At 42.0% G+C, this 288,358-nt stretch overlaps 1 non-coding gene across 1 annotated transcript; it reads right to left on the reverse strand.

Moving 5' to 3' along the window:
* Positions 1-164,699: 164,699 nt before the first annotated feature.
* On the reverse strand, positions 164,700-164,774 carry Trnat-ugu (transfer RNA threonine (anticodon UGU)). Its single transcript has one exon. It is a non-coding gene; the product is annotated as a tRNA-Thr (tRNA).
* Between the last annotated feature and the right edge of the window lie 123,584 nt (positions 164,775-288,358).

A 288,358-nucleotide genomic window follows, 5' to 3' on the forward strand; every position in this document is an offset into this window, starting at 1 on the left:
CAACATCTCTCGTCGTTCGTTAACAGGGACAATAGGTGCTGGGTAGGAATTCGCGTCCGGCAAAAATACTTGCGCTATGTAATTTAAAGTTGGAATTTGCAAACTGGCTCAGTCTAAAATCGAGGTATATCACTCTCTGTATGCCTAATCACGAGTGACTGTTAGTTTCCGTCAGGCACGAAATCTTTGCTTAGTCTGCATGACCTGAGTTTGCATCCATATGCAGAACGAGACGGTTCGTCGTGTCATTTGAAGTTCATAAATATTCTCAATTAGCTGCTCGTGAATACCTTTAATTTTTAATCTTATTTTGTGTTAAATAATAAGTACGGTATGTTACTTTGAAGAGTAAATCATGAATTCGACGAATTTACAATGTGCATTACCTATCTGACGTAATAATAATGAGAGTGGTAAAATGTCAGGTATGTCATTTATTGTAATAAATGTGAGCTACAAGCCTTAAGGGCAGTCTTATCTGTGATAAGGTGTTCCGTGATATTTGTAGTATCGTGGTATTACTTTACATCTTGAGTTATTGCGATACAGAACAGTGTTTTCTTGTGGTGATTTGTTGGAACCATTTTCAATAGTCAAAAGACTGTACCAAGGAGCGATAAGGGGACCTGCTAGACAGTTGCGTTATGTGGGTTGCATGTGAATCAGGCGAAATTCAATTCGGGCGTTAGGATAGTTTTGAGCATGACTGTACGTGTAGGGGCAAATGAATGATTAGAGTTGAAGAAAAACTGGATGATTAATTCAAGACAAAGAGATTCACAAATTGATAAGTCGATAATGTGTTGGGCCACCTCTGGCAGTTACTAGGCTTGACATTGACTTATAAAGTTAGTGGATACCCTCCTGATGGATATGGTATCAAATTCAGTTCAGTTGGTTCATTACATCGCCAAAATCGCGACCTGCTTTGAAGAGCCTGCCCATTGTGCTCCAAATGTTCAAAATTGGTGAGAGATATGGCTATCTTGCTGAGCAATGTATTGCCTTGCATGTACAAACACGTAGATACGATCTCCGTGTGTGGTGCGTAAATTGTCGGCAGGCACCTCACTTAGTGTCCCGAGCAGAGTTCAAGCCCCCATAGAGACAAAGGTTGGACACACTGCATATTAATGTCCACTAATAGGTGTCTGTACACTCATTGATAGGATAGTGTATTTCGAAATGTTAGCAGATAAAGCTTACGTGGGGCGAGTCGTAGAATCTCTAAAAAGAGACACCTCTGGCAACACTAGTTGAAAGTGGCCTTCAAACTAGCCGTGCTGCGCTCTCTATCTTCGGCTATTGTCGTGGCCGTCAGAGCGGCCGTAGCCGAGACGCCCCCTGGGTAAACGCTACGGACGTCTGCAGTCGCGCCTCACGATCTGTCACAAATTATGGAATGTATTCGCAGATACCAATTGTAACACGACAACGGCTATACAGTTTGCTGGAAACGTACAGGATGTTCTGAAATTCCCATCACTACCTGCTAGAATTTGTAGAGGGGACTGAGTACATAATACTCATATTTTAAATTGTAACCCGTCTCTCGAGACGTACCGTATACTAGAACCATTTGAAAACATGTTGGTAAGGCTGTCACATTGACAAGTAATTTGTTACACTGTGGAATCAAAGAAATATCGTTTATGGCCCCCGCGAGCACGCAGAAGTGCCTCAACACGCCGTGGCATGGACTCTACTGATGGCTGAAGTCGCGCAGCAGGGAACTGACACCATGAAACCTGCAGAGCTGCCCATAAATCCGTAACAGTAAGAGGGAGCAGAGATCTCCTCTGATCAACACTTTGCAAGGCATTCCAGATATGGTAGTTAATACTATAAAATTTACTAGAGACGTACAGTATGTTTGGGGAGTTTGGTGGCCAGCGAAAGTGTTTAAGCTCGGAAGAGTGTTCCTGCAGCCACTCTGTAGCAATTGTGGTTGTGTGGGCCGCTCCTTTGTCCTGCTGGAATTACCCACTTCCGTCGGAATCCACAATGGACACGAATGGATGCAGGTGATTAGACAGAATGTATCTAGACGTGTCAGGGATCCCACATAACTCCGAATGCGCACGCTCTACAACGTCACAGAGCCTCCACCAGCTTGAACAGTTTCCAGCTGACATGCAGGGTCCATGGAGTCATGATGTCGTATTCATACCCATACACTTCCATACTGTATATACATTTTGAAATGAGACACGTCCAACCAGGCAATATGTTTCGAGTCATCAACAGTCCAATGTTCGTACCGATGGGCCCAAATGAGGCGTAAAGCTTTGTGCTGTGCAGCGAGCAAGGGTACACGAGTGGGCCTTCGGCTCTGAAAGCCCATGTAGATGATGTTTCCATGAATGGTTCGCATGCTGATACTTGTTGATGGTCAAGCATTGAAATTTTCAGTTATTTTCGGAAGGGTTGCACTTTCGCCACTCTGAACGATTCTTTAAGATTCCATTCTTGCAGGATTTTTTTTCTGGCCGCAGAGATGTTGGAGATTTATTGTTTTACTGGATTGCTGATATTCACGGTGCCCTCGTGAAATGGTCGTACAGGAAAATCCCCACTTCATCGCTACCTCGTAGATGCTGTGTCCCATCGGTCTTGCGCCAAGTATAAAACCACGTTCAAAGTCATTTAAATCTTGATAACCTGCCATTGTAGCAGCAGTAACCGATCTAACAACTACGGTAGACACATGTCTTACATAGGCGTTGCCGGCGGCAGCACCATATTAAGCCTGTTTACATATCTCTGTGTTTGAATACGCATTATTATAATAGTTTCTTTGGCATTTCAGTGTAGATGTGGCCGAGTACATCTATTGTTCTACAGTTTCACTCTTTAATAACCAAAGAATCAAAAAAATCGGTCTTCAGAGACACTGTTTTTACAGGAGGGCCTTTTCCAATTTGAAATTAGAATGATATTATTTCCTTCAGCTGCTGACGGGCGTTGATAGATATTAACGAAGACAGGTGAAAATGTGTGCCCCGACCGGAACTTGAACCAGGGATCTTCTGCTTACATGGCAGTCGATCTATCCATCTGAGCCACCGACGGCACAGAGGATAGTGAGACTACAGGAATTATCTCGCGCACGCCTCCCGCGAGACCCACTCTCTCACCTATGTATGACCACACACTACATTCGTAGCGTCCTTTCGGACATGTCCGAAAGAACAGACACCATATCCATATAAATATATTTTCCAATTCGCGTGCGCTGCGTCTCCACGGGCACCACACACGCACCTGATGACGTTGAAGGCACCCTTACTCGAAGACGTTGTGCAATGGTAACGAAAAGCGTGTGGGGAGGAGTCAGACGCTGTGGACAACGATCTTGATAAACGCGACCAGCAGCTCTTCCAGTACTGTGAGCTTCGCCACACAGAATACTCGTGTCGGTATATTCGGCAAAAGTGTACTCAGCAATGTTCCTCTAACACTCACAGAAACATGAACGAGACTCGAACCAGGTCAGAGAGGAGACAGCTGTCAAATGACATCATAGGATCCGACGTAAGTAACCCCCCTCCCCCCCCCAGTGATTATAACCCTGTTGCATACCACATTAGCGAAGGTGTATTCATACGGCTGTAGCACGGATATACCTTTCCATACATGGGCTCCTCTTCAAAATATCATTACTCATTTCCCTAGAAGTTTTTAACGTGATTTTGGAACATCCTGTATCTCTCCAGTAACTATACAGCTGTTTCCAGAATTAGTTCCCTCTGGAGCGGAGTGTGCGCCGATATGAAACTTCCCGGCAGATTAAAACTCTTTGCGGGACCAAGATTCGAACTCGCTACCTTTGCCTTTCATGGGCAAGTGCTCTACCATCTGAGCTACCCAAACACGACTCACGCCCCGTCTAAACAGCTTTACTTCTGCAGTACCTCGTCTCCTACCTACAGCTGTTGTACCACATTCGAAATATACGGATGTATTTCAGAATTTCGGCGTAATGCTACTTCGCAGAAACATGGCTGAATTTTCCTGTATATTGTTATCATTAAAACCAAGCACCGTCTCTGTCTCCATATCAAAAAGTATTAGGTAATATTTTCATCATTTCTAGCACTATTAAAGTTGGTAGGTGTAGGAAAAAATACTACTATCATTCTGAAAATATCGTTGAGAAGCGATAGAATTCCTACAAACAAATTTAAGAAAATCATTTTGGGTACTAGGCCATGTCATTATACAACAGTGAAACAACTAAAATAACGACATTTCGACCATCATTTGAACGATCCTCTTCAGAGCGAATAAATGCCACGAAATTTCAAATCAGCAGCAGCGAAATGAAAGGTCGATTTGGAAACAATTTCTATTTCTTCTTTCTTATCTTCGATTAATTTCCCAAATATCTCGTTCGTTTCGTATGTTGCTTTCTTTATACAAGGTGTTCAACATTTCTAGAGCTTGCAATTTTACCTAGTAACTCATGCATGCAAACGTCATCTAACGAGGCTACAGAGCATCAAAATACAGGCACCAGCCCCGGCGAATGTATGTAAGTAGAGTGTGATGCCGTGATTATTTATCAATTTGATCATGTATCATGTTCCGGAAGTTACAAGGGAATATCGTTATCATACCTCTGACGGCGGAATACAAGTACTGGTACTGTTGTTGCTAACTTTCATAGGTGGTAGTATGGATCAAAGTAAGAAAAAAATGTCCGGTAAACATGGGCTACAAAATGCATACCTGAGGCGCTATGAGCACTTGTTCAACAGTGGAGATATGTTTTATGCTAGCGAAGATGAACAAGTCCTCACAGCTCTTAAGGTATGCATTTTACAGCTCATGTGTACTGGACATTCGGTCCATACTACCACCTCTGAAAGTTTCCTGCCCTACATCTTAGCTGCAACACTACCGGTACATACTGTTACACGTAACAGGAATGTCTTCTCTTCCAATTTTTCGTTATAGGGACATAACCTCAAATTTATCCATCTCCATCATCATAGAAAATTGCTAACATCTTCATTGGATCTCCCTGTGTACACACATTTTACAGACTACAGCGCCTGTAACTTTGATACTCTGTAGCCTCGCTGGATGACGTTTCCAGACATCGATTCCCAGGTAGGTCCCCTCTACAAACGCGATAAGTGTGTCGCACGACGTGTGAAACTTTCTGTATGCAAACTCACTCTCTCTCTCCCTCCTCAACTATCAACTACCAGCTTTCTTATAAGTCTTACATCTGCTGGCTGATTTTTGGCAGAGCTCTAGATAACATGCCGCTCACTGTATTTTATCGCTGGTTGCATCTTAAATTCAAACTATATTTTGGTCAAAACTGTGAAAAGTTATTTTCTACGTCTATAGATGTTATAAATATGGGTTGAATTTCTTCAACCGATCTCTAGCGGCTAGTGTGTTCGATTTTCCTATAGCTCGTCTCCTCTAATGTGTTCCATTCCTCTGTAAATATTTTGGATCAGTATTTTCAGCCAGGACGTATGAAAGAGATGGTTCGGTAGTATTCACAATTATCACTATTTGCCATATTTGGTGTTATTTTTTTCGTTTATTCTGAAGATTTAGCAGCATATCAGCGAGCATAGATGTTGAGCAGTGAAGCAGCAAACGCCGACAGAGTGAGTCCTCGCCGATGCTGATAGAGCCCTCTGGTAGCGAAGCTCTGCACTACAGGCAACGAAGTGTGTGAGGTACTAGTAGCGACACGTAGCAGCGAAGTGATGAACCGCAAAATGGCCGCGAATATTGAGTGACTTAAATGTCTAGTTGCTGTTTATTTCTTCCTTTACACTATTATTACAAAACAGACTACGGCATCACTGCTCGGTTTGTCTGTTACCGTATTTTTGGGTATTTCACACATTACAAAATAATTCTGTTCTCGTAACATATAATGCAAACTACATCTCGAGCGACATTAATGTATGCAGCATGTTACATTCATCATTCCCTCTTCGTAATTTAGTATTACTAATAGTTTTGTCCACAGTTTTAAGCATTAAAAATGGATATGTGGCTCGGAACAGGGCTACTGTTATATTAAATGTTAACAAAATAATCGCACGGTATAGTGAGTTAAAGAATATTGAACAGCAACGAGAACTGTAAGTAAGTTTATGCAATGCAACGTTAGTGATATAATAGTACAACAGTAATAGACGTTTGTCATCCATTTTTCCTATTTTACAGTTTCACTCATTACTGATGGCAAATGCCTTGCAGAGCAGGTAACATTCTGCATCTTCGGCTAAGGCCTTTACAATCTCTTTCATTCAACCAGACTTAACTCATAGAAGTAGTAACATAATTTCTTTTCTGATCCAAAAGATACTTTTACATAAAGTAGAGGCAGAGAGGTTGTCATATAACTATTAATCGAAATATTATATCAAATATATGGGCTTGTTAGTGAAATCCCCAAGAAATTCCTCTTGTTAACGTTAAGTATTATCTGTTTGATTCAGCATTCAGCTCACATAAAACCACGAGAAATAACGTTTTTCATACAAAAAAGAGTTTATCTCTTTAGTGACCTGTGTCACATCAAACATCTCATTTTGATACTAGAATAATTTGAGAAAAAAAGAAGGCCTTTGTTCGTTTTTGAAAATGCAATTAGTGAAAAGTATTTTTAAAAGATATTGTCAACTATTACGAAACGATTTCTTATACAGGATTTATTTATCACATAGTCAATCATGATACTAAAAATAACACAGCGTTGGCTTGTGATTTGCTATTGATGTAATATTTTGTATTTTCTTATGACGTTGAAATAATTATTGCTTTTTCAGCACTGAGAATGTGTGAAATACAGTATGTAATATATGAATCAGTATGATAACCTTTTTTTCGAATATTCACTGGTAACTACAGGAAAATGGCACATGTTTGGGTATTAACCTCAGCAGTATTCAGTACACGAAGGAAAACAAAATTTTTTTTTTTTTTTTTTTGTAAGGGTTTTATTTCATAGTTGTAATCCTACAAATATACCAAGCAGTTTCTTTTGATAGTGAGATATATTAAATACCTTAAAATATATGTAGATGAAGTCTGGTGAAGAAAGTGTGCGAATTAAAATTTTAAATGTTTGTAGCAGCATAATCAGGTACAGTTTGTAGTGTGGGAGTGAGCTCCACGTGGGATCCAAAGCACGGACCCCACGGGGGTGCCTGACATGCGCCACATGCCAAGGCAGAGGTGGAGGCTAGAGTTCGGAAGTCTGAAAATTCCAGCGCCGGCCGGGGATTGAACCCCGGCCCCAGCCGAGGCGCTGGAACGTTCCAGACCCCCTTACCACTAGACCACCGGGGACCCCGGCTGTTTCCTGCTCTGGAGTCCAGCTAGTGGTCGTGCACTTCCTGCTGTCCTCCGTGTTTACACCGAGGCAGCAGTGGCGTGGTGTAACAGGAAGTGTTTACCTGCGTCCGCTGGATGTCCACTTAGTGTGGGACTTATTTACCCGGCTGACGTTCGTGTCCTATAAAGTCCTTAGTTGAGTTACAATTATTTCCAGAGACCGAAATCTGCCTATGCAGTTCCACACAGTCGCGTCTCACTATTTGAACCTCTGTAATTCGATCGTGTTGTCAAGACCCATGTAAGAACTTCTGTTTACCGAAGAAACCTCCTGTGTTCGGTACATTCCATAAACGCAAGCGACTGTCATAACAGACAGCCCCGTAAACATTTCGTAATGAAGTGCCAGCCGGTACGTAATACTCGATATCTGGAATTGTTTTATCGGTTATTAAGATAATCGTTTCATCTCTAAACACTTTGAAAAATTTACGTGTTTTCTCAATAAAGCATAAGCACTGTACATAGATCCGCCGTGAAAATGACATCGAAGAAGTACAAGTGTTCGAGTGCCACAGAAAAGAAGTTCGTCCTTGAAGGTGTGGAACGAAGAGCAGTACAAAAGTAAGATGTCACGTTTCGGGATTCCCTCATACTCGCTGTAGACACTCCAGAAGCAGGAAAATAAGTTTGATGATGTCTCATGAGGAGCGAGGAATAAATTCACTCTCATATAACTACTGTACGAGATGCCTCGCCGCCTCTTAAAGGGTGTCATGGGCTTCTGCGGCCGTGAGTCAACGTGGTGTTTCTGGCCACATACATTTTAGCTGCGGTTTCTCCGACCTGCAAAGGAAGCCGCGACAATGGGGAGGCTCTGCCTGTTGTTTTGTAATAAGATCGCCCCTCCACATTTTATCTAGGCTTAAGGCTGTGCATAGCCGTGTTTAAAAAAATATTATTTTTTACATTTTCTGTTCTACAACATTACTTCTGTCTTATTTTACGAACTTTTCGTACGAATGACGTAAATTTTAAACTCCTTAAATCCACCAAGTCATTATGTATTCTTAAAATATCTTTTAACTCCTTTTCAACACGGATTTATTTTTAATCTCTTTCACTGAAGAGGCTAACCGACGGATTACATTTTTTTAAATTTCAGGTATTGATTTTATTACATTCTCCTTTAGCATATTGATCAGAAATTGTAGGTTCAGATACCTTTGCCTGATTGAGTATCGTTTGCTATGCCAAACTTCGACAGTATTCATGGTCCTGTGCATCGAATTGATGACGGTAGATAGCTGACCGAAATCACTTCGAAATAAATTCTCTGAACGCAGATGTGTTAGCTATCGAGGTGTTACCTAACGCAACTGAAGACAAGTTAAGAATGAATTTGTTTCGATATAATTTCGGTCGACTGTCTGTCTTCACCAATTCCACATTTCAGATGGTGTACTAGGATTTTCCATCTATTGACTGACTATATAGTCTACGAATTCATGACCTTTTCGTCACCGGGCATTTACTACGCTGTTACCATCCATGCATCATCAAGGCAGTCCGGTGGAAGATGTGCTCTACAGCATACGTGCGGCAAGACAATCGAACTACTTCTTCATCCCTGTATTTCTCCACTAATCCATTGCAGTTAATATCCATCTGACAACTTGGTTTTAGTTGTATATTGGCCACTGGTCAATCTCTCTTCATTGTAAATATAAATACGCATTGTCACCATATATCACCAGCATAACGTTTAATACAGATGTACATTACAAAGATCATCACTTAAAAATACAGCATACTTTGCTCTGAAACAATTTTTTGGATTTTTGTGCTTATAACACGACGGCGTGCTGAGAAGATAATGACTCGGTCTGTTTTATTTGATGAAGTCAGTAACATTCTACATCTTTACTTTGGATATCTGCAGCCCTCTGATTTTGCGTAAGGAGCGTTTTGTAACAAGTGTTTATCCTTATTTTGGATAGTTACCTCTCTTATCTGAGTGACTATGTTGGTGGGTGAGAAAGAGCTCACAAAACTAAAAGAACGAATTCGAAGACTTCGTCCGCATGTGGAGCACACTCTCCTTGAGCACGGCAGTGCCAAACTACACACGATCGCTGCGGCATCTGCAGCAAGCCGACGTCCTTGCACTGCCGTCGATCATCCTACACACAGTCTCGATTTTCGTCTATCGCAAAACTAAGAAAACCTTTGAGCACTTCAGTTGTTTCAAGCGGTGCAAGCAGAGGTAAGGTTGTGGCTCTGTTAACATAGTCAAACAGTACACTGTGACGGTGTCAACAAAATAGTATCTAGTTGGGGAAATTTTGCTGGTTCCGAGGGTGAGTGTCTTGAGAAATAAATTTATAGACGTGAAGAATACAATGTAGAATGTTAATGAAGTTTGTTTTATTTAAAAAGCTTTGAGAGTTTTCACGTAAAACATCTGTCGACATTACTTTTCAGTGCGTCCTCGTACGGTGGATGTCTGAGAAAATAAATACATTGATTAAAATAAGTGGTGACATGAGTGCTGTTAAGAGCACTAGGTTCAAAAAATTTTAACTGTATGCCAATTGCAGATTAATTTTAATGGCAGCTAGCGCGATTATATGAGTGGAGTATTAAATTTAATGGTGAGCATTTATGTAATTTTTAAGCATTGTCATTCTTCCTCTCTTAAGTACCTCGTCCTCCAGTAACACTGCCGATCGATAGCATGATCTATTGTCCGTCCATGGTTTTTCAGAACATTGATTCAGTGCTGAACCCAAACTGCTGGTTTGAGTTATTTAGCCAGGTTAATCCTATGCGTCGTGGATCACATATTCCATTAATCTTTCAAAAAATGGTTCATATGGCTCTGAGCACTATGGGACTTAACATCTGAGCTCATCAGTCCCCTAGAACTTACAACTACTTAAACCTAAGTAACCTAAGGACATCACACACACCCATTTCCGGAGCAGGATTCGAACCTGCGACCGTAGCGGTCGCACGGTTCCAGACTGAAGCGCCTAGAAACGCTCGTCCAGACTGCCGTCCATTAATGTTTCCTTGAATTATTAATTTCAACAGGTTTTATTTGTTGTTGCGGAATTGCGCTACCAAAACAATCGAGTTCTGCTCTCTGGATGCTGTTGAGAATTTCTACATTTTCGTACCGCCGTACTTTTGACTAAATCTGTCGATGGTATCCTTAATATTTTTCCATACGATCGCATTTCAAATGCCTAATACAGTCCATGACTCAGCTCCATAGAGTAGGACACCGAACGTGTAACATCGAAGTAGTAGAGTGCGAATCCTAATGACTGCTCTGAAGGTTCTCAGCAGTCGCTACGGACTAAACGACTTCAGGGGACTCGGTTCATTGGCTACAAGTCTTTTAGTAATTCTGGAGATTTTCCTTTGGACTAAGTGCGAGGTAGTCCCTCGTTGTTTAGATCGTGCAGTTTTCAGACCGTTTGTGTTACTATGGCTACACTACTAACTGTGTGTCGACCACCGTATCAGTAGATATAATGAAACGGCGGCACTCTTTCGTTATGTCTTACAAGGAGATTTCTCCAGGGGTAGGATCGACTTTCTGTAACCATCTATACGGTTATGTAGGTTAAGCACCCAAGTATCACACAGTGCAGCCATTCATCCTGGTGGGTAGACGTTTTCGAGGAACTGACGAGAAAAGAAATTCGGAATTTTGTGTGAGACTCAATAACGTGAAGAAAGCCGAATGACCTAGGTAGGTTGTGAGGGTATTGGAAAGGATACTAGCTTCACATGCATGAGGTTGTGGGTTCGAATCTCACCAGAGGAAGAAATCTATGCTAGGTGTTTATCGAAGTGATATTGATAATCATTTTCATTCAACTGATGTAAATATTTTTTTTTTTTATTTCCGCTCCTCGGTCACGTGATTCAATAGTGATATGAACTTCTTCATTTGGTCTAATTTTTCTTCTTATCATCCATTTTCCACTGGAAATATTTGTTCGTGAACTTTTAATTATCTTCATGTACTAATTCCGATTTAATTTCTCCTATTTTTATGGCCCTGTGTTTTCGTTATTGTGTTCATTATATCGATTTCTCACATTGCTTGAATTTTGTTTTACTTAGAAAACCTTCTCTCATTCATATCATCATCTACCATACATTTCCATAGTACACAAAGAATTTAGATAATGTTTTAAATATTTGTATGTCGATTACCATGCAGAAAAAGGCACGTCTTGTAATGAAAAATACGTTTTTCGCGTTAATGCACAGTCAATATAAATAGATTATTTCGTCTTTTGTTTTTTTAATTAATTTATCGGAGTTTTGAAGTAATTGAATAGTCAAACAGATAGGTACAATAAAATACACATTCACAAAAATTCCGATTGGAAGAAGAATGATGCAAAGAAAAATGAAACAAATGGAAAAGTTCATACGGTGATTAAAACGATGTGACAAAGGAATAGAACGAACGAAATTACATTTAAAACAATAAATTGAGTAAAAATAGGCACCAAAGTCATTTCGATAAGGATTTAAAAAAAATTTTACTGCACCTGACGAGGCATGGTTAAGCTTCTGTCCTAACCATTATGACACGCAACAAGACTATGGAATAAGACTTCCTTAACGCTATATAGCATGACGCAAAATTCCAAACTCTTCTGCGTCAGTTACTTGCAAACGGAGGCCCACCTGGATGCAGGGTCTGATACTGGGGGGTCTTGAGTTACACTACCGCTTATTTGGTTTCAAAAAGTCGACCCCACCGCTGGGGAGCTCTCCATGTTGGTTTTAAGAGTAACAAACTGCACATTTCGAAAGAACAGTAATGTCGCAGTCCAAAAGAAGCAACTAGCGGTTGCTCCTGCAAACTTAAAAGACGGCTCTAGCAAAGGCAAAAAAAAAAAAAAAAAATTACTGTAGTAAGTAACCTGGCAACGCTACACACACGTTTAACCAACAGAACAACAACGAAATAATAATAATACCAAGCAACAAACCTAGCAACCAATACAACTGGATACAGATCACAAGTATACACAACATTTCCTACCAGATGCCCAGATTTAAAATTTTTAACAGAACAACGACTAGCTGATCAGATCCGTGTAATAATCAGAATTAGAAAACATCAAACAACGAGAACAACAAATACTGGAACAAAATAATGCCCAATCAGAAGAAGAAGAAAATAATACAGTAATGGACTCACACATCCCAGAGCAAACAAACAAAGAACAACACACATCAATTAAACAATCAGAGGAAAACGAAATCTTAAGACTGCCACCAGAACAAGTACAAATAGAACACGAAGTGACACACATGTTAGATATAAAAGAAAAATTTCAGCTGACATATATAGAATACAAAGACACAAATACAGACATTAGACCATTCTTGCATACACCGCCAAATAACCCACAAGTCGATACAACAATAAAAACTATCAACACAATCATACACAACAAAATAAATGGAAACACAACTATGGGAGAGTTACAACTACTGGTTTAAATAGGAGCACTCTCTACACTAAATTTACACACTAGACAGACATCAGAACCAACCAACACACAGAAGAAACCCACAAAACCTGCATGGCAACACAGGCTACAGATCGGAATAGAAAAACTGAGAGAAGACATCAGACAGCTAACACAATTTCTAAGAAAAGAAATATCATATAAAAAACCAAAAAGGTTAGGTAAAATCTCACAACAAGAAGCGATAGAGCAATTAGATGAAAAGAAGCAGAAATTAGAAGCATTGGCCAAACGACTTATAACATACAAAAAAAGTGAAAATAGAAGGAAACAAAACCAAACATTCAACACAAACCAAAAGAAATTTTACCAGACAATAGATAACACACGCATTAAAATAGACAATCCACCAAACATAACAGACATGGAACACTTCTGGAACAACATATGGTCAAACCCGGTACAACATAAAAGACATGCACGGTGGATACAAGCGAAAACAGAGACATAAAAGATGATACCACAAATGCCTGAAGTGATAATTTTGCAACATGAAGCGACCAAAGCAATTAATTCTACACACAATTGGAAAACCACTGGAAAAGATAAAATAGCAAATTTCTGCCTAAAGAAGTTCACGTCAACACATTCACATCTAACTAAATAATTTAACAGTTACATTGCAGACCCATACACATTCCCTGATACACATACACAAGGAATAACTTGTCTGAAACCTAAAGATCAAGCACACACAGCAAACCCAGCAAATTATTGCCCCATGACATGCCTACCAACAATATACTAAATATTAACTTCAGTCATTACACAGAAAATAACGATACATACAACACAGAACAAAATTATAAATGAAGAACAAAAAGGCTGTTGCAAAGGAGCACGAGTATGTAAAGAGCACCTGATAATAGATGCAGAGGTAACATATCAAGCTAAAACTAAACAAAGGACGCTACACTACACATACATTGATTACTGAAAAGGTTTTGATAGTGTGCCCCACTCATGGTTACTATAAATATTGGAAATATACAAAGTAGATCCTAAATTGATACAGTTCCTAAACATAGTAATGAAAAACGACACTTAATATCCAAACAAATTCAAATAATATCACATCACAGCCAATACAGATTAAGCGTCGAATATACTAAGGAGACTCATTAAGTCCTTTCTGGTTCTGCCTTGCTCTGAACCCACTATCCAACATGCTAAATAATACAAATTATGGATACAATATTACTGGAACATACCCACACATGGATGATCTAAAACTACTGGCAGCAACAAATCAACAACTCAACCAATTACTAAAGATAACATACGTATTCAGCAATTATATAAATATGGCTTTTGGAACAGACAAATGTAAGAAAAATAGCATAGACAAGGGAAAACACACTAAACAAGAAGATTACATATTGGATAACCACGGCGACTGCATAGAAGCGCTGGAATAATCAGATGCCTATAAATATCTAGGATGCAGACAAAAAATAGGAATACATAAGACAAATATTAAATTTAGGAGAGTATATTTTATGTTGTACAACTTCATGTGGTTGTCCCGTACCTCATATTGTCACATTATGACAGTTCACCTCTCCATGTAAATGGAGTGTTGCCTCGTCACTAAACACTAACTGTGGGAGAAAACAGCCATGCTCCACCTTGCCAAGAGTGAAATTACGGAACTTCACACGATGTTAGCACCCTCACGAACAGCTCGCAGTAGCTGAATTTAATATTGTTTGATGCAGAAACGTCGACGCATAGACGCCAGACGGACATCGGAGGCGTGCTGAGCTGTCGAGCTGCACGGCGAACGGATTTCTGCGGACCCCTCGTGAAACTGTGGCGGATGCGTTCGACGTCTGTATCATTCACTCGGGGACAGCCCGGCGGTTTGCCTTTATGCAAACATTCTGTTTCTCTTAACGCTAGGATGCATGGTGCCGAAAACACACGTGAATGCATAGGCAGGGCCTCCAAGGCCCTGACCTAATTTAAAATTTTCCTCTTTCCACATATTCATTCTTTGGAGTTAAATTTCGTTCTGTCAAATTTTTTGTCATATCGCAAGATTCCTAAGATACAGTGACAGGATCTGGTGGGCCTGATTAACATTTCTTTTATATAAAACTCGAAGAGTGAATTTTTATTAGTTACTTTCCTTTACAAACAACATATACAAATTATTTTATTAATTCACTTATAACTTGCAGTTTACATTTTAAAACACTTATTACAACCAATTTCTTCAATTAAAACATGCTCATTATTCACAGTATTATGTGTATAGGCAATATTTTTATAAAAAGTTATTATTCATTGTTCACATAAAATTGCATCTTTCTTAGTTTTCAACATGTGACAAACAAGAAGCACAAAGAACGCCACTATGTTCCTTACAAAAGTTGGGTTTGCACTTAATGCATGTCATAGCACTTTTCCTGTGTTTCTTATATGGACAATAATTGCATCTTCTTCTTTTTCCTGAAACATGCAGTTGGTTTGGCAATATGACATCTTCGCATATCATCAACGATTTTCTTTGGAAGATTAGGGATCTGAATATGAAGTTCCATTAGAGGTCTTACCATTTCCTCTGCTAAACCTCTTAGGAACAAACGCCTTTTATTACTTCTTCCACTATGGTATGTCAGATGTTGGGCGGAAAATAAAATTTCTGTGGTCATTGCTGCGATGTCCGTCATATTCATCCATAATGCAAATGGACATCTTCTCGTTTGTCTCTTGCAAGTGTAATAACGAATATTCTGGTCCATTTATCTACTCCACCCTTCGTAGAGTTATAGAAGTTTATTGCATCTGGTTTCTTTTTTGCATGAGTTTCATCAATGTTTCTGTCGTATTGCATTGTGCTAATGAGAACTATAGACTTCTTCTTATTGGGAAGATAACTCACCATTGTAATGACACCTATAAATGCAAACAAAGAGGAATGAATTGCTCTTGAGACAGATGGTTTCATCTCATTAGGAATTTCTGGTTTATTTTGTTTAATTGTTCCCACCACTGTAATTTGCTTCTGAAGCACACTAGTAAAGAAGTTGTCAACGGTAATATTTTTTGATGATCATTGAATGCTTTTAGCAAGATCTTTCACTACATTCAATCCAAGATTTTTCTGAATAAATTCATGGGGCTTCCTTCTCGTGTAAACAGTTCCCTCTAAAGCATATGATCACATAACAAAAATATTTTTATGCCACACTTGGCTGGTTCAGAGGGCATATACTGGGTGAAGCTGCATCTTCCACGGATTAGGACTAGCTGTTCGTCAACTGTGAGCGAATGATTGGGATTCATTCTATTTCTACACTTGTCAAGAAATAGTTCCCATACATAGCGAACTGCTGCGTCATCTGCAGATCGAGCTTCACGGGTACGCCTGTCATCAAATCTAATCATTCTCCTTATATCCTCGAATCTATTTACTGGCAAGGTAGCCTTCTATGTAGGATTTTCCTTTTCATCCTAGAATAATTCTCTAATAAGGACATCCCAAGTCTTCTCATCACCAGAAAGCAGTAAAAGACCAAGAAAACCCACCATTCCAGGAAGCAAAACGTTTTTCCACGTAAAGCAGCCACTCTTCTGCCTTCAATATTTGTGCAGATGATCATTTCCTTGGAGATGAAATAGTCCCAGGCATCCTTAGGTTTACAGGTATTCAAACCAAGGGCTGGACTAGGTGCCTTCTTTACGATGTTATGGACAGGCGTACGAAAAGTTGCAGGAGGATCTAATTTCCAAATCGCTCCATTCCGACTAATGTATGTGTGGTCTTCTATACCTTTTTGTGGTTGTGCTCCATTTTCAGACTCTGATGAAGTAATATTATCGGAAGGACTGCCATCTGCCTCAATATTCACATCTGCAGGTTCATTGGCTAATTCTTCACTACTTGCATCTTCAAATATATTTCCTTCCTCGCAAGAATCATCTTCTTCAGACCACTGAGCCACAACACTTCTAGAGATTGCAGTTTTACTTAGAAACTCATGCCTGCAAACGTCACCCACCGACGCTGTGGAGCATCAAAGTCACAGGCGCCAGCTCCGGTAAATGTATGTATATGCAAGATGATCCGTGATTGTGTTACAAACTTCCTAGTATGATGGAAACAGACAAATGTATCGATTTGAGGTAAGGGCCCCTGTACCGGAAACAAACGTGTCGAAAGTTGTAAGTGAAAATCGTTATCCTGCCTCTGACAGTGGAATACGTGTACTGGTACTGTTGTTGCTAGGATTGTAGGGTAGGCAACGTTCAGAGGCGGCAGTATAGACCGAAACAAGAAAAAAAGTGCAGTAAACATGGACTCTAAACGGCATAATTCTGGAGCTGTAAGCACTTGTTCAATAGTGGAGATGGCTTTCACGCAAGCGATGATGAACAAGTGCTCATGGTTCATGATGTATGCATCTTACAGCCTATGTGTACTGCACATTGTTTTCTTCTTTCGTTCCATACCACCGCCTCTGCAAGTTTCCTGTCCTACATCCTAGCAACAACGATAACGTTACATGCTGTCAGAGGTAACAGAAAGGTTTTCTGTTATAATTTTCCGGTGCAAGGACATAATCACAAATGTACGCATTTATCCATCTGCATCGTCTTAGAAAGTTTGTAACATCTTCGTGGGATCCATCTATTTTTGTAGATGCCGGTTCCTATAACTTTGACGTTCTGTAGCATCGCAAGATGACGTTTTCAGAAGTAGATTCCTATGTAAAACTTGATCAGTTAAATCGCCTGTACAGTCCCGAGTAGTGTGAAACACCCTGCATATAGAATGAATAACATCAGGCAATGGACTAGAACGCTGTCTCACTCACTTCTCACGTATTGCCTTACTTTTATGTCCTTCGACTTGTACAGCCTCTGTCTCATTTCTGGTGTTCTATGTAATGTTTCTCTCGCTATATTTTATTCCTGGTTGCATCTTAAATTCAAACTGCATATTCTGGTCAACATTGTCAAAAGTTTCTGTATCTAAAGATGTTATAGATATGGGTTCTGTTCCCTCCAAATGGATTTTCCTCTAGATCGGCTTCGGTAAGGTGCTCCCTTCCGCTCTAAATAGTTTGTAGCAGTATTTTCAGCAAGCAGTTATAATAGTGGTGGTTTCGCTGATCACGATTTGCCTTATGTAGCATTGGTGCTATTACGCTTCTCGTTTAGTGTGAGGATTTAGCGGGTATCTCAGCTGGCGTACTCGTTCAGGAGTGGAGCAGCAAATCCCGGCAGAGTGAGTCGTCGCCAGCTCCGCTAGAGCCCTCTGGTAGCGAAGCCCTGCGCTACAGACAACTGACTGTGTGAGGGACCAGTAGCGACACCTAGCAGCGATGTGGTAAAAAGGAAATAGTATTGCTAAAAGTTTATCCACGCCTTTTAGCATTTAGAATGGAGATATGGCACGGAATTTAATAGCAAAAGAAAACAGCTATAGTAGCAGTCTCTCTCTCGCAATGCAACAATAGTACAACAACAATAGACCAACTGAATCTGTAGAGGTAGTAATAAAATTTCTTTTCTGACCTGCAAGATACTTTTATATAAAGCTGAGCCTGAGAGGTTGTCATGAAACTACCAACAGAAATATTATATGAGACATGTAGACCTGTCAGTAAAATTCGTTTTTTTAAATGTTAAATGTTTAATTTAGCATTCAGCTGACATAAGACCAGGAGAATTATCCTGTATCATACAAACAAAGAGTTTATCTCATTAGTGACCTGTATCCTATCTTAATCTCATTTAGACACTTGAATAATTTGAAAAAAAGGCCTGTGTTCGTTTTGAAACTACAATTGCTGACAATATACACTTATAAAAGGCACTGAGTGTGAACGGTTACGAAACGATTTCTGATACAGAATTTATTTATTATCGTATAATCAATCAGGATAATTAAAAAAAAAAGGCAGACTGAGACACCTGAAAATATCTTGTGTGATGGTATTGATATAATATTTTGCATTTCTTTGACATTGAGATAATTTATTCAGTATTATAGCCAAACTTACTTTCATAATTACCTACAAGAAAATGAAAGCTGTTTTGGTATTTATCTTAGCAGCATTTAGCACAAAAAGGAAAATTAAACTTATTAGTTTTTTTAGTGAGGATTTCATTTCATTGTTGCAATCCTACTAATGTTCATGATACTATGCAGTTTCTTGCGACAGTGAGATGTCTTATGTAGAAAGTACCTGGAAAATATATGTAGATGTGGTCTGGTGAAGAAAGTGTGCGTATTGAAATTTAAAATAAGTGATTGCAGCAGCATAATGAGGTATATTTTGTAGTGAGGGAGTGAGCTCCACGTGGGATCCGAAGCACGGACCCCACGGGGGTGCCCGGCATGCGCCACATGCCAGGGCAGAGGTGGAGGCTAGTGTTCGGAAATCTGAAAATTCCAGCGCCGGCCGGGGATTGAACCCCGGCCCGGCTGGGGCTAATAGCCCCAGCCGAGGCGCTGGAACGTTCCAGACCCCCTTACCACTAGACCACCGGGGACCCCGGCCGTTTCCTGCTCTGAACTCGGTCTGGTAGTCCTGTCACACTTCCTGTTGTCGGCTGTGTTTACATCGGACGCTGAGTGGCATAGTGTAGCCGGCAACATTAGAACGCTGTGAGGGGGAAGTGTTTACCTCCGACTGGTAGCTGTCCCCCCTACCCAGGTGAAGTAGCTTTACAGTTACCAAAGACATTTGAAATCAGCCTTTGCGACTGTATGCAGTCGACGGTTGTTAATCGTTTGTTTCAACCTGTTCCCAAATGCCTCGAGAAAACCGAAGTAACTTCTTCACTAATCGAGGCGACTGTCACATGAAAACGACCCGCAGACATTCTATAATTACAAGTCAACGCCTAGCTTACACCAGATAATTCTGTCTGTTTCATCAGTTGTTTTAACAGTGCACGAAATACCACAGCATATTATTAATCCGTTGCAAATAAATTTCTGTGTGTGCAGTTCAGGTCTGGGCTGTAGAGTTTTCGTGAAAACGTCGGGATAAAATCGTAACATGTGTTTCATATTAATATGAAATTTAGTTAACAATATCTTTATTACAGTGGTCACACTCACAATTTTGGACTTTTCAGTGGCTGGGGTACGATATAGCCTTTGAGTACGTTATCGCGTTGCGCAATTTCTTCCTTTTTTTCCGACTCTGAGGGAGCTGTCACCTTCTCTCAGCGCTGCCCTATTTAGGCTTCTGGGAGGGCTTTTCTCACGTTTTCTGTAATTTAGAGCATATTTACAAGTCCTGAGACGAACTCTTCCTATGTGTCGTAGGTTTAAACTCAATATAGATTTTCGTTTATATTCCAGCGAATATTTTTATTTTCTGTTACTCCTAGCGGCGCTCCCTAAGCTGTTCATCTCAATGACACACAAATGAGAATCCTAGCTAACAGCTTCACCAGTTTATAATTTTACATAAAGATGATTCCTAACAATGACCCGCATATGCCAATACAGGCAATAAGTGACAACCACGTGGACCTAACCTTTGTTTGCGCACTGTCAGTCTCGTAATTAATAGTGATTCAAATCTGACGCCATTTTGTCACACAAGGAACTTCAACCACGGAGAAAGTAGACGTTTTTCACTTTAGGATATTTTCCAGGAAGTTTCCGACATTCGTAAAACAGAAACGAGTTTCGACGCTGTGGAATGCAACGAGAAGTAGCAGGTAACGAATTGTTTCGGGATTCCACCATCCAAGCTGCAAACGATCATCGAGCGGAAAGATAATGTTGCTCATAAGTATTAAAAAGCGGGAGCAAGCAGACCGGGCGAGGCGAAAGTTTATAGTATTGCCTTACTCAATGCAGGGTACAAAAGGTATTTGTCGGAACGCTAAGACATTTACGGTTAGTCTGGGAACAGAAGTCTCAGATACAAATAAGGAGTGACACGCTAGCTCCAAAGACATAAGGTTCTTTATGAGAAACTTAATTGACAAAAAGCAACCATTCGTGACAGTTGGTTCAGCATTGAAAAATGAATGAAGCTGAATTTATGTATTTTCGAACATTTGTGTGTACCTTCCGTTTCAAATACTAAAGCAAATAACATGTAAGAAAACTGGAAATACGTTAGTAAAAAGAAAATAAAAATTTTATTTCGATTTTTCCTGATTTCATCTAAAGTCGAGTTAAATAGAATTAATTATTCGAACTTCGAATTGTGCAGACTCGATTGTAACGGTCATTTGCGCTTCGAATTTTCTACTCAGGAGTAATGTCTAAAAAGTAAAAACAAATCTTTTCGTACTACTATCCACGTTGCAGTGGATGCTGGTTTGGTTGTCCTTTTTAGTATATCAGTATGATCATAGAGTCATAATCAACGTACACAACGCTGTTACGGTATAAAAGTACTTTGGTAAAAATAAAAGTCGCGTAAGAATGCGCTTTTGCCATGCATCCCAACTCCCTAAATCCGCCATCAGGCAAAAGAAAGTGAATACTCTTTCCTTTGCTTTCACCCTTCATCAATGACAATTGATAATGACTTGGCAGCAGAGACCTGTTTAGCTTGAGTGAGTGCTTAAACGGAAGTCATTGACGAATAAAAATACAAAACATATATACGTAACGTCACGTAACCATGAAGAAAAGCAGACTTGGTTTATTTTACCATATAAGTTAATTCTTTTAAAACATCGTAAGTAGAATTAACAATTTCGGTCGCTTTCAACATCTAGGAATGTTCTTTATAATAGATAAGTTTCTGATATTTACTTATAGCATTCTTGTGTCTTTTCCCCTTGCATTTGGAGTTGTCTTCTCTGACTGCAGATTTTTGAGCAGCAGTGATGTCATTATCCTACATTTATGTTGGTCTGCAGCGCTGAGGTTGATCCCTCACCTGTGGTCGAGTGAGAGATCATTGCAAAGTATGGCAGGCAGCGAAAGACTTTGCGAGGGGCCGATCGTAGGGCCTCCAGAGGAACCTTCTTGGAACGCAAATTCGTGGTGTTCACAGAAGGTGAGTTTGCTGGTGGTTCGGAACTCCAATAATAGGCGCGTAATTGGGCCCCCCTTAGTAACATGGCTGCCAAGGTGTGGAAGGATGGCAGTGTGCACAAGGTGGGGGAGTCAGTCCTGATTTCTAAAGAGTGCTTCCGGATGCCATGAAGAGTACAGAGTGCACCCAACTGCAGGTGGTGGCCCCAGTCGGTGCCAATGGCTTGTGTCGCTTTGGATTGGAGGAGATTCTCTCTCCTTTTGTTTAGCGGATATGGTTAAGCGAGTTTAAGGCGGAGCTCATAATCTGCACCATCATCGACAGAACCGACTGTGGTCCTTCGGTGCAGAGCCGAGTGGAAGGTATGAATCATAGGCTCAGGCGGTTATGTGACTGTGTAGGCCTCAGATTCCTTGACTTGAGCCATAGTGTGGTGGGTTTCCGGATTCCGCTTAATAGGTCAGGAGTCCACTACACGGGTAGTGGGGGCGGATTTTTAGGTTAGAGGGTCTCCGGAAAACATAGAAATGGCGTCTGTCTAAAAGGGGGCTGGTAACACACAGTAAGGTGGTTGTAGAAACGATCGGTGTTGTAAATTATCGTAGCTGTGTTGGGAAAGAACCAGAGCTCCAGGCCCTAATAGAAAGCACTGAAGCTCAAACAGTTATAGGTACGGAAACCTGGCTAAAGCCGGAAATATGTTAAGCCGAAATTTTTTCAAACGACCTAACAACGTTCAGAAGGGATAGATTAAACATAGTTGGTGCTGGAGTATTTATTGCTGTCAGAAGTAGTTTACCTTGTAGTGAAACTGAAGTAGATAGTTCCTGCGAAATAGTTTGGGTAGAGGCTGTACTTGTCAATCGGACTAAACTGGATCGTTTTACCGACCCCGACTGAGAGGATATAGTTGCTGAACAGTTCAAAGATAACGTGAGTCTCATTTCAAATCGGTACCCCACTCCCACAATTATAGTCGGTGTTGATTTCAATGTATCCTCGATATGCTGGAAAATTTACACGTTTAAAGCCGGCGGCAGGCTTAAAACGTCACCTGAAATAGTACTGAATGTTTTCTAAAAAAAGTATTTTGAACTATTAGTTCGTGAGCCCACTCGAAGCATAAATGGTTACGAAAGCGTACTTGACGAATACAGGGATTGGCGACCACAAGGCAGTTGCCTGTACACTGAATACTGTAACACCTATAACCATCAAAAAGAAACTTAAAGTACATCTGTTTAAAAAAAGCTGACAATGCTCTTAACGATTTTTAAGGAAACAGCCTCCACTCCTTCCGATCTGATCATGTAAGCGTAGAAAAGATGTGGAATGATTTCAGAGAAATAGTATCGATTGCAATTGAGAGATATATATACCACATAGATTAATAAGTGATGGTACTGATCCCCCATGGACAAAACGGGTGAAATCGCTGTTGCAGAAGTAACGAAAAAGCATGCCAAAACTAAAAGAATCCAAAATCCGCAAGACTAGCAATGTTTTGCAGAAGTTCTAAATATAGCGGTTACTACAGCGAGATGTTCTTGATAATTTCCGCAACAAAACTCTGTTTCGAAATCTGGCGAAAAACCCAAAGAGATTCTGGTCATGCATGAAGTACACCAGTGTCAAGACGCAATCAGTACCTTCACTGCGCGAAAGTAACGGTGGAGTCACTGATGACAGTGCTACTAAAGTAGAGTTAAGAAACGTGGTTTTCCGAAACTCCTTCAGCAAAGAATACGAAGCAAGTATTCCCGAAGACCAGTCAACAGAAAGTGCCAAAATGAGAAGCATATATCCTCGGTGTAGCAAAGCAGCTTAAATCACTTATTAAAGGCAAGGTTTCCGTTCCAGATTGTATACCAGTCAATTTCCTCTGAGTGTGCTGATACAATAGCTCCATGTTTAGTAATTATATACAACCGCTCACAGAAAGATCCGTACCTAAAGACTGGAAAATTGCTCAGGTCACACCAATTTCTTAAAGTACTGCCTTTTGTGATGTTTAACAAAACTGTTGGCAAGCGTACTTGTTATACAAATGGGCACGGCAAAGGCTTAAGGTCGTAAAAAAAATTTCAGCGTTAAACTGGAAATAGTTGTAGGAGAGTATCAGAAGTAATAACCTAATGACATCTTTAATTTCTTGTACATTAGGTTTTTGTGTTGGAGAAGATTCTCATCAGTAATTTTAATAGTCTCATAAATGTGAATGTTAACAAGTAAATTAACTACGTTAAAGGATACGGAATTACCATCATCAGAAATGGAAAAGTTTTTAATTTTAGCTGTTAGTTAAAGGGAATTTTTGACAGTGTAGTTTTCTTCAAAAACATAATATTCTTTAAATGGTGTATATAATTTTTTGCCGATTTCGTAGAAGCGCCGTCTGTATAGTTAACACTGTGGACAGGAAGCGAAGGCGGCGTGCAGTCGGAGTCGATGCTGGGCACCAATTGTCGGCTACGACGGGACTGCCCGGGAGGCACACTTACACTCCAGTGGCCGCACGAGTCACGGTGGATGCAGCGAAAGGTCCGCAGCAGCACTGATACTATCGCGGTTGTGTGCACCACCTGTTCTAGTGTCTCGTGTGCACCAAGGACCTCTGCAGACCGAGTTGCAACTTTCTTAGATCGCTGGACTGTGCAGTTGCTAATTTACAGGGGCTGTGCCTGATGCAGCCCGCCTGGCAGTAGTGTGTTGCAGCGTGGCGTCAGCGCCTGACAGCTTCCGCAACTGGACGAATGAACTGGCGGTAAAAAAAAAGTCACAACTACTTTCGTTTTCTGACAAAGGCTATAGCCAAAAATTTAGTTATAGAGTTTGATGATCTTTTCTATGTGCCTGAGCGATCATCCTTACGGTGAGTTGCTGACTACTCTCAGAGTATTTGCTCGAGTTACCCGTTGCGTGTGTTATCGCCGCGGTCTCATTTCATCGACGTGGTGACTGTGACATGTGAATGGCTGGCCACATGAATGGACTTTCGTGGCGGGCCAAAATTGCAGGCCATTTCTGTGGGTCTCTCTAACGGATCGGGCCTGCCGATCCAAAGCCCATAGTTTGCCACTAATGTGCGGGTACTACCATGGACCTAGGACTGTGGTGCCCCTCCTCGGCCCCAGGCGATGTATTTCGGGCATCGTGACTGTCTCACAGCAAGTACATTGTACAGTGCGGCGTTTGATACAAAATTTATTTATTATAGTATATTTTGGCACTTCGAAAGTAGTTTATATATTTGAAAGAATGGACGATAAGAAAAAAAAATTTGTGGCAATCGCAGGCAGTTTGTACACTATGAAGTCATGTATTTATTGAAAGAAAAAAAATCACACAATACCTGTAGATAATAGACATAACTCAGTGAGTAATAACCGACAATTACGAACATAGAAGCATAATTTTATTAGCAGTCACCTACAGTGTTGGTTGACACACCTCTTCCCCACCTTGTACATTTATTTCGAGAGGCCTACTTTTTTTCTGAGATTATTTTAAATACCATCACTGCTTTCAGGAATGTGTCTCGCAACTCCAAGAAAATGCATATTTTCGTCACCAAATAGGTTTCGCTTTATGAAAATAAAATCAGTGATCTTAATTAAACATATCTACCATTGGGCTTCCTTTCTCCATCTACAAGCAGTTCATTACACAACATTTTGATGTTAGTACTTAAGATTTTTGTTCACACGTTCAGAAACACAGAGGTCATTACTTTTTTTTTACAATTTAGGTCTTTCACTTGGGGGAAAGTTGTGGCAACCCTGTAATAGGTTTCAATTTTCAGTCTCATTGCAGCATTGTTATTTAATACAAGGCATAAGAATGTAATGGGTTTGAATCATTGCATGTCAGTCATCCATGAACTGCCAAATCTTACACGTCATTAAGACACATTTTCAAAAGAGAAAAAAGGTACATTGCATAATATACAAAAAAAAAAACGAAAAAATGGACTCGCTCGGTGAGGATGTTATACAAACTTAATTATGTATGTAGACAGTTCATACGTTCCGTGAGTAGAGAATCTCGACTATTTTCACCCGTTATCGACATTGATCCTGGCAAGATACCGATCCCACGGATTAAAAGATTTTCGAGAATGTTTTCGTTTTAATAGTATAAATGTGACAAAGTCATGCAGGAAGCAGGCGACCAGTATTATTATTTTAATAATGAACAGCCTCTGTTGCACCGCTTACCTAGACTTTACCCAGGTTTCAGTAGGGATAACTCAACCTTCTTCAGAATAACAGTGTTTACTGTGTGTTCATAGTGGAGATCCAGTACAGCACTCGTGGCTGCCGTATCGCGGTCGCGAAGTGGGGCCGAGGCAGTGCCAGATAAGTTTTACAGTCTGGCGATAGTTTATGAATTAGTAGTATTAACTTGGCGATGTCCACTATGGACAGACAGTAGATATGTTATTGTGAAGAAGGTTGGGTTATCCCGACTGAAACACAGGTAAATTCTAGATAAACGGTGCAACTGAGACTGTTCATTATTAAAATTAATGTTTATACAGTTGGTGACAGGACCGCGAAATATTGAAGATATTTAAGTATTACTGTTATTAGAGTAATTAGAAGTTTTGCATTGAGGCTAACTGCGTCTATTCTGCGAAATTTTGCTTCACATGCAACTTTGAACGACATATGCACATGCAGTAATCGCATATGGATATCTGATGACGGCTACATTCCGAAACACAATACTGCCATTCCTTGCGCGATATTTGACGTTCAGTATTGGGACCCAGTCAACATGAACGCAGAACTACTGATGTTGTAATTTGAAGTTCGATGTTGGATAACAATTTCCGTGTGATATAATAAAAATTGCCAGTTTTCGGATTTTTCCTTTACGTGTACTGTAAAACCTTGCTCCTTGCTAATTTTCATTAGTGTAGGTCAACAGAAAGTGCCCTCTAGGTCTGTATATTTTACACCGTGAAGGGAACACGACCTCTGTATGTGAAAAAAATTTCAACTTGATACATCTCCCCGTTCCCGAAGCAAAGGATCTGCAACAGACAGACGAAAGCAAGGGTAAAAGGGTGCCAAAAACATGGCACACTGCACTTAAAAATACAAAAAAGAAAGGCACCGAGATTCGAACTAGCGACTTCTACTGTTCCTGCACGCTCATTATCGCTAGACTACCAAGCCCGACATTTGCTTTTTTATGCTTATGGGGGGGGGGGGAGGATTTATTTTAATTGGTTGTGATGCCCAGATAACATACACGTAAACGCGATCCTGTTGCCAGTTACAGAGCAGTAAAACGCCCAACTCACATCAGTATATTGCTTTATTTGTATCAGATATTCGAGCACAATTTCCATCAGTACTTGTGTAAACTTTTAAGAAGCGAATCGCCATAACTACGCTTACGTCTTTGGTCACGAGATATTTTTTGTACGCCTACTGTCAAACTCTGTATTACCTTTTGCGTCGGTAATCACGTGCTGATTACCAAGTAGCAGCCGACAGTTAATAAATGTTTTACTTTTTATCAGCGCACCTTGTATTCACGCATACGACTGTGTACAGTTCTCAGAGATTATCAGCATTAACTTCCAAGCTATCCACAAGGAATCAAGAGTGGCATTAGAGCCACCCTGAAGTCTAGGCTGGTCTTCACGGTGGCACGAAATCTTGGTCAAGCAGAAAATTTATAATTCTGAACTCAGGCGTAACGAGTTACCTCAGACTGAATGAGCTCCCCCCTGCTAAGCAGCATTGATTCCGAAAACATCGACTACGTGCAACCCGACTCGAACGACAGTCTGAAAACCAGAGATCAAGGCAGACAGGGGAAAACGGTGTTTACTGATTTCCGAAACGCATTTCACTCACCAGGACAACTGTGCTTTTTAAGTGAATTGGGTTTTGCATGATCTATATTCTCGAAATTCATGCTGGCTCGCGTTGAGGTCGTTCTGTTTGACCTCAGAATATGTTCTAAGGTACTACAGCAAATCGATAGCGAAAAATAAAACTGTGCAGTTAAACAGGCGAAAAAATGCCGTACCCTATTACCGTGATGCCAAAGAGTCGCAGTTGTAACAGCTGAAACCATACAAATACATTGTTGCAACACTTAATAGGTACAAGAAATGTCACGACCACAATAGTCTGAGTTGTAGGTAAAGCAGCAAAACAGTGCAGCTGACAATCCCCGCGAATTTCCGCTAGCCCCTTGTAACTCAGGGCAGGCTGCTGCTTCTTGTGGTCGAACAGCCAACCCCTTACTGCATTCCACGGTTACGCCGATGGCGAAGGCTGTGGTACTGAGATGAGAAGAATTTAGTGCACGAAGGCTGAGGGCTTACACATCCACACTATGTTCGTTTAGGTCTTAAGCTCACGTTCTCTAAACACTTCCATAGTGGAAAATGATGAAAGGTTTCTGTTCCAGTAGTGTGCTGCAGCGTTGGCTCTTGCTATACCGTGCCCAGTTGGCTGTGTTTTGCCTTGCAATGCATAACACACTCATCCACTCGCCACTTTTATTTATCATCATCCCAATGAACCATGAACCATGGACCTTGCCGTTGGTGGGGAGGCTTGCTTGCCTCAGTGATACAGATAGACGTACCATAGGGCAACCAAAACGGAGGAGTATCTGTTGAGAGGCCAGACAAAGGTGTGATTCCTAAAGAGGGGCAGCAGCCTTTTTAGTAGTTGCAGGGCAACATTATGGATGATTGACTGATCTGGCTTTGTAACACGAACCGAAACGGCCCTGCTGTGCTGGTACTGCGAATGGCTGAAAGCGAGGGGAAACTATGGCAGAAATTTTTCCCGAAGGCATGCACATTTACTGTATGGTTAAATGATGATGGCGTCCTCTTCGGTAAAACATTTCGGGGGTAAAATAATCCCCCATTCGGATCTCTGGGCGAGCTCTACTCAGTAGGATGTCGTTATCAGGAGAAAGAAAACTGACGTTCTACGGAACGGAGCGTGGAATTTCAGATCCCTTAATCGGGCAGGTAGGTTAGAAAATTTAAAAAGGGAAATGGATAAGTTAAAGTAAGATATAGCGGGAATTGGTGTAGTTCGGTGGCAGGAGGAACAAGACTTTTGGTCAGGTGACTACAGGGTTATAAACACAAAATCAATGAGGGGTAACCAGGAGTAGGTTAAATAATGAATAAAAAAAATAGGAGTGTGGGTAAGCTACTACAAACAGCATAGTAAACGCATTATTGTGGCCAAGATAGACACGAAGCCCACGCCTACCACAGTAGTAGAACTTTATATGCCAACTAGCTCTGCAGATGACGAAGAAATGTATGATGAAGTAAAAGAAATTATTCAGATAGTGAAAGGAGACGAAAATTTAATAGTCATTGGTGACTGCAATTCGGTAGCAGGAAAAGGGAAATAAGGAAACGTGGTAGGTGAATATGGATTGGGGGGAGGGGGGGGGGGGGGGGGGGAAGAAATGAAAGAGGAAGCCATCTGGTAGAATTTTGCACGGATCATAACTTAGCTATGATTAACACTGGGTTCAAGAATCATGAAAGAAGGTTGTATATGTGGAAGAGACCTGGAGATACTGCAATATTTCACATTATATAATAGTAAGACAGAGATTTAGGAAACAGGTTTTAAATTGTAAGACATTTCCAGGGGCAAATGTGGACTCTGGCCACAATCTATTGGTTATGACCTGTAGAAACTGCAAAAAGGTGGGAATTTAAGGAGATGGGACCTGGATAAACTGAAAGAACCAGTGGTTGTACAGAGCTTCAAGGAGACCGTAAGGGAACAAATGACAGGAATGGGGGAAAGTAATACAGTAGAAGAAGAATGGGTAGCTTTGAGAAACGAAGTAGTGAAGGCAGCAGAGGATAAAGTAGGAAAAAAGATGAGGGCTGCTAGAAATCCTTGGGTAACAGAAGAGTTATTGAACCTAACTGATGAAAGGAGAAAATATAAAAATGCAGTAAATGAAGAAGGCAAAAAGGTATACAAATGTCTCAAAAATGAGATCGACAGGATGTGCAAAATGGCTAAGCAGAGATGGGTAGAGGACAAATGTAAGGATGTAGAGGCTTGTCTCACCAGGGGTAATATAGATACTGCCTACAGGAAAATTAAAGAGAACCACTTGTATGAATATCAAGAGCTCAGATGGAAACTCAGTTCTAAGCAAAGAAGGGAAAGCTGAAAGTTGGAAGGAGTATATAGAGGATCTATACAAGGGTGATGTACTTGAGGACAATATTGTGGAAATGGAAGAGGATGTAGATGAAGATGAAATGGGAGATATGATACTGCATGAAGAGTTTGACAGAGCAGTGAAAGACCTGAGTCGAGAACCTTCCATTAGAACTACTGACAGCCTTGGGAGAGCCAGTCATGACAAAACTCTACCATCTGGTGAGCAAGGTGTATGAGACAGGCGAAATACCCTCAGACCTCAAGAAGAGTATAATAATTCCAATCCCAAAGAGAGCAAGCGTTGACAGATGAGAAAATTACCAAACTATAAGTTTAATAAGTCACAGCTGCAAAGTACTAACGCAAATTCTTTACAGATGAATGGAAAAACTAGAAGCCAACCTCGGGGAAGATCAGTTTGGATTCCGTAGAAATATTGGAACACATGAGGCAATACTGACCCTACGACTTACCTTATAAAGTAGATTAAGGAAAGGCAAACCTACGTTTCTAACATTTGTAGACTTAGAGAAAGCTTTTGACAATATTGACTGGAATACTTGCTTTCAAATTCTAAAGGTGGCAGGGGTAAAATACAGGGAGCGAAAGGCTATTTACAATTTGTACAGAAACAAGATGGCAGTTATAAGATTCGAGGGACATGAAAGGGAAGCAGTGGTTGGGAAGGGAATGAGACAGGGTTGTAGCCTCTCCTCGATGTTATTCAATCTGCATATTGTGCAAGCAGTAAAGGAAACAAAAGAAAAGTTCGGAGTAGGTATTAAAAGCCATGGAGAAGAAATAAAAACTTTGAGGTTCGCCAGTGACATTGTAATTCTGTCAGAGACAGCAAATGACCTGGAAGAGCAGTTGAATTGAATGAATAGTGTCTTGAAAGGAGGATATAAGGTGAACATCAACAAAAGCAAAACAAGGATAATGGAATGTAGTCGAATTAAGTCAGGTGATACTGAGGGAATTATATTAGGAAATGAGACACTTAAAGTAGTAAATGAGTTTTGCTATTTGGGGAGCAAAATAACTGATGAGAAGTAGAGAGGATATAAAATGTAGACTGGCAAGGAAAGCGTTTCTGAAGAAGAGAAATTTGTTCACATCGAGTATAGATTTATGTGTCAGGAAGTCGTTTCTGAAAGTATTTGTATGGAGTGTAGCCTGGTATGGAAGTGAAACATGGACAATAAGAGAATAGAAGCTTTCGAAATGTGGTGCTACAGAAGAATGCTGAAGATTAGATGGGTAGATCATATAACTAATGAGGAGGTATTGGATACGATTCGGGAGAAGGCGAGTTTGTGGCACAACTTGAGTAGAAGAAGGGATCGGTTGGTAGGACATGTTCTCAGACATCACCAATTTAGTATTGGAGGGCAGCAGGAAAGGTAAAAACGTAGAGGAAGACCAAGAGATGAATACAGTAAACAGATTCAGAAGGATGTAGGTTGCAGTAGGTACTGGGAGATGAAGCAGCTTGCACAGGATAGAGCAGCATGGAGAGCTGCATCAAACCAGTATCAGGACTTAAGACCACAACATCCCAATGATCAAATTTGTGCTGTATTCATATTAATTTATCTCATTTTTAATACAATATACAACAAATAACTGTTTTTATGACACAAGAAATTATGTGCTGGACAGACCTATTCCTTGAAGTTGTGATTTCATTTGCCACATCATATATTTTTCTACAGTTGAGCAGAGCTATTCACTTATACTTTAGTGACATTTGTTAAGCATGTGGTTATTGATCTTCTTATGGGCTTGCCAGACACATTCACTGATGAAATTTTGTTCATCACATGAAATTAAATCCTTATACATTTGTGCACAGCTATTCACTTATGCTGTAATAACATTTGTCAAGCATGTTGTTCTTTATAACAGTTTTAAATTTATCCTAATTTTCCAGCTCTTTGATATGTTTTGGTAGTGCATTAAAAAGTTTGATGCCTTGATTACATACATGTTTCTGACTTTGGGTCCTTATTACAGCCTGTAAGTGGAGATTTTTACATTGCCGTGTATGGTAACCTGTATTGGTTTTTCATTTTGTCGCGATTTTGTTTGATCACCGACAGACATTTCAGAATGTATAATGATGGAATTGCAAAAATTTCCAATGCTTTAAAAAGGGGCCTACAACGTGTTTGATGTGGGCTCTGGGTCGTTATCTGAATAGGGTGTTTTTGTAATTTGAAAATCTCATTTAAACAACAATTTGTTTTTCCTCAAGGATACTATCCCATAGGCCTCAATTGACTGGAAATAGCCAAAATATACTAATCTGGTACAGTCATTACTACAAACTCTTGAAATTATTCCAAGTACAAAACATGCTGAATTGGGTTTTAGTGCTAAGCTCACCACATGGTCCTTCCAGTTTATCTTCTCATCAATGTGCATACCCAGGAATTTTGCTCACTGAACTCTTTCAAGTTTTTTTCCTCCATAGTGAGATGTAGGTCGTCATCTTCACTTATTCTTCCATATTGCACATAATTAGTGTTTTTTTTTTTTGCATTCAGTGTTAGCTTGTTGGCACAGAGCCATTTTTGTGTATCTTGTGTATATGGTCCACAATAGTGTGCAATGACTGCTTCATAAAACAAACAATTAAACTAGTATCATCAGCAAAACAACTTGATTCTAGCTTTTCTATCTGGCACATGAATATAATTAATGTAAATGGGGAACAGCAAGGGGCCTAATAGACTTCTTTTGGTGCTGTAATTCCAACCACCGTCATCCTCTTTTCCAGATACTACTCAAGCCACTTTTTGTTCTGGTCCTCTGATACCTATAGCTTCAAGCTTTTCCAAAAGTATGCTGTGGTCAACAGTGTCAAAGGCTTTTGACAGCTCTAGATTTATCCTGACAACACTTTTTCCCTCTCCCAATTTACTAATTATTTCTTTTGGGTTTTTTCCAGTAAAGCTGTTTCGGTACTACTCCCAGCTAGAAATCCATGCTGATTACTGTTTATCAGATTCCATAATTAAGATAATGTGTCACTCTATATTTGATTAGTATCGCCAAAACCTTAGAGAAAGTTGGGAGAAGTGAGACAGGTCTGCAGTTTTCTGTTTCAAGATTATCACTCTTTTTCAACAGGGGAACGAATTTAGAAATTTTCGTTTCTGTGGAAAAAACTTGCATATTTTTTGACAAAATACAGTTGATATGCTACACTGGGTTTTTTCTTTATTGTGTAGATACACGGTCTCGTCCATAATATTAATGTGACCACTGCCTGCAATCAAAATCGACATGCAGTAATCACTCACAGACAACACCACTAGCAGTGAAGGGTATACAAAGCATGTTGGGAGCCAGAGAAAATAGTGCAGTTGTCACTGTAAGGAGGAGACAAAATGTGCACTGTCATTGGCTTTTGGGGAAAGGGTGGAAGCATTTGGGAATGAGTAAGTCTGTAAACTGTTTGCATGTCAGTGTGGTTAAAGTATACTGTGCTCAGCAAAATGGTGCTATTCAGAATTGGTGCCGTGGATACTGTTGTGTAGTCATGGGCCACAGATGACAGGGGTGAGTGTCAGCTGCAGAGACGTGCATCTGTTAAACAACTGACCACCCAGATGAACCGAGAGGCTTTTCAAATGACAGATGGCCATTGGCATGCACATTGTTAAATGTCTGAAAGCAAAACACACTGCAACAACTGTCAGAATGGGGCACAACAGGGGAGGGAGTCTGTGGCATTCCCTGGGTGGTGATGATATTCTGGGAGGCACAAAGGATCAACAGATGTATCCGTCTGTCCTCGAGGGCCGTGTCCACCCGTACACACAGTTTGTTTTTATTCAGCATAGTGACATTTACCAGCAGTACAATGCAACACAGCTCGCAGTGTACATGTGTGGTTCAAACAGCAACAGGACGAGTTTATTACATGCCTCTAACCACCAAAGTCCTCGGATTTAAACCAACTGAGAATCTGTGGGAACCCCCCTGCCAGGGTGTATTGTCTGTGGATCCTCACATGAGAAACCTAGAACACCTGGACTTGGCAATGAAATAGTAATGGCTCCACACCCCTGTTAATACAGAACCTCACAGCCACGTGGGGGAGCCCAGTTTGATACGGGATTTTTGTGTCCTTGGAAAGTGGGCATTGTGTTGTTCTTGTCATCAACAAGCATGTCTCAAAAGCAGCATAAAATGAAAAGAATTGCAGTAGGCAACTGATCGAGCCTGGATGGGGTCTGCCAGTCATTAATGCCATATGATCATTTCCATGAATCTCTCGCAACGGTGTGCACTGCAAAAAGAGGTTATTCGAGGTCTTGACGGGTAGTCACATTAACGTGTCTGGACAGTGTATTTTCAGAAGAAATGAAGGTAACAAACTAAATAAATCATAATTACATTATTACTTTGCAGTGAGCCACAGGAGACCAAGGTCCATTGTACCAAAATACTCATAAAACATCTTTGAACCACCACCTGAATTTTATCAGTGGAGTTCATCTCACCCTTTATGTAGGAGAAAGTAAAAAACCTCCATAGACAATTTCAGAGGAGCCTCATATCTGATAGTACACTGATAAGATATCTTTTCGGTTGCTACTTTGGACTTGTGATCACTGTATGTTTCTGAGGAAAGGCCATAATGTTCAGACTTTTGTGACCAAGGTAGACAAAAGCTTTTAAATTTTGAAATAGTATCTTTGTTTGTTTATAGCCCAACACATTTAGCATATTTAGTCACTGTTCCTCTTTGGTACGTTTCCCTTTCTAATGCTCTAGGTGGAATGAAGTGGTCATATGGACATTGATACCTGGGAGTCACTTGCTGGGTAAGTTTGGCTGACAAGTAGCAGGTCTTTTCTGTTGACACCACGGTGGGTGACTTTCATGCTGGCGATGATGAATCAATAATAAGGACAACATATCACCCACTCCCTGAGCAGAGAGAAGGTGCGACATGACTGGAAATGAACTGCATGGCAGTCAGATATGCTGACCACTCAGTGAAGTGGGTCGATAGATGCTACTCAACGTTATTTGCCTCCCTTCACCACATATTTTATAATGTGCCTTTTACATGCTCTTTCCTCAACCCTCCTCATATGGGATTATTCTCTCCCAAATGCTTGTCTACAAGGAATGTTGTACCACACAATGTGGCCACATTAAGATCCTAACTCGTAGTTAGTCATCGAGATGAACATTGTAAGTTGCCATTGACAGTCAGTCTCAAACACAACAGGAATCACTGCAGACCCATGTCTACTAGTTTTCAACCAAATATTGTGATGCCAAGTTGCATGCAGTGGGACCGTTGCAGAAGACTATTGAGGCATAAAAATGTATATGTTGTCAGTAGAGCAAACACCACATAAACTGGACAGCAGGTGACTTGAAATGTGTGGTGGTTTAGCCTCTTTCTGAGAACATATCAAGGGCTCTGACAGCACAATAAGGTTTTTAACCTGCAATGGGCAGAGGATAAACAGAGTGTCTCAAAAGTTACAGAACACTTATGTTGTGTAACAGCATGCAAACAAATTTGACCTAAGGTATTGTCACAAAGTTTTATGCAGTTTAATCAATTTCAACCTGTGGGCACAATTTCCAGTCTGTTATCAGGATCGATCCACATTCAGCACATTATATCTGCATCACCTGTGGCAAGGACAGAAATGATTTTGTTCATTAAATTTTTGATGTGGTTGACAGCTGCTTGTTAGACTCTGTCCTTGGTATGTGCTCACAGAAAGAAGCCCACGTTTCTAATGCCTGTTGGCCTAGAACACCAGGGAATAGGACCACCCCTGGCATTTCAGCATACCTCGTAACACCTGGTCCGCAACATCTGCCACAGTGCACCATATTGCTGGAAAAAGACTGTGTCTCGGGAGTCAGCCAGTCATAATAACAGCCTGAGCATATCAAGGTAAGAGGTTTTTTTTCTGAGGATAAAATGGTCCCAGAATACCATCAACCACCAAACAACAGAACACATTCCCTGCCATGTACCTCTTCCATCACAGTATGTGGATTGGTAACATATCATTATCTTCTCACTGGATATGTATATACTCTGAATTGCCAACAAAACTGGCTTTGGCATGCGTATTCAAATACAGGGATTTGTAAACATACAGATTATGGCACTGCAGTTGGCAATGCCTACATAAGACAACATTTTTCTGGCACAGATGCTAGATTGCTTAGTGCTGCTACAATGGCAGCTTATCAAGATTTACGTGAATTTGAATGTGGTGTTATAGTTGGCATATGAGCAATGGGACAAAGCATCTCCAACGTAAGAATGAAGTGGTTATTTTCATGAGCATTCAGTGAATATCCGGAATCTAGTAAAACATAAGATCTCCAACATCATTGCAGCCGAAGAAAGATCCTGCAAAAACAGGACCAACAACTGAAGAGAATCATTCAAAGTGACAGAAGTGCAACCCTTCTGCATATTTCAATGCTGGGCCATGGACAAGTGTCAGAGTGTGAACCATCACCGATATGAACTTTTGTAGCGGAAGGTCCACTTGTGTACCCTTGATGACTGAACGACGCAAAGCTTTATGCCTCACCTGGGTCCATCAACACCGATATTTGACTGTTGATGAGTGGAAATGCATTGCCTGGTCGGACAAGTCTCATTTCAAACTGTGTCGTGCAGTTGGACGCGTACAGGCATGGAGACAACCTCTTGAATCTATGGACACTGGATGTCAGTAGGGGACAGTTGTAGCTGGTGGAGGCTCTGTAATGATGTAGGAGGCATGCAGTTGGAGTATATGGCTAGGTATGACCCTGAAAGGTGACACATACATAAGCATCCTGTCCATTGGGAATTCTGATGGACTCGGTCAATTCCAGCAGGACAATGATACAGTTGGCAGGTCCAGAATTGCTACAAAGTGGTTCCTGGAACACTCTTCTAAATTTAAACACTTCCACTGGCCACTAAACTCCCCAGATTTGAAAATTGAGCTTATCTGGTATGATTTGCAATGTGCTGCTCAGAAAAGATACTCACATAGCCCTCTGTGCAGCATTCACAGTGTCAATTCCTTCCATCACTACTTCAGACAATAGTCATGCCCATGAGGCACAATTGATTACTAAACTTAGCCAGCACTGTACAACTGATGCGTGTTATGAAGATATAACATACTTTGCTCAGAGACAATAAAAGTGTGTGGGTAAATACTTTTATCAAAACTGAACATGAATGCCCAAAAATAGAGTTAAGTTCCAATATTTGCAGCTCTTGCTATGTAGATGAAGTTTACTTTTAAAAACAAGAGTAGAAGGCTTAGATATATCATGCAAGATTATTTATAGTGATATTAATGTAGGTAAGATGTAAAGAGAGAAAGGGGGGCAGGTTTTTTTTTAATTTAATTATTTTTGAAATATAAAGCCTTCATAGTTGTGAAGGCAAGATTTGTCATTGAGCAAGTAGACTGGTGCTGTATCTCTGTTGAAAGATATTTCAGTTCCTTCAAGAAAGTCAGATTTCTTGCCTGGTTCTTTTCTACACTGATTGCCACAATTCTTGCCCAGTAACTCATTCTGCAAAGTCAGATTTGTTTTGGATGTTAAGACAGAGTGCATCCCTGTGCTTCTACCAGTTTGTTTATTGCAGAAGTTTGGACATACCTGACTTGTGATATTCTTGCTTAGTGCTTTCAGTATTGTGTTGCTTGTGAAGAAGCTTATTTTTATGTCATACAACTTGAAGAGGTTGGCATGAAATCTTCCTTGAGGAAGGTCAGCTTATTACAAAGATGGTCTTCCTGTTTGTGGGTGGTTGGTTTAATTTATGTATTACAGCGGGAATGTATTCATAACTGGAGGCAGCTGATTTTACAATTTGTGTTTCTTTTTATATTTCACTTGTATCCATTGGATCATTACGCATGTGATTAAACATTCTTCTGAAGAACACATTTTTATATTGATATGGATGGTAACCCTGGTAATTGTTGGCTTCCTGGAAATTTCAGAATTTTATATAAAAAGTTTTGTTAATGTTTCATTCCTACAGTGAAATGAATTGAATTTTGTGGTGTAATTTATTAATTTCTTCAGCTAGATTTTCCATTTCCTTTGGTTGTTCTGTTGAAAATAACGAAATGAGAGTGTCGCAATTTTCTGTATTCTCAATGAATAAACTTATTCTAGGTCCCTACAGCTGTTGTGTGATAATCTAGTGTAAATTCCTGCAGATAAGAAAGGGATTTTGAACTCATGTCCATATAGTTTCCATAAGCTGCACTCATATGCGATACTTATAGAAATGATTCTGGTTGTTATTGAGTACAGTGGTTCTACCTGACAGCAGTTTCTATTGATTTAATGCATTTGCTGTCCCAATAGTAATTTTTGCCAGGACCTGCCAAGAATAACACTGCTGCCTTCTGACAGTTCTCTCAAAACCCGGTGATGTAAGCACGGGCATTAGAATGCTTTTGAGTCTCGCAGCCAGACCACTAACAAGGTTTTGCCCCCTGCTGAACACCAAACCCACAGACAGTCTGGTTTTCTTTTTGTGAAAGTGAAAATTGAACCATTGTGGGTGCTATGATTGTCAGTTTCCATTAACATGACACAAGCAGAGTGGCAGGTATTATAAAAAACGGTGCCATATCTTGGCGAACTTCTTTGATTTGTTAAGCACTGCCCTAAAAACAGCAGAATGCCAAAGTTATGAGGCTTGATATCATTACAGCCCACTATAAACTAGAGATTGCTTCTGCCAAGTAATCAAAATGTGGTCCATAAAGAAACTTTGTTATTCCAGTAGGCAGCGGGTCATTGATGTTTAGTATGCTTGAGAGCTGTTCTTTGTTCACACAGTGTTACTCATGAAAAATGACATCTTAGGCATGTATTGACCTAACGAATGACAACTGGCTTTGGCGAAACTTATTACTAGTCAATACCTGTTATGTGTTCAGTTAATGAATTTACACATTTGTCTATCTGGCATAGCAGTTCACAATATTTTTCCCTTTCTTCTGTGGTGGTTTGTTCTCTCACACCCCTAGTCAAGAGGACCAACTGTCATGGTCTTAAATAGTCCTTCATTGGCATACATAATCCTTCCTAGTGTCTCTAGATCTTTCAAAGGAACATAAACATCTCACTTCATTTTTCTGTCTCTTCTCAGCCTTGAGAACCCAGTTCCGTGCACCACCAAGATTATATAGCCACTGGCCTAATTGGAGTGATTCTCACACATTCTAATTTCTCATTTCATCACCTTTTAGTTTTTTCTTTGCTTTCTACTAAATCACAAGTTCTAGAAAACTTGTCTATTAAGTAAAACATATGCTCCCAACATAAAGGAACTTGCAGACCACACAGAAGACCTGAAAATTTAGTTTGATTTTGGAGCAGAACAACTGGTGTTGGCAGTAAAAAATTTTATAATTTTGGTGTGGAGCAACCTTACTTACCTTCTATTGTTGTGACAGAAATACTAATAAACATTTAACATGTATTTGGTCCAAAGAAGTTTATTTCTACAGTGTCTGCTAGGATGCCATTGTTTATCAGTGAACAATGTAAACCACAAAAAAGTAAATGAGAATAATAGGGTTTAGGAGCATACTTGTCACAAACATTGTAGTGGAAGTGCTTCTGCTATGACTAACATTGTGTGAATGTTTCTAACTGGATGACAGTAAGACCATGGTCAGTACTGGAACCTGAAAGTACCTTATCTTGCTCCTGCCCTTCTGCAGTAATATAAAAATGAAACAGAGTGTCTTCCAGTGTAGAATTTTAACATTTTAAAGTAGTTCCTAGAACATGTTTCAGTACTCAGGTTGCAAAAGAAATTTTTGGAGCATCTGTCAACGTTTTCAATTGTATAACTGTGTCAAAATGTACGTACGTCTTGTTCAGCAGTATTCAGTTTGTAAATATTTCAAGAGAGATGCTCTTTTTAATTTATTAAATGCCACATCAGTAAAGTGGCAATCTATGGGATCAAATTGAGGCAGTTTTAATATTGGACCTGGTATGGCCTACAGATGCACCATTGGTTATTTATACTAAACACAAGCCTTAGAACAAAATGAATAGCACTGAATGTAAACAAAATTTGAAAGAGGTAAGTGCTGGCACAGATTGCATTGACTTGTTTATCAAGTTTTGTATTGTCATCAGAGCTAATAAAGTTATTGCCAATAACAATGAACATGAAGGAGTTATAAGTCTGTCTTGTATCAACTGGCCAAAATTGAAAACTAATCGGTTAATGTGAGAACAAGGGGACATAAGTGACAACATAATCTCGATCTTGGTGAAACAAACTCAAATGAATACAGATATTATTTAGTTACATTTACTAGCTATTCTAGTTCCCCACAACAATGTACAACTGCCTTTGGCTATGAGATTTAGCTTTATTGCAGCAAGAGAGAATGGATGCAAGGTATTTCAGTGTGTACTACAAGTATTTTGATGAATTTTCATTTCCAACAAGTAGTACATTCTGGCTGTAGGCATACAATTTTAAATGTATTGGGCCTAATTATTGTTTCTATTGTAAACATGACTAGCATTAGTGGTCATGTAAAAAAAGTAGCACATATTATGTAGCTCTATTTGCTGAAGAGCTACTCAGGTCAGAATATTACAACCTATTTGTAGCCCACCTTATTGGTGAAATTACTGTAGCTGTGAAGTTGTCATTTGGAACAGAAGCGCACAATAAAGTATTTTGAGACCAGCAGAAGTGCTTTTTACCAATGTATGTAGGTAGTTCTAACAGTTTTTCGTCCAGTGAGTCTTCCACCTAGCTTATGGTTTAACACTATGTAGCAGTGAGATAACAGGTGACCATCGGCATGATTAAATGTTTCTTAAACTAACTGTTTCTGTAAGTTGATAAAATTAACCCTTAAGTAATAAAAATGGTCATGTATATAGTTGCACACTGAAGTCCCAAATTATATTTATAATGCAGTGTTTGTTAATGTTGTAATGTGCCTACGAAACATTTATGGTTGAAATTTACTGTAAAAGATAGATGAATTTAAAAAAAATGCTAATGGTCTTCTTAATTTTGTTGGTTTCATTGTTCCCATCACCTATTACGTATGTGAGAAATATTAGCAGTGAGGCTGTTTTGTTTTTTCGTATGGCATCGAGTAATTACTTCATAGCAAATCCCAGAGGTTAAAAATGTTGTACTGCATGAAAGGCATGGTAATTCTACAGAGCTGCAGTTGCACTACCTTTGAGCTGTGTACATTTTTTAAAATACAAGCAGGTATCAGTTTTATGCTGTAAATGTCTTGGTAAGCTTTCCAGTGGAACAACCAGAAATCTGTGTGCAAATTAACACCATGCAAGCAGTGTAGGTAATGGTGACAGCTCTTTTAATACACCCTGTTTATGAAAACAAACTACATACACACAATTTTCGAGTGTTTAGGAGAGGAAAAGAAGCTTTTTTTTTATGTGACTGCCTCTAAATTTCTTTTTTTATAGGGGGAGACGATGTTGGTATATGAAGCACTGGTTACCAGTTCAGCTGAATGCATTGTCACTATTTGAGCAAGCATATTCCAGTTGTGCCATAATGTAGACAGGTGATATTTTCTGAATTGCCCCTATACCAATAGTCACACCATATCTTGAGCATTACTAACATGTCTGGCCCCACAAATTCTTTGTAAATGTAGATTTTTGTACACAATGTATGCAACATTTTAGGAGCACCTGCTGACCACAGAGTAACAACCTCAGGATAAAAGCAAGTAGCTGTACAGGACAGAAGGGTTGGAGCTTGACTAAGGTAACTCAGAAAGTACCTTTGTCCTTGATTCACATTACCTGTCATGACTAGAGAGAGATAAACAAAACAAAGATAGTTCAACTGTTAATTACCCCCTTGCCACACACACTGCTTAAACATAGTTACCATCATAAGCAAAAATTTACATTAAAAGGCGACAGGCACTTCCATTGAAGTCCTAAGTATGAGGTGCATCCTGCAAGTAATTGCCAAATCATTCTACTGCCACTGCAGCACTTGTGTTGTAGGTTCACACATTTCTCTGGTTCATTGTCTTGACACTGCAGCTCAATTTTGTGGTATTTATATTTGTTAGTGATCAGTCAAAATCTTTAGGACAACCTCTGAGCCCAGTGACTGTGAAGTGTGCTCTGTTATGTTTAGTTCCAACACACAGAACATTAAGCCAGCTGAAATTCATCAACTTGTAGACATTTACGGTGAGAAAGTGGATGACACAGTTGAAGAAACACTCATGACGAAGCATGTGTTGGACAGCCTTCTGTTGTCACTGATGGTATGGGTGAGAAAACACATGGTTCACAATAAGAATGTATTTCAAAAACTGTTTTGCATGACTCAGTCATAAATTGCTTAAATTTTTGTGAATTGCGTTTGAAAAATGGTTTCAAAATTATGTACCTTGGCAGAGTTTTGACATTTCAGCACTGAATACAGTGATAAGGAAGATGAGTTCTTAAATAGAATCGTGACTGGTGATGAAACTTGGGGTCTTCATGACACTCCAAAATAAAATCAACAATCTATGGAGTGAAGGAACTGACAGTCCGACAATCCTCCACCACCCCCAAAAAAGAAATCATAATGAAGTTGCAAGTGCAAAAAGTCAGGTGAAATGGATTCTGCGACCAACAAGGCATTCTGCTTGTTGAGTTCCTTCTCAGAGCTGAAACCATGAAAGCGGTATGATACTGCAAAACACCGAGAGAACTCCATCACACTATTCAAAACAAAAGATGCAAAACTCTCAATCGAATCATTATGATGCTTCATTTCTGCTGGTGGCACTGAAATCCTTACTAAACAATTCACTTGGGAACAGTGAGACCACCTGCCAATCAGTGCTGATCTCACATCTTCGGACTACCACTTTTACTTCATCATCAGTCAGGGTGAAGGTGCTTGAACACCTATGATGATGTAAGCAAGTGTGATCAGTATTGGAGGTCTTAACTGGTATTATCTTTCTATGAAAAGGGCATAGAAAAGTTGGATTACTGCTATGACAAATGTCTGAACAGTGGTGGCTGTTACGGTCTGAAGAAATGTTTTCATGTGTCCTTTCCCACAATGGTACTTACTTTTCTGGCATGCCTTGTATATTTTAATGCCTTTTGGCATACCAGTGTGGGTATAAAAGCTGACGGAGAACACCCCACATCCTCTTCTTTACAGCAGTCACATAATGGGGATACTCAAGCCAATATGAACCACCTATTTTCTATCAGCAGCCATGTTTGACCATGAGGTTTGATCAGCATGTTGTTGAATCTTCTGGATCATACACAGGGTTATTCAGCTGCCCCTGCCATAAAGTTTTATGGAACCTGCAACATCTTCAAGAACCACACCCATGATTTTAATCTTCTCTCCTCCCTACATGCTCACTGTTAGTCCTGCAAAAACAATGAACAGAACCTTTTTGTATCAAAATTAACTACATTACATTTTGTACTTTGTTGGACACCACACTTTCTGTGGCATTCAAGAAAAAAGGCATTTGAATGCCTGTCTTGTACTTTTTGTTAAATAATTCAAAAACTATGGCTTCTAGTAAAAATGTATCCCCTCCCCTCCCAAAAAGAAATGACTACATTAAATTTCCCAGAAAAAGATCCTGTTAATTTTTTTATGTAGGACTAGTAGTTTGCATGTAGTGGGTGAGAGAAATGAAAATCTTGCCCATGACATTTGTAGGCATTGCAAGTTGCATAAAACCCATGGGTAGGTGTAGTTTAATCATCGTGTACAGGTTTATCATGCCAAAAGAACTAATATAAGATTTCTCTGGCTTCATAAACAGGTCAAGAAACATTTTACACCTCATTAATGTATAGTGTTTGCACTTTTCTTAATCAGAAAATCATTTCTCATTGCTTTCCTGACCACAGAAAATTCCTACACACAGCCAACTGTTTTTGTTCTTGTGGTCTTCAGTCCAAAGACTGGTTTGATGCAGCTCTCTATGCAAGCCTACATCTATTTGAACCTGCTTACTGTATTTCCCCTTCAACAGTTTTTCCTCCTCTCACTCAAATCCCACCAACACCAAATTGATGATTCCTCGATGCATCAGCGTATGTCTTATCAACCAGTTCCTTCTTTTACTCATGTTGTGCTGAAAATTTCTTTCAATACTATGTCCCTGGTAATTTGATTTGCAACTGCATAATTATTCCATTAGCCACCTCTAGGTGCAGTGCAGAGGGTGTCGAGTGCCAGTAGTAGTCATCTATCCACTTATTGACTACCTCTGTAACTTAGTGTTCACTGCTGCTGCCTATCATGGCGAGGACGCAGGTTTAGATTCCCTGTACTGCCAGGGATTTTTCTGGGTGAGAGGATTGGGAAAGTGTACATTCACCCTTGTGATGCCAACTGAGGAACTCGAGGACAAGAAAACTGACACAGGCAGGATAGTGGTGTGCTGGACGTCATTGGTAAACGATGACACGGTGGTCGGCCAGTACCGATGGACAGAGTTTACCTTATGTTTTATCCACGAAATCATCAAAATTTCTTCCTAGAAACACATTTTTAAAGATACCATCCTTTTCTAGCTTCAACTGCTTGTTGTTCACATCTCGTTTCGGAGCAAGGCTACACTTCACGCAGATACCTCCAGAAAAGACTCCGTAACATTTACATCCACTCCTAACATATTCCTCTTTCTCAGATATACAGTGAAGCCTGCATTTTATATCCTCTCTGTGTCAGCCAAAATCAATTATTTTGTTACCCAAATAACAAAACACTTCTATTATCTTCAGTGTCTCATTTCCTAATCTGCGAGGTTTGTCCGAAAAATACATATAAAAGTTGCATAATAACTTTATTTTACAATTATTCAGGTATTACAATATGGTCTCCTTCAAAGTGCTCACCCTGAGACGTGATACACTTCTGCCAACGCCATTTCCACTGTTGATAACATTGCTGAAAGTCTTCAGTTGTGATGTTGTTTAGTTGCCATGTCGTTTCCACATCTCCCAATGCCACACCATTACGCATTTTTGGGAACATGAAGAACTCACACGGGATTAAATCCAGTGGTGATTTAGCTTCGGGCCAAAAACACAATGAGCGACATGTGTGCGGGCGCATTCTTGTGATGAAGGGTCAAACTCTTGCCACAAGAGCTCCGAGACGTGTCAGAACTTCAACGTAAAAATTTCCATTCACTCTCTTGCTGGGAGGGACAAATTCCTTGTGAACAATGCTCCAAGAATCAACACTGTCATCACATTGGACCTTGATTTTCGCGACTCTTTTGTTCTCGGTTCTCCTGCTAGTTTCCATTCCTTGCTTTGAGCTCCACATCGAATTTCTAATAGCAGGACACGTCTTCAGTGATGACTCGGTTGAGAAAGTCACCTCATTCCTCTGCTTCCAACCAATCCCTACAGCACTCAACCCACTTTGCTTTCTGTTCTGGTGTCAAGAGCTTCGGTACAATTTCTTCATTTCAAGTTTTTGTGAACAATTGTTTTGAGGGTTGACAGCTCGTCAGCAATCATTCTGTCAATCCACGGTCTTTAAGAACACAAGCTGCTGCACACTCCCACCTTCACGCAGAGTGCTCTGACTCTGAGCATTGATTTGACTGATTACAGCAGTAGTCTCACCTGATGGTGACTGCAACCTGTAACATAAAGACATTATTCAACCTTTATACGTATTTTCCGGACAAACCTCGTATAATGGACAATGAAAAACTTCCAATTCTAGTTAGTTATATTAGTTGTTCCATGGATCATGAACACGATTCTTTCGTAATGATGTGGAACGTGTCACCTGCCATATTCTCCAGATCTGACTGGGTCAGACTTTTTCCTTGTCCCAAACCGAAAAAAAAATACCTCAAAGGATGATGATGATGATGATGATGATGATGATGCAGTGACTGATGCTTTGTTGCAATTGAAATCAAAGATCTTTTCTTTGAATGGTTTGCAGAAGTTATCTGAGCATGCCTCCAAGTGTATTGGTGTACACAGGTATTATATATACAAATAAATTTATATTATGAAATTTCTTTCACTCTTTATTTGTTAGGGTAGAAGCTTTTTCACCCCTCCTCGTACAGCTTTCAAATGCAAACTCGCTGATCATCCCTCGTTATTCATTCCGCATCTCCTGATTCAACTTGACTACATTCCATTATTCTTGTCTTATGTTCATCTTAGAACTGCTCTTTAACACACTACCCATTCCACTGTCTGCCTCCTTAGCTGTGCCATTCGACTAACTGCCAGCGATTTTTCCTCGGGGGGGGGGACTGTGACTGGTACAAAATGCAGTCAGTCTTGTGAGGAGCTGCTTGACCGAGTAGTAGTGGTTTCACAGTAAAAAAAATCCTAGAACAGAGGTGTGCTGACCAGCTGCCCCTCCATGTTGCATCACCACTGGCAGGGGGCAATATGTCGGTTGGTGGAATTTTAGCATTTTTAAAACAACCAACGGAAATTCCAGGTAGGAATGTCAAAAATTTCTGATTTTTATCCCTTCCATTCCATTCAATTTATCTTCCAAGACCCTTCCTGCCTCTGATATCAAGAGCTTTATTTCTTCTCTCTTCCTGTGTATTATAAGAATCCCGTTACTCACTCCAAACAACAAGAAAATACTGAAACGATGTAACACTTGTTTGTCAGAACTGTCTGAAGTGTAATGTTGGGATGTGACACTGTAGGATAGAGTTCCAATGACATTTGTTGCATAACCTAGAAAACAGTATCAACAATCATTGACATGATTTGAAGTATTTTGTGGCTCAGCTCACCATCCAAATATATTTAGAAGTACAATTCATGTGGGCTCTAGGTCATATAGTTTCAGTTAATATCTTGACTTGCTGATGAAACAACATTGTAGCTTTTGATAAGCCCAATTCTCCAAATGTAATCAACAGCTAAACCACATTTCTAAAGCTTTGGCAACTGGCTAAAAAAGAGTCACTGATTTCAAAGTTGCAGAAGTATAAAAGCAAATTACAGTTCATGATATACACTGAGTTCACATTACTCAGTCCAACAGATAAAACTGCACTTGGTTCCATGTGACATCAAGTCCAAGACAACTACTCTCATTCAGTAACCTCACTAAAACTATTGAGAAAGTTAACAACGATAGCACAACTCAACTCACGGGTGCAAAGCATCAAAGGTACATTTTTACAATATTAACTTCAGGAACTGTTCTAGTGGTTATGAAAAATTATAACAGTTTCTATTTGACACAGAAGTGCTATGAGGCATTTTCATAACCAAATAATTTGAAACACATGAAATTTATAATCTCAAACATCAAAGAAACAGAAAGAAATTTCAAACAAAATATCAATCCAAAAGGCTTCCATTTTTGAACAGCAGATTTGCAATTATTGAAAAAACATAGCTGAAAATTTAATGGAATCAGATACTTTGTTGGCCAGAATATTTATCATAATCTACTATTGAACAGAAGTCTCTGTGAGACAGATTCATTAAAATCTTCAACTGTGTTGTCTGTAAACATGCTCTGAAGGATCATTTCAGGCTTATCTACATTGTGAGTGTATAGCAGCATGATAAGTTGCCTGTCAATTTGTCATACACCACAGTGACATCATTCAAACAGAGAACCACTACTGTGAGACAAACCATCTTCCAGTGGTAGCCTGGAGTCGACAACCTGTTTAGAGCATAAGAGTTGTGGCTCATAGGCACCCACAAGAAAATGCAAAAGAGCTGTGCACTGCCCATTTAGAAGGCAGCTGTATTAGTACAGACCAGACACCAAGTTTTTTCTGAACTAAATCGGGATATTTTTTAAAAAACCAAGACTAAACACACACAGGCTACAATTCAATGTTTTTTTTTTTTTTTTTTACCTTATTGAGATTTTTGCTCACTTTTCAATCTCCTTCATAGAATCTTCTCTTCTTCCTCAATAAAACTGGAGACATGTAAATCACTAAACCATCTTCATTATTATTATTATTATTATTTCAGCTTCTAATGTTGCTGCTGGGAAAAGTTTCCTCTCAGCTCACCAAGTGTTCACCATCATCTGAAACAAAACGGAAAAGTTTTAAGAAGTTGTCATAGTTTTCATAACAATGAAAAAAAATTCCTTCCACTAATCAGATTTCAGCTTGAAAAGTTCTTCTCTTCATCCTTGAGAAAGTTCTTTAACTGCACACATTCTTCAAACATCAAATCCCCATCTGCAAGAAATAACTTCTAGATATTCTGAAACTGAGCTCTGTTTCACTGTCAGTGAAAATGGTTTGAAAGTCCTGTAGACACTTTCTTCAAAGTCAAATCATTTTTCAACATAGTTTAGACTGTGCTGCAAGTAAACTGCCATTTTGTTGTGGTTTGCCTACTTTGTTCCTTTGTTGTCCTCGGTGTCTACATACTGGCTGAAAACATAGGGGTGTGCAGTACTGTCTACTGTAAATGATGTAGCCGACAGATGCACACTTGCGTTTCACAGTCTTCTACTTTCACTTTTCACATCCTCCCAATAATACACAGTTATGTATGGCCAGTGCACAACTTCCCATTTATATTTGTTTATAAGTCCACATCGGAATTAAAGTTACATAAAAATGACTGATTTTGCCCTATAATAAAAGATACTAGCTAGGAATACTCAATATAAATTAGAAAATCAATTACACAGACAAAATTCAACCTGAGGGGGCTGCCTTTCTCTTTTATGAAAATGCAGATTACAATTCACATATGTTAATGGTAATTAGTTGAAAGTGAAGAAACAAATTTGAAGGAGGCATATTGCAAAACAAGGGGGAAGTAAAAATTAAAAAATTATCCCAGCTTCCTTTGTCACAATTTCTCTTTCGAATGTTTTGATAAGATCATCATGACGACTAAGGCTGCCACAGGGGAAGGAAACTGCACAACCCTATTCAATTTTTTCAGCAGAGAATTACAAAGCACTGTCACGATTGACCTCTGATGCACTACTCGAAAACAATGGCTATTTAGTCAAGTATGGCCACTTAGTGCTGTTAATAAAAGGAGGAGTTTAAGTCAGTAACTCATACAAGACTGCCCCTCATTAGAAATTGGTAATGAGCAATTTGAAGTGAAGACCACATCATTTTATATAATGTTGTCCATTTTTATGTAACCAGGAATTTTATCTATCCCAACAAAGTACAGTTGGGAGTTGGGTTTCCAACCAGATATCTGGGATATCAGGCAACTATGGTCAAGACAGAATCCAAGTCTCCACATTATCAATGTGGCCTCAGATAGCACTAGCATCCCTCCCCCAAAGCATTGGTCTGTGGAGTTGGGTATGCGAAAACACAGAATGGGTACTCAGTCAGCAGAGTAGGATTCCATTCACTGATGCATCCAGGAGTAACCTGACATCTGATGATTGTCAAAGAAAGGTGTGAAAGCAGCAGGAAACTATGAGACTTCAGAAAGAAAGTTACCTGTTACTATGGCAGACTGAGTAACTTTTACTGTATGCTGCAATACAATTCAAAGTGATGCAGATACTACTTTTCACTACAGTCACTAAAACCTGTAAACAACAATTGTAACATCCCACAAACTGTTCAGTTTCTTGAAAATATAAACGTGTGCCTCAGTCATGGAACAATTTGAGGATTGCTGTGTGAATTTCCTCTTTGATGGAAAATATCTTTCCTGTCAAATATCCACTGAGCTTGCTGGAAAGACTGAATGGTCTTCATCAAATTGTTGGCACTGTTTCACTACGACTGGATGCTACATTGCATTGCACCATACACTGCAAGAATTCCATGGCGAATTTGTGTGCAATTTGTATGTTTGGCTAACAAGAAACTTACTGTTCCTTGTACCTCAACTTTGGAGAGCCATTTCACTCCCACAATGTGATGAACCTGTTGTCCGTACTGCAGCAGAATTGTCTCTCAGGAAATTGGTAACATGCCCACTCTTCTGAAAGGGTGCCGTGCCTGTTGCGTAACTTAATTTCAGAAGTCCCTATACCTCAAGTATGTCTCTTGAATGAATCAATAACCATCCAAGACCATTTCTTCAGCAATTCCTTTGGATCAGTGCTCATTGTGTAGAAGCAGAAGAAGATACATTCATGTGTGTGAGTCATGAGGCAACGGTTCAAATCTGTGTTCTGTAACTAGTGCAACATTATTTAATAATTCTCCTGATACTGTGTTACTATCACATTTTTACTGTTAAATGTTTGTTTGCTGATGGGGTGGTAGGGTCAACCAATAACCCTCTGGAAATTTATACAGTGAGATAATCACAAGCCTATTTGGGGCCCACCCAAACAGAACCCTGCTTGCCCCAGTACAGCATATTCCATAGCAGTTACTCAGTAATGATTGTTTCACTCCCCTCAACCCTTATTGACAAATGGTGCATTTTCAAAATTATTTTTCTCCTACAATGTTCACAGTTCAGCCAATAAGATCAAAATCCCATGCACTATGACGTACAATGTTCCATTACTGTGTCATTGGATGGTAGGCAAAAGTATGTCCAGAGCTTAGAGTAGCAATCGACTGTTCGTGTTAACAAGTCCCCAGCTCATGAAATCCATGTTTGACAAATGTGCACCCAGTCAATGAGACTGATCTCATCAAGATGGTCAACATTTGTCATGACCCAAAAATCAAAAGTAGCGTGTTTTCTGGAAGATGAGGAAGGCAATTGTAACCTGAGAGCTTTTATCATCTGCTTTTCTGGGGTTCCCATTGCACAGAATTAGTTCATGCTGACTATTTACTGAACTTTGTTGCTGCCTTAATCCTCAACAAAATTTTATATGAGGAGCTTACACACAAAAGCAAACATGTCAGGAATTTAAAATAAATGAGACACAGAATGGAACAAAACAAACAGGATAAGCAGAACCTAGATAATCATACAATTTAAGTGAAATCAAACATTTGCCAAGATACAAGCCTACGAAAATACATCTGTGTCCACATACACATTTTGTGTGAAGGATAACTAATCCATTACATCCAGTCGAGTGATTTCCATTCCAGTCACACTGTTTCTCTAATGCAGAGCAACTGTTTGTGCTTCCGTGCTCCCTCATAATATGTTGCATAGCACTACTTTTTATTATTATTAAAAGGACACAGTTACTTATGCACTGACTCCACTTTTGATAGAATAGGAAAACTTCTAAGAAAAAGGCCAACAATTGTAACAAAAGAGGAATACAATGAGATCTACAATCAGTGACTCAGCTAAGAAACCTTGCTCGCCGATGTACATCTTGTAGGTCCTTAGATAGGGATTTCACATTAAATATGTGAAATAAAATGCATTTCCATACACAAGTACAAAGCTATGGGAAACACTCATACTGATGTTGAGACAAATGCATTCTAGAAGTCCCAACTAGATGTAAAAGAGCAGATGAACCACTACAAAAGCCCAAGTACTTTTCAGCCATCCAGTCTAAGATAATAGGAAAAAAGATGTTGATGGTTTACAGTAAACTATTTTTTAAGAAGCCTGCCAAAATCACTAGTACTTAAGTTGGAACACAACCATCACCGATGATATTTCCATGTTGCTTGTGACTGTTAAGAAAATTATTCTTTTTTGCATGTAACACTTACGTCAAAGAATACTTCTAAAGATAGTTAATGCCACAGTTACGTCATTTTATTCTGGCATGGTGATCTGAAACATTTTAAATAATTGTGAAGTAATAATAAACCTGAAATTTGAATAAAATATTGAAAACGAATATTAGTACTATAGTGGCCACTTTACAGTTTTTTCTATGCTATCACATACTACACTATAAAAATGTGTGAAATGATATGGTATAACAAGCATTATACAATAAGAGGTAAGTTATTTTGAAAGAAAGAAGAAGATTTTTAGTTTTGAAAATCGCTCATGGTTCATGTAATGAGAACATGTCCATATTTAAATGTGCTTTTTAAAGGAATATTTTCATTGTAGATTTGATTTACAGATATGAACTGCCTTTTGGCCTAAAAGTAAAAGGCATTCACACTGCAGTATGCTATTTTCATTCTTATGTATGCCCAAAATAAGTTTCATGTTGACTGTGATAAATTGCATTTAGTAGATATGTTCATTTTTGGATGTCACCTTCTCATAATTTGCTTGGGCCTTTGCCCCGCTTCAACACGGGGTTGACCCTGTTACTATAGAGTTGGCAATGTTAGTGTCACAGAGTGTTGTTGCCAGATGCCCTTCTTGTCACCATTATGTACCCCCCAGGACAGAAGTAATGTACCCTAGCTGTCTGCGTCTAGTGTAAGCCATGAAATAGTGCGAATGTTTTTCAGATGTCTGTAAGTTGTGTAACTGAGGTGGTACATGGGGACCAGCCCAGTATTTACCATGTGGGATGTGGAAAACTGCCTAAAAACCACATTCAGGCATGCCGTCCCTCGTTGTTAACCTGCTGGGCTGATTCAGTCCGGGGCCGGCGCGCCTACCCAAGTCCAGGAAGCAGCACATCAGTGCTCGTGGGTAACCTGTTGTTTCCTTCTCAGAAATTCATCTATGGAATAGCACTTGTCAACTTTCATTATCAGCCAGCACCTTGTTAATTAAAGGGAGGTTGTCAAATATTTTTATGGCTGCATGATATGCTTCTTTCTGTGCTACAACAAGATTAAGTCCCACTGTTTTCCTCCTAGTATTGTATTTATGAATGCTAGTATTATTTTCAAATTGTGCTGATCCTTCAAAACAAACTTTGTAAGAGTGTATGTGTTGTGAGGCTACCTAATTTCTTTATCTATGTGAAGTTTGAGGATAGGCACTGTGCGTGTGTGTAGGGGGATGGGGAGGGGGAGGGGTCAGAGGCCCCCATTCTAAATATGACATCAATGAAAGAAGGAAGTTAAATTTTCTAGTGATGTCATTGCCACTTATGGCAATCAAATTTAGAGCAAATGTTGCTGCACTCAGTTTTATAATTCTTGTTCTCATCACTATGTACCCCCAAGTATTTTTAACAATCAGTCTTCACATATTTCTTTTCCGTAATGCTTCATTATTAGTGATGATTTGTCTTTCCTTGTACAAAACTGAATAAGATGCCTTTTCTTTGTAAATGATGTGCTAGACCATTTATTGAGAACCAATGAATGACACTTTCGAATATTTCATTTATTGCTCCATCTGATATCGAGGTCGGTTATCGTGCTTTTGAGGTGAATTAAGAGAACTATTTTGCCTTTATCAGTAAAGTTTCAGGCAATTACCCTTCATCAAATTCATGTTTAGACCTAGAGAAGACAATTCTGGTCTATAAAGTGTGTCACAATTCAGAAATGTTAACTGTGTTCTTTAATGCTTCAACAGATTGTTATCCATAATAAAGGCCTGCAAGTAAGTGCATTTGCCTTGCAACCATTCCAGAAAATGGGAATGGTGTGTCCTTTTCAGTCACAATGCCTTGTTGCTCCAGTGATATACAATTAACTGCCACAAGAGGAGGGGATCTCAGACTAGATTACATTAATTATTTATTCCACAGACCCACAAAAGAGGGTATCCTCCTGGGTGTGGAACATGTCCAACAGTATTGGAATAGTACCTCAGAATCAAACGAAACAGGAGGTCCTGCCTGAGACCCAGGTATAGCTGCTTTCATTAAATGAAACTATATGGTTCCAGAGAGGAATCCCCATTTCATTCAAAACTGAGGTGCTATTCCATGACAGTTTGACATCCTCTGTGGTGCTCTTTGTGTTTTGGGGAAATAAGTGGACTGAGTTGTGAACAGGATTTTGGACTGAGGAGGGAGGCATGCTGGGGCAAACAGTGCAGAGCCACTGTGCCAGGGTGGTGTAGTGGTTCGTGCATCTGCCCAGTGAGCAGAGGATCTGGGTTCAAATTTTCATTCATCTCTTCAGTCTACATGTATACTGCATAGTTGGTTGAGACTTGTAAAGGTCCATGGAACCATAAAGTTTCTTTTCTTTTTGATGATCATTCATATCAATGTTATTTTCAGTTTCAAGTGACAACTGAAAGAACAAACTAATAGTCTTATCTCCCTTAATAATACACTTTTTGGCGACAGAGAGAATACAGGCAAATGATTTAATAGTGATGCATCATCATCTAATCCAATTTAGTTAGTAGGATACATGTTCTATGGATCATAATGATGAGGAATGAGTCATTTTACATTCATTTGCAAATTAATTTATGCATATGGTTACATTATGAACATTTCTAATGTTGAGAATATCATGATTTTGCCATGTATAAAAAAATATGAGGCGTACATAAAGACCACAAACACTTTCAATTATTTATTGCACAAGAACCAAACAGTGTGCACCTATCATACATGTGTCATTTCAAAGAGACACTGAAAGTTTTTTTTTTAATGTATACCACCACAGTGTAGTTTCGTAACTTGAGGATAGTCACAAACGTGGTGTGTTGGCGTCCAACAAAAACTAGTGTGGTAAGGAGCCACCAACAAGGAAGGCCATTTACCACTGGCACAACAAATTTGTTATGATGGGTTGCTTGTGCCCGGGAAAGAGAAGCAGACGTCCCAGTGTGAGTGAAGTGAATGAGGAGTGCATACGAGAGTCATCTATAAGGAGTCCGAGAAAATCTGTGCGTCGTGCATCCCATGATCTCAAAATAGCTCCAATGACATAGTGAAAAGTCCTGCTACAGAAGGTGTCAATGAAATCATTCAAACTGGAGCTAGTGCAGGAACTCAATGATGATGACAAAGAGAAGCATTCAGAGTTGCAAAAACTGAATGGGGATGGTAATGGCTTTGATTACATAATATTTAGCAGGGAAGCCACTTTTCACACTAATGGGAAAGTGAACAGGCATAATTGTCATATCTGGGGGTACAAAGCATCCACACGAATGCATTGAATTTGAGCATGAGTCCCCAAAAGTAAATGTTTTTTGTGCCTTGTCGTACCAAAAACAGTACAGGCAATTCTTCTTCACTGAGAGCACTGTTACTGGATATTCCTACTTGGATGTGTTGCAGCAATGGCTGATACCTCAAATGCAACTGGACCCTTCATTCATTTTTCAGCAGGATGGAGCTCCAACCCATTTTCATCGTGAAGTTTGTGGGTGTCTGAACACAGAGCTGCTGCATCGATGGATTGGCCTTGCTACAGAAGAGGACAGGTGTTTCACTAAATGGTTCCCCAATCACCACATCTCACTCCATGTGACTTTTTTCTGTGGGGACGCATTAAAGATCTGGTGTATGTACTGCCTCTACCACATGATGAAGCAGTGCCCCGTTTGTTTGGAAGTTTTTTTACAGTTTCGCTTCAAATTGCAATATGTATGATATCTGTACAATGTTTAGTTCTTGTGCAGTAATTACTTGAAAGTGTTCCTGGACTTTATATAGGGTGTACATAAAGTATGATAGGAGTGGCAGGCTTGTTAACATGGTGCTGAAACATACAATGGTAGCTAACGAAAAGCTCTGTTTGATGTGTTGCAGACACTACTGGCTATAACAACTCCCAAATTTAGGTATTTAAATATTATTCTAATGTTATCGTAAGATAAGGCATAGTATTCATTATACTATTGTTAAAAACAGCATTGTTTATTAAACATGTTATCTTCTATATGAACCGTAAAAATTGTATACATTTCATTTAAATTTGTTGCCAATTTGTTTCAGCTATTGCCACATGATGTACAGTCACTTCAACTTAAAAAATATACGAAAAAGGAGACATAAACATTTTTTTCAAGGCACTTTCTTGATCCTAAATTACCACAGCATTACATTTAAATGTTTAGCAGCCAATACCATTTTTCACAGCACCTGATAATTCTTGTAACTGTACCCAAGATGTAGTCTGGAATGTCTGAAACACCATTATCATTAGTTACCTTTATAATTCAGTCAATATATGTATTATTTTTTACTTTTAAACACATTTGGCAAAATAAAATGGATTTTTTCTTTAGCAACAGTCCTTCTCACACAGGCAAGCAAAGCCACAAACATTTCATCCTGGTTACTGTAAATGCACTCCAAGAACTAGCACCTCTACTTTGAGCAGTACTGTACTCTGCTTCACCCATAGCAGTTCACTATACCAGACTGCAGACAGAATGTTCACCACATCTTGTACTTTTTCTGTAAAATGTATGTGTTTCTGACCCTGCACAATTTGTCAGATACTCCAAGCAGTACACACTTTTTGTATTAATCAATTCCCAGGGTAGCTTGCTTGGAATCATTTCAGTTCAGACACTCATTCCATGTTCCATGTGATCTTCACTGTCTTGGGGTGATTTCCATGCTTCGATGTAGCAAGCTGTACAATGATAACTGTAACTGAATGCAGAAAATTAAGAATTGGAAATATAACAATAACAGACACAGTGTAATCCAATGAGCAATTGTACGTTCACTCACTCATTTATATATCAGCTTTGTATTCAATTGGAGGCTTTTTCCCCCATCATTTGTAATGAATAACCATGTCTCTGAGCTGGCAATTATAATACCAACACTTCTAGGGATACGAGTTGTGACATTTCACACCTTCCAAAAGCACATGAAAATATTCTGAATTCAAATTTTGAAGATGGAACATTTTGGTGCTACATAGGCACTGTCATACACAGATGGAACACAATTCAACAGCAGAAACATATTACAAAATTAGATACTGTTATAAAGAGAAGATCCCTGATTTTGTTGTAGCAACTCAATATCATTCCTGTGTTTAGTCACTTCTCTGCCAATTCAGTTACAGTTACCTTGACAGAGAGAACACTTAAAATAGCAGTATGTCTGTGCTAGTAGTAAGTGGCATACATTCTAATCTCTTACAAAGGTTGAATTTCAATCACAGAATTCCATTTCTGAGGTTTGGAAGCAGTTTATGTTGGGATCACTATAAAACCACGTACATGCTACTTGGGCCCTTGAGATGTGCCAATGACTCGGATGGCTTGCTGTCAGATGCATTTTGATCTTTTTGGGTGTCCAAGGGCTGTGGTCCAGATGATCACACACATTGTCTGCGAATTTTAGATGCTAAAGTGAAGAAAAGTTTTCAGTCACAGCTATTGATTTGCGTTAACACAGGGATTTAACTTTGAGTATTGCACCATAAACCTGTTTTGATAGTAAAACATGCAAAAACTAAGCTCATTCTTCACCCAGAGAGGTGCTGGTGAGTCTCCACAACACTGGTGGACTTTACCTAAGAGGGTTCCATTTAAATAGGTCTCATTTCTTTTGCTGCCTTTGTACACTGTGTGTACCTAGAAGTGAGTTTCTATACTTGTTCAAGTTCATGCTGTATTGCATCCTAATAAGATGGAAGGAGGAGGTCGGAATTGAAAAAAGTGCTGTAATTGTAGCTCTGCTTCACAAAGGCTATTCCAGCAAGGCAATAGTAACAAATTTTGGCCTAACCAAGCCTACAGTAGTGTATACATTGCTCTGGTGCCAGCTCAAGTGTTTGACAATCTGGAAGACCCTGAGTAACACGGTAAAGCAAAGATTAGTTCCTATGTGTACAGAGTAAATGTGAAGAATCCTCCTGCACCTATAATTTATAATAAAGTAAACAATATGTGAGAAGCTCCAACCTTTGTCTCAGCAGAGCAATGCCATTTGTGTGACCATGACTTACATGGATGGATAGAGAGAAGTTGAATTGATTGCAATGGTCCAAGGATTAATCGAGTTTTAAATTTGTAAGCCTTCACTGAATGTTTACTCATTGACATCGTGGAGAACGTATGAAGTCAGTACTGATCAACAATTCAGTTCAATCTGCCAAGAGGCATATTAGTTGTGGGTTGATCTGCAGCAAGACAATGATCTCAGACAGACTTCTAAATTGTGCCAATAGTAAGTCAACAGAGGAAAGAAATTTGGGAAACTGAAGAATATGGTCTGGTGAAGTCAGCCGCCTCACTTAAATCCCATCGAATACTTACGGGATGAACTTGAGGAAGGGAGATTAAACACTAATGTCCCATTGAAAACAAGGTTATTAGAGACGGAGCACAAGCTTGGATTAGGGAAGGATGGGGAGGGAAGTCTACTCTGCCCTTTCACAAGAACCATCACGGCATTGGCCTGAAGTGATTTAGGGATATCACAGAAAACCTAAATCAAGATGGCTGGACATGGGTTTGAACCGTTGTCCTCCCGAATGCAAGTCCAGTGTGCTAACCACTGCTCCACCTCACCCACTGGGATGAACATGGCAGAGAGATCAGAGAACTGGCATCATCTTATGTTGAAAATCTATGGATTACAGATGCATGGGACTGTAATCTCTGCAAAAATATTATCTCCATAATGCCAACAGTCTGCGCAGCTGTTCTTAGCACAAAGGGTACTTAATGACAGAGAGAGAGAAAATATTTGTATTGTTAGCCTATTTAGTTTGAAGAGTGTAGTTGTCTATTAAAATAAAGTGCACAGCTTTTTTCATAGGTGATCGAATAATTTTGACCTGTAGTATATACTTAGTAACAACAATAAACAGATATTGAGATCCTTGTCAAGGAAGGTTATTTATTTACTAAACTAGAAAGGTTACAATGAAATGCATACCATTTACTCTGCTGAAAGAAGAAACTGCAACACCCTCAAGGAAATGGTCATTTTTGTCATACGATGTGACATCGCTGTAATTCAGGTCAAATGGAACATGTGTCACAGTGAAGGGTGTCCTGTCAAATCACTACAATGCATACCACTCTCTGATGGCAATGCAGGTGTATATTCTGACACACAAAGGTGCCAAATGCCATCCTGTGATACATTGCCCCATAGCATCTTGGGCTGTTTGTTGGCACAATCTTTCATTAACTCACGATATATAGCGAAGTTTTGCTAAAGTTAAAAAGTGATTTTTACTGCTGAGTGTATATTTTTTGTTTTTTTCAAAGTACGACAACAATTACTGCAAAATGGCCGATACACAGCTCAGTGGAGACAACATGGCGTGTAGAGACATTGTCAATAATAGATCAACTCTATGCATTGTTTGAATAACATTACATACAAGCTAAACATTGTAGAGACGAGTTTAAAAAAAAAAAAATCTTATTACTATTGATACGGTCATGACTCACAGAATGGATAACATAAACAGTTTGCCTACTGCAAGTTCCATATCCAATGAAGCAGCATAGAATTAAATTACACTTGCTCAAACAAGTGAAACAGTAAATGAAATACAGAACCTAAATAATCTAGCCGTAGGAACCGACAGCAACATAGAGTTGCAAGATATGGAAAGTGGATCACAAGCAGTAAATTCTCACGATTTACCGGGAGCAGATAATGTTCAAACAGTAAATTTCTCACAATTTATCAGTGCAGTCATGCAACAATTTCAGCAGATGAATACAAGTTTACAGAACAATGAGAAACTGTTTACGGAAAAATTTCAGGAAATAAAGAAAAAACTTGACAGTAATGACGCTAAATTAACCAAAATTGGTACTGACTTGAACAAAAGGATCACTCAAATGGCCACCTAGTTTTCAAAACTAACAGTTTTAGCAAAACATAATGAAATCAATGTCAAACCTTTAAGTAGCACATAATGACAAAAGTAGGAAAGTGCGTTACCCCTCATGATGACATCACGAGGCGTGTCACACAAGTAGAGGCAGATTTAGAAACCATGGCCAAGACAATCAAATCAGAGACAGACAGATGTTTTTCTAAAATGAATGAAAATAAACAAACTAATTAATTTCACACCACTTTGGCGAATTGTGCTTGGATGGGGATGAATAGGTGATTATCTGGACAACACAACACCCAGTCCCTGAGTGGAGAAAATCTCTTATCCAGCTGGGGATCAAATGCAGGCCCTTAAGATCGACAGTATGTCACACTCACCACTCAGCTAACGTGGGTGGACAATGATTTAATAGAAACAAGCAGACTGCAAACTGACTTATTCAACAACCTTGGACACTGGAGCCAATAATCAGTCTGTATTTATATGTCCAAAAGTATGTGATCCGTTTGTTTTGTTTACACAATCAATGAGAAACATCAGCTTAAAAAAGTAAAATTGCATCATAGTGTTGTCAGAATTTATTCTCAGTAACTATTCCTTTTCTTTGCTCCCCTTTCATTTTGCAGTCCGTCTATCCCCCCCCCCACACACACACACACACATCTCCACCATCTTCCCCCTCCCCATATATGCCTATCATGTACAATGCAGTTAGCTTTCAGCTCATATTGACTCCAAATGACCTTTCTTTTCCAGTAAATTGTGTCTTGCTGATTACCACATCTTCCATCGTTAAGCTCTCAGGTTTTCAAATCTCATCCAGCGCAGGCACCAAGGATCAGTCTTTCCTTCTCATCCTGTCTGGTAAGTCTCCTCTGACCTATGGTTTTGGGCAACTTTTCCATAACTCTCTCCCTTTCTTAAGTCTTGCCAGTCTTCTTTCTTTCCCTTCAAATCTTCTGCTAGAAGGAAGAGCCATTGGCTCTGAAAGCTTCCACATTTCTATATCCTTTGCATATAGTTTCTGCTGCCACCAGTGTGGTGAGTAGATCATCTTATTTATCCAATTATACTGCAGCCATCTTCATGATAGTGCTGGCAACATGGCTGTGGATGAGGTCGTGTTTGGTATGAGAGTCAGCTACCATCTGACATCGGTTTACGAGTACTCAACAAAAAGCTTGTGAGAATTCAATTCCATACAGCTGGAACCAAAAGAAAATTGGTAGTTCATACCAGCACAAGACCATAAATGAAAAAGTTGTTATTAATAATCTGTGTCCCTGACACTCTGTCTACAAGTATGTTAAGTAAGTTTCAATATACCGTTTCACACTTAGCACTTATTCTGCTTTTAACACTATTTTACTCAACTCCAGTTGCTTGTGACAAATGGACTGATGCATCAAACAGGCTACAGTACATTTTATTACATGATACATTATTCTCTTTTTCGCAGTTTTGGGAAAATGGTGTACACTGACACTTAAGTAAAATGCTAATCCGTGTGCATGCATAGAACTTTATTGCAGGTTTCCTAATACAAACTACTCTATCAATAATGTATTGGACTGAGTGTAATGGAGCAGCTTGTCTTTTATTGTTAGCCAAAATTAGCAGCAATGGCTTTGTGTACATGGTAGCTCCAAACTGTGACAAGCTTTGAGAGAACTTGCCTGCTAAAGGCAAAGGATCTGAGTTTGAGTCTCAGTTTTAATCTGCCAGGAAGTTTCACATCAGCACACATTCCACTGCAGAGTGAAAATTTCATTCTGTAAACATCCCCTACGCTGTGACAAGCCATGTCTTTGCTATATCCTTTCTTCCAGCATTGCAGGACAGCTTCTCTGAAGTTTGGATGGTAGGAGATGAGGTACTGGAGGAAGTAAAGCTGTGAGGATGGGTCATGAGTCATGCTTAGGTGGCTCAGTTGGTAGAGCACTTTCCCACAGAAGGCAAAGGTACTGAGATAGAGTCTCAGTACAGCACATAGTTTTAAATCTGTGTACACTTTACTGCAGAGAGAAAATTTCATTCTGGAAGCTTTGAGAGGTTGTGTGTTTGGGTGGGAAGGAGTGTTTTACGACTGTGGAACATGTATTGTGATTAGTTGGTTTATGAGCACAGAATAGAACTACTGAAACTAATAAGTTATTGGAGGTAATTTGTCACACTTTTTGTGGATTTTAGAAGCAGAGTGTTAACGACTTTGCAATACAAATATTCCGAATGAATCTCTGAGATTGTATTTACAAGATGACTTGAAGTTCCCTTGATACCATTCAGTAGCAGCAGACCACTTCTCTGGCTGGCCAAATATTTGACAAGTCTCCTTACACATCAGTGTAGCAACTGTGAGGAGAGAAACCTCAAATTGCCAAATTTTTCAATATGTGCTTAATTTTACTGGCTGTGCTCTGGATCTTCCAAGCTCTGACTGGGAAAAATGCTACTCAGAGAGCACAACTCCCCTTCCCTGGGCTATGTTTTACTCGGGCAACCATTGCTTCCATTTCTGCTATACCCCTTGGAAAAAGTCATGCCTCACTATTCGTATCTCTCTCCCGTGTCAGTGAGGCAGCTTCCTTTTAGCTCTCTGTCACTCTGGACAGTGGTTCATCTTGATGTTTTTCAAAGGTCTTAAATCCCTAAACAAAATTTTTGTAAGAGTTATGTGTTTGGTGGCATTTAAAAGGCCTAGCTGGGAGTTCACCTGTAAGACAGCAATCTCTGGCACACATCCCAAAGCCAGATTTTCTGCATTTGGCAGTCAATTGCATCTTTCACAAACATTACTTCTCACTCCAACACGTAAAATATTTGTGTGAGTGAACAATGCAGAATGTCTTGACTCTTGTCCATCTGCACGGTGGTGCCATTAGGGATCACAAAGACACTTACTGGGCCAGGCTGCCACAGTGAAAGTTTCCCCTCACCGCCGCTTTCCAGACGAGCTCAGCCAGATCCCCTTATTCCCAGCTAATGTACAAATCTGTTTTAAATTACTCTCTAAACTGACTATCACTTAGACATTTAATATCAATACCGTGCTTCATTCGTAATTAATTGCACGGCTCAAGGTGGACCTCTACTATGAACTCACAAGAACTTGTGTATGTTGTATGACAGTGTTGAAAAGTTGTCCTGTAACGAATATAATAGCTTCATAGTTAAGTCTACATCATTTTATGGCCACAGAAAGAAAGTTCCTGTTTCAATTGAAATTTTAGCTTGGAATGTGAAATATTTTAAAATGTTGTGTAAATGCCCCATTCCATCACACGAGTCAGTTTAGGTGGTTGTTGGTCACAGTTTGGAAGAGTCCATTCAGGATAGCAGACAGCTGGTCATACGTCGTACCATGCACAAATAGAGTGTAAGGAGATTTGCTAGCTGATTCTCAAGGGAATGAAATATATGGTGGGAACTTGGTATCAGGATGACATACAAATGTACTAGCATATGGTTTAAGTTAAGTGATTAATAGCATACTGTTATTGGAAGCAAACACAAAATTTTGACCACAATATTCTTACTCCTCACATCAAGCTATGATGAAGTGGGCAAAGTTCTGTTGAAAGATGTAGCCAATTTTCACAAAGCCTGTAAGTGAAGTATTCATTTGTTAGCGAGCAATTTAGTCAAATACATTGGGACTGTAATAAAAAACTATGGTTGTGGGATTAGACATGTCTGTCATCCAGCTTGGCAGCAAAATTCTGAGCCCTGTAAGAAACCACGTGTGATTTTAACCGACGCACATCTCGATGAAACATTGTGAGTGAAGCTCTCTGTACTGTGCTGTGTGGGCAAGGTTCAATAAGGGTGCACGCAGCCCTTGTAAGGCCAACTGAGGACCTACTCGACTGAGAAGTAGCATCGCCGTTGCCAAAAACTGGCAAGGTCCGGGACAGAGGTGTGCTGACCACGTGCCCCTCCAATTAATTTGGTTAGCTGAGGATGACACAGTTGTCAGTCATCACTGTTGAGACGTCCGATGCCTCTTCGCATATATCTTTTTTTGGGGGGGTTCTAGTCATGGCTGAAAAGTACTGATTGTTATTTAATTTTTTTTTTTATGGAAGAGTAAAATATATGCTTATTAAGCTGTTGTTATAAAAGTGTGCTTGTAGTCCATCATATGTACAAAGACCCTCTAAAAGAAGGAGGCTAAAAGACTGACAGTATGCACAGGTTCCTAATATATCTAAACTTCAGCTAATGCTCAGTATTGCTGCATTATTCAGCTTTTCCGTAAATTCACAATGGGGCACTGACTGGCTTATAAATAAAGTTCAAAATTTCATAACGACAAAAATAAATATAGATCAACCCAGAGCACAATCTTTTTTAAATCTTGTCTTGACAAGAAACAAGTAAAGCTGAGTTACACACTGGTTCCAGATGTGGACAACAGCTAGTTATGTCTTTAGATTTTTCTGTTTTCTTCATAGATTAATTCTTAAATTCCATGAGTTTTCTTGTATTTAAGAGGTGTAGTCTCACATTTTTCTAACTTTAAAGTGGAAATTCAAGTAGTGTGTAGCACAGTCGTCATTTCTCTTGAACGACTAACTACACTACTAGGTTAGGCATGTGGAGGCTGGCTGTCCGGCCACGCCCACTCGTCTGTGAGTCACTCCTCCGACGGCATCTGAGCGAGCTCACTGGAGGAGGGGTTCACAAGTGTTGGACACATTAGGGAAATATTGTTCAGAGCCAGAAAGATAGCCAATATGCACTCAGTAGGTCTGTCAGGGAGCCTCATCCGAGATGGGGCACCTTTGCCTGTGGCTATCGAGCTTGCAGGGTGCAGTCATCTCCGAGGAGGGGCATCAGTTCTGACAGTGCCTTTTGCGAGGGTTCCGAGGTCATCCTCAGTTCATTCAGATGACTGGTGGAGGCTGCTGGCCTCTCATATCGAGTGCAAGAACAGCTCACGATTTGCAGCACAGTTTCCAGAGTTGACTGGGGTCCCCAGGTCTGGAGCCGAGTGGACAATCTCGGCCAGAGGCTTTGTTGAGTCTGACAGTCTTGGCTGGACCTCCATTATTGGGTGGATAATTGTAGGACTCTCCTAGACAGGTCAGGGTACACTACACAAAGGAAGCAGCTACTCAGTTAGGTAAGTACTTGCGGGGTGCACATGGTGGTTTTTAGCCTACATGGTAGTCTGAGATACTCTGATGAACACAAAGCAGTTGACATACAGATAACAAAATCAGACAGCATTCAGAGTGAAGAAACTTTGACAAATTTTATCAGTTAACTGTTGTAGTTTTTGCAACAAAATTCCCAAACTTATTTATTTATGGCTTATTTACCCTGACTAGATTAGATGCTTCAGGCGCTAAATTACACATGACCAGGAACAATATTACACAGAAAACAAAATAATAATAACACTAACATTAATAATGTATTATAATAATACGTTAAGACACAACAATCTCAATGCTAATAATTTGGATTATTAATGAAAAGTCCCCCCCCCCCCCCCCCCGCCCCACCCCAAGAAACATGGACCTTGCCATTGGTGTGGAGGCTTGCGTGCCTCAGCAATACAGATAGCCGTACTGTAGGAGCAACCACAACGGAGGGGTATCTGTTGAGAGGCCCGACAAACGTGTGGTTCCTGAAGAGGGGCAGCAGCCTTTTCAGTAGTTGCAGGAGCAACAGTCTGGATGATTGAATGATCTGGTCTTGAAACACTAATCAAAATGGCCCTGCTGTGCTGGTACTGCAAACAGTTGAAAGCAAGGGGAAACTACAGCCATAATTTTTCCTGAGGGCATGCAGCTTTACTGTATGGTTAAATGATGGTGTCTTCTTGGGTAAAATAGTCCCCCATTATAATCTCCAGGAGGGGCCTACTCGAGGATGTCGTTATCAGGAGAAAGAAAACTGGCATTCTACGGATCGCAGCGTGTAATGTCAGATCCCTTAATCAGGCAGGTATGTAAGAAAATTTAAAAAGAGAAATGGATAGGTTAAAGTTAGATATAGTGAGAATTAGTAAAGTTCGGTGGCAAGAGGAACAAGACTTTGGTGAGTTGAATACAGGGTTATAAACACAAAATCAAATAGGGGTAATGCAGGAGTAGGTTTAATAATGAATAGGAAAATAGGAATGCGGGTAAGCTACTACAAACAGCATAGTGAACGCTACTACAGTAGTACAAGTTTATATGCCAACTAGCTCTGCACATGATGAAGAAATTGATAAAATGTATGATGAGGTAAAAGAAATTATTCAGGTAGTGAAGGGAGACGAAAATTTAATAGTCATGGGTGAATGGAATTCGGTAGGGAGGAAAGGAAACATTGTAAGACATTTCCAGGGGCAGATGTGGACTCTGACCACAATCTATTGGTTAGGACCTGTAGATTAAAACTGAAGAAACTGCAAAAAGGTGGGAATTTAAGGAGATGGGACCTGGATAAAGTGAAAGAACCAGAGGTGGTACAGAGTTTCAGGGAGAGCATTAGGGAACCAATGGGGGAAGGAAATACAGTAGAAGAAGAATGGGTAGCATTGAGGGATGAAACAGTAAAGGCAGCAGAAGATCAAATATGTAAAAAGAAGAGGTCTAGTAGAAACCGTTGGGTAACAGAAGAAATATTGAATTTAATTGATGAAAGGAAAAAACATAAAAATGCAGGCAAAAAGGAATGCAAACGTCTCAAAAATGTGATTGACAGGAAGTGCAAGATGGCTAGAGGACAAATGTAAGGCTGTAGGGGCTGATCTCACTAGGGGTAAGATAGATACTGCCTACAGGAAAATTTGAGAGACCTTTGAAGAAAAGAGAACCACTTGTATGAACATCAAGAGCTCAGATGGAAACCCAGTTCTAAGCAAAGAAGGGAAAGCAGAAAGGTGGAAGGAGTATATAGAGGGTCTATACAAGGCCAATATTATGGAAATGGAAGAGAACGTAGATGAAAATGAAGTGGGAGATATGATACTGTGTGAAGAGTTTGACAGAGCACTGAAAGACCTGAGTCGAACCAAAGCCCCAGGAGTAGACAACATTACATTAGAACTACTGACGGCCTTGGCAGAGCCAGTCCTGACAGAACTCTACCATCTGGTGAGCAAGGTGTATGAGACAGGCGAAATACCCTCAGACCTCAAGAAGAGTATAATAATTCCAATCCCAAAGAGAGCAAGCGTTGACAGATGAGAAAATTACCAAACTATCAGTTTAATAAGTCACTGCTGCAAAATACTAATGTGAATTCTTTACAGACAAATGGAAAAACTAGTTGAAGCCAACCTTGGGGAAGGTCAGTTTGGATTCCGTAGAAATATTGGAACACGTGAGGCAATACTGACAGTCTGTGGAGATTTCAATTTGAATTTTCAGTTGTCCACTATCTGTAACTCATATGCAAATAATTTATTAAATTCATTTGGTCTTTATATTACAACCACTGAAATAACAAGGCTTCATTATAAAGGTACTGGTACATGTATTGAATATATATTTGTATCAAATGAGTTAGTGCATCTGAAGTCAGACGTAATTAAGACCTGGGTATCTGGCCACTGACTCAGTGCACATGGCAGGAAAGAGTGTATGTGTGGTCAATTATGATAATCTAAATATGTTTAAGTCTAATGGTGATAAAAGTTATTGGTTGCAAGTTTATCGAGAACATGCAATAGGTAGAAAGGTGGAAGAACTCATATCTACTCTTTCTGTATATGCTAAGATGTCGTTTCCCATTAACGTACCAAATAATAAAAAGGCACTAAGAGTAAATAAGGTCAAGGGTGAAAAGGTGTTGGAGATCAAGAGGGAGTGTGATCAACATTATGCCTGTACAAAAGTACAGGTTCTCAAGTATTTAAAGACATGCGCACAGTGAAAAAGGAAAGATTAAGACAGGCCTTAAAGGAAGCTAGGTGTATGAAAAAATGAAGATATAATACTAACATCAGAAAATAATATCATTAACAGTCAATGCAACAGGAAAATGACTTCACAGGCTGAAGGCAGCAATCTGAATGCTGCACAGTTAAATACAGCCTTCACTGAGAAGGTGATTGGCACTTACAATATAGTCACTGACCATAAATACTGCCTGAGAAACACCACAAAACCTGGAAGTACATTTAGCTTTAAATTTGTCAAGGTACAGGATGTTACCTATATACTGAGGAAAATGAAGAACAGTTTTACTGATGACGTTTATGGTTTAAGTTCAGCCATGTTAAATGTGATTCAGTTCAGCTGCCAGAATTGATAACACATGTAGTAAATACATGTATTTTGGAGGCTCAGTTCCCCAGGGCAGTGAAGTCACTCGAAAACACAAAAAAGGCAGCCTCCAAAGTTGTGATAATTTTAGGCCTGTTTCAATTGTGCCAGTCTTGTCTAAAGTGATAGAAGCTATATTAAATAGTAAAATACTTTGAAGGAAACTATATCTTCAGTGATAGACAATTTGGCTTCAGATCAGGGTTAGGAACTGTTAAATCTGCCTTATCACTTTTAACACAGTGTGTGAAGCAACTAGAAAGCAAGCTCATGGTTCACAATAAACTCTGTGATTTATGAAAAGCTTTTGACACTGTGTCTCATGAAATCTTATTGAACAAAGTGCAATTCTATGGCTTTACACGAAGTGCTCGGGAATTGATAAAATCCTATCTAAGTAATAGAGTGCAGAAGGTGGTTTTTAATGGTACAGAATCAGATTACTTACTTGTGGGCATGTTCTGTACTTGGCCCAATTCTATTTATTATTTATATATATGACTTATCATGTAACATAGTTGGGCCATCAGCTAGGAGTTACTTATTTGCAGATGATCTTGCAGTCTGTATAACTGCAGAAACAGCACAGAAGGTCAAATATTAAGCAGACCAGTGCACTGTCAAAGTTGAAAACTGGTGTAAAGCTAATTCCCTTTGTGTCAAAAAAAAAAAATCAAGACCTGTATGTATCGTGGAATAATAACACTGAACTTGAGCAGAGCTCAAATGCTGTTGATTTCCTAGGAATCTCAATTGATTCAAAAAGGTGGGAAGCAGCATTAGCAAAGGAATATTTTCTCCAAGGAAGCTGTGTCTTGGTCTAAATGTGCCAGTACTTAAAGCAAAAGAAACCACAGTCACATTTACTGTGGGTACATCAAAGCAAGGCAGCTAATGTCTTCAAACTACAAAATAAGGCAATAAGACTGATATGTAGCTTGGCACCCAGAGCTCACTGTAGACCAAGCTTTAAAAAATTACAGATTATGACCCTGCTGTCAATATTTATACCATTGTGTGTAATGCATACCAAGGAAATCTATCCGAAGTATCAACAGTATGACATGCGGCATAATTATAACACAAGAAACAAGCAAGACCTAGTTTCTTTCTGATGTAACTATAAAAAAACACAAAAGTGCTCTTTATACAAGCCCATAAAATTTTTTAATGCCATACCCCAACATATCACAGATCTTCCAATAAAAAAAAAAGTAAAAGAATTTCTTCTTGAACTCAACATTTATGAAACGGATGAATTTTGAAGGGAGGCAAAGAATATGGTATGACCACACTTTGTGATCAGTTTTTACATGCTTCTATATATGAGTACGTCTGTAATTGGCTAAATTTACTATGCAATATCAATTTGTACCAGAAGTTTCTCTGTTTTGTAATGCCTCTGAGGTCTCTACAACAATAAAAATCAATCAATTGTAGACTTCCTTGAGAGTTTCATTTGCTTTCTCTTAGAGGAGTTCTCTTGTTTTCTCACTGACTATAATATTGCTGTCATCAGTGAAAAGAATTTTTTCACCATGAGTAACACTACTGGGAAAGTCATTGATGTACATCAGGAATACTATTGGTCCTCATTTGATACCTTGCGGAAACCCCATATTAATGTATTTTTCGCCGGCCGTGGTGGCCGAGCAGTTCAGTCCAGAACCGCACGACTGCTACGGTCGCAGGTTGAAATCCTGCCTCGGGCATGGATGTGTGTAATGTAGCACATTTGTTCGGGTAAGTGTTTTACTAAATGTTAAGCTCTATTTGAAGTATGTGTTATCACTATTCTTTGTACCCTATCTGCTAGGTATGATCAAAACCAGTCCTTAGCTACCACTCTTTCTCCTAATGCTTCTAATTGATTTAATTGAATCTTGTGGTCGACTGCATCAAAGGGCTTAGAAAGATCATAAAGGAACCCTCTGACAGACTCTTCTTTATCAAGAGCATCAAGTACAACTTTTGTGCATTCTACGACAGCTGACTCCGTATTTTTGCCACATCACAAACAAAACTGTGATTCACTTAAAAGATTGTATTTATTCAGGTAATTCATTAATCTGTTTTTCATAATTGCTTCTATTATTTTTGAGAATGGTGACAGCTTGTAATTTTCTGCATTACCTTTCTCAAACAAAGGCACAACTCTTGCCTGTTTTAACTGCTGTGGAAATGTCCCTGGTGTACAGGATTCATTTATTATGTGTGTTAAGGGACCTTGTACAACCTCTATGCATTGTTTTAGTACACACATTGATACTTCATTTAAGCCTACTGACTTTGTTCGAAAACTAAAGTTTTACTGGCTTCATTATCTGTGATTTGAAGTAACATCATTGTATTTAGTGCAACATTTTTTTACAGGGGTTATATTTGTTTTGGGGAATTCTTGCCGTAACTTCCCTAAAATACTTGAAAAATGCTCATTTACATACTTTGATAAGTGTTGTGGCTTATTTATTACCTTATCCTCCTCCCTTAGGAATATGTTATTCTGTCTGTCTTTCTTTGCCTCTCCCTGTTCCCGTTCCCGTTCTTATAACATCCCAGACTGCTTTGCTTTTATTCCCTGCATTATATATTACTGTGTCATTAAACGATTTTGTTGCAGCTATCAGCACCTTCCTATGGATCATTGTGACTGTTTTCCATGGAAGTGAGGTATTTAATTGTTTGGGAGGACTTCTTAGTACCTGCTGTTATCCATCTACTTTTGTGTGACGTTGATACAGACATGCATACTTTTGGAAATGCCTTTTCAAAGTTCAATTTAAATAATGTGGATTCTTATTCACATTGGTTTCCCTATACACTTCATACCAGCGTTTTTTTGTTTTTGTTTTTTGCTAGTTCCTTTGAAAAATCTTTTATTTTCATTTCCAATGGATGTCATTTGTAGGCTTGTAGTTTATGGGATGATTTCATGTCTCATATTACTGTTGTTGTTTGACAGAGATGGTCTGATAATCCGAGATCTTTTACAGCTACATCACATTTTTCCCTGCCCATATTTGTGGCAACATGGTCAATTACTGATGAAGTCATTGTAGCAACCCTTGTTGCACTATTGACCAATAGGGAGAGGCCAAAACTTTGAAGTATATTTATGAAGGTGCTGCTGGATTCATTTATGATATTCATGTCCCCACACAGAATTGTGCTGAGCTTTGTACTTGAGACTTTATATAGAAATTCTGTTAATTTATTGAAAAACAGTGTCCACAGTATCTCTGGGAGATCCATACAAACACAAAATTATTAATATCTTGGTGATATCAAGCCCTGTTAATTCAAACTGCTGGAGACACTCTTTAGGCAGGGGAACCTGTTGTCTGGATTTATCCTAAAAAAGACCTACTTCTCATACTGATGACAACAGGTATTTGACCATGTGTGGCCCGAGATCCACCCCCTATACTTTCACGAATCAGCTGTACCAATCTTCCTTTGCCAGTCCTGTTTAGGTATAGGCCACACCCAGTGAAACCCCATCTGTCGATAGTCCCGACGGGCATGTGAGCAAAGTTGGCTTCCCTAACCCCAAATTGATTCGCCTCACATCTCCATCAAGGTGTGGCCAATCGTGACACCGGAACAGCTCAACAAAGTGTACTGCCACAAGTCAGGGAAGCTATCTTGCCCAGGTCACCACCTATGTCATGTGCCCTATCCCTGTGCAAACTGTTTCCTGCCCCACCCACTATCACTACATGGTCTTCTTTTGTAAAGACCTTAAGTCCTCTATCACATGACTTTGCCCTGCATTTGGCTGGAACATACTGGTGGCCTGGTATGTTGCCCCTAAACATTCCTGTAACTCGGGGCCTACAACTCACCCATGCCTAATACCTAGCAGCAGCACTTTCTTCTTCCTAACATTTTGTATATTTCTAAGCTTCTTGGCCTCAGTTGAAGTGTGCTGCACATTTCTTGCTCCGTGTTCTACCAGAGGCTCTGGCAGTGGTAGACACACAGTTTTATCATCAACGCCAAAAACATCAGATCATGTTCTCTTTCTTCCTACCCTCCTACAAGCTGCCAGTTCACAACCTCCCTATCTCTCTTGATCCTTATCAGTTCCTTCCTTGCTTCCTTCAACTGTGCCCCAAGGGCACAGATTTTCCTTTCCTGTACCCCAACCAAAATGTTCCTACTGCATACTCTGCAGTTCCAGGAGAGAGCTTCTTCTGTTCTCCCTCCCCCAGTGAAAATATTTCCTACAAGGTTAGCAACAAATCCCTCTACTCACAATGCTATAACAGCTTCCACATTTCCCACTCATGATCAGTTTCAAAAGAATAATTAAGTTTTAAATTTGTCCAGGACACGAGATTGGCTATATGTATGCAAAAATGACATGGAGGTCTTACATGCCATTGTTGTTGTTTTTGTACTGATTTAGAGATACAATGACAGGAGAGTGAATTAGTAATTACTTTGCTTTTAGAGAATTTACTTTAGTGTTTGGTCAGGTTTTAAATTTATGCCTAGATCGCCTCTAACTAGTGAACAATATGAAATGTGTTAGTTAAATACAATTTAAAAAACTTTTAATTATACTTTTATTGTAACAATAGGCACTGATGAAACTAGTAGCTGCCTTTCTTAAACGAATTTTCCGCTATCAAGAAAATTTTAATGCAATTTTTTGTGTTTTGGAATGCAAAATTTCGCATTATGTCACAATTATCGTGACTTCAGATTACACAAAGTTTTTTTTTTTTTTCAAGAATAATCTCTGTGGGGACGCAAGTATTCAGTTTTGTGACAAGAATGGACACTACAGCAAATATACAAAACAAAGGAAATTTAAATTTGACACTATTTCCTCTCAAATAAGTTCTTTTAGTGAACGAAGAAAACACCTGTGATCTCACTCGCTGGACATCTTGTCTTCCTGTTTGTTTACTTACTGGGCGTGAAGGGTAAGCTTTTGGCTTAAAAAAGGTAGCTGGAGATTCCACACAGCACACCAGGTATGAGATTAATTATGTAATATGCACTATACTGAAATACCTTGTGAGACGTCTATAAATTCAAATATGCTCAATGTTACTTTCCTGTTTCAATACACAATGCCTGCATTCTGATTTAGTGTTTACTTATTTGCTTACAGGACCTGTCATTGGGTGTGAGGGATAAGCTTTTGGCATACCATGGCAGCAAGAGCATCCAAACAGCACACCATATATGCAACTGATTGTGTGTAAGCACAATACTGAAATGCCTTGTGAGTCATCCCTATATTCATATGCCCAATGTTGCTTTCCTCTTCCGATACACAATGCCTTACAGGACTGTCAGTAAATGAGTGTGTTGGATGCCAGCTCTGTCCATCACTGTGGCTGTCGGATAGAGAGACCAACAGCTGTGCAGGGGCTCCAGGTGCAATTCCTGGCCAATTTGAGAATTTATCCTCTCAGAGGTTGGGTGTTGTGTTGTGCATATCACCATTTTACCATTTCTTTAGATGCAAAAATAAGCAGTATCAACTGATGTAGACTTGCAGTAGGCAGCCGATTTCTCCTGCATACGATCTCCCGGCCAGAAATGCCATACTGTCATTTCATTTCACGCTACGTATGAAACTGATTCTCTGATCTGCACATTATTGAATTGTGAGTCATCTCTTAATTTGTATATGCTCAGTCGGTTTAATATTAATTTCCAGGGCTCTAGAGTAAGCAGTGTGTAGTTGTGTGCACTATGGTGAGTTGTCGTGTCACCTAGCATGGCAATACAACATGTGACTGCAACAGTGCCAACAGCACTGGGTAGTGTTGTCTACTTCACTGCATGAGAAATAGAGCTGTCACGATGGCCAGTCTGACCTCAGTACTACATGTTTGCATGTTGGCCAGTGGATACTTGGAGCAAATCCAGTAATACTCACATATGAAGATTCGTTTATCTTTAACATCACAGAATCATGTTTCTATATCTGCTCCATCCCCATTCCCCAGTGGAAGGGGGTCACAATTATTTTGTGCACATGAGGCTGCTAGCAATTGGATCCTTTCTACTTTTCAAAATTGCATTAACTTTCCCGTGCTCATCCATCCCTGTCCTCAATCCTTTCCCTTGCTTACATTGGCCTGGCTATCTTTTTTTTGTTTATATCCCTTACAGTATTATTCCTCTTGCTTTACAATTCCCTTTTTGGAAATTTTGGTCCCTCTTTGGGGATTGAACTACTCTAAATTTTGTCTCCATGGTGTGAGCCAGCTGTGGAATAACACCATACATGAAGTCTTTGGCATGTGGGCTTACCACCTCTTCCATTTTTTACCGGAAGCCATTGCCCTTTTTGTGCTGTACAGCTAGCACAGTAGTCATTTCGTGTGCTTGGGGTGTTATGTACTCTTTTGATGGAGTCCTCTGAAAACAGGGATGACAGTTCTGATACATGAGCTGCTACCTCCCTGTGTATGCCTAGGAGTAGTGGCTTGTCATTCTGAAGCATTGGAACTCCCAGCAACTGGCCCTTGGTGTGGCTGAGTAGTGCACAAGGGGAGAGCCCCTGATTGGTTTTGGTGCTATTAGGGTCTACACTTTGTATCAAACATATCAGACTTAAAAAACCGGCCGTCTTTGGCTGACCTTTAGTCAGGAACGACTTTTCATGGTACCCCTTTTCAACTTACAACTATCCCCTCATGGGAGGAGGGTCAGACTCGCTTGCTTGGGGTCAAATCTTTTCCCCATTACCTGGTCTGCATCAAGACTGACAAGGACACCTTCCCACCATGAACCCATTATTTTGGTAGAAACTATCAAAGACAAGTTTGGCAAACCATTACTCCTCACTAGCCTTTGAATATGCTTCAGGGTGTCTTTTTCATAGAGACCTCATCTTCCAAACTGGTGAAGCGTGGGCCAGTCTGGAGTGGCAAGGCATTCATTTTGTTCATCATATTCAGAAAGGCACTGAGGACAATCACACTGATAATGACCACTTTATTCTGGTCTTTGAAGGGGATACCCCCAAGACAAGGTCAAGGTTATGGCTTATCACTGTGCACTGTGATGTATGTCCTGCCACTGCTAAAATGTTTTTGGTGTTTATGATTTGTACACATGTATTAATCCTGTATGCAATGAATGAGGATGCCCAGGTGTGCCTTTGTTCTACTGACCACATGTATTCATTGTCACAACTGTCGCTGGTTTGTAAGAAGGAAAGAATATATTGGGGTATACGATCAGCTTTGCCTTGTGTCTACAAAAATCTACTATTGACTCTGTTACATCCTTTCCCCCACCTTATCCCAGTGATGCCTCACTCTTCTCTCCCTCTCCCCTGAACTTACATCTTCCTCCCCTCCAACTGTTGCTCCTTTCATCCACCAGAGAAGTGCCTCTTCTCTGGTGTCTGCTGCCATTAGGGCCTTCTCTCAGTCCAAGAGTCTGCTGGTACACATTGGCCATGGAACCGTCAGCTCTAGCATCCCCAAGGTTGCCTGGTCTCTCTTTATAGAACTAGCAGAAGCCTCTCTCTCCCCCCTTACCTCTCTGGCATCTAGTGTGTGTCCTCCTCTACTTATGAAAGAGAAGAAGGAACATAAGTCCTGGGATAAGGACACTCCATTGCTGAGGAGGATGGCATTCCATAGGGTTCAGTGAAGTATCCTTTTCCTCATCACTATTAAAGGACTTGTGACCTCCGTCAAACTGTTGGTCACCCCTGCTCTGCATGTGGATGACTTCTGTGTTAAATAACTCAAACACTTGGTGGCTTTTGTGAAGTGACAGTTCCAGGGTGCCATGTGGTATGCTTCTGCATGGACCTTCTCACACAGTTTTCAGTTTTCTCCTCTTAAATTGTGGGTGGTGCATTTCTGTCACCATATTGTGTACGATACCTACTGGAGCTCTATCTCGAGACCCAATTTCTGATTGTGGTCCACCACTTCCATTTCTTGGTTCGTCTTATGACATTTACTTGTGTGTGTGTGTGTGTGTGTGTGTGTGTGTGTGTGTGTGTGTGTGTGTGTGTGGAGGGGGAGGGGGGCATGGTAGCCAAATTTAGGGCTCAGTTGCTCCTTCCATACTGATCCTCTTGGAGCAGGTCCACCATTGTGGTATCTATCTGATCATCAGTACCTTTTGCACTAGCCGTATTGTTTCCTGGTTGAAGCTGGGGTTGTCCCCCACTCACTGCCCTTTTGGTACAACAGTCTAAGCTTCCTGTTTCCTATGCCATCACCATCTTCTCTTTCCCCACACATCCCTTATATTTTATACTTTAGCAGCAGGAAATTGCTCGCTCTTCAGGTGAGTTTAACAGTTGGGCTCCAGCTTGCAGTCCTTTGCCATGATTTTTATCTTCCCTCTTTGTCCTGTTCCCCGTTCTCTCCAAAAACCTCCTCCCCCTTGGTTAGTTCCTTGATCCCAGATTCAGAGGGGTCTGTGTTTCATTGTTTGTTCTGCCAGCTTTTATGGGAGTTTCAGGCTGCTGTTGTGTTTTAATGGAATGGCTCTAGGCTCTAAATCTGCTAATTAGAAGGAATGTGCCTTCTGCTGGCAAGTAACACCATCTCTTACCTGCCCCATGTAGCATGTGTACTGCATAGCTAATGGCCATTTACCAGGTTCTTTAGTATGTTTAACAGTCCTCTCCCACCCACGTTATGTGCAGACTCGATAACTGCCCTTGAGGCTATCAGACAGTGGTTTTCCCTCCCTCTTCTTGGTCTATGACATCTAAGACCACCTTACCAATCTTGACCATCTGGTTGTTCAGTTGACTTTCTTTGGGTTCCCACTCATGTGGGTATCCCAGGTAATGAACTGCTGATCCTGTGGCTGGAGGGTGTGCCCCTTTTGTGTGACCTCTCTGGTGCTGGGTTTGCAACCTCATGTCCAATTCCTTTTTGCTCAGCCTTGAGCTGACTCTTGGAGGCCAACCCCCTGCCTAATAAACTTATTGCGATAAGGGGACTCTTGCCACATGGCCCACTGGGGATCTACCATCCTCTGCGAACTTCGTATTGGTCATACAAGGTTGAATCTAAGCCTCTTACTCCATAATGATCTGTAACCCCCACATTTTATGAGACTCCCCTACCATTTGGCCTTTTGCACTAAACACACTCTTCCATTCTCCATTATCACAGATGGTAGCATACAACCTTACATAGTTACATCTGTCTTTGGTTTTCATCATAAAAGTGGTTTGTTCCCTAGATTTAAGTACCTGAATTCTCTTCCACAATTGAAGGCTTTCATCATTGCTTTCATGCTGGTCAGGTTTTCCTCTCCATTTTGTGCTGTTTCATCACCACCCCCTCTTCTTGTGTCGCAATCATGGTATGAAGTGGGAACTGGGGTGGGTTAGCAGTGATTCCAGCACCATGTCACACATAGCACCATTGGGGTGTCTTATGATCTCCCCCTTCCTCCCTCCAGTTCTTTAATCTTCCTGCCACCCCAGTGTTCCATCTTCATTTGCCTGTTTTGCTTCGCCATCAAATAGATTGTGCTGTTGGTTTGCTGCTCCCACAGTCTCTGCCACTTTGGATCTTGGGACAAATGATGTCACTGTTTCGTTCCTCTCCTCATTCAGACAATCAATCAACATCTGCAGCCAGCAGGCAAGCAGTGAGACTTGGTATCTGCTCTCTTAGCATCTGTGCCAGGGTGTTACTAGCATTAATGACAAGTTTGAAATTATTACTTGTTTCCAAATAAAAACAGCCACTTTTGTGCCCTGGTAAATTAGAACTACAAAATTATATGCTTAAATTTAGGAAATAATGGCCCGCTAAAAACAGAAAATTCTGGAATATGAGTTATTTGGTTACAGATAACTTTTCAAAAAGGGGAATTTTTTTTAAAAAGTAAAATTATACTGCAAATTGGAACCTGAAAGGCTTTCAGTTGGGTTATACTGCTAATTCATAATTACTCATTCCTAATTCCAACTGCATGTGTTTGTACTGATACTGAAATTATTATTTATTCACCAAATTTATTTTTTGGTAAATGAGTTACATTATCAGGAAAATTGATTGTTCACAATCAGATGTTAGTGTATTCCTTGCTAGAATATGAAAATATTTAATCTGTTTAACAGTTGCACTAGTGTTACCCATCTAGCTAGATCAAAAATAAATATATATTACAAGTTGACGATTGCAACTCACTCTGTTGTCACGTTGGGACAGTTGTCAAATGTGTGGCCATCACCAGCAGTGCGCTGAGCCTCAGTCACAGTCATCACTGCCCAGCACGGCTTGGGAGGGGGCTGACCCAGTGATGCCAGCATTCTAGGCTGCTGGCACAAGCCGCAGCAGTTTCTGGTGGTCCCACGTGTCAGCAGAACTGCCGCACCAGAGGCCAGTGAAGAAGGAAGGAATATCGACATCTGACATTCTGTCAACAGTGAGGCCGTCAGAGACAGAGCATAAGCTCTGACTGTTTCAAGGATGGGGGAGAAAATTGGCCTTGGCCTTTCAAAGGAACCATCCCAGAATTTGCCTTGATTGATCTAGGGAAATAATGGAAAACCTAAAACTGGATGGCAGGACACGGAATAAAGCCATCATGTTCCTGAATGTGAGATCAACACACTAGCTAATGTGGTGTAAACCTTCATCCAGAAGTGTTCACAGTTTCTTCTGTATCAGGAACTGCCATGAGTATGCAGCTTGAGGAATTTGTTTTCTTTGCTCAAAACAGTCTCCTCTGTACTGCAAGTTTTCTCTTGTGACTCCTTTGTGGGCTATTGAAAGAGACGCCACTACTGGCATGAACAGCACCTACACTAGCCTTCAGTGAAGTTACCATTTTGTTGGCCAACTAAACTTCAGTAACTGAAATACCAGAAACAATTTCTGCCAGTACCTCTGTGTCACAGGAACAAACTGGCTTCAGAATTTTCCTCTCCAACATTCATAAGTAGTACATCTGGTAATTCAGAAATTTCAAACGGTTTTTCTTCTATACTCTCTACTTCATAAACATTATGTATATGCTTGCACGTATTTAACTTAATGCTGTAATCAATACATGCATAGTAATATCTATGAATTCTTACTTTACAGTCAGTGCACACTAATTTGGAGTTACAGTGGATAATATTTTCTTCCACAAGGTAAACTTCAAGTGATTTTGTGGCTGGTACTTTCCAACCTCTGCCTACCGTTCTAGTTGAGTCCTTATTCATCAAAATACTGGATTCGTGCTTATGGTGGATGTTTTCATTTTGCTTGTTAGTTTTTCTTTCACAATGACAATGAGCCTGTCAAACAGATTTGCTGTTACAAGCAACGTGAATGCAAGTACACCTTTATCCAAATGTTTCACCTGCTTTACATTACCATGTAGAGTAGGTGGTGGTAATATGCACCCCCCCCCCCCCCCCATTAATATCTTAATAATATTTAGCTGAACTCTAGTAGTGTATTAACATACCATTATTGGTTAATACTTAGATGCAACCTACTAAGTATTGGCAACAGTTTCAAATAGATTAAAAGTATGGTATTATTGCATTTTTAAGCTGTCTACACTAGTTTACAAGGTGTATGTGACTGTAATGTGGACCCCAGGGTCCATATTATAAGCAGACCGTAAAATGTTTTTATTTCTGTTTTCAGATGCCTAGGACTAATCTGGCACCTAAATGAACCCGTAAAAGGCAGGTGTGGGATAAAAACAAAATGCGAGAGGCAGTGTCTGCTGTTGTAGTAAAACTCATGGGAGTTAAAAAAGCAAACATTGCGCTGTCCCAAAAACAACTCTGTGCCAGTATGTGTATGAGGCTAATACCTGACAGATGTTGAAACTAAAAAGTTTGGAAGAAAACCAGCTGCCCTAGAAAGAGAACTAGTGGTTTACATACACTATATGGAGGCCAAATTCTATGCTTTTACTAGTATGGATGTTAGAAAAATGGCCTACCAACTTGCAGTTGTGAATGGAAGGGCTTGTCTTGGCCATTTTCTTCGACGTCATCAAGATAAGCTTTCGATTAGAAAGCCAACTGGAACATCATATGCTCGAGCAAAACGCTTTTCGCATGAGAGAGTTAACTCATTCTACGACTTGCTATAAGCTGAATTCTGGAAACATAAATATCCAGAAGATCGTGTATGGAACGTTGAGGAAACAGGCCTTAGTGTAGTTCAGACTGATACTGCAAGCAGAGGTAAACGCCAAATTTGTTCTCTGACTGCTGCTGAGTGTGGGTCTCTAGTAACGGTCATCTGTTTGCTGAGTGCAGGAGGTTCTTATGTTGCCCTGATGTTCGTATTCCCGAGAATGGATGAGGGGAAAGACCATTGTTTCAACTGATTTGCTGTACAAAAAAGAGTTAGAAGTCATTATTAAAGAAAAGAGAGGAAAAGAACTTTGCCAAAGACCCCCTAGTGAGATAAGCTTCTACATCCTTACATTTGTCCTCTAGCCATCCATGTCTGCTTAGCCATTTTGCGCTTCCTGTCGATCTCATTTTTGAGACGTCTGTGTACCTTGTTGGCTGCTTCATTTATTGCATTTTTATATTTTCTCCTTTCATCAATTAAATTCAATATCTCTTCTGTTATCCAAGGATTTCTAATAGCCCTCGTCTTTTTACCTATTTGATCCTCTGCTGCCTTCACTACTTCATCCTTCTACTGTATTTCCTTCCCTTGCCAAAGAAACACACTATATCATAGGATCCAACAAGTTTGCTTTCATGGAGCATCCACTGCCAAATATTCTCGCTGTAGTGAGTCTTAAGTGCACCCATAAATGTACGATCTAGCAGTTGCAGGACTAGAACAATTAGCCTCAATAACTTCGTCATTCTTGGGCGGCAGTTCATAGTTACAATTCGCTGAAACCTGCCAGCTTGATCACCCAACCTGTTGGCGTCGTCTTTTTTACCTGGTGTGCTAGGTGAAGGCAACTCCAATCGTTCAGCTCCAGATACAATAACCTCTTTATCTGACGGCCTCTCAAGTCCGATGTCAGTTTTGTCTTCCGGGAGGAAATCTGCATCGGTGAATACGGACTGGTCCGTGGGCCATACTCCAGTAGCTTTCAAACCTTTAATAGCAAATAGCATTGTTGCACTTTTGATGAAAAAATCGTTGAAATTTGAAAGACCACCGCGGCCTGCACATCCCTCGGTCCATACGCGGAGTCAGTGGAGGGGAGAGGCGACAGGTATATATACCACACCGCCCGCCGGCATTGGACGTCAGTCAACAGGAGTAATCTGATGATGATGGCACGCTACGCCGTGACTGGAACACGATAGTGGGAAAAGGAAGAGAAGGAAACGTAGTAGGTGAATATGGATTGGGGTTAAGAAATGAAAGAGGAAGCTGCCTGGTAGAATTTTGCACACAGCACAACTTAATCGTAGCTAACACTTGGTTTCAGAATCATGAAAGGAGGTTGTACACATGGAAGAACCCTGGAGATACTAAAAGGTATCAGATAGATTATATAATGGTAAGGCAGAGATTAAGGAACCAGGTTTTAAATTGTAAGACATTTCCAGGGGCAAATGTGGACTCTGACCACAATCTATTGGTTATGTCCTGTAGATTAAAACTGCAAACAGGTGGGAATTTAAGGAGATGGGACCTGGATAAAGAGAAAGAACAAGAGGTTGTACAGAGTTTCAGTGAGAGCATAAAGGAACAATTGACAGTAATGGGGGAAAGAAATACAGTAGAAGAAGAATGGGTAGCTTTCAGAGATGAAATAGTGAAGGCAGCAGAGGATCAAGTAGGTAAAAAGACGAGGGCTAGTAGAAATCCTTGGGTAACAGGAGAGATATTGAATCTAACTGATGAAAGGAGAAAATATGAAAATACAGTAAGTGAAGCAGGCAAAAAGGAATACAAACGTCTCAAAAATGAAATCGACAGGAAGTGCAAAATGGCTAAGCAGGGATGGATAGAGGACAAATGTAAGGATGTAGAGGCTTGTCTCACCAGGGGCACCCAAAATCAGTTGCCTGTTACCTGTCTAGCGGCGTAGATCGGCGTGCAGTGGTGTACAATACGTCGTTTCTGTTCGTGAGATCCTTGTTGCCAGCATCAGTCACTGACATACTTCGGTATCTGGAAGTGCTGGATAACAGCATTGCAAGAAAATTGCAGAAGACGAAGAGGAGCTATTTGCGGAGTACATTTCCCCATCATGTTCTAGTTCTGGGTGGAGATTTTAATTTGCCAGATACACCAGGTGACCAAGAAGTCAGTATAAATTTGAAAACTGAATAAATCACGGAATAATGTAGATAGGGAGGTACAAATTGACACACATGCTTGGAATGACATGGGATTTGATTAGAACAAAAAAAAAAAAAAATACAAAAGCTCAAAAAAATGTCCGACAGGTGGCGCTTCATCAGATCAGAATAGCATGACAAAGCAAAAATGATGTTCTTTACAGGAAATGCTCAATATGTCCACCATCATTCCTCAACAGTAATTGTAATCGAGGAATAATGTTGTGAAAAGCACTGTAAAGCATGTCCGGAGTATGTGGTGAGGCATTGGCGTTGGATGTTGTCTTTCAGCATCCCTAGAGATGTCGCTCGATCACGATACACTTGCGACTTCAGGTAACCCCAAAGCCAACAATAGCACGGACTGAGGTCTGGGGACCTAGGAGGCCAAGTGTGACGAAAGTGGCGGCTCAGCACACGATCATCACCAAACGACGCGCATAATAGATCTGTCAGACATTTTGTGAATTTGTTTTTTCTAATAAATCCCCATGTCATTCCAAGCTTGTGTCTCAATTTTTAACTCTCTATCTACATTATTCCATGGTTTATCACTTTTTCCAATTTATACTGACTTTTTGATCACCCGTTAGACTGGGAGACTCAAACGTTTATAACGGGTGGCAGGGAAATTTTTTTAAAGTGCTTTATCTGAAAAACTACCTTGAGCAGTTAAACAGAGAACCGACTCGTGGCGATAACATATTGGACATTCTGGCGACAAACAGACCCGAAACAGTTAACGCAGAACACGGAATCAGCGATCATAAAGCGGTTACTGCATCACTGATTTCAGCCATAAGTAGAAATATTAAAGAAGGTAGGAAGATTTTTCTGTTTAGCAAAAGTGACAAAAAGCAGATTACAGTGTACCTGACGGCTCAACACAAAAGTTTTGTCTCAAGTACAGATAGTGTTGAGGATCAGTGGACAAAGTTCAAAACCATCGTACAATATGCGTTAGATGAGTACGTGCCAAGCAAGATCGTAAGAAATGGAAAAGAGCCACCGTGGTACAACAACCGAGTTTGAAAACTGCTGCGGAAGCAAAGGGAACTTCACAGCAAACATGAACATAGCCAAAGCCTTGCAGACAAACAAAAATTACGCGAAGCGAAATGTAATGTGAGGAGGGCTATGCGAGAGGCATTCAATGAATTCGAAAGTAAAGCTCTATGTACTGATTGGCAGAAAACCCTAAGAAATTTTGGTCTTATGTCAAAGCAGTAGGTGGAGCAAAACGAAATGTTCAGACACTCTGTGACCAAAATGGTACTGAAACAGACTGAAGGCCGAACTACTAAATGGCTAATTCACAGAGGAAGACTGCACTGTAGTTCCTTCTCTACACTGTCGCACATATGACAAAATAGTAGATGTCGAAAGAGATGGCAGAGGGATAGAGAAACAATTAAAATCGCTCAAAAGAGGAAAGGCCGCTGGACCTTATGGGATACCAGTTCGATTTTACACAGAGTACGCGAAGGAACTTGCCCCCCTTCTTGCAGCGGTGTAGCGTTCCGAAAGATTGGAAAAGGGCACAGGTCATCCACGTTTTCAAGAAGGGACTTCAAACAAATGTGCAGAACTATAGACCTATATCTCTAACGTCAATCAGTTGTAGAATTTTGGAACACGTATTATGTTCGAGTATAATGACTTTTCTGGAGACTAGAAATCTACTCTGTAGGAATCAGCACGGGTTTCGGAAAAGACGGTCGTGTGATACCCAGCTCTCGCTATTCGTCCATGAGACTCAGAAGGGCATAGACACGGTTTCACAGGTAGATGCCGTGTTTCTTGACTTCCGCAAGGCTTTCGATACAGTTCCCCACAATCGTTTAATGAACAAAGTAAGAGCATACGGACTATCAGACCAATTGTGTGATTGGATTGAAGAGTTCCTACATGACAGAACGCAGCATGTCATTCTCAATGGAGAGAAGTCTTCCGAAGTAAGAGTGATTTCAGGTGTGCCACAGGGGAGTGTCATAGGACCGTTGCTATTCACAATATACATAAATGACCTTGTGGATATCATCGGAAGATCACTGAGGCTTTTTGCGGATGACGCTGTAGTATATCCAGAGGTTGTAACAATGGAAAATTGTACCGAAATGAAGAAGGATCTGCAACGAATTGACGCATGTTGCAGGGAATGGCAATTGAATCTCAATGTGGACAAGTGTAATGTGCTGCGAATACATAGAAAGATAAATCCCTTATCATTTAGCTACAATATAGCAGGTCAGCAACTGGGAGAACGCTTTAGGAGTGATTTAAAATGGAATGATCATATGAAGTTGATCGTCGGTAAAGCAGATGCCAGACTGAAATTCATTGGAAGAATCCTAAGGAAATGCAATCCGACAACAAAGGAAGTAGGTTACAGTACCCTTGTTCGCCCACTGCTTCAATACTGCTCAGCAGTGTGGGATCCGCACCAGATAGGGTTGATAGAAGAGATAGAGATGATCCAACGGAGAGCCGCGCGCTTCGTTACAGGACGATTTAGTAATCGCGAAAGCGTTACAGAGATGACAGATAAACTCGAAGACTCTGCAGGAGAGACGCTCAGTAGCTCTGTATGGGCTTCTGTTGAAGTTTCTAGAACATACCTTCACCGAGGAGTCAAGCAGTATATCGCTCCCTCCTACGTAGGTCTCGCGAAGAGACATGAGGATAAAATCAGAGAGATTAGAGGTCACACAGAGGCATACCGACAATCCTTCTTTCCACGAACAATACGAGGCTGGAATAGAAGGGACAACTGATAGAGATACTCAAGGTACCCTCCGCCACACACCGTCAGGTAGCTTGCAGAGAATGGATGTAGATGTAGATGTAACGAGCGTTCGATCGTCTGTTATGTTACAGCGTGTGTTAAGGAGGTGACACGAAAAGAACTGTTACCCGTTCCAAGCAAAGGGCTCCAATTTATGCAAACGTCTGTCACGCCTAAGGAAGGAACGCAAAAATAAACCGCGTGGTTTACAGGGATCGCCACGAAGGAAAACTAGTAATTTTGGGAGGAAACCCGTCGTCGTAGACAATTTCATAAAATCGATCCTTCCACAAACGATGGAGGGCTTTTACATCAATCTAAAAATAGTGCCGACATTACGGAAACTACAAATTGTCGTGAAACAAAAAACTCCAGTTTTACTCGTAACAGGCTCGCCAAAAGGAATATTTAACTTTTCTAAAATTCCATACTCTTTATGTAAGAAAGATTCTCTAATCTGTTTTTACACAAAACAAATAATCGTTGATGCTACCAAAACACATGTATCCTTTTTGACAGCTGACAATAGAGCAAATAGCCAATGGATATAACATTGTCCACATACTTTTCACGTACGTTTACGAAGGCAGTGACAAAAAATGTAGTGCAAATCGGACTAGTACAACACAAGAAATTGTAAATTTCTTGTTACTTTTTAAACACTCATCGTGTTGCAAGACCTGTTAAGTTTCAACGCAATCCTTCAAAGAAAACTTCTATCCTTTAGTAGAAACACAAAGTGAGAATAATTCTTAAATTCTACAGTTTCATTGCGCTTTATGGGGTAGAAGTAGAGGAACGTACATTCACATGAACAGGCATTCGGTTCCATGTTTGTAGTAAAATCCCGACTTACGTTCATATGTTAATATTATTTACTCTATAGCGTTATGTTTCGGAAGAAGCTATCGTCTTTTGTATTCTTTACGGTACTAAAACACTTGTCTAAAAATTAACGCTGCCGGGCCGTGTATGCAGACGGCGTCGCTGCCGATTTAAAGCGCGCGCCGAGGCAGGGCGGTACTGCGTCGTGAGACAGCCTGTGGAGGCGCCCCGTGACGTGGCTGGGTAGCCAGAGTGGGGACAGACTGTAAACGGGCACAGTGAGGATCCATAAGAAACGCATTGTCGTTGATACAATCTGTCATATTTCAGTGTCAGTTAATAACGTATCTACCATTAAAACTTTCAGTCGGTCAGATTCAATGTATGGCCATTCGAAAGTCACAGTCGGTAGAGCGAAATGATGAGGTAGCTGGTAATGTGATTCTTGTTTGCGCCTCAGTGGATCCGAATATTTTTATTACTAGTCTTCGCTTTTTCTGTTAGGATCTGATACTTTCTTTTCAGTGCAATAAAAGTATATTCTCTAATATTCGATGTTACATATGTACGTTCCATCTGAGGATGGAGTTTGTTCGAATGGTTTAATTTACAAGACAGATTGCACTACATGCAGTAAGATATAACAAGAAAGTGTAAAACAATTCTTTTTTATTTCACATGTTGTGAAGATTCTGCTGCTGAATAGGAACAAATATAAAGTAAGACTTTGAATCGCGCTATTTGTTACGGAGCTTCTCTTTCTGCCTTATAACATGTCCGTGGACACTACACGCAGAACAACGTGACTCTCACATGGACAAGAGAGGAAAGGCGCGTTTTAATAGCGCTAGCTTAAGAATTTTACGCCCATGCATTTTGTAAAGTGGGTGATAGAGAGAAACGTGTGACGAGGGCCTCCCGACCGCTCGCGTGGTGCAGGTCTTTCGACTTGACGCCACTTGCGCGTCCTTGGAGATGAAATGATGACGATTAAACACGACACCCTGTCCCTGAGCAGAGAAAATCTCCAACCCAGCCAGGAATCGAACCCGTCTGTCACGCTGACCACTCAGCTACCGGGGCGGACAACCGGGTGATGTGTGACCCAGATGCTGCCGCTGCGGTCGCGTGTACCACGTTGACACGCACATGCTGTATGCACAAGTCAGAGCGTTCGGCAGCACTTTCAACTTGGCACGCTCAAGACTGATGTTCACAACACCGTCCGTGTAGTGACGGCATTACACTTTCCTAAAACAGTGCACGGAGATCGGCGCAAATACTGTTGAGTGGTACTTAAGATAGGGAAATAAATTAGTGAAGTGAAGTAGAAATTTAAAATTAATGAGAAACTTCGTTTAGCTTAGAAGAGTTACACTCTGGCAAACAACGGGCAGAGCAGAAGAGGCAATGACCGCGAAGTCAGCACATTCAGGAGAAGCTATCGTCCTCCCCCACGTAAGCAGAAGCTGTCGATTCAGCCGTCAGGGCATCGCCCGTCCGGCTCACGTGTTTCTCAATTGTCACACGTGATCAAAGGCTCTCGCCTACATTCCGAGAGCCAATGACCGACGTTAAGAAGATTCTTCGCGAAGCTTTTCGACGTGACAAAAGAGGCAACGACAGCGATGTTGTTCACCTCCAGTGAAGTGAAGTGAATAAGTACGCGAGACGCAGTGGGCCCGACAGGAGTAGCTTTCAGTTCAGTTCCGGTACAGTCGGTGCTCAAGACCGTCATGCAGGAAGATACTACATCGTACACAGAAGCACCGAGTCCGCCGCTGTAATGGAATAGCAAGCAGCAGCCTCGGCGCCAGAAGACAGAAGGTATTTGAGGCCAGATTTTTATGTACCCGAGTGACTCGTGAGGACGGGAAGGAGACAGCGCACATCCGAGTCGTCACCGTCCGATTCACGACTTCTTCCTCAATAATTAAACGGACCACCTCGCGATGCGCGTCTCCAGTCAACTGGGCGAAACGGCGACACGAGATACACACCGCCGTGCGTAATCAGACGCCGCCGCTCACGCAAGCAGAAGGCTTCGCAAACGACACAGTTGCCAGTATCCCAGCCAGAAACCCTTGTACAAAACTTTCAATAAAAGTTATCTTATGTAAAACTGCTGTTTCATTCTACCTCATACCTGAGCCAAGGATGAACCCACCCTGCAAAAATGTTGTTAAGAGAGAAAAAGTAATTTATTTAGTGTTTTTCACCCTGACATAATGCTTTAGAATCAAATGCCCTTTGCAGTAGTGCTCATCCTGACAGATGACCATCACAAACAGAGAAAACCCAGTTACAGTACGGAGTAGAGAGGAGCGGAGAGTATTCGTTGTGAAGGGGTGCCGCCGAGAATAGATACGATGTGTCAGGGGACGAAAAGCAGTTCGCTATAAAATTAACGAAGAATGCCAACAAGTTAGGAATTACTACAATAATAGTGATTGCGATATTTCTCTCGGCAGTTTAAACCGAGTAGGTGAGCGAGTAAGGTAACCAGGAAAATAACAATAGCTACAGTTGTATGCTATAGCATACAATGTAAAGAATTTCAGGCAAATAGTTTCAGATCAAGTAATACTACAGTTAACGGTAACAGTCGAAGACACTAGCAGGAAGATAATTACGGAATTACAGTTACAAGAACAATAGGTAAAGGCACAGAAACAGAGATAGTTGGAGAGTAGATGCAATTTCAAGATAGCATTCAGAGAAGGAGAGATGTTGCAAAAGATTAGTATTAAATTAAGGTGAGAGGTGCTAGGTTTTCGCTTTGGCTCGCATAGTTTCTCTTGATGCTGTTCAGTTCTGACACGTTTCTAAACGCATTCTTTTCAGGGGGGGGGGGGGGCGGTCTTAATTATGCTGCCGCCCAGAGTACATACATTCTGAAGGCCGAAATGGGGTGTGGCGTTGTTTTAAATCCTTAGATGGTCCTTTGTACACTCCTGGAAATGGAAAAAAAACACATTGACACCGGTGTGTCAGACCCACCATACTTGCTCCGGACACAGCGAGAGGGTTGTACAAGCAATGATGACACGCACGGCACAGTGGACACACCAGGAACCGCGGTGTTGGCCATCGAATGGCGCTAGCTGCGCAGCATTTGTGCACCGCCGCCTTCAGTGTCAGTCAGTTTGCCGTGGGATACGGAGCTCCATCGCAGTCTTTAACACTGGTAGCATGCCGCGACAGCGTGGACGTGAACCGTATGTGCAGTTGACGGACTTTGAGCGAGGGCGTATAGTGGGCATGCGGGAGGCCGGGTGGACGTACCGCCGAATTGCTCAACACGTGGGGCGTGAGGTCTCCACAGTACATCGATGTTGTCGCCAGTGGTCGGCGGAAGGTGCACGTGCCCGTCGACCTGGGACCGGACCGCAGCGACGCACAGATGCACGCCAAGACCGTAGGATCCTACGCAGTGCCGTAGGGGACCGCACCGCCACTTCCCAGCAAATTAGGGACACTGTTGCTCCTGGGGTATCGGCGAGGACCATTCGCAACCGTCTCCATGAAGCTGGGCTACGGTCCCGCACACCGTTAGGCCGTCTTCCGCTCACGCCCCAACATCGTGCAGCCCGCCTCCAGTGGTGTCGCGACAGGCGTGAATGGAGGGACGAATGGAGACGTGTCGTCTTCAGCGATGAGAGTCGCTTCTGCCTTGGTGCCAATGATGGTCGTATGCGTGTTTGGCGCCGTGCAGGTGAGCGCCACAATCAGGTCTGCATACGACCGAGGCACACAGGGCCAACACCCAGCATCATGGTGTGGGGAGCGATCTCCTACACTCGTCGTACACCTCTGGTGATCGTCGAGGGGACACTGAATAGTGCATGGTACATCCAAACCGTCATCGAACCCATCGTTCTACCATTCCTAGACCGGCAAGGGAACTTGCTGTTCCAACAGAACAATGCACGTCCGCATGTATCACGTGCTCTAGAAGGTGTAAATCAACTACCCTGGCCAGCAAGATCTCTGGATCTGTCCCCCATTGAGCATGTTTGGGACTGGATGAAGCGTCGTCTCACGCAGTCTGCACGTCCAGCACGAACGCTGGTCCAACTGAGGCGCCAGGTGGAAATGGCATGGCAAGCCGTTCCACAGGACTACATCCAGCATCTCTACGATCGTCTCCATGGGAGAATAGCAGCCTGCATTGCTGCGAAAGGTGGATATACACTGTACTAGTGCCGACATTGTGCATGCTCTGTTGCCTGTGTCTATGTGCCTGTGGTTCTGTCAGTGTGATCATGTGATGTATCTGACCCCAGGAATGTGTCAATAAAGTTTCCCCTTCCTGGGACAATGAATTCACGGTGTTCTTATTTCAATTTCCAGGAGTGTAAGATCTTGTCTTATTGTAAGCCCTGCCCTTGCTAACTATTTTTTCTCGTGGCTGAAGATCTGCGTCCTTTTTCGGTGTGAGACAAATTTGACAATTATTGGATGAGATTTCGAAGCACCTTATAATCCACGTACCATCCAGTGTCTACCTTACCTATGTCAATGCCTAATATTTCTCGTGCAACCTGTATAATCAGGTCATCTGTGTCTTCCGGCTCATCTTCGCCGCCGGCTATTTTTCCTTTTTATGTAGACTGAAGCGAGGAGAAAGGAAACGGAAGGAACTATTAAGGTAAGCTGCACTGAGACCTTGCGCGGAATCAGCGGCAATGAGAAAAAATATATGCAACCCGGGGTCCGCTGCTACATGATTCATTGCTCGTAGAGGCGAATCAGTTATATGAAAGCGTGCTGTCCGTTTATTCAAACATGTCACAAAGAACAGACATTGCGTATCCCTAATATTTCGCCTTTACTGCCCTCTCTGAAATTCGTCACACACAAATTATTCTCGGGACCGAGAGCTGTATAAAGCTCTGAAATGTTTAGCGATTCGTGAAACGTGTAACGAAAAGACATGTTAAACGCCACTGATGGGGAAGCGTTTACCGAGGGCGACAAAAATGTTGTTTCTACTCAAGTCGGATTTCAGTGTGGCTGTGAAGTTATCTGGTAACGCACAACAGGTCTAGGTGAAAAGAAGGTAATTGTTGGATGTTATTAACGGCCTTTCGATTCCGTCGAGACAGAGTTATTCAAAGAAAGTCTACGCTCAGTAGTGCGGAAGTACCCAAATCGTGCAGTATTAGTTCCGAGCATAGACAAGGACACCGATGGATTCATTACAAGGTTTCCACATAAGTAGCCTTGCAGAGTACTGTTGAACATGTTTTTTCGAAAACTGTCTTGAGCACCTAGTTCGAGAGAGCACATACAATGGAAATACACACATAAAAAAAAAATTGCGTGACCCCGGTTACCAGAACTCGGGAAGATAAACGTTGGCTGTGGATATCGTATCAGATACACAGTCCCTTTGACTTTTTAAAGATGTCACTAAGCCCGACCACAGATGTGAGCAACCGTGGATGAGCAGCGCCTATTAGACAGACGGGGTCCGACAGCCGATCCGTTCCAGTCATTCCACCACGAAGGAGGTACACGGCTCGTGTTGTCTGTAGTTCAACCGTGCCTACACCGTCAATACAGCGGTCCGCATTGTTCGTTTGTGCCAGGAAGGGCTCTCAACAAGTGAAGTGTCAAGGCGAGTCGGAGTAAACGAAAGCGATGTCGATGACATGTCTCGCTCAGGATGCCCGGGGGCGACTACGGCAATCGATGACCGCTGCCTGCGGATTATGGCTCGGAGGTACCCCGACAGCAAAGCCAACATGTTGAATAATGCCTTTCGTGCAGCCACAGGACGTCGTGTTAAGACTCAAACAGTGCACAGTAACCTGCACGATGCACGTCTTCACTCCCGACGTCCGTGGCGAGGTCCATCTTCGCAACTACGACACAGTGCAGCGCGGTACCGATGGGCCCAACAACATGCCGGATGGACCTCTCAGCATTGGCATCACGTTCTCTGCACCGATGAGTCTCATATATATACCTTCAACCAGACAATCGTCGGAGACGTGCTTGGAGGCAACCCGGTCAGGCTGAAAGCTTTAAATACACTGTCCAGCGAGTGCAGCAACATAGAGGTTCCCTGCTGTTTTGGGGTGGCATTATGTGGGGCCGATGTACTCTCTCGTGGTCATGGAAGGCGCCGCAACGGCTGTACAATACGTGAATGCCATCCTCCGACCGATTTTTTAATTTCGTTTTTAGTGCAACGAGATCGGCAGTATACAGTATATGGCCGAGGCATTCGTCTTCATGGACGACAATTCGCGGCCCCATCGTGCACATCTTGTGGCTGACTTCCTTCAGGATAACGACATCGCCCGACTAGTGTGGCCAGCATATTCTCCAGACATGTGCCGGCCGGAGTGGCAGAGCGGTTCTAGGCGCTACAGTCTGGAGCCGGGCGACAGCTACGGTCTCAGGTTCGAATGCTGCCATGGGCATGGATGTGTGTGATGTCCTTAGGCTAGTTAGGTTTAATTAGTTCTAAGTTCTAGGCGACTCATGACCTCGTAAGTCAATTTGCATAGTGCTCAGAGCCATTTGAACCAATTTTCTCCAGACATGTACCCTATCGAACATACCTGGGACAGACTGAAGAGGGCTGTTTATGGCCGACGTGACCCTCCAACCACACTGAGTGATCTACGCCGAATCACCGTTAGAAATGGGACAATCTGCCTTGATGAACTTGTGGATAGTATTCCACGACGAATACAGGCGTGCATTAATTCAAGAGGACGTGGTAGTGGGTATTACAGGTTCCGGTGTGTACACCAATCTGGGCAACCGACTCTGAAGGTCTCGCTATACGGTGGTACAACATGCCATGTGCTATTTTTATGAGCAATAATAAGGGCGGAAACGATGTTTATATCGATCTCTGTACAAAAAATTGGAATAGTTTCCGGAACCAACCGAAGTGATGCTAAACTTTTTTTGATGTAAGTATTTTAGAGCATGTAGCTACAAAGATACCTGGACTCACCGAGGGTGTCGCTACAGAGACAGGCGTTAGTGATAATGACGTCGCCGTAGCGACGATGGTTACTTAAGTTATTAAATCAATCAAGAAAGCTAGGAGAGTAGTTGAGCAGAAAAGCGGTTGTTAGAATTTCAAACAGTGAATTGACATTATTTAGTTCCAGTATGATGGGTGTAGAGTAATTATAAGCCAAGTTTGAACAGATTCTAAATCGTGCTGTGGAAAAGTATGTGCCTAGTAAGCGAATGGAGGATGGAGAAGATACATTGCGGAAAATGATGATGAAGCAGAGACTGTTGCACACTCAGTTCAACAGAGAGCACGCTAACAACAATTCAACGTTAGTAGAGATTCGTGCGTCTGTTGAAAGATCGATGCTCGAGCATAAAGCTGCCGCCGTCATACCTCAACAAATTATCTTGAAGAGATCGCGAGACTATTCTGGTCCTGCGTAAAACCGCTGAGTGGGGGGCGAAGCTTCAGCCTGGTGTGCTAGTAGAAAACAACAAAAGGAATGCTCAAGTTTTAAATTTCATGTTTAAGGAATATTTCACGCAGCAGAATCGTAGAAACATGCAGTCGTTACACTCTCGTGTCGACACCACGGTAATGGACATTCCTAGCCTAGAGAAGCAGCTGGAACATTTGGTAGCAAATAAGTCGCCAGGTCCTGACCGAATACCGATTCGGTTTCACAAACAGTACTCTACGGCATTGCCCCTTACTTAGATTGCATTTATCGTGAATCTCTCGCATAACGCAAAGTCCCAAGTGACTGGAAAAAAGTGACTCCTATGTACACTAATGGCCATTAAGATTGCTATACTACGAAGATGACCTGCTACACGCGCGAAATATAACCGACAGGAAGAAGATGCTGTGATATGCAAATAATTAGCTTTCCAGAGCATTCACACAACATTGGCGACACCTACAACGTGCTGGCATGAGGAAAGTTTTCAACCGATTTCTCATACACAAACAGCAGTTGACCGGCGTTGTCTGGTGAAACGTTGTTGTCATGCCTCGTGTAAGGAGGAGAAATGCGTGCCATCACGTTTCCGACTTTGATAAATGTCGGATTCTAGCCTATCGCGATTGCGGTTTATCGGAGCGCGACACTGCTGCTTGGTCGAGATCCAATGACTGTTAGCAGAATATGGAATCGGTGGGTTCAGGAGCGTAATACGGAATGCCGTGCAGGATCCCAGCGACCTCGTATCACTAGCAGTCTAGGTGACAGGCATCTTATCCGCATGGCTGTAACGGACCGTGCAGCCACGTCTCGATCCCTGAGTCAACAGGTGGGGACGTTTCCAAGACAACAACCATCTGCACGAACAGTTTGACGACGTTTGCAGCAGCATGGACTATGAGCTCTGTTACTCTTGACGCTGCATCACAGACAAGAGCGCCTGCGATGGTGTACTCAACGACGAACCTGGCTGCACGAATGGCAAAACGTCATTTTTTCGGATGAATGCAGGTTCTGTTTACAGCATCACGAAAGCGTGTATTCGTCATCGCCATACTGCTGTATCACCCCGCGTGATGGTATGGGGAGCAATTGGTTACAGGTCTCGGTCACCTCTTGTCCGCATTGGCGGCACTTTGAACAGTGGACGTTACATTGCAGATGTGCTACGACGGAAAAAATCGCAACACCACAAGCAGTTGTGAGAGATAAACGAAAGTTGGTAGGCGTGTTTCTACAATTGAAAAATAGTGTCGATTTAAATTTCGCGCCAGTCGCATAAGAATGGTGTTAGTAGGGGGGGGGGGGGGGGCACTGTGAGGGTGCAGATCAGGTCTGCTGTAAATACACGCCGTGGCGGGTGTGAGCGTTAGTTACCTTCTAGATTGGACGTGGTGGTTTGATCTTAGCCAAGAATGCCTTTGAGGAGACAGAGACGCCATTACGATCATCTTAACGAGTTTGAACGAGGTCGTGTAATAGGGACACGAGAAGCTGGATGTTCCTCCAGCGATTTCGCAGGAGACTTGGCAAAAATGTAGCACTGTATACTGGCAGCGGTGACCGCGAGAATGTACGGTTGCAAAAAGCTCGGGCTCCGACCGGTCACGTGGCGCTACCAAGAGGGAAGGCAGTCGTGTCTGGCGTACGTCTCTGGCACATCACATTTCTTCTGCAGTAGCAATTCGAACAGCAGTCGACGACATAACGAAATAATAATCGATTACTTCAGGGACAGCCCCGAGCCAAGGCGCCCAGTAGCATGCATTTCACTGACCCCCAAACCACCGGCATTTGCGACACAAAACTGACATCGCACACCATTACAACACAATGCATGCCCGTTTCAATGTTTGCATTCAACATTCTGATCGTTACATCTGTTATTAACTTACCAGCATGTCACTTTTGCAACGGCTTATTTCGCGCTTACGTTGCCCTGTGATGCTGCAATGTTAATTACTTAAATATCCTACATAGACAGACGTATTCCCGAAATTTCATTACTCTACATGATTTTTTTGTTCGTTTGTTGCTGTGATTTTTTTTTTTTTTTATCGCCAGTTCATTTGTCCAGTCGCGGAAGCCGTCAGGCTCTGATGCCACCCTGCAACATACCTCTGCCAGGCAGGCTGCATAGAGCATAGCCCCTGTAAATCAGTAACTGCACAGTCCAGCGAGCTAAGAAAGTTGCAGCTCGGTCCGCAGAGGTCCTTCGTGTACACGAGACACTAGAACAGGTGGTGCACGCATCCGCGACAGGGTCACTGCTGCATTCACCGTGACACGTGCGGCCACTGGAGTATGAGTGTGCCTCCCGGGCAGCCCCGTCGTAGCCGACAATTGGTGCCCACCGCTACGAACCCAGCATCGCCTCCGACTGCACGCCGCCTTCGCTTCCTGTCCACAGTGTTAACTATACAGACGGCGCTTCTACGAAATCGGCAAAAAATTATATACACCATTTAAAGAATATTATGTTTTTGAAGAAAACTACACTGTCAAAAATTCCCTTTAACTAACAGCTAAAATTAAAAACTTTTCCATTTCTGATGATGGTAATTCCGTATCCTTTAACGTAGTTAATTTACTTGCTAACATTCACATTTATGAGACTATTAAAATTACTGATGAGAATCTTCTCCAACACAAAAACCTAATGTACAAGAAATTAAAGATGTCATTAGGTTATTACTTCTGATACTCTCCTACAACTATTTCCAGTTTAACGCTGAAATTTTTTTTACGACCTTAAGCCTTTGCCGTGCCCATTTGTATAACAAGTACGCTTGCCAACAGTTTTGTTAAACATCACAAAAGGCAGTACTTTAAGAAATTGGTGTGACCTGAGCAATTTTCCAGTCTTTAGGTACGGATCTTTCTGTGAGCGGTTGTATATAATTACTAAACATGGAGCTATTGTATCAGCACACTCAGAGGAACTTGACTGGTATACAATCTGGAACGGAAACCTTGCCTTTAATAAGTGATTTAATCTGCTTTGCTACACCGAGGATATATGCTTCTCATTTTGGCACTTTCTGTTGACTGGGCTTCGGGAATGCTTACTTCGTATTCTTTGCTGAAGGAGTTTCGGAAAACCACGTTTCTTAACTCTACTTTAGTGGCACTGTCATCAGTAACTCCACCGTTACTTTCGCGCAGTGAAGGTACGGATTGCGTCTTGACACTGGTGTACTCGATGCATGAACAGAATCTCTGGGTTTTTCGCCAGATTTCGAAACAGAGTTTTGTTGCGGAAATTATCAAGAGCATCTCGCTGTAGTAACCGCTATATTTAGAACTTCTGCAAAACATTGCTAGTCTTGCGGATTTTGGATTCTTTTAGTTTTGGCATGCTTTTTCGTTACTTCTGCAACAGCGATTTCACCCGTTTTGTCCAGGGGGATCAGTACCATCACTTATTAATCTATGTGGTATATATATCTCTCAATTGCAATCGATACTATTTCTCTGAAATCATTCCACACCTTTTCTACGCTTACATGATCAGATCGGAAGGAGTGGAGGCTGTTTCCTTAAAAATCGTTAAGAGCATTGTCAGCTTTTTTTAAACAGATGTACTTTAAGTTTCTTTTTGATGGTTGTAGGTGTTACACTATTCAGTGTACAGCCAACTGACTTGTGGTCGCTAATCCCTGTATTCGTCATGATACTACCTATTCATCCAGGAATATTTGCTGCTATGAGGTCAAGTACGCTTTCGTAACCATTTATGCTTCGAGTCGGCTCACGATCTAATAGTTCAAAATACTTTTTTTAGAAAGCATTCAGTACTATTTCAGGTGACGTTTTAAGCCTGCCGCCGGCTTTAAACGTGTAAATTTTCCACCATATCGAGGATACATTGAAATCACCACCGACTATAATTGTGTGAGTGGGGTACCTTTTGAAATGAGACTCACGTTTTCTTTGAACTGTTCAGCAACTATATCCTCTCACTCGGGGGTCGGTAAAACGATCCAGTTTAGTCCGATTGACAAGTACAGCCTCTACCCAAACTATTTCGCAGGAACTATCTACTTCAGTTTCACTACAAGGTAAACTACTTCTGACAGCAATAAATACTCCAGCACCAACTATGTTTAATCTATCCCTTCTGAACGTTGTTAGGTCGTTTGAAAAAATTTCGGCTTAACTTATTTCCGGCTTTAGCCAGCTTTCCGTACCTATAACTGTTTGAGAGCTTCAGTTCTTTCTATTAGGGTCTGGAGCTCTGGTTCTTTCCCAACACAGTTACGATAATTTACAACACCGATCGTTTCTACAACCTCCTTACTGTGTGTTACCTGCCCCCTTTTAGACAGACGCCATTTCTATGTTTTCCTGAGACCCTCTAACCTAAAAATCCGCCCCCACTACCCGTGTAGTGGACTCCTGACCTATTAAGCGGAATCCAGAAACCCACTACCCTATGGCACAAGTCAAGGACTCTGAGGCCGCCTGAGCCTATGATTCATACCTTCCACTCGGCTCTGCACCGAAGGACCACAGTCGGTTCTGTCGATGATGCTGCAGATGGTGAGCTCCGCTTTAAACTCGCAAGCAAGACTGGCAGTCTTTACCATTTCCGCTAAACAAAAGGAGAGAGAATCTCCTCCAATCCAAAGCGACACAAGCCATTGGCACCGACTGGGGCCACCACCTGCAGTTGGGTGCACCCTGTACTCTTCATGGCATCCGGAAGCACTCTTTAGAAATCAGGACTGACTCCCCCACCTTGTGCACACTGCCATCCTTCCACACCATGGCAGCCATGTTACTAAGGGGGCCCAATTACGCGCCTATTATTGGAGTTCCGAACCACCAGCAAACTCACCTTCTGTGAACACCACGAATTTGCGTTCCAAGAAGGTTCCTCTGGAGGCCCTACGATCGGCCCCTCGCAAAGTCTTTCGCTGCCTGCCATACTTTGGAATGATCTCTCACTCGACCACAGGTGAGGGATCAACCTCAGCGCTGCAGACCAACATAAATGTAGGATAATGACATCACTGCTGCTCAAAAATCTGCAGTCAGAGAAGACAACTCCAAATGCAAGGGGAAAAGACACAAGAATGCTATAAGTAAATATCAGAAACTTATCTATTATAAAGAACATTCCTAGATGTTGAAAGCGACCGAAATTGTTAATTCTACTTACGATGTTTTAAAAGAATTAACTTATATGGTAAAATAAACCAAGTCTGCTTTTCTTCATGGTTACGTGACGTTACGTATATATCTGTTTTGTATTTTTATTCGTCCATGCCTTTCGTTTAAGCACTCACTCAAGCTAAACAGGTCTCTGCTGCCAAGTCATTATCAATTGTCATCGATGAAGGGTGAAAACAAAGGAAAGAGTATTTACATTCTTTTGCCTGATGGCGGATTTAGGGAGTTGGGATGCATGGCAAAAGCGCATTCTTATGCGACTTTTATTTTTACCAAAGTACTTTTATACCGTAACAGCGTTGTGTACGTTGATTATGACTCTATGATCATACTGATATACTAAAAAGGACAACCAAACCAGCATCCACTGCAACGTGGATAGTAGTACGAAAAGATTTGTTTTTACTTTTTAGACATTACTCCTGAGTAGAAAATTCGAAGCGCAAATGACCGTTACAATCGAGTCTGCACAATTCGAAGTTCGAATAATTAATTCTATTTAACTCGACTTTAGATGAAATCAGGAAAAATCGAAATAAAATTTTTATTTTCTTTTTACTAACGTATTTCCAGTTTTCTTACATGTTATTTGCTTTAGTATTTGAAATGGAAGGTACACACAAATGTTCGAAAATACATACATTCAGCTTCATTCATTTTTCAATACTGAACAAACTGTTACGAATGGATGCATTTTGTGAACTAAATTTCTTATAAACCACCTTATGCCTTTGGATTTAGCGTGTCACTTCTTATTTGTATCTGAGACTTCGGTTCCCAGACTAACCGTTAATGATTTAGCGTTCCGTTAAGCTATAACCTCCGACAAATACCTTTTGTACCCTGCATTGAGTAAGGCAATACTATAAACTTTCGTCTCGCCCGGTCTGCTTGCTCCCGCTTTTTAATACTTATGAGCAACATTATCTTTCCGCTCGATGATCGTTTGCAGCTTGGATGGTGGAATCCCGAAACAATTCGTTACCTGCTACTTCTCGTTGCATTCCACAGCGTCGAAACTCGTTTCTGCTTTGCGAATGTCGGAAACTTCCTGGAAAATATCCTAAAGTGAAAAACGTCTACTTTCTCCGTGGTCGAAGTTCCTTGTGTGACAAAATGGCGACAGATTTGAATCACTATTAATTACGAGACTGACAGTGCGCAAACAAAGGTTAAGTCCACGTGGTTGTCACTTATTGCCTGTATTGGCATATGCGGGTCATTGTTAGGAATCATCTTTATGTAAAATTATAAACTGGTGAAGCTGTTAGCTAGGATTCTCATTTGTGTGTCATTGCGATGAACAGCTTAGGGAGCGCCGCTAGGAGTAACAGAAAATAAAAATATTCGCTGGAATATAAACGAAAATCTATATTGAGTTTAAACCTACGACACATAGGAAGAGTTCGTCTCAGGACTTGTAAATATTCTCTAAATTACAGAAAACGTGAGAAAAGCCCTCCCAGAAGCCTAAATAGGGCAGCGCTGAGAGAAGGTGACAGCTCCCTCAGAGTCGGAAAAAAAAGGAAGAAATTGCGCAACGCGATAACGTACTCAAAGGCTATATCGTACCCCAGCCACTGAAAAGTCCAAAATTGTGAGTGTGACCACTGTAATAAAGATATTGTTAACTAAATTTCATATTAATATGAAACACATGTTACGATTTTATCCCGACGTTTTCACGAAAACTCTACGGCCCATACCTGAACTGCACACACAGAAATTTATTTGCAACGGATTAATAATATGCTGTGGTATTTCGTGCACTGTTAAAACAACTGATGAAACAGACAGAATTATCTGGTGTAAGCTAGGCGTTGACTTGTAATTATAGAATGTCTGCGGGTCGTTTTCATATGACAGTCGCCTCGATTAGTGAAGAAGTTGCTTCGGTTTTCTCGAGGCATTTGGGAACAGGTTGAAACAAACGATTAACAACCGTCGACTGCATACAGTCGCAAAGGCTGATTTCAAATGTCTTTGGTAACTGTAAAGCTACTTCACCTGGGTAGGGGGGACAGCTACTAGTCGGAGGTAAACACTTCCCCCTCACAGCGTTCTAATGTTGCCGGCTACACTATGCCACTCAGCGTCCGATGTAAACACAGCCGACAACAGGAAGTGTGACAGGACTACCAGACCGAGTTCAGAGCAGGAAACGGCCGGGGTCCCCGGTGGTCTAGTGGTAAGGGGGTCTGGAACGTTCCAGCGCCTCGGCTGGGGCTATTCGCCCCAGCCGGGCCGGGGTTCAATCCCCGGCCGGCGCTGGAATTTTCAGATTTCCGAACACTAGCCTCCACCTCTGCCCTGGCATGTGGCGCATGCCGGGCACCCCCGTGGGGTCCGTGCTTCGGATCCCACGTGGAGCTCACTCCCACACTACAAAATATACCTCATTATGCTGCTGCAATCACTTATTTTAAATTTTAATACGCACACTTTCTTCACCAGACCACATCTGCATATATTTTCCAGGTACTTTCTACATATTATATCTCACTGTCAAAAGAAACAGCATAGTATCATGAACATTTGTAGGATTACAACAATGAAATAATATCCTTACTAAAAAAAACTAATACGTTTTATTTTCGTTTTTGTTCTAAATGCTGCTAAGATAACTACAAGAAATTGGAAGCTGTTTTGGTATTTAATAATCAGTAATTAGAAAAATAAATTTGGCTATAATACTGATACATATATTACATATTTACTTAGTACATTCTCAGTGCAGGAACAGGATAAATTGTTTCAATGTCAAAAGAAATGCAAAATATTATATCAAATTTTTTTTAATTATTCAAGAGTCAAAATGAGATTATGATATGACACAGGTCACTAATGAGGTACTCTCTTTCTTTGTATGAAAGAGGATAATTATCCTGGTTTTATGTGAGCTAAATGTTAAATTAAACAGATAACATTTAACATTTAAAAAACGAATTTCTTGACGATTTTACTGACTGGTCTACATGTTTCATATTATATTTCTGACGGTAGTTAGCTGACATCCTCTCAGGCTCAGCTTTATATGAAAGTATCTTGCAGGTCAGAAAATAAATTTTATTACTACCTCTACAGATTCAGTTGGTCTATTGTTGCATTGCGAGAGAGAGACTGCTACTATAGCTGTTTTCTTTTTCTATTAAATTCCGTGCCATATCTCCATTCTAAATGCTAAAAATCGTGGATAAAACCTTTAGCAATACTATTTCCTTTTCACCACATCGCTGCTAGGTGTCGCTACTGGTCCCTCACACAGTCCGTTGTCTGTAGCGCAGGGCTTCGCTACCAGTGGACTCACTCTGCCGGGATTTGCTGCTTCATTCCTGAACGAGTACGCCGGCTGAAATACCCGCTAAATCCTCACACTAAACGAGAAGCGTAATAGCACCAATACCAAAGAAGGCAACTCGTGGTCAGTGCGAATATTTTCAAACCACCACTATGATAACTCCTAGCTGAAAATACTGATACAAACTATTTGCAGAGGAATGGAGCACCTTACAGAAGCTGATTTAGAGGAAAATCAATTTGGAGGGTACAGCACCAATATTTATAACATCTTTCGATACAGAAAAAACTTTTGACGATGTTGACCAGAATATACAGTTTGAATTTAAGATGCAACCAGGAATAAAATATAGCGAGCGAAGCATTACTTAGAACTCCACCAGAAACGAGACAGCAGCTGTACGAATTGAAGGACATGAAAGAAAGGAAATACGTGACAAGTGAGTGAGACAGGATTCTAGTCCATTCCCTGATGTTATTCATTCTTTATACAGGGTGTTTCACAAATCATGCTTCACACTACTCAGGGCTGTTCAGGGGACGTAACTGATGAAGTTTTACATAGGAATCTACTTCTGAAAACGTCATCCAGCGACGCTACAGAGCGTCAAAGTTATAGATACCGGTGCCTACAAAAATAGAGGGATCCCACGAAGATGTTACAACCTTTCTAAGATGATGCAGATGGAAAAATGCATAAATTTGAGATTATGTCCTTGTATCGGAAAATTATAACAGAGAACCTTTCTGTTACCTCAGTATGTACCGTTATCGTTGTTGCTAAGATGTAGGACAGGAAACTATCAGGTGTGGTGGTACGGAACGAGAGAAGAAAACAATGTGCAGTACACATAGGCTGTTACATGCATACATCAGGAACCATGAGCACTTGTTCATCTTCGCTAGCGTTCTTTGTAGGAACTATATCGCTTCTGTCCGATATTTTGAGAATGATACAATTATTTTTTCCTAAAACCTAGCAGCTGAATAGTGCTTGAAACGATATAAATGGTACTTATGATTTATGGTATGGAGACAGAAACGGTAGTTCACTTTAATGATAACAATATACAGCCAAATTTTGTAATGTTTCTGCAAAATGCCATAACACCCAAATCCTGAAATATAATCGGATATTTCGAATGTGGTACGACACCAGTTGTACAGTTTACTGGACAGATACAGAGTTTTCCGAAATTCTAGCACTTTTAGAGGGAACTAAGCGACAATATTTTTAATTTGAACCCCCGTACGGAAACGTATACTTTCCGTGCTACAGCCGTTTGAATACATGTTTGCTACGTGGGTAGGCAACAGGGTAGCCATCGTGGGATGGCGGAAGGGGTGGGGGAAGATGCTTACGTCGGATGTCATTCACCGTCAGCCCTGCCACTCTGACAAGGTTCGTGCGTCACTCAAGTGTCTCTCAGTATTAGAGAAATATTGCGGAGTGCACTTTTGCCGAATACACCGATATGATCCTACTGTATGGCGAAGTTCGTCGCCTTTATCAAGCTCGTTCTCAGCAGCGTCCAACTTCACGGCATACGCTTTTCGCCACAACTGCGCAACGACTTTGAGATAATGGTGCGTTCACCGTCAGCACGGGTGACTGCAGTGCTACAAAGAGACGCAGCGCACCTAAGTTTCAAAAGGCCGTATTGTAAAGAAGAGTGTTTCTGAAAACTTATCAAGTTTCCTTTCAATGAGTGGAATTGTGGAACTATCGATGTACTGGGTCACAGCTAATGACTTACTTGTAGAAGTGGTCGCGTTACTAACATGTTTTCCGACGGCTGTAGCGAGGAAACGGTGCGTTACAGGAGATGGGTTCCAATTCAGAATACGAGTATTGTGTACTCATTCCCCATCTACACTAGGAGTTTGTAACGGAAATTTCGGAACATCGTGCATGTTTCCGGTATATTTTACAGTTGTTGTTCCACCATAATAGAAATTTCGAATACATTTCATAATTTCTGACAGCTCATCAGGCGCGACTACCGTGTCCGCAGTATAAAACCCAGGGGGCCTCTTGCGTACGGGGGCTCTGACGCCCACGAGAACAACTGTAGGTAGAGAGCGCAACACAGCTTCTTTGATGGACATTTCACTCTAATGCTGCCAGATGTGTCTATTTTTAGAGGTATCTTGAACCGCCTCGCACCAGCTTTAAGCTCAAAGCCGAATGTCCCAAATTCTGGCCACTGCTAACATTCTGAAATACACTATCGGATCAAAAGTATCCAGACACCTGGTAGTGGACTTCAATATGCGGTATGACCACCTTTTGCCATTACGAGGGGTTAACCTCTGCTGGGAACGCTTTCAGTGTAGACGATATTTTATGCATCACACATGTTGAGAGTTTCATCTGTGTGTACGTACGTGACAATACACTGGCCAACAAGATCTCCACCTCTCTCCCCAATTTTGGAGCTATATGGGATTATCCTTGCAACCAGGTCGAGATTTTGACGATGTAACAAATCAATTGAACTGAATATGGTACGACATCCGTCAGGAGGACATCCACCAACTTTATCAATAAAGATCAAGTCGAATAGCTGCTTCCTTAAGGGCCAGAGGTGGCCCAACGCGTTATGACTTTCTCCTGAATGAGTCACCCAATTTAACAGCAATTGTTATCATTTGTTTGCTTTTACACGTACATCACATCTAACGATTTCCTTCACACTGGGATAATTTATTGGTGGTACTGCTTAGGGTGTAAATATGCAGGGTGTATCAAAAAGGATCAACCGATTTTTTTTTTTAAAAGTAACTATTATGTTATTCGACATATGTGCGTGAATAGCGTACTGCTGGAAAGAGCAAACCCTACGGCTTTACATGATTACCGCTTGGCAGCAGCACTGTCCGACCATTTCAGTCCTAGTAAAAATGGTGTCGCGGCGACAGGAAGCGTTTTGTGTTCTGCATTTTGCGCAGTGTGGGCAGTAATAAGTGTTCGACGTGACTTTCGTACAAGGTACGATGATGATCCTCCTACAGCACAGAGCATTAGATGATGGCATCAACGATTAAGAGAAAGAGAAGGTTTGCGGAAAGGCGAATCGCCGGGCCGTCCCCGAGTGCCTGACACAGACGTCAAACGCATCCGCCACAGTTTCACGAGGGGTCCGCAGAAATCCGTTCGCCGTGCAGCTCGAGAGCTCAGCACGTCCCCGATGTCCGTCTGGCGTCTCTGCGTCGATGTTTATGCATCAAACAATATTAAATTCAGCTAATTCGAGCTGTTCGTGAGGGCGATACATCGTGTGAAGTTCCATAATTTCACTCTTGTCAAGGTGGAGGATGGCCGTTTTCTCCCACAGTTAGTGTTTAGTGACGAGGCAACACTCCATTTACACAGAGAGGTGAACTGTCAATGTGACAATATGAGGTACGGGACAACCACATGAAGGTGTACAACATAAAATAGACTCTCCTAAATTTAATGTATTTTGTACAGTTTAGAGGGAAAATGTGTATGATTCATATTTCTTTGCCGGAAACACTGTTACAGTAAGCATATATCTCGATATGCCTGAAAACTTTCTCTTCCCACAGTTTGATTCGAACGACTTCATTTTCCAATGCGATGGGGCACCGCGACAGTGGCATCTGGAAGTGTGGGAATTTCTAAATCAAACGATTGCTGAACGATGGATCGTTCACACTGGACTAAGTCACTCACCCTTAGACTACTAGACTCCAAGGTCACCGCACCCGACTATATGTGATTATATATGTATGGTTTTGTAAGAGACTCTTTATGTACCTACATTACCAACAGCAATAAATGAACTGAGACATCGCATAACAGCACCTGTGGAAACTGTCACTCCAGACATGCTTGCTGCAGTGTTGGTACAATTTGAACACCGCATTGACATGTTCCGTGCATCTCAACGATGCATATTGAACACCAATGAAAAGGATGAAAATAACTTTTTTAGTTTTCGTACATCAAAGGACAAAATTCATTGTATTCATTGTATATGTTTCTTAGTTCCAGAAATATAGACGGCCCAGGTCGGATGATTGTTTTTGATACACCACGTATAGATAATGCACTTCAAAACCTCCCAATAATTAGGCCACTACCAAGATGGGAGACAACAAGTAGTCACACATGCGTCTTTGCATGTGTTGGATAAAAAGTGGTAGCACAATGCCATAATATGACGGATGTGAGTCATTCGGTACGCACACTTTCTGTTGCTGACAGATGGTGGGCTGAAGTAGTAAAGTCAGCAGCACAAGTCGTGTTTGAGTCAGTTGCAGTGTGTACTCTCTCAGAGTTGGAGAGGCTAGCTCGAGTGCCTTAATAGTATGTTTTGGAAACACGAAAAACGTGCTTGGGTGCAGACCGGAAGGGCACGTGGTCGGAGCGCGCAACAATCTTTCCCTCCAGTGCTGCATTCTACCAACTTACACGACGCCAAACGACGAGCCCTGTGCAGGAGCACCGCATACGTGGCAGCGGGACATACTGGGACATCCACCGTATTCATCCGGTAGAGTCCCCCCAATTATGGCCTGATCACCCAAATGAACGAAGTATTTCGTGGCACGTCTTACAGCAAATGATAAGACACCATATGGCGGTCCTAGCGAGACATCATCACAGATGGATGCACAGACAGTGTATGACATCTTTCATGTGGGTGTGGAAAGTGATCGAGACGCGAGACGGAAATGTGATAAAGTGAATTTTAGTCAATGAAGACTGACATGAATTATAGCCAAACTGCCACTACTTTTCATTCACCTCCATGTATATTACCATACCCGTTTATTTTTACTCATAAAAATTTGTCAGTAATCTTGTATGAAATGTTTTCACAATTTTGGTTTGTTTTCTAGATGTATAGCAATTCGGTAAGAAAAATGGAAGAGTTTGATTTTTACTTACAATACTGCTCTGGCTGCACATTTTTCTGGGATCGGAACTGATGCCCTTAGCGTGAATGTACTTTGGCTTGCACCACAGCACATTTACTTGACGCAAAATACGACGAAATACTCTGCCCATACAGTTCGATTACCGTCTCGTAACTGTTGGACCTGGTGGTCTACCGGCACAGCGCGTGCCTGCAAATCGAGAATCTCGGGATCGAATCCCAGATGAACAAATAAATTTTTCTGTCTGCTTTTAATACAGCTTTCACCTCTCAATGATATGAGGAGTCGGTAGAAACAACATGTGGTGCGGATTCCACGTTAAACTGCCGATTCCCTTTCCCCGGTTGGACAACTGGAGTACGTTAATGATAAGCATGTCTTCAAAGTGCCGTCCAATTGAAAGACTTAAACGAGGGCACTGAAATAAGCGAAATTTATTATTATTATTATTACACTGTCCAGTCGCAGTAATCTGACCACGTGTTAAAATACCGAATAAACACCTTCTGCATCACGAGACGTACAGGAATAGAGTCAATGATGTAACGACAGTCATAAGAAGCCATTCCTACCCCAGTACTTGTCATGCTGCGATAGAATTCTATCGATTGAGGATCCGTGGCACAAACTACTCGATCGAGGTGACCTTTCAGATTCTCGATTGGGTTTAAAGGCGGAAAATTTGGTGGTGAGGGCAGTACGGTAAATTCATCCTAGAGCTTTCAGAACCACGCACATACACTGCGAGCTATGTTACACGTGCATCTAGGGGTGGATTTGGTCCCCAAGGATAGGTGCGTACTAGGGTTGATCCATTGTGCCTTTCAGAACAACGAGATCACCCAGGGAGTGCCACGAAAACATTGCCCACACCATAACACTCCCTCAGGGTTGCAGGGCGTTTGCTTTCAATCTGTCCGATGGAGCACAAAATGTGATGAATATGGAGAGGCCACCTGTAGCACTCAGTGGACTTTCAGTTGTGGTACCGGCGTGCAAATGCAAGCTTTCAACGCCAATGAAGAGCAGTCAGCGTGGGTGCAGGGACCAGGTGCCCACTGCGGAAGCCCATAAGTTGTTGAGGAAACATTGGTGGCAGCCCTCGGTTCGCCTGGGCTGTCAGCTGCACAAAAGTTGCACGTCTTCTCGCCAGCACACACATCTGCAGCTATCGTTCACCTGTGTCGCCTACTGCCCGTAGTCCAACACACTTGCCTTGGAGCCGGATTAGAATACCGAGATTTTGCCATTCACGGTTTACTTTACATACAGTGGCATGTGAAAAGATTACAGATTTTGCCGTTTCGGAAATGCTTCCACCCTTGGGAAGAAAGCCAACGATTATGCCCTGTTGGACGTCACATAAATCGCCCCTTTTACGCATTATGACAACGACTTCACTGTTTCCAGCCTCCTCCCCCCGCCCCCATTCATCACCTACTAATGCTATCTCCTGGAGTCTATGGGTTATTACACGTTGACCTCGAAAATAGGAGTTGGTCATATTAATATGACTGGATCTATTATTATTATTATTGAAACTTCCTGGCAGATTGAAAATGGGTGCCGCACCGAGACTCGAACTCGGGACCCTTGCCTTTCGCTGGCAAGTGCTCTACCAACTGAGCCACCCCAGCACGACTCACGCCCTGTCCTCACAGCTTTACCAGTGCCTCGTCTCCTACCTTGCAAACTTTACAGAAGCTCTCCTGCGAACCAATTATTGTTATTATTTCGTTGTTGTTCAGTTGCCTACAGTAATTTACTTGCTACAGTAACATTTTCTTTGCCTTTGCTGGAGTTGTCTTTCAAGTTTGCAGGGTCCGGCGCTACTGGACTGCGATATTACTGTTATTTCAAAATGTGCCGTTTGTTACTCTTAAAACTAACAAGGAGAGCCCCCAGCGGTGGGATCGACTTTTTGAATCCAAATAAGCCGTAGTGCAACTTAAGATCCCTGCATCCAGGTGGCCCTCGGTTTGAAAGTAACTGACGGAAAAGATTTCAAAATTTTGCGTGATGCTACATAGCGTGAAGGAAGTCGTATTCCACAGTCTGGTTACGTGTCATAATGGTTACGATAGAAGCTTAACCATGCCTCGTCAGGTGCAGTAATTTTTTTTTAAATCTTTATAGAAATGACTTTGATGTTTATTTGTACTCTATTTATTGGTTTAAATGTAATTTATTTCGTTCTATTCTTTTGTCACATCGTTTTAGTCACCGTATGAACTTTTCCATTTGTTTAATTTTTCTTCCAATCGGAATTTTTGTGAATGTGTAATTTATTATACCTATCTGTTTGACTATTGAATTACTTCAAAACTCCGATAAATGAATTAAAAAACAAAAGACGAAATAATCTATTTATATTGACTGTGCATTAATGTGAAAAACGTTTTTCTTTGGGAGACGTGCCTTTTTTTGCATGGTAATCGATATACAAATATTTAAAACATAACATAAAATCTTTGTGCACTATGGAAATTATAGTGTAGATGAGGACATAAATGAGAGAATGTTTTCTAAGTAAAATAAAATTCAAGCAAAGTGAGAAATCGATATAATGTACACAATAACGTAGACGAAAATACAGGGTAATAAAAACAGGAGGCATTAAATCGGAATTGATACATGAAGATAATTAAAAGTTCACAAACAAATATTTCCAGTGGAGAAGGGATGCTAAGAAGAAAAACTAGACCAAATGAAGAAGTTCATATCACTGTTGAATCACGTGACCCAGGAGTGAAACTAAAAAAATAAATATATATATTTACATCAGTTGAAGGAATATGATTATCAATGTCACTTCGATAAAGACCTAAAATAGATTTATTTCTCTCGTGAGATTCGAACCCACAACCTCATGCATGTGAAGCTAGTATCCTTTCAATTATCGTCATAACCAACTTATGTCATTCGGCTTTCTTCATACTATCGAGTCTCACACAAAATTCCGAATTTCTTTTCTCGTCACTTCCTCGCTAACGTCGACTCACCAGGATGAATGGCTGCAGTGTGCGATACTTGGGTGCTTAACCTACATAACCGTATAGATGGTTCCAAAAAGTCGATCCTACCGCTGGAGATATCTCCTTGTAAGGCATGACGAAAGAGGGCCGCCGTTTCATTATATACCCTGATATGGTGGTGGATACACATTTAGTAGTGTAGCAATACTAACACAATCGGTCTGAAACCTGCACGATCTAAGCAACAAGGAACGACTTCATACTTAGTCCAAAGGAAAATCTCCAGAATTACTAGAAAACTTATGGCCAATGCATCGAGTCCCCTGCAGTCATTTAGTCCGCGGCGACTGCTGAGAACCTTCAGAGCAGTCGACTACTTCGATGTTACACGTTCGGTGTCCTACTCTATGGAGCTGAGTCATGGACTCTATTAGGCATTTGAAATGCGATCGTATCGAAAAATATTAAGGATACCATCGACAGAGGGGTAAAATACAGGGAGCGAAAGGATATTTACAATTTGTACAGAAACCAGATGGCAATTATTAGAGTCGAGGGGCATGAAAGGGAAGCAGTGGTTGGAAAAGGAGTGAGACAGGGTTGTAGCCTCTCCCGATGTTATTCAATCTGTATATTGAGCAAGCAGTGAAGGAAACAAAAGAAAAATTTGGAGTAGGTATTAAAATTCATGGAGAAGAAGTAAAAACTTTGAGGTTCGCCGATGTAATAGTAATTCTGTCAGAGACGGCAAAGGACTTGGAAGAGCAGTTGAACGGAATGGACAGTGTCTTGAAAAGAGGATATAAGATGAACATCAACAAAAGCAAAACGAGGATAATGGAATGTAGTCAAATTAAATCGGGTGATGCTGAGGGGATTAGATTAGGAAATGAGACACTTAAATTAGTAAAGGAGTTTTGCTATTTAGGAAGTAAAATAACTGATGATGGTCGAAGTAGAGAGGATATAAAATGTAGACTGGCAATGGCAAGGAAAGCGTTTCTGAAGAAGAGAAATTTGTTAATATCGAATATAGATTTATATATCAGGAAGTCGTTTCTCCGAGTATTTGTTTGGAGTGTAACCATGTATGAAAGTGAAACATGGACGATAACTAGTTTGGACAAGAAGAGAATAGAAGCTTTCGAAATGTGATGCTACAGAAGAATGCTGAAGATTAGATGGGTAGATCACGTACCTAATGAGGAGGTATTGAATAGGATTGGAGAGAAGAGAAGTTTGTGGCACAACTTGACTAGAAGAAGGGATCGGTTGGTAGGACATGTTTTGAGGCATCAAGGGATCACAAATTTAGCATTGGAGGGCATCGTGCAGGGTAAAAATCGTAGAGGGAGACCAAGAGATGAATACACTAAGCAGATTCAGAAGGATGTAGGTTGCAGTAGGTACTGGGAGATGAAGCAGCTTTCACAGGATAGAGTAGCATGGAGAGCTGCATCACACCAGTCTCAGGACTGAAGACAACAACAACACCATCGACAGATATAGTCAAAAATATAGCGGTACGAAAATGCAGAAATTCTCAACAGCATCCACATAGCAAAACTCGATTGTTTTGGTAGCGCAATTTCGCAACAATAAATAAAACTTGTTGAAATTAATAATTCAATGAAACATTAATGGCCGGCCATTGTGGACGAGCTGTTCTAGGCGCTTCAGTCTCGAACCGCGCGACCGCTACGGTCGCAGGTTCGAATCCAGACTCGGGTGTGTGTGTGTGTGTGTGTGTGTGTGTGTGTGTGTGTGTGTGTGTGTGTGTGTGTGTGTGTGTGTGTTGTCCTTAGGTTAGTTAGAACTACTTAAACCTAAGTTCTAAGGGACTGATGACCTCAGATGTTAAGTCCCATAGTGCTCAGAGCCATTTGAACCATTTCTTTGAAAGATTAATGGCATACGTGACCCACGACGCACAGGATTATCCAGGCTAAATAACTCAGACCAGCAGTTTGGGTTCAGCACTGAATCAATGGTCTGAAAAACCATGGACGGACAACAGATCATGCTATCGATCGACAGTGTTACTGGAAGACGAGGCACTTAAGAGAGGAAGAATGACAAGGCAGAGAATGTTTAAAAATTACATAAATGCTCACCATTAAATCTAATAGTCCACTCATATAATCGCGCTAGCTGCCATTAAAATTAATCTGCAATTGGCATAGAGTTAAAATTTTTTGAACCTAGTGCTGTTAAAAGCATTCATGTTAACACTTATTTTGATCAATGTACGTATTTTTTGAGACATCCATTGTACGAGGACGTACAGAAAAGTAATGTTGACAAGTTTTGAGTGAAAAGTCACAAAGATTTTTAAATAAAACAAACTTCATGAACATTCTGCATCGGTATTCTTCACGTCAATAAATTTAGTTTTCAACACACTCACCCTCGGAACCAGGACAATTTCCCCAACTAGATACTATTTTGTTGACACCGTCACAGTATATTGTTTGACTATGTTAACAGAGCCACAACCTTACCTCTGCTTGCACCGCTTGAAATAATTGAAGTGCTCGAAGGTTTTCTTAGTTTTGCACATAGACGAAAATCGAGACTGTGTGTAGGATGATCGACGGCAGTGAACCAAGGACGTCGGCTTGCTGCAGATGCCGCAGCGATCGTGTGTAGTTTGGCACTGCCGTGCTCAAGGAGAGTGTGCTCCACATGCGGACGAAGTCTTCGAATTCGTGCTTTTAGTGTTGTGAGCTTTTTCTCACCCCCAACATAGTCACGTCACACACCGCTATGTAACGCGGTACGAAGCAGAGGGCTGCAGATATCCATAGTAAAGATGTAGAATGTTACTGACTTCAAATAAAACAGACCGAGTCATTATCTTCTCAGCACGCCGTCGTGTTATAAGCACAAAAATCCAAAAAATTGTTTCAGAGCAAAGTATGCTGTATTTTTAAGTGAAGATCTTTGTAACGTACATCTGTGGTAAACGTTATGCTTGTGATATATGGTGACAATTCGTATTTATATTTACAATGGAAAGAGATTGACCAGTGGCCAACAGACAACTAAAACGCAAGTTGCTAGATGGATATTAACTGCAATAGCGCCCACGCTGCCACGGTAAGTAGGTGTTTTGGTTTCGCGATACATGTCGCCGTTTAACTGCCGCTCGTGGCGATACATTAAAGAGTGCTCTGTCTTATTGTCAAAGAGCCAGTACCCAGATTCAATCTAAAGAAATAAAGACGCGAATTCTGTGCGCCACATTTTCAGATGTCCCTCAAACGGTTCCAAAACTAGTTAACTCGAATTAAAAAAAATTCAAAAAGTGGGTTGTGTCAGTTTTCCACATTTATGTTCAGTATACATTCACAGGCAGTTGAACAGTGGTTCCCAGCCTTTCTTAGACCGTTGCTCCTGACTGTCATCAGACATTTGCCAGTACCCCCTGTCCTACCCCCCCCCCCCCCCTGAGGTCTGTGGCCTTCCCTCCCCCACATTATCACTAACTTTGGCACATAAATAAACTGTACAGTGAACAACTTTTCTAGGAACACTTTTATTTTCAAAATCATGAGAGGTGGAGGGTATTGTGTGGGGGGGGGGGGGAAGGCGATATTAGACTGAACGACGAAGGAATTCGTGATGCATGTCAAGGGCTAGCCACAATTACTTCTCAGATAAGAAAGCTAACTATCCAAAATAAGGATAAACACATGTTCCAAACGCTTCTCTTGCTCAACCTCTCTACAGTACGGTACTTGCTTGATCTGCACGTTGCAACCTCAATTAAAATCAACCGAGCAAAAATGTGTGCACGTACTGTTCATAAATCACTTGATTGTTACGCTCCTTGCTTCTGAAATATAAGACTTCAGGCTTTTAAATCTTGGTATCCGAACACAACATGTGAAGCTATTATCCTTTCCATTACACCTCACAACCAACTAACGTCACTCAGCTTTCTTAATGCTACGGAGTGTCACACAAAATTCAGAATTTCTTTTCTCGTCAGTTACTCGCAAACGTGGAGCCACCATTTAGAGTGGCTGCAGTGTCTTAACCTACATAACCGTACAGATGGTTTCAGACCAAGTGTTACTTACAGAGCAGTAGGATAACGAGCTATCGGCCTGGCAATTGAGTTTGAGTTTGGCCGAAGCAACTTTAGGCACGAAGGGGATAATGATGTGTCCCTCCGAGAATAATTTCGCGTGGGCTGTAAGCGGCGCACAGCTCAGCGTTTACATAGTTTTCCAATTACATCTCACACAGGGAATATTATTATTAAGCCCAGTTTCAACAGCAGCGAATGGAAGCGAACTCAAGCGTACGAACATTTGTAGACCACTTGCCTGTATTCATTACCTTTCGTCTAAGAGGTCTGTTTAAAAAATTCCGGAACTTTGTCCACAAAAATTTTCTACGCTTACCTTCACATATTTGTATATGATCACCCCCACGACTGATAAACCGTTTCCACTTCTGGGAGCAGACTTGGTTCGCCTTTCGCTGGACCGTGCGTCTATCGTTACAAATCTTCGTCCTCTCAACTTGGTTTTCAACTTTGAAAATAAATGTCTGCAAGGGCCAAGCTGACCTGACAAGCTATTTTATATGTTGATCGTTCAGAACATTTCCCTACACATTGTGAAGATTGAACCTTCATGACAACGTCATAACTGCAGACCCATCACCAGTTATAATTTTCTTAAGGAACATCTCGTTCTCATTTGGGTGATCCTAAGGCTCTTCTCAGATTGGGAGGTGGAGGTCTTTCTGCTCTTGACTCGTGAGCCGTGGCACGAACTTGGCGGCAACACGATACATTGCAAGATGCTGTATTAGGATTTCACGATCCAACTGCAATGTTACATTCTTCTGCAATCTCTCGGACAGTCAGTCTTCGTTCAGCACGCACAGGATCGTTGACGTTCCTGACACAAGCGTTGCTGGCAGAAGTCGGAGGACGAGCGTCGTCTTTAGCTTCCGTCCGGCCGTTCTTAAACCGTGTGAACCATCCGTAACACCGAGTGCGGCTTAAGCACTCATCACCGTAGGCTTCCTGCATCATTTGGCGTGTCTCTGTAGAGGTGTTCTTGAGTTTAGCTCTTATGTTCCTATGGGACCAACTGCTGATGTCATCAGTCCCTAGGCTTGCACCACTTACACACACCCACGCCCGAGGGAGGACTCTAACCTCCAACAGAGGGGAGCCACACGAACCGTGGCAAGGCCCCTAGACTGCGCAGCTACCCCGAGCGGCGGGTTTCTTGAGTTTCACGCAAAATTTATTGCAGGCGCATTGCTCCTCTAACTATACCCTCTCGAAGTTCGCCAACTGTGCGACACAACGTTCTAGTCAATACAGCACTGAACAATAAGCTAACAGACATACAACAGTGAAACTTCCCGCAGTTACACATTAAGCACACGCGCGTGCAGGGATGTCAACTGCATTTCGCCCCAACACGCCATTGGCGCGAAATTACGAACGTTCCCAATTTTTTTTAACACACCTCGTATATTCAAAATTTACGGTATGTTCTAGAAATTTGGCAAGTAAGCTTTCTCGGGATAGCTTATGTGTATCTTCAGGCATCTCCCAATTTCTTCAGCATCTCTGTTACATTCTCCTGTGAGCCAAACAAACCTGTGCTGTCTTTATTATGAACAGTTCAATATCCCCTGCTACTCGTATATGGGACAGGTCCCACACCATGGAGCAATATTAGAGTATGGGTCGCACCAATAGTTCAAAAAAGATCATCTTTGTGCACTGATTATATTTCTCTTTAATTCTAACAATAAATTACAGTTCGCCACCACCTTTATCTTTGACCGACACGATGTGATGGTTCCATTTCTTACTTCGTTATCACCAATGTTAAGACTCTCGCTTTTCCCGTTTATGCTTCATCTCATCACTATTGTCTTTGATTTACTCTGACCCCTAATTCTACACTCATTATATTGTACATTTCATTCATCAGATCCTGTAGTAATTCACTTTCACTGACAACGATAATATTATCAGCAAACACTGTCACTGATATCCTTTCAGCCCGTATTTCAGTGCGAATCTTGAACCTCTCTCTTATTTTCTTCATTGCTTCTTTGATACAAACATTGAACAGTATAGGCGAATAACTACATCAAAGTCTTACTCTCTTTTTAATCCTTGCACTTCGTTCTTGATCTTCCACTCTTATTTCCTCTTGGGTCTTGTACTAATATATACCCGTCTCTGCCTAGAGCTATTTTCTTCACAACTTCGATCTTGCACCATTTTACATTGTCGAACGCTTATCCAGGTGTAGAAATCGTTTGAGTTTTATTCAGTCCTGCTTCCATTCCGTATCCTTACAATGTGTTACACCGAGGTATTTGTGTGAGCTGACCGACTGAAAATGAGAGTTATTGATGCTGTAGTCATAGGACACTATGATTTTTCGTTTTGTGAACTGCACAATTTTAGGTTTTCGAACATCTAAAGCAAGCTGCAAAAACATCCGGAATTCTGTTTGAGTCTACGTACAAAAATGCATTGTTAGGAAAACAAACTAAACCAAGGAGGGACAAAATATCAGTAACGAACAACGTAGAATCTCTGTGGCTAATCTGGATTAAACTGCTCCATCATCTTCAGCAACAACCAGGGCACAATCCAAGGAGGGATCTACACCCACATGGATATTGTGCAAATCATATCTAAGTGCCAGGCATAGGGTTTATCGAATCACCTTCACAATTGTCTATTATTCCAACTTCATGTCTTGAAATGCCCAAGGTGTGGTGAAGACTAAAACGAGTCTGTCACGGAAGACTGTATTGAGTGTGATGTCTGCTCCCAACAGTGGCATGAAGAATGCACAGTTTACGAAAGTCATGGTGCATTTTCTTGTTATTGGTGTTAGTGCGTACTCTTGCCAGATGATGCAGCTACGAGCAGTGTCATATATATGACATTTAAGGTTTGGGTTAAACGTTACTCAGCTGTATCTGATAAATGTTGTTCCTAAATAAATGAGCTATGGTTTGCTACTTGTTTGTTTTAACTTTCTCATCAACTAGAAATGACCGACTAAATACTAAGCGCATACTCCTTCGTGAGTTTCCCCTGCAAAGCAAATTAATGAAGTCGAATAGTCCGTAGGAAGAATTTTTGTAGTTTCATGACTTTAGGATGGCATGACTGTGATGAGCTAAGAGCGGCTGACAAAAAATAATTGTTTTATTTATAACCTTAATGTTGCAATTGAGAATGGCGTGTCTGGTTGAAGTTTCCACATTAACTGAGCAACGTTCAACGATGCGTTTTCCCTTTCAGAAGGCAGAAAACGACCGAAATATTTTCTCTAACGTTTTTTCAGTATGGTCGAAGCTGTGCGAAAGACGGAAATTTTTGATAAATACGTAGGACAGTTCAAAAACAATCTAACTTCAGTGACTAATAAAAAAACACCGTGGCCGGCCAATTGAACTGTCTCCTCCTTCGCTTAAAGCCGGCTCTGACGACATTACTCCTGATGGCCGACGTGTTGCAGTAGAACTGAATAGCAAAATAGCTGCAACAGGTAGTGGCACAGTCCACAACGTCGTCATTGACATGCTCAAGTACAGCGAAACAAGTCCAACGTGGGTCCCGAGAGAATTCACACAACACAAGGAAACAAAGAGTGCTATGAACGTGAAGGTGAACCTTTTTCGAACGAGATTTTAACGTGTGATTAAACTTTCGTTCAAAATGGGGAACCCGACTCGAAAAGACAAGGAGTGAAATGGAAGCACACTAGTTCACCTGTCCGAAAGGAATTCAAACTCGAGCATCAGCGAGGAAAGTGATGCTGACCATCATTTGGATGCCAAAGTAGTTGTATTTTGGTGATTATTTGGAAGATCAGCGTACAGGATGCAGCGCTGACCACTCACACATATTGATGAGCAAAGTAAAGCCGAAAACGAGAGGAAAGGGTCGCCAATGTCAAAGAAAAGACGTGATACTATTACACAACAACGCTCGCCCAAACATAGCGCAGCTGATCCAAGAAACCACTGGAAGGGAAAAGAAACAGCAATGGGTTGGGAGACTCTGCGTCATTATCGCTACAGTCCAGATTTGACTTTCGTGAATTTTCATTTTCATATTGCTGATATTATTCAGAATGGAAGCTGTCTGCATTGTACTTGACTGGTAAGAAAAACTTCAAAAGTCAACCTCACTTGTAGAGCATTTATTGCTACCTGTTTGACCCGCTCAAGGACGCATCGCTTGGAAAGGATTCGGCGACAGCGAAGAAGTTAAAACAATTTCAGTTTTACTTACTTCATTCGCATTTATCGCCTTTCTCTTGCCCAGCAGTATTTCGCAAAGGACTGGCAAAAGCGCAAGTTGCAGCCGTATATAACGAGATCAATATACATTTGCCTTCTGAATATTACACCTGTAATGGGTCCAACCTAAGGCAGTTTAAAAAATCGCTGGTGACACTCGTGTACAAGAAGAGTAAAAGAAAGGATGTGCAAAAGTAAAGACATCGATTTTCTGCAGAATCCTAGAACGTATTCTGAATATGATTATAATAAATTTCCTAGACACCGAAAAGCTTACGTCCAGAAATCAGCACGGTTTTAGAAAGCTCGTGTGAAACGCAGCTTGCCCTTTTCGCACATTATATACTGCGAACCAAGGATGAAGGGTCCCAAGCACATTGCACTCTCCTATATTTGAGAAAAGCCTTTGGCACGGTGCTCCACTGCACACTGTTAACCAAGGGCCTCGTATGAGCATACGGAGTCGGTTCCCAGATATGAGAGCGGCTTAAAGTCTACAACAGATACCAGTACGTTCTCGACAGCGAGCGTTGATCAGACACAAGGGCATCGTCAGGAGTGTCCCAGGAAGTGTAACAGACAGCTGTTATACTGTATAGACATAAATGAGGTGACAGGCAGAGTGAACAGCAGTCTGCGGCTGTTGATGATGCTGTCGTGTACGGGAGAGTGTCGTTATTGAGTCACTGTAGGGGGATAAGATTAACGGGAAGCGCGGACAACTGAGAAACGCGTAGGAGTCAGTGAGGTACTGAGCCATGCCGACGCCGGTGCCTTAGTTAGCTGCGCTACGTTTTTCGGTTGAGGACCCAGGATACGAAGAGCTTCATCGAGGTGGTCCCACATATTCTCGATTCCGGGAAGCCTGGTGGTCGGCGGAGTACAGCAAACTCATCCTGGTGCTTTTCACACTGCAAGCTGTGTCACAGATTTAGTTGTTCTGCTGGTAGATTCCGAGGGAAAAAAGACTCGATGTAGGTGTGGCAACGGTTCCGACCGATATTTCTGCGGTAGTTCACTTTAATGATAACAATATACAGCCAAATTTTGTAATGTTTCTGCAAAATGCCATAACACCCAAATCCTGAAATATAATCGGATATTTCGAATGTGGTACGACACCAGTTGTACAGTTTACTGGACAGATACAGAGTTTTCCGAAATTCTAGCACTTTTAGAGGGAACTAAGCGACAATATTTTTAATTTGAACCCCCGTACGGAAACGTATACTTTCCGTGCTACAGCCGTTTGAATACATGTTTGCTACGTGGGTAGGCAACAGGGTAGCCATCGTGGGATGGCGGAAGGGGTGGGGGAAGATGCTTACGTCGGATGTCATTCACCGTCAGCCCTGCCACTCTGACAAGGTTCGTGCGTCACTCAAGTGTCTCTCAGTATTAGAGAAATATTGCGGAGTGCACTTTTGCCGAATACACCGATATGATCCTACTGTATGGCGAAGTTCGTCGCCTTTATCAAGCTCGTTCTCAGCAGCGTCCAACTTCACGGCATACGCTTTTCGCCACAACTGCGCAACGACTTTGAGATAATGGTGCGTTCACCGTCAGCACGGGTGACTGCAGTGCTACAAAGAGACGCAGCGCACCTAAGTTTCAAAAGGCCGTATTGTAAAGAAGAGTGTTTCTGAAAACTTATCAAGTTTCCTTTCAATGAGTGGAATTGTGGAACTATCGATGTACTGGGTCACAGCTAATGACTTACTTGTAGAAGTGGTCGCGTTACTAACATGTTTTCCGACGGCTGTAGCGAGGAAACGGTGCGTTACAGGAGATGGGTTCCAATTCAGAATACGAGTATTGTGTACTCATTCCCCATCTACACTAGGAGTTTGTAACGGAAATTTCGGAACATCGTGCATGTTTCCGGTATATTTTACAGTTGTTGTTCCACCATAATAGAAATTTCGAATACATTTCATAATTTCTGACAGCTCATCAGGCGCGACTACCGTGTCCGCAGTATAAAACCCAGGGGGCCTCTTGCGTACGGGGGCTCTGACGCCCACGAGAACAACTGTAGGTAGAGAGCGCAACACAGCTTCTTTGATGGACATTTCACTCTAATGCTGCCAGATGTGTCTATTTTTAGAGGTATCTTGAACCGCCTCGCACCAGCTTTAAGCTCAAAGCCGAATGTCCCAAATTCTGGCCACTGCTAACATTCTGAAATACACTATCGGATCAAAAGTATCCAGACACCTGGTAGTGGACTTCAATATGCGGTATGACCACCTTTTGCCATTACGAGGGGTTAACCTCTGCTGGGAACGCTTTCAGTGTAGACGATATTTTATGCATCACACATGTTGAGAGTTTCATCTGTGTGTACGTACGTGACAATACACTGGCCAACAAGATCTCCACCTCTCTCCCCAATTTTGGAGCTATATGGGATTATCCTTGCAACCAGGTCGAGATTTTGACGATGTAACAAATCAATTGAACTGAATATGGTACGACATCCGTCAGGAGGACATCCACCAACTTTATCAATAAAGATCAAGTCGAATAGCTGCTTCCTTAAGGGCCAGAGGTGGCCCAACGCGTTATGACTTTCTCCTGAATGAGTCACCCAATTTAACAGCAATTGTTATCATTTGTTTGCTTTTACACGTACATCACATCTAACGATTTCCTTCACACTGGGATAATTTATTGGTGGTACTGCTTAGGGTGTAAATATGCAGGGTGTATCAAAAAGGATCAACCGATTTTTTTTTTTAAAAGTAACTATTATGTTATTCGACATATGTGCGTGAATAGCGTACTGCTGGAAAGAGCAAACCCTACGGCTTTACATGATTACCGCTTGGCAGCAGCACTGTCCGACCATTTCAGTCCTAGTAAAAATGGTGTCGCGGCGACAGGAAGCGTTTTGTGTTCTGCATTTTGCGCAGTGTGGGCAGTAATAAGTGTTCGACGTGACTTTCGTACAAGGTACGATGATGATCCTCCTACAGCACAGAGCATTAGATGATGGCATCAACGATTAAGAGAAAGAGAAGGTTTGCGGAAAGGCGAATCGCCGGGCCGTCCCCGAGTGCCTGACACAGACGTCAAACGCATCCGCCACAGTTTCACGAGGGGTCCGCAGAAATCCGTTCGCCGTGCAGCTCGAGAGCTCAGCACGTCCCCGATGTCCGTCTGGCGTCTCTGCGTCGATGTTTATGCATCAAACAATATTAAATTCAGCTAATTCGAGCTGTTCGTGAGGGCGATACATCGTGTGAAGTTCCATAATTTCACTCTTGTCAAGGTGGAGGATGGCCGTTTTCTCCCACAGTTAGTGTTTAGTGACGAGGCAACACTCCATTTACACAGAGAGGTGAACTGTCAATGTGACAATATGAGGTACGGGACAACCACATGAAGGTGTACAACATAAAATAGACTCTCCTAAATTTAATGTATTTTGTACAGTTTAGAGGGAAAATGTGTATGATTCATATTTCTTTGCCGGAAACACTGTTACAGTAAGCATATATCTCGATATGCCTGAAAACTTTCTCTTCCCACAGTTTGATTCGAACGACTTCATTTTCCAATGCGATGGGGCACCGCGACAGTGGCATCTGGAAGTGTGGGAATTTCTAAATCAAACGATTGCTGAACGATGGATCGTTCACACTGGACTAAGTCACTCACCCTTAGACTACTAGACTCCAAGGTCACCGCACCCGACTATATGTGATTATATATGTATGGTTTTGTAAGAGACTCTTTATGTACCTACATTACCAACAGCAATAAATGAACTGAGACATCGCATAACAGCACCTGTGGAAACTGTCACTCCAGACATGCTTGCTGCAGTGTTGGTACAATTTGAACACCGCATTGACATGTTCCGTGCATCTCAACGATGCATATTGAACACCAATGAAAAGGATGAAAATAACTTTTTTAGTTTTCGTACATCAAAGGACAAAATTCATTGTATTCATTGTATATGTTTCTTAGTTCCAGAAATATAGACGGCCCAGGTCGGATGATTGTTTTTGATACACCACGTATAGATAATGCACTTCAAAACCTCCCAATAATTAGGCCACTACCAAGATGGGAGACAACAAGTAGTCACACATGCGTCTTTGCATGTGTTGGATAAAAAGTGGTAGCACAATGCCATAATATGACGGATGTGAGTCATTCGGTACGCACACTTTCTGTTGCTGACAGATGGTGGGCTGAAGTAGTAAAGTCAGCAGCACAAGTCGTGTTTGAGTCAGTTGCAGTGTGTACTCTCTCAGAGTTGGAGAGGCTAGCTCGAGTGCCTTAATAGTATGTTTTGGAAACACGAAAAACGTGCTTGGGTGCAGACCGGAAGGGCACGTGGTCGGAGCGCGCAACAATCTTTCCCTCCAGTGCTGCATTCTACCAACTTACACGACGCCAAACGACGAGCCCTGTGCAGGAGCACCGCATACGTGGCAGCGGGACATACTGGGACATCCACCGTATTCATCCGGTAGAGTCCCCCCAATTATGGCCTGATCACCCAAATGAACGAAGTATTTCGTGGCACGTCTTACAGCAAATGATAAGACACCATATGGCGGTCCTAGCGAGACATCATCACAGATGGATGCACAGACAGTGTATGACATCTTTCATGTGGGTGTGGAAAGTGATCGAGACGCGAGACGGAAATGTGATAAAGTGAATTTTAGTCAATGAAGACTGACATGAATTATAGCCAAACTGCCACTACTTTTCATTCACCTCCATGTATATTACCATACCCGTTTATTTTTACTCATAAAAATTTGTCAGTAATCTTGTATGAAATGTTTTCACAATTTTGGTTTGTTTTCTAGATGTATAGCAATTCGGTAAGAAAAATGGAAGAGTTTGATTTTTACTTACAATACTGCTCTGGCTGCACATTTTTCTGGGATCGGAACTGATGCCCTTAGCGTGAATGTACTTTGGCTTGCACCACAGCACATTTACTTGACGCAAAATACGACGAAATACTCTGCCCATACAGTTCGATTACCGTCTCGTAACTGTTGGACCTGGTGGTCTACCGGCACAGCGCGTGCCTGCAAATCGAGAATCTCGGGATCGAATCCCAGATGAACAAATAAATTTTTCTGTCTGCTTTTAATACAGCTTTCACCTCTCAATGATATGAGGAGTCGGTAGAAACAACATGTGGTGCGGATTCCACGTTAAACTGCCGATTCCCTTTCCCCGGTTGGACAACTGGAGTACGTTAATGATAAGCATGTCTTCAAAGTGCCGTCCAATTGAAAGACTTAAACGAGGGCACTGAAATAAGCGAAATTTATTATTATTATTATTACACTGTCCAGTCGCAGTAATCTGACCACGTGTTAAAATACCGAATAAACACCTTCTGCATCACGAGACGTACAGGAATAGAGTCAATGATGTAACGACAGTCATAAGAAGCCATTCCTACCCCAGTACTTGTCATGCTGCGATAGAATTCTATCGATTGAGGATCCGTGGCACAAACTACTCGATCGAGGTGACCTTTCAGATTCTCGATTGGGTTTAAAGGCGGAAAATTTGGTGGTGAGGGCAGTACGGTAAATTCATCCTAGAGCTTTCAGAACCACGCACATACACTGCGAGCTATGTTACACGTGCATCTAGGGGTGGATTTGGTCCCCAAGGATAGGTGCGTACTAGGGTTGATCCATTGTGCCTTTCAGAACAACGAGATCACCCAGGGAGTGCCACGAAAACATTGCCCACACCATAACACTCCCTCAGGGTTGCAGGGCGTTTGCTTTCAATCTGTCCGATGGAGCACAAAATGTGATGAATATGGAGAGGCCACCTGTAGCACTCAGTGGACTTTCAGTTGTGGTACCGGCGTGCAAATGCAAGCTTTCAACGCCAATGAAGAGCAGTCAGCGTGGGTGCAGGGACCAGGTGCCCACTGCGGAAGCCCATAAGTTGTTGAGGAAACATTGGTGGCAGCCCTCGGTTCGCCTGGGCTGTCAGCTGCACAAAAGTTGCACGTCTTCTCGCCAGCACACACATCTGCAGCTATCGTTCACCTGTGTCGCCTACTGCCCGTAGTCCAACACACTTGCCTTGGAGCCGGATTAGAATACCGAGATTTTGCCATTCACGGTTTACTTTACATACAGTGGCATGTGAAAAGATTACAGATTTTGCCGTTTCGGAAATGCTTCCACCCTTGGGAAGAAAGCCAACGATTATGCCCTGTTGGACGTCACATAAATCGCCCCTTTTACGCATTATGACAACGACTTCACTGTTTCCAGCCTCCTCCCCCCGCCCCCATTCATCACCTACTAATGCTATCTCCTGGAGTCTATGGGTTATTACACGTTGACCTCGAAAATAGGAGTTGGTCATATTAATATGACTGGATCTATTATTATTATTATTGAAACTTCCTGGCAGATTGAAAATGGGTGCCGCACCGAGACTCGAACTCGGGACCCTTGCCTTTCGCTGGCAAGTGCTCTACCAACTGAGCCACCCCAGCACGACTCACGCCCTGTCCTCACAGCTTTACCAGTGCCTCGTCTCCTACCTTGCAAACTTTACAGAAGCTCTCCTGCGAACCAATTATTGTTATTATTTCGTTGTTGTTCAGTTGCCTACAGTAATTTACTTGCTACAGTAACATTTTCTTTGCCTTTGCTGGAGTTGTCTTTCAAGTTTGCAGGGTCCGGCGCTACTGGACTGCGATATTACTGTTATTTCAAAATGTGCCGTTTGTTACTCTTAAAACTAACAAGGAGAGCCCCCAGCGGTGGGATCGACTTTTTGAATCCAAATAAGCCGTAGTGCAACTTAAGATCCCTGCATCCAGGTGGCCCTCGGTTTGAAAGTAACTGACGGAAAAGATTTCAAAATTTTGCGTGATGCTACATAGCGTGAAGGAAGTCGTATTCCACAGTCTGGTTACGTGTCATAATGGTTACGATAGAAGCTTAACCATGCCTCGTCAGGTGCAGTAATTTTTTTTTAAATCTTTATAGAAATGACTTTGATGTTTATTTGTACTCTATTTATTGGTTTAAATGTAATTTATTTCGTTCTATTCTTTTGTCACATCGTTTTAGTCACCGTATGAACTTTTCCATTTGTTTAATTTTTCTTCCAATCGGAATTTTTGTGAATGTGTAATTTATTATACCTATCTGTTTGACTATTGAATTACTTCAAAACTCCGATAAATGAATTAAAAAACAAAAGACGAAATAATCTATTTATATTGACTGTGCATTAATGTGAAAAACGTTTTTCTTTGGGAGACGTGCCTTTTTTTGCATGGTAATCGATATACAAATATTTAAAACATAACATAAAATCTTTGTGCACTATGGAAATTATAGTGTAGATGAGGACATAAATGAGAGAATGTTTTCTAAGTAAAATAAAATTCAAGCAAAGTGAGAAATCGATATAATGTACACAATAACGTAGACGAAAATACAGGGTAATAAAAACAGGAGGCATTAAATCGGAATTGATACATGAAGATAATTAAAAGTTCACAAACAAATATTTCCAGTGGAGAAGGGATGCTAAGAAGAAAAACTAGACCAAATGAAGAAGTTCATATCACTGTTGAATCACGTGACCCAGGAGTGAAACTAAAAAAATAAATATATATATTTACATCAGTTGAAGGAATATGATTATCAATGTCACTTCGATAAAGACCTAAAATAGATTTATTTCTCTCGTGAGATTCGAACCCACAACCTCATGCATGTGAAGCTAGTATCCTTTCAATTATCGTCATAACCAACTTATGTCATTCGGCTTTCTTCATACTATCGAGTCTCACACAAAATTCCGAATTTCTTTTCTCGTCACTTCCTCGCTAACGTCGACTCACCAGGATGAATGGCTGCAGTGTGCGATACTTGGGTGCTTAACCTACATAACCGTATAGATGGTTCCAAAAAGTCGATCCTACCGCTGGAGATATCTCCTTGTAAGGCATGACGAAAGAGGGCCGCCGTTTCATTATATACCCTGATATGGTGGTGGATACACATTTAGTAGTGTAGCAATACTAACACAATCGGTCTGAAACCTGCACGATCTAAGCAACAAGGAACGACTTCATACTTAGTCCAAAGGAAAATCTCCAGAATTACTAGAAAACTTATGGCCAATGCATCGAGTCCCCTGCAGTCATTTAGTCCGCGGCGACTGCTGAGAACCTTCAGAGCAGTCGACTACTTCGATGTTACACGTTCGGTGTCCTACTCTATGGAGCTGAGTCATGGACTCTATTAGGCATTTGAAATGCGATCGTATCGAAAAATATTAAGGATACCATCGACAGAGGGGTAAAATACAGGGAGCGAAAGGATATTTACAATTTGTACAGAAACCAGATGGCAATTATTAGAGTCGAGGGGCATGAAAGGGAAGCAGTGGTTGGAAAAGGAGTGAGACAGGGTTGTAGCCTCTCCCGATGTTATTCAATCTGTATATTGAGCAAGCAGTGAAGGAAACAAAAGAAAAATTTGGAGTAGGTATTAAAATTCATGGAGAAGAAGTAAAAACTTTGAGGTTCGCCGATGTAATAGTAATTCTGTCAGAGACGGCAAAGGACTTGGAAGAGCAGTTGAACGGAATGGACAGTGTCTTGAAAAGAGGATATAAGATGAACATCAACAAAAGCAAAACGAGGATAATGGAATGTAGTCAAATTAAATCGGGTGATGCTGAGGGGATTAGATTAGGAAATGAGACACTTAAATTAGTAAAGGAGTTTTGCTATTTAGGAAGTAAAATAACTGATGATGGTCGAAGTAGAGAGGATATAAAATGTAGACTGGCAATGGCAAGGAAAGCGTTTCTGAAGAAGAGAAATTTGTTAATATCGAATATAGATTTATATATCAGGAAGTCGTTTCTCCGAGTATTTGTTTGGAGTGTAACCATGTATGAAAGTGAAACATGGACGATAACTAGTTTGGACAAGAAGAGAATAGAAGCTTTCGAAATGTGATGCTACAGAAGAATGCTGAAGATTAGATGGGTAGATCACGTACCTAATGAGGAGGTATTGAATAGGATTGGAGAGAAGAGAAGTTTGTGGCACAACTTGACTAGAAGAAGGGATCGGTTGGTAGGACATGTTTTGAGGCATCAAGGGATCACAAATTTAGCATTGGAGGGCATCGTGCAGGGTAAAAATCGTAGAGGGAGACCAAGAGATGAATACACTAAGCAGATTCAGAAGGATGTAGGTTGCAGTAGGTACTGGGAGATGAAGCAGCTTTCACAGGATAGAGTAGCATGGAGAGCTGCATCACACCAGTCTCAGGACTGAAGACAACAACAACACCATCGACAGATATAGTCAAAAATATAGCGGTACGAAAATGCAGAAATTCTCAACAGCATCCACATAGCAAAACTCGATTGTTTTGGTAGCGCAATTTCGCAACAATAAATAAAACTTGTTGAAATTAATAATTCAATGAAACATTAATGGCCGGCCATTGTGGACGAGCTGTTCTAGGCGCTTCAGTCTCGAACCGCGCGACCGCTACGGTCGCAGGTTCGAATCCAGACTCGGGTGTGTGTGTGTGTGTGTGTGTGTGTGTGTGTGTGTGTGTGTGTGTGTGTGTGTTGTCCTTAGGTTAGTTAGAACTACTTAAACCTAAGTTCTAAGGGACTGATGACCTCAGATGTTAAGTCCCATAGTGCTCAGAGCCATTTGAACCATTTCTTTGAAAGATTAATGGCATACGTGACCCACGACGCACAGGATTATCCAGGCTAAATAACTCAGACCAGCAGTTTGGGTTCAGCACTGAATCAATGGTCTGAAAAACCATGGACGGACAACAGATCATGCTATCGATCGACAGTGTTACTGGAAGACGAGGCACTTAAGAGAGGAAGAATGACAAGGCAGAGAATGTTTAAAAATTACATAAATGCTCACCATTAAATCTAATAGTCCACTCATATAATCGCGCTAGCTGCCATTAAAATTAATCTGCAATTGGCATAGAGTTAAAATTTTTTGAACCTAGTGCTGTTAAAAGCATTCATGTTAACACTTATTTTGATCAATGTACGTATTTTTTGAGACATCCATTGTACGAGGACGTACAGAAAAGTAATGTTGACAAGTTTTGAGTGAAAAGTCACAAAGATTTTTAAATAAAACAAACTTCATGAACATTCTGCATCGGTATTCTTCACGTCAATAAATTTAGTTTTCAACACACTCACCCTCGGAACCAGCACAATTTCCCCAACTAGATACTATTTTGTTGACACCGTCACAGTATATTGTTTGACTATGTTAACAGAGCCACAACCTTACCTCTGCTTGCACCGCTTGAAATAATTGAAGTGCTCGAAGGTTTTCTTAGTTTTGCACATAGACGAAAATCGAGACTGTGTGTAGGATGATCGACGGCAGTGAACCAAGGACGTCGGCTTGCTGCAGATGCCGCAGCGATCGTGTGTAGTTTGGCACTGCCGTGCTCAAGGAGAGTGTGCTCCACATGCGGACGAAGTCTTCGAATTCGTGCTTTTAGTGTTGTGAGCTTTTTCTCACCCCCAACATAGTCACGTCACACACCGCTATGTAACGCGGTACGAAGCAGAGGGCTGCAGATATCCATAGTAAAGATGTAGAATGTTACTGACTTCAAATAAAACAGACCGAGTCATTATCTTCTCAGCACGCCGTCGTGTTATAAGCACAAAAATCCAAAAAATTGTTTCAGAGCAAAGTATGCTGTATTTTTAAGTGAAGATCTTTGTAACGTACATCTGTGGTAAACGTTATGCTTGTGATATATGGTGACAATTCGTATTTATATTTACAATGGAAAGAGATTGACCAGTGGCCAACAGACAACTAAAACGCAAGTTGCTAGATGGATATTAACTGCAATAGCGCCCACGCTGCCACGGTAAGTAGGTGTTTTGGTTTCGCGATACATGTCGCCGTTTAACTGCCGCTCGTGGCGATACATTAAAGAGTGCTCTGTCTTATTGTCAAAGAGCCAGTACCCAGATTCAATCTAAAGAAATAAAGACGCGAATTCTGTGCGCCACATTTTCAGATGTCCCTCAAACGGTTCCAAAACTAGTTAACTCGAATTAAAAAAAATTCAAAAAGTGGGTTGTGTCAGTTTTCCACATTTATGTTCAGTATACATTCACAGGCAGTTGAACAGTGGTTCCCAGCCTTTCTTAGACCGTTGCTCCTGACTGTCATCAGACATTTGCCAGTACCCCCTGTCCTACCCCCCCCCCCCCCCCCCCCTGAGGTCTGTGGCCTTCCCTCCCCCACATTATCACTAACTTTGGCACATAAATAAACTGTACAGTGAACAACTTTTCTAGGAACACTTTTATTTTCAAAATCATGAGAGGTGGAGGGTATTGTGTGGGGGGGGGGGGGGGGGGGGGAAGGCGATATTAGACTGAACGACGAAGGAATTCGTGATGCATGTCAAGGGCTAGCCACAATTACTTCTCAGATAAGAAAGCTAACTATCCAAAATAAGGATAAACACATGTTCCAAACGCTTCTCTTGCTCAACCTCTCTACAGTACGGTACTTGCTTGATCTGCACGTTGCAACCTCAATTAAAATCAACCGAGCAAAAATGTGTGCACGTACTGTTCATAAATCACTTGATTGTTACGCTCCTTGCTTCTGAAATATAAGACTTCAGGCTTTTAAATCTTGGTATCCGAACACAACATGTGAAGCTATTATCCTTTCCATTACACCTCACAACCAACTAACGTCACTCAGCTTTCTTAATGCTACGGAGTGTCACACAAAATTCAGAATTTCTTTTCTCGTCAGTTACTCGCAAACGTGGAGCCACCATTTAGAGTGGCTGCAGTGTCTTAACCTACATAACCGTACAGATGGTTTCAGACCAAGTGTTACTTACAGAGCAGTAGGATAACGAGCTATCGGCCTGGCAATTGAGTTTGAGTTTGGCCGAAGCAACTTTAGGCACGAAGGGGATAATGATGTGTCCCTCCGAGAATAATTTCGCGTGGGCTGTAAGCGGCGCACAGCTCAGCGTTTACATAGTTTTCCAATTACATCTCACACAGGGAATATTATTATTAAGCCCAGTTTCAACAGCAGCGAATGGAAGCGAACTCAAGCGTACGAACATTTGTAGACCACTTGCCTGTATTCATTACCTTTCGTCTAAGAGGTCTGTTTAAAAAATTCCGGAACTTTGTCCACAAAAATTTTCTACGCTTACCTTCACATATTTGTATATGATCACCCCCACGACTGATAAACCGTTTCCACTTCTGGGAGCAGACTTGGTTCGCCTTTCGCTGGACCGTGCGTCTATCGTTACAAATCTTCGTCCTCTCAACTTGGTTTTCAACTTTGAAAATAAATGTCTGCAAGGGCCAAGCTGACCTGACAAGCTATTTTATATGTTGATCGTTCAGAACATTTCCCTACACATTGTGAAGATTGAACCTTCATGACAACGTCATAACTGCAGACCCATCACCAGTTATAATTTTCTTAAGGAACATCTCGTTCTCATTTGGGTGATCCTAAGGCTCTTCTCAGATTGGGAGGTGGAGGTCTTTCTGCTCTTGACTCGTGAGCCGTGGCACGAACTTGGCGGCAACACGATACATTGCAAGATGCTGTATTAGGATTTCACGATCCAACTGCAATGTTACATTCTTCTGCAATCTCTCGGACAGTCAGTCTTCGTTCAGCACGCACAGGATCGTTGACGTTCCTGACACAAGCGTTGCTGGCAGAAGTCGGAGGACGAGCGTCGTCTTTAGCTTCCGTCCGGCCGTTCTTAAACCGTGTGAACCATCCGTAACACCGAGTGCGGCTTAAGCACTCATCACCGTAGGCTTCCTGCATCATTTGGCGTGTCTCTGTAGAGGTGTTCTTGAGTTTAGCTCTTATGTTCCTATGGGACCAACTGCTGATGTCATCAGTCCCTAGGCTTGCACCACTTACACACACCCACGCCCGAGGGAGGACTCTAACCTCCAACAGAGGGGAGCCACACGAACCGTGGCAAGGCCCCTAGACTGCGCAGCTACCCCGAGCGGCGGGTTTCTTGAGTTTCACGCAAAATTTATTGCAGGCGCATTGCTCCTCTAACTATACCCTCTCGAAGTTCGCCAACTGTGCGACACAACGTTCTAGTCAATACAGCACTGAACAATAAGCTAACAGACATACAACAGTGAAACTTCCCGCAGTTACACATTAAGCACACGCGCGTGCAGGGATGTCAACTGCATTTCGCCCCAACACGCCATTGGCGCGAAATTACGAACGTTCCCAATTTTTTTTAACACACCTCGTATATTCAAAATTTACGGTATGTTCTAGAAATTTGGCAAGTAAGCTTTCTCGGGATAGCTTATGTGTATCTTCAGGCATCTCCCAATTTCTTCAGCATCTCTGTTACATTCTCCTGTGAGCCAAACAAACCTGTGCTGTCTTTATTATGAACAGTTCAATATCCCCTGCTACTCGTATATGGGACAGGTCCCACACCATGGAGCAATATTAGAGTATGGGTCGCACCAATAGTTCAAAAAAGATCATCTTTGTGCACTGATTATATTTCTCTTTAATTCTAACAATAAATTACAGTTCGCCACCACCTTTATCTTTGACCGACACGATGTGATGGTTCCATTTCTTACTTCGTTATCACCAATGTTAAGACTCTCGCTTTTCCCGTTTATGCTTCATCTCATCACTATTGTCTTTGATTTACTCTGACCCCTAATTCTACACTCATTATATTGTACATTTCATTCATCAGATCCTGTAGTAATTCACTTTCACTGACAACGATAATATTATCAGCAAACACTGTCACTGATATCCTTTCAGCCCGTATTTCAGTGCGAATCTTGAACCTCTCTCTTATTTTCTTCATTGCTTCTTTGATACAAACATTGAACAGTATAGGCGAATAACTACATCAAAGTCTTACTCTCTTTTTAATCCTTGCACTTCGTTCTTGATCTTCCACTCTTATTTCCTCTTGGGTCTTGTACTAATATATACCCGTCTCTGCCTAGAGCTATTTTCTTCACAACTTCGATCTTGCACCATTTTACATTGTCGAACGCTTATCCAGGTGTAGAAATCGTTTGAGTTTTATTCAGTCCTGCTTCCATTCCGTATCCTTACAATGTGTTACACCGAGGTATTTGTGTGAGCTGACCGACTGAAAATGAGAGTTATTGATGCTGTAGTCATAGGACACTATGATTTTTCGTTTTGTGAACTGCACAATTTTAGGTTTTCGAACATCTAAAGCAAGCTGCAAAAACATCCGGAATTCTGTTTGAGTCTACGTACAAAAATGCATTGTTAGGAAAACAAACTAAACCAAGGAGGGACAAAATATCAGTAACGAACAACGTAGAATCTCTGTGGCTAATCTGGATTAAACTGCTCCATCATCTTCAGCAACAACCAGGGCACAATCCAAGGAGGGATCTACACCCACATGGATATTGTGCAAATCATATCTAAGTGCCAGGCATAGGGTTTATCGAATCACCTTCACAATTGTCTATTATTCCAACTTCATGTCTTGAAATGCCCAAGGTGTGGTGAAGACTAAAACGAGTCTGTCACGGAAGACTGTATTGAGTGTGATGTCTGCTCCCAACAGTGGCATGAAGAATGCACAGTTTACGAAAGTCATGGTGCATTTTCTTGTTATTGGTGTTAGTGCGTACTCTTGCCAGATGATGCAGCTACGAGCAGTGTCATATATATGACATTTAAGGTTTGGGTTAAACGTTACTCAGCTGTATCTGATAAATGTTGTTCCTAAATAAATGAGCTATGGTTTGCTACTTGTTTGTTTTAACTTTCTCATCAACTAGAAATGACCGACTAAATACTAAGCGCATACTCCTTCGTGAGTTTCCCCTGCAAAGCAAATTAATGAAGTCGAATAGTCCGTAGGAAGAATTTTTGTAGTTTCATGACTTTAGGATGGCATGACTGTGATGAGCTAAGAGCGGCTGACAAAAAATAATTGTTTTATTTATAACCTTAATGTTGCAATTGAGAATGGCGTGTCTGGTTGAAGTTTCCACATTAACTGAGCAACGTTCAACGATGCGTTTTCCCTTTCAGAAGGCAGAAAACGGCCGAAATATTTTCTCTAACGTTTTTTCAGTATGGTCGAAGCTGTGCGAAAGACGGAAATTTTTGATAAATACGTAGGACAGTTCAAAAACAATCTAACTTCAGTGACTAATAAAAAAACACCGTGGCCGGCCAATTGAACTGTCTCCTCCTTCGCTTAAAGCCGGCTCTGACGACATTACTCCTGATGGCCGACGTGTTGCAGTAGAACTGAATAGCAAAATAGCTGCAACAGGTAGTGGCACAGTCCACAACGTCGTCATTGACATGCTCAAGTACAGCGAAACAAGTCCAACGTGGGTCCCGAGAGAATTCACACAACACAAGGAAACAAAGAGTGCTATGAACGTGAAGGTGAACCTTTTTCGAACGAGATTTTAACGTGTGATTAAACTTTCGTTCAAAATGGGGAACCCGACTCGAAAAGACAAGGAGTGAAATGGAAGCACACTAGTTCACCTGTCCGAAAGGAATTCAAACTCGAGCATCAGCGAGGAAAGTGATGCTGACCATCATTTGGATGCCAAAGTAGTTGTATTTTGGTGATTATTTGGAAGATCAGCGTACAGGATGCAGCGCTGACCACTCACACATATTGATGAGCAAAGTAAAGCCGAAAACGAGAGGAAAGGGTCGCCAATGTCAAAGAAAAGACGTGATACTATTACACAACAACGCTCGCCCAAACATAGCGCAGCTGATCCAAGAAACCACTGGAAGGGAAAAGAAACAGCAATGGGTTGGGAGACTCTGCGTCATTATCGCTACAGTCCAGATTTGACTTTCGTGAATTTTCATTTTCATATTGCTGATATTATTCAGAATGGAAGCTGTCTGCATTGTACTTGACTGGTAAGAAAAACTTCAAAAGTCAACCTCACTTGTAGAGCATTTATTGCTACCTGTTTGACCCGCTCAAGGACGCATCGCTTGGAAAGGATTCGGCGACAGCGAAGAAGTTAAAACAATTTCAGTTTTACTTACTTCATTCGCATTTATCGCCTTTCTCTTGCCCAGCAGTATTTCGCAAAGGACTGACAAAAGCGCAAGTTGCAGCCGTATATAACGAGATCAATATACATTTGCCTTCTGAATATTACACCTGTAATGGGTCCAACCTAAGGCAGTTTAAAAAATCGCTGGTGACACTCGTGTACAAGAAGAGTAAAAGAAAGGATGTGCAAAAGTAAAGACATCGATTTTCTGCAGAATCCTAGAACGTATTCTGAATATGATTATAATAAATTTCCTAGACACCGAAAAGCTTACGTCCAGAAATCAGCACGGTTTTAGAAAGCTCGTGTGAAACGCAGCTTGCCCTTTTCGCACATTATATACTGCGAACCAAGGATGAAGGGTCCCAAGCACATTGCACTCTCCTATATTTGAGAAAAGCCTTTGGCACGGTGCTCCACTGCACACTGTTAACCAAGGGCCTCGTATGAGCATACGGAGTCGGTTCCCAGATATGAGAGCGGCTTAAAGTCTACAACAGATACCAGTACGTTCTCGACAGCGAGCGTTGATCAGACACAAGGGCATCGTCAGGAGTGTCCCAGGAAGTGTAACAGACAGCTGTTATACTGTATAGACATAAATGAGGTGACAGGCAGAGTGAACAGCAGTCTGCGGCTGTTGATGATGCTGTCGTGTACGGGAGAGTGTCGTTATTGAGTCACTGTAGGGGGATAAGATTAACGGGAAGCGCGGACAACTGAGAAACGCGTAGGAGTCAGTGAGGTACTGAGCCATGCCGACGCCGGTGCCTTAGTTAGCTGCGCTACGTTTTTCGGTTGAGGACCCAGGATACGAAGAGCTTCATCGAGGTGGTCCCACATATTCTCGATTCCGGGAAGCCTGGTGGTCGGCGGAGTACAGCAAACTCATCCTGGTGCTTTTCACACTGCAAGCTGTGTCACAGATTTAGTTGTTCTGCTGGTAGATTCCGAGGGAAAAAAGACTCGATGTAGGTGTGGCAACGGTTCCGACCGATATTTCTGCTCATCCACTGTGCCTTCCAGAACGACTGGAGTGTCACGATAACGTTTGTGAGATCGTAACGATCCTTCCTCCTGTCCTAACCCTGCCGCCGACTGTTGCAGGGTGTTCACTTTCAGGTGAATCGCGCCCTACACGCCATCGTCTGTCTGTCACTTGGAAAGCCCGCAGGTCACCGTTCAGTGGACGCCCAGTCGCAGAACTGGCGTGAAAATTCCAGCCTTCGTCGAGGACGAACAGCAGTCAGCATAGGTGTGTGGACCAGGTGTCTGCTGTGGAGACCCACACATAGCATTTTTCGCTGAGTGATCTTAGAGGAGACACTGTCGGTAGGCTCTTCGGTTCACGTGCATGGTCAGTTGCTCAGCAGTTGCACGTTATTCACCTGCGGTCTCCTTTAACTCCTGTCCTCTGTGGACCGTGGGGCACCACAACGGCCTCAGCGTCGGCTCTCGACAGCGCCATGCGTGGAGTGCTTTAAATATGGCAACACGCCAACATTTTACGAACTCTGCCGTTTCGAAAATGCATCCACCTGTGGCCCGAAAGGCAATGATCACGTCCTTTTGGATGTCACATAAGTGGCTGAGTTTCCGCGTTACGCATACCCTACTCATTAGCGTCGGACACAGGCGGTGATCACGTTAATGTGACTGGAGCCTGTGGTTAGAAAAAGGAAAGGAAATGGAAACAGACAGGGGAAAGGATGGTAAGCGGTGCCAGGAGCACCGGAAATGTGGTAATTATACGAATTGCTTGTACAGGAACTCCGAACGGAATAGGAGCAGCGGCAGTTTAAAAATTGTAAATGGTAGAATCACGGCTCAACAGTAAGTTTCTCGCCCAACCTGACGAAACAGATGTGGAGATTGAGAAACGAATGCATAACTGCTGGGAAACAGTCTGCGGTGAGTAGACAGTGCCTTTTTTCGGAGGGTTTAAAGAGCAATTTCAAGATTTGCGAGATAAAGGTTTACATTACGTCGCAAGTATAACGAATTATGAGAAAGACTGCACTGTGTAAGGGAAGCTTCTGGGATGTCCCATAACCGTGGCAGTAGTTCAGGGATTCGGCAGCACGAAGATATTTTGAAAGTGACTGAAGTTTTTTTGGAGACTGATAATAACCCTGTTCCTGACAAATGAATCCTGGTCATCAGTTACGAAGAAGGGGAGAAAATGTTTGAAAATAAAGCTCTTCTTATGGACGGACGTTTCAGAGGTGTTCGAAACAACTTGTTGATACCTGAAGCACGGAAGACTAGCTTTTTTACCAGAGGAAAGTCAAAATAATTGTGAAATATTTTTTCTCAACCGAGAAATGTCATAACTTGGTTGTCATTTAAAACTGCATTGCTTTACTTCGAAATGATTGCAAATTAAACTATGAAAACAGTGTTATCCGAGACATTTATTTTACAGTTGTAATTTTCATTTCAAGCAATGCCTGTGGAAGACATACAAGAACTGCGATTAGTGGAGCAATACAGGGATGAAGAAGTAGTTCGTTTGTCTTGCCGCACGTGTGCTGTAGAGTCCATCTTCCACCGGACTGCCTTGATGAAGCATGGAGAGTAACAGCGTAGCAAGTGCCCAGTGGCGTAGACTATTTAATCAGTCAATAGATGGAAAATGCTAGTACACAACCTGAAATGTGGAATTGGTGAAGACAGACTGTCGACTAAAATTATTTCGAAATAAATTCACTCTTAGGTTGGCTTCAGTTGCGTTAGATAATACTTCGATACCTAACACTACTGTATCAAAGTTATCTGCGTTCAGAGAATTTATTTCAAAGTGATTTCGGTCAGCTATCTACCGTCATCAATTCGATGCACAGGACCATGAATGCTGTCGAAGTTTGGCATAGCAAACGATACTCAATAAGGCAAAGGTATCTTAACCTACAATTTCTGATCAATACGCTAAAGGAGAATGCAATAAAACCAATACCTGAAATTGAAAAAAAATTTGTTGGTCAGCTTCTTCAGTGAAAGAGGTAAAAGATACATATGTGTTGAAAAAGAGTTAAAAGATATTTTAAGAATACATAATGACTCGGTGGATCTAAGAAGTTTAAAATTTATATCATTCCTACGATAAAATGTGGAGAGGCGTTCTTATTACAAAACGGCACGCAGAGCCTCCCCATTGTCGCGGCTTCCTTTGCACGTCGGAGAACCCGCAGCTAAAATGTATGTGGTCAGAAACACCGCGTTGGCTCACAGGTCGCCGAGTCCACGGCTGCAGAATCCCATGACACCCTTCAAGAGGCGGCGAGGCATCTTGTACAGTAGTTATTTGAGAGTGAATTTTTTCCTCGCTCCTCAAGAGACGTCATCAAACGGATCTTCCTGCTTCTGGAGTGTCTACGCGACTATGAGGGAATCCCGAAACGTTACATCTTATTTTAGTTCTGCTCTCCGTTCCACACCTTCAAGGACCCACTTGTTTTCTGTGGCACTCGAACACTTGTACTTCTCCGATGTCATTTTCGCGAGGGATTTATGTACTGTGCTTATGCTTTATTAAGAAAACACGGGAATTTTTTAAGTGTATAGGGGTGAAACGATTATCTTAATAACCGATAAAACAACTCCAGATATCGAGTATTACGTACCGGCTGACACTTCATTACAAAATGTTTACGGGCTGTCTGTTATCCCAGTCGCTTCCGTTTATGAAATGTACCGAACACATGAGCATTCTTCGATAAACAGTTCTGCCATGGGTCTTGACAACACGATCGAATTACAGAGGTTCAAATAGTGAGATGCGACTGCGTGCAACTGCATAGGCAGATTTTCAGTCCCTGCATGTAATTGTAACGGAACTAAGGAGATTATAGCGACACGAACGTCAGCCGGGTAAATAAGTCGTACACTAAGTGGACATCCAGCGGACGCAAGTAAACACTTCCTGTTACACCACGCCACTGCTGCCTCGGTGTAAACACGGAGGACAACAGGAAGTGCTCTACGACCACTAGCTGGACTATGGAGCAAGAAACAGCCGGGGTCCCCGGTGGTCTAGTGGTAAGGGGGTCTGGAACGTTCCAGCGCCTCGGCTGGGGCTATTCGCCCCAACCGGGCCGGGGTTCAATCCCCGGCCGGCGCTGGAATTTTCAGACTTCCGAACACTAGCCTCCACCTCTGCCTTGGCATGTGGCGCATGCCGGGTACCCCCGTGGGGTCCGTGCTGCGGGTCCCACGTGGAGCTCACTCCCACACTACAAACTAAACCTGGTTATGCTGGTGCAAGCATTTTAAATTTTAATTCACACACTTTCTTCACCAGACCACATCTACATATATTTTAAGGTACTTAATATATCTCACTATGGTATCAGTAATATTTGTAGGAAACTATGAAACAAAAACCTTACCAAAAAAAATGATTTTTGTTATCCTTCGTGTGCTGAATACTTCTGAGGTAAATACCCAAACATCTGCCATTTTCTTGTAGTTAACAATGAATATTCGAAAAAATTTTATCATACTGATTCATATATTACATAATGTATTTTACTCATTCTCAGTGCTGAAAAAGCAGTAATTATTTCAAAGTCATAAGAAAATGCAAAATATTGTATCACAAGCCAACAAGGTGTTCTTTTTTGTATCATGATTTACTATGCGATTAATAAATTCTGTATAATAAATCGTTTCGTAACAATTGACAATACCTTTTAAAAATACATTGTTTTCACTTATTGCATTTTCAAAAACTAAAACAGGCCTTTTTTTCTCAAATTATTCTAGTGTCAAAATGAGATGTTTGATTTTACACAGGTCACTAATGACATAAACTGTTTTTTTTTTATAAAAACGATATTTCTCGTGGTTTTATGTGAGCTGAATGCTGAATCAAACAGATAACACTTAAAATTAATAAGAGGAATTTCTTGGTGATTTTACTAACACGCCCATATAGTTCATATAATATTTCGATTAATAGTTACATGACTACCTCTCTGCCTCTACTTTTTGTAAAAGTATCTTGTAGATCAGAGAAAAAATTGTATTACTACCTCTCCGGGTTAAGTGCAGTTCAATGAAAGAGATTGTAAAGGCCGTACCGAAGATGCAGAATATTACGTTCTCTGCAAGGCATTTGCCATCAGTAATGAGTGAAACTGTAAAATAGAAATAAGGGCTGAAAAACGCCTATTACTGTTGTACTATTATATCACTAACGTTGCACTGCATAAACTTACTTACAGTTCTCGTTGCTGTTCAATATTCTTTAACTCACTATACCGTGCGATTATGTTGTTAACATTTAATGTAACAGTAGTCCTGTTCCGAGCCACATATCCATTTTTAATGCTTAAAAGTGTGGACAAAACTATTAGTAATACTAAATTACGAAGAGGGAATGATGAATGTAACATACTGCGTACATTAATGTCGCTCGAGATGTAGTTTGCATTATATGTTATCAGAACAGAACTATTTTGTAATGTGTGAAATACACAAAAATACGGTAACAGACAAACCGAGCAGTGATGCCGTAATCTGTTTTGTAATAATAGTGTAAAGGAAGAAATAAACAGCAACTAGACATTTAAGTCACTCAATTTTCGCGGCCATTTTGCTGTTCATCACTTCGCTGCTAGATGTCGCTACTAGTTCCTCACACACTCAGTTGTCTGTAGTGCAGGGCTTCGCCACCAGAAGGCTCTATCAGCACCGGCGAGGACTCACTCTGTCGACGTTTGCTGCTTCACTCCTCAACATCTATGCTAACTGACGTGACTGCTAAATTTTCAGACTAAACGAAAAAAATAACACCAACACCAAATAAGGCAAATAGTGATAAGTGCGGATACTATCGAACCATCACTTTCATACGTCCTGGCTGAAAATACTGATCCAAAATATTTACACAGGAATTAGAGGAGACGAGCTAGAGGAAAATCGATTTTGAGAGAACACACTAGCCGCTAGAGATCGGTTGAAGAAATTCAACCCATATTTATAACATCTATAGATGTTACAAAATAACTTCTGACAATTTTGAGCAAAATATACAGTTTGAATTTAAGATGATGCAACCAGCGATAAAATACAGTGAGCGGCATGTTATCTAGAGCTCTGCCAGAAATCAGACAGCAATTTTAAGACTTAAAAGACATAAAGGAAAGCTTGCAGTTGATAGTTGAGAAGAGAGAGTGAGAGAATGAAAGTGAGAGAATGAGAGAGACAGAGAGAGAGAGAGAGAGAGAGAGAGAGAGAGAGAGAGAGAGAGAGAGAGAGAGAGAGATAATGGGAGGGGGGGGCGGTTCGATTCTAGCCCATTCACCCATGTTATTCACTTTGCATACAGAATGTTTCACACGTCGTGCTACACACTTATCGCGTCTGTAGAGGGGACCTACCAGATGAACTTTTACATAGGAATCGATGTCTGGAAACGTCATCCAGCGACGCTACAGGGTGTCGAAGTTACAGGCGCTGGAGAGATTCAATGAAGATGTTACCAATTTTCTATGATGATGGAGATGGATAAATGTATAAATTTGAGGTTATGTCCCTATAACGGAAAATTGGAAGAGAAGACATTCCTGTTGCGTGTGACAGTATGTACCAGTAGTGTTGCAGCTAAGATGTAGGGCAGGAAACTTTCAGAGGTGGTAGTATGGACCGAATGTCCAGTACACATGGGCTGTAAAATGCATACCTTAAGAGCTGTGAGGACTTGTTCATCTTCGCTAGCATAAAACATATCTCCACTGTTGAACAAGTGCTCATAGCGCCTCAGGTATGCATTTTGTAGCCCATGTTTACCGGACATTTTTTTCTTACTTTGATCCATACTACCACCTATGAAAGTTAGCAACAACAGTACCAGTACTTGTATTCCGCCGTCAGAGGTATGATAACGATATTCCCTTGTAACTTCCGGAACATGATACATGATCAAATTGATAAATAATCACGGCATCACACTCTACTTACATACATTCGCCGGGGCTGGTGCCTGTATTTTGATGCTCTGTAGCCTCGTTAGATGACGTTTGCATGCATGAGTTACTAGGTAAAATTGCAAGCTATAGAAATGTGAAACACCTTGTATAAAGAAAGCAACATACGAAATGAACAAGATATTTGGGAAATTAATCGAAGATAAGAAAGAAGAAATAGGAACTGTTTCCAAGTCGACCTTTCATTTCGCTGCTGCTGATTTGAAATTTCGTGGCATTTATTCGCTCTGAAGAGGATCGTTCAAACGATGGTCGGAATGTAGTTATTTTAGTTGTTTCACTGTTTTATATTGACATGGCCTAGAACCCAAAATGATTTTCTCCAAGTTGTTTGTAGGAATTCTATCGCTTCTCACCGATATTTTCAGTATGGTACTGGTATTTTTTTTCCTACACCTACCAACTTTAATAGTGCTTGAAATGATGAAAATTGTCTCCATATCAAAAAGTATTAGGTACTGAGACGGTGCTTGGTTTTAATGATAACAATATACAGGAAAATTCAGCCATGTTTCTGCGAAGTTGCATTACGCCGAAATTCTGAAATACATCCGAATATTTCGAATGTCGTACAACAGCTGTAGGTAGGAGACGGGGTACTGCAGAAGTAAAGCTGTTTAGACGGGACGTGAGTCGTGTTTGGGTAGCTCAGATGGTAGAGCACTCGCCCACGAAAGGCAAAGGTCCCGAGTTCGAGTCTCGGTCCCGCACACAGTTTTAATCTGCCGGGAAATTTCATATCGGCGCACACTCCACTGCAGAGGGATCTAATTCTGGAAAGAACTGTATAGTTAGTGGAGAAATACAGGATGTTGCAAAATTCCCGTTAAAAACTTCTAGGGAACTGAGTGACGATATCCTGAAGAGGAGCCCATGTATGGAAAGGTATATCCGTGCTACAGCCGTATAAATACACCTTCGCTAATGTGGTATGCAACAGGGTTATAATCACTGGAGGGGGGGGGGGGGGTTACTTACGTCTGATCCTATGATGTCATTTGACGGCTGTCTCCTCTCTGACCTGGATCGAGTCTCGTTCATGTGTCTGTGAGTGTTAGAGCAACATTTCTGAGCACACTTTTGCCGAATACACCGACACGAGTATCCTGTGTGGCCAAAGCGCACAGTACTGGAAGAGCTGCTGGTCGCCTTTATCAAGATCGTTGTCCACAACGTCTGACTCCTCCCCACACGCTTTTCGTTGCCATTGCACAACGTCTTCGACTATGGGTGTCTTCACCGTCAGCAGGTGCGTCTGTGGTGCCCCGTGGAGACGCAGCTCACGCGAATTGGAAAATATATTTATATGGATATTGTGTCTGTTCTTCCGGACATGTGCGAAAGGACGCTACGAATGTAGTGTGTGGACATACAAAGGTGAGAATGTGGGTCTCGCGGGAGGCGTGCGCGAGACAGTCCCTGTAGTCTCACTATCCTCTGTGCCGTCTGTGGCTCAGATGGATAGAGCGACTGCCATCTAAGCAGGAGATCCCTGGTTCAAGTTCCGGTCGGGGCACACATTTTCACCTGTCTTCGTTGATATCTATTAACGCCCGTCAGCAGCTGAAGGAAATAATATCATTGTAATTTCAAATTGGAAAACGCCCTCCTGTAAAACCAGTGTCTCTGAAGACCGATTTTTTTGATTCTTTGGTTATTAAAGAGTGAAACTGTAGAACAATAGATGTACTCGGTCACATCTACACTGAAATGCCAAAGAAACTATTATAATAATACGTATTCAAACACAGAGATATGTAAACAGGCTTAATATGGTGCTGCCGCCGGCAACGCCTATGTAAGACATGTGTCTACCGTAGTTGTTAGATCGGTTACTGCTGCTACAATGGCAGGTTATCAAGATTTAAATGACTTTGAACGTGGTTTTATACTTGGCGCAAGGCCGATGGGACACAGCATCTACGAGGTAGCGATGAAGTGGGGATTTTCCTGTACGACCATTTCACGAGGGCACCCTGAATATCAGCAATCCAGTAAAACAATAAATCTCCAACATCTCTGCGGCCAGAAAAAAAATCCTGCAAGAATGGAATCTGAAGAGAATCGTTCAGAGTGGCTAAAGTGCAACCCTTCCGAAAATAACTGAAAATTTCAATGCTTGACCATCAACAAGTATCAGCATGCGAACCATTCATGGAAACATCATCTACATGGCCTTTCAGAGACGAAGGCCCACTCGTGTACCCTTGCTGACTGCACAGCACAAAGCTTTACGCCTCATTTGGGCCCATCGGTACGAACATTGGACTGTTGATGACTCGAAACATAATCCCTGGTTGGACGTGTCTCATTTCAAAATGTATATACAGTATGGACGTGTATGGGTATGAAGACAACATCATGACTCCATGGACCCCGCATGTCAACTGCGGACTGTTCAATCTGGTGGAGGCTCTGTGACGTTGTAGAGCGTGCGCATTCGGAGTTATGTGGGATCCCTGACACGTCTAGATACATTCTGTCTAATCACCTGAATCCATTCGTGTCCATTGTGGATTCCGACGGAAGTGGGTAATTCCAGCAGGACAATGGAGCGGCCCACACAACCACAGTTGCTACAGAGTGGCTGCAGGAACACTCTTCCGAGCCTAAACACTTTCGCTGGCCACCAAACTCCCCAAACATACTGTATGTTTCTAGTAAATTTTATAGCATTAACTAGCATATCTGGAATGCCTTGCAACGTGTTGATCAGAAGAGATCTCTGCTCCCTCTTACTGTTACGGATTTATGGGCAGCTCTTCAGGTTTCATGGTGTCAGTTCCCTGCAGCGCGACTTCAGCCATCAGTAGAGTCCATGCCACGGCGTGTTGAGGCACTTCTGCGTGCTCGCGGGGACCTTAAACGATATTTCTTTGGCTCCTCAATGTAACAAATTACTTATCAAAGTGACAGCGTTACCAACATGTTTTCAAGTGGTTCTAGTATACGGTACGTCTCGGGAGACAGGTTACAATTTAAAATAAGAGTATTATGTACTCAGTCCCCTCTACAAGTTGTAGCAGGTAGTGATGGGAATTTCAGAACATCCTGTACGTTTCCAGCAAACTGTATAGCCGTTGTCGTATTACAATTGGTATATGCGAATATATTCCATAATTCGTGACAGATCGCGAGGCGCGACTGCAGAAATCCGTAGCGTTTACCCAGGGGGCGTCTCGGCTACGGCAGCTCTGACGGCTAGTTTGAAGGCCACTTTCAACTAGTGTTGCCAGAGGTGTCTCTTTTTAGAGATTCTACGACTCGCCCCACGTAAGCTTTAAAAAGGAAGACCAAATGCTCCAACTTCTGGCCTCTGCTAACATTTCGAAATACACTATCCTATCAGTGAGTGTACAGACACCTGTTAGTGGACATTAATATGCAGTGCGTCCACCCTTTGTCTTTATGGCGGCTTGAACTCTGCTCGGGACACTAAGTGAGGTGCCTACCGACAATTTACGCACCACACACGGATATCGTATCTACGTGTTTGTACACGCAAGGCAATAAATTGCTCAGCAAGATCGCCATATCTCTCATCAATTTTCAACATCTGGAGCACAATGGGCAGGTTCTTTAAAGCAGGTCGCGATTTTGAGGATGTAACGAACCAACTGAACTGAATTTGGTACGATATCCGTCAGAAGGGTATAAACTAACTTTATCAGTGAATGTCAAGCCTAGTAACTGACCGCGGAAAGGCCAGAGGTGGCCCAACACGTTATCGACTTATCAATTTGTGAAGCTCTTTGTCTTGAATTAATCATCCAGTTTTTCTTCAACTCTAATCATTCATTTGACCCTACACGTATAGTCATGCTCAAAACTATCCTAACGCCCAAATTGAATTTCGCCTGATTCACATGCAACCCACATAACGCAACTGTCTAGCAGGTCCCCTTATCGCTCCTTGGTACAGTCGTTTGACTATTGAAAATGGTTCCAACAAATCACCACAAGAAAACACTGTTCTGTATCGCAATAACTCAAGATGTAAAGTAATACCACGATACTACAAATATCACGGAACACCTTACCACAGATAAGACTGCCCTTAAGGCTTGTAGCTCACATTTATTACAATAAATGACATACCTGACATTTTACCACTCTCATTATTACGTCAGATAGGTAATACACGTAGTAAATTCGTCGTATTCATGATTTCCTCTTCAAAGTAACATACCGTACTTATCATTGAACACAAAATGAGATTAAAAATTGAAGTTATTCACGGGCAACCAGTTGAGAATATGTATGAACTTCAAATGACACGACGAACCGTCTCGTTCTGCTTATGGATGCAAACTCAGGTCATGCAGACTAAGCAATGATTTCGTGCCTGACGGATACTAACTGTCACTCCTGATTAGGCATACAGAGAGTGATATACCTCGATTTTAGACAGAGCCAGTTTTCAAATTTCAACTTTAAATTACAAATCGCAAGTATTTTTGCCGGACGCGAATTCCTACCCAGCACCTATTTTCACTGTTAACGAACGACGAGAGATCCTTAGGGGACAAGCTTAGTCGGTTGAGAGCGTGATGTGTCCCTCCGAGATTAATTTCACCTGGGCTTTAAGCGACTCACCGGTCAGCATTTACAGAGCTGCCAACTACATCTCACACCGGGAATATGACCAGGATTGGTTTGCATCGCAGCCTACGGAAGAGAACGCAAATCGAACGATCATTCGCAGTCATTCCCTCCATTGACTACCATTCGCCTATATTCAACAGTTAAGGATTCCTCCGGAAATATTCCAAGTAGACTTTCTCTGGATATTTTACGTTTCTTTCCAAGCGCCTGCCTGTTCAATTTGATCAGAAACTGTGTGACATTCTCCAACGGGTCAAAAAACCTGTGACCATTCGTGCCGCCCTTCTCTGTATACATTCAGTATCGCCGGGCAGTTGTATCTGATTAGGATCCAAGAATCTCGAGCAATATTCGGGGATGGGTCGCAAGCGTGATTTGTAAGCAATTTCTTTTGTACACCGATTGTATTTTCCTAGAATTCTACCAACGAATTGCAGCCAGCTACCGTATTTCCCTAAGACTGCGACTATGTGACGGTTCCATTTCAAATCTCTAGAAATTTTTACACCCAGGTATTCATGTGGATTGAGCGATTGCGAATTTGACTCGCTGCACTATACTCGTAGGATAAGGTTATATCGTTTTGTGAACCGAACAATTTTACATTTCGGGAACATTTAAACTAAGTTGTCATGCTTTGCACTACACTGAAATCTTATGAGGGCGTGGCTTCTTTCAAACAGAACTTTATTACAGGCAACAGCATCATTTGCGGAAACACTGAAGATCCAAATAGACCGCGTAACCACGGCCCCCTTCTCCCCTCCAAATTGCTGTCTGAAAACTGGAAGTCCCATTTGTAAAACACCTTCAGAAGTTCGTTCACATTCCGTATCAGTTAATGTGTTAAAAACTTGACCTGAAGAAACATAACCCTTTGCAGTTGAAGACGCTCAGTTGTAAGAGAAGCTAGTTTTTCGAAAACGTCTCAATATTTATGTACTGAACTAGGTGTTGTACAATTCTATAATTTTCAGGTACATTCGGCGACGTTTATGGATACTGTCTGACAAATGTGTTGCGAATAAAGTGAGTAGTAAAGAAGTAATGAAGTGAAACATCAAGCCTGATGCTGACACCTTACTGCACGAACAGCGAAAATGTAGAAGTGATAAAAGTCTTTTTCCTTTCATCATTCTGTCAGGGATGTCAGAGGGAAAAAAAGTTTCGCCAAGTTTCGAAATTATGTGTGAAGTTTGTTGGAAGTCGCCACGTGCTGCCTTTCACAAATGCTCGGTGAATATAGTCTCGATAATTTGCGCGCCATGAAATTATGCTGCCTTAGACGAGTACGCAGTTTCTAACTTTTAACGCCCGACTTATTGCGTAAACCTATGCCTTTAAATGAAGGACGGAAGGAGGATTGCATTTAATGTGCTATCGATGTCGAGGTCATTAGAGACGGAGCAGGAGTTGACACTGCGTCAGGGAAGGGTAAAAGAAGTCCGCCGTTCTCTTTCAAAGGTACCATCCCAGCATTTACTTGGAGCGATTCAGGAAAGTTACGGAAAACGTATCAGGATGGCCGGATGCGGATTTAAACGTCATTCTCCCGAATGCGAGTCTAGTGTACTAGTTGACAGCTCGTCGTGTAGAAGCTAGCGTTGTTGGTGACGGGATTCCGGGTTCGATTCACGGCTGGGTTGCTTTCTCCGCCCGGGAAGTAGGTGTCTGTGGTGTCATCATTTCATCATCACCCGTGAAGGTGGCGAAACTGGACTGTGTAAAGGTTGGGGCTTTGTACAGGCACTGATAACCGTGCAGTTAAGCGCCCCAAAAACCAATCATCATCATCATCATCATACCATGTAATAACCACTGCGGCAGCTCGTTCGGTATACATTTAAATGAGCAGATTAAGTCAGCATTTTTAGTATTTACATTGACTTCGTTCTTCATTAATGAAAGCAGGAACTATGACAAGACAAAGGAATTGGGATAACGAATGAGAAATACCTGATTGTGCTTCTGTTTGTAGATGACATGATTCACGTTCACGAAATGACCTCCAAAGATCTATATACCACCTGAACGAAATATGCAATGAATACAACTTTAAAATTTCTAGGAACAAAACGAAAATAAGTGCACTCCGAGGAAAATACTCAGTCAGTTTAAAACTAGTTTTGGATAATCCTGCTTTAGAACTGGTCTCTTAATCTTTCATTTAGGCTACGCTGTAGGATCTGATTTTTACTCTGATACTTAAAATAAATTACACAAATTCTAAGCTGTTTGTGACACTATTATCTGAATATTGGGCAATAAAGTACAAAAAGATTGTCCCGAAATTCTATAACGTGGTCGCGGTTCCTGTATTATGCTATGAAAGCGAAAACATGGTTAAAAAAAAAAATCACACGGCAGAGATGAGGTTCCTAAGAAATTCGAAGAGCTGCACAACAAGAAATGATTAGGAATGAAGATACTAGAGAAAAATTAAGTATTTTCAACAGAAACTAAAAAATTCAAAAATATCGTGAAGACTGGTGAGAATGCTACGTCCCAGACTTCCCCAAAATATTCTGAACTACAAACGGAATGGAAGACGTGATATTGAAAGGCCTCGGACGTGGGAGCAATTTCGTTTGAGAGACTATCCCGCACGGCGACTACTGAAGTACTTATACATTATAGAATTCTTAAGTTGTACAAGCAAAATAAGTAAGTTTTAATGTAGTTTACGTTCATTGATGCAAAAAAAATTTTTCTTGCTTTTTAAAGTGGGCTATGTTCTTTCTCAGAGTTCGAACTGTCTCCATGCCAAATTTGAACAATATCTGTTAAGCGGTTTGGACTCGAAAACGAAACAGACTGTGTTTCAAAGCAGAAAAGCAACTGAGAGCAAGAAGCGGCGTCGGTTTCTGCAGGAGGCGGACATCATTTTGTAGGACAATGTTCGTGCACGTTCGGTTCAAGTCGTGACTGATTTGATCGGTATATGGGGATGGGGAGCGCCGCATCACGCACCACACTCATCTACATCTACATTTATACTCCGCAAGCCACCCAACGGTGTGTGGCGGAGGGCACTTTACGTGCCACTGTCATTACCTCCCTTTCCTGTTCCAGTCGCGTATGGTTCGCGGGAGGAAAGACTGTCTGAAAGCCCCTGTGCTCTCTCTAATCTCTCTAATTTTACATTCGTAATCTCCTCGGGAGGTATAAGTAGGGGGAAGCAATATATTCGATACCTCATCCAGAAACGCACCCTCTCGAAATCTGGCGAGCAAGCTACACCGCGATGTAGAGCGGCTCTCTTGCAGAGTCTGGCACTTGAGTTTGTCAAACATCTCCGTAACGGTCACAGAACAATCTCAGCCTCTGATTCAGACCCTTTACTCAGCTCTTTACCAAAGGCCCGCAGTCAGTCCTGTCGACGATGCTGCAGATGGTGAGCGGTGAGCTCTGCTTTCATCCGGCTAGCGAGACTGGCAGTCTTCACCAAATCAGATAGCCAGGAAGGGTTTCCTCCGATCCATAGCGACACACATCATTGGTGTCGACATGAGCGACCACCTGCAAATGGGTGCAACCTGTACCCTTCATGGCATCCGGAAGGACCCTTTCCACATCTGGAATGACTCACCCCGGTATGCACACGGATTGCACATTGGTTTTCTTCCCCTCTCTTGCTGCCATATCCCTAAGGGGCCCCATTACGCGCCTGACGTTGGAGCTCCCAACTACCAGTAAGACCACCCTCTGCGACTGCTCGGATCTTGCAGACTGAGGGGCAACCCCTGGAACAGGACAAGCAGCCACGTCAGGCCGAAGATCAGTATCGGTCTGAGACAGCCCCGGAATTGCGCCCTTCTGAGCTCAGCTTGGTTCCTGACGTGAAGGTAGCGTTCTCGCTTTCCGCGTCTGGGTTCCCGGGTTCGATTCACGGCGGGGTCAGGGATTTTGTCTGCCTCGTGATGGCTGGGTGTTGTGTGATGTCCTTAGGTTAGTTAGGTTTAAGTAGTTCTACGTTCTAGGGGACTGATGACCATAGATGTTAAGACCCATAGTGCTCAGAGCCATTTGCACCATTTGTCGGACTTTGGGGTATTCGGTTCGGAGCTGTTATGGAGATACGTCAGACAATAGACCGCTCCATTCGAACTACCTATACAACTGCCGTAGTTAGGGGTATCTTGCTCTTTCGACATCACTGGCGATGGCTTATATACATGAGCTGTTCAAAAAATATCCGACCTTTTTTAATTGTTGAAATCAACAATGGTATCAGGGCGCGCATGCGCTCATGTTTTCAGGCATATTTAGCACACATACCTGATTTTCTCCACTACTTCGGAACACTTGCAAGTCGTACACGTTGGATTTAGTATTCTTTACATCACATTTGGCTCCAAGCTTGGCGATTCTCAAGTTGAAACCATCGTGTGTTTGTGGACAAAGTAATGGGTACTGCAGGGCTAAAGGAGTGGTACAACCATTTCAAAAGTAGCCGCTAATCTATGAAGACAGAAGCCAGTTAAGGTACGCCCGCAATATCCGCAAATCAGGTCGTTACTGATCCCGCAATATTGCTGGTGAAGCAGAATGGACGAATCACTATCAGAGAAGTTGTAGTCTAATCTAAAAGCCGTAAAGTCAACTAACTAACTAGGTGTTACAATAACTAACGTCCGCCCGCGGTAGCTGAGTGGTCAGCACGACAGACTGTCAATCCTAGAAGACCGGGTTAGATTCCCGGCTGGGTCGGAGATTTTCTCCGCTCAGGGACTGGGTGTTGTGTTGTACTAATCATCATTTCATCCCCATCGACGCGCAAGTCGCCGAAGTGGCGTCAAATCGAAAGACTTGCACCAGGCGAACGATCTACCCGATGGGAGGCCCTCGTCACACGCCATTATTATTATACAATAACGAACAACTTAAATTGGAAAGAACACATAGAAAATGTTGCGGTTAAGGCTAACCGAAGACTGCGTTTTATTGGCACAACACTTAGAAAACGTAACAGACCTACAAAGGACACTGCCTACACTACGCTTGTCCGTCCACTTTTAGAATACTGCTGGGAAATGTGGGATCCTTAAAAGATCGGACTGACGGAGTAGATCGAAAAAGTCCAAAGAAAGGCAGCACGTCCTCCTATTATCGCGAAATATGAGAGAGTGTGTCACACAAATGATACAGGATTTTGGCTGGACATCATTAAAAGAAAAGCGTTTTTCTTTGCGACGGAATCTTCTCACGAAATTCCAATCACCAACTTTTTCCTCCGAATGCGAAAATATTTTGTTGACACCGACCTACGTAGGGAGAAACGACCACAACGATAAAATAAGGGAAGTCAGAGCTCGTATGGAAAGACACAGGTGGTCATTCTTTCCGGGTGCTATGCGAGATTGGAATAATAGAGACTTGTGAAGGTGGTTCGATGAACAACCTGCCAGGCACTTAAATGTGATTTGCAGAGTATCCATGTAGATGCAAGTATAGGTGGTCACATTTTTACTATCCCCTGTATGTGCATATCGCTTCACACGACCTTTGTTACCTCAATGTCGATATCGGCATCATTTTCGAAATATGTGAGCTTTCTTATATTATCTGTAATGTTAATATACAACATGAACAGTAAGGCTCCCAACACGCTTCCCTCTGGCACAAGTGGTTACTTTTACACGTATAGAAGAACTCTCCATTTAGGATGAGATGATGTGTCCTCCCTACAAAAATATTTTATTGGCCGTACTTTATACGGTGCAGGCAAATGGTCAACTACAATTGCTGTTTACTGTGAGGTAACTTCTAGCGTATCAGAAGCAGTTTAGGAACATTTTTTCAAATGAGTATACGCACTCGTATTTCGGCAGGTGCACAGTTTTGCTATTTCAATTTTTGCACGTTTCACAGATACCTTTTCGAAAATTTCGAGCAAAACAAATCGAAATCTTTATTACATCATGAAACAATGAAGAAGCAAATGCGGGTTTGTTCGCAAGCCCGAAGCAACATCTGGTACAAGAATCATGGATTTTAATAAAGTAGCTGTCGATAGGTTTTTTTCGTTGCTTACAGATGTAACTGACAATCACAAACTAATGACTTCTCAAATAACTAATTGTGATGGAACAGGCGTCTCGGTTAATGCTAAAAACTAATCGAACTTCGCAGCTTGCAAAGGGAACCGTCCAGTGCGATCGTTAACATCTGCAGAAAGGGGCGAAACTGCAACCAGCCTCATTAGTACGTCAGCAAGCGGAGCTGACATTCCTCCTACGATTATTTTTCCACGAAAGAAGAAGCAGAAAGAATTTGAGTTAGGACAGGCAGCAGGAGGTTGCGCTGAGGTCCACAGCACAGCATGTATGGCCACAGAGTCCTTCTTTGTATGGTTTCCACAATTAGTGGTATTTTCTAAGGCATCAAAGCAGGTCCCAGTTCTCCTTATATCAGATGGCCACTCAGCACATACCACGAACATTGACGTTATGGACTACGCGAGGGAGAGTGGCGTTTCTTTACCACCACATTGCTCTCACAGACTTCAGCCGCTTGATGTTTGTTTTATAAATACTCGTTATAGTGATCAGCTTCGAAAATGGCTACGGAACCATGCAGCGAAAGTCGTAACTATCTTTCAAATTTCAACGCTTTTTGGTTCAGCTTTCGTCTAAAGCGCAACAATGAAAACCGCTATTAAAGGTTTCGAAGCTACTGCAATATGGCCCACGGACCCATCCATATTCACGACGCACACTTCCTCCCGGCACACACAACTGACAGCGGACGTGATAGGCCGTCAGATGAAGGGGTTATTATATCTGAACAATTGGAATTGCCTCCAACTAGCACACTAGCTGAAAAAGACGACTCAAACGGGCTGGATAATCAAGGGGACGAGGTTTCAGCGAATTGTTACAATGAACTGCCGCCTAAGAATAACAAAGTTATTGGGGCTAATTGTTCTAATCTTGGGTGCTCTTGGATGACAACTGACAACACAACCTCCTCATTTCATATTTCACCTGAGATTCTGATTTTCTTGTCAAAAGTTAACGAAAGCAAGAAAAGAGCGAGACTGAAAAGGGGGAACAACGTTGTTTTAACTGATTCGCCGTACAAAAAAAAGAGTTAAAAGTCATTAATGGGAGAAATAGAAAATAGAACATTGACAAAGAAGAAAGAGCAAACAGAAAACTTTCTGCGAAAGAGAATAAAATTAAGAACTCAAAAAAGAGAGAAAGATTCTGAAGGTAAATGGAAAAAAGGAGAGAGAATACAATACTAACGAGAGTGATTATGAGGAAAGTTCTGACTGTCAATGTGTATATTGTGGTGGGTTATATTCAAAATCAGTTGGAAGTTGGGTCGCTTGTTCCACCTGCAAAAAACTGACACACGATTCTTGTGCAGGAATAGATAGCGAAGATGATGAGTGTCTCGCCGTGTGTGAATTTTGTAAACAGCCTCAAGAAAAGGATACGATTCATGAAAACTGTAGTTTGACATTAATACTCACTTTAAACTAAAAAAAAAAATAACGAGCAAGCCAATATTTTCTGCATTTCGGATAATTTTATACGTTTTTGTAATCACTTGTATTTACCACCCCATTGTGACGCGTGCAAATGTTATAAATTTCTGTTTTTGAGTGAGAAAATATTGTTGTTTTATTTTATGGCAATGTTCTTGTATTTTTGTGATTAATACATCATAATGTGTTCATATAAAAATTTGTAACTCTCTTATTTATCAATTTTGTACATTTGATCAAAGTTTTCAACTGTGTACCCCATTATACCTTGGATTCCCCAACGTGTCGGATAAGAAAGATAAAAATACAATCACTACTCGTTTCTTCAACGACAATTTAAGCTGTGTTCTGTGGTTCCTCCCAGAGTTCATCACGATATATTCCGAAAAAAATCATAGTTAACGAACATTATAAATTGCTCTAGAAACGAAGGCAATCGCAGTTAACATTTAATAAGGCCACTGGTATCCTTCGAAATGCAACTAATCAACGTCATGCAGAACGTCGTGGGTCACAGCGGATGGGTGGAATCGAAATATGACATTTACCCACGATCGCTTCTTTTTGTCAATTTGTGCCATTAATTTCTCTGCTCCCTAATCTGATTTCGTATCTCCCCATCAGCTATTCGATCAAAACTTTTTTAGCATTCTTCTACACCACCACATTTCGGAAGTTTCTAGTCGTCTCCTGTATGGGGAACCAGGCATGTTAACTACTGATTCGCAACATATTTATTCCGAAAGGCAAAAGGAACCCCGAAAACAATGAAAATAATTTTGTTTATTGGTGATTGTACCAGTTTTATTTACACTTAGTGTGAATATGAAAGTATTTTAGTCCAAATCCGTATTTGAAGGTTCTAAATGTCGGTTTAAATGGCAGCTTGCTATGTAAGACATGCCCACTTGTTTCTCTGTGCCATCTCTTCTTTGAGATGATAAGCCTAGGGACATTTTACCGGTAGCTTTGAGCTTTCACCTATTGAATACATTTTTTCTTGTCTCGTAGTCAGTTGTTTGCTAGAGTAATAACGTTTCTGAACAAAACAAATGCCAAGATCTACCCACAAAGTTTTCGAAAGAAGTTCTAGAAGACTTGCAAGAAATAAAAAAGTAAATATCATGAAACAAATGTTATGTTTTTGTACAGCATGCATACTATTGGAAAGTGAAAGAAACTATGAATTTAAATGAGTGCATGTACGACGTTAAGTGCAATGCAACTTTAAATTTTCCGTAACTTTTCTAACTAAATGTACCTTTCCTCTCAAACCATTTATCCCAGAACCATGGAATTCTAACGACCAGTTTTCTTACTCGAGGGCATGAAGAGTCGAGGGATATGAAAGGGAAGCAGTGGTTGGGAAGAGAGTGAGACAGGGTTGTAGCCTATCCCCGATGTTATTCAATCTGTTTGCTGAGCAAGCAGTAAAGGAAACAAAAGAAAACTTCGGAGTAGGAATTAAAAACCATGGAGAAATTGTATTATAATGAACAATATGGTCTTTTAATTTTTGAAATTTGCCCGCAAAACCTGTCTTTCAAAATTTTTCTAAAAATTTCACTATTAATATATTATTCATGAAAAATTGTCAGCTTGTTGGAAAATAGTGGAAATGCATGTAAGAAATGTTTTGTGTTTTACCGTTAATATAACACAACTTAGGATAAGGGTCATATAAATAGATCAGTTAACATGGTGGAGATGGAAGATACGTTCTCCCCGTGAATATTGTGTTTAAAAACAAATGAATATTTTCAAATCAACAGCTCATTTCATGAAGTCATAACTAGAAGTGAATAATCTCCACAAAAATTGGTAAGTTAATTACTTTGGTGCAAGAAAGTCTCCATCATTAAGGAGAACGATGTTTTCAATAACTTGCCGGCAGCCATAAAAAGCTTTACTACTGACAGATTTCAGTTTACGAGGAGCCTAAAGGATTTCTTGCTAACCATCTCTTCCGACACCATTAATGAATTGAATTACTTAGTAGAACAAGCGCGCGCGCGCGATTGAGTGTGTGTGTGTGTGTGTGTGAGAGAGAGAGAGAGAGAGAGAGAGAGAGAGAGAGAGAGAGAGAGAGAGAGAGAGAGAGAGAGAGAGGGGGGGGGGTCAAATAATACGTGTACTATCAGAAGTGTGACCAAATTTTCATTCCTCGTTCATGATCAGTCCATTTGCGGTCTGTGGATAATAAATTAGCATATTATTTTCCCATTGAGTATCTCCCCATTATGGATCAATTTCAATGGAAAGTACATATAATCTAACCCTCTTGTCTGCCCCACTTCTGTTGAAGATTACACATGAGACAAATACCTTGTTGTTGTTGTTGTTGTCTTCAGTCCACAAACTGGTTTGATGTAGCTCTCCATGCTACTGTATCGTGTGGAAGCTTCATCTCCCAGTACCAACTGCAACCTACATCCTTGTGAATCTGCTTAGTGTATTCATCTCCTGGTCTCCCTCCTCGATTTTTACCCTTCACGTTGCCCTCCAATATTAAATTGGTGATTCCTTAATGTCTCAGAACGTGTCCTACCATCCGACCCCATCTTCTATTCAAGTTGTGCCACAAAGTTCTCTTCTCCAGTATCCTATTCAATACCTCCACATTAGTTATGTGATCTACCCATCTAATCTTCAGCATTCTTCTGTAGCACCACATTTCGAAAGCTTCTATTCTCTTCTTGTTCAAACTATTTATTGTCCATTATTCACTTCCATACGTGGCTACACTCCATACAAATACTCGGAGAAAAGACTTCCTGATACCTAAAGCTATACTCGATGTTAACAAATTTTTCTTCTTTAGAAACACTTTTCTTACCATTGACAGTCGACATTTTAAATCACTCCTAATGCGTAATCCCAGATAATTTATGGAATTAACTGCTTCCAGTTGCTGACCTGCTATTTTGTAGCTAAATGATAAGGGACCTATCGTTCTATGTATTCGCATCACATTACACTTGTCTACATTGAGATTCAATTGCCATTCCGTGCACCATGCGTAAATTCGCTGCAGATCCTCCTGCATATCAGTACAATTTTCCATTATTGCAACCTCTCGATACACCACAGCATCATCTGCAAAAAGCCTCAGAGACTTTCCGATGTCACTCACCAGGTCATTTATGAATATTGTGAATAGCAACGGCCCTATGACACTCCCGTGCGGCACACCTGAAATCACTCTTACTTCGGAAGACTTCTCTCCATTGAGAATGACATGCTGCGTTCTGTTATCTAGGAACTCCTCGATCCAAGCACACAACTGATCTGATAGTCCGTATGCTCCTACTTTGTTAATTAAACGACTGTGGGGTACTGTGTCAAACGCCTTGCGGAAGTCAAGAAACACGGCATCTACCTGTGAACCCGTGTCTAAGACCCTCTGAGTCTCGTGGACGAATAGCGCGAGCTGGGTTTCACACGGCCGTCTTTTTCGAAACCCATGCTGATTCCTACAGAGTAGATTTCTAGTCTCCAGAAAAGTCATTATACTCGAACATAATACGTGTTCCAAAATTCTACAACTAATCGACGCTAGAGATATAGGTCTATAGTTCTGCACATCTGTTCGACGTCCCTTATTGAAAACGGGGATGACCTGTGCCCTTTTCCAATCCTTTGGAACGCTTCGCTATTCTAGAGACCTACGGTACACCGCTGCAAGAAGGGGGGCAAGTTCCTTCGCGTACACTGTGTAAAACCGAACTGGTATCCCATCAGGACCAGCGGCCTTTCCTCTTTTGAGCGGTTTTAATTGTTTCTCTATTCCTCTGTCGTCTATTTCGAAATCTACCATTTTGTCAACTATGCGACTTCAAGAGAAGGAAGCACAGTGCAGTCTTCCTCTGTGAAACAGCTTTGGAAGAAGACATTTAGTATTTCGGCCTTTAGTCTGTCATCCTCTGTTTCAGTACCATTTTGGCCACAGAGTGTCTGGACATTTTGTTTTGATCCACCTACCGCTTTGACATAGGACCAAAATTTCTTACCATTTTCTGCCAATTCAGTACATAGAACTTTACTTTCGAATTCACTGAAAGCCTCTCGCATAGCCCTCCTCACACTACATTTCGCTTCGCGTAATTTTTGTTTGTCTGCAAGGCTTTGGCTATGTTTATGTTTGCTGTGAAGTTCCCTTTGCTTCCGCAGCAGTTTTCTAACTCGGTTGTTGTACCACGGTGGCTCTTTTCCATTTCTTACGATCTTGCTTGGCACATACTCATCTAACGCATATTGTACGATGGTTTTGAACTTTGTCCACTGATCCTCAACACTATCTGTACTTGAGACAAAACTTTTGTGTTGAGCCGTCAGGTACTCTGTAATCTGCTTTTTGTCACTTTTGCTAAACAGAAAAATCTTATTACCTTCTTTAATATTTCAATTTACGGCTGAAATCGTCGTTGCAGTAACCGCTTTATGATCGCTGATTCCCTGTTCTGCATTAACTGATTCAAATAGTTCGGGTCTTTTTGTCACCAGAACGTCTAATATATTATCGCCACGAGTCGGTTCTCTGTTTAACTGCTCAAGGTAGTTTTCAGATAAAGCACTTAAAAATATTTCACTAGATTCTATGTCCCTGCCACCCGTTATGAACGTTTGAGTCTCCCAGTCTATATCCAGCAAATTAAAATCTCTACCCAGAACTATAACTTGGTGGGGAAATCTACTCGAAATATTTTCCAAATTATTCTTCTGGTGCTGAGCCACAACAGCTGCTGAGCCTGGGGGCCTATAGAGACATCCAATTACCATGTCTGAGCCTGCTTTAACCGTGACCTTCACCCAAATCATTTCACAATTAGAATCTCCGTCAATTTCCTTCGATACTATTGCACTTCTTATCGCTATAAACACGCCTCCCCCTTTACTGTCCAGCCTTTCTCTGCGATATACATTCTAATCGGAGTTTAGGATTTCATTACTGTTTACATGTGGTTTCAGCCAACTTTCTGTCCCTAGTACTATATGGGCGTTGTGACCGTTTATTAATGAGAGCAGTTCTGGGATCTTTCTATAGACGCTCCTGCAGTTTACTATTAGCACATTAATATTGTTATTCCCTGTCGCATTTTGCCTACTCCTGCCTTGCCGCGTCTCAGGAGGCGTCTTGTCGGGCCTAGGGAGGGAATTCTCTAACCTAATAAAAAGCCCATGTGCACTCCACACGTACTCCGCTACCCTCGTAGCCGCTTCCGGCGTGTAGTGCACGGCTGACCTATTCAGGGGGACCATACATTTCTCCACCCCATTGCGGAGGTCGAGAAATTTGCACCCCAGCTCTCCGAAGAATCGTCTGAGCCTCTGGTTTAAGCCTTCCACTCGGATCCAAACCAGAGGACCGCGATCGGTTCTGGGAACGATAATACAAATAATTAGCTCTGATTCCACCCCGCGAGCGAGGCTTTCCGCCTTCACCAACTCCGCCAACCGCCTGTACGAACTGAGGATGACCTCTGAACCCAGACGGCAGGAGTCATTGGTTTCGACATCAGCAACAATTTGCAGTCGGGTGCACCCAGTGCTCTCTAGCGCCGCCGGTAGGGCCCCCTCCACATCTCGGATGAGACCCCCCCGGCAAGCACACAGAGTGAACACTGGCCTTCTTCCCCGACCTTTCCGCTATTTCCCTAAGGGGCTCCATCACCAGCCTAACGTTGGAGCTCCCAATAACTAATAAACCCCTCCCCCCGTGTGCCTGCTCGGACCTTGCTGAAGGAGCAACCACATGTCCATTCACAGGCAGAGCGGGCGATGCCACACGGCCAGCCTCCACATTGACCCTCCGCCTCGTGCGCCGCGAACGCCGCTGAACCCGCCACTCCCCTTGGGGAGAGGGTGGCCAGCCGCGCCCGGTACCCGCGAAGATGTCTCGACAGCAGGGACAGTGGGTGAAGCATCTAACACCTGGGGTGCACCATGCGACGCACTAGACTCCCCACTGCCGCTACACTCCGAGGCAGCAAAAGCAAAAACACACGGAAGAAGAAGTGACAAGTAAGAAAAATACAGTTACAACTTAAATTAAGGTAGCTCGCTGCACAGCAGACGTGAAGCAGACGGCGGTTAGGGCGACACATGAACTTACAACATAAAAGTAATAACAGATAAAAATACATGTTCATGAACCTGAGAGAAAATCAGTCCATAAGTTTAAGCAAACGCTATCAGCAGTACAATGAGAATCAGCTTAATTTTTCAATTAACTCCTCGACAGAATAAAAGGAGTGACCCATGAGAAAACACTCCAGTTTCGATTTGAAAGCGCGTGGATTACTGCTAAGATTTTTGAATTCGAGTGGCAGCTTATTGAAAATGGATGCAGCAGTATACTGCACACATTTTTGCACAAGAGTTAAGGAAGTCCGATCCAAATGGAGGTTTGATTTCTCCCGAGTATTAACCGAGTGAAAGCTGCTTATTGTTGGAAATAAACTAATATTGGTAACAAGAAACGACAATAAGGAATATACATATTGAGAGGCCAATGTCAAAATACCCAGACTCCCTGAACAGAGGTCGACAAGAGGTTCGTGAACTCACACCAATTTTTGCCCGAACCTCTCGTTTCTGAGCCAAAAATATCCTTCTAGAATGGGAAGAGTTACCCAAAAACATAATACCATACGACATAAGTGAATGGAAATAAGCAAAGTAGACTAATTTACTTGGCGAAGTATCACTCACTTTCGGTACCGTTCGAATAGTGAAAATGGCAGTATTAAGTCTTTGAACAAGATCCTGAACGTGGGCTTTCCACAACACCTTACTATTTATTTGAACACCTAGGAATTTGAACCGTTCAGTTTCACTAATCATATGCCTATGCTGTGATATTAAAACGTCAGGTTTTGTTGAATTGTGTGTTAGAAACTGTAAAAACTGAATCTTACTGTGATTTAACGTTAGTTTATTTTCTACAAGCCATGGACTGAGGTCATGTACTGCACTACTTGAAACGGAGTCAATGTTGCACACAACATCCTTTACTACCAAGCTAGTGTCATCAGCAAACAAAAATATTTTAGAGTTACCCGTAATACTTGAGGGCATATCATTTATATAAATAAGGAACTATAGCGGCCCCAACACTGATCCCTGAGGAACCCCCTCCCCCTTGACAGTACACCACTCAGATCCCCCACCACACTGTATTACGTTCCCCCATTCCTGTAGATCGTTCCCTAATGCTCTTCCTGAAACACTGTACAACTTCTGATTCTGTCAGTTCTTTCAGGTCCCATCTCCTTAAATTCCCACGTTTTTCCAGTTTCTTCAGTTTTAATCTACAGTTCATAATCAATATATTGTGATCAGAGTTCACATTTGCCCCTGGAAATGTCATACAATTTAAAATATGGTTCCTAAATCTCTGTCTTACCATTATATAATCTATATGAAATATTGCAGTATCTCCAGGTCTCTTCCACGTATACAACCTTCTTTCATGATTTTTGAACCAAGTGTTAGTTATGATTAAGTTATGCTCTGGGCAAAAGCCTACCAGGCGGCTTCCTCTTTAATTTTTTACCCCCATTCCATATTCACCTACTATGTTTCCTTTTCTTCCATTTCCTACTGTCGAATTCTAGTCACCCATTAATATTAAATTTTCATCTCCCATCACTATCTGAATGATTTCTTTTATCTCATCACACATTCCATCAATTTCTTCATCATCTGAGGACTACTTTTACGACTTTGGTAGGCGTGGGATTCGTGGCTATCTTGGCCACAACAATGCGTTCACTATGCTGTATGTAGTAGCTTACCCGCATTCCTATTTTTATTAATTATTAGACCTACTCATGCATTAGCTTCATATTAGCCTTCCTAATACTTAAATCTATATCGGATGTTAACAATGACGCCGGTGGATGGACTATCACGAAATTACTGACCGTCGAGAATGTCACAAATATAACCGACAAGCTAATGGGCCCTTCACAGGAAAAGGTTTTTTGCCAGAAAACGGGGAAAAACTGAAACCCAGCAAATGAGTAAAAAAGTGTATATTCACTAACAAAAAAAATAGTGTACGCACACAACTTACACAACAATAGTCTGGGATTACTCTATTACGTAATACAGTTTTTGTGACTGTATCTTGCAGCTTTAGTTATTTTTAATTAAAAGAGGCTTTAATAGGACAGAAAGAACGTGTTGGACTACGCTAGAGATCGTTCTGTTAGCACAGTCTTTACTTTGTAATCACTTTCGTTGACTTCGGCAACTCTCAACAGAAATCTCCAACCTAACCGAGACAATGTGCTACGATACAGCCGAGATCATGACAAGAGAATGGGCTACATCACACTCGAAGTAAATGTATATAGGTAAGGATCCCCATGACCTGTATACGTCTGTTATAAAAAATCTCCAAGCCACTCTCCTCAAATAGACCGCAATCTTCTCTTGACCTTCAACTGTTACTATTTCAGAATTGAAAACCAGATTCAAAGAAAATTTGGCTACAAGGCACAAAACTAGAAAAATAAAAATAATAAAAGTGAGAACGTGAAACATGTTAGCAATAACCATAAACAGGAGATTTTACAGAAAATAAAATTGAGAAAGGAAATTATTAATATTATCGACCGTTTAGGAACTCTAGGCTACGAAAGGGATGAAAACACATATCGAATAAGTGGTGGAAGAGTTAGTGTGTTTTAAGATTAAATCCAAACAAGAATTAGAGAAAAACATATCGACGCAAGGCCTCTATTACGAAAAATTGCTAAATCTCGAGACAAATTGTGTCCTTCTGTATTTGATGAAATGTTTTGGCCCCTAGTACGGATGAAACAGTATCTGCAATATCAACAGGAACTTCGGACATGTGTTTCATATTTCATCCAAGCCTGCAGTCTATAAATATTTAAACAAAATACTATAACAAAATACCACAACAGGGGAATTACTTACGGAGTAGTTCTTGGTAAAGAAACACAGGACACAATTACGTATGTGGGCTTAATACGAAGTACAACTGTGTTTATAAATCGCTATAGTTGCCTTGGACTAACGGCGAGCGAATATCAATATAACCTGTACGCTTTTCAAAGCTGTTATCCATGAAAAAGCTAAACCACGTATCGCGAACAAAATACTATTTAACACCGAAACAATGATATTAGCTGACAATGGGCACAGACTTTAGTCAATGGGCACTGTTGAAAATTTGTGCCAGACCAGGATTAGCACCCAAGTCCCCTGGTTACTAGGGAGAGGCAATGATCACTGTGTCCGAATTACACAGTGGTCAACAGAATATCACGAACTGCCCGAGCATGCCGTTCGTTAGATCCAAATTCTCAATTTCTCCATAGACTGCTAATGCACTGCTCCTTGAACATAATCCTCCTCCCCTTAATTATACAGTACATGGCCAAAAAAACAGACACCGAATATATGCAAACTTGGCCTTACGAACATTGCAGACGTCGTCTATGTAACACACGTCAAACTTCAAAGAATTTACCAATTCGTTGCATTGTTTACTATAGACCACAAATCAAGTAACGTAAAAAAAGCACTGCGTCTATTGAGATCATGATTCAGAGTTTAAAAAAAACTAATAAGTCGCCTACATATTACAGTTGCTGCCAAAAGAGGAGAACCATTATTTTCCCACAAAAGGAAATATAGTTAAAATGACGCTTCTATTTCGGTTAGTTTATGCGGTTACTAAAATTTGCCGTGAAAGTTACATAGTGGACTCTACCCTCCCCCCACCAGAAACGTAGTTATCGTGGCTGTTGTGAGACTTTTGTACACAGTTAGAGAAAGTGTGTTAAATGTGGCGCGGACGGAAACGCTAGGCTACGCTACAGGGCAATCTGCTCGCACAACGTTTAGTCGGCATTCATAATCGTTGGCGTAAACAACTCTCAATCAAATTACCACCTTCCAACCTAACTTAGATCTCGGGCTACACTACCAATCGGCCTGTCATCACAACCAAATATTCATTGAGTGGGGGTGGGGGGATTTCCTGTATCTCTAGGAAAAACTGTCAGTTTTGTCAGACTCAACAGCAAGATTTACCAATGGTAAACACTTTTTAGACGGCTCGTAATTTTAGAATAGTCCTCTTCGTCTTACTTGGCATAAATTGTTCGCTTGCGTCCCAGCAGCTAGCTCCCTCAGTGTCTGCTTCTGCCATCGCACCACGCCAGTCTGCTGTTGTCCTAGCAGACCGAACGCACCGCACATCCGACACCTTCGGAACCACTCACTGGCCAGTTAGCAACTGAGCGGAACACTGTTTACATCGTGAAAGGAAAACTATGCAAAGATGTACACTTAAATGGCACGACTGAGTAGCACACACACAGTAATATCTGAGGAATGTCCTTCGACACGCGCAGAACGAAAGTCTTCTCGCGAACGTACAGCGTCTCTGAAAAAAAATCTCGTGACTATATTCCGGCGTTACGGCCAGGTTCTCATACAAATGAGCAAAAAAGGGTAAATTTGAAATTTTTTTTGAGACAATGAAAATACATTCGAACGATCTGTTTGGGAATTACGAGTGACAATACTATGAGCTTAATTTTAGATTTTCAATAAAAAATGGCGCCCGTAATTATGATTTGATCAAGGGCTTGCGAGACTGGAGTACGCAGAGTGCGTGCAGTGTGGCACCTCAGATGTTACCTGAATTCAAAAATGGGTAACATCAGTTGATACTACATTATTTCTCTGAACTTGAAAATGGATAACATCAGTCGATAATACATAAAATTAATGGGAGCGCATACCTAACCGCAATGAAACAACCTTAAATTTAACGATACAGTGCTAATTTAAACTTTGAGTTCGATTTTGAGGGGTTTGTTTCACTCCTTATGCCTACACAAAAATTAGTTAATATTAACAAATGTCATATTATAGCTATAAGTTCCTAAGAAAAGTGTTTACTTTTAGGGGTCAGAGGTAGAAGTTAAGAGATCGAACCACTTTTAATTTATGCTGCATGCCGTTCTGAGAAAATCGTTACTCGAAAAAAAAAGTGTTCAAAGTTTAGGGAAAACATTTAGTTATATTATTACTTCGATTTGCATGAACTGAGTGTTACACATATATTCTTAATGTCGCTGAAAACGAATCTGAAGTCAGATTTTCAATATTCAAAACAGCTAATCCAATACGGAGGGCAAACGATTGTTTTGACCAATTTTTACCAAAAATGTATTTTCGTTATTTACGTTTAGTCTGCAATTCAAGGAGTATTTATCAGCCCTTCCTCTACCTCTGATTGTTCCTAGACAGCAACTTCCTGTTCTTCTTGGCAGGAAAAGCCGATCTGTCTAAGCTGGATATGCAGCACTCGGCAGCCTGCACTTGATATTCGTCCGTATTTTCGGTGAGTATGTTTGCATGCATTCTGCAGTATGAATCCTTTTGAGCAAGTGCGACACGGGACGAGTTATCATCTACATCTATATGGATACCCTGCAAAACACATTTAAGTGCCTGGCAAAGGGTTCATCGAATCACCTACACAACTGATAATTAATTGTTGATATACTTCGATGGGGACAGCTGAAAAGTGTGCCGCTACTGGGACTCGAACCCAGGATCTCCTGCTTACAAGGCAGACGCTCAGTCCATCTGAGCTATCGAGGGCACAAATGAACAGCACGACTGCAGGAATTTATCCCTCGCACGCTTCCCGTGAGACTCACACCCCGAACCGCCCACAATCCGATTACGTAATGTACTTAATAGGTATTTGTCCATCCACTCATTACTGGCTCACACTAAGGTGACGATTCCCGTAAGATTTCCGGTAGCCTGTGCGCATTCGCACAGACGAAGGTCAATGGCTGGGTGACGTTTAACCATAGATATGAAGATAGTAACTGTTCTAGAAAGAACAGGCGCCACTGACGACCGTGCAGCTCTTCTAGAATACATGATAGACCGGCCGATGTGGCCGAGCGGTTGTAGGCACTTCAGTCGGGAGCCACGCGACCGCTACGGTCGCAGGTTCAAATCCTGCCTCGAGCATGGATGTGTGTGATGTCCTTAACTTAGTTACGTTTAAGTCGTTCTAAGTTCTAGGAAACTGATGACCTCAGATGTTAAGTCCCAAAGTGCTCAGAGCCATTTGAACCATCAGTCCGTATGTTTGCACACTACTTACAGTAACTTATGCTAAGGACAACACACACACAACCATGCCCGAGGGAGGACTCGAACCTCCAACGGGGGGAGCCGCGCGAACCGTGACAAGGCGTTGGACACATGGCGGGTACCCCGCGCGGCTCATGGCAGCCGTGACACTGCTTCAAACAATGGACTGTAGAAACTTTTGTAAAGCACGGATTAAAAAAAAAACCTTTCCGTTCCAGGAGTCTAGACAAGTACACCTTTAAAAAATGCAACTACAAAGAAATTGAATTTTCGAACGGGGCAGGGCTTAAAACTTTGAAGAGTTAAATTTTAATGGCCGTTCTCTTGTATGCAAATAGTTTCACAGTAGAAATTTCTCTAGTTTTATTTATTTATTTATTTTTTGCTGTAGGTAAAGAAGGATAGGATTCTGAGAAGGGGGAAGGGGGGGGGGGGGAGGAATCTCGCCTCTCCCACCTTGGAATTCTCAGTACAGAATTTTTATTCATTACGAGATTCTCAGCCACTTGCAGAAGTGATTTCGCGTGATTCTGCAAAACTTTTCCTTTAGCCAATCGTAGCAACTATAGGATTCCGTTCCTGCTGCATGACATGTCTCGGAACTTAAACTGACCAACTTATTTGCATAAATAGCTAGCTTATCATCCGCTTCTTTACTTACTTAGACCGTTCATGGTCTGCAAAGCATTTTTTCTTTAATCGTTTTTTTTATGTCTTTTATAAACTGCAACACTTTCTAAACTTTTCTAAACTTAACGCCGTTGAAGCATGGTCTTTTGCTGAATGACCAAAAAGCAATGCTGACAGCTGGGGTCCAAGGTTTTTGTTAATCAAGCCGTTTGTATTCTTGTTTGTATAACGCATATTTCTTTATATCTAATTGAGAAGTGAAATACCGGTTTTCGTAGATGCAGATTTAAAATATTTTAATATAACGCAATAAATATTTCATTAAAATTTTCATCCCCTTATGCTCGAAGTTAAAAACCAGTGAAACACGTAGTTTTTAAAAATTGTAACAGATTAGCCGAATACGAATTGTCAGATATGCTTTCATAATGCTTTCATAATGAACCAATTTCAGAAACGTGGAGCCGGATCTGGGGGTGAATTTCCTTCTCTCCGAGACACCCGGCTTCTTCTTCGACTTAGCCGGCAAACAGGCCGAGGACGCCGGGTGGGGACCGAATATGCAGCAGTTTGTGGATGGCGACGTCGTCACTAGCTGTTGCCTTCGTGCGGGCCTCTTGTGTAAAGGGGGAGCCAACCGTGGCCAAGTGAAGGTCTATATTCCACAGGAACGAGTTAGCATGGCACTCAGATATTTCCACGAGTCGGCGGACGGGGGTCATTTGGGGTTCTTCAAGAGCTTGAACCGAGTTCAGGAATACATGTTTTGGCTCAACCTATATCGCGATGGCAGGCGATTTGTTGGCAACTGTGTCCAGTGTAAGCGTGGTAAGCCCGATGTTGGGCTGCACAGAGAACTACTACAGTCGCTTAGGGAGCAGTGTCCTCTGGACCGCGACTCAAAGATCGAAACAACGATCGACGGAAACTGGTGCCAGAAACGCACCAGCTCACTCTATTTCATCCCCTTAGGGGTTGAACTTCCAAAAACACCGAAACACGTATTTTCTTATTTGTAGCCTTGAAGTCAAATACCAATTTTCGTAGATGTAGCCTTAAAAATACTTTCATAGTTCTTCCATAATTATTTATCTCAAAATAAAATGTTCATCCACTATTTCACCTCATAGAGGTTAAATTCCCAAAGATACTGGAACACATATTTCTTTATTTCTGACCTAGAAACCAGATACAAATGTTCGTATGCCTAGCTTCAAAATTACCTTAATAGCTACATGATTCAGAAATCCTTTCATGTCCTGTGTCTCCCCCTTAGAGGTGGAATTTTGAAATATGCAGTATAAGCGGTATAAGATCAACACTCTTTCCAAATCTCAAGGTTTATTTTCCTTGGCGGTCTGGACTGTGTGAGTTTCATAGTAATAGTCCTCCACACACACACACACACACACACACACACACACACACACACACACACACACACACACACACACACACACCACTACCAATGCCACCACCACCTCCTGGGGAAATTTCTGCAGACGCCCTTGTTCCACTGCAGTCATATTTTGCCGACGACCTACATTTAGCAGCGTGGGAGGGATAGTGTCGTGCAACAGACAGTATACTCAGTAGACAACGAACTGTTCGTTGTGAAATCAGCGACATATTAACCGAGACTGACACAGAAGGTGCTGAAGGTGAAGCACACTAGACTCGTGTCTACCACGGCTTCAAATAGTATCGATTTACTATGAACGGAAGTTCCGAAAAGTGAGCAAGTAATTTTACAGTAAATTCAGTACCGATGGTGAGGATATACAACGAAAAACATTTCTATAAAATTTCAGAAATAATGAAATATTCCACTCAAGTCGCGTGACAGAAAACGCAATGGATATGCTTGCACTTAAGACGGAAGGCCCTACGTGCTTACGCAGGCTTACGACAGATCGCAAAATTCGGCAGTAGGCGTAAGCCAACCTCTTGTGCTGCCATCTGTTATTGATGCCAGGCATCAAGGTCTCAGTAGTACGACCATCCACTGGAGAGTAGTTTGCTTTGTAAGCACTCCGTCTTCAGGCCACGAGTGACCTACTGGGACAGCACCATCCGACCGCCGTGTCATCATCCGTGGAGGATGCGAACAGGAGGGGCGGGGGTCAGCACACTGCTCTCCCGGTCGTTATGTTGGTATTTTTTGACCGGAGCCGCTACTATTGGGTCGAGTAGCTCCTCGATTGGCATCATGAGGCTGAGTGCACCCCGAGAAATGGCAAGAGCGCATGGCAGCCTGGATGATCACCCATCCAAGTGCCTTCAACGCCCGACAACGCACTTAACTTCGGTGATCCCACGTGAACCGATGCAACCTCCGCGGCAAGGCCGTTGCCGCAGATATTTTACAGTAGTTGCTTACGTTTCATAATTATCTAGTTTACGGGGAAAATGTAAAAAAGGCGATTGTCACCGAAGCTACAACTAATCTGAATTTCTGGTTAGTTATCAAGTGGTCTTTGTGTGCGAGCCTGAATTTTTCATCCTTTGCGGTGGGAATGATTCAAACCCGTCATGTTCTTCTTATGAAGTGTTCTATTTATTTTGCACACAATGATCGTTTGTAGTTGTCTTGAGTTACTAGGTTGATAAATTTTTGTTTGGCGCACGTATCATAACTGAGATTTGCGCTTAATGGCTGAAGGTGAATTAGCGTAATGAGTAGTAGCGAATGTTACAGTAACATGTTTGTAAATTATTTCAGGTAAATTACGTTAGTCGTGTAATATTATCCGTATACCAGTACAGTATATGGGCCAATTACGTTAGTCATGGAATACTATCCGTATAAGACTATGTCACCTTGGTGTCCCGGAATTTGCTTCAATTTTGGAATCCACGAAAGAACTGGAAATTTTCCCTTACACAGCTTTCCATATAATTTCTATTACAGTGATTCAGTCTTGCCTGTCACTCGACTTTTCTGACTGTGAAATAAATTCTATCGCTAAGGTGCTTATTACCTCTTCGTGTTTCCATTTGCCGATATTGCGCATAAACACATATCTCAAAGTTGCTATGGACATTGATGGAGCGACACACTTTTCTATGGCGACACTGCAGTTTATAGATAGAAAAACCGATCAGTTAAAACGACATGGGTATTTTAGTTCTGAATAACCGATGTCTTTCAGTATTTGTTTGCTCTCGGTTATAACAAGTATCTTTTCATTTTTTCCTGATAACCACGTAAAAACAGATATATCAATTAGCCACAGATGTCGTAGTAAAATTTTTAGTTTTCAAATAAACCTTTTTAAAAAAAGACGAGTAATTTTTATTCGTAAGATTTCCATAGCACTGAAATACGGCGTTATTACAGAAAAAAATGGGAAAAGTTATGTATGCCACTTTAATAACACTGCTGATAGAAACGAGCAACAAATGGATTGGTCCAACATTGCCGAGACAATACTGTGCCTGTTATACAAGCAGAGCGCGAGACTGGACACAGTTTCTCGCTGTTGTCGAACGTCAGTTGTAACATAGAATGGCACCATCTGGAAGTCTGGAAGTATTTTACGATATGCGGTACGAGTGAAGAACAAAGTTAGATTTGGTCGACTTGCGACATCATACAAGGAAAAAAGTTAAAATTTAACAAATCATTCATAGTTCTGGATAAAAGTAGAAAGTGCCTGATCTGCTGCTGTGTCTACGTAGTATGCCGTTATCTGCTTTTAGCCCTTAAAAACAGAGAAATTAAAACGAAAAAGAGAGTTCTCCTGCCGCAGTTTTCACTCTTTATCGCTGGACTATACGTAATGCCTGCATAGTGCTGTGATAACCGATTACAATATAATTTTTGAGCAGAGCTTCTAAAAACTATAATCAGTAGGATAATATTGCCAGTTTTCTGTAGTATAGAAGCACTCGCCAGCAGCGAAGATCGGACAAAGTTTTATTTGACTATTTAATTTAAAGAAATTAGAATTATATTAATACCGTCAGTTGCTCGCGGGCGTTGATAAATATCAACGTGGACAAGTGAAAATGTGTGCCGCGACCGGGACTCGAACCCGGGATCTCTTGCTAAAATGACAGACGCTCTATCCATCTGAGGCACAGAGGACACAGTGTATGGTTCGACTGCAGGGACTATCTCGCGCACGCCTCCTGCGAGACTCACATTCTCACCTTGAATGTCCATACACTACAGTCGTAGAGTCCAACTCCAACACACTCATTCCTCGTGGAAGACATGTCCATATCAATATAAGTATATGGTTCTGGCAATACCAGCCATGACCTTCTTCTGTGAAGATGCACACGTATTCCCCGAACTGGACTTGGTAAGAATGTGTTCCACGAGTAATGAGTGTGTCGGTGTGGGACACTACGAATGTAGTGTGTGGACATGCAAGGTGAGAATGTGAGTCTCGCGGGAGGCGTGCGCGAGATAGTACCTGCAGTCACACTATCGTCTGTGCCCTCGGTGGCTCAGATGGGCAGAGCACCTGCCATGTAAGCAGGAGATCCCGGGTTCGAGTCCCAGACGTGCACACATTGTCACCTGTCGCCGTTGATATATATCGACACACGTGAGCAGCTGACGGTATTAATATAATTCTAATTTCGTTCTGAACGGCTGCAGGTCATCATAAGGGTATTTAATTTGACATTTTGATTCCATTTATCAAGAAACTGAGAAAGTAAAAATTGTTTAATCTTTGTTTGATTTCTACGTTTACTAGAGAAAATAATGTAAATAAAAGACTGAAAATCGGTTTTTACAAGAACTGGTATTGTGACGGGCTTTAACAATTAGCTTAAAGAAGGGTTGGGAAACTGATAAGAGCCGAAAACCAGTTGTTTGAGCGATAACCGACATTCCCACTGCTGTTGTGAGTGGTAAGATTGACGCGCAAGGACATCTAGAACAGTTTCTCAGAAAGGTTACTGCAACTCTGATGTTCTCAAAATGAACGGGCCAGCCATTGGCGTCCGCGAGGGGGAAGGGGAGGGGGAGGGGAGGAGGTGGGGAGTGGAGGATAGGCAAAAGGGCACTTTCACCCATCGCCCCCAACCCTCCCTGGAATCTGGAGTAAAGAGTTTTTATTCGCTACAGTATACTCTTCCAGATAAGAATTCTCCACAATACTGATAAACCTTAGCTTTGACCAGTTGTAGCGCTTATAGAGTTAGGGTCTTGTAGCTTGATGCACCTCGTAACTGACCAGCTGATTTGTACACAGAGTGCCAGTTTCAGAATCATGCACTCCAGCCCCGACGCGCCTTCCCCCCTCCCCACCACTGGAAATATTTCTGCAGACTCCAGTCTGCCACTGTGCATATATTTTGATAACATCCTGGTTTTAATAGCATCGAAGGAACAGCATTGTGCAGTAAAGGGTAGACCTAGCACAGAACACACCATTCACAATGAAACGCATCACTTAGTAGATGGTGAAGTACTCTGAAGCTAGCCAGATAGAAACAGAACCTCCTGGCACTACATCTAACCCAAATTCTAATCTTACACTAATCTCTTGTATGTACCTACCACGCCCTCAAAGAGCCAACGATTTACTATTATCAGAAGTTCCGAAAAATGAGGAAGAAATTGACCCACACTTTTTTGCGTTGTTTATTATTTCGATTACACCATAAAGGGAATGGACTTGTAGCCACAGGTTACACAAGCGATAGATGGTTTAAAATACATAAAAAGAGATGACAATAAGAAACGCTTTTTAAAAACACAATGATGCACGACTTTTACGATTTTTACAGGAAAAAAATGGATGACAAAATAAAGGTTTTTCAAAAATACGCTGGTAGACAATATTGGGGATTTTTTATCTTTATAGATGACTAGCGGAAAAGCTTGGTGTTGACCAGGCATTTATTTAGAGCTGTGCGTCCACGTCCGTACTATGCAGCGTCTGGCCTTGTCCTGAGTTTTTATGACGTATCTCCCGAAACATGTGTCGTACAATGATATAATTTTGTAGGTACATTCAGCGTCATATGCGGATACTGTCTGCAAAATTTATTGCGAATATAGTAGCAAAGAAGTAACAAATTTAAATGTCACGAATGCTGTGATGCCACACACTTGGGTGTAACTAATGTACACGGGATGCTTGGCACGATCATTATGGCTACCATCACCTGTGGTCGTAATTGGACCAGCTGTGTCGACGTAGTGAAAATATAAATGTGCATAACATGGTAAACGTCCATTCTTCCCAGCCATCAGACCTGAACTACGATCAAAAATATCATAAAAAGTGGTAGGGGCAATGGCCTTGCCGCAGTGGATACACCGGTTCCCGTCAGATCACTGAAGTTTAGCACTTTCGGGCGTGGTCGGCACTTGGATGGGTGACCATCCGGGCCGCTATGCGCTGTTGGCATTTTTCGGGTTGCACTCAGCCTTCCGATGCCAATTGAGGAACTACTCGTCCGAATAGTAGCGGCTCCAGTCAAAGGAAACTATCACAACGAGTGGGAGAGCCAGCTCCTCCTCCACCCTCAGTGAGAATGACGTGGCGGTCGGATGGTCCTGATTGGCCACTTGTGACCTGAACACGGAGTGCTTTTTTAAAGTAGTACTCCCTACATAAAACTGACAGTCTAGGCTCAGGGACTGTCCACGGTAAATGCTGCATTGGACCTACGAATACTATTAAAATAACGGTTTGAGTTCTCTTTAATTGTCCAATCATCTGAAGTGAGTCCTTATTGCAGTACGCTGAAAAATAGATTTTATGTTAATGGCGGATAAATTTTATGTGAATGGCGGCAAATTAACTTTACCCTAATGACACACAAGGTCAATGCCGTACTATCACGTAAAGTATTCTCAGATCGAAATGTTTTGCATTACAAAATCTCCAATGTAGATTCATAATACCGCAATTATAATTCTCAAAATAATTTGGAGCTACGTTCAATGCATATTTAAATGCATCTTTCAAAACAATAACAGAATTCTCATTAGATCATCATTATCAATGGCTAGAGTATTCCTATTATTTCGTCTACCAAAAACCGCGTCTCACTATGGCTTCTTCAGTACGCTGTTTTGTTTTCCACTGTTGACAATAGAAACGATCTGGCGGATGTGACATTGTAGATGCGCAGTATGCGTGTCTTAATGCAAATAAACCGTCTGGAACATTTACCCTTGAACGTCCCTAGAATGGGATTTCATGGAACGTTATTACTTTCCTGTGTCCATTTCCATCACAAAAGCTGATCGCCACGACTGGTGTAGGGGAGGAGGGGGTGGGCTGAAAGTTGGCAGCAGTGGCAGAAAAACCGAAGAAAACCTCACGTTTTCGTCATTTGTTTTCATAATGAAGTAGTGCCAATTCATCACATCGCACGCTTTTCTCTCGGAAACGGTAAAATTCATCGTCTGGATATCAATGTCGCCTGCTGAGGTATGCAGTCGCACCACTCTGTACGAAATAGGTTCTAAGCTGATGCAGTCGACAAGTAACATCGAAATATATCGTCACCTAGAAATACATCGACACCTCGAAATAAATCCACACCTCGAAATAAATCGCCACCTCGAAATAAATCGCCACGTCGAAATAAATCGCAACCATCGAAAAATCGCAACCTCGAAATAAATCGACACCGTGAAATAAATCGAAACCTCGAAATAAATCGACACCTCCAAACAACCGCTACACCGAAATGAGTCGATATCCCGAAGTATATCGACATCTAGACGCATTTCGGCTTACCATATAGACCGAAATCTCGATGCTAGTCGACATATCGAGATAAGTTGAGGTACAGAAATATATCGATATCTCGAAATATATTGGTACCACGTAATATAAAGATATCTCTCAAAATAGCGATATCTAGAAATTTATGGATTACTAGAGATATGGAGGTACCTTGAATTATATCGATATCTCGATAAGAATCGATATCTGTAGTACACCAATACATGGAAATATATCGATACCTGGAAATATATAGACAACCTTAATTGTGTCGGTTTATCAAAATAAATCGATATCTCGATATAGTCCGATACTCTAAATCAATCGATATCTCGAAATAAATAGACTCCTCAATATAGATAGATATCTCGAAATAAATCGATATCATGATTTAATGTGCGCATCTACGTAAGTCGATATATCGAATTGAATCGATAATGGGAAAAGTATGGACGTCTCAAAATAAATCTGTACCCCTAAGAAAACGATTATCGAAATAAATAGATATAACGAAATATATCGCTATCTTGATAAATACCATTATCTAGTGGTCGGATAAATGTTTCAAGATGACATGACATAACAGTATAGTCTACATACATGAAAATACTTTGGATTTTCAATATATCGATAGATTTCTAGACCTCGGGAAAAAAAATCTTTGATCCGACCTCGGGGCAAAAACGCAGACCTCGGGAAAAAACGTCGACCTCGGGGAAAAACGCCGACCTTAGGGCAAAAACGCCGACCTCGGGGAAAAACGCCGCCCTCGGGGGAAAACGCCGACCTCGGGGAAAAACGCCGACCTCGGGGAAAAACGCCGACCTTGGGAAAAACGACGACATCGTGGTAAAACGCCGACCTTGGGGAAAAACGACGACATTGTGGAAAAACGCCGACATCGGGGAAAAACGCCGACATCGGGGAAAAACGCCGCTGTTGGGAAAAAACGCCGACCTCGGGGAAAAACGCCCACCTCGGGGAAAAACGCCGACCTCGGGGAAAAACGCCGACCTTGGGGAAAAACGACGACATCGTGGAAAAATGCCGACATCGGGGAAAAACGCCGCTGTTGGGAAAAAACGCCGACCTCGGGGAAAAACGCCCACCTCGGGGAAAAACGCCGACCTCGGGGAAAAACGCCGACCTTGGGAAAAACGACGACCTCGGGAAAAACGACGACCTTCGGAAAACTGCTGACCTCAGGAAAAATCCAGTTCCATTAATTTACATAGACAATAATGTTAGTTACCATTAGGTTCTCAAAATGCAATCAAATTCCTGGTATTTATCACCTCACACAAAAAGTGGTCATGACAGAAAAGTCTCGTTCTTTAGAAAGTTTGGAATGAGATGTTCTAAATAATGCAGATAATCCATTTACAATAATCTACAAGCACTGCACAATGAGAAGAGACTGTCAACCAGAGCACTTTGAAATAGTGCACAGCCAGGAAGACAGAGGTTGCATTGCTGTTTATAATCCTCTGGTGCTTGAGATTCAGAATCCAGGATTGCCTCGAATGAGAACAGCACGAATGAATGTCCTGCACCAGTATAGAACTTTCTCTGGAACTCCACAGAAAATCACAAGGCACAATTATATCACATCATTTTCAGCAAACTACAGAAGCCTCTAGTGGACATAACAACGTCGTCACCTCGTTCACTAGTGAAAGATCTTAGTAGCTATTGAGTCAAGAGTAGGTGGCCAATTAATAATTTGTTGTTCAAAGCTAACTTCAGTGTATATGGGAATACTCAGTGGACATCTTTAACCATCATATTTTACTGTCTAAGATATGTCAACTTCCCAGACTATAAGTATAAGCAGAGCTTGGTCTTTACCAATCCGAGATTGTTTAGAATAGGTATCAATGGAATCAGATCCACTGGGCATTTAGAGCAACCTGCTTTAAACAATATGAGCAGGCAATAGACACAGACACAGAATTTGACATTTCTCTGTGAAGCGGTTACCTTCATCGTCTTCAAACTTACTTTGTGTGCTGCGGTATGCGGAGGCACTAATAGCAACACAGTAAAACACAGAAGAAACTTATAAGTTGATGTAATCAGCCAGTAAGAAGCAGTAAAATTCTAGTTTTAGTAATCGATTATTGACTTACTATCCGGCTTTGGTGCCTCAGACATGTCCGACGACCTTAAGATTTGGCATGAAACGAAGTCTGGAAGACACGTTACACGATAGAATTGGAAAAGTGTTCATGTGTTGTAAAAACCTAAGAAATCGTCCCGTTTTCGTCAATTGCCGTCGAATCGACGTAATGACATATCGTCATATTGGATGCTTTTCTCTATAAAACAGTTACATTTATCGTCTGGAAACTTATGTCCCTGGCTGCGGCATGCGGAGGCACTAATAGCAACTCCATAGAACACAGAAGAAGCTTCTAAGTTATTGGTTCAAATGGCTCTGAGCACTATGGGACTTAACATCTGTTTTCATCAGTCCCCTAGAGCGTAGAACTCCTTAAACCTAACTAACCTAAGGACATTAAACACATCCATGCCCGAGCAGGATTCGAACCTCCGAGAGTAGCAGTCCCGCGGTTCCGGACTGAGCGCCTGAACTTCTTGACCACCGCGGCCGGCTCTAAGTTGATGTAATCGGCCAGTAAGAAGCAGTACAATTCAAGTTTTAGCTATCGATTATTGACTTATTAGCCGCCTATGGCGCCAGGGATATGACTGACGACGTTACGATTTTGCATGAAACGAGGTCTGGGAGCCACGTTACACGAGAATGTGTGAAAACTGATCATATGTAGTAAAAACTTAAGAAATCCTCCCGTTTTCGGCATCTACTATCGAATCGACGAAATACCAGATCGCCACAATGGCCGCTCTTCTCTCTGAAACGGTTACATTTATCGTGGGCAAAGCTATGTCGTGTGCTGCGATATGCGGAGACACTAAAAGCACCATAGTAGAACACAGAAGAAGCTTCTAAGTTGATGTAATAGCCAGTAAGAAGCAGTACAATTTAAGTTTATTTATCGATTTTTGACTTTTTAGCCTTCTTTGGTGCCTTGGATATCAGCTAGGTCCTTACCATTTTGCATGCAGGGACGACTAGCAGCCACGTTGCACGGGAGAATGTGAAAAGTGATCATATGTAGTAAAAACCTAAGAAGTCCGCCAGGTTTCGTCATTTGCTATCGAATCGACTTTATGTCAGTTCGTCACATTGGCCGCTCTACACTTTGAAACGGTTACATTTATCGTGTGGAATGCTATGTCGCGTGCTGCGATATGCGGAGACACTAATAGCACCATAGTAGAACACAGAAGAAGCTACTAAGTAGATGTAATAGCCTGTATGCAGCAGTAAAATTCAAGTATAGTTATCGATTTTTTTACTTTTTAGCCTTCTCTGGAGCCTTGGACATGAGCTAGGACATTAAGATTTTGCATGCAGGGAGGTCTAGCAGCCACGTAGCAGGGGACAATGAGAAAAGAGTTCATATGTAGTAAAAACCTAACAAATCCGACCGTTTTCGTCATTTGCGATCGAATCGATTTAATGTCAGATGGTCACATTGGCCGCTCTTCTCTCTGAAACGGTTACATTTATCGAGTGCAAAGCTATGTCGCGTACTGCGATATGCGGAGACACTAAAAGCACCATAGTAGAACACAGAAGAAGCTTCTAAGTTGATGTAATATCCAGTAAGAAGCAGTACAATTCAAGTTGTCGATTTTGACTCTTTAGTCGGCTTTGGGGCTTGGACATGAACTACGAACTTAAGATTTTGCATGCAGGGAGGACTAGCAGCCACGTCGCACGGGAGTATTTGAAACCTATTTATATGTAGAAAAAACCTAAGAAATCCGCCCGTTTTCGTCATATGCTATCGAATCGATTTAATGACAGAACGTCACATTGGCAGCTCTACTCTCTGAAACGGTTACATTTATCGTGTGGAAGGCTATGACGCGTGCTGCGATATTCGGAGACACTAAAAGCACTATAGTAGAACACAAGAAGATACTTAGTTGATATAATATCCAGTAAGAAGCAGTACAATTTAAGTTTAGTTATCGATTTTTCAATTTTTAGGCGGCTTTGGTGCCTTGGACATAAGCTATGATCTTTAGATTTTGCATGCAACGAGGACTAGCAGCCACGTTGCACGGGGGAATGTGAAAAGTGTTCATATGTAGTAAAAATCCAACAAATCCGACCGTTTTCGTCATTTGCTACCGAATCGACTTAATGTCACATCGTCACATTGGCCGCTCTACTCTCTGAAACGGTTACATTTATCATGTGGAAGGCTATGTCGCTTGCTGCGATATGCGGAGACACTAAAAACACCATAGTGGAACACAGAAGAAGCTACTAAATTGATGTAATAGCCAGTAAGAAGCAGGACAATTCAAGATTAGTTATCGATTTTTTACTTTTTAGCCTTCTTTGGAGCCTTGGACATGAGCTAGGACCTTAAGATTTTGCATGCAGGGTCTAGCAGCCACGTTGCAGGGGACAATGAGAAAAGTGTTCATATGTAGTACAAACCTAACAAATCCGCCCCTTTTCGTCATTTGCTATCGAATCGACTTAATGTCAAATGGTCACATTGGCCGCTCTTCTCTCTGAAACGGTTACATTTATCGAGTGCAAAGCTATGTCGCGTACTGCGATATGCGGAGACACTAAAAGCACCATAGTAGAACACAGAAGAAGCTTCTAAGTTGATGTAATATCCAGTAAGAAGCAGTACAATTCAAGTTATCGATTTTGACTCTTTAGTCGGCTTTGGGGCTTGGACATGAACTACGAACTTAAGATTTTGCATGCAGGGAGGACTAGCAGCCACGTCGCACGGGAGTATTTGAAACCTATTTATATGTAGAAAAAACCTAAGAAATCCGCCCGTTTTCGTCATATGCTATCGAATCGATTTAATGACAGAACGTCACATTGGCAGCTCTACTCTCTGAAACGGTTACATTTATCGTGTGGAAGGCTATGACGCGTGCTGCGATATTCGGAGACACTAAAAGCACTATCGTAGAACACAAGAAGATACTTAGTTGATGTAATATCCAGTAAGAAGCAGTACAATTTAAGTTTAGTTATCGATTTTTGACTTTACGCGTTACATAACTTGTAGGAACATGAAAAGTATTGACCTGGACGCTCTAACAGCCGATTGCTCAGAAATCTCATGGCCTCAAATAATCAGAGAACCTTCAATCGACGGCAAAATTAATGAACTTGGTGATAAACTCTTTGCCCTCTATGACAAACATGCACCTGCGCACACAGTCCGTGTAAGAAAATCTCCTGCTCCATGGCTGACAGCTGAATTACGTCAAAGGATGACTAATAACGATGCTGCCCACAGGCGTTTCAAGGCAGATCCGAAAACCGAGCGTTTCGAAGAATATAGAAAGCTACGGAACAGAGTGAAACAATGCATTCGCAATGCCAAAATCAGGCACGCTCGCTCCCTTGTATGCAGCGATCTGAAACCCACGACTCTATGGAAGAATCTCCGTAGCTTGGGGGTCGGAAAGGCAAAATCGGAAACTACTTTTCATGTGTCAGCTAACGAATTAAATGAATTCTTCTCTGCACCTCTGATTACCAGCACGGCTGATAATTACCGTCCACAAGAATCCCCAAACAGGATAACTAACAACGATACCTTCCATCTAAAACATGTAACAACAAATACGGCAAGAATAGCAATAATGAGAATCTCTTCTGATGCAATAGGCAACGACATTATCGGTATAACCATGATTAAGAATGTTGCCGATATCTTAGTACCTGTCTTAACTGACATATTTAATTTTTCCCTCGTGAACGGAATATACCCCACTGCATTGAAAAGAAGCATAATTCGACCCATCCCTAAGATCGAAAACCCGCAACTGCCTAGTGATTACCGACCAATTAGCATACAGCCAGCTGTTTCCAAAGCACTTGAATATATTGTTCATGACCAAATCACTGAACACTTGCATGAATTCAGTCTATATGACAAATTTCAATCTGGTTTCCGTAAACATCACAGCACAAACACTGCTCTAATTAAAGTAACTGATGACCTGAAATATGCCATCGACAATCGAAAGGCAACAATATTGACGCTACTGGACTTCAGCAAAGCTTTTGACACTGTTAACTTTGACATATTACTCAGAAAAGTGCAACAGCTTAATTTCTCTGATAGTGCAATGAGATGGTTTGAAAGCTACTTAAAAGACAGACAGCAATGTGTTGTCTGCGCAAATGAAAAATCTTCCTCGAAACATGTTTCTTCGGGAGTGCCACAAGGATCAGTCTTAGGACCACTGTTGTTTTCGTCGGTTTTGTCCTCCTGTAAACATATGCCGACGACCTCCAGCTCTACCTAAGCGTCAGACCTGAAGACGTAAACACTGCAATCGCTCTGATGAATGATGATCTGTCTTCAGTAGTGACATGGGCGAAAAACCAGGGGCTTAAATTAAACGCAAAAAAGACGCAAGTAATCTTAATAGCCCATCAGAAATTAATAAGTTCAGATTTCCGCGAACGGCTACCTCCTATTCTGCTCGAAGGTACTCCAATACCATATCAGAAAACAGTGAAAAACTTGGGTGTAACTTTGGACGAGCATCTCAACTGGGCGGAGAATACAGTCGCAGTGTGCCGAAAGACGTCTGCTTCTCTCTATGCTCTCAAAAAGTTTCGGAACATATTCCCACAGAACTTGAAACGCCAGCTCGTGCAAGCACTCGTTCTACTGAACCTCCACTATTGTGATGTGATTCAACAAGGCATGAGTAGTGAAAACAAAAGACGGCTAGAGCTAACCATGAATGCCTGTGTGCGTTACACCTGCAACATTCGCCGATATGATCATGTTAGTGCTTCATACTCCGAGCTAGGGTGGCTGCGGCCGGACAAACTGCGTGACTACCACACTATATGTCTACTTCACCGACTCCTCGTCGCGCAAGCACCCCAGTACCTAGCTTCAGAGATTAAAAACGTGTAATGCCATCATAATCGAAACACGAGGTCGCTCTTATCTGGTATCCTAGCTGTGCCCACTCACAAAACAAAAACTTTTGCAAACTCCTTCTCAGTTGCCGCTGTTCGCCTCTGGAACAAACTGCCCCTCACCTTGAGGAAAATTCAATCTCCTGTTGCTTTTAAGAAGAAGTTGAAGCATTCCCTACTATCATCCGCATGAAAATTCTCCACAAAATTAATGTGCAAGGCCAATCCTCTCATATGTCAAATAGCAAAGCTAGCGTCTCCTATCTTGCTTCTGAGATGCCTTCCTCTTCATCTATCTCTATTAGCCACGCAGTCTTCTTTTCCTTTATATTTTCCTTAATTATGTTTCATCATGTCCCTCTATTCCTCTCCTGCCTTCACCATGAGTTCCCCCCACACTCCCTGCTGCCAGCACTCCTATCTGAAATCTTTCTCTTCAATAATGTATTTTTCGAGGTGTACCTTTCTAATTGTTTATCTCACTTTTTGTATTAGATGTAGTTTAAAATGCCTACTACAACATATGACTGTAAAATAAGTAGAATGCCTGGTTAGATGTAAGAGAGGGACTGATGGCCCTAATCTTGCCTGGTTAAATAAAAAAATAAATAAATAAATAAATAAATTTGCTATCGAATCGACTTAAAGTCAGATCGTCACATTGGCCGCTCTTCGCTCTGAAACGGTTACATTTATCTTGTGCAAAGCTATGTCGCGAGCTGCGAAATGCGGAGACACTAAAAGAACCATAGTAGAACAGAGAAGAAGCTTCTAAGTTGAAGTAATAGCCAGTATAAAGCAGTACAATTAAAGTTTAGCTTTCGATTTTTGGCTTTTTAGCCGGCTTTGGCGCCTTGCAAATGAGGTACGACCTTAAGATTTTGCATGAAGGGAGGACTAGCACCAACGTTGCACGAAAGAATGTGAAAAGTGTTCATATGTAGTAAAAACCTAAGAAATCCGCCCGTTTTCGTCATTTGCTATCGAATCAACTTAATGTCATATAGTCACATTGGACGCTCTTCTCTGTGAAACGGTTACATTTATCGCGTGCAAAGCTATGTCGCGTGCTGCGATATACGGAGACACTAAAAGCACCATAGTAGAACACAGAAGAAGCTTCAAAGTTGATGTAATGGCCAGTAAGAAGCAGTACAAATAAAACTTAGTTATCGATTTTTGACTTTTTAGCCGGCTTCGGTGCCTTGGACATGAGCTAGGACCTTACGATTTTGCATGAATGGAGGACTAGCAGAAACGTTGCACAGAAGAATGTGAAAATTGTTCATATGTAGTAAAAACCTGAGAAATCTGCCCGTTTTCGTCATTTGCTATCGAATCGACTTAATGTCTGATCGTCACATTGGCCGCTCTTCTCTCTGAAGCGGTTACATTTACCGTGTGCAAAGCTATGTCGCGTGCTTCCGAATGCGGAGACACTAAAAGCACCATAGTAGAACACAGAAGAAGCTTCTAAGTTGATGTAATAGCCAGTAAGAAGCAGTACCATTCAAGTTTACTTACCGATTTTTGACTTTTTAGCCGGCTTTGGTGCGTTGGACTTGAGCAAGGGCCTTAAGATTTTGCATGAAGGGAGGACTAGCAGCCACGTTGCATGGGAGAATCTGAAAAGATTTCATATGTAGTAAAAACCTAAGAAATCAGCCCGTTATCTTCATTTGCTATCGAGTCGACTTAATGTCAGATCGTCACATTGGCCGCTCTTCTCTCTGAAACGGTTACATTTAACGTGTGCAAAGCTATGTCTCTTGCTGCGAAATGCGGAGACACTAAAAGCACCATAATAGAACACAGAAGAATCTTCTAAGTTAATGTAATAGACAGTAAGAAGCAGTACAATTCAAGTTTTAGTTACAGGTTATAGAATATTTAGCCGGGTTCGGTGCCTTGGACATGAGCTAGTACCTTAAGATTTTGCATAAAGGGAGGACTAGCAACCCTGTTGCACGGGAGTATTTCATAAGTGTGCATATGTAGTAATAACTTAAGAAATCAGCCCGTTTTCGTCATTTGCTATCTATTCGGCTTCATGTTAGATGGTCACATTGGCCCCTCTTCTCTCTGAAACGGTCGCGTGCTGCGGCCTGCGGAGACACTAAAAGCACCATAGTAGAACACAGAAGAAGCTTCTAAGTCGATGTAATTGCCAGTAAGAAGCAGTACAATTCAAGTTTAGTTATCGATTTTTGGCTTTTTAGCCGGCTTTGGCGCCTTGGACATGAGCTAGGACCTACAGATTTTGCATGCAGGGTGGACTAGCAGTCACGTTGCACAGGAGAATGTGAAAAGTGTTCATATGTAGTAAGAACCTGAGAAATCCGCCAGTTTTCGTCATTTGTCTTTGAATCGACTTAATGTCAGATCGTCACACTGGCCGCTCTTCTCTCTGTAACGGTTACATTTATCGTGTGCAAAGCTATGTCGCGTGATGCGGAATGCGGAGACACTAAAAGCACCATAGTAGAACACAGATGAAGCTTCTAAGTTGACGTAATAGCCAGTAAGACGCCGTAAAATATTAGTTTTAGCTACCGATTATTGACTTTTTAGCAGGCTTTGGTGCCTTGGACATGAGCTAGGACGTTACGATTTTGCATGAAGTTAAGAATTACAGCCACGTTGCACGGGACAATGTGAAAAATGTTCATATGTTGTAAAAACCTAAGACATCCGCCCGTTTTCGTCATTTGCTATCGATTCTACTTAATGTCATATCGTCACATTAGCCGCACTTCTCCCTGAAACGGTTACATTTATCATGTGCAAAGCTATGTCGCGTGCTGCGGAATGCGGAGACACCAAAAGCCCCGTAGTAGAACACAGAAGAAGCTTCTAAGTTGATGTAATAGCGAGTAAGGAGCAGTATTATTTAAGTTTTAGTGATCGATTTTTAAATTTTTAGCCGTCTTTGGTGCCTTGGACATGACCTAGGACCTTACGATTTTGCAAGAATGGAAGACTAGCAGCCACGTTGCACAGGAGAATGTGAAAAGTGTTCATATGTAATACAAACCACAGATATCCAACCGTTTTCGTCATTTGCTATCGAATCGACTTAATGTCAGATCGTCACATTGGCCGCTCTTCTCTCTGAAACGGATACATTTATCGTGTGCAAAACTATGTGGCGTGCTGCGATATGCGGAGACACTAAAAGCCCCATAGTAGTACACAAAATAAGCTTCTAAGTTGATGTAATAGCCAGTAAATAGCAGTACAATTTAAGTTTTAGTGATCGATTTTTTAATTTTTAGCCAGCTTTGGTGCCTTGGACATGAGCTAGGACCTTACGATTTTGCATGAAGGGAGGACTAGCAGCCACGTTGCACGGGAGAATGTGAAAAGTGTTCATATGTAGTAAAAACCTAAGAAATCCGCCCGTTTTCGTCATTTGCTATCGATTCGACTTTATATCAGATCGTCAAATTGACCGCTCTTGTCTCTGAAACGGTTGCATTTATCGTGTGCAAAGCTATGTTGCGTGCTGCAATATGCAGAGACACAAAAAGCACCATAGTAGAACACAGTAAAGCTTCTAAGTTGATGTAATAGCCAGTAAGTCGCAGTAGAACTCAAATTTAGATATCGATTTTTGAATTTTTAGGCGGCTTTGGTGCCTTCGACATGAGGTAGGACATTAAGAATTTCTATGAAGGGAGGACTAGCAGCCACGTTGCTCGGGAGAAGGTGAAATGTGTTCAAATGTAGTAAAAACATAAGAAATCCGCCCGTTTTCGTCAGTTGCTATCGAATCGACTTAATGTCAGATCGTCACATTGGATTCTCTTCTCTCTGAAACGGTTACATTTATCGTGTGCAAAGCTATGTCGCGTGCTGCGATATGCGGAAACACTACAAGCACCATAGTAGAACAAAGAAGAAGCTTCTAAGTTGAAGTAATAGCCAGTAAGAAGCGGTAAAATAATACACTCCTGGAAATTGAAATAAGAACACCGTGAATTCATTGTCCCAGGAAGGGGAAACTTTATTGACACATTACTGGGGGTCAGGTACATCACATGATCACACTGACAGAACCACAGGCACATAGACACAGGCAACAGATCATGCACAATGTCGGTACTAGTACATTGTATATCCACCTTTCGCAGCAATGCAGGCTGCTATTCTCCCATGGAGACGATCGTAGAGATGCTGGATGTAGTCCTGTGGAACGGCTTGCCATGCCATTTCCACCTGGCGCCTCAGTTGGACCAGCGTTCGTGCTGGAGGTGCAGACCGCGTGAGACGACGCTTCATCCAGTCTCAAACATGCTCAATGGGGGACAGATCCGGAGATCTTGCTGGCCAGAGTAGTTGACTTACACCTTCTAGAGCACGTAGGGTGGTACGGGATTCATGCGGACGTGCATTGTCCTGTTGGAACAGCTAGTTACCTTGCCGGTCTAGGAGTGGTAGAACGATGGGTTCGATGACGGTTTGGATGTAGCGTGCACTATTCAGTGTCCCCTCGACGATCACAGAGGTGTACGGCCAGTGTAGGAGATCGCTCCCCACACCATGTTGCCGGGTGTTGGCCCTGTGTGCCTCGGTCATATGCAGTCCTGATTGTGGCGCTCACCTGCACGGCGCCAAACACGTATACGACCATCATTGGCACCAAGGCAGAAGCGACTCTCATCGCTGAAGACGACACGTCTCCATTCGTCCCTCTATTCACGCCTGTCACGACACCACTGGAGGCGGGCTGCACGATGTTGGGGCGTGAGCGGAAGACGGCGTAACGGTGTGCGGGACCGTAGCCCAGCTTCATGGAGACGGTTGCGAATGGTGCTCGCCGATACCCCAGGAGCAACAGTGTCCCTAATTTGCTGGGAAGTGGCGGTGCGGTCACCTACGGCACTGCGTAGGATCCTACGGTCTTGGCGTGCATCCGTGCGTCGCTGCGGTCCGGTCCCAGGTCGACGGGCACGTGCACCTTCCGCCGACCACTGGCGACAACATCGATGTACTGTGGAGACCTCACGCCCCACGTGTTGAGCAATTCGGCGGTACGGCCACCCGGCCTCCCTCATGCCCACTATACGCCCTCGCTCAAAGTCCGTCAACTGCACATACGGTTCACGTCCACGCTGTCGCGGCATGCTACCAGTGTTAAAGACTGCGATGGAGCTCCGTATGCCACGGCAAACTGGCTGACACTGACGGCGGCGGTGCACAAATGCTGCGCAGCTAGCGCCATTCGACGGCCAACACCGCAATTCCTGGTGTGTCCGCTGTGCCGTGCGTGTGATCATTGCTTGTACAGACGTCTCGCAATGTCAGGAGCACGTATGGTGGGTCTGACACACCGGTGTCAATGTGTTCTTTTTTCCATTTCCAGGAATGTAGTTTTAGCTATCGATTATTAACTTTTTAGCCGGCTTTGGTGCCTTGGGCATGAGCTAGGACCTTAAGAATTTGTATAAAAGGAGGACTAGCAGCCACGTTGCACGTGAGAATGTGAAAAGTGTTCATATGTAGAAAAAACTTAAGAAATCCCCCCGTCTTCGTCATATGCTGTCGATTTGTCTTAATGTCAGATCGTCACATTGGCCGCTCTTTTCTCTGAAACGGTTACATTTATCGTGTGCAAAGCTATGTTGCGTGCTGCGATATGCGGAGACACTAAAAGCACCATAGCAGAACACAGAAGAAGCTTCTAAGTTGATGTAACAGCGAGTAAGAAGCAGTACAATTCAAGTTTAGTTATCGATTTTTGACTTTTTAGCCGGCTTTGGTGTCTTGGCCATGAGTTAGGACCTTACGATTTTGCATGAAGGGAGGACTAGCAGCCACGTTGCACGGGAGAATGTGAAAAGTGTTCATATGTAGTAAAAACCTAAGAAATCCGCTCGTTTTCGTCTTTTGCTATCGTATCGACGTAATGTCAGATCGTCACATTGGATGCTCTTCTCTCTGAAATGGTTACATTTATCGTGTGCAAAGCTATGTCGCGTGCTGCGATATGCGGAGACACTACAAGCACCATAGTAGAACAGAGAAGAAGCTTCCAAGTTGACGTAATAGCCAGTAAGAAGCCGTAAAATAATCGTTTTAGTTATCGATTATTAACTTTTTAGCCGGCTTTGGTGCCTTGAACATGAGCTAGGACCTTAAGAATGTCTATAAAGGGAGGACTAGCAGCCACGTTGCACGGGAGAATGTGAAAAGTGATCGAATGTAGTAAAAAACTAAGTAATCCGCTTGTTTTCGTCATTTGCCATCGATTCGACTTTATATCAGATCGTCACATTGGCCGCTCTTCTCTCTGAAACGGGTACATTTATCGTGTGCAAAGCTATGTTGCGTGCTGCGATATGCGGAGACACTAAAAGCACCATAGTAGAACACAGAAAAAGCTTCTAAGTTGATGTAATAGCCAGTAAGAAGCAGAAGAACTCAAATTTAGCTATCGATTTTTGAATTTTTAGCCGGCTTTGGTGCCTTGGACATGAGGTAGGATCTTAATATTTCGCATGAAGGGAGGACTAACATCCACGTTGCACTGGAGAATGTGAAAAGAGATCGCATGTAGTAAAAACCTAAGAAATCCGCTCGTTTTCGTCATTTGCTATCGAATCGACTTAATGTCAGATCGTCACACTGGCCACTCTTCTCTCTGAAACGGTTAAATTTAACGACTGCAAAGCTATGTCGCGTGCTGCGGAATGCGGAGACACTACAAGAACCATAGTAGAACACAGAAGAAGCTTCTAAGTTTATGTAATAGCCAATAAGAAGCAGTACAATTATAAGTTTTAGTTAACGATTTTTGACTTTTTAGCCGGCTTTGGTGCCTTGGACATGAGCTAGGACCCTAAGATTTTGCATGAAGGGACGCCTAGCTGCCACGTTGCACGGGAGAATGTAAAAAGCGTTCATATGTAGTAAAAACCTAAGAAATCCGCCTGTTTTCGTCATCTGCTATCAAATCGACTCAATGTCATATCGTCACGTTAACCGCTCTTCTCTCTGAGACGGTTACATTTATCGTGTGCAAAGCTATGTCGCGTGCTGCGGAATGCGGAGAATCTAAAAGCACCATAGTAGAACACAGAAGAAGCTTCTAAGTTGATGTAATAGGCAGTAAGAAGCAGTAAAATAATAGTTTTAGCTATCGATTATTGAATTTTTAGCCGGCTTTGGTTACTTGGACATGAGCTATGACCTTTAGAATTTCTACGAACGGAGGACTAGCAGCTACGTTGCACGGGTGAATGTGAAAAGTTTTCATATGTAATAACAACCTAATAAATCCGCCCGTTTTCGTCATTTGCTATTGAATCGACTTAATGTCAGATGGTCACATTGGCCGCTCTTTTCTCTGAAACGGTTACATTTAACGTGTGCAAAGCTATGTCGCTTGCTGTGGAAAGCGGAGACACTAAAAGCACCATAGTAGACCACAGAAGAAGCTTCTATGTTGATGTAATAGCCAATAAGAAGCAGTACATTTCAAGTTTTAGTTAACGATTTTTGACTTTTTAGCCAGCTTTGGTGCCTTGGACATTAGCTAGGACCTTAAGATTTTGCATGAAGGGAGGACTAGCAGCCACGTTGCACGGGAGAATGTGGAGAGTGTTCATATGTTGTAAAAACCTGAGAAATTCGTCCGTTTTCGTCATTTGCTATTGAATTGACTTAATGTCAGGTCGTCACATTGGCCGCTCTTCCCTGTGAAACAGTGACATTAATCATGTGCAAAGCTATGTCGCCTGCTGCGGTTGCGGAGACACTAAAATCCCCATAAAAGAACACAGATGAAGTTTCTAATTTGATGTAAATGCCAGTAAGAAGCAGTACAATTCAAGTTTAGTTATCGATTTTTGACTTTTGAGCTGGCTTTGGTGCCTTGGACATGAGCTAGGACCTTAAGATTTTGCATGAAGGGACACCTAGCTGCCACGTTGCACGGGAAAATGTGAAAAGTGTTCATATGTAGTAACAACCTAATAAATCTGCCTGTTTTCGTCATTTCCTATCGAATCGACTTAATGTCAGATGGCCACGTTGGCCGCTCTTATCTCTGAAACGGTTACATTTAACGTGTGCAAAGCTATGTCGCGTGCTACGGAATGCGGAGACGCTAAAAGCACCATACTAGACCACAGAAGAAGCTTCTAAGTTGATGTAATAGCCAATAAGAATCAGTACAATTCAAGTTTTAGTGAACGATTTTTGACTTTTTAGCCGACTTTGGTGCCTTGGACATGAGCTAGGACCTTACGATTTTTCATGAAGGGAGGTCTAGCAGCCGCGTTGCATGGGAGAATGTGAAAAGTGTTAATATGTAGTGAAAACTTGTGAAATCCGCCCGTTTTCGTCATTTGCTATCGAATCGACTTAATGGCAGATGGTCACATTGGCCGCTATTCTCTCTAAAACGGTTACATTTAACGTGTGAGAAGATATGTCGCGTGCTGCGGAATGCGGAGACACTAAAAGCACCATAGTAGACCGCAGAAGAAGCTTCTACGTTGATGTAATAGCCAATATGAAGCAGTACAATTCAAGTTTTAGTTAACGATTTTTTACTTTTAAGGCGGCTTTGGTGCCTTGGACATGAGCTAGGGCCTTAATATTATGCATGAAGGGAGGACCAGCAGCAACGTTGCACGGGAGAATGTAAAAATTGTTCATATGTAGTAAAAACCTAAGAAATCCGCCCGTTTTCTTCACTTGCTATCGAATCGTCTTAATGTCAGATCGTCACATTGGCTCCTCTTCTCCATGAAACGGTTACATTTATCGTGTGCAAAGCTATGTCGCGTGCTGCGGAATGCGGAGACACTAAAAGCCCCATAGTAGAACACAGAAGAAGCTTCTGAGGTGATGTAATAGCCAGTAAGAAGCTTTACAATTCAAGTTTTAGTTATTGATTTTTGACTTTTTAGCCGGCTTTGGTGCCTTGGACATCAGCTAGGACCTTAAAATTTTGTATGAATGGAGGAATAGCAGCTACGTTGCAAGGGAGAATGTGAAAGGTGTTCATATGTAGTAAAAACCTGAAAAATTTGCCAGTTTTCGTCATTAGCTTTCCAAACGACTTAATGTCACATCGTCACAGTGGCCGCTCTTCTCTCGGAAATGCGGAATGCGGAGACAATGAAAGCACCATAGTAGAACACAGAAGAAACTTCTAAGTTGATGTAATAGCCAGTAAGAAACAGTAAATTACAAGTTTTAGTTATCGATTACTGACGTTTTTCCCTTCTTCGGTGCCTTGGAAATGAGCTAGGACCTTAAGATTTTGCATGAAGGGAGGACTAGCATCCGCGTTGCACGGGTGAATGTGAAATGTGTTCATATGTTGTAAAACCCTCAGAAATCCTCCCGTTTTCTTCATTTGCTATCGAATCGACTTAATGAACGATCGAATCATTGGAGGCTCATATCTATGAAACGGTTTCATTTATCGTCTTCCAAACTATGTAGCGTTTTGAAGTATGCGGAGACACTAAATGAATCATGGTCGTACACAGAAAAAGTTTCTAAGTTGATATAATAGGGTAGTAAGGAGTACTACAATTCTAGTTTTAGTTACCGATTATTGACTCACTAGCCTGGTTTGGTGACTTGGACATGAGTTAGTACCTTAAGATGTTGCATGAAGGGAGGACTAGCAGCCACGTTGCGCGTGGGAATGTGAAAAGTTTTCATATGTAGAAACAACCTAATAAATCTGCCCGTTTCGTCATTTGCTATCGAATCGAGTTAATGTCAGATGGTCACATTGGCCGCTATTCTCTCTGAAACGGTTACATTTATCGTGTGCAAAGCTATGATGCGTGCTGCGATATGCGGAGACACTAAAAGCACCATAGTAGAACACAGAATAAGATTATAAGTTGATGTAATAGCAAGTAAGAAGCAGTACAACTCAAGTTTAGTTATCGATTTTTGACTTTTTAGCCGGCTTTGGTGCCTTGGACATGAGCTTGGACATTAAGATTTTTTATGAATGGAGGACTAGCAGCCACGTTGCACGGGAGAATGTGAAGAGTGTTCATATGTAGTAAAAACCTGAGAAATCCGCCCGTTTTCGTCATTTGCTATTGAATCGACTTAATGTCAGATCCTTACTTTGGCCACACTTCTCTCTGAAACGGTTACATGTATCGTGTGCAAAGCTATGTCGCGTGCTGCGATATGCGGATACACTGAAAGCACAGTAGTGGAACACAGAAGAAACTTCTAAGTTTATGTAATAGACAGTAAGAAGCAGTACAATTTAAGTTTTAGTTATCGATTTTGGATTTTTTAGCCGGTTTTGGTGCCTTGGACATGAGCAAGAACCTTAAGATGTTGCATGAAGGGAGGACTATCAGCCCGTTGTACGGGAGAATGTGAAAAGAATTCATATGTAGTAAAAACGTAAGAGATCCGCCCGTTTTCGTCATTTGCTATCGAATCGACTTAGTGTCAGATAGTCACATTTGCCGCTCTTTTGTATGAAACGGTTACATTTACCGTGTGCAAAACTATGTCGCGTGCTGCGGAATGCGGAGACACTAAAAGTACCATAGTAGAACACAGAAGAAGCTTTTAAGTTGAATTAATAACCTGTAAGAAGCAGTACGACTCAAAATCAGTTATCGACTTGTGATATTTTAGCCGGCTTTGGTGCCTTAGACATGAGCTAGAACTTTAAGATTTTGCATGAAGGGAGGACTAGCAGCCACGTTGCATGGGAGAATGTGAAGAGTGTTCATATGTAGTAAAAACCAGAGAAATTCGTTCGTTTTCGTCATTTGCTATCGAATCTACTTTATGCCAGATCGTCACATTGGCTGCTCTTCTCTCTGAAACGGTTACATTTATCGTGTGCCAAGCTATGTTGCGTTCTGAGGTATGCGGAGACACTAAAAGCACCATAGTAGAACACAGAAGAAGCTTCTTAGTTGATGTAGTAGCCGGCAAGAAGCAATACAATTCAAGTTTTAATTAACGAAAATTGAATATTTAGCCGACTTTGCTGCCTTGTACATGAGTTAGTACCTTAAGATTTTGCATGAGGGGAGGTCTAGCAGACGCGTTGCATATGAAAATGTGAAAAGTGTTCATATGTAGTAAAGACATTCATCGTCTGCAAAGATATGTCGCTTGCCGCAGTATCTTCTACGAAGATGTAATCGCCAATAAGAAGCAGCACTATTCAAGATTTAGTTGTCGGTTATTCACATATTTGCCACCTTTGGTACATTGGACATGACCGAAGACCTAAAGATTTTGCATGAAACGACGTCTGGAAACCACATTGCACGGGGGAATGTGGAAACTGTTCATATGTAGTAAAAACTAGAGAAAAATGCCTGCGTTCGTCATTTGCAACTGAATCTATTTTATTGCAACATCTTCACATTGGCCGCTTTTGTTTCTGAAACGGTTACATTTATCATCTGCAAAATTTTGACGTGTTTTCCGGTATGAGGAAAAAACTGAAAACATCATATTAGAAGACAGTAAAAGCTTCTAAGAAGATGTAATCGCAAGTAAGAAGCAGTACTATTCAAGTTTTAGCTATCGGTTATTCACTTATTTTCCGCCTTTGGTACATTGGACATGACCGACGACCTAAAGTTTTGCATGAAACGACGTCTGGAAACCACTTTGCACGGGGGAATGTGGAAACTGTTCATATGTAGTAAAAACTACAGAAAACCGCCAGCTTTCGTCGATTTGCTACCCAATCTATTATATTGCCACATCTTCACATTGGCAGCTTTTCTCTCTGACACAATTACATTTATTGTCTGGAAATGTATGTCGCGTATTGCAATATGAGGAAAAAACTGAAAAAATCATATTAGATCACGAAAAAAGCTTCTAAGAAGATGTAATCGAATGTAGGAAGCAGTACTATTCACGTTTTAGCTATCGGTTATTTACTAATTTGCCGGCTTTGGTGCATTGGACATCAGTTTAAATGGCTCTGAGCACAATGGGACTCAACTGCTGAGATCATTAGTCCCCTACAACTTAGAACTACTTAAACCTAACGCACCTAAGGAGATCACACACATCCATGCCCCAGGCAGGATTCGAACCTGCGACCTTAGCAGTCGCACGGTTGGACATGAACTAGGACCTTAAGATTTTGCATGAAAGTACGTCTGTACGCCACGTTGCACGGGAGAATGTGGAAAGTGTTCATACGTAGTAATAACCTGAGGAATTCAATCGCTTTCGTCGTTTGCTATCGAATCGAAAGTATTACCAGATCTCCACATTGGCCGCTTTTCTCTCTGAAACAGTAACATTTATCGCCTGGAAATTTATGTCGCTTATTGCAATATGCGGAAAAAACTGAAAACATTATATTAGAACACAGAAAAAGCTTCTAAGAAGATGTAATCGAAAGTAGGAAGCAGTAATATACAAGCTTTAGTTATCGGTTATTCACTTATTTTCCGCCTTGGTGCATTGGACATGAGCAAGGACCTTAAGATTTTGCATGAGAGTACGTCTGTACGCCACGTTGCACGGGTAATGTAAAAGATGTTCATATGTAGTAACAACATGAGAAATCCGAACGTTTTCGACATTATCCTTCGAATCGACTTAATGCCAGATAGTCACATTGGCCGCTTTTCTCTTTGAAACTGTTACATTCATAGTCTGCAAAGTTACGTCGATTGCCGCGGTATGCGCAGACACTAAAGGCAAAATAGTAGAACACAGAGGATGCTTCTAAGAAAATGTAATCGGCCAGTAACAAGCAGTGTTATTCAAGTGTTAGTTATCAGTTATTCACATATTTGCCGGCTTTGGTACATTGGACATGACCGCCGACCTAATGATTTTGCATGAAACGACGTCTGGAAACCACGATGCACAGGAGGATGTGAAAAGTGTTCACAAGTAGTAACCACATGAAAAATCCGCCCGTTTTCGACATTTGCCATCGAATCGAATTAATGATAGAGCGTCATATTGGCCGCTTTTCTCACTGAAAAGGTTACATTTACCGTCTGGAAATTTATGTCGTGTGTTGCAATATGCGGAAAAGAACTGAAAACATCATATTAGAACACAGAAAAAGCTTCTAAGAAGATGTAATCGCCAATAAGAAGCAGTAGTACTATTCAAGTTTTAGTTATCGGTTATTCACTTATTTGCCGCCTTTGGTACATTGGACATGACCGACGACGTAAAGATTTTGCATGAAACGACGTCTGGAAACCACATTGCACGGGGGAATGTGGAAACTGTTCATATGTAGTAAAAAGTGGAGAAAACCGCCCGCTTTCTTCATTTGCTACCGAATCTATTTTATTGCAACATCTTCACATTGGCTGCTTTTCTCTCTGAAACAGTTACATTTATCGTCTGGAAATGTATGTCGCGTATTGCAATATGCGGAAAAAACTGAAAACATCTTATTAGAACACAAAAAAAGCTTCTAAGAAGATGTAATCGAAAGTAGGAAGCAGTACTATTCAAGTTTAAGCGATCGGTTATTCACTTATTTGCGGCTTTATTGCATTGGACATGAGCTAGGACCTTAGGATTTTGCATGAAAGTACGTCTGTACGCCACGTTGCACGGGAGAATGTAGAAAGTGTTCATATGTAGTAAAAACCTGAGAAATCCATCGCTTTCGTCATTTGCTAACGAATCGAATGTATTGCCAGATCGTCCCATTGGCCGCTTTTCTCTCTGAAACGGTTACATTTATCGTCTGGAAATTTGTGCCACGTGTTTGCAATATGTGGAAAAAACTGAAAACATCATATCAGAACACAAAAAAGCTTCTAAGAAGATGTAATCGAAAGTAGGAAGCAGTACTTTCAAGTTTTTTCTATCGGTTATTCACTTATTTGCAAGCTTTGGTGCATTGGACGTGAGCTATAACCTTAAGATTTTGCATGAAATTACGTCTGTACGCCACGTTGCACGGGAGAATGACAAAGTTGTACATAATAGTAACAACATGAGACATCCGCCCGTTTTCGTCATTTGCGTTCGAATCGACTTAATGCCAGATCGTAACATTGGCCGCTTTTCTCTCTGAAACGGTTACATTTATCGTATGCAAAATTATGTCGCGTCTTGCGGTATGCGGAAAAAACTGAAAACATTATATTAGAATACAGAAAAAGCTTCAAAGAAGATGTAATTGCCAGTAAGAAGCAGTACTATTCAAGTTTCAGTTATCGGTTTATTCACTTATTTGCCGGCTTTGGTGCATTGGACATGAGCTACGACCTTAAGATTTTGCATGAAAGTACGTCTGTACGCCACGTTGCACGGGAGAATGAGAAAAGTTTTCATATGTAGTAACACCATGAGAAATCCGCCCGTTTTCGTCATTTGCCGTCGAATCGACTTAATGACAGATCGTCACACTGGTGGCTTTTCTCTCTGAAACGGTTACATTCATCGTATGCTAAGTTATGTCGCTTGCCGCGGTATGCGCAGATACTAAAATCACTATAGTAGTCACAGAAGAAGCTTCTAAGAAGATGTAATTGGCCAGTAACAAGCAGTACTAGTCAAGTTCTAGTTATCGATTACTCACTTATTTTCCGGCTTTTGTGCCTTGGACATGAGCTAGGACGTTAAGATTTTGCAAGAAAGTATCTGTACGACACGTTGCACGGGAGAATGTGAAAAGCGTTCATATGTAGTAAAAACCTAAGAAACCCGATCGCTTTCATCATTTGCTATAGAGTCGAATGTATTGCCAGATCGTCCCATTGGCCGCTTTTCTCTCTGAACAGGTTACATCCATCGTCTGCAAAATTATGTCGCGTGTTGCGGTATGGAAAAAAACTGAAAACATTATATTAGAACACAGAAAAAGCTTCGAAGAAGATGTAATCACCGATAAGAAGCAGTACTATTCTAGATTTAGTTATCGGTAATTCACTTATTTGCCGGGTTTGGTATATTGGACATGACCGACGACCTATAGATTTCGCATGAAACGACGTCTGGAAATCACATTGCGCGGGGGAATGTGAAAACTGTTCATATGTAGTAAAAATTTGAGAGATCCGCTCGGTTTCGTCATTTGCCATCGAATCGACTTAATGCCAGATCGTCACATTGGCCGCTTTTCTCTCTGAAACAGTTACATTTATCGTCTGGAAATGTATGTCGCGTATTGCAATATGCGGAAGAAACTGAAAACATCATATTAGAACACAAAAAAAGCTTCTAAGAAGATGTAATCGAAAGCAGCAAGCAGAACTATACTATTGACTTATTTGCCGGCTTTGGTGCATTAAACATCAGTTCAAATGGCTCTGAGCACAATGGGACTCAACTGCTCAGGTCGTTAGTCCCCTAGAACTTAGAACTACTTAAACCTAACTCACCCAAGGAGATCACACACATCCATACCCCAGGCAGGATTCGAACCTGCGACCTTAGCAGTCGCACGGTTGGACATGAGCTAGGAGCTTAAGATTTTGCATGAAAGTACGTATGTACGCCACGTTGCACGGGAGAATGTGAAAAGTGTTCATATGTACTAACAACATGAGAAATCCGCCCGCTTTCGACATTTGCCATTGAATCGACTTATTGTCAGATCGTCAAATTGGCTACTTTTCTCTCTGAAACGGTTACATTTATCGTCTGTAAAGTTATGTCGCGTGTTGGGGTATGCGGAAAAAACTGAAAACATTATATTAGAACAAAGAAAAACCTTCAAAGAAGATATAATCGAAAGTAGGAAGCAGTAATATACATGCTTTAGTTATCGGTTATTCACTTATTTGCAAGCTTTGGTGCATTGGACGTGAGCTATAACCTTAAGATTTTGCATGAAATTACGTCTGTACGCCACGTTGCACGGGAGAATGACAAAGTTGTACATAATAGTAACAACATGAGACATCCGCCCGTTTTCGTCATTTGCGTTCGAATCGACTTAATGCCAGATCGTAACATTGGCCGCTTTTCTCTCTGAAACGGTTACATTTATCGTATGCAAAATTATGTCGCGTCTTGCGGTATGCGGAAAAAACTGAAAACATTATATTAGAATACAGAAAAAGCTTCAAAGAAGATGTAATTGCCAGTAAGAAGCAGTACTATTCAAGTTTCAGTTATCGGTTTATTCACTTATTTGCCGGCTTTGGTGCATTGGACTTGAGCTACGACCTTAAGATTTTGCATGAAAGTACGTCTGTACGCCACGTTGCACGGGAGAATGAGAAAAGTTTTCATAAGTAGTAACACCATGAGAAATCCGCCCGTTTTCGTCATTTGCCGTCGAATCGACTTAATGACAGATCGTCACACTGGTGGCTTTTCTCTCTGAAACGGTTACATTCATCGTATGCTAAGTTATGTCGCTTGCCGCGGTATGCGCAGATACTAAAATCACTATAGTAGTCACAGAAGAAGCTTCTAAGAAGATGTAATTGGCCAGTAACAAGCAGTACTAGTCAAGTTCTAGTTATCGGTTACTCACTTATTTTCCGGCTTTTGTGCATTGGACATGAGCTAGGACCTTAAGATTTTGCAAGAAAGTACGTCTGTACGACACGTTGCACGGGAGAATGTGGAAAGCGTTCATATGTAGTAAAAACCTGAGAAACCCGATCGCTTTCGTCATTTGCTATAGAGTCGAATGGTTTGCCAGATCGTCCCATTGGCCGCTTTTCTCTCAGAACAGGTTACATCCATCGTCTGCAAAATTATGTCGCGTGTTGCGGTATGGAAAAAAACTGAAAACATTATATTAGAACACAGAAAAAGCTTCGAAGAAGATGTAATCGCCGATAAGAAGCAGTACTATTCTAGATTTAGTTATCGGTAATTCACTTATTTGCCGGGTTTGGTATATTGGACATGACCGACGACCTATAGATTTCGCATGAAACGACGTCTGGAAATCACATTGCGCGGGGGAATGTGAAAACTGTTCATATGTAGTAAAAATTTGAGAGATCCGCTCGCTTTCGTCATTTGCCATCGAATCGACTTGATGCCAGATCGTCACATTGGCCGCTTTTCTCTCTGAAACAGTTACATTTATCGTCTGGAAATGTATGTCGCGTATTGCAATATGCGGAAGAAACTGAAAACATCATATTAGAACACAAAAAAAGCTTCTAAGAAGATGTAATCGAAAGTAGCAAGCAGAACTATACTATTGACTTATTTGCCGGCTTTGGTGCATTAAACATCAGTTCAAATGGCTCTGAGCACAATGGGACTCAACTGCTCAGGTCGTTAGTCCCCTAGAACTTAGAACTACTTAAACCTAACTCACCCAAGGAGATCACACACATCCATGCCCCAGGCAGGATTCGAACCTGCGACCTTAGCAGTCGCACGGTTGGACATGAGCTAGGAGCTTAAGATTTTGCATGAAAGTACGTATGTACGCCACGTTGCACGGGAGAATGTGAACAGTGTTCATATGTACTAACAACATAAGAAATCCGCTCGTTTTCGACATTTGCCATTGAATCGACTTATTGTCAGATCGTCATATTGGCTACTTTTCTCTCTGAAACGGTTACATTTATCGTCTGTAAAGTTATGTCGCGTGTTGGGGTATGCGGAAAAAACTGAAAACATTATATTAGAACACAGAAAAAGCTTCAAAGAAGATATAATCGAAAGTAGGAAGCAGTAATATACATGCTTTAGTTATCGGTTATTCACTTATTTGCCGCCTTGGTGCATTGGACATGAGCTAGGACATTAAGATTATGCATGAGAGTACGTCTGTACGCCACGTTGCACGGGAGAATATAAAAAATGTTCATATGTAGTAACAACATGAGAAATCCGCCCGTTTTCGACATTTTCCATCGAATCGACTTAATGTCAGATCGTAATATTGGCCGCTTTTCTCTCTGAAACGGTTACATTTAGCGGCTGCAAAAGTATGTCGCGTGTTGCGGTATGCAGAAAAAACTGAAAACATCATATTAGAACACAGAAAAAGCTTCTAAGAAGATGTAATAGCCAATAAGAAGCAGTACTATTCAAGTTTAAATATCGGTTTATTCACTTATTTGCCGGCTTTGGTACATTGGACATGAGCTAAGTTCTTAAGATTTTGCATGAAAGTACGTCTGTACGCCACGTTGCACGGGAGAATGAGAAAAGCTTTCATATGTAGTAACACCATGAGAAATCCGCCCGTTTTCGTCATTTGCCAAAAGAATCGACTTAACGCCAGATCGTCATATTGGTCGATTTTCTCTCTGAATCGGTCACATACATCGTCTGCAAAGTTATGTCTCTTGCCGCTGTATGCGGAGACACTAAAAGCACCATAGTAGAACACAGAAGAAGCTTCTAAGAAGATGTTATCGGCCAGTAACAAGCAGTAGTAGTCAAGTTTTAGTTATCGGTTATTCACTTATTTGCCGGCTTTGGTACATTGCACATGACCGACGACCTAAAGATTCAGCATGAAACCACGTCTGGAAACCACGTTGCACGGGAGAATGTGGAAACTTTTCATACGTAGTAAAAACTTCAGAAATCCGCCCGCTTTCGTCATTTGCTATCGAATCGACTTTATTGCCACATCTTCACATTGGCCGCTTTTCTCTCTGAAACGGTTACATTTATCGTCTGCAAAATTATGTCGCGTGTTGCGGTATGCGGAGAAAACTGAAAACATCATATTATAACACAGAAATATCTTCTAAGAAGATGTAGTAGCCAGTAAGAATCAGTACTATTCAAGTTTTAGTTATCGGTTATTCCCTTGTTTGTCGGCTTTGGTGCATTGGACAAGAGCTAGGACCTTACGATTTTGCATAAAAGTACGTCTGTACGCCAGAATACAGCATTTTCAGTTGTCAGACGGCTTCTAAATCCGAACTGTTCATTTGACAGCAAATTGTGTGATATCAAGTGATCAATTAACCTTACATGCACAGCCTTTTCGGTAACTTTTGCAAACACTGATGGCATAGAAGTAGGTCTAAAATTATCTATATTATCCCTTTCTCCCTTTTCATAAAGCGGCTTTACTGATGAGTACTTTAATCGGTCAGGAAACTGACCAACTCTAAAGGAAAAATTGCAAATATGGCTAAATACAGGGCTAACATGTGCAGCACAGTACTTTAATATGCTTCTAGGCACTCCATCATATCCATGAGAGTCCTTAGTCTTCAGTGATATAGTTATTGACTCAATCTCTCTCTTGTTTGTATCACAGGGGAGTATTTCAGACGTCAATCTCAGAAAGGTATTTGCGAAGAAATTTGTATGATTTCCTGTTGAAACTAAATTTTTATTTAGCTTGATTGTGACTACTTCTAACATTTTGATATAATTCGCCCTATGATTAGATTAGATTAGATTAGATTAATACTTGTTCCATAGATCATGAATACGACACTTCGTAATGATGTGGAACGTGTCAGGTTAATAAAAGATGTCTGTACAAGAAATTACATTACACAAAATATTGCATGACACTAATGATTAAGATTTTTTTTTTTTTTACTTACTTTATATCTAAAAATTCAGCCAATGAGTAGAAGGAGTTGTCATCTAGAAATTCTTTTAATTTATTTTTAAATGTTAGTTGGCTATCTGTCAGGCTTTTGATGCTGTTTGGTAGGTGCCCAAAGACTTTTGTGGCAGCATAATTTACCCCTTTCTGTGCCAAAGTCAGATTTAACCCTGCATAGTGAAGATCATCCTTTCTCCTGGTGTTATAGGTATGCACACTGCTATTACTTTTGAATTGGGTTGGATTATTATCAACAAATTTCATAAGGGAATATATATACTGTGAGGTTACTGTGAGGATCCCTAGATCCTTAAATAGATGTCTGCAGGATGACCGTGGGTGGGCTCCAGCAATTATTCTGATTACACGTTTTTGTGCAATGAATACTTTTCTACTCAACGATGAATTACCCCAGAATATGATGCCATACGAAAGCAGTGAATGAAAGTAGGCATAGTAAGCTAATTTACTGAGATTCTTATCACCAAAATTTGCAATAACCCTAATAGCATACGTAGCTGAACTCAGACGTTTCAGCAGACCATCAATGTGTTGCTTCCAGTTTAACCTCTCATCAATGGACACACCTAAAAATTTTGAAAATTCTACCTTAGCTACAGACTTCTGTTCAAATTCTATATTTATTACTGGAGTTTTGCCATTTACTGTACGGAACTGTATATACTGTGTTTTATCAAAATTTAAAGAGAGTCCGTTTGCTGAGAACCACTTAATAATTTTGTGAAAAACATCATTTACAATTACATCACTTAGTTCTTGGTTTTTGGATGTTCATGTTCTACATGAAATCATTATCCCACTAGTCAGCCAACTGTGCTGTCTATTACTGCTAGTACCCCATTCAGAATGTTCTAATGGAAAACAACTCTCAAAGAGCATGAGAAATGTGCCATGGAAAGCATTGTATTTATCATCTGTATTATTGGCACTATAAACATCTTGCCACTCTTGTTCCTTGACAAGTTTTAAAAACACTCTATTGCTGTTGGATTGACTTTCCTACGTTCTTTGTAACTAAATATGACATTGGGTTGAGTACAAAAACCTTTTAGTGTTAAAATTTGTGCATTATGGTCTGAAAGGCCATTCCCTTTTTTACTAACAGGATGCCCATCTAGTATTGAAGAACGGATAAAAATATTGTCTATAATTGTGCTACTATTCGCCTGCACCCTAGTTTGAAAAAAAAAACACAGTTGGCATCAGATCATATGAATTTAGGAGATCTACCAACATCATTTTTCTTGGGACCGAGCGAGGTGGCGCAGTGGTTAAGGCACTGGACTCACATTCGGGAGGACGACGGTTCAGTCCCGCGTTCAGCCATCTTGATTCAGGTTTTCCGTGATTTCCCTAAATCACTCCCGGCAAATTCTGGGTTAGTTCCTCTCAAAGGGCATGGCCGACTTCCTTCCCCATCCTTCCCTAATCCGATGAGACCAATGACATCGCTGTCTGGTCTCCTTCCCCAAACAACCCAACCCCCCTTTTTCTTGCACAATCATATACAAAATTAATATTGAAGTCCCCACATATAACTACTTTCTGGTACTTCCTACAAAGTGAATCAAGAACCCTCTCTAGCTTAAGCAAAAATGCTCTGAAGTTTGAGTTAGAGGCCCTATAAACACCAGCAATTACAAGTTGAGTTTCACTAAATTCAACAAATGCTGCACAACTTTCAAATATCTGTTCAGTGCAGTGTCGTGATAAGTCTATGGACTCAAATAACGTACTGTTTTTTATGTACGGAGACACCTCCCCACCCCGCAAGGAACTCCTTGAGAAACAGCCAGGTAATATGTAGCCTGGTAAAGGAAGCCTATAAATTATCAATTTATTGAAGTGGTGCTCTGATATACAAATAATTTCAGCGTTAACATCTGTTAGCAGTTCACTAACTTTATCTCTAATAACTCTTATATTCTGATGAAATATGCCAATTCCTTCTCTACTTGGAAACATTACATCCTCTGGAGGAGAGCCCTTAGAGGCACGCCGGCCGCGGTGGTCTTGCGGTTCTAAGCGCTCAGTTCGGAACCGCGCGACTGCTACGGTCGCAGGTTCGAATCCTGCCTCGGGCATGGATGTGTGTGACGTCCTTAGGTTAGTTAGGTTTAATTAGTTCTAAGTTCTAGGCGACTGATGACCCCATATGTTAATTTGCATAGTGCTCAGAGCCATTAGAACCATTTTTGAACCTTAGAGGCACTTCCTTTAAGCTGGTATACCAATCAGCTGACTTCAGTATTAAAAAGGTGCAGCTCTAACACCAAATACTACAGGAATTTTTCCATGAGTGACACCACTACCGCCACCACCACCCACTACACTGTCACCTATAAGCTTAGGTAGCCTCTCCTTCGCATACCTATTGAGGTGCAGGCCATGCCTAGTGAAACCCCATCTACTGATAGACCCAACTGGCACCACTGAGATGTGATCCATGCCCTCTCCCATCACTGCACTCCCCAGCCCCACAATTACGCCCCCAACAGCCGCATTAAGGTGTGGCCGATCATTATGCTGAAACAGTTGCACGAAAAGCACATTAGTGCCACCAGTTTGAGTAGCTATCTTAACCAAGTCACCACTGACATCATACCCCCTGTCCCTATTGCGACTGCTCCCAGCACCACCCACTATCACTACCTGATCCTCCTTTGTAAAATTCTTACATAACTCCCCTATGCTTTCAGCCACCTGAGCCAACCCTGCATTAGGCTTCACAATGCTTGTGACCTGGTACTCACTCCACAAAACTTCTTGCAAATGCTGGCCCACACCTCTACCCGGTAACTACCTAGCAGCAGAACCTAGGCCTCCTAATTGCTGAGGACGGCTGCAAGTTACCTCCATATACAGCTACACGAGGCTCCTCTCCGCTCAACTTTGACAGTTTGTCGTATCTATTGCATGTATGCAAAGTAAAACTGTCTGACTACCTCCTTTTCCTATCTATCTTCTTGTCAACTACCAGTTCCCATTCCCCAGCACCCTTCACCCTCCTCAACTTATGTAGTTCCTCCTTTGCGCATTGTAACTGCACCTGAAGGGCACAGATCTTACGCTCCTGCTCCTCTATTAACTTGTTTCTATTACAGATTCTACATTCCCAGGACAGGATCACCCTCAAATGACCACTGGCTTCCCCACCGCATTCCCCCCAATGAAAATACTTTGAACAAATCCCACAGCTTAATCCACTACTCACAAACCTACGACATAGCAATCACTTCTCACTCACGATAAAATTTTACAGTTACTAAAAAAAACTATACGTCTACGTTACCAAAGTTCAGTTACAAAAGCAGCACTATTTAAGAACTAACAACTATGGTCTCGAAATTCTCTGCCTACTAAGAAAGCAGCTACTTGTATTAATACTACTACAACACAGCCGATACCAATACCAGCAAAACTTCACAAAATTATTGGCTAAAACCAAAAAATTTAAACTAAACGCCAGTTGAAAACTAAAGCACGAAATTTACTAAACGACTTCAACACACTGAAAACTCTATAAAACACAGCGAGCGAACGATTACAAGAGTTTATTAAGTCATTATTTCGCCAAAAATGGCAAGCAACACCACTGCAATCTATTCAGTTTAATAACGTATTACAGAGCACAAACAAGTTCGTCAGTACTTAGCTTATAACCGCTGCAGATGCAGTGCACGCCGCAAAATGTAAACACGCTGATGAGGCGCGAGGCTTAGACGAACCATGGAAGCACACTTACACATAATAGACCACTCGAGTCAATACCACAGGAAGAAACACTGAGATAAATGAATATCCACTAATAATTTGCTTTTACGGCAAAAATAATAACACAAAAAAACTTTAAAATACGTAAATGAAGTCTAAAATTTATAAAACATTAACAAGCTATTTCAACAGCAGTGCAGCTCACGTGACGTCACACCCATGATGATCTGCCCCCCCCCCCCCCCTGGGAAGGTGGCTATCTACCCCACCTTCGAAATATGCCTATCTATCCCCCTCAGAAGATATCTACCGAGCTACCCATCCATGGAAGATCTCTGTCAACCTGCACCGCCCCTCCCCCCTCAGATGATGTCTGTGTACCTACCCACACCCTTGGAATATGTCTGTCTACCTAAATCCCCCTCCCCCTTAAAATATGTATGACTACCTACCCCTCCCCACAGAATATGAATGTCTACCTACCCCACCCCTCGGGAGATGTCTGTGTACCTACCCCTCTCAGATGATATCTACCTACACCTCCCACATCGGAAGATTTCATACTACCTCTACCCCATCGAAAGCTGTCTGTCTCTCATCGCCCCACCACCTAATATGTAATTCTACCTACTTGCTCCTTATAAAATGTCAGTCTACGTAACTCTCCACAGGAGATGTCTGTCTACCTGCCCCCTCGTCAGATGTCTGCCTACCTCACCCCCCTAAGGAAGATGTTTGTCCACCTACCTCACCCTGTGAAGATGTCTATCTATACCCCCACAAAAACTCTCTCCCCACCTCGTAAGATGTCTATCACCCTGAAAGATGTCTCTCAACACCCCCCCCCCCCCCACACACTAAGGAGAAGTCTATCTACCTACCTGCCCTCTCGGAATTTGTCTGTCTACCTATCCCAACCCCTACTCAGCCCCCCCACTCGGAAGTTGTTTACCCCTGTCTCGGAAGATGTCTAGAGACCCCCAAACTTTGGAACGTGTCTTCCAGCCCCTCAGGCGATGTCTGTCTACCCCCCCCCCCCCCTCAGAAGATGTCTGTCAGCATACCAACCACCCTGGAATTAGTCTGTCTACCTACCAACTGCCTCGGAATATATCTGTCTACCTCCCACCTCGGAAAATGTCTTCCAAACACAGTCTCAGAAAAGCCCAGTCTACCAAATGCCAAATTTCAACCCCCAGAAGATTTCTATCCAACCCCCCCCCACTCGGAATATGTCTATCTACCTCCACTCTTGGTAGCTATCTACACCTCCCTCTCAGAGAATCTCTAACCCCACTCTCATAGGATGTCTACCTACCCTCACCACCATTCGAAGATGTCTACCCCTTGGAGGATGTCTACTCCACCTGGAATATGTCTGTCTACCCACGTTGGATGATGTCTGTCTATCTACTCAGCCCCCCTGGGAAGATGTCTGTTAAACTACCACCCCTTGGAATTTGTTTATCTATCATTACCTGCACAAAATATGTCCATCAACCTACAATCTCCTTCTGAAGATGTCTGTCTACCTACAGCTCCCGCTTGGAAGATGTCTGTCTACCTACAACCCCTCAGAAGACGTCTGTCTACCTATCTCCACATCAGAAAATGTCTCTCATCTCCCCACCCTTAGAATATGTCTGTCTACCTACACTCCCCATCGGAAATGTCTGTCTACCTAAGCTCCCTCAAACCATGTCCGATTAGCTGTCCACCCCGGAAGATGTCTGTCTACCTACCCAACCATCAGAAGATGTCTGTCTACCTACCCCTCCCCCTCGGAAAATGTCTGTCTCTCATCCCCCTACCCTGAGTATATGTCTGTCTACTTACCTGCCCCCCCTTGGAAAGATCTCTGTATACCTAAACCCAGCCCTCAGAAGATGTATGACTACCTACCCCTTCCATTGGAAGATGTATGTTTTCCAACCCTCCCTTCGGAATATTTCTGCCTACCTACCATCTATCACAAAGGATGTCTGTCAGCCTACAATTCCTTACTGGTGTCTGTCTACATACCCACCCACACTCGGAAGAAGTTTGTCTACCTGCCACTCCTTAGGAAATGTTGGTCTACCAAACCCCTTAGAAGATGTCTGTCTACCTATACACCTCTGATAAGACTGTCTACCTAACCCCCTCTGTAGATGCCTGTCTACCTACCCCCTTGGAATATGTCCGTCCTCCTACAACTCTTCAGAATATGTCTGCCTAACTACCCCCCTCTCGTAAGATATCTGTCTACATATCCCCCCCCCCCCGCATGATCTGTCTACCTACCCCCTTCCCCTGTCATAAGATGAATGTCTACCTAAACCCCTCAGAAGATGTATGCCTATCTACCCCCTTCAAATGATTCGATTTTATCCCTCCTGTGGGAGATATCTGTCTCCCTACCCCTACCTCTGAGGATATCTGTCTGCCTACCCAACCCCCCCCCTTCGGAAGTTGTTAAACTACCACTCCTCTGGGAAGATATCTACTCCCACATCAGAGAATGTCCACACCCCTCTTGGAGGATTTCTGTATACCAAAACGCATACTTTGGAAGATGTCTCCCCCCCTTTGAAAGATGTCTGTCTACCATGAACACCCCTCAGAAGATGTCTGAGTACTGAACTCACCCTCAGAATATATCTCCTCCTTACCTACCCCCCCTCCCTTGGAATATGTCTGTCTACCTACCCATTTCCCATAAGAAGATGACTGTCTACCTTATTCCCCTCAGAAGGTGTATGTCTACATGCCACACCTCGGAACATGTCTGCCTACCTAAAACCCTCGGAAGAGGTCCATCTACCTCGCATCTTGGAAGATATTTATTTACACCCCTCTTGGAAGATATCTACCCCTGTGTTGGAGGATGACTACCTCCCTCTCGGATGATGTCTACCCTCTCTCTGAAATGTCTGTCTACATACCCTCCTCTCAAAAGATATTTCTCCTCCCTCAGATGATGTAAGTCTATCAACCCTCAAATGGAAAATGTCTGTCCTCCTAATCCCCCTCGGAAGGTGTCTGTATACCTACCCACCTGTCTGTCTACGTACCCCCACTCCCATGATGTCTGTCTACCTCCCCCTTAGGTATATGTCTGTATACCTACACCCGTTCGGAAGATGTCTGTATACCAAGCACTCCTCCGAAGATGACTATCTACCTACCCTGCCTCAGAAGGTGTCAGTCTACCTAACCCCTCGTTGGAAGATGTCTGTCTACAAAACTTCACTGGGAAGATGTCTGCCTACCTACAAATCCCACAACAGAAGAGGTCTGTCTACCTACTTACACCCCTTGGAAGATGTCTCTCTACATCCCTCCAGTCATAAAGTATTGTCTACCAACCCATACTTCTGAATATGTCTGTCAGCCTACCCCAGAAGATGATTGTCTAATTACCCCCTCATCTGAAGATGTCTGTCTACCTAGACCCCACGTGGAAAATGTATGTCTATGTACACCCCTCGGAAAATGTCTGTCTCCCTACACCCCCTCAGAAGATGTGTGTCTACCTACATGAACTTTTGTATGATATCTGTCTACAACGCCCGCACTTGGAAGATGTTTGTCTACCTACCGCACCCATTGGAATATGTCTGTCTATGTACCCACCAACCATCGGAAGATGTATGTCCACCTACACATCCCCCTCGGAAGATGTCTGTCTACCTACACTCATCAGAAGATGTTGTCTACTTTCCACCATCGGAAAATCTCTCTCTACCTACCCCTCTTGGCAAATGTCATTCTACGCCACCCCTCTGAAGAGGTCAATTTACCTACAACCCCCCAGAAGAAGTCTGTCTAACTACCCCCCCTCTCGAAAAATGTCTATAGTCACCCTGCCTCGGACAATGTCTCTCTGCCTACGCCCCATCATGGAAGATGTCAGTCTACCCACCCACCCATCAGAAGAAGGCTGTCTAAACCATCCCCTCACATGATATGTCTGCCTACCAACCCCCTATTGGAAGATGTCTGGCTACCTACCCCACCCCACATCTGAAGATGTCTGTCTACCAACCCTCCACTTGGAAGATATCTGTCCTCCTACAACCCCTCAGAAGATGCCAGTCTACATAAACCCTCTCAGACATTATCTGCCTAAATACCCCTCCTCGGATGGTTTCTGTCTACCTACACCCACAACCCGTCATAATATGAATGTTTACCTAAACCCCTCAGAATATGTATATTTATCTACCACACCTTGAATGATTTGTCTCTATCTTATCCCTATCTCGGAAGATGTCTGTCTCCCAACACACCCCCTCTGAGGATGTCTGTATACCTACCCCCCTTCTCGAAAGTTGTCTGTGTACATTCACCACACATTTAAACATGTCTATCTATGTACCTCCTCTCGGAAGATATCTATCTATTGCCGCCATGGAAGAAAAGTATCTCCTCCCTCTCGGAAGATGTCAATCTACCACTCCTCTCAGAAGATATACACTCCCCATCTGAGAATGTCTACATCCTCTCTCGTAGGATGTCTGTCTACCAAACTGCATCCTTTAGAAGGTGCTTCCCACCCCTTGGAAGATGTCTGTCTTCCAACACCCCCCTCCACCCCTTGGAAGATGTCTTTCTACCGCACCCAGGCTCAGAAGATGTCTCCATACCTAACACTCCTCGGAAGATGTCTTTCTACCTACCCCCCCCCCCAATCAGAAGATGACTGTCGACGTTATCCCCCTCACAGAATGTCTAGACCCCTCTCGGAGGATACTGCTTACCAAACTGCATCCTTTAGAAGATGTTTCCCACTCCTTGAAAAATATCTGTCTTCCAACACCCCCCCTTGGAAGTTGCCTGTCTACCGAATCCAGCCTCAGAAGATGTCTCCATACCTACCACCACTCGGAAGATGTCTGTCTACCCACCCACCCCGATCAGAAGATGACTGTCGACGTTATCCCCCTCAGAAGATGTCTGTCTACATACCCTCCCTCAGAAGATGTCTGCCTAGCTAAGACCAGTGGAAGATGTACAACTGCCTCCCATCTCGGAAGACATCTACTCCCCCTCTCGGAGGATGACTATCTCCCTCTCTGAGGATGACTACCTCCTCTCTGAAGATGTCCGTCTATGTACCCTCCCCTCAAAAGATGTCTCTCCCCCCTCAGATGATTTATGTCTACCAACCCCCACATGGAAAATGTCTGTCCTTCTAACCTCCTTGGATGATGTCTGTGTACCTACCCAACTGGAAGATGGCTGTCTACCTACCACCACTTGGGACATGTCTGTCTACCTTCCCCCTAGGTATATGTCTGTATACCTACACCCCTTCGGAAAATGTCTGTCTACCTACCCCATCACTTCAGAAGATGTAATTCTACTTACCACACATCGGAAAGTGTCAGTCTACCTATGCCCCACCCTCAGAAACTATATGTCTACCTTGCCCCTTTGGAAGATGTCAGTTTACCAACCCCACTCAAAAGATGTCTGCTTACCTACTCTCCCATCGAAAGATGTCTTTCTACCTACCCCCTCTCGGAAGATTTTGTCTACCCCCTCTCTGAGATGTCATTCTACACCCACTTGGAAGATGCCTATCTAAACCCCTGGGAAGAAATCCCTCCCTCTAAAAATGCCTACCTAAACCCTTCCACATCGGAAGATGCCAATCTAGCCCCCTTCAGCTGATGCCTACCAACACCCACCTCATAAGATTATCTATCCATACCTTCCTCGGAAGAGGTGTATCTACCCCCTCAGAAGATGTGTATCTGCCCCCATCCTTGGAAAATGTCTATCTACCCCCCTCAGAAGCTGTCTCTCTACCCCCCCTTGGAAGACTACCCCCCTTCAGAAGATTATCTACCCAGCCCAGGCGGAAAATATCTGTATCCCTCCACTAGGAAGGTGACTATCAACCAACACCTCAGAAGATGTCTATCTACCCCACCCACAGATATCTACACCCACTGGAAGATACCTATCCCCACCTCAGAAGATGTCTATCCCCCAGGCGGATGTCTATAACTCACCTCATGAAAGATGCCTGTGTATCAACCCCCTCCTCTCAGAATATGTCTGACTACCTACCCCACCCCTGTTAAGATTTCCATCTAGCCCCTCCTCTCAGAGAACATTTATCCTAGACTCAGAAGATTTCTACAGCCTCCCTTCATTTGGAATGTGTCTACTGCCCATTCTGAATATGTTTGTCTACCTCCAAATTCTAGGAAGATGTCTGTATGTCTGTCTACCTCACAAACTCGGGACAAGTCTATCTATCCCCGCTATGGAAGAAATCTATCTAACCCCCTCTCGGAATATGTCTATCTACCCTCCTTGCCAAAGACATCTACACCCCATCTTCGAGGAGCTCTATCCCCCCATCATGAAAGATGCCTGTTTATCTACCCGAACCCATCAGAAGATGTAAGTGTACATACCATCACTTCCCACAGAAGATGTCTGTCTACTTACCGACATTTCTTGGAAGATGTCTCTCTACCGACCCCCCCCCCCCCCCAACTGGAAGAATACTATCTCCCCCCTCCCAGAAGTTGTCAATCTACTCTCCCCCTCGAAAATATCTCCCCCCCCCCGGAAAATGTCTACCTCCCTCTCAAAGGATATCTGTTTACCTATTTGGCCCCAATTGAAAAATGTCTCCCCCCTTGGAAACTGTCGGTCTACCAATCCTCCCCCTTGAAGACGTCTGACTAAGAAACAACCACTCAGAAGATGACTGTCTAACTACCCCTCCTTGGAATTGTTTGTCTACCATTATCACCACAGAAAATGTCTCCCCCCCCTCTTGGAGGATGTCTGTCTACCTACCACCCTTCAGAAGATGTCTGACCATGTACCCTGCTTTGGAATATGTCTGTCTACCTACCCCTCGTGGAAGATGTGTGTCTTCCTACCTCCCCACAGAAGATGTAGGTAAACAGATATCTTTCAAGAGGGAGTAGGTACACAGACATCTTGCAAGGGAGTGGTATGTAGACAGAAATTACCAAGGGGTGGGGAATAATTAGACAGACTTCTTCCGAGGGGGGGGGGTAGGTATACATACATTTACTGAGTGTTCGTAGGTAGACAATCTTCTGAGGGGGTAGGCACAAAGGCACCTTTCGAGGGGGTTGGTAGACAGACATCTCCCATTGGTGGATTGGTAGACAGCCATCTTCTGAGGGGCGTACGTAGACAGACATCATCTAGAGGGGTAAGTAGACCAACATCTTCCAAGGGGGGTAGGTAGACAGACATCTTCTGAGGGTGTAGGAAGACAGACATCCTCGTTGGATGGGGGCAGGGGGTAGGTAGATAGACATCATCTGTGGAGGTGTGGATAAACAGACATCTTCTGAGGGGTAGGTAGACAGACATTTACCGAGTTGTGTTGTAGGTAGACACATATCTCCCAAAGGGGGGGGGGGAGGGATAGGTAGACAGAGACTTTCCTGGTGGGTGGTTTGAGAATCTCCTGAAGGGGGGTTGGTAAACAGACTTCTTCTTAAGGGGGTAGGTACACAGACATCTACTGTTGGTGCGGGACAAATAGACATAATTCTTCTGAGGCTGGGGATGATAGACATCTTCCGAAGGAGGGCACGTAGACAGACATTTTCCAAGTTGGGCAGACTGACAGACATCTTCCGGGGAGTAGAAAGACATAGATGTTCCAAGGGTGGTAGGTAGACAGACATCTTCTGTGGGGGAGTAGATTGCCAGACATCATCTTAGTTTGGGTATGTAGACAGACATCTTCCAAGGGGAGGGAGTATATAGGAAGATACCTTCTGAGGGGGATGATAGACATCTTATGGGAGTAGGTAAACAGACATAGTTGATAGACATATACATTCAGAGGGGGTAGTTAGACATCTTCTGAGTGGTGGAAAATAGACCACTTCCAAGGGGGAGGTAGGCATCTTCCTAAGTGAGCGGGCAGGTTGCCTGACATCTTCCATGGGGTAGGTAGCCAATCATCTTCCAAAGATGGGTTGGGTAGGCAGATATATTCAATGGGGGGTAGGTAGACAGACATCTTCTGAGATGGTAGTAGATAGACATTTCTGAGTTGGGGTAGAAAGGCATTGTCCAAAGTGGGTAGATAGGAATCTTCCGTGTGTGGATGGGGTAGGTAGACAGACATTTTCTGAAAGGGGTGCATCTTCTGTATGGGGGTAGGTAGACAATCATCTTCTGAGGGGAAGATGGGTACAGAGACATTTTACTGGGGGTAGGTAGACAGACATCTTCAAGGGGGTAGGTAGACAGACAACTGGGGGGGGGGGGTTGTTAGACAGACATGTTCTGAGGGGTTTTTAAGTAGACAGACATCTTCTGAGCAGGGGTAGTAGACATACAGCTTCAGAGGATGATGGATATGTAGACAGATATCTTCTAAGGTAGCTTAGGTAGAGAGACAATTAGTGAGGGGGTAGGTAGACAGACATTATCCGAGGCTGGGTTGTAGGTAGACAGAAATAATCTGAGGGGTGTAGTTAGACAAGTATTTTCTGAGGCTAGGGGTATGTAGACAGACATTGTCCATGGGGATAGTTAGACACACCTTCTGAGGTATGGGGAGTAGGAAGACTGACATTTCCTGAGGATGGTAGGTAGGGTGTCACTTTCGAAGGGGGGGGGGGGTAGTGAGAGAGACTTCATAAGAGGTGGGGGATGTTGGTAGATAGACATGTTCTGAGGGAGGTAGGTAGATAGACATGTTCAGAGGGAGGGGTGGTAGAAAGCAATATTCCGAATGAGTGTAGGTAGACATACATATTCCGAGGGGTGGTTGGTAGGCAGACATCTTTTGAGGTGGGGTAGGTAGGCAGTCGTTTTCTGAATTTGGGTCCGTTGACAGACATCTTCCAAGAGAAGTGGGTATGAAGGCAGATATCTTCGTGGGGGGGAGCTAGGTAGCCAGACGTCTTCCGAGTGTGTTGGGTATGTAGGCATACATCTTCAAGGGCAGTTGGTAGACCGATATTTTCCAATGGGGGTAGGTAGACACACATACTACGAGTGGTGGTAGGTAAACACATCTTCCATGGGGTAGGTAGACAAACATCTTCCGAGGTGGGGTTGGTAGACATTCATTATCTGGGGTGTAGGTAGACTAACATTTTCGAGAGGGGTAGGACAGATATCTTCTGAGGGTGGTGTATTGGACAGACATCTTCCGAGGGGTGTAGATAGATAACTTATGTAGGTGGTGGACAGACAACTGCTGACTGGGAGGGGGGGGGGGTAGGTAGACATGTTCCAAGGGTACGGTAGATAGATATACTACTTCTGAGGGGGGTGGTAGGTAGACAGACATCTTCTGAGAGGGGGCTGGTAGACAGATATTTTCCGTGAGGTGTTATAGGTAGACAGAAATCTTCCAAGGGGGGGTAGGTCGACTGATATTTTCTGAGGGGGCAGGTAGACAGAAAACTTCTGGGGGGTAGATAGACATACATGTTCAGTTTGTGTGCATAAACAGAGACCTTCTGAGGTGGGTTAGGTTGGCAGCTATCTTATTAGTTTTGGCATGTAGAGGGAAGAGTATTGGTAGACAGGTATCTTCCGAGGGGGGTATGTAGACTGACATTGTCTAAGGGAGTTAGGTAGACATACACATTCCACAGGCAGATAGATAGACAGACATCTTCTGAGGGGGGTTAGGTAGCCATACATCTTCCGACAGGAGAGTTGGTGGACAGACACCTTCCAAGGATGGGGGGTAGGTAGACAGATATTTTCCAAGCGAGATTTAGGTAGACAGGCATTTTCCAAGGAGGGGTAGGTAGACAAACATCTTCCGAGGATGGTTGGGGTAGGAAAACAGACAGTGTGGGGTATGTAGACAGACATCTTATTAGAGGGTGTATGTAGACAGACAGTATCCGAGGGCAGGTTGTAGGTAGACAGATATCTTACAGGGGGTGGGGTAGGTAGGCACGTATTTTCCAAGGCTGAGAGTATGTAGATAGACATAGTCCCGGTGGGCAATTAGACCGATATCTCCTGAGGGAGGGTAGGTACACAGACATCTTCAGAGTGGGAGGACAGGTAGACAGACACCTTCTAAGAGTGGGATGATAGACATCTTTCCAACTGGGAAAGATAGACATTTTACGAGGGGGGGGGAGTAGACATACATCCTCCATGAGGTGGTAGACACACATATTATGAGGGGGGGTAGGTAGAAAGATTTCTTATAAGGTGGGGTAGGTTGGTAGACATCTTCTGAGGTTGAGTATGTAGGCACCAAGGGTAGAGGATATGAAGACATATATCTTCCGAGGGGGGTGGGGGCAAGGTAGACAGAAATTCTCTAACAGAGGGATGATAGACTTCTTCCGAGGGGGGTAGGTATGCAGGCATCGTATGAGGGGGTGTAGGAAGACATACATATACCAAGGCAGGGTAGGTAGACGAAAATCTTCTGAGGGGGGTTGGAAGATAGACCTCTTCTGAGGGGCGAATGGAATACATACATCTTCCGAGGGGGTAGGAAGACAAAGTCCTCCAAGGGGGGGGGGGAGATGAACAGACATCCACCAAGGGGGTTAGATGGATGGTCATCTTCTGTTGTAGTGGGAGGGGGCAGGTAGGCTTCCATCTTCTGGGTGGTCAGTAGACAATCATCTTCTGAGTTGTGGTTCAGTAGGCAATCATGTTCAGAGGGGGGTAGGTAGACAGACATCTTCCGAGGTGGGATGATAGACATCTTCCAAAGGGGTGGAAAGTAGACAGGCATTTTACAAAGTGGGGTGCAGGTGGACTGACATCTCCCATGCATTAGGTGGAAAATCATATTCCGAGGTCGGGTTCGATATACAGACATATTCCGAAGGAGGTGGTAGGTAGACTGCCATCTTCCGAGTGGGGATAGGTAGACATACTTTTCCCGAGAGGGGGTTGGGTAGACAGGCATTTACCGAGGGGATGGGGGGTAGGTAGATAGACATCTTCTGAAGGGGGGTAGGTAGACAGACATCTCCCGAGGAGGGGTGGTAGACATACAACTTTCGAGGGGCGGTAGGTAGACAGACATTTTCTGTTGGAGGGGTTGATTGACAGGCATCTTTCAGAAGTGAGGGGGTGCAAGTAGACTGAAATCTTCCGGGGGTAGGTAGACAATCATCTTCTGAGGGGGTGTTGGGTAGACAGACATCCTCCGGGTTTTGGTAGACATAAATATTCCAAGGTGGGCAGGTAGACAGACATTTTCTGAGGGAGGGCCAGGTTGACAGACATCTTCAAATGGCGGGTTGGTAGACACACAACTTATGAGTGGGGGCGTAGGTAGAGAGACATGTCCGGAGGTGGGGTAGGTAGACATACATGTTCCGAGGGGAGTGGTGGCTAGTCATACATATTCCGAGTGTGTGTTTATGTGGGCAGACATCTTCCAAGAGGGGCTAGGTAGACAAACATCTTCCAAGGGGGGGGGGGGGGGTAAGTAGACAGACATCTTCCATGTGGGGTATGTAGACAGACATATTCTGACAGGGTGAGGCAGGCATATACCGTGGTTCGGTAGATAGACAGGCATCTTCGAGGGGGTGCTAGGTAGACATACACCTTCCGAGGGTAGTGGTAGGAAGTCATACATCTTCCAAAGCGGTTTTTTCGGTAGTCAAATGTCTTCCAAGAGGGGGGTCTGCACACATACATCCTCCAGGGATGGGAGGAGTGTTTGACAGAGATCTTCGGAGGTGGGGTAGTCAGTTACACATCTTTTGAAGTGGGTGTAGGTAGGCAGACACCTTCTAAATGGCGGTACCTAGGAAGATATGCAGACATCTTCGGGGGGGGGGGGGGAGGTAGGTAGACAGACAGTTTCTGATTGTGAGAATGGTGGTGGTGGTGGTTAGTGTTTAATGTCTCGTCAACAACGAGGTCATTAGAGACGGAGCGCAAGCTCAGGTTAGGGAAGGATTGGGAAAGAAATTGGCCGTGCCCTTTCAGAGGAACGATCCCGGCATTTGCCTGAAACGATTTAGGGTAATCACGAAAAACCTAAATCACGATGGCCGGAGACGGGATTGAACCGTCGTCCTCCCGAATGCGAGTCCAGTGTGCTAACCACTGTACCACCTCTCTCGATGTGTGAGAATGGTAGACAGACAGATAGGGTGGGAGATCAGAGACAGTCATATTCTGAGGGTGGGGTATGTAGACAGCCATCTTCTGAGGGGGTAGATAAGAGTCTTCTGAAGGTGATGGAGAGATAGTCATCTTCCAAGTGCAGGTAGATAGGAATCTTCTGAGTTGGGGTAGCTTCCGAGCTAGGCGATAGATAGGCATCTTCACAGGGGGGGATGTTAGATTGGCATGTTATGGGGTGGGGGGGGGGGGCGAGTAGACAAACATCACCCGATAGGTGGTATGTATAGAGACATCTTCCATGGAGTAGAAGGTAGGCAGACATCTTCTGAAGGGTGGGGTAGGGAGACAGACATTATCAGAGCAGTAGTAGGTAGACAGACATTTTCCGAAGGGGGTGTATGTAGACAAATATTTTCTTAGATGGAGGGTAGCTGGGCAGACATCTTCCAAGGGGTGGGGAGGGGGTAGGTAGACAGGCCTCTTCCAAAGGTGTGTAGGTAGACAGACATCTTCCAAGAAGGGGTATGTAGGCAAACATCTTCTGAAGGGTGGGTTAGGGAGACAGGCATCATCCACGTGCGGAGTAGGTAGAGAGTGATCTTCTGAGGGGGGTGGGGAATGTAGATAGAAAGACATATTTTGAGAGGCTGGTAGGTAGGCAGACATGCTCCAAACGAGGGGGTTGGGGGTTAAGTAGACAGGTATCTTCCGAGGGTGTGTAGGTAGACAGTCATCTTCTGAGGGGGGAGGGGGTGGGAAAACTGACGTTTTCCGGTTGGGGGGATAAGTAGAGAGTCATCTTCTGAGGGGGAAGTGGGTAAACACACATTTTCAGAAGGCGTGAGTAGGTAGGCAGACATATTACGAGGGGGGGGGGGGTGGCGGGTGTACGTAGACAGTCATCTTACGAGGGGGGAGGGGGGTAAAAAGACAGGCATGTTCCAAGGTCCTCTATCAACTGCAAGACACCAGAACCGGCCTACAGTTGAATTTTCGATACCTAAAACTTGAGTAGTACTACTTCTTACCTGCCGATTGCATCAAATGAGAAGCTCCTATTTTGTTGTTTGTGGTGCGACCGCATACCTCAGCACATGACGTAAGTTTCCAGATGTATATGTAAACAGTTCCGTGAGCAAAGCTGCCACTGCGACGATCTGGCATTACGATTAGGCGCGTGAGTGCTTGTGAAATCGCTCTCTAAGTTTTCATACATTTATAGGTTTCAGATACATATTTTAACGGTTTTTGTGATAATATTTACTATATAAGATACTTATTAATGGTTTCTTCATTCACCTCCGCCTTTCTTGGGTTGTGACCTGATATTTGCGAGTGTTTCGTATCGAGCAACTTAACTTCTTACCTGTGTTTACATTCCGCGCTGACCAGTTGCAGCTGTAGCGGCGCATCCAAAGCTAAGTACTAATTAGTTGTTTGTGTATAGTGGTTTATTTTGGAACTTTAGTAGTCTTCAATCGGTGTTCTTGTTGTTTCCTGGTGAAATAATTTCAGAAGAAATTGTCGCGAACTGTTTTCAGTTTCGTTACTGTGCCATTAGACGTTTGATAATCTTTCTGTTTTACCTTTTGTTTTATTTGCTGTTGATAAATACTGTTAATAATAGTAGCTACTTCCCTTGTACAGCAAGATTATGATTATTGTAGTCAGTTTTTTAACAGATTCTTATTGTACTAAAGGAACTTAAATAAATGCGAAACGTTTTCTTAGGTTTTTAATATATATTAACACGTTTCACATTTCCCCGTGCAACGTGACGTTCAGACCTCGTTTGATGCAAAAGCTTGAGGTCCTCGATCATGTCCAAGGCACCAAAGCCGGCTAATAAGTCAGTAATCTATAACTAAAACTTGAATTGTACTGCTTCTTACTGGCCGAATACATCTTCTTAACACCTTCTTCTGTCTTCTACTGTGGTGCTTTTAGTGTCTCCGCAAACCGCAGCAGGCGACATAAGTTTGCAGACTATAAATTTAACCGTCTCAGAGCGTAAAGCGGCCGATGTGACGATCTGCCAATAAGTCGATTCGACAGCAAATGAAGAAAACGGTCGGATTTGTCAGGTTTTTACTACAAATGGACACTTTTCACATCATCCCGTGCAACGTGGCGTCCAGACCGCGTTTCATGCAAAATCTTAAGGCCCTAGCTCATGTCCAAGGTACCAAAGCAGGCTAATAAGTCAATAAATGATAACTAAAATTTGAATTGTACAACTTATTACTGGTTCTTTCTCGCTGATTACACCAACAGAGAAGCTTCATCTGTGTTCTACTGTGATGCTTTGACTGTCTCCGCATAACGCAGCACGCGACATAAGCTTGCAGATCTGGCAATTAGTCGATTAAATAGAAAATGACGAAAACGGGAGGATTTCTCACGTTTTTACTACATATGAACACTTTTTACATTCTCTCGCACAACGTGGCACACAGACCTCGTTTCATGAACAATCTCAAGGTCATAGCTCATGTACAAATAACCAAAGCCGGTTAATAAGTCAATAATAGATAAGTAAAATGTGAATTGTAATGCTTCGTACTGGCCGATTACATCTTCTGAGAGTCTTCTTCTGTGTTCTACTATGGTTCTTTTAGTGTCTAAGCATAGCGAGGGACACGATATAGTTTTGCAGAAGATAAATATAACCATTGCAGAGAGAAAAGCGGCCAATATGACGATCTGGCATTAAGTCGATTCGATATCAAATGACGAAAACGGCCGAATTTGTCAGGTTTTCACTACATATGAACACATTTCACATTCCCCCGTGCAACACGGCTGCTCGACCTCCCTTCATGCCAAATCTTAAGGTCCTAGCTCATGTCCAAGGCACCAAAGCCGGCTAAAAAGTCAATAATCGATAACTAAAACTTGAATTGTACTACTTCTTACTGGCTATTACATCAACATAGAACCTTCTTCTGTGTTCTATTATGGTGCTTTTATTGTCCCCGCATACCGCAGCACGCGACTTAGCTTTGCAGACGATAAATGTAACCGTTTCAGAGAAAAGAGCGGCCAATATGACGATCTGGCAAAAGTCGATTCGATAGCAAATGACGATCTCACTTTAAGTCGATTTGATAACAAATGACGAAAACGGACGGATTTCCAGGTTTTTACTACTTGTGAACACAGTCTCCCTTGTACCGCGGCTGCTAGTTCTTCTGTGGTGCAAAATTGTAAGGTCCTAGCTCAAGTCCTACGCACCAAAGAAGGGTAAAAAGTCAATAATCGATAACTAAAACTTGAATTGTACTACTTCTTACTGCCTATTACATCAACTTAGAAGCCTCTTATGTGTTCTGCTATGCTGCATCTAGTGTCACGGCATACCGCAACACGCGACATAGATTTGCAGTCCATAAATGTAACCGTTTCAGAGAGAAGACCGGCCAATGTGACGATCTAGCTAAAAGCCGATTCGATAACAAATGACGAAAACGGACTGATTTCTCTGTTTTTTACTACAAATTAACACTTTTCACATTCTCTCGTGCAACGCGGCTGCTAGACCTCCCATCATGCAAAATCGTAAGGTCCTAGCTCATGTCAAAGGCACCAAAGGCTGAAACCACAATAATCGATATCTAAAACTTGTATTGTATTACTTCTTACTGGCTATTACATCAACTTAGAAGCTTCTTCAGTGTTCTACTATGGTGCATTTAGTGTCTCCGCGTACCGCAGCACGCGACATAGCTTTACAGACGATAAATGTAACCGTTTTAGAGAGAAGAGCGGCCAATGTGACGATTAGACTTTAACTCGAATCGATAACAAATGATGATAACGGACGGATTGCTCAGGTTTTTACTACATATGAACACTTTTCACATTCTCCCGTGCAATGCGGCTGCTAGGCCTCCTTTCATGCAAAATCTTGAGGTCCTAGCTCATGTCTAAGGCACCAAAGATGGGTAAAAAGTCAATAATCGATAGCTAAAACTTGAGTTGTACTGGTTCTTACTGGCTATTACATCATTTTAGAAGCTTCATCTGTGTTCTACTATGGTGCTTTTAGTATCTCCGCATACGCAGCACGCGCCATAGCTTTGCAGACGATAAATTTAACCGTATCAGAGAGAAGAGCGTCTAATCTGACGATCTGGCATAAGTCGATTCGATAGCAAATGACGAAAACGGGCGGGTTTCTCAGGTTTTCACTACATATGAACACTTTTGCACATTCCCCCGAGCAACGCGGCTACTAGAGCTCCCTTCATGCAAAATCTGAAGGTCCTAGTTCATGCCCAACGCAACAAAGCCGTCTATAAAATCAATAATCGATAACTAAATTTGAATTGTACTGCTTCGTACTAGCTATCACATGAACTTAGAAGCTTCTTCTGTATTCTATTATGGCGCTTTTATTGTCTCCGCATACCTCAGCACGCGACATAGCTTTGCACACGATAATTGTAACCGTTTCATTGAGAAGAGCGGCCAATATGACGATCTGGCAAAAGTCGAATCGATAGCAAATGACGAAAACGAGCGGATTTCTCCGGTTTTCACTACATATGAACACTTTTCACATTCCCCCGTGGAACGCGGCTGCTAGAACTCCCTCATGCAAAATCTTAAGGTCCTAGCTCGTGTCCTAGGCACCAAAGCCGTCTAAAAAGTCAATAATCGATAACAAAAACTTGAATTGTACTGCTTCGTACTGGTTATCACATTAACTTAGAAGCTTATTCTGTGTTCTATTATGGTGCTTTTAGTGTCTACGCATACCGGAGCACGCAACTTAGCTTTGCACACGATAGATGTAACGGTTTCAGACAGAAATGCGGGTAATATGACGATCTGGCATTAAGTCGATTCGACAGCAAATGACGAAAACGGGCGGATTTCTCAGCTTTTCACTACATATGAACACTTTTCACATTCCCCCGTGCAACGCGGCTGCTACACCTCCCTTCATGCAAAATCGTAAGGTCCTAGCTCATGTCCAGGGCACCAAAGACGTCTAAAAAGTCAGTAATCGATAACTAAAACTTGAATTTTACTGCTTCTTACTGGCTATCACATCAACTTAGAAGCTTCTTCTGTGATCTATAATGGGGCTTTTAGTGTCTCCGCATACCGCAGCACGCTACATAGCTTTGCACACGATAAATGTAACTGTTTCAGAGAGATAACCGGCCAATATGACGATTTGGCATTAAGTCGATTCGATAGCAAATGACGAAAACGGGCGGAATTCTCATGTTTTCACTACATATGAACACTTTTCACATTCCCCCGTGCAACGCGGCTGCTAGACCTTACTTCAAGCAAGGTCGTAAAGTCCTAGCTCATGTTCAAGGCACCAAAATCGTCTAAAAGTTAAATAATCGATAACTAAATCTTGAATAGTACTGCTTCGTACTGGCTATCACATCAACTTAGAAGCTTTTTCTGTTTTATATTATTGTGCTTCTAGTGTCTCTGCATACCGCAGCACGCGACATAGCTTTGCACACGATGAATGTAACCGTTTCAGAGACAAGTGCGGCCAGTATGACGATCTGGCATTAAGCCGATACGATAGCATATGACGAAAACGGGCGGATTTCTCAGGTTTTCACTACAAATGAACACTTTTCACATTCCCAGTGCAACGCGGTTGCTAGACCTCGCTTCATGCAAAATCTTAAGGTCCTTGATCATGTCTAGGTCACCGAAGCCATCTAACAAGTTATTAATCGATAACTAAAACTTGAATTGTACTGCTACGTAATGACTTTCACAGCAACTTAGAAGCTTCATCTATGTTCTATTATGGAGCTTTTAGTGTCTCCGCATACCGCAGCACGCGACATAGCTTTGCACACGATAAATGTAACCGTTTCAGAGACAAGTGCGGCCAGTATGACGATCTGGCATTAAGTCGATTCGATAGCAAATGACGAAAACGGGCGGATTTCTCAGGTTTTCACTACATATGAACACTTTTCACATTCCCCAGTGCAACACAGCTCCTAGACCTCCCTTCATGCAATACCTTAAGGTCCTAGCTCATGTCAAAGGCACCAAAGACGTGTAAAAAGTCATTAATCGATAACTAAAACAAAAATTGTAATGCTTAGTACAGGCTATCACATCATCTTTGAAGCTACTTCTCTGACCTTTTATGGTGCTTTTATTGTCTCTGCATACCTCAGCACGCGACATAGCTTTGCACACGATAATTGTAACCGTTTCATTGAGAAGAGCGGCCAATATGACACTCTGGCAAAAGTCGAATCGATAGCAAATGACGAAAACGGGCGGATTTCTCCGGTTTTCACTACATATGAACACATTTCACATTCCCCCGTCCAACGCGGCTGCTACACCTCACTTCATGCAAAATCTTAAGGTCCTAGCTCATGTCCAAGTCACCAAAGCCGTCTAAAAAATCAGTAATCGATAACTTAAACTAGAATTGTACTGCTTCCTTTAGGGTATCACACCAACTTAGAAGCTTCTTCTGTGTCCTATTACGGTGCTTTTAGTGTCTCCGCATACTGCAGCACGCGACATAGCTTTGCACACGATAAATGTAACCGTTTCGAAGAGAAGAGCGGCCAATATGGCGATCTGGCAAAAATCGATTCGATAGCAAATGACGTAATCGGCGGATTTATCAGGTTTTTACTACATATGAACACTTTGCACATTCCCATGTGCAACGCGGCTGCTAGAACTCCCTCATGCAAAATCTTAAGGTCCTAGCTCATGTCCAGGGCACCAAAGACGTCTAAAAAGTCAGTAATCGATAACTAAAACTTGAATTTTACTGCTCCTTACTGGCTATCACATCAACTTAGAAACTTCTTCGGTGTTCTATTATGGTGCTTTTAGTGTCTACGAATACCGCAGCACGCAACATAGCTTTGCACACGATAAATATAACGGTTCCAGAGAGAACAGCGGGCAATATGATGATCTGGCATCAAGTCGATTCGATAGCATATGACGAAAACGGGCGGATTTCTCAGGTTTTCAATACATATGAACACTTTTCACATTCCCCCGTGCAACGCGGCTGCTAGACCTCACTTCATGAAAAATCTTAAGGTCCGAGCTCATGTCGAAGGCACCAAAGCCATATAAAAAGTCAATAATCAATAACAAAAACTTGAATTGTACTGCTACGTACTGGCTATCGCATCAATTTAGAAGCTTCTTCTGTGTTCTATTATGGTGCTTTGAGGGTCTCCGCGTACCGCAGCACGCGATATAGCTTTGCACACGATAAATGTAACCGTTTCAGAGAGAAGAGCGGCCAATATGACGATCTGGCATTAATTCGATTCGATAGCAAAGGACGAAAACGGGCGGTTTTTTCAGTTTTTCACTACATATGAACACTTCTCACATTCCCCCGTCAAACGCGGCTGCTAGACCTCCCTCATACAAAATCGTTCGGAACTACCTCATGTCCAAGCCACGAAAGCCGTCTAAAAAGTCAATAATCGATAGTTAAAACTTGATTTGGACTACTCCGTACTGTCTATCACATCAACTTAGAAGCTTCTTCTGTGATCCTTTATGGTGCTTTTAGTGTCTCCGCATACCGCAGCACGCGACAAAGCTTTGCACACGATGCATGTCACCGTTTCAGAGAAAAGAGCGGCCAATATGACGATCTGGCAAAAGTCGATTCGATAGCAAATGACGAAAACGGGCGGATATCTCAGGTTTTCACTGTATATGAACAGGTTTCACATTCCCCCGTGCAACGCGGCTGCTAGACCTCCCTTCATGCAAAATCTTAAGGTCCTAGCTCATGTCCAAGGCACAAAAGCCGTCTAAAAAGTCAATAATCTAAAACTAAAACTTGAAATTTACTGCTACGTACTATCTATCACATCAACTTAGAAGCTTTTTCTGTGTTCTACTATGGTGCTTTTAGTGTCTCCGCATACCGCAGCACGCGACATAGCTTTGTACACGATAAGTGTAGCGGTTTCAGAGAGAATAGCGTGCAATATGACGATCTGAAATTAAGTTGATTCGATAGCAAATGATGAAAACGCTCGGATATCTCAGGATTTCTCTACATATGAACACATTTCACATTCCCCCGTGCAACGCGTCTCTTAGACATCCCTTTATGCAATATCTGCAGGTCCTAGGTCATCTCAAAGGAACCAAAGCCGTCTAAAAAGAAAATAATCGATAGATAAAACTTGAATTGTACTGCTTCGTACTGGCTATCACATCAACTTAGAAGCTTCTTCTGTGTTCTATTATGGTGATTTTAGTGTCTCCGCATATCTTAGCAAGCGATATAGCTTTGCACACGATAAATCTAACGGTTTCAGAGAGAAAAGCGGGCAATATGACGATCTGGCATTAAGCTGATACGATAGCAAATGACGAAAATGGGCGGATTTCTCAGGTTTTCACTACATATGTTCAATTTTCACATTCCCCCGTGCAACGCGGCTGCTAGACCTTACTTCATGCAAAGTCGTAAAGTCCTAGCTCAAGTTCAAGGCACCAAAATCGTCTAAAAATTCAATAATCCATAACTAAACCTTGAATAGTACTGCTTCGTACTGGCTATCACATCAACTTAGAAGCTTTTTCTGTTTTCTATTATGGTGCTTCTAGTGTCTCCGCATACCGCAGCACGCGACATAGCTTTGCACACGATAAATGTAACCGTTTCAGAGACAAGTGCGGCCAGTATGACGATCTGGCATTAAGTCGATTCGATAGCAAATGACGAAAACGGGCTTATTTCTCAGGTTTTCACTACATATGAACACTTTTCACATTCCGCCGTGCAACGCGGCTGCTAGACCTCACTTCATGAAAAATCTTAAGGTCCGAGCTCATGTCGAAGGCACCAAAGCCGTATAAAAAGTCAATAATCGATAACAAAAACTTGAATAGTCCTGCTACGTACTGGCTGTCACATCAACTTAGAAGCTTCTTCTGTGTTCTATGATGGTGCTTTGAGGGTCCCCGCGTACCGCAGCACGCTACATAGCTTTGCACACGATAAATGTAACCGTTTCAGAGAGAAGACCAGTTACAAGACGAACTGGCAAAAGTCGATTCGATAGCAAATGACGAAATGGCGGATTTCTAAGGTTTTCACTACATATGAACACTTTTCACATTACCCCGTGCAACGCGGCTGCTAGACGTCCCTTCATGGAAAATCTTAAGGTCCTAGCTCATGTCCAAGGCACCAAAGCCGTCTAAGAAGTCAATATCGATAACTAAAACTTGATTTGTACTGCTTCTTACTGGCTATCACTTCAACTTAGAAGCTTCTTCTGTGATCCATTATGGTGCTTTTAGTGTCTCCGCATAACGCAGCACGCGACATGGTTTTGCACACGAATAATGTAACCGTTTCAGAGAGAGGAGCGCGAAATATGACGATCTGGCATTAGGTTGATTCGATGGCAAATGACGAAAACGGGCGGATTCCTCAGGTTTTCACTACATATGAACACTTTTCACATTCCCCCGTGCAACGCGGCTGCTAGACCTTACTTCATGCAAGGTCGTAAAGTCCTAGCTCATGTTCAAGGCACCAAAATCGTCTAAAAGTTAAATAATCGATAACTAAATATTGAATAGTACTGCTTCGTACTGGCTATCACATCAACTTAGAAGCTTTTTCTGTTTTATATTATTGTGCTTCTAGTGTCTCTGCATACCGCAGCACGCGACATAGCTTTGCACACGATGAATGTAACCGTTTCAGAGACAAGTGCGGCCAGTATGACGATCTGGCATTAAGCCGATACGATAGCATATGACGAAAACGGGCGGATTTCTCAGGTTTTCACTACAAATGAACACTTTTCACATTCCCAGTGCAACGCGGTTGCTAGACCTCGCTTCATGCAAAATCTTAAGGTCCTTGATCATGTCTAGGGCACCGAAGCCATCTAACAAGTTATTAATCGATAACTAAAACTTGAATTGTACTGCTACGTAATGACTTTCACAGCAACTTAGAAGCTTCATCTATGTTCTATTATGGAGCTTTTAGTGACTCCGCATACCGCAGCACGCGACATAGCTTTGCAAACCAATAAATGTAACCGTTTCAGAGAGAAGAGCCGCCAATATGACGATCTGGCAAATATCGATTCGATAGCAATGAGGAGAACGGGCGGATTTTCCAGGTTTCCATTGCATATGAACACTTCCCACATTCCCCTGTCAAACGCGGATGCTAGACCTCCCTCATGCAAAATCTTAAGGAACTACCTAATGTCCAAGCCACGAAAGCCGTGTAAAAAGTCAATGATCGATAGTTAAAACTTGAATTGGACTGCTTCGTACTGGCTATCACATCAACTTAGAAGCTTCTTCTGTGATCCATTATGGTGCTTTTAGTGTCTCCACATACCGCAGCACGCGACATATCTTTGCACACGATAAATGTAACGGTTTCTGAGAGAATAGCGGGCAATATGACGATCTGATATTAAGTCGATTCGATAGCAAATGACGAAAACGCTCGGATATCTCAGGTTTTCTCTACATATGAACACTTTTCACATTCCCCCGTGCAACGCTTCTCTTAGACATCCCTTTATGCAATATCTTAAGGTCCTAGCTCATCTCAAAGCAACCAAAGCCATTTAAAAAGTCAATAATCGATAACTAAAACTTGAATTGTACTGCTTCGTACAGGTTATCACATCAACTTAGAAGCTTCTTCTGTGTTCTATTATGGTGATTTTAGTGTCTACGCATAGCGCAGCATACGACATAACTTTGCACACGATAAATGTAACGGTTTCAGAGAGAAAAGCGGGCTATATGACGATCTGGCATTAAGCTGATTCGATAGCAAATGACGAAAACGGGCGGATTTCTCAGGTTTTCACTACATATGAACACTTTTCACATTCCCCAGTGCAACACAGCTCCTAGACCTCCCTTCATGCAATACCTTAAGGTCCTAGCTCATGTCAAAGGCACCAAAGACGTGTAAAAAGTCATTAATCGATAACTAAAACAAAAATTGTAATGCTTAGTACAGGCTATCACATCATCTTTGAAGCTACTTCTCTGACCTATTATGGTGCTTTTATTGTCTCTGCATACCTCAGCACGCGACATAGCTTTGCACACGATAATTGTAACCGTTTCATTGAGAAGAGCGGCCAATATGACACTCTGGCAAAAGTCGAATCGATAGCAAATGACGAAAACGGGCGGATTTCTCCGGTTTTCACTACATATGAACACTTTTCACATTCCCCCGTCCAACGCGGCTGCTACACCTCACTTCATGCAAAATCTTAAGGTCCTAGCTCATGTCCAAGGCACCAAAGCCGTCTAAAAAATCAGTAATCGATAACTTAAACTAGAATTGTACTGCTTCCTTTAGGGTATCACACAAACTTAGAAGCTTCTTCTGTGTCCTATTACGGTGCTTTTAGTGTCTCCGCATACTGCAGCACGCGACATAGCTTTGCACACGATAAATGTAACCGTTTCGAAGAGAAGAGCGGCCAATATGGCGATCTGGCAAAAATCGATTCGATAGCAAATGACGTAATCGGCGGATTTATCAGGTTTTTACTACATATGAACACTTTGCACATTCCCATGTGCAACGCGGCTGCTAGAACTCCCTCATGCAAAATCTTAAGGTCCTAGCTCATGTCCAGGGCACCAAAGACGTCTAAAAAGTCAGTAATCGATAACTAAAACTTGAATTTTACTGCTCCTTACTGGCTATCACATCAACTTAGAAACTTCTTCGGTGTTCTATTATGGTGCTTTTAGTGTCTACGAATACCGCAGCACGCAACATAGCTTTGCACACGATAAATATAACGGTTCCAGAGAGAACAGCGGGCAATATGATGATCTGGCATCAAGTCGATTCGATAGCATATGACGAAAACGGGCGGATTTCTCAGGTTTTCAATACATATGAACACTTTTCACATTCCCCCGTGCAACGCGGCTGCTAGACCTCACTTCATGAAAAATCTTAAGGTCCGAGCTCATGTCGAAGGCACCAAAGCCATATAAAAAGTCAATACTCAATAACAAAAACTTGAATTGTTCTGCTACGTACTGGCTATCGCATCAATTTAGAAGCTTCTTCTGTGTTCTATTATGGTGCTTTGAGGGTCTCCGCGTACCGCAGCACGCGATATAGCTTTGCACACGATAAATGTAACCGTTTCAGAGAGAAGAGCAGCCAATATGACGATCTGGCATTAATTCGATTCGATAGCAAAGGACGAAAACGGGCGGATTTCTCAGTTTTTCACTACATATGAACACTTCTCACATTCCCCCGTCAAACGCGGCTGCTAGACCTCCCTCATACAAAATCGTTCGGAACTACCTCATGTCCAAGCCACGAAAGCCGTCTAAAAAGTCAATAATCGATAGTTAAAACTTGATTTGGACTGCTCCGTACTGTCTATCACATCAACTTAGAAGCTTCTTCTGTGATCCTTTATGGTGCTTTTAGTGTCTCCGCATACCGCAGCACGCGACAAAGCTTTGCACACGATGCATGTCACCGTTTCAGAGAAAAGAGCGGCCAATATGACGATCTGGCAAAAGTCGATTCGATAGCAAATGACGAAAACGGGCGGATATCTCAGGTTTTCACTGTATATGAACAGGTTTCACATTCCCCCGTGCAACGCGGCTGCTAGACCTCCCTTCATGCAAAATCTTAAGGTCCTAGCTCATGTCCAAGGCACAAAAGCCGTCTAAAAAGTCAATAATCTAAAACTAAAACTTGAAATTTACTGCTACGTACTATCTATCACATCAACTTAGAAGCTTTTTCTGTGTTCTACTATGGTGCTTTTAGTGTCTCCGCATACCGCAGCACGCGACATAGCTTTGTACACGATAAGTGTAGCGGTTTCAGAGAGAATAGCGTGCAATATGACGATCTGAAATTAAGTTGATTCGATAGCAAATGATGAAAACGCTCGGATATCTCAGGATTTCTCTACATATGAACACATTTCACATTCCCCCGTGCAACGCGTCTCTTAGACATCCCTTTATGCAATATCTGCAGGTCCTAGGTCATCTCAAAGGAACCAAAGCCGTCTAAAAAGAAAATAATCGATAGATAAAACTTGAATTGTACTGCTTCGTACCGGCTATCACATCAACTTAGAAGCTTCTTCTGTGTTCTATTATGGTGATTTTAGTGTCTCCGCATATCTTAGCAAGCGATATAGCTTTGCACACGAAAAATCTAACGGTTTCAGAGAGAAAAGCGGGCAATATGACGATCTGGCATTAAGCTGATACGATAGCAAATGACGAAAATGGGCGGATTTCTCAGGTTTTCACTACATATGTTCAATTTTCACATTCCCCCGTGCAACGCGGCTGCTAGACCTTACTTCATGCAAAGTCGTAAAGTCCTAGCTCAAGTTCAAGGCACCAATATCGTCTAAAAATTCAATAATCCATAACTAAACCTTGAATAGTACTGCTTCGTACTGGCTATCACATCAACTTAGAAGCTTTTTCTGTTTTCTATTATGGTGCTTCTAGTGTCTCCGCATACCGCAGCACGCGACTTAGCTTTGCACACGATAAATGTAACCGTTTCAGAGACAAGTGCGGCCAGTATGACGATCTGGCATTAAGTCGATTCGATAGCAAATGACGAAAACGGGCTTATTTCTCAGGTTTTCACTACATATGAACACTTTTCACATTCCGCCGTGCAACGCGGCTGCTAGACCTCACTTCATGAAAAATCCTAAGGTCCGAGCTCATGTCGAAGGCACCAAAGCCGTATAAAAAGTCAATAATCGATAACAAAAACTTGAATAGTCCTGCTACGTACTGGCTGTCACATCAACTTAGAAGCTTCTTCTGTGTTCTATGATGGTGCTTTGAGGGTCCCCGCGTACCGCAGCACGCTACATAGCTTTGCACACGATAAATGTAACCGTTTCAGAGAGAAGACCAGTTATAAGACGAACTGGCAAAAGTCGATTCGATAGCAAATGACGAAATGGCGGATTTCTAAGGTTTTCACTACATATGAACACTTTTCACATTACCCCGTGCAACGCGGCTGCTAGACGTCCCTTCATGGAAAATCTTATGGTCCTAGCTCATGTCCAAGGCACCAAAGCCGTCTAAGAAGTCAATATCGATAACTAAAACTTGATTTGTACTGCTTCTTACTGGCTATCACTTCAACTTAGAAGCTTCTTCTGTGATCCATTATGGTGCTTTTAGTGTCTCCGCATAACGCAGCACGCGACATGGTTTTGCACACGAATAATGTAACCGTTTCAGAGAGAGGAGCGCGAAATATGACGATCTGGCATTAGGTCGATTCGATGGCAAATGACGAAAACGGGCGGATTCCTCAGGTTTTCACTACATATGAACACTTTTCACATTCCCCAGTGCATGACGGCTGCTAGACCTCCCTTCACGCAAAATCTTATGGTCCTACCTCGCGTCAGAGGCAACAAAGCCGTCTAAAAAGTCAATACTCAAAAATTTAAGCTTGAATTGTACTGCGTCGTAGTGGCTATCACATCAACTTAGAAGCTTCTTCTTTGATCTATTATGGTGCTTTTAGTGACTCTGCATACCGCACCACGTGACATAGCTTCGCACACTATAAATGTAACCGTTTCAGAGAGAAGTACGTCCAATATGATGATCTGGCATTAAGTCGATTTGATAGCAAATGAAGAAAACGGGCGGGTTTATCAGGTTTTCACTACATATGAACACTTTTCACATTACCCCGTGTAACGCGGCTGCTGGATCTCCCTTCATGCAAAATTTTAAGGTCCTAGCTCATGTCCAAGGCACCTAAGCCGTCTAAAAAGTCAATAATCGATAGCTAAAACTGGAATTGTACTGCATCTAACTGGCTATCACATCAACTTAGAAGCTTCTTCTGTGTTCTATTATGGAGGTTTTAGTGTCTCCGCATACCGCAGCACGCGACATAGCTTTGCACACGATAAATGTAACCGTTTCAGTGAGAAGAGCCGCCAATACGACGATCTTTCAAACGTCGATTCGATAGCAAATGAGGAGAACGGGCGGATTTCCCAGGTTTTCACTACATATGAACACTTCTCACATTCCCCCGTCAAACGCGGCTGCTAGACCTCCCTAATGCAAAATCTTAATGACCTACCTCATGTCCAAGCCACGAAAGCCGTCTAAAAAGTCAATAATCGATAGTTAAAACTTGAATTGGACTGCTTCGAACTGGCTATCACATCAACTTAGAATAATCTTCTGTGTTCCATTATGGTGCTTTTAGTATCTCTGCATTTCGCAGCACGTTACATAGCTTTGCACACGATAAATGTAACCGTTTCAGAGAGATTACTGGCCAATATGACGATCTGGCATTAAGTCGATTCGATAGCAGATTACGAAAACGGAAGGATTTCTCAGGTTTTCACTACATATGAACTCTTTTCACATTCCCCGTGCAATGCGGTTGCTACACCTCCCTTCATGCAAAATCTTAAGGTCCTAGCTCATGTCCAAGGCACCAAAGCCGTATAAACAGTCAATAATCGATAACTAAAACTTGAATTGTACTGCTACGTACTGGCTATCACATCAACTTAGAAGCTTTTTCTGTGTTCTATTATGGTGCTTTTAGTGTCTCCGCATACCGCAAGACGCTACTTAGCTTTGCACACGATAAATGTAACCGTTTCAGAGAAAAGAGCGGCCAATATGACGATCTGGCAAAAGTCGATTCCATAGCAAATGACGAAAACGGGCGGATTTCTAGGGTTTCACAACATATGAACACTTTTCACATTCCCCCGTGCAATGCGGCTGCTAGACCTCCCTTCATGCAAAATCTTAAGGTCCTATCTCATGTCCAAGGCACAAAAGCCGTCTAAGAAGTCAATAATCGATAACTAAAACCTGACTTGCACTGATTCTTACTGGCTATCACATCAACTTAGAAGCATCTTCTGTGTTCTATTATGGTGCTTTTAGTGTCTCTCCATACCGCAGCACGCGACATAGCTTTGTACACGATAAATGTGACGGTTTCAGAGAGAATAGCGGGCAATATGACGATCTGAAATTAAGTGGATTCGATAGCAAATTACGAAAACGCTCGGATATCTCAGGTTTTCTCTACATATGAACAATTTTCACATTCACCCGTGCATCGCTTCTCTTAGTCATCCCTTTATGCAATATCTTAAGGTCCTAGCTCATCTCAAAGGAACCAAAGCCGTCTCAAAAGTCAATAATCGATAACTAAAACTTGAATTGTACTGCTTCGTACTGGCTATTACATCAACTTAGAAACTTCTTCTGTGTTCCATTATGTTGCTTTTAGTGTCTACGCATACCGCAGCACGTGACATAGCTTTGAACACGATAAATGTAACCGTTTCAGAGAGAAGAGCGGCCAATATGACGATTTGGCGTTAAGTCGATTCGATAGCAAATGCCGATATCGGCGGTTTTCTCAGGTTTTCACTACATATGAACACTTTTCACATTCCCCCGTGCAACGTGGCTGCTAGAACACCCTCATGCAAAATCTTAAGGTCCTAGCTCATGTCCAAGGCACCAAAGCTGTCTAAGAAGTAAATAATCGATAACTAAAACCTGAATTGTACCGCTTCGTACTGGCTATCACATCAACATAGAAGCTTCCCCTGTGTTCTATTATGGTGCTTTTAGTATCTACGCATACCGCAGAACGCAACATAGCTTTGCACACCATAAATGTAACGGATTCAGAGATAATTGCGGGTAATATGTCGATCTGGCACTAAGTCGATTCGATAGCAAATGACGAAAACGGGCGGATTTCTCAGAATTTCACTACATATGAACACATTTCACATTCTCCCGTGGAACGCGGATGCTAGACCTCCATTCATGCAAAATCGTAATGTCCTAGCTCATGTCCAAGGCACCAAAACCGTCTAAAAATTCAATAATCGATATCTAAAACTTAATTTGTACTGCTTCATACTAGCTATCACATCAACTTAGATGCTTCTTCTGTGTTCTATTATGGTGCTTTTAGTGTCTCCGCATACCGCAGCACGCGACATTGCTTTGCAGACGATAAATGTAACCGTTTCAAAGCGAAGAGCGTGCAATATGACGATCTGGCATTAAGTCGATTCGATAGCAAATGAGGAAAACGGGCGGATTTCTCAGGTATTCACTACATATGAACACATCTCACATTCCCCCGTGCAACGCGGCTGCTATAACTCCTTCATGCAAAATCTTATGGTCCCAGCTCATGTCCAAGGCACCAAAGCCATCTAAAAAGTCAATAATCGATAACTAAAACTTGAATTGTACTGCTTCTTACTGGCTATGACATCAACTTAGAAGCTTCTTCTGTGTTCTATTATGGTGCTCTTAGTGTCTCCGCATACCGCAGCACGCGACATAGCTTTGCACACGATAAATGTAACCGTTTTAGAGAGAAGAGCGGCCAATGTGACGATCTGGCTATAAGTCGATTCAATAACAGATGACGAAAACGAAAGGATATCTCAGGTGTTTACTACATATGAACACTTTTCACATTCTCCCCTGCAACTCGGCTGCTAGTCCTCCTTTCATGCAGATTCTTAAGGTCCTAGCTCATGTCCAAGGCACCAAAGCCAGCTAAAAAGTCAATAATCGAAACCTAAAACTTGAATTGTACTATATCTTACTGGCTATTACATCAACTTAGAAGCTTCATCTGTTTTCTACTACGGTGCGTTTAGTGTCTCAGCATACCGGAGCACGAGACATAGCTTTGCAGACGATAATTAGGACCGTTTCAGAGAGAAGAGCGGCCAATGTGATGATCTGGCTTTAAGTCGAGTCGATAACAAATGACGAAAACGGACCGATTTCTCAGGTTTTTACTACATATGAACACTTTTCACATTCTCCCGTGCAACTCTGCAGCTAGGCCTCCTTTCATGCAGAATCTTAAGGTCCTAGCTCATGTCCAAGGAACCAAAGCCAGCTAAAAAGTCAATAATCGATACCTAAAACTTGAATTGGACTACTTCTTACTGGCTATTACATCAACTTAGAACCTTCATCTGTGTTCTACTATGGTGCTTTTAGTGTCTCCGCATACCGCAGCAAGCGACATAGCTTTGCAGACGATAAGTACAACCGTTTCAGATAGAAGAGCGGCCAGTGTGACATTCTGGCTTTAAGTCGATTCGATAACAAATGACGAAAACGGACGGATTTCTCAGGTATTTACTACATATGAACACTTCTCACATTCTCCCGTGCAACGCGGTTGCTAGTCCTCCTTTCATGCAGAATCTTAAGGTCCTAGCTCATGTCCAAGGCACCAAAGCCAGCTAATAAGTCAATAATCGATACCTAAAACAAGAATTGTACTATATCTTATTGGCTATTACATCAACTTAGAAGCTTCATCTGTGTTTTACTATGGTGGTTTTAGTGTCTCCGCATACCGCAGCACACGTCATAGCTTTGCAGACGATAAGTACAATCGTTTCAGAGAGAAGAGCGACCAATGTGACGATCTGGCTTTAAGTCGATTCGATAACAAATGACGAAAACGGTCGGATTTCTAGGTTTTTACTACATATGAACACTTTTCACATTCTCCCGTGCAACTCGGCTGCTAGTCCTCCTTTCATGCAGAATCTTAAGGTCCTAGCTCATTTCCAAGGCACCAAAGCCAGCTAAAAAGTCAATTATCGGTACCTAAAACTTGAATTGGACTACTTCTTACTGGCTATTACATCAACTTAGAACCTTCATCTGTGTTCTACTGTGGTGCTTTTAGTGTCCCCGCATACCGCAGCACGCGACATAGCTTTGCAGACGATAAGTACAATCGTTTCAGAGAGTAGAGCGACCAATGTGACGATCTGGCTTTAAGTCGATTCAATAACAGATGACGAAAACCGACGGATTTCTCAGGTGTTTACTACATATGAACACTTTTCACATTCTCCCGTGCAACTCGGCTGCTAGTCCTCCTTTCATGCAGATTCTTAAGGTCCTAGCTCATGCCCAAGGCACCAAAGCCAGCTAAAAAGTCCATAATCGATACCTAAAACTTGAATTGTACTACTTCTTACTTTCTATTACATTAAATTAGATGCATCATCTGTGTTTTACTATGGTGGTTTTAGTGTCTCCGCATACCGCAGCACACGTCATAGCTTTGCAGACGATAAGTACAACGGTTCCAGAGAGAATAGCGGCCAATGTGGCGATCTGGCTTTAAGTCGATTCGATAACAAATGACGAAAACGGACGGATTTCTAAGGTTTTTACTACATATGAACACTTTTCACATTCTCCCGTGCAACGCGGCTGCTAGTCCTCCTTTCATGTAGAATCTTAAGGTCCTAGCTCATGTCCAAGTCGCCAAAGCGAGTTAAAAAGCCAATAATCGATACCTAAAACTTGAATTGTACTACTTCTTACTGGCTATTACATCAACTTAGAAGCTTCATCTGTGTTCTACTATGGTGCTTTTAGTGTCTCCGCATACCGCAGCACGCGACATAGCTTTGCAGACGATAAGTACAACCGTTTCAGAGAGAAGAGCGGCCAATGTGACGATCTGGCTTTAAGTCGATTCGATAACAAATGACGAAAACGGACGGATTTTTCGGGTTTTTACTGCATATGAACACTTTTCACATTCTCCCGTGCAACTCGGCTGCTAGTCCTCCTTTCATGCAGAATCTTAAGATCCTAGCTCATGTCCAAGGCACCAAAGCCAGCTAAAAAGTCAATAATCGATACCTAAAACTTGAATTGTACTACTTTTTACTGGCTATTAAACCAACTTAGAAGCTTCATCTGTGTTCTACTATGGTGCTCTTAGTGTCTCCGCATACCGCAGCACGCCACATAGCTTTGCAGACGATAAGTACAACCGTTTCAGAGAGAAGAGCGGCAAATGTGACGATCTGGCTTTAAGTCGATTCGATAACAAATGACGAAAACGGACGGATTTCTCAGGTTTTTACTCCATGTGAACACTTTTCACACTCTCCCGTGAAACTCGGCTGCTAGTCCTCCTTTCATGCAGAATCTTAAGGTCCTAGCTCATGTCCAAGGCACCAAAGCCAACTAAAAATTCAATAATCGATACCTAAAACTTGAATTGTACTACTTCTTACTGGCAATTACATCATCTTAGAGGCTTCATCTGTGTTCTACTATGGTCCTTTTAGTGTCTCCGCACACCGCAGCACGTGACATAGCTTTGCAGACGATAAGTACAACCGTTTCAGAGAGAAGAGCGGCCAATGTGACGATCTGGCTTTAAGTCGATTCGATAACAAATGACGAAAATGGACGGATTTCTCAGGTTTTTACTACATATGAACACTTTTCACATTCTCCCGTGCAACTCTGCTGCTAGTCCTCCTTTCATGCAGAATCTTAAGGTCCTAGTTCATGTCCAAGGCACCAAAGCCAGCTAAAAAGTCAATAATCAGTACCAAAACATAGAATTGTACTACTTCTTACTTGCTATTACATCAACTTAGAAGCTTCATCTGTGTTCTACTATGGTGCTTTTTGTGTCTCCGCATACCGCAGCACGCGACATAGCTTTGCAGACGATAAGTACAACCGTTTCAGAGAGAAGAGCGGCCAATGTGACGATCTGGCTTTAAGTCGATTCGATAACAAATGACGAAAACGGACGGATTTCTCAGGTTTTTACTACATATGAACACTTTCACATTCTCCCGTGCAACTCGGCTGCTAGTCCTCCTTTCATGCAGAATCTTAAGATCCTAGCTCATGTCCAAGGCACCAAAGATAGCTAAAAATTCAATAATCGATACCTAAAACTTGAATTGTACTACTTCTTACTGGCATTTACATCATCTTAGAGGCTTCATCTGTGTTCTACTATGGTCCTTTTAGTGTCTCCGCATACCGCAGCACGCGACATAGCTTTGCAGACGATAAGTACAACCGTTTCAGAGAGAAGAGCGGCCAATGTGACGATCGGGCTTTAAGTCGATTCGATAACAAATGACGAAAACGGACGGATTTCTCAGGTTTTTACTACATATTAACACTTTTCACATTGTCCCGTGCAACTCTGCTGCTAGTCCTCCTTTCATGCAGAATCTTAAGGTCCTAGCTCATGTCCAAGGCACCAAAGCCAGTTAAAAAGTCAATAATCAGTACCAAAACATAGAATTGTACTACTTCTAACTGGCTATTACATCAACTTAGAAGCTTCATCTGTGTTCTACTATGGTGCTTTTAGTGTCTCCGCATACCGCAGCACGCGACATAGCTTTGCAGACGATAAGTATAACCGTTTCAGAGTGAAGAGCGGCAAATGTGACGATCTGGCTTTAAGTCGATTCGATAACAAATGACGAAAACGGACGGATTTCTCAGGTTTTTACTACATATGAACACATTCCACATTCTCCCGTGCAACTCGGCTGCTAGTCCTCCTTTCATGCAGAATCTTAAGGTCCTAGCTCATGTCCAAGGCACCAAAGCCAGCTAAAAAATCAATAATCGATACCTAAAACTTGAATTGTACTACTTCTTACTGGCTATTACATCATCATAGAAGCTTCATCTGTGTTCTACCATGGTGCTTTTAGTGTCTCCACATACCGCAGCAGGCGACATAGCTTTGCAGACGATAAGTACAACCGTTTCAGAGAGAAGAGCGGCCAATGTGACGATCTGGCTTTAAGTCGATTCGATAATAAATGACGAAAACGGACGGATTTCTCAGGTTTTTACTACATATGAACACTTTCACATTCTCCCGTGCAACACGGTTGCTAGTCCTCCTTTCATGCAGAATCTTAAGGTCCTAGCTCATGTCCAAGGCACCAAAGCCAGCTAAAAAGTCAATAATCAGTACCAAAACATAGAATTGTACTACTTCTTACTTGCTATTACATCAACTTAGAAGCTTCATCTGTGTTCTACTATGGTGCTTTTTGTGTCTCCGCATACCGCAGCACGCGACATAGCTTTGCAGACGATAAGTACAACCGTTTCAGAGAGAAGAGCGGCCAATGTGACGATCTGGCTTTACGTCGATTCGATAACATATGACGAAAACGGACGGATTTCTAGGTTTTTACTACATATGAACACATTCCACATTCTCCCGTGCAACTCTGCTGCTAGTCCTCCTTTTATGCAGAATCTTAAGGTCCTAGCTCATGTCCAAGGCACCAAAGCCAGCTAAAAAATCAATAATCGATACCTAAAACTTGAATTGTACTATATCTTACTGGCTATTACATCAACTTAGAAGCTTCATCTGTGTTCTACTATGGTGCTTTTAGTGTCTCCGCATACCGGAGCACGAGACATAGCTTTCCAGACGATAATTACGACCGTTTCAGAGAGAAGAGCGGCCAATGTGATGATCTGGCTTTAAGTTGAGTCGATAACAAATGACGAAGACGGACGGATTTCTCAGGTTTTTACTACATATGAACACTTTTCACATTCTCCCGTGCAACTCGGGTGCTAGTTCTCCTTTCATGCAGAATCTTAAGGTCCTAGCTCATGTCCAAGGCACCAAAGCCAGCTAAAAAGTCAATAATCGATACCTAAAACTTGAATTTTACTACTTCTTACTGGCTATTACATCAACTTAGAAGCTTCATCTGTGTTCTACTATGGTGCTCTTAGAGTCTCCGCATACCGCAGCACGCGACATAGCTTTGCAGACGATAAGTACAACCGTTTCAGAGAGAAGAGCGGCCAATGTGACGATCTGGCTTTTAAGTCGATTCGATAACAAATGACGGAAACGGACGGATTTCTCAGATTTTTACTACATATGAACACTTTTCACATTGTCCCGTGCAACTCGGCTGCTAGTCCTCTTTTCATGCAGAATCTTAACGTCCTAGCTCATGTAAAAGGCACCAAAGCCAGCTAAAAAGTCAATAATCGATACCTAAAACTTGAATTGGACTACTTCTTACTGGCTATTACATCAACTTAGAAGCTTCATCTGTGTTCTACTATGGTGCTTTTAGTGTCTCCGCATACCGCAGCACGCGACATAGCTTTGCAGACGATAAGTACAACCGTTTCAGAGAGAAGAGCGGCCAATGTGACGATCTGGCTATAAGTCGATTCGGTAACAAATGACGAAAACGGACGGATTCCTAGGTTTTAACTACATATGAACACATTCCACATTCTCCCGTGCAACTCGGCTGCTAGTCCTCCTTTCATGCAGAATCTTAAGGTCCTAGCTCATGTCCAAGGCACCAAAGCCAGCTAAAAAGTCAATAATCGATACCTAAAACTTGAATTGTACTACTTCTTTCTGGCAATTACTTCATCTTAGAGGCTTCATCTGTGTTCTACTATGGTCCTTTTAGTGTCTCCGCATACCGCAGCACGCGACATAGCTTTGCAGACGATAAGTACAACCGTTTCAGAGAGAAGAGCGGCCAATGTGACGATCTGGCTTTAAGTCGATTCGATAACAAATGACGAAAACGGACGGATATCTCAGGTTTTTACTACATATGAACACTTTTCACATTGTCCCGTGCAACTCTGCTGCTAGTCCTCGTTTCATGCAGAATCTTAAGGTCCTAGCTCATGTCCAAGGCACCAAAGCCAGCTAAAAAGGCAATAATCACTACCTAAAACTTGAATTGTACTACTTCTTACTGGCTATTACATCAACTTAGAAGCTTCATCTGTGTTCTACTATGATGCATTTAGTGTCTCCGCATACCGCAGCACGCGACATAGCTTTGCAGACGATAAGTACAACCGTTCCAGAGAGAAGAGCGGCCAATGTGACGATCTGGTTTTAAGTCGATTCGATAACAAATGACGAAAACGGACGGATTTCTCAGGATTTTACTACATATGAACACTTTTCACATTCTCCCGTGCAACTCGGCTGCTAGTTCTCCTTTCATGCAGAATCTTAAGGTCCTAGCTCATGTCCAAGGCACCAAAGCCAGCTAAAAAGTCAATAATGGATACCTAAAACTTGAATTGGACTACTTCTTACTGGCTATTACATCAACTTAGAACCTTCATCTATGTTCTACTATGGTGCTTTTAGTGTCTCTGCATACCGCAGCACGCGACATAGCTTTGCAGACGATAAGTACAATCGTTTCAGAGAAAAGAGCGACCAATGTGACGATCTGGTTTTAAGTCGATTCGATAACAAATGACTAAAACGGACGAATTTCTCAGGTTTTTACTACATATGATCACTTTTCACTTTCTCCCGTGCAACTCGTCTGCTAGTCCTCCTTTCATGCAGATTCTTATGGTCGTAGCCCATGTCCAAGGCACCAAAGCCAGCTAAAAAGTCCATACTCGATACCTAAAACTTGAATTGTACTACTTCTTACTTTCTATTACATTAAATTAGATGCTTCATCTGTGTTTTACTATGGTGGCTTTAGTGTCTCCGCATACCGCAGCACACGTCATAGCTTTGCAGACTATAAGTACAGCCATTTCAGAGAGAAGTGCGGCCAATGTGACGATCTGGCTTTAAGTCGATTCGATAACAAATGACGAAAACGGACGGATTTTTCGGGTTTTTACTGCATATGAACACTTTTCACATTCTCCCGTGCAACTCGGCTGCTAGTCCTCCTTTCATGCAGAATCTTAAGATCCTAGCTCATGTCCAAGGCACCAAAGCCAGCTAAAAAGTCAATAATCGATACCTAAAACTTGAATTGTACTACTTTTTACTGGCTATTAAATCAACTTAGAAGCTTCATCTGTGTTCTACTATGGTGCTTTTAGTGTCTCCGCATACCGCAGCACGCCACATAGCTTTGCAGACGATAAGTACAACCGTTTCAGAGAGAAGAGCGGCAAATGTGACGATCTGGCTTTAAGTCGATTCGATAACAAATGACGAAAACGGACGGATTTCTCAGGTTTTTACTCCATGTGAACACTTTTCACACTCTCCCGTGAAACTCGGCTGCTAGTCCTCCTTTCATGCAGAATCTTAAGGTCCTAGCTCATGTCCAAGGCACCAAAGCCAACTAAAAATTCAATAATCGATACCTAAAACTTGAATTGTACTACTTCTTACTGGCAATTACATCATCTTAGAGGCTTCATCTGTGTTCTACTATGGTCCTTTTAGTGTCTCCGCATACCGCAGCACGTGACATAGCTTTGCAGACGATAAGTACAACCGTTTCAGAGAGAAGAGCGGCCAATGTGACGATCTGGCTTTAAGTCGATTCGATAACAAATGACGAAAATGGACGGATTTCTCAGGTTTTTACTACATATGAACGCTTTTCACATTCTCCCGTGCAACTCTGCTGCTAGTCCTCCTTTCATGCAGAATCTTAAGGTCCTAGTTCATGTCCAAGGCACCAAAGCCAGCTAAAAAGTCAATAATCAGTACCAAAACATAGAATTGTACTACTTCTTACTTGCTATTACATCAACTTAGAAGCTTCATCTGTGTTCTACTATGGTGCTTTTTGTGTCTCCGCATACCGCAGCACGCGACATAGCTTTGCAGACGATAAGTACAACCGTTTCAGAGAGAAGAGCGGCCAATGTGACGATCTGGCTTTAAGTCGATTCGATAACAAATGACGAAAACGGACGGATTTCTCAGGTTTTTACTACATATGAACACTTTCACATTCTCCGGTGCAACTCGGCTGCTAGTCCTCCTTTCATGCAGAATCTTAAGGTCCTAGCTCATGTCCAAGGCACCAAAGATAGCTAAAAATTCAATAATCGATACCTAAAACTTGAATTGTACTACTTCTTACTGGCAATTACATCATCTTAGAGGCTTCATCTGTGTTCTACTATGGTCCTTTTAGTGTCTCCGCATACCGCAGCACGCGACATAGCTTTGCAGACGATAAGTACAACCGTTTCAGAGAGAAGAGCGGCCAATGTGACGATCGGGCTTTAAGTCGATTCGATAACAAATAACGAAAACGGACGGATTTCTCAGGTTTTTACTACATATGAACACTTTTCACATTGTCCCGTGCAACTCTGCTGCTAGTCCTCCTTTCATGCAGAATCTTAAAGTCCTAGCTCATGTCCAAGGCACCAAAGCCAGTTAAAAAGTCAATAATCAGTACCAAAACATAGAATTGTACTACTTCTAACTGGCTATTACATCAACTTAGAAGCTTCATCTGTGTTCTACTATGGTGCTTTTAGTGTCTCCGCATACCGCAGCACGCGACATAGCTTTGCAGACGATAAGTATAACCGTTTCAGAGTGAAGAGCGGCAAATGTGACGATCTGGCTTTAAGTCGATTCGATAACAAATGACGAAAACGGACGGATTTCTCAGGTTTTTACTACATATGAACACATTCCACATTCTCCCGTGCAACTCGGCTGCTAGTCCTCCTTTCATGCAGAATCTTAAGGTCCTAGCTCATGTCCAAGGCACCAAAGCCAGCTAAAAAATCAATAATCGATACCTAAAACTTGAATTGTACTACTTCTTACTGGCTATTACATCATCATAGAAGCTTCATCTGTGTTCTACTATGGTGCTTTTAGTGTCTCCACATACCGCAGCAGGCGACATAGCTTTGCAGACGATAAGTACAACCGTTTCAGAGAGAAGAGCGGCCAATGTGACGATCTGGCTTTAAGTCGATTCGATAATAAATGACGAAAACGGTCGGATTTCTCAGGTTTTTACTACATATGAACACTTTCACATTCTCCCGTGCAACTCGGTTGCTAGTCCTCCTTTCATGCAGAATCTTAAGGTCCTAGCTCATGTCCAAGGCACCAAAGCCAGCTAAAAAGTCAATAATCAGTACCAAAACATAGAATTGTATTACTTCTTACTTGCTATTACATCAACTTAGAAGCTTCATCTGTGTTCTACTATGGTGCTTTTTGTGTCTCCGCATACCGCAGCACGCGACATAGCTTTGCAGACGATAAGTACAACCGTTTCAGAGAGAAGAGCGGCCAATGTGACGATCTGGCTTTACGTCGATTCGATAACATATGACGAAAACGGACGGATTTCTAGGTTTTTACTACATATGAACACATTCCACATTCTCCCGTGCAACTCTGCTGCTAGTCCTCCTTTTATGCAGAATCTTAAAGTCCTAGCTCATGTCCAAGGCACCAAAGCCAGCTAAAAAATCAATAATCGATACCTAAAACTTGAATTGTACTATATCTTACTGGCTATTACATCAACTTAGAAGCTTCATCTGTGTTCTACTATGGTGCTTTTAGTGTCTCCGCATACCGGAGCACGAGACATAGCTTTGCAGACGATAATTACGACCGTTTCAGAGAGAAGAGCGGCCAATGTGATGATCTGGCTTTAAGTTGAGTCGATAACAAATGACGAAGACTTACGGATTTCTCAGGTTTTTACTACATATGAACACTTTTCACATTCTCCCGTGCAACTCGGCTGCTAGTTCTCCTTTCATGCAGAATCTTAAGGTCCTAGCTCATGTCCAAGGCACCAAAGCCAGCTAAAAAGTCAATAATCGATACCTAAAACTTGAATTTTACTACTTCTTACTGGCTATTACATCAACTTAGAAGCTTCATCTGTGTTCTACTATGGTGCTCTTAGAGTCTCCGCATACCGCAGCACGCGACATAGCTTTGCAGACGATAAGTACAACCGTTTCAGAGAGAAGAGCGGCCAATGTGACGATCTGGCTTTTAAGTCGATTCGATAACAAATGACGGAAACGGACGGATTTCTCAGGTTTTTACTACATATGAACACTTTTCACATTGTCCCGTGCAACTCGGCTGCTAGTCCTCTTTTCATGCAGAATCTTAACGTCCTAGCTCATGTAAAAGGCACCAAAGCCAGCTAAAAAGTCAATAATCGATACCTAAAACTTGAATTGGACTACTTCTTACTGGCTATTACATCAACTTAGAAGCTTCATCTGTGTTCTACTATGGTGCTTTTAGTGTCTCCGCATACCGCAGCACGCGACATAGCTTTGCAGACGATAAGTACAACCGTTTCAGAGAGAAGAGCGGCCAATGTGACGATCTGGCTATAAGTCGATTCGGTAACAAATGACGAAAACGGACGGATTCCTAGGTTTTAACTACATATGAACACATTCCACATTCTCCCGTGCAACTCGGCTGCTAGTCCTCCTTTCATGCAGAATCTCAAGGTCCTAGCTCATGTCCAAGGCACCAAAGCCAGCTAAAAAGGCAATAATCACTACCTAAAACTTGAATTGTACTACTTCTTACTGGCTATTACATCAACTTAGAAGCTTCATCTGTGTTCTACTATGGTGCTTTTAGTGTCTCCGCATACCGCAGCACGCGACATAGCTTTGCAGACGATAAGTACAACCGTTTCAGAGAGAAGAGCGGCCAATGTGATGATCTGGCTTTAAGTTGAGTCGATAACAAATGACGAAGACGGACGGATTTCTCAGGTTTTTACTACATATGAACACTTTTCACATTCTCCCGTGCAACTCGGCTGCTAGTTCTCCTTTCATGCAGAATCTTAAGGTCCTAGCTCATGTCCAAGGCACCAAAGCCAGCTAAAAAGTCAATAATGGATACCTAAAACTTGAATTGGACTACTTCTTACTGGCTATTACATCAACTTAGAACCTTCATCTATGTTCTACTATGGTGCTTTTAGTGTCTCTGCATACCGCAGCACGCGACATAGCTTTGCAGACGATAAGTACAATCGTTTCAGAGAAAAGAGCGACCAATGTGACGATCTGGTTTTAAGTCGATTCGATAACAAATGACTAAAACGGACGAATTTCTCAGGTTTTTACTACATATGATCACTTTTCACTTTCTCCCGTGCAACTCGGCTGCTAGTCCTCCTTTCATGCAGATTCTTATGGTCGTAGCTCATGTCCAAGGCACCAAAGCCAGCTAAAAAGTCCATACTCGATACCTAAAACTTGAATTGTACTACTTCTTACTTTCTATTACATTAAATTAGATGCTTCATCTGTGTTTTACTATGGTGGCTTTAGTGTCTCCGCATACCGCAGCACACGTCATAGCTTTGCAGACTATAAGTACAGCCATTTCAGAGAGAAGTGCAGCCAATGTGACGAACTGGCTTTAAGTCGATTCGATAACAAATGACGAAAACGGACGGAGTTTTCGGGTTTTTACTGCATATGAACAATTTTCACATTGTCCCGTGTAACTCGGCTGCTAGTCCTCCTTTCATGCAGAATCTTAAGGTCCTAGCTCATGTCCAAGGCACCAAAGCCAGCTAAAAAGTCAAAAATCGATACCACAAACTTGAATTGTACTACTTCTTACTGGCTATTACATCAACTTAGAAGCTTCATCTGTGTTCTACTATGGTGCTTTTAGTGTCTCCGCATACCGCAGCACGCGACATAGCTTTGCAGACGATAAATACAACCGTTTCTGAGTGAAGAGCGGCAAATGTGACGATCAGGCTTTAAGTCGATTCGATAACAAATGACGAAAACGGACGGATTTCTCAGGTTTTTACTACATATGAACCCTTTTCAAATTCTCCCATGCAACTCGGCTGCTAGTTCTCCTTTCATGCAGAATCTTAACGTCCCAGCTCATGTCCAAGGCACCAAAGCCAGCTAAAAAGTCAATAATCAATACCTAAAACTTGAATTGTACTACTTCTTACTGGCTATTACATCAACTTAGAAGCTTCATCTGTGTTCTACTATGGTGCTTTTAGGGTCTCCGCATACCGCAGCACGTGACATCGCTTTGCAAACGATAAGAACAACCGTTTCAGAGAGAAGAGCGGCAAATGTGACGATCTGGCTTTAAGTCGATTCGATAACAAATGACGAAAACGACGGATTTCTCAGGTTTTTACTACATATGAACACTTTTCACATTCTCCCGTGCAACTCGGCTGCTAGTCCTCCTTTCATGCAGATTCTTAAGGTCCGAGCTCATGTCCAAGGCACCAAAGCAAGCTAAAAAGTCAATAATCGATACCTAAAACTTGAATTGTACTACTTCTTAGTGGCTATTACGTCAACTTAGAATCTTCATCTGTGTTCTACTGTGGTGCTTTTAGTGTCTCCGCATACCGCAGCACGCGACATAGCTCTGCAGACGATAAGTACAACCGTTTCAGAGAGAAGAGCGGCCAATGTGACGATCTGGCTTTAAGTCGATTCGATAACAAATGACGAAATCGGACGGATTTCTCAGGTGTTTACTACATATGAACACTTTTCACATTCTCCCGTGCAACTCGGCTGCTAGTCCTCCTTTCATGCAGATTCTTAACGTCCTAGCTCATGTCCAAGGCACCAAAGCCAGCTAAAAAGTCAATAATCAATACCTAAAACTTGAATTGTACTACTTCTTACTGGCTATTACATCAACTTAGAAGCTTCATCTGTGTTGTACTATGGTGCTTTTAGTGTCTCCGCATACCGCAGCACGCGACATAGCTTTGCAGACGATAAGTTCAATTGTTCCAGAGAGAAGAGCGGCCAATATGACGATCTGGCTTTAAGTCGATTCGATAACAAATGACGAAAACGGACGGATTTCTCAGGTTTTTACTACATATGAACACTTTCACATTCTCCGGTGCAACTCGGCTGCTAGTCCTCCTTTCATGCAGAATCTTAAGGTCCTAGCTCATGTCCAAGGCACCAAAGATAGCTAAAAATTCAATAATAGATACCTAAAACTTGAATTGTACTACTTCTTACTGGCAATTACATCATCTTAGAGGCTTCATCTGTGTTCTACTATGGTCCTTTTAGTGTCTCCGCATACCGCAGCACGCGACATAGCTTTGCAGACGATAAGTACAACCGTTTCAGAGAGAAGAGCGGCCAATGTGACGATCGGGCTTTAAGTCGATTCGATAACAAATGACGAAAACGGACGGATTTCTCAGGTTTTTACTACATATGAACACTTTTCACATTGTCCCGTGCAACTCTGCTGCTAGTCCTCCTTTCATGCAGAATCTTAAGGTCCTAGCTCATGTCCAAGGCACCAAAGCCAGTTAAAAAGTCAATAATCAGTACCAAAACATAGAATTGTACTACTTCTAACTGGCTATTACATCAACTTAGAAGCTTCATCTGTGTTCTACTATGGTGCTTTTAGTGTCTCCGCATACCGCAGCACGCGACATAGCTTTGCAGACGATAAGTATAACCGTTTCAGAGTGAAGAGCGGCAAATGTGACGATCTGGCTTTAAGTCGATTCGATAACAAATGACGAAAACGGACGGATTTCTCAGGTTTTTACTACATATGAACACATTCCACATTCTCCCGTGCAACTCGGCTGCTAGTCCTACTTTCATGCAGAATCTTAAGGTCCTAGCTCATGTCCAAGGCACCAAAGCCAGCTAAAAAATCAATAATCGATACCTAAAACTTGAATTGTACTACTTCTTACTGGCTATTACATCATCATAGAAGCTTCATCTGTGTTCTACTATGGTGCTTTTAGTGTCTCCACATACCGCAGCAGGCGACATAGCTTTGCAGACGATAAGTACAACCGTTTCAGAGAGAAGAGCGGCCAATGTGACGATCTGGCTTTAAGTCGATTCGATAATAAATGACGAAAACGGACGGATTTCTCAGGTTTTTACTACATATGAACACTTTCACATTCTCCCGTGCAACTCGGTTGCTAGTCCTCCTTTCATGCAGAATCTTAAGGTCCTAGCTCATGTCCAAGGCACCAAAGCCAGCTAAAAAGTCAATAATCAGTACCAAAACATAGAATTGTACTACTTCTTACTTGCTATTACATCAACTTAGAAGCTTCATCTGTGTTCTACTATGGTGCTTTTTGTGTCTCCGCATACCGCAGCACGCGACATAGCTTTGCAGACGATAAGTACAACCGTTTCAGAGAGATGAGCGGCCAATGTGACGATCTGGCTTTACGTCGATTCGATAACATATGACGAAAACGGACGGATTTCTAGGTTTTTACTACATATGAACACATTCCACATTCTCCCGTGCAACTCTGCTGCTAGTCCTCCTTTTATGCAGAATCTTAAGGTCCTAGCTCATGTCCAAGGCACCAAAGCCAGCTAAAAAATCAATAATCGATACCTAAAACTTGAATTGTACTATATCTTACTGGCTATTACATCAACTTAGAAGCTTCATCTGTGTTCTACTATGGTGCTTTTAGTGTCTCCGCATACCGGAGCACGAGACATAGCTTTGCAGACGATAATTACGACCGTTTCAGAGAGAAGAGCGGCCAATGTGATGATCTGGCTTTAAGTTGAGTCGATAACAAATGACGAAGACGGACGGATTTCTCAGGTTTTTACTACATATGAACACTTTTCACATTCTCCCGTGCAACTCGGCTGCTAGTTCTCCTTTCATGCAGAATCTTAAGGTCCTAGCTCATGTCCAAGGCACCAAAGCCAGCTAAAAAGTCAATAATCGATACCTAAAACTTGAATTTTACTACTTCTTACTGGCTATTACATCAACTTAGAAGCTTCATCTGTGTTCTACTATGGTGCTCTTAGAGTCTCCGCATACCGCAGCACGCGACATAGCTTTGCAGACGATAAGTACAACCGTTTCAGAGAGAAGAGCGGCCAATGTGACGATCTGGCTTTTAAGTCGATTCGATAACAAATGACGGAAACGGACGGATTTCTCAGGTTTTTACTACATATGAACACTTTTCACATTGTCCCGTGCAACTCGGCTGCTAGTCCTCTTTTCATGCAGAATCTTAACGTCCTAGCTCATGTCCAAGGCACCAAAGCCAGCTAAAAAGTCAATAATCGATACCTAAAACTTGAATTGGACTACTTCTTACTGGCTATTACATCAACTTAGAAGCTTCATCTGTGTTCTACTATGGTGCTTTTAGTGTCTCCGCATACCGCAGCACGCGACATAGCTTTGCAGACGATAAGTACAACCGTTTCAGAGAGAAGAGCGGCCAATGTGACGATCTGGCTATAAGTCGATTCGGTAACAAATGACGAAAACGGACGGATTCCTAGGTTTTAACTACATATGAACACATTCCACATTCTCCCGTGCAACTCGGCTGCTAGTCCTCCTTTCATGCAGAATCTTAAGGTCCTAGCTCATGTCCAAGGCACCAAAGCCAGCTAAAAAGTCAATAATCGATACCTAAAACTTGAATTGTACTACTTCTTACTGGCAATTACTTCATCTTAGAGGCTTCATCTGTGTTCTACTATGGTCCTTTTAGTGTCTCCGCATACCGCAGCACGCGACATAGCTTTGCAGACGATAAGTACAACCGTTTCAGAGAGAAGAGCGGCCAATGTGACGATCTGGCTTTAAGTCGATTCGATAACAAATGACGAAAACGGACGGATATCTCAGGTTTTTACTACATATGAACACTTTTCACATTGTCCCGTGCAACTCTGCTGCTAGTCCTCGTTTCATGCAGAATCTTAAGGTCCTAGCTCATGTCCAAGGCACCAAAGCCAGCTAAAAAGGCAATAATCACTACCTAAAACTTGAATTGTACTACTTCTTACTGGCTATTACATCAACTTAGAAGCTTCATCTGTGTTCTACTATGGTGCTTTTAGTGTCTCCGCATACCGCAGCACGCGACATAGCTTTGCAGACGATAAGTACAACCGTTTCAGAGAGAAGAGCGGCCAATGTGATGATCTGGCTTTAAGTTGAGTCGATAACAAATGACGAAGACGGACGGATTTCTCAGGTTTTTACTACATATGAACGCTTTTCACATTCTCCCGTGCAACTCGGCTGCTAGTTCTCCTTTCATGCAGAATCTTAAGGTCCTAGCTCATGTCCAAGGCACCAAAGCCAGCTAAAAAGTCAATAATGGATACCTAAAACTTGAATTGGACTACTTCTTACTGGCTATTACATCAACTTAGAACCTTCATCTATGTTCTACTATGGTGCTTTTAGTGTCTCTGCATACCGCAGCACGCGACATAGCTTTGCAGACGATAAGTACAATCGTTTCAGAGAAAAGAGCGACCAATGTGACGATCTGGTTTTAAGTCGATTCGATAACAAATGACTAAAACGGACGAATTTCTCAGGTTTTTACTACATATGATCACTTTTCACTTTCTCCCATGCAACTCGGCTGCTAGTCCTCCTTTCATGCAGATTCTTATGGTCGTAGCTCATGTCCAAGGCACCAAAGCCAGCTAAAAAGTCCATACTCGATACCTAAAACTTGAATTGTACTACTTTTTACTTTCTATTACATTAAATTAGATGATTCATCTGTGTTTTACTATGGTGGCTTTAGTGTCTCCGCATACCGCAGCACACGTCATAGCTTTGCAGACTATAAGTACAGCCATTTCAGAGAGAAGTGCAGCCAATGTGACGATCTGGCTTTAAGTCGATTCGATAACAAATGACGAAAACGGACGGAGTTTTCGGGTTTTTACTGCATATGAACAATTTTCACATTCTCCCGTGTAACTCGGCTGCTAGTCCTCCTTTCATGCAGAATCTTAAGGTCCTAGCTCATGTCCAAGGCACCAAAGCCAGCTAAAAAGTCAAAAATCGATACCACAAACTTGAATTGTACTACTTCTTACTGGCTATTACATCAACTTAGAAGCATCATCTGTGTTCTACTATGGTGCTTTTAGTGTCTCCGCATACCGCAGCACGCGACATAGCTTTGCAGACGATAAATACAACCGTTTCTGAGTGAAGAGCGGCAAATGTGACGATCAGGCTTTAAGTCGATTCGATAACAAATGACGAAAACGGACGGATTTCTCAGGTTTTTACTACATATGAACCCTTTTCAAATTCTCCCATGCAACTCGGCTGCTAGTTCTCCTTTCATGCAGAATCTTAAGGTCCCAGCTCATGTCCAAGGCACCAAAGCCAGCTAAAAAGTCAATAATCAATACCTAAAACTTGAATTGTACTACTTCTTACTGGCTATTACATCAACTTAGAAGCTTCATCTGTGTTCTACTATGGTGCTTTTAGGGTCTCCGCATACCGCAGCACGTGACATCGCTTTGCAAACGATAAGAACAACCGTTTCAGAGAGAAGAGCGGCAAATGTGACGATCTGGCTTTAAGTCGATTCGATAACAAATGACGAAAACGACGGGTTTCTCAGGTTTTTACTACATATGAACACTTTTCACATTCTCCCGTGCAACTCGGCTGCTAGTCCTCCTTTCATGCAGATTCTTAAGGTCCGAGCTCATGTCCAAGGCACCAAAGCAAGCTAAAAAGTCAATAATCGATACCTAAAACTTGAATTGTACTACTTCTTAGTGGCTATTACGTCAACTTAGAATCTTCATCTGTGTTCTACTGTGGTGCTTTTAGTGTCTCCGCATACCGCAGCACGCGACATAGCTCTGCAGACGATAAGTACAACCGTTTCAGAGAGAAGAGCGGCCAATGTGACGATCTGGCTTTAAGTCGATTCGATAACAAATGACGAAATCGGACGGATTTCTCAGGTGTTTACTACATATGAACACTTTTCACATTCTCCCGTGCAACTCGGCTGCTAGTCCTCCTTTCATGCAGATTCTTAAGGTCCTAGCTCATGTCCAAGGCACCAAAGCCAGCTAAAAAGTCAATAATCAATACCTAAAACTTGAATTGTACTACTTCTTACTGGCTATTACATCAACTTAGAAGCTTCATCTGTGTTCTACTATGGTGCTTTTAGTGTCTCCGCATACCGCAGCACGCGACATAGCTTTGCAGACGATAAGTTCAATTGTTCCAGAGAGAAGAGCGGCCAATATGACGATCTGGCTTTAAGTCGATTCGATAACAAATGACGAAAACGGACGGATTTCTCAGGTTTTTACTACATATGAACACTTTTCACATTCTGCCGTGCAACTCGGCTGCTAGTCCTCCTTTCATGCAGAATCTTAAGGTCCTAGCTCATGTCCAAGGCACCTAAGCCAGCTATAAAGTAAATAATCAGTACCTAAAATTTGATTATACTACTTCTTACTGGCTATTACATCAACTTAGAAGCTTCATCTGTGTTCTACTATGGTGCTTTTAGGGTCTCCGCATACCGCAGCACGCGACATAGCTTTGCAGACGATAAGTACAACCGTTTCAGAGAGAATAGCGGCCAAGTACGATCTGGCTTTTAGTCGATTCGATAACAAATGACGAAAACGGACGGATTTCTCAGGTTTTTACTACATATGAACACTTTTCACACTCTCCCGTGCAACTCGGCTGCTAGTTCTCCTTTCATGCAGAATCTTAAGGTCCTAGCTCATGTCCAAGGAACCAAAGCCAGCTAAAATGTCAATAATCAATACCTAAAACTTGAATTGTACTACTTCTTACTGGCTATTACATCAACTTAGAAGCTTCATCTGTGTTCTACTATGGTGCTCTTAGTGTCTCCACATACCGCAGCACGCGACATAGCTTTGCAGACGATAAGTACAACCGTTTCAGAGAGAAGAGCGGCCAATGTGACGATCTGGCTTTAAGTCGATTCGATAACAAATGACGAAAACGGACGGATTTCTCAGGTTTTTACTACATATGAACCCATTTCAAATTCTCCCATGCAACTCGGCTGCTTGTTCTCCTTTCATGCCGAATCTTAAGGTCCTAGCTCATGTCCAAGGCACCAAAGCCAGCTAAAAAGTCAATAATCAGTAACTAAAACTTGAATTGTACTACTTCTTACTGGCAATTACATCATCTTAGAAGCTTCATCTGCGTTCTACTATGGTGCTTTTAGTGTCTCCACATACCGCAGCACGCGACATAGCTTTGCAGACGGTAATTACAACCGTTTCAGAGAGAAGAGCGGCCAATGTGACGATCTGGCTTTAAGTCGATTCGATAACAAATGACGAAAACGGACGGATATCTCAGGTTTTTACTACATATGAACACTTTTCACATTGTCCCGTGCAACTCTGCTGCTAGTCCTCGTTTCATGCAGAATCTTAAGGTCCTAGCTCATGTCCAAGGCACCAAAGCCAGCTAAAAAGGCAATAATCACTACCTAAAACTTGAATTGTACTACTTCTTACTGGCTATTACATCAACTTAGAAGCTTCATCTGTGTTCTACTATGGTGCTTTTAGTGTCTCCGCATACCGCAGCACGCGACATAGCTTTGCAGACGATAAGTACAACCGTTTCAGAGAGAAGAGCGGCCAATGTGATGATCTGGCTTTAAGTTGAGTCGATAACAAATGACGAAGACGGACGGATTTCTCAGGTTTTTACTACATATGAACACTTTTCACATTCTCCCGTGCAACTCGGCTGCTAGTTCTCCTTTCATGCAGAATCTTAAGGTCCTAGCTCATGTCCAAGGCACCAAAGCCAGCTAAAAAGTCAATAATGGATACCTAAAACTTGAATTGGACTACTTCTTACTGGCTATTACATCAACTTAGAACCTTCATCTATGTTCTACTATGGTGCTTTTAGTGTCTCTGCATACCGCAGCACGCGACATAGCTTTGCAGACGATAAGTACAATCGTTTCAGAGAAAAGAGCGACCAATGTGACGATCTGGTTTTAAGTCGATTCGATAACAAATGAATAAAACGGACGAATTTCTCAGGTTTTTACTACATATGATCACTTTTCACTTTCTCCCATGCAACTCGGCTGCTAGTCCTCCTTTCATGCAGATTCTTATGGTCGTAGCTCATGTCCAAGGCACCAAAGCCAGCTAAAAAGTCCATACTCGATACCTAAAACTTGAATTGTACTACTTCTTACTTTCTATTACATTAAATTAGATGCTTCATCTGTGTTTTACTATGGTGGCTTTAGTGTCTCCGCATACCGCAGCACACGTCATAGCTTTGCAGACTATAAGTACAGCCATTTCAGAGAGAAGTGCAGCCAATGTGACGATCTGGCTTTAAGTCGATTCGATAACAAATGACGAAAACGGACGGAGTTTTCGGGTTTTTACTGCATATGAACAATTTTCACATTCTCCCGTGTAACTCGGCTGCTAGTCCTCCTTTCATGCAGAATCTTAAGGTCCTAGCTCATGTCCAAGGCACCAAAGCCAGCTAAAAAGTCAAAAATCGATACCACAAACTTGAATTGTACTACTTCTTACTGGCTATTACTTCAACTTAGAAGCTTCATCTGTGTTCTACTATGGTGCTTTTAGTGTCTCCGCATACCGCAGCACGCGACATAGCTTTGCAGACGATAAATACAACCGTTTCTGAGTGAAGAGCGGCAAATGTGACGATCAGGCTTTAAGTCGATTCGATAACAAATGACGAAAACGGACGGATTTCTCAGGTTTTTACTACATATGAACCCTTTTCAAATTCTCCCATGCAACTCGGCTGCTAGTTCTCCTTTCATGCAGAATCTTAAGGTCCCAGCTCATGTCCAAGGCACCAAAGCCAGCTAAAAAGTCAATAATCAATACCTAAAACTTGAATTGTACTACTTCTTACTGGCTATTACATCAACTTAGAAGCTTCATCTGTGTTCTACTATGGTGCTTTTAGGGTCTCCGCATACCGCAGCACGTGACATCGCTTTGCAAACGATAAGAACAACCGTTTCAGAGAGAAGAGCGGCAAATGTGACGATCTGGCTTTAAGTCGATTCGATAACAAATGACGAAAACGACGGATTTCTCAGGTTTTTACTACATATGAACACTTTTCACATTCTCCCGTGCAACTCGGCTGCTAGTCCTCCTTTCATGCAGATTCTTAAGGTCCGAGCTCATGTCCAAGGCACCAAAGCAAGCTAAAAAGTCAATAATCGATACCTAAAACTTGAATTGTACTACTTCTTAGTGGCTATTACGTCAACTTAGAATCTTCATCTGTGTTCTACTGTGGTGCTTTTAGTGTCTCCGCATACCGCAGCACGCGACATAGCTCTGCAGACGATAAGTACAACCGTTTCAGAGAGAAGAGCGGCCAATGTGACGATCTGGCTTTAAGTCGATTCGATAACAAATGACGAAATCGGACGGATTTCTCAGGTGTTTACTACATATGAACACTTTTCACATTCTCCCGTGCAACTCGGCTGCTAGTCCTCCTTTCATGCAGATTCTTAAGGTCCTAGCTCATGTCCAAGGCACCAAAGCCAGCTAAAAAGTCAATAATCAATACCTAAAACTTGAATTGTACTACTTCTTACTGGCTATTACATCAACTTAGAAGCTTCATCTGTGTTCTACTATGGTGCTTTTAGTGTCTCCGCATACCGCAGCACGCGACATAGCTTTGCAGACGATAAGTTCAATTGTTCCAGAGAGAAGAGCGGCCAATATGACGATCTGGCTTTAAGTCGATTCGATAACAAATGACGAAAACGGACGGATTTCTCAGGTTTTTACTACATATGAACACTTTTCACATTCTGCCGTGCAACTCGGCTGCTAGTCCTCCTTTCATGCAGAATCTTAAGGTCCTAGCTCATGTCCAAGGCACCTAAGCCAGCTATAAAGTAAATAATCAGTACCTAAAATTTGATTATACTACTTCTTACTGGCTATTACATCAACTTAGAAGCTTCATCTGTGTTCTACTATGGTGCTTTTAGGGTCTCCGCATACCGCAGCACGCGACATAGCTTTGCAGACGATAAGTACAACCGTTTCAGAGAGAATAGCGGCCAAGTACGATCTGGCTTTTAGTCGATTCGATAACAAATGACGAAAACGGACGGATTTCTCAGGTTTTTACTACATATGAACACTTTTCACATTCTCCCGTGCAACTCGGCTGCTAGTTCTCCTTTCATGCACAATCATAAGGTCCTACCTAATGTCCAAGGCACCAAAGCCAGCTAAAAAGTCAATTTTCGATACCTAAATTTGAATTGTACTACTTCTTACTGGCTATTACATCAACTTAGAAGCTTCATCTGTGTTCTACTATGGTGCTTTTAGGGTCTCCGCATACCGCAGCATGCGACATAGCTTTGTAGACGATAAGTACAACCGATTCAGAGAGAAGAGCGGCAAATGTGACGATCTGGCTTTAAGTCGATTCGATAACAAATGACGAAAACGGACGAATTTCTCAGGTTTTTACTACATATGAACACTTTTGACATTCTCCCGTGCAACTCGGCTGCTAGTCCTCCTTTCATGCAGATTCTTAAGGTCCTAGCTCATGTCCAAGCCACCAAAGCCAGCTAAAAAGTCAATAATCGATACCTAAAACTTGAATTGTACTACTTCTTAGTGGCTATTACGTCAACTTAGAATCTTCATCTGTGTTCTACTGTGGTGCTTTTAGTGTCTCCGCATACCGCAGGACGCGACATAGCTCTGCAGACGATAAGTACAACCGTTTCAGAGAGAAGAGCGGCCAATGTGACGATCTGGCTTTAGGTCGATTTGATAACAAATGACGAAATCGGACGGATTTCTCAGGTGTTTACTACATATGAACACTTTTCACATTCTCCCGTGCAACTCGGCTGCTAGTCCTCCTTTCATGCAGATTCTTAATGTCCTAGCTCATGTCCAAGGCACCAAAGCCAGCTAAAAAGTCAATAATCAATACCTAAAACTAGAATTGTACTACTTCTTACTGGCTGTTACATCATCTTAGAAACTTCATCTGTGTTCTACTATGGTCCTGTTAGTGTCTCCGCATACCGCAGCACGCGACATAGCTTTGCAGAAGATAAGTACAACGGTTGCAGAGAGAAGAGCGACCAATTTGACGATCTGGCTTTTAGTCGATTCGATAACAAATGACGAAAACGGACGGATTTCTCAGGTTTTTACTACATATGAACACTTTTCACATTCTCCCGTGCAACTCGGCTGCTAGTCCTCCTTTCATGCAGAATCTTAAGGTCCTAGCTCATGTCCAAGGCACCAAAGCCAGCTAAAAAGTCAATAATCAATACCTAAAACTTGAATTGTACTACTTCTTACTGCCTATTACATCAACTTAGAAGCTTCATCTGTGTTCTACTATGGTGCTTTTAGATTCTCCACATACCGCAGCACGCGACATAGCTTTGCAGACGATAAGTACAACCGTTTCAGAGAGAAGAGACGCCAATGTGACGATCTGGCTTTAAGTCGATTCGATAACAAATGACGAAAACGGACGGATTTCTCAGGTTTTTACTACATATAAACACTTTTCACACTCTCCCGTGCAACTCGGCTGCTAGTCCTCCTTTCATGCAGAATCTTAAGGTCCTAGCCCATGTCCAAGGCACCAAAGCCAGCTAAAAAGTCAATAATCAGTAACTAAAACTTGAATTGTACTACTTCTTACTGGCCATTACATCATCTTAGAAGCTTCATCTGTGTTCTACTATGGTCCTTTTAGTGTCTCCGCATACCGCAGCACGCGACATAGCTTTGCAGACGATAAGTACAACCGTTTCAGAGAGATTAGCGACCAATGTGACGATCTGGCTTTAAGTCGATTCGATAACAAATTACGGAAACGGACGGATTTCTCAGGTTTTTACTACATATGAACACTTTTCACACTGTCCCGTTGAAATCGGTTGCTAGTCCTCCTTTCATGCAGAATCTCAAGGTCCTAGCTCATGTCCAAGGCACCAAAGCCAGCTAAAAAGTCAATAAACGATACCTAAAACTTGAGTTGTACTACTTCTTACTGGCTATTACATCAACTTAGAAGCTTCATCTGTGTTTTACTATGGTGGTTTTAGTGTCTCCGCATACCGCAGCACACGTCATAGCTTTGCAGACGATAAGAACAACCGTTTCAGAGAGAAGAGCGGCCAATGTGAAGATCTGGCTTTAAGTCGATTCGATAACAAATGACGATAACGGGCGAATATCTAGGTTTTTACTACATATGAATACATTCCACATTCGCCCGTGCAACTCGGCTGCTAGTCCTCCTTTCATGCAGAATCGTAAGGTCCTAGCTCATGTCCAAGGCACCAAAGCCAGCTATAAAGTCAATAATCGATACCTAAAACTTGAATTGTACTACTTCTTACTCGCTATTACATCATCTTAGAAGCTTCATCTGTGTTCTACTATGGAGCTTTTAGTGTCTCCGCATACCGCAGCACGCGACATAGCTTTGCAGACGATAAGTACAGCCGTTTCAGAGTGAAGAGCGGCCAATGTGACGATCTGGCTTTAAGTCGATTCGATAACAAATGACGAAAACGGACGGATTTCTCAGGTTTTTACTACATATGAACCCTTTTCACATTCTCCCGTGCAACTCGGCTGCTAGTCCTCCTTTCATGCAAATCTTAAGGTCCTAGCTTATGTCCAAGGCACCAAAGCCAGCTAAAAAAAAAATAATCAGTACCTAAAACTTGAATTGTACTACTTCTTACTGGCTATTACATCAACTTAGAAGCTTCATCTGTTTTGTACTACGGTGCTTTTAGTGTCTCCGCCTACCGCAGCACGCGACATAGCTTTGCAGACGATAAGTACAACCGTTTCAGAGAGAAGAGCGGCCAAGTGACGATCTGGCTTTAAATCGATTCGATAACAAATGACGAAAACGGACGGATTTCTCAGATTTTTACTACATATGAACACTTTTCACTTTCTCCCGTGCAACTCGGCTGCTAGTCCTCCTTTCTTGCAGAATCTTAAGGTCATAGCTCATGTCCAAGGCACCAAATCCATCTAAGAATTCAATAATCGCTACATAAAACTTGAATTGTACTACATCTTACTGGCTATTACATCAACTTAGAAGCTTCATCTGTGTTCTGCTATGGTGCTTTTAGTGTCTCCGCATACCGCAGCACACGACACAGCTTTGCAGACGATAGGTACAACCGTTTCAGAGAGAAGAGCGGCCAAGTACGAACTGGCTTTAAGTCGATTCGATAACAAATGACGAAAACGGACGGATTTCTCAGGTTTTTACTACATATGAACACTTTTCACATTCTCCCGTGCAACTCGGCTGCTAGTCCTCCTTTCATGCAGAATCTTAAGGTCCTATCTCATTTCCAAGGCACCAAAGCCAGCTAAGAAATCAATAATCGATACCTAAAACTTGAATTGCACTACTTCCTACTGGCTATTACATTAATTTAGAAGCTTCACCTGTGTTCTACTATGGTGCTTTTAGTGTCTCCGCATAACGCAGCACGCTACATAGCTTAGAGGACGATAAGTACAACCGTTTCAGAGAGAAGAGCGGCCAATGTGACGATCTGGCTTTAAGTCGATTCGATAACAAATGACGAAAACGGACGGATTTCTCAGGTTTTTACTACATATGAACACTTTTCACATTGTCCCGTGCAACTCGGCTGCTAGTCCTCCTTTCATGCAGAATCTTAAGGTTCTAGCTCATGTCCAAGGCACCAAAGCCAGCTAAAATTTAATAATCGATAAATAAAACTTGAATTGCACTACTTCTTACTGGCAATTACATCATCTTAGAGGCTTCATCTGTGTTCTGCTATGGTGCTTTTAGAGTCTCTGCATACCGCAGCACCCGACATAGCTTTGAGGACGATAAGTACAACCGTTTCAGAGAGAGGAGCGGCCAATGTGACGTTCTGGCATTAAGTCGATTCGATGACAAATGACGAAAACGGACGGATTTCTCAGGTTTTTACTACATATGAACACTTTTCACATTCTCCCGTGCAACTCGGCTGCTAGTCCTCCTTTCATGCAGAATCTTAAGGTCCTAGCTCATGTCCAGGTCACCAAAGCCAGCAAAAAGTCAATAATCGATACCTAAAACTTGAATTGTACTACTTCTCACTGGCTATTACATCAACTTAGAAGCTTCATCTGTGTTCTACTATGGTGCTTTTAGTGTCTCCGCATACCGCAGCACGCGACATAGCTTTCCAGACGATAAGTACAACCGTTTCAGAGAGAAGAGCGGCCAATGTGACGATCTGGCTATAAGTCGATTCGATAACAAATGACGAAAACGGACGGATTTCTCAGGTTTTTACTACATATGAACACTTTTCACATTCTCCCGTGCAACTCGGCTGCTAGTCCTCCTTTCATGCAGAATCTTAAGGTCCTAGCCCATGTCCAGATCACCAAAGCCAGCTAAAAGTCAATAATCGATACCTAAAACTTGAATTGTACTACTTCTTACTGGCTATTACATCATATTAGAAGTTTCATCTGTGTTCTACTATGGTGCTTTTAGTGTCTCCGAATACCGCAGTACGCGACATAGCTTTGCAGACGATAAGTACAACCGTTTCAGAGAGCAGAGCGGCCAATGTGACGATTTGGCTTTAAGTCGATTCGATAACAAACGACGAAAACGGACGGATTTCTCAAGTTTTTACTACATATGAACACTTTTCACATTCTCCCGTGCAACTCGGCTGCTAGTCCTCCTTTTGATGCAGAATCTTAAGGTCCTAGCTCATGTCCAAGGCACCAAAGCCAGCTAAAAAGTCAATAATCGATACCTAAAAATTGAAGTGTACTACTTCTTACTGGCTATTATATCATATTAGAAGCTTCATCTGTGTTCTACTATGGTGCTTTTAGTGTCTCCGCATACCGCAGCACGCGACATAGCTTTCCAGACGATAAGTACAACCGTTTCAGAGAGAAGAGCTGCCAATGTGACGATCTGGCTTTAAGTCGATTCGATAACAAATGACGAAAACGGACGGATTTCTCAGGTTTTTACTACATATGAACACTTTTCACATTCTCCCGTGCAACTCGGCTGCTAGTCCTCCTTTTGATGCAGAATCTTAAGGTCCTAGCTCATGTCCAAGGCACCAAAGCCAGCTAAAAAGTCAATAATCGATACCTAAAACTTTAAGTGTACTACTTCTTACCTGCTATTATATCAACTTAGAAGCTTCATCTGTGTTCTACTATGGTGATTTTATTGTCTCCGCATACCGCTGCACGCGACATAACTTTGCAGACGATAAGTACAACCGTTTCAGAGAAAAGAGGGGCCTATTTGACGATCTGGCTTTAAGTCGATTCGATAACAAATGACGAAAACGGACAGATTTCTAAGGTTTTTACTACATATGAACACTTTTCACATTCTCCCGTGCAACTCGGCTGCTAGTCCTCCTTTTGATGCAGAATCTTAAGGTCCTAGCTCATGTCCAAGGCTCCAAAGCCAGCTAAAAAGTCAATAATCGATACCTAAAACTTGTATTGTACTACTTCTTACTGGCTATTATATCAACTTAGAAGCTTCATCTGTGTTCTACTACGGTGATTTTATTGTCTCCGCATACCGCAGCACGCGACATAGCTTTGCAGACGATAAGTACAACCGTTTCAGAGAGAAGAGCGGCCAATGTGACGATCTGGCTTTAAGTCGATTCGATAACAAATGACGAAAACGAAAGGATTTCTCAGGTTTCTACTACATATGAACACATTTCACGTTCTCCCGTGCAACGCGGCTGCTAGTCCTCCTTTAATGCAGAATCTTAAGGTCCTAGCTCATGTCCAAGGCACCAAAGCCAGCTAAAAAGTCAATAATCGATACCTAAAACTTGAATTGTACTACTTCTTACTGGCTATTACATCAACTTATAAGCTTCATCTGTGTTCTACTATGGTGCTTTTAGTGTCTCCGCATACCGCAGCACGCGACATAGCTTTGCAGACGATAAGTACAACCGTTTCTGAGAGAAGAGCGGCCAATGTGACGATCGGGCTTTAAGTCGATTCGATAACAAATGACGAAAAGGGACGGATTTCTCAGGTTTCTACTACATATGAACACATTTCACATTCTCCCGTGCAACGCGGCTGCTAGTCCTCCTTTAATGCAGAATCTTAAGGTCCTAGATCATGTCCAAGGCAACAAGCCAGCTAAAAAGTCAATAATCGATACCTAAAACTTGAAGTGTACTACTTCTTACTGGCTATTATATCAACTTAGAAGCTTCATCTGTGTTCTACTATGGTGATTTTGTTGTCTCCGCATACCGCAGCACGCGACATAACTTCGCAGACGATAAGTACAACCGTTTCAGACAGAAGAGCGGCCAATGTGACGATCTGGCTTTAAGTCGATTCGATATCAAATGACCAAAACGGACGGATTTCTCAGGTTTTTACTACATATGAACACTTTTCACAATCTCCCGTGCATCTCGGCTGCTAGTCCTCCTTTTGATGCTGAATCTTAAGGTCCTAGCTCATGTCCAGATAACCAAAGCCAGCTAAAAAGTCAATAATCGATACCTAAAACTTGAATTGTACTACTTCTTACTGGCTATTACATCATCTTAGAAGATTCATCTGTGTTCTACTATGGTGCTTTTAGTGTCTCCGAATACCGCAGTACACGACATAGCTTTGCAGACGATAAGTACAACCGTTTCAGAGAGAAGAGCGGCCAATGTGATGATCTGGCTTTAAGTTGAGTCGATAACAAATGACGAAGACGGACGGATTTCTCAGGTTTTTACTACATATGAACACTTTTCACTTTCTCCCGTGCAACTCGGCTGCTAGTCCTCCTTTCTTGCAGAATCTTAAGGTCCTAGCTCATGTCCAAGGCACCAAATCCATCTAAGAAGTCAATAATCGCTACATAAAACTTGAATTGTACTACATCTTACTGGCTATTACATCAACTTAGAAGCTTCATCTGTGTTCTGCTATGGTGCTTTTAGTGTCTCCGCATACCGCAGCACACGACACAGCTTTGCAGACGATAGGTACAACCGTTTCAGAGAGAAGAGCGGCCAAGTACGAACTGGCTTTAAGTCGATTCGATAACAAATGACGAAAACGGACGGATTTCTCAGGTTTTTACTACATATGAACACTTTTCACATTGTCCCGTGCAACTCGGCTGCTAGTCCTCCTTTCATGCAGAATCTTAAGGTCCTATCTCATTTCCAAGGCACCAAAGCCAGCTAAGAAATCAATAATCGATACCTAAAACTTGAATTGCACTACTTCCAATTTCTATTACATTAATTTAGAAGCTTCACCTGTGTTCTACTATGGTGCTTTTAGTGTCTCCGCATAACGCAGCACGCTACATAGCTTAGAGGACGATAAGCACAACCGTTTCAGAGAGAAGAGCGGCCAATGTGACGATCTGGCTTTAAGTCGATTCGATAACAAATGACGAAAACGGACGGATTTCTCAGGTTTTTACTACATATGAACACTTTTCACATTGTCCCGTGCAACTCGGCTGCTAGTCCTCCTTTCATGCAGAATCTTAAGGTTCTAGCTCATGTCCAAGGCACCAAAGCCAGCTAAAATTTAATAATCGATAAATAAAACTTGAATTGCACTACTTCTTACTGGCAATTACATCATCTTAGAGGCTTCATCTGTGTTCTGCTATGGTGCTTTTAGAGTCTCTGCATACCGCAGCACCCGACATAGCTTTGAGGACGATAAGTACAACCGTTTCAGAGAGAGGAGCGGCCAATGTGACGTTCTGGCATTAAGTCGATTCGATGACAAATGACGAAAACGGACGGATTTCTCAGGTTTTTACTACATATGAACACTTTTCACATTCTCCCGTGCAACTCGGCTGCTAGTCCTCCTTTCATGCAGAATCTTAAGGTCCTAGCTCATGTCCAGGTCACCAAAGCCAGCAAAAAGTCAATAATCGATACCTAAAACTTGAATTGTACTACTTCTCACTGGCTATTACATCAACTTAGAAGCTTCATCTGTGTTCTACTATGGTGCTTTTAGTGTCTCCGCATACCGCAGCACGCGACATAGCTTTGAAGACGATAAGTACAACCGTTTCAGAGAGAAGAGCGGCCAATGTGACGATCTGGCTATAAGTCGATTCGATAACAAATGACGAAAACGGACGGATTTCTCAGGTTTTTACTACATATGAACACTTTTCACATTCTCCCGTGCAACTCGGCTGCTAGTCCTCCTTTCATGCAGAATCTTAAGGTCCTAGCCCATGTCCAGATCACCAAAGCCAGCTAAAAGTCAATAATCGATACCTAAAACTTGAATTGTACTACTTCTTACTGGCTATTACATCATATTAGAAGTTTCATCTGTGTTCTACTATGGTGCTTTTAGTGTCTCCGAATACCGCAGTACGCGACATAGCTTTGCAGACGATAAGTACAACCGTTTCAGAGAGCAGAGCGGCCAATGTGACGATTTGGCTTTAAGTCGATTCGATAACAAACGACGAAAACGGACGGATTTGTCAGGTTTTTACTACATATGAACACTTTTCACATTCTCCCGTGCAACTCGGCTGCTAGTCCTCCTTTTGATGCAGAATCTTAAGGTCCTAGCTCATGTCCAAGGCACCTAAGCCAGCTAAAAAGTCAATAATCGATACCTAAAAATTGAAGTGTACTACTTCTTACTGGCTATTATATCATATTAGAAGCTTCATCTGTGTTCTACTATGGTGCTTTTAGTGTCTCCGCATACCGCAGCACGCGACATAGCTTTCCAGACGATAAGTACAACCGTTTCAGAGAGAAGAGCTGCCAATGTGACGATCTGGCTTTAAGTCGATTCGATAACAAATGACGAAAACGGACGGATTTCTCAGGTTTTTACTACATATGAACACTTTTCACATTCTCCCGTGCAACTCGGCTGCTAGTCCTCCTTTCATGCAGAATCTTAAGGTCCTAGCTCATGTCCAGATCACCAAAGCCAGCTAAAAAGTCAATAATCGATACCTAAAACTTGAATTGTACTACTTCTTACTGGCTATTAAATCATATTAGAAGCTTCATCTGTGTTCTACTATGGTGCTTTTAGTGTCTCCGCATACCGCAGCACGCGACATAGCTTTGCAGGCGATAAGTACAACCGTTGCAGAGAGAAGAGCGGCCAATGTGACGATCTGGCTTTAAGTCGATTCGATAACAAATGACGAAAACGGACGGATTTCTCAGGTTTTTACTACATATGAACACTTTTCACATTCTCCCGTGCAACTCGGCTGCTAGTCCTCCTTTTGATGCAGAATCTTAAGGTCCTAGCTCATGTCCAAGGCACCAAAGCCAGCTAAAAAGTCAATAATCGATACCTAAAACTTTAAGTGTACTACTTCTTACCTGCTATTATATCAACTTAGAAGCTTCATCTGTGTTCTACTATGGTGATTTTATTGTCTCCGCATACCGCTGCACGCGACATAACTTTGCAGACGATAAGTACAACCGTTTCAGAGAAAAGAGGGGCCTATTTGACGATCTGGCTTTAAGTCGATTCGATAACAAATGACGAAAACGGACAGATTTCTAAGGTTTTTACTACATATGAACACTTTTCACATTCTCCCGTGCAACTCGGCTGCTAGTCCTCCTTTTGATGCAGAATCTTAAGGTCCTAGCTCATGTCCAAGTCTCCAAAGCCAGCTAAAAAGTCAATAATCGATACCTAAAACTTGTATTGTACTACTTCTTACTGGCTATTATATCAACTTAGAAGCTTCATCTGTGTTCTACTACGGTGATTTTATTGTCTCCGCATACCGCAGCACGCGACATAGCTTTGCAGACGATAAGTACAACCGTTTCAGAGAGAAGAGCGGCCAATGTGACGATCTGGCTTTAAGTCGATTCGATAACAAATGACGAAAACGAAAGGATTTCTCAGGTTTCTACTACATATGATCACATTTCACATTCTCCCGTGCAACGCGGCTGCTAGTTCTCCTTTAATGCAGAATCTTAAGGTCCTAGATCATGTCCAAGGCAACAAGCCAGCTAAAAAGTCAATAATCGATACCTAAAACTTGAAGTGTACTACTTCTTACTGGCTATTATATCAACTTAGAAGCTTCATCTGTGTTCTACTATGGTGATTTTATTGTCTCCGCATACCGCAGCACGCGACATAACTTCGCAGACGATAAGTACAACCGTTTCAGACAGAAGAGCGGCCAATGTGACGATCTGGCTTTAAGTCGATTCGATATCAAATGACCAAAACGGACGGATTTCTCAGGTTTTTACTACATATGAACACTTTTCACATTCTCCCGTGCATCTCGGCTGCTAGGCCTCCTTTTGATGCTGAATCTTAAGGTCCTAGCTCATGTCCAGATAACCAAAGCCAGCTAAAAAGTCAATAATCGATACCTAAAACTTGAATTGTACTACTTCTTACTGGCTATTACATCATCTTAGAAGCTTCATCTGTGTTCTACTATGGTGCTTTTAGTGTCTCCGAATACCGCAGTACGCGACATAGCTTTGCAGACGATAAGTACAACCGTTTCAGAGAGCAGAGCGGCCAATGTGACGATTTGGCTTTAAGTCGATTCGATAACAAACGACGAAAACGGACGGATTTCTCAGGTTTTTACTACATATGAACACTTTTCACATTCTCCCGTGCAACTCGGCTGCTAGTCCTCCTTTTGATGCAGAATCTTAAGGTCCTAGCTCATGTCCAAGGCACCAAAGCCAGCTAAAAAGTCAATAATCGATACCTAAAAATTGAAGTGTACTAGTTCTTACTGGCTATTATATCATATTAGAAGCTTCATCTGTGTTCTACTATGGTGCTTTTAGTGTCTCCGCATACCGCAGCACGCGACATAGCTTTCCAGACGATAAGTACAACCGTTTCAGAGAGAAGAGCTGCCAATGCGACGATCTGGCTTTAAGTCGATTCGATAACAAATGACGAAAACGGACGGATTTCTCAGGTTTTTACTACATATGAACACTTTTCACATTCTCCCGTGCAACTCGGCTGCTAGTCCTCCTTTCATGCAGAATCTTAAGGTCCTAGCTCATGTCCAAGGCTCCAAAGCCAGCTAAAAAGTCAATAATCGATACCTAAAACTTGTATTGTACTACTTCTTACTGGCTATTATATCAACTTAGAGGCTTCATCTGTGTTCTTCTACGGTGATTTTATTGTCTCCGCATACCGCAGCACGCGACATAGCTTTGCAGACGATAAGTACAACCGTTTCAGAGAGAAGAGCGGCCAATGTGACGATCTGGCTTTAAGTCGATACGATAACAAATGACGAAAACGGACGGATTTCTCAGGTTTCTACTACATATGAACACATTTCACATTCTCCCGTGCAACGCGGCTGCTAGTCCTCCTTTAATGCAGAATCTTAAGGTCCTAGCTCATGTCCAAGGCACCAAAGCCAGCTAAAAAGTCAATAATCGATACCTAAAACTTGAATTGTACTACTTCTTACTGGCTATTACATCAACTTAGAAGCTTCATCTGTGTTCTACTATGGTGCTTTTAGTGTCTCCGCATACCGCAGCACGCGACATAGCTTTGAGGACGATAAGTACAACCGTTTCAGAGAGAGGAGCGGCCAATGTGACGTTCTGGCATTAAGTCGATTCGATAACAAATGACGAAAACGGACGGATTTCTCAGGTTTTTACTACATATGAACACTTTTCACATTCTCCCGTGCAACTCGGCTGCTAGTCCTCCTTTCATGCAGAATCTTAAGGTCCTAGCTCATGTCCAGATCACCAAAGCCAGCTAAAAATTCAATAATCGATACCTAAAACTTGAATTGTACTACTTCTTACTGGCTATTACATCATATTAGAAGCTTCATCTGTGTTCTACTATGGTGCTTTTAGTGTCTCCGCATACCGCAGCACGCGACATAGCTTTGCAGGCGATAAGTACAACCGTTTCAGAGAGAAGAGCGGCCAATGTGACGATCTGGCTTTAAGTCGATTCGATAACAAATGACGAAAACGGACGGATTTCTCAGGTTTTTACTACATATGAACACTTTTCACATTCTCCCGTGCAACTCGGCTGCTAGTCCTCCTTTTGATGCAGAATCTTAAGGTCCTAGCTCATGTCCAAGGCACCAAAGCCAGCTAAAAAGTCAATAATCGATACCTAAAACTTTAAGTGTACTACTTCTTACCTGCTATTATATCAACTTACAAGCTTCATCTGTGTTCTACTATGGTGATTTTATTGTCTCCGCATACCGCAGCACGCGACATAGCTTTGCAGACGATAAGTACAACCGTTTCAGAGAAAAGAGGGGCCTATTTGACGATCTGGCTTTAAGTCGATTCGATAACAAATGACGAAAACGGACAGATTTCTAAGGTTTTTACTACATATGAACACTTTTCACATTCTCCCGTGCAACTCGGCTGCTAGTCCTCCTTTTGATGCAGAATCTTAAGGTCCTAGCTCATGTCCAAGGCTCCAAAGCCAGCTAAAAAGTCAATAATCGATACCTAAAACTTGTATTGTACTACTTCTTACTGGCTATTATATCAACTTAGAAGCTTCATATGTGTTCTACTACGGTGATTTTATTGTCTCCGCATACCGCAGCACGCGACATAGCTTTGCAGATGATAAGTACAACCGTTTCAGAGAGAAGAGCGGCCAATGTGACGATCTGGCTTTAAGTCGATTCGATAACAAATAACGAAAACGGACGGATTTCTCAGGTTTTTACTACATATGAAGACTTTTCTCATTCTCCCGTGCAACTCGGCTGCTAGTCCTCCTTTCATGCAGAATCTTAAGGTCCTAGCTCATGTCCAAGGCACCAAAGCCAGCTAAAAAGTCGATAATCGATACCTAAAACTTGAATTGTACTACTTCTTACTGGCTATTATATCAACTTATAAGCTTCATCTCTGTTCTACTATGGTGATTTTATTGTCTCCGCATACCGCAGCACGCGACATAGCTTTGCAGACGATAAGTACAACCGTTTCTGAGAGAAGAGCGGCCAATGTGACGATCGGGCTTTAAGTCGATTCGATAACAAATGACGAAAACGGACGGATTTCTCAGGTTTTTACTACATATGAAGACTTTTCACATTCTCCCGTGCAACTCGGCTGCTAGTCCTCCTTTCATGCAGAATCTTAAGGTCCTAGCTTATGTCCAGATAACCAAAGCCAGCTAAAAAGTCAATAATCGATACCTAAAACTTGAATTGTACTACTTCTTACTGGCTATTACATCATCTTAGAAGCTTCATCTGTGTTCTACTATGGTGCTTTTAGTGTCTCCGCATACCGCAGCACGCGACATAGCTTTCCAGACGATAAGTACAACCGTTTCAGAGAGAAGAGCGGCCAATGTGACGATCTGGCTTTAAGTCGATTCGATAACAAATGACGAAAACGGACGGATTTCTCAGGTTTTTACTACATATGAACACTTTTCACATTCTCCCGTGCAACTCGGCTGCTAGTCCTCCTTTTGATGCAGAATCTTAAGGTCCTAGCTCATGTGCAAGGCACCAAAGCCAGCTAAGAAGTCAATAATCAATACCTAAAACTTGAAGTGTACTACTTCTTACTGGCTATTATATCAACTTAGAAGCTTCATCTGTGTTCTACTATGGTGATTTTATTGTCTCCGCATACCGCAGCACGCGACATAGCTTTGCAGACGATAAGTACAACCGTTTCAGAGAAAAGAGGGGCCAATTTGACGATCTGGCTTTAAGTCGATTCGATAACAAATGACGAAAACGGACGGATTTCTCAGGTTTTTACTACATATGAACACTTTTCACATTCTCCCTTGCAACTCGGCTGCTAGTCCTCCTTTTGATGCAGAATCTTAAGGTCCTAGCTCATGTCCAAGGCACCAAAGCCAGCTAAAAAGTCAATAATCGATACCTAAAACTTGAATTGTACTACTTCTTACTGGCTATTACATCAACTTAGAAGCTTCATCTGTGTTCTACTATGGTGCTTTTAGTGTCTCCGCATACCGCAGCACGCGACATAGCTTTGAGGACGATAAGTACAACCGTTTCAGAGAGAGGAGCGGCCAATGTGACGTTCTGGCATTAAGTCGATTCGATAACATATGACGAAAACGGACGGATTTCTCAGGTTTTTACTACATATGAACACTTTTCACATTCTCCCGTGCAACTCGGCTGCTAGTCCTCCTTTCATGCAGAATCTTAAGGTCCTAGCTCATGTCCAGTTCACCAAAGCCAGCTAAAAAGTCAATAATCGATACCTAAAACTTGAATTATACTACTTCTTACTGGCTATTACTTCATCTTAGAAGCTTCATCTGTGTTCTACTATGGTGCTTTTAGTGTCTCCGCATACCGCATCACGCGACATAGCTTTCCAGACGATAAGTACAACCGTTTCAGAGAGAAGAGCGGCCAATGTGACGATCTGGCTTTAAGTCGATTCGATAACAAATGACGAAAACGGACGGATTTCTCAGGTTTTTACTACATATGAACACTTTTCACATTCTCCCGTGCAACTCGGCTGCTAGTCCTCCTTTTGATGCAGAATCTTAAGGTCCTAGCTCATGTCCAAGGCACCAAAGCCAGCTAAAAAGTCAATAATCGATACCTAAAACTTGAATTGTACTATTTCTTACTGGCTATTACATCAACTTAGAAGCTTCATCTGTGTTCTACTATGGTGCATTTAGTGTCTCCGCACACCGCAGCACGCGACATAGCTTTGCAGACGATAAGTACAACCGTTTCAGAGAGAAGAACGACCAATGTGACGATCTGGCTTTAAGTCGATTCGATAACAAATGAAGAAAACGGACGGATTTCTCAGGTTTTTACTACATATGAACATTTTTCACATTCTCCCGTGTAACTCGGCTGCTAGCCCTCCTTTCATGCAGAAACTTAAGGTCCTAGCTCATGTCCAAGGCACCAAAGTAAGCTAAAAAGTAAATAATCAGTACCTAAAACTTGAATTGTACTATTTCTTACTGGCTATTACATCAACTTAGAAGCTTCATCTGTGTTCTACTATGGTGCTTTTAGTGTCTCCGCATACCGCAGCACGAGACATAGCTTTGCAGACGATAAGTACAACCGTTTCAGGGATAAGATCGGCCAAGTGACGATCTGGCTTTAAGTCGATTCGGTAACAAATGACGAAAACTGACGGATTTCTCAGGTTTTTACTACATATGAACACGTTTCACATTCTCCCGTGCAACTCGGCTGCTAGTCCTCCTTTCATGGAGAATCTTAAGGTCCTAGATCATGTCCAAGGCACCAAAGCCAGCTAAACAGTCAATAATCGATACCTAAAACTTGAATTGTACTACTTCTTACTGGCTATTACATCAACTTAGAAGCTTCATCTGTGTTCTACTATGGTGCTTTTAGAGTCTCCGCGTACCGCAGCACGCGAAATAGCTTTGCAGACGATAAGTACAACCGTTTCAGAGAGAAGAGCGGCCAATGTTACGATCTGGCTTTAAGACGATTCGATAACAAATGACGAAAACGGACGGATTTCTCAGGTTTTTACTACATATGAACACATTTCACATTCTCCCGTGCAACGCGGCTGCTAGTCCTCCTTTCATGCAGAATCTTAAGGTCCTAGCTCATGTCCAAGGCACCAAAGCCAGCTAAAAAGTCAATAATCGATACCTAAAACTTGAATTGTACTACTTCTCACTGGCTATTACATCAACTTAGAAGCTTCATCTGTGTTCTACTATGGTGCTTTTAGTGTCTCCGCATACCGCAGCACGCGACATAGCTTTGAAGACGATAAGTACAACCGTTTCAGAGAGAAGAGCGGCCAATGTGACGATCTGGCTATAAGTCGATTCGATAACAAATGACGAAAACGGACGGATTTCTCAGGTTTTTACTACATATGAACACTTTTCACATTCTCCCGTGCAACTCGGCTGCTAGTCCTCCTTTCATGCAGAATCTTAAGGTCCTAGCCCATGTCCAGATCACCAAAGCCAGCTAAAAGTCAATAATCGATACCTAAAACTTGAATTGTACTACTTCTTACTGGCTATTACATCATATTAGAAGTTTCATCTGTGTTCTACTGTGGTGGTTTTAGTGTCTCCGCATACCGCAGCATACGACATAGCTTTGCAAACGATAGGTACAACCGTTTCAGAGAAAAGAGCGGCCAATGTGACGATCGGGCTTTAAGTCGATTCGATAACAAATGACGAAAACGGACGGATTTCTCAGGTTTCTACTACATATGAACACGTTTCACATTCTCCCGTGCAACGCGGCTGCTAGTCCTCCTTCTATGCAGAATCATAAGGTCCTAGCTCATGTCCAAGGCACCAAAGCCAGCTAAAATGTCAATAACTGATACCTAAAACTTGAATTGTACTACTTCTTACTGGCTATTACATCAACTTAGAAGCTTCATCTGTGTTCTACTATGGTGCTTTGAGTGTCTCCGCACACCGCAGCACGCGACATAGCTTTGCAGACGATAAGTACAACCGTTTCAGAGAAAAGAGGGGCCAATGTGACGATCTGGCTTTAAGTCGATTCGATAACAAATGACGAAAACGGACAGGTTTCTCAGGTTTTTACTACATATGAACACTTTTCACATTGTCCCGTGCAACTCGGCTGCTAGTTCTCCTTTCATGCAGAATCTTAAGGTCCTAGGTCATGTCCAAGCCACCAAAGCCGGCCGAAAGGGAATAATCGATAACTAAAACTTGAATTGTACTACTTCTTACTGGCTATTACTTCAACTTAGAAGCTTCTTCTGTGTTCTTCTATGGTGCTTTTAGTGTCTCCGCATACCGCAGCACGCGACATAGCTTTGCAGGCGATAAGTACAACCGTTTCAGAGGGAAGAGCGGCCATTGTGACGATCGGGCTTTAAGTCGATTCGATAACAAATGACGAAAACGGACGGATTTCTCAGGTTTTTACTACATATGAACATTTTTCACATATTCCCGTGCAACTCGACTGCTAGTCCTCCTTTCATGCAGATTCTTAAGGTCCTAGCTCATTTCCAAGGCACCAAAACCAGCTAAAAAGTCAATAATCAATACCTAAAAATTGAATTGTACTACTTCATACTGGCATCACATCAACTTAGAAGCTTCATCTGTGTTCTACTGTGGTGGTTTTAGTGTCTCCACATACCGCAGCATACGACATAGCTTTGCAGACGATAAGTACAACCGTTTCAGAGAGAAGAGCGGCCAATGTGACGATCGGGCTTTAAGTCGATTCGATAACAAATGACGAAAACGGACGGATTTCTTAGGTTTTTACTACATATGAACACATTTCACATTCTCCCGTGAAACGCTGCTGCTAGTCCTCCATTCATGCAGAATCTTAAGGTCCTAGCTCATGTTCAAGGCAGCAAAGCCAGCTAAAAAGTATATAAACAGTACCTAAAACTTGAATTGTACTACTTCTTACTGGCTATTACATCAACTTAGAAGCTTCATCTGTGTTCTACTATGGTGCTTTTAGTGTCTCCGCATACCGCAGCACGCGACATAGCTTTGCAGACGATATGTACAACCGTTTCAGAGAGAAGAGCGGCCAATGTTACGATCTGGCTTTAAGTCGATTCGATAACAAATGAAGAAAACGGACGGATTTCTTAGGTTTTTACTACATATGAACATTTTTCACATTCTCCCGTGTAACTCGGCTGCTAGACCTCCTTTCATGCAGAATCTTAAGGTCCTAGCTCATGTCCAAGGCACCAAAGTAACCTAAAAAGTAAATAATCAGTACCTAAAACTTGAATTGTACTATTTCTTACTGGCTATTACATCAACTTAGAAGCTTCATCTGTGTTCTACTATGGTGCTTTTAGTGTCTCCGCAATACCGCAGCACGAGACATAGCTTTGCAGACGATAAGTACAACCGTTTCAGGGATAAGATCGGCCAAGTGACGATCTGGCTTTAAGTCGATTCGGTAACAAATGACGAAAACTGAAGGATTTCTCAGGTTTTTACTACATATGAACACGTTTCACATTCTCCCGTGGAACTCAGCTGCTAGTCCTCCTTTCATGGAGAATCTTAAGGTCCTAGATCATATCCAAGGCACCAAAGCCAGCTAAACAGTCAATAATCGATACCTAAAACTTGAATAGTACTACTTCTTACTGGCTATTACATCAACTTAGAAGCTTCATCTGTGTTCTACTATGGTGCTTTGAGTGTCTCCGCATACCGCAGCACGCGACATAGCTTTGCAGGTGATAAGTACAACCGTTTCAGAGGGAAGAGCGGCCATTGTGACGATCCGGCTTAAAGTCGATTCGATAACAAATGACGAAAACGGACGGATTTCTCAGGTTTTTACTACATATGAACACTTTTCACATTGTCCCGTGCAACTCGGCTGCTAGTCCTCCTTTCATGCAGAATCTTAAGGTCGTAGCTCATGTCCAAGGCACCAAAGCCAGCTAAAAAGTCAATAATCAGTACCTAAAACTTGAATTTTACTACCTCCTACTTGCTATTACATTTACTTAAAAGCTTCATCTGTGTTCTACTATGGTCCTTTTCGTGTCTCCGCATACCGCAGCACGCGACATAGCTTTGCAGACGATAAGTACAACCGTTTCAGAGAGAAGAGTGGCCAATGTGACGATCTGGCTTTAAGTCTATTCGATAACAAACGACGAAAACGGACGGATTTCTCAGGTTTTTACTACATAGGAACACTTTTCACATTGTCCCGTGCAACTCGGCTGCTAGTCCTCCTTTCATGCAGAATCTTAATGTCCTAGCTCATGTCCAAGTCACCAAAGAGAGCTAAAAAGTCAATAATCACTAATTTAAACTTGAATTGTACTACTTCTTACTGGCTATTACATCAACTTAGAAGCTTCATCTGTGTTCTACTATGGTGCTTTTAGTGTCTCCGCATACCGCAGCACGCGACATAGCTTTGCAGACGATAAGTACAACCGTTTCAGAGAGAAGACCGGCCTATGTGACGATCTGGCTTTAAGTCGATTCGATAACAAATGACGAAAACGGACGGATTTCTCAGGTTTTTACTACATATGAACACTTTTCACATATTCCCGTGCAACTCGACTGCTAGTCCTCCTTTCATGCAGATTCTTAAGGTCCTAGCTCATTTCCAAGGCACCAAAACCAGCTAAAAAGTCAATAATCAATACCCAAAAATTGAATTGAACTACTTCATACTGGAATCACATCAACTTAGAAGCTTCATCTGTGTTCTACTGTGGTGGTTTTAGTGTCTCCACATACCGCAGCATACGACATAGCTTTGCAGACGATAAGTACAACCGTTTCAGAGAGAAGAGCGGCCAATGTGACGATCGGGCTTTAAGTCGATTCGATAACAAATGACGAAAACGGACGGAATTCTTAGGTTTTTACTACATATGAACACATTTCACATTCTCCCGTGAAACGCTGCTGCTAGTCCTCCATTCATGCAGAATCTTAAGGTTCTAGCTCATGTTCAAGGCAGCAAAGCCAGCTAAAAAGTAAATAATCAGTACCTAAAACTTGAATTGTGCTGCTTCTTACTGGCTATTACATCAACTTAGAAGCTTCATCTGTGTTCTACTATGGTGCTTTTAGTGTCTCCGCATACCGCAGCACGCGACATAGCTTTGCAGACGATAAGTACAACCGTTTCAGGGATAAGAGCGGCCAAGTGACGATCTGGCTTTAAGTCGATTCGATAACAAATGACGAAAACTGACGGATTTCTCAGGTTTTTACTACATATGAACACGTTTCACATTCTCCCGTGCAACTCGGCAGCTAGTCCTCCTTTCATGGGGAATCTTAAGGTCCTAGATCATGTCCAAGGCACCAAAGCCAGCTAAACAGTCAATAATCGATACCTAAAACTTGAATTGTACTACTTCTTACTGGCTATTACATCAACTTAGAAGCTTCATCTGTGTTCTACTATAGTGCTTTTAGAGTCTCCGCGTACCGCAGCACGCGAAATAGCTTTGCAGACGATAAGTACAACCGTTTCAGAGAGAAGAGCGGCCAATGTTACGATCTGGCTTTAAGTCGATTCGATAACAAATGACGAAAACGGACGGATTTCTCAGGTTTTTACTACATATGAACACTTTTTACATTCTCCCGTGTAACTCGGCTGCTAGTCCTCCTCTCATGCAGATTCTTAAGGTCCTAGCTCATGTCCAAGGCACCAAAGCCAGCTAAAAAGTCAATAATCAATACCTAAAACTTGAATTGTACTACTTCTTACTGGGTATTATATCAACTCAGAAGCTTCATCTGTGTTCTACTGTGGTGGTTTTAGTGTCTCCGCATACCGCAGCATACGACATAGCTTTGCAAACGATAAGTACAACCGTTTCAGAGAGAAGAGCGGCCAATGTGACGATCGGGCTTTAAGTCGATTCGATTACAAATGACGAAAACGGACGGATTTCTCAGGTTTTTACTACATATGAACACTTTTCACATTCTCCCGTGCAACTCGGCTGCTAGTCCTCCTTTCATGTAGTATCTTAAGGTCCTAGCTAATGTCCAAGGCACCAAAGCCAGCTAAAAAGTCAATAATCGATACCTAAAACTTGTATTGTACTACTTCTTACAGGCTATTACATCAACTTAGAAGCTTCATCCGTGTTCTACTATGGTGCTTTTAGTGTCTCCGAATACCGCAGCACGCGACATAGCTTTGCAGACGATAAGTACAACCGTTCCAGAGAGAAGAGCGGCCAATGTGACGATCTGGCTTTAAGTCGATTCGATCACAAATGACGAAAACGGACGGATTTCTCAGGTTTTTACTACATATGAACACTTTTCACATTCTCCCGTGCAACTCGGCTGCTAGTCCTCCTTTCATGCAGAATCTTAAGGTCATAGCTCATGTCCAAGGCACCAAAGCCAGCTAAAAAGTCAATAATCGATACTTAAAACTTGAATTGTACTACTTCTTACTGGCTATTACATCGACTTAAAACTTCATCTGTGTTCTACTATGGTGATTTTATTGTCTCCACATACCGCAGCACGCGACATAGCTTTGCAGACGATAAGTACAACCGTTTCATAGAGAAGAGCGGCCAATGTGACGATCGGGCTTTAAGTCGATTCGATAACAAATGACGAAAACGGACTGATTTCTCAGGTTTCTACTACATATGAACACATTTCACATTCTCCCGTGCAACACGGCTACTAGTCCTCCTTTCATGCAGAATCTTAAGGTCCTAGCTCATGTCCAAGGCACCAAAGCCAGCTAAAAAGTCAATAATCGATACCTAAAGCTTGAATTGTACTACTTCTTACTGGCTCTTACATCAACTTAGAAGCTTCATCTGTGTTCTACTATGGTGCTTTTAGTGTCTCCGCATACCGCAGCACGCGACATAGCTTTGCAGGCGATAAGTACAACCGTTTCAGAGGGAAGAGCGGCCATTGTGACGATCCGGCATAAAGTCGATTCGATAACAAATGACGAAAACGGACGGATTTCTCAGGTTTTTACTACATATGAACACTTTTCACATTGTCCCGTGCAACTCGGCTGCTAGTCCTCCTTTCATGCAGAATCTTAAGGTCCTAGCTCATGTCCAAGGCACCAAAGCCAGCTAAAAAGTCAATAATCAGTACCTAAAACTTGAATTTTACTACCTCTTACTTGCTATTACATTTACTTAAAAGCTTCATCTGTGTTCTACTATAGTCCTTTTCGTGTCTCCGCATACCGCAGCACGCGACATAGCTTTGCAGACGATAAGTACAACCGTTTCAGAGAGAAGAGTGGCCAATGTGACGATCTGGCTTTAAGTCTATTCGATAACAAACGACGAAAACGGACGGATTTCTCAGGTTTTTACTACATATGAACACTTTTCACATTGTCCCGTGCAACTCGGCTGCTAGTCCTCCTTTCATGCAGAATCTTAATGTCCTAGCTAATGTCCAAGGCACCAAAGAGAGCTAAAAAGTCAATAATCACTAATTTAAACTTGAATTGTACTACTTCTTACTGGCTATTACATCAACTTAGAAGCTTCATCTGTGTTCTACTATGGTGCTTTTAGTGTCTCCGCATACCGCAGCACGCGACATAGCTTTGCAGACGATAAGTACAACCGTTTCAGGGATAAGAGCGGCCAATGTGACGATCTGGCTTTAAGTCGATTCGATAACAAATGACGAAAACTGACGGATTTCTACGGTTTTTACTACATATGAACACGTTTCACATTCTCCCGTGCAACTCGGCAGCTAGTCCTCCTTTCATGGGGAGTCTTAAGGTCCTAGATCATGTCCAAGGCACCAAAGCCAGCTAAACAGTCAATAATCGATACCTAAAACTTGAATTGTACTACTTCTTACTGGCTATTACATCAACTTAGAAGCTTCATCTGTGTTCTACTATAGTGCTTTTAGAGTCTCCGCGTACCGCAGCACGCGAAATAGCTTTGCAGACGATAAGTACAACCGTTTCAGAGAGAAGAGCGGCCAATGTTACGATCTGGCTTTAAGTCGATTCGATAACAAATGACGAAAACGGACGGATTTCTCAGGTTTTTACTACATATGAACACTTTTCACATATTCCCGTGCAACTCGACTGCTAGTCCTCCTTTCATGCAGATTCTTAAGGTCCTAGCTCATTTCCAAGGCACCAAAACCAGCTAAAAAGTCAATAATCAATACCCAAAAATTGAATTGAACTACTTCATACTGGCATCACATCAACTTAGAAGCTTCATCTGTGTTCTACTGTGGTGGTTTTAGTGTCTCCACATACCGCAGCATACGACATAGCTTTGCAGACGATAAGTACAACCGTTTCAGAGAGAAGAGCGGCCGATGTGACGATCGGGCTTTAAGTCGATTCGATAACAAATGACGAAAACGGACGGAATTCTTAGGTTTTTACTACATATGAACACATTTCACATTCTCCCGTGAAACGCTGCTGCTAGTCCTCCATTCATGCAGAATCTTAAGGTTCTAGCTCATGTTCAAGGCAGCAAAGCCAGCTAAAAAGTAAATAATCAGTACCTAAAACTTGAATTGTACTGCTTCTTACTGGCTATTACATCAACTTAGAAGCTTCATCTGTGTTCTACTATGGTGCTTTTAGTGTCTCCGCATACCGCAGCACGCGACATAGCTATGCAGACGATAAGTACAACCGTTTCAGGGATAAGAGCGGCCAAGTGACGATCTGGCTTTAAGTCGATTCGATAACAAATGACGAAAACTGACGGATTTCTCAGGTTTTTACTACATATGAACACGTTTCACATTCTCCCGTGCAACTCGGCAGCTAGTCCTCCTTTCATGGGGAATCTTAAGGTCCTAGATCATGTCCAAGGCACCAAAGCCAGCTAAACAGTCAATAATCGATACCTAAAACTTGAATTGTACTAGTTCTTACTGGCTATTACATCAACTTAGTGGCTTCATCTGTGTTCTGCTATAGTGCTTTTAGAGTCTCCGCGTACCGCAGCACGCGAAATAGCTTTGCAGACGATAAGTACAACCGTTTCAGAGAGAAGAGCGGCCAATGTTACGAGCTGGCTTTAAGTCGATTCGATAACAAATGACGAAAACGGACGGATTTCTCAGGTTTTTACTACATATGAACACTTTTTACATTCTCCCGTGTAACTCGGCTGCTAGTCCTCCTTTCATGCAGATTCTTAAGGTCCTAGCTCATGTCCAAGGCACCAAAGCCAGCTAAAAAGTCAATAATCAATACCTAAAACTTGAATTGTACTACTTCTTACTGGGTATTACATCAACTCAGAAGCTTCATCTGTGTTCTACTGTGGTGGTTTTAGTGTCTCCGCATACCGCAGCATACGACATAGCTTTGCAAACGATAAGTACAACCGTTTCAGAGAGAAGAGCGGCCAATGTGACGATCGGGCTTTAAGTCGATTCGATTACAAATGACGAAAACGGACGGATTTCTCAGGTTTTTACTACATATGAACACTTTTCACATTCTCCCGTGCAACTCGGCTGCTAGTCCTCCTTTCATGTAGTATCTTAAGGTCCTAGCTAATGTCCAAGGCACGAAAGCCAGCTACAAAGTCAATAATCGATACCTAAAACTTGTATTGTACTACTTCTTACAGGCTAATACATCAACTTAGAAGCTTCATCCGTGTTCTACTATGGTGCTTTTAGTGTCTCCGAATACCGCAGCACGCGACATAGCTTTGCAGACGATAAGTACAACCGTTCCAGAGAGAAGAGCGGCCAATGTGACGATCTGGCTTTAAGTCGATTCGATCACAAATGACGAAAACGGACGGATTTCTCAGGTTTTTACTACATATGAACACTTTTCACATTCTCCCGTGCAACTCGGCTGCTAGTCCTCCTTTCATGCAGAATCTTAAGGTCATAGCTCATGTCCAAGGCACCAAAGCCAGCCAAAAATTCAATAATCGATACCTAAAACTTGAATTGTACTACTTCTTACTGGCTATTACATCGACTTAAAACTTCATCTGTGTTCTACTATGGTGATTTTATTGTCTCCACATACCGCAGCACGCGACATAGCTTTGCAGACGATAAGTACAACCGTTTCAGAGAGAAGAGCGGCCAATGTGACGATCGGGCTTTAAGTCGATTCGATAACAAATGACGAAAACGGACGGATTTCTCAGGTTTCTACTACATATGAACACATTTCACATTCTCCCGTGCAACGCGGCTACTAGTCCTCCTTTCATGCAGAATCTTAAGGTCCTAGCTCATGTCCAAGGCACCAAAGCCAGCTAAAAAGTCAATAATCGATACCTAAAGCTTGAATTGTACTACTTCTTACTGGCTCTTACATCAACTTAGAAGCTTCATCTGTGTTCTACTATGGTGCTTTTAGTGTCTCCGCATACCGCAGCACGCGACATAGCTTTGAAGACGATATGTACAACCGTTACGGAGAGAAGAGCGGCCAATGTGACGATCTGGCTTTAAGTCGATTCGATAACAAAAGACGACAACGGACGGATTTCTCAGGTTTTTACTACATATGAATACTTTTCACATTCTCCCGTACAACTCAGCTGCTAGTCCTCCTTTAAAGCAGAATCTTAAGGTTCTAGCTCATGTCCAAGGCACCAAAGCCAGCTAAAAAGTCAATAATCGATACCTAAAACTTGAATTGTACTACTTCTTACTGGCTATTACAGCAACTTAGAAGCTTCATCTGTGTTCTACTATGGTGCTTTTAGAGTCTCCGCATACCGCAGCACGCGACATAGCTTTGCAGACGATAAGTACAACCGTTTCAGAGACAAGAGCGGCCAATGTGACGATCTGGCTTTAAGTCGATTCGATAACAAATGACGAAAACGGACGGATTTCTCAGGTTTTTACTACATATGAACACATTTCACATTCTCCCGTGCAACGCGGCTGCTAGTCCTCCTTTCATGCAGAATCTTAATGTCCTAGCTCATGTCCAAGGCACCAAAGCCAGCTAAAAAGTAAATAATCAGCACCTAAAACTTGAATTGTACTACTTCTTACTGGCTATTACATCAACTTAGAAGCTTCATCTGTGTTCTACTATGGTGCTTTTAGAGTATCCGCATACCGCAGCACGCGACATAGCTTTGCAGACGATAAGTACAACCGTTTCAGAGAGAAGAGAGGCCAATGTGACGATCTGGCTTTAAGTCGATTCGATATCAAATGACGAAAACGGACGGATTTCTCAGGTTTTTACTACATATGAACACTTTTCACATTCTTCCCTGCAACTCGGCTGCTAGTCCTCCTTTCATGCAGATTCTTAAGGTCCTAGCTCATGTCCAAGTCATCAAAGCCAGCTAAAAAGTCAATAATCGATACCTAAAACTTGAATTGTACTATTTCTTACTGGCTATTACATCAAAATAGAAGCTTCATCTGTGTTCTACTGTGGTGGTTTCAGTGTCTCCGCCTACCGCAGCATACGACATAGCTTTGCAGACGATAAGTACAACCGTTTCAGAGAGAAGAGCGGCCAATGTGACGATCTGGCTTTAAGTCGATTCGATAACAAATGGGGAAAACGGAGGGAGTTCTCAGGTTTCTACTACATATGAACACATTTCACATCCTCCCGTGCAACGCGGCTACTAGTCCTCCTTTCATGCAGAATCTTAAGGTCCTAGCTCATGTCCAAGGCACCAAAGCCAGCTAAAAAGTCAATAATCGATACCTAAAGCTTGAATTGTACTACTTCTTACTGGCTCTTACATCAGCTTAGAAGCTTCATCTGTGTTCTACTATGGTGCTTTTAGTGTCTCCGCATACCGCAGCACGCGACATAGCTTTGAAGACGATAAGTACAACCGTTACGGAGAGAAGAGCGGCCAATGTGACGATCTGGCTTTAAGTCGATTCGATAACAAAAGACGACAACGGACGGATTTCTCAGGTTTTTACTACATATGAATACTTTTCACATTCTCCCGTGCAACACAGCTGCTAGTCCTCCTTTAAAGCAGAATCTTAAGGTCCTAGCTCATGTCCAAGGCACCAAAGCCAGCTAAAAAGTCAATAATCGATACCTAAAACTTGAATTGTACTACTTCTTACTGGCTATTACAGCAACTTAGAAGCTTCATCTGTGTTCTACTATGGTGCTTTTAGAGTCTCCGCATACCGCAGCACGCGACATAGCTTTGCAGACGATAAGTACAACCGTTTCAGAGACAAGAGCGGCCAATGTGACGATCTGGCTTTAAGTCGATTCGATAACAAATGACGAAAACGGACGGATTTCTCAGGTTTTTACTACATATGAACACATTTCACATTCTCCCGTGCAACGCGGCTGCTAGTCCTCCTTTCATGCAGAATCTTAATGTCCTAGCTCATGTCCAAGGCACCAAAGCCAGCTAAAAAGTAAATAATCAGCACCTAAAACTTGAATTGTCCTACTTCTTACTGGCTATTACATCAACTTAGAAGCTTCATCTGTGTTCTACTATGGTGCTTTTAGAGTATCCGCATACCGCAGCACGCGACATAGCTTTGCAGACGATAAGTACAACCGTTTCAGAGAGAAGAGCGGCCAATGTGACGATCTGGCTTTAAGTCGATTCGATAACAAATGACGAAAACGGACGGATTTCTCAGGTTTTTACTACATATGAACACTTTTCACATTCTTCCCTGCAACTCGGCTATTAGTCATCCTTTCATGCAGATTCTTAAGGTCCTAGCTCATGTCCAAGTCACCAAAGCCAGCTAAAAAGTCAATAATCGATACCTAAAACTTGAATTGTACTATTTCTTACTGGCTATTACATCAAATTAGAAGCTTCATCTGTGTTCTACTGTGGTGGTTTCAGTGTCTCCGCCTACCGCAGCATACGACATAGCTTTGCAGACGATAAGTACAACCGTTTCAGAGAGAAGAGCGGCCAATGTGACGATCTGGCTTTAAGTCGATTCGATAACAAATGACGAAAACGGACGGATTTCTCAGGTTTTTACTACATATGAACACTTTTCACATTCTCCCGTGCAACTCGGCTGCTAGTCCTCCTTTCTTGCAGAATCTTAAGGTCCTAGCTCATGTCCAAGGCACCAAAGCCAGCTAAAAAGTCAATAATCGATACCTAAAACTTTAATTGTACTACTACTTACTGGCTATTACATCACCATAAAAGCTTCATCTGTGTTCTACTATGGTGCTTTTAGTGTCTCCGCATACCGCAGCACGCGACATAGCTTTACAGACGATAAGTACAACCGTTTCAGAGAGAAGAGCGGCCAATGTGACGATCTGGCTTTAAGTCGATTCGATAACAAATGACGAAAACGGACGGATTTCTCAGGTTTTTACTACATATGAACACTTTTCACATTCTCCCGTGCAACTCGGCTGCTAGTCCTCCTTTCATGCAGAATCTTAAGGTCCTAGCTCATGTCCAAGGCACCAAAGCCAGCTAAAAAGTCAATAATCAGTACCTAAAACTTGAATTGTACTACTTCTTACTATCTATTACATCAACTTAGAAGCTTAATCTGTGTTCTACTATGGTGGTTTTAGTGTCTCCGCATACCGCAGCACGCCACATAGCTTTGCAGACGATAAGTACAGCCGTTTCAGAGAGAAGAGCGGCCAAGTGACGATCTGGCTTTAAGGCGATTCGATAACAAATGACGAAAACGGACGGATTTCTCAGGTTTTTACTACATATGAACACTTTTCATATTGTCCCGTGCAACTCGGCTGCTAGTCCTCCTTTTATGCAGAATCTTAAGGTCCTAGCTCATGTCAAAGGCACCAAATCCATCTAAGAAGTCAATAACCGATACCTAAAACCTGAATTGTACTACTTTTTACTGGCTATTACATCGACTTAGAAGCTTCATCTGTGTTCTACTATGGTGATTTTATTGTCTCCGCATACCGCAGCACGCGACTTAGCTTTGCAGACGATAAGTACAACCGTTTCAGAGAGAAGAGCGGCCAATGTGACGATCGGGCTTTAAGTCGATTCTATAACAAATGACGAAAACGGACGGATTTCTCAGGTTTCTACTACATATGAACACATTTCACATTCTCCCGTGCAACGCGGCTGCTAGTCCTCCTTTCATGCAGAATCTTAAGGTCCAACTCATGTCCAAGGCACCAAATCCAGCTAAAAAGTCAATAATCGATACCTAAAACTTGAATTGTACTTCTTCTTACTGGCTATTACATCAACTTAGAAGCTTCATCTGTCTTCTACTATGGTGCTTTTAGTGTCTCCGCATACCGCAGCACGCGACATAGCTTTGCAGACGATAAGTACAACCGTTTCAGAGAGAAGAGCGGCCAATGTGACGATCGGGCTTTAAGTCGATTCGATAACAAATGACGAAAACGGACGGATTTCTCAGGTTTCTACTACATATGAACACATTTCACATTCTCCCGTGCAACGCGGCTGCCAGTCCTCCTATCATTCAGAATCTTAAGGTCCTAGCTCATGTCCAAGGCATCAAAGCCAGCTAAAAGTCAATAATAGATACCTAAAACTTCAGTTGTACTACTTCTTACTGGCTATTACATCAACTTAGAAGCTTCATCTGTTTTATACTATGGTGCTTTTAGTGTCTGCGCATACCGCAGCACGCGACATAGCTTTGCAGACGATAAGTACAACCGTTTCAGAGAGAAGAGCGGCCAATGTGACGATCTGGCTTTAAGTCGATTCGATAACAAATGACGAAAACGGACGGATTTCTCAGGTTTTTACTACATATGAACACTTTTCAGATTCTCCCGTGCAACTCGGCTGCTAGTCCTCCTTTCATGCAGAATCTTAAGGTCCTAGCTCATGCTCAAGGCACCAAAGCCAGCTAGAAAGTCAATAATCCATACCTAAAACTTGAATTGTACTACTTCTTATTGTCTATTACATCATCTTAGAAGCTTCATCTGTGTTCTACTATGGTGATTTTAGTGTCTCCGCATACCGCAGCACGCGACATAGCTTTGCAGACGATAAGTACAACCGTTTCAGAGAGAAGAGCGGGCAATGTGACGATCTGGCTTTAAGTCGATACGATAACAAATGACGAAAACGGACGGATTTCTCAGGTTTTTACTACATATGAACACTTTTCACATTCTTCCCTGCAACTCGGCTGCTAGTCCTCCTTTCATGCAGATTCTTAAGGACCTAGCTCATGTCCAAGGCATCAAAGCCAGCTAAATACTCAATAATCGATACCTAAAACTTGAATTGTACTATTTCTTACAGGCTATTACATCAAATTAGAAGCTTCATCTGTGTTCTACTGTGGTGGTTTCAGTGTCTCCGCCTACCGCAGCATACGACATAGCTTTGCAGACGATAAGTACAACCGTTTCAGAGAGAAGAGCGGCCAATGTGACGATCTGGCTTTAAGTCGATTCGATAACAAATGACGAAAACGGACGGATTTCTCAGGTTTTTACTACATATGAACACTTTTCACATTCTCCCGTGCAACTCGACTGCTAGTCCTCCTTTCATGCAGAATCTTAAGGTCCTAGATCATGTCCAAGGCACCAAAGCCAGCTAAAAAGTCAATAATCGATACCTAAAACTTTAATTGTACTACTACTTACTGGCTATTACATCATCATAGAAGCTTCATCGGTGTTCTACTATGGTGCTTTTAGTGTCTCCGCATACCGCAGCACGCGACTTAGCTTTGCAAACGATAAGTACAACCGTTTCAGAGAGAAGAGCGGCCAATGTGACGATCGGGCTTTAAATCGATTCGATAACAAATGACGAAAACGGACGGATTTCTCAGGTTTCTACTACATATGAACACATTTCACATTCTCCCGTGCAACGCGGCTGCTAGTCCTCCTTTCATGCAGAATCTTAAGGTCCTAGCTCATGTCCAAGGCACCAAAGCCAGCTAAAAAGTCAATAATCGATACCTAAAACTTTAATTGTACTACTTCTTACTGGCTATTACATCATCATAGAAGCTTTATCTGTGTTCTACTATGGTGCTTTTAGTGTCTCCGCATACCGCATCACGCGACATAGCTTTGCAGGCGATAAGTACAACCGTTTCAGAGAGAAGAGCTGCCAATGTGACGATCTGGCTTTAAGTCGATTCGATAACAAATGACGAAAACGGACGGATTTCTCAGATTTTTACTACATATGAACACTTTTCACATTCTCCCGTGCAACGCGGCTGCTAGTCCTCCTATCATGCAGAATCTTAAGGTCCTAGCTCATGTCCAAGGCATCAAAGCCAGCTAAAAGTCAATAATCGATACCTAAAACTTCAGTTGTACTACTTCTTACTGGCAATTACATCAACTTAGAAGCTTCATCTGTTTTATACTATGGTGCTTTTAGTGTCTGCGCATACCGCAGCACGCGACATAGCTTTGCAGACGATAAGTACAACCGTTTCAGAGAGAAGAGCGGCCAATGTGACGATCTGGCTTTAAGTCGATTCGATAACAAATGACGAAAACGGACGGATTTCTCAGGTTTTTACTACATATGAACACTTTTGAGATTCTCCCGTGCAACTCGGCTGCTAGTCCTCCTTTCATGCAGAATCTTAATGTCCTAGCTCATGCCCAAGGCACCAAAGCCAGCTAAAAAGTCAATAATCCATACCTAAAACTTGAATTGTACTACTTCTTATTGTCTATTACATCATCTTAGAAGCTTCATCTGTGTTCTACTATGGTGATTTTAGTGTCTCCGCATACCGCAGCACGCGACATAGCTTTGCAGACGATAAGTACAACCGTTTCAGAGAGAAGAGCGGCCAATGTGACGATCTGGCTTTAAGTCGATTCGATAATAAATGACGAAAACGTACGGATTTCTCAGGTTTTTACTACATATGAACACATTTCACATTCTCCCGTGCAAAGCGGCTGCTAGTCCTCCTTTCATGCAGAATCTTAATGTCCTAGCTCATGTCCAAGGCACCAAAGCCAGCTAAAAAGTAAATAATCAGTACCTATAACTTGAATTGTACTACTTCTTACTGGCTATTACATCAACTTAGAAGCTTCATCTGTGTTCTACTATGGTGCTTTTAGAGTCTCCGCATACCGCAGCACGCGACATAGCTTTGCAGACGATAAGTACAACCGTTTCAGAGAGAAGAGCGGCCAATGTGACGATCTGGCTTTAAGTCGATACGATAACAAATGACGAAAACGGACGGATTTCTCAGGTTTTTACTACATATGAACACTTTTCACATTCTTCCCTGCAACTCGGCTGCTAGTCCTCCTTTCATGCAGATTCTTAAGGACCTAGCTCATGTCCAAGGCATCAAAGCCAGCTAAATACTCAATAATCGATACCTAAAACTTGATTTGTACTATTTCTTACAGGCTATTACATCAAATTAGAAGCTTCATCTGTCTTCTACTGTGGTGGTTTCAGTGTCTCCGCCTACCGCAGCATACGACATAGCTTTGCAGACGATAAGTACAACCGTTTCAGAGAGAAGAGCGGCCAATGTGACGATCTGGCTTTAAGTCGATTCGATAACAAATGACGAAAACGGACGGATTTCTCAGTTTTTTACTACATATGAACACTTTTCACATTCTCCCGTGCAACTCGGCTGCTAGTCCTCCTTTCATGCAGAATCTTAAGGTCCTAGGTCATGTCCAAGGCACCAAAGCCAGCTAAAAAGTCAATAATCGATACCTAAAACTTGAATTGTACTACTTCTTACTAACTATTACATCAACTTAGAAGCTTCATCTGTGTTCTACTATGGTTCTTTTAGTGTCTCCGCATACCGCATCACGCGACATAGCTTTGCAGGCGATAAGTACAACCGTTTCAGAGAGAAGAGCGGCCAATGTGACGATCTGGCTTTAAGTCGATTCGATAACAAATGACGAAAACGGACGGATTTCTCAGGTTTTTACTACATATGAACACTTTTCACATTCTCCCATCCAACGCGGCTGCTAGTCCTCCTTTCATGCAGAATCTTAAGGTCCTAGCTCATGTCCAAGGCACCAAAGCCAGCTAAAAAGTCAATAATCGATACCTAAAACTTTAATTGTACTACTTCTTACTGGCTATTACATCATCATAGAAGCTTCATCTGTGTTCTACTATGGTGCTTTTAGTGTCTCCGCATACCGCATCACGCGACATAGCTTTGCAGGCGATAAGTACAACCGTTTCAGAGAGAAGAGCTGCCAATGTGACGATCTGGCTTTAAGTCGATTCGATAACAAATGACGAAAACGGACGGATTTCTCAGATTTTTACTACATATGAACACTTTTC

The sequence above is a fragment of the Schistocerca gregaria genome, unplaced genomic scaffold (genome assembly GCF_023897955.1).
Source record: "Schistocerca gregaria isolate iqSchGreg1 unplaced genomic scaffold, iqSchGreg1.2 ptg000397l, whole genome shotgun sequence".
NCBI lineage: Eukaryota > Metazoa > Arthropoda > Insecta > Orthoptera > Acrididae > Schistocerca > Schistocerca gregaria.